This window comes from Macaca fascicularis, chromosome 9 (genome assembly GCF_037993035.2).
Source record: "Macaca fascicularis isolate 582-1 chromosome 9, T2T-MFA8v1.1".
In the NCBI taxonomy this organism is placed as follows: domain Eukaryota; kingdom Metazoa; phylum Chordata; class Mammalia; order Primates; family Cercopithecidae; genus Macaca; species Macaca fascicularis.
Window position 1 is genome coordinate 128,714,220 of NC_088383.1, and position 288,358 is coordinate 129,002,577.

The following is a 288,358-nucleotide window of genomic DNA, read 5'->3' on the forward strand; positions in this document are numbered from 1 at the left end:
CAGTGTCTGAAGACCACTGTTTGAGTAAAAAGCCTGCTCTGTCTTCAAGAAGTAGGACGACTGGGGAGAGAGGTTTCAGATGCTTGCTTGACTTGTGTCTCTGTCTCTATCTCCGTTCCTCATCTGGATCTCCTGACCTCGTAATCCGCTCGCCTTGGCCTCCCAAAGTGCTGGGATTACAGGAGTGAGCCACCGCGCCCAGCGTTTTTTTTTTTTTTTTTTTTTTTTTTTTTTTAGACGGAGTTTGGCTCTTTTTGCCCAGGCTGGAGTGCAGCGGCACGATCTAGGCTCACTGAAACCTCCATCTCCCGGGTTCAAGCGATTCTCCTGCCTCAGCCTCCCAAGTAGCTGGGATTACAGGCGTGCGCCACCACGCCCGGCTAATTTTGTGTTTTTAGTAGAGACAAGGTTTCTCCATCTTGGTCAGGCTAGTCTGGTGTACTCTTTTTTAAAAAAGAAGTAATTAAAGTTAAATGAGATCATAAGGATGGGGTCCTAAGCTAATGCAACTGGAGGAATGGACACCAGGAACGTACCCCACACAGAGAAAAGACTGTCTGCAAGCCAAGGAATGAGGCTTCAGGAGGAACCAAACCTGCTGAACTTTGATCTTGGACTTTCAGGTTCCAGAACTGTGAGAAAATAAATTCCTGTTGTGTAAACCCCCCAGTCTGTGATATTTTGTTATGGTCACCCTAGTAGATTAAAACAAGGTCCAATCTAGCTGTTTCTGTAAGATGGCAAGAGGTAGACAATCGTATCTATAATAATGATTAATTATAAATTAATTTATCCTATGTTGTGCCTCGTATTTTTTTCTTTTCTTTTCTTTTCTTTTCTTTTCTTTTCTTTCTTTTTTTTTTTAGACAGAGTCTCACTCTGTCACCCAGGTTGGAGTGCAGTAGTGTTATCTCAACGCAACTCACTGCAACCTCTATCTCTCAGGTTCAAGCGATCTCCTGCTTCAGCCTCCTGAGTAGCCGGGATTACAGGTGCTCACCACCATGACTGGCTAATTTTTGTATTTTTAGTAGAGATGGGGTTTCACCATGTTGGCCAGGCTGGTCTCGAACTCCTGGCCTCAAGTAATCCACCTGCCATGGCCTCCCAAAGTGCTGGGATTACAGGCGTGAGTCACTGTGCCCAGCCTCTCTTATTCTTTTTATTGTGTTATTGCAATGTCTAGCAAAAGTGCTGAATAATATCAGGAATAACAAACATCCTTGTGTTCCTTGACTTAAAGAGAATGCTCCTGGCATTTCATGGATAAATATGATGTTTCCTATTACTTTCTGATAGCCACCTTTCTTCAAATTAATCAGTCTTGACAAATCGTCTTGCACCTGCCTGGCTGCTTAGACACTTCTCCTGTTGTTTCCTCCACACAATGGCTATGCTTCAGACAAAATAAACTACTGACCCTTTTCTGGACTTGCCATGATCTTTTGTGGTTCCATGTCTTTGTATATCCTTCTCTTCAAGCCATGAACACCCTCCTCAACTTCCAAATACCTGGTAGCTTAAAGAGAACCAGATAAAAGTTTAGTTCCTCTTTAGACCCTGGATGTGGAGAAGATTTCTGCTTCTCTTCCTATTTGGAAGAACATTTTGAGGAAACACTTCCATCATCCTTCTCCTTTCCTTTAGTTGCTTCCTCCCAGGGGAGAGGTTGAAGGTCTGATTGGGCCAATCTCATTGGTGGGTAACTGGTCTTAAAGGCCAGGCCGCAGGTCCCACCCTTCTTACTTTGCCTGAGCTCAGATATAATGCTTCTGTGGGGTTAGCACCCCTTGGTAGGACCACCTCTGTGGCAGGGGAAGCGAGGATCTATCATTCTCTTTCTTCCACCTTCTCCACTATGACTGGATGGGTAGGTCCGGTGACTCCTGCACTGTGAGTCTTCCTCTGTTCAGTTCAGTGGAAAAGGAGGATTATGTCTCCATTAGGTCTAGGTTTAAGCCATGTTCAAATCCAGTTTTTACTAGAGCTTTGTGTCAAGGTTGGTTTTCTGTTTCCTGCTTGGCTAGAGATCCTTGGACATATATTCTATTGGTGTGACTCTTAGAGTGGGGGTAGTGGGAGTGACTCCCTAGACCCTTAATACCAACACTGAGTGTGTGCTCTCATCAAACGTTTGCTGGATACACGAATGAATTGATTGATGTACCCCAGCCTTCCCCACCTTTAACGATAACTATTGTTTACTGAGTGCCTTCTGTGAGCCAGGCATTATTATCTCATTACATCTTCCCAACAACCATATCAAATAAGAATTAACATTTCCATTTTATGAAAAAGGACATTTTATATTCCACTACCATATTAACTATCCTAAGGCAAATCTCTGCTTTAAAAAAGTAGCAGTTTGGCTGAGCGTACAATGGCTCATGACTATAATCCCAGCAATTTGGAAGGCTGAGGTGGGAGGATCAGAAGTTCAAGACCAGCCTGGGCAATGTAGTGAAACCCCATCTCTACAAACAATTTTTTAAATTAGCCAGACCCGCTACTCGGGAGGCTGAGGTGGGAGGACTGCTTGAGCCTAGGAGTTTGAGGCTGCAGTGGGCTATGATGTTGCCACTATACTCCAGCCTGGGCTTCAGAGTAAGACTCTGTCTCTAAAAAGTAGACTTTGTTTCCCGTCCTTCCTTGCATCTGGGCTTGGCTGTGGGAGGGAAGTGGAAGTGTGGGGTGCTACTCAAGCTGTGTCCTCAAAGGGAGGGAGTGAGCTCCTTCTTTCCCCTTCCCATCCCAACGCTTGATGGATATGAAGCCTGGAGATCCATCTTGGGTTATGAGGATGAGAGCCACCTTGTCGGGATAGTGGAAAGGAAGCTGGAAGTAGCCTGGGTCCCAGATGCCCTCCAAAACCATTATATCAGTGCTCTACAGTCACCATAACAAATGATCACAAGCTAGGTGGCTTGAAACAATATAAAGTTATTCTCTCATAGTCCTGAAGGTTGGAAGTCTGAAATCAAGGTGTCAGCAGGGCCATGCTCCCTCTGAAGGCTCCAGGGAAGAATCCTTCCTGCCTCTTCTGGCTTCTGGTGGTCCCAGGTGTTCCTTGCCTTGTGGCAGCATCACTGTAATCTCTGCTCCCATCTTCACATGGCCTTTTTGTGTGTGTTCCTCTACGTCCTCTCCTTTCCTTATAATGACATCAGTCGTTGGATTTAGGGTCCACCCTAAGTTCAGGATGAGTTCATCTCCAAATCCTTAACTAATTACATCTGTAGGGACCCTGTTCCCAAGTAAAGTTGCATTCTGAGATTCTGGGTGGATATGAATTTTTGGGAGATCCTATTCAACCCACGGCAACTACCATACGAGCTCTAAGCTGCCTACATATAGCTGTTCAAGAAAGGAAACAAGAACTGCTTTATCTGTTGATACCGTTATTATTTGGGGTCTCTGAACCCAGATCCCAACCAACAGAGTCATTTTAGAGGGAACGCCTGTGGAGCCTGCCAGTGACTGCTTTTGGGTGACTGCCCACGCCACTCACAGCCGGGACTGGAGGGCGGCAAGATCCTCCTCCAGTGACCATATTATGGCGCCACAAGCACACACTTAACCCAAGCTAAAGTAGTAATATTTTCTCTTGAGGGGATTGAGCTTTAGGGAATTAGCCTGAGAGACAGCCAATACCTGAATTTACTGGCCTCTTGAGTGGAGGAAAAATTAATTTATGGATTATGGGATAGTTGCCTTCTGTTTATCATGTGAAGAGAGAAGCAGAGAAAAAATCTGATCTCTACATGAGAAAAAAAAAAACATGTTCCAAGAGCGGAAGAGATGTGATTCTGACAGGGCATCTGAGTGGTTCTCATTCTTGGTTCTGGGGCTGACCCGAGGCTTGGCTGTATTTGTACTGACTGCTTAGCATGAGTCAGGGCCAAGTGCTTCACCTGCATTACCTGGTATTTGTTCCAAATAATATACCCTAGACCAGGCGTGGTGGCTTGTGCCTGTAATCCTGGCCCTTTGGGAGGCCAAGGTGGGCAGATCACTTGAGCTCAGGAGTTGAGACCAGCCTGGGCAACATGGTGAAACCCCATCTCTACAAAAAGTACAAAAATTAGCTGAGCATGGTGGCGTGTGCCTTTAGTCCCAGCTACTTGGGAAGCTGAGATGGGAGGATTGCTTGAGCCAGGAGGCCGAATTTGCAGTGAGCCACGATCGTGCCTCTGCACTCCAGCCTAGACGACAGAGCGAGACCCTGTCTCAAAACAAAACAAAACAACAACAACAACGGAAACCAATCTCTCCTAGCTTCTGCAATGTTTCAGTGGCTTAACTCAACGCGAGTTTATTTCTTGGCTCACATGAAGTCCGTAGGGGTCAGGCAGCCCCCTTCTAGCTTGTACCACTATCATCTGGAATAGTGGTCTATAAGGTTGCTGGAATAGAGAAAGAAAGAGATAGGGGAGATATAGTTCCTCTTCTTCTCTTTTTGAGATTGCCTGTTTATTTTATTCTATAATTATATAAAATATCTACACAATTTCAAAATCTAATCTACAAAGCAAGGTACATTCAAATAAGTCTAGCTTATATCCCTGTGTTTTCTACCCTGTTCCCTCTTTTCCACTAAAGTTAACAATTTAAAATGTAAATCTATTTTTCTTCATAATATATAAGTAATAATACACCTAGATTTATCTCCCTCCTTACTCAAAACTATACACATTTTCCCTACCTTGCTTTTTTCTTTTTTTTAAATTATGGGAAAATACCCATAACATGATGTTTACTGTGTTAATCTCTCTTTTTTTTTTTTTTTTTTTTTTTTTAAGACAGTGTCTCTCTCTGTCACCCAGGCTGAAGTGCAGTGGCGCGATCATGGCTCACTGCAACCTCCACCTCCCTGGCTCAAGCAATTCTCCTGCCTTAGCCTCCCGAGTAGCTGGGACTACAGGCATATGCCACAACACCCAGCTAATTTTTGTATTTTTGGTACCGATAGGATTTCACCATGTTGGCCAGGCTGGTCTTGAACTCCTGACCTCAGGTGATCCACCCGCCTGGGCCTCCCAAAGTGCTGGGATAATAGGCATGAGCTACTGCACCTGGCTGGATTCTTTCTTTCTAACTGGTAATATTCTTGTGCTGCTTTTCAAAATTAGAATTAGAATATTGGCATTAAAAGAACCCTGAATCCAGAGTTGAGTTGATCTTCTAATTTAACTTTCTCTAGACCACATATTTATGTCAGTCAACATTTATTAGACAAAGTGCACTGAGCACTTGGGATGTATCAAGAACTGTTGGGATTGTGGGGACACAACATTGCATAAAATTTGCTTCCACTCTAATTAGTTAAAACATCAGGTTGTAATTACTTGTTTGACCTATGACCCCAAGTGTTTTATTATTAGATTGTGCTACTGACTGAAATCTTATGAGTATACCATGAGCATATTTTTGAGTTGTACAATTTCACTTCCTCTTTCTTTCTCAAGAATTACCACTTTTACTATTGGTAATACTGTATCAAAATTTCCCCTTTTGGTCTTTTTATTTCTCTTTTTCATAAAATTAAATAAGGAAGCCGCATTTCACAGATTTCATGAAATCATCTGCCATCTACTCAGAAAAATGACACCTCAAACGTTTTAAGCACCAGAATAACTAAATCCATACTTGCAGTGAGCCGAGATCACACCACTGCACTCCAGCCTGGGCAACAGAGACCCTGTCTCAAAAATAAAAATAAATCCATACTTGATGGCCCGGAGCCTACGATTTGACATTAATATGCAGCACAAGAGATCAGCAGGTATGGCAGGGATATGAAGATATCTTATACGAATGTGGCATTAGATATAAAGAAGGAATTGGAGCTGTATTCAGGTAACCAGGACATTTGGGTTCCAGTGCCAGGTCCTCCCACAAATTAACTGGAATACTTTGGACAAATTCCCTAAACCTTAGCTCTTCATCTGTAAAATGGTGCTGCTAAACTAACTGAAAGTCCCTTTTCATATTAAATTTCTACACTTTTATGATTCTAGAGAGAACCATAAGAAAGAGAGAGTGAAATAGCTGGGATGATTAGGAAACTGAAGAAGAGGGAAAAAATGGGGGCAAAGGAAAATTCTAAGAACAAAGAAGACGATAAAAACAATTCAGAACAGCAGAAAGCGAGAGAGTAAAGTAAAATATGGTAAAAAAAAAAAAAAAAAAAAGGAGAAAATAAAACATTAAATATTTTCTTGGAATTGCAAAGATAAATCACATGAGACTTCATTTTTAAGTCCAAAGAGAAAGAAGAAATCTGGTTATTTGTATTTCTCTTGCATTAAGAGACAATCTTCAGGAGTTATTTTGATTTGTCTCTCTATGGTTTCGCAATTCTAAAGAAAAAAAAAAAAAGCCGGGCGCGGTGGCTCACGCCTGTAATCCCAGTACTTTGGGAGGCTGAGGCGGGCGAATCACGAGGTCAGGAGTTCAAGACCAGCCTGGTCAACATGGTGAAACTCCATCTCTACTAAAAATATAAAAAATTAGCCGGACGTGGTGGTGCATGCCTATAATCCCAGCTACTCAGGAGGCTGAGGCAGAAGAATCGCTTGAACCCGGGAGGCGGAGGTTGCAGTGAGCCAAGATTGAGCCACTGCAACTCCAACTCCAGCCTGGGCAACAGAGCTAGACTTCATCTCAAAAAAAAAAAAAAAAAAAAAAAAAGAGCTGATGTCTACCTCTTTGAGTTGTCAGATTGTTAAAACTAGCACATAGCAGTTATTGAGTGAATAAATGCTTTTGTAGGAGAAGGTGGAGAAAGAATATTGTGGGGTAAAAGGAGGTAGCTGGGGTCAGGAACGAATCATTGAATTTCATTGGGCTGCTTCCAGGCTTAGAAAGAATGCTTACATTTCATGATTTCATCCAACCTCCAAACAACGCCCATGACAGAAACAGATCAGGGGAATAATGCTTAGCTCTCAGCCACCTGACTTCCATGACAATGGGTCCCTGTTGTCGGGTGTTGTGTGAGTGGCTTATTCTGGTTCTGTTGGTAGGTCAAAAATTTGCTGAGGTGCAGAAGCAGCACTGCACAAACGGGAAACAGTGGCTCCTGAACAAACAGCTGCTTGGTACAAAAGAAAAGAAGGAAGCTTCTGTTCCTGGCCTTTCTCATCCCATCCTCTCTACTCTTTTCACCTGTCCTAGTTTTGTTGCTCTTGGGGTCAGAAGTGGGGTGCATCTGTCTGTAGTTTACCCTTTACCCTCTTAGGGTCCGTGAGACCTTGGCAAGTTCCTTTTGTGCTCCGCCCCTCATTTTCCACGTCCCTAAATGGGAACGGTCATGTGTATTAAACAGACTGATGGTGTCTACCACAGTCTTAAGCAGAATGGAAGCTCAAATATGTTGATTATTCTTACTATATGTTTTTCCATCTGTGAACATCCCTCTCCTTTTCTTCTAAAGAATACATGAACTGCACTTTGGGAGGCCGAGACGGGCGGATCACAAGGTCAGGAGATCAAGACCATCCTGGTTGACACGGTGAAACCCCGTCTCTACTAAAAAATACAAAAAACTAGCCGGGCGAGGTGGCAGGCGCCTGTAGTCCCAGCTACTCGGGAGGCTGAGCCAGGAGTATGGCGTCAACCCGGGAGGCGGAGCTTGCAGTGAGCTGAGATCTGGCCACTGCACTCCAGCCTGGGCGACAGAGCTAGACTCCGTCTCAAAAAAAAAAAAAAAAAAAAAAAAAGAATACATGAACTGTTTAGAACAAAACACTCCACTTCAGGACAAGTTTCCTCTGGAAAAAAAAATTAAAAAAACCCAAAAACGCTGTTACCAGCTTCAAGGATGGGGATGTGAAAATGCTGTAATGGAAAAACTGCATATAGAGAGAGAGTCTGTGAGATGGTAAGTTTCAAGTCATAGAATCATGAGTCTTAGAGGTAGGAAGAACATCTAGAGAGAGCTTTTGAGAAAGACATTCCGGGCTATTTCAACAGTAAAGATGATGCTATCTCCATTTTTGGGGGGAGAGTCATGGCCTTTGGTAGTTTTTTTGTTTTTTTTTTTTTTTGAGACGGAGTCTCGCTCTGTCGCCGGGGCTGGAGCGCAGTGGCCGGATCTCAGCTCACTGCAAGCTCCGCCTCCCGGGTTTACGCCATTCTCCTGCCTCAGCCTCCCGTGTAGCTGGGACTACAGGCGCCCGCCACCTCGCCCGGCTAGTTTTTTTTTTTTTTTTTTTTTTGTATTTTTTTAGTAGAGACGGGGTTTCACCGTGTTCGCCAGGATGGTCTCGATCTCCTGACCTCGTGATCCGCCCGTCTCGGCCTCCCAAAGTGCTGGGATTACAGGCTTGAGCCACCGCGCCCGGCCGGCCTTTGGTAGTTTTAAGTGTATTTACCACTAGGTAGTAATATATTGTTTTCAAACTGATTGTTGCTGATTGAATCATGTCCCCTTAAAGATTTGCTCTAGTCCTAATCCCTGGTACCTATGAATGTGATTTTACTTGGAAATAGATCCTTTGTAGATCTAAAAAAGTTAAGATGAGGTTTTACTGGAACACTAGTTCAATGACTGGTACCTTTATAAGAAGAGAAAAAATTGAACACTGATACAGACACAGACACACAGGGAGAGTGCCGTGTGGCAAATGAGACAGAAATTGGAGTGATATATGTACAAGCCAAGGAACACCAAGAATTGCAGGCAGCCTCCAGACGCTGGAAAAGGCAAGGAAGGATTCTCTCCTGGAGGCTTCAGAGGGAGCCTGGCCCAGCCAACACCTTGATTTTGGATTTCTAGCCTCCAGAATTGTGAGAAAATACATTTCTGTTGTTTACTGCAACCCACTTTATGGTCATTTGTTACAGCAGCCCTAGAAAACCAATACACTGATCAAATGACCACATCTCTTTGTCCTCTCTCTTATTTTATTTATTTATTAATTCACTTATGTTTTATACAGATGGGGTCTCACTATGTTGCCGAAGCTGGTCTCAAACTCCTGGGCTCAAGCAATCCTCCCACCTCAGCCTCCCAAAGTGCTGGAATTACAGGCATGAGCCACCGTGCCCAGCCCCTTCTCTTATTGTAATCAGTAGACTAATCCTGGTTCTCAATAGCCTTGAGATTTCTGATGGAAATTGTAATATCATTATTAACATATTTTGTTTTGTTTTGTTTTTTTGAGACAGAGTCTCGCACTGTTGCCCAGGTTGGTACGATCTTGGCTCACTGCAAGCTCCGCCTCTTGGGTTCACATCATTCTCCTGCCTCAGCCTCCTGAGTAGCTGGGACTATAGGCACCCGCCACAGCGCCCAGCTATTTTTTATATTTTTAGTAGAGACAGGGTTTCACCGTGTTAGCCAGGATGGTCTCAATCTCCTGACCTCGTAATCTTCCCGCCTCGGCTACCCAAAGTGCTGGGATTACAGGCGTGAGCCACTGTGCCCAGCCAATATATTCAATTTTTACATTAAAATAAAATATATTTGGATTGGGAAAACCTTCTGATGACTGAGTTGGTAAGCTCCTAGGAAAGACAGAAACTCACTTTCCAGGCCCCGTCCTGCGCAGCTACCAGATGCTGCAGGGAGAACTAGGCATCCCCCAACGATGTGACGCTTCAGTTTCACCATCTGTAAACGCTGCTGATATTTCCTTCCTGCTACTTCAGAATAAAAATACGTCTTTAAAGTATTTTGAGCTCTATGGAGCCTGCTACAGAAAATTAGAGGTAGCTTCATGATAATCTTCCTTCATCTCCTTTTTTTTTTTGAGTCTCACTCTGTCGCCCAGGAGGCTGCTTTATTTATTTATTTATTTTTCTTTTTTCACTGACCTTCCCTTCTTCTGAACTTGCTATTCACATCTTGTCCTCACGACATTTTCTCCTTGGTACCTAGCAATCATTTTTGTTCTGATGTCATTGGTGATTCCACACCTATGGAAAGGTGTTATTTTCCATTTTATCAGGAACTCAGGTATTTACTTCAATCTGTTCGTAGCAGAGAAGAATATTTCTGTTGACTGTATTCCCGCTCTTATTAGGTTGTAAAGATAAGTAAAATGGGATGCCTTGCTAGTGCTGTGAGCTGTTGTTGTTGTTTGTAATATGTGAAATTGATGTAAACCCTCCCGACTTCAAGTTTTTGAAACCTCCCACTACTGCAATGAGTCAGATAGAACCAGGAACTGACACTAAGCTGATGACCCGAAAAGGGATCCTTTGCTGAATTACACCATCATTAGTGAGAAACTCCCTGATCTCTTACTTTCTAACGCCAAGGAAGGTTCTATTTTGCCAGCTGAAAGAGAAACCCAGCCACAGGTGGTGGCGTATGCCTATAATTCCAGCACTTTGGGAGACTGAGGCAGAAGGATCACTTGAGGCCCGAGTTCAAGACCAGCCTAGGCAACGTAGTGAGACCCTGTCTTTACAAAAATAGATAGGGATATTTTTGTAGGCTTCCTTTCTGGCTCCATTATAACCTTCTTCTAGAGCATCTTTGTCCTCAAACCCTAAGGAAAATATGAATAGCTGTTTGGTTTTGTTTTTCAGTGCATACAACCTTCAGGCTCTTATTCTGTCTGTAAAATCTAGACATTTTTGTTGCTCATTGCTCACCTTCTTAATTTTTTTTTTTTTTTTTTTTGTGAGACAGAGTCTTGCTCTGTTGCCCAGGCTGGAGTGCAATGGCGCAATCTTGTCTCACTGCAACCTCTGCCTCCTGGGCTCAAGCGATTCTCCTGCCTCAGCCTCCCAAGCAGCTGGGATTACAGGTGCCTGCCACCCAACTAATTTTTGTATTTTTAGTAGAGATAGGGTTTCACCATGTTGGCCAGGCTGGTCTCGAAGTCCTGTGATCCGCCCACCTCAGCCTCCCAAAGTGCTGGGACTATAGGCGTAAGCCACCGCACCCAGCCACTTTCTTAATATTTTTAAGAGGAAGATACTTTCCCACATTGGGTGTTGATTATGATTGACGTTTTTGTGATTAAAAAAAAAAAACCTGTTTATTCTCAGTGTGCTTACTCAGTCAGAGAGTCTGAGTATTATTTTTAGCACACAGCAAACATGTTATTTTAGATTAGACTAATAATGAAACTAAGTCAGTTTCTTGACTTTTTTTCCCACTTTCTCAGTTAAAACATAGTTTCAAGATGTCTCTGAAAGGATCTTATTGATTGATTCACTGAGACTGGGTCTTGCTCTGTCGTCCTGGCTGGAGCTCAGTGGCACGATCATAGCTCACTGTAGCCTTGATTTCAAGTGACCCTCCAGCCTCAACTTCCCAAGTAGCTGGGACTACAGGCATTTGCCACTACACCTGGCTGATTTTTTTTTTAAATTTAGTAGCTACAAGGTCTCGCTTTGTTGCCTAGGCTGGTCTTGAACTCCTGAGTTCAAGTAATCCTCCCACCTTGGCTTCCCAAAGTGATGGGATTATAGGTGTGAGCCACTGTGTCTGGTCTGAATCATTTTTAATAGGTACTCCCATTTATCCAAGAACCTTAAGAGTATATCAGTCATGAAGAGGTTGTTGCAAGCATCTGGTTTCTATATGTCTATATTATTTCACCAAGAGTATATCAGTCATGAATAGGTTGTTGCAAGCATCTGGTTTCTATATGTCTATATTATTTCACCAAGAGTGTATCAGTCATGAATAGGTTGTTGCAAGCATCTGGTTTCTATATGTCTATATTATTTCATATATTTCATATTGTGCATTGGGAAGGGACTCCACATTTTGTAGGGCAATTTGGATACGCCCTAAGGTAGAGAATGATGGGGGGACGAGGGAAGCGCAGGTAAGCTGATGATAAGATCTTTGGCTGGTGTTACGGGCTGAACTGTGCCTTCATGAAATCTACATGTTGAAGTCCAAACCCCCAAGTACCTCAGACTGTAACTGGGTTTGAAGACAGGGCTCTTAAAGAGCTGATTAAGGTAAAATGAGGTCAATAGGTTGGGCCCTAATACAATATGACTGATGTCCTTGTATGAAGAGAAGATTAGGACACACACAACACATAAACCTGGAGACAACTATGTGAGGACACAGCAAGAAGAGGCCAATGGTAAGTGAAGGAGACAGACTGCAGAAGAAATCAACCCTGCCAACACCTTGATCTTGGACTTTGATATGGTTTGGCTGTGTCCCCACCGAAATCTCATCTTGAACTGTAGCTCCCAAAATCCCCATATGTTGTGGGAGGGCCCCAGTGGGAGGTAATTGAATCATGGAGGTGGTTACCTCCATGCTGTTCTTGTGAGAGCAAGTGAGTTCTCACGAGATCTAATAGTTTTTTTATAAGGGAATTTTCCCTGCTTTACTCTGTGTTTCTCCTTGCTGCTGCCATGTGAAGAAGGACATGTTTGCTTTCCCTTCCGCCATGATTATAACTTTCCTGAAACCTCCCAGCTCTGCAGAACTGTGAGTCAATTAAACTTCTTTCCTTTATAAATTATCCAGTCTCACGTATGTCCTTGTAGCAGCGTGAGAATGGACTAATACAGACTTCTAGCCTCCAAAAGTGTGAGGATGTAAATTTCTCTTGGCTAAGCCTGCCACTCTGTCACACTTTGTCAGTTAGACTGCAGCTTGAGCAGTCTAAGACAGCTGGGTCCTGGCCACATGATCTTCCCCATTCTGGAGCTCAGCTTGAAGGGTAGGGGAGGGGCAGGGAGGAGGATGAATGACAAAGCCATCGATTTGGCCATCTGCTTCATACAGCTTTGAGAGCTCTGAGCAAGTCATCAGATACAGGTTGGCTGCAGAGTTGGAGTCTTCTTGAGAGCAGGGAAGGGGAGAGGAAGTGTGAATAACAATAAAACATACTCAGGTAGTAGGGGCAGAGGGAGAGGCTGCAAATAGTCACTATTTAACAGTTTGGCTGCTGTCATACTTCATTCCCTCATGCTGATGTTTTACTTTTCCTTAAGAGTAAATAGATCTGTGCTCTTTAAAAATAGAAGGAAACAATATGATTAATTTAGACAGGCTTCTATTACTCTCTCTATGGCTTTTTCTTTCTGAGCGACTATATTAGTCCATTTTCATGCTGCTGATAAAGACATACCCGACACTGGGTAATTTATAAAGAAAAAGAGGTTTAATGGACTCACAGTTCCTCGTGGCTGGGGTGGGGCTCACAATCATGGTGAAAGGTGAAAGGCACGTTTTACATGGTGGCAGCAAGAGAGAATGAGAGCCAAGTGAAAGGGAAAACTGCTTATAAAACCATCAGATCTCGTGAAACTTATTCACTAGCATGAGAACAGTATGGGGGAGACCGCCCCCATGATTCAGCTATCTCCCACTGGGTTCCTCCCGCAACACACAGGAATGATGGGAGCTACAATTCAAGATGAGATTGGGGACACAGCCACACCATATCAGTGACATAGGAATTGGTATATTAAAGGGAGCAGTAGAAGCCATTCAAAAAAAGGTACAATCCCCCTTGGGCACGTTTACTGGGTTAGTGTTCTCCCCAAATTCCTGTCTACCAGCAACCTGTGAATGTGACCTTATTTGGAGATAGGGCTTTTGGCAGATGTAATTAGTCATTAAAATGAGGTCCTACTGGATTAGGGGGGTGGGTGGGCCCTACATCCAATTTGACTGGTGCCCTTATAAGAAGAAGAGAACTGGGTGGGTGCGGTAGCTCACACCTGTAATCTCAGCACTTTGGGAGGCCAAGGCTAGAGGATCACTCGAGCCCAGGAATTCAAGACTAGTCTGGGCAACATAGGGAGGCCCTACCTTTCCAAAAAAATAAATAAGCCAGGCATGATGGCGTATGCCTGTGGTCCTAGCTATTTGGGAGGCTGAGGTGGGAAGATTTCTTGAGCCCAGGAGGTTGAGGCTGTGGTAAGCTGTGATGACACCACTGCACTCCAGCCTGGGAAACAGAGTGAGACCCCATCTCTTAGAAAAAAAAAAAAGAAGAATGGAGCTGAGAGAGACACATGCAGACAGATAGGAGGAAAATGCCATGTGACAGTGGAGGCAGACATTGGAGTGATGCAGCCACATGCCAAGGAATGCCAAGGATTGCCAGAAGCCATGAGAAACTAGGAAGAGGCAAGGAAGGATCCTCCCCCACTGCCTTCAGAGAGCACATGGCCCTGCCAATGCCTTGATTTCAGACCTCTAGCCTCCAGAATTGTGAGATAATAGATTTCCATTGTTTTCAGCCACCCAGTTTGTGGCACCTGGTGATGGCAGCCCTAGAGAGCTGATACAGGGAGCAGTGCAGGGACAGGCACAGTGCTTGACAAGTGCTTGTGAATTTCATACAGTAGCTGCAGGTCCAAAGAAGAGATCTCAAACCTGTGTTAGGATTATACAAGTGGTACAGTGTCAGCTGGGTGCAGTGGCTCACACTTGTAATTCCAGCACTTTGGGAGGCTGAGGCAGGCGGATTGCCTGAGCTTATGAGTTCGAGACCAGCCTGGCCAGCATGGCAAAACCCCGTCTCTACTAAAAATACAAAAAAACAAAAAAAAAAAAAATTAGCAGGGTGTGGTGGCGTGTGCCTGTAATCCCAGCTACTTGGGAGGCTGAGGCAGGAGAATCACTTGACCCCGGGAGGTGGAGGTTGCAGTGAGTCAAGATCATACCAGTGCACTCCAGCCTGGGCAACAGAGTGAGACTCTGCCTCCAAAACAAAACAAAACAAAAAACAAAACAGAAAGAAAAACAAGTGGTGTGAATTATCTAGCATATACCCACAGAAATAGTTTCCTTCCCTTTCAAACATACTGCATGACAAATGGAAACTACTGACCGAAATCCCCTGAGATCTCTTGAGGGTATTCATCTGCACAAGTAACGCGTACAAAGGGCTTTAGAGCCAGAGAACTCATCACAAACTGGGAGGTGATTATTTTTCCTTCAGTGCAAAGAATCTTCTACATTCTGAAACATCAGGATAGCTGCTTAGGGGCATAAAGGCAGCTAGCTTTTGAGAAATTATTCCATTTATGAGAAAAAAAAATCATCATTTAGCAACAAGAACAGGAAGATAAGTATTGGAGTCATAATGCTTTCTTAAATTTTTCAGACATCAACTTGAAGTATGGAAGTATGACGCCCATGTTTAGTGTATGGTAGGCTTGTCTTTTCTGCCAAAAGGGATTGTATGAAGACTGGCAATTTAAATATTTGAAGCTGATTTTATTTGTTTGTTTGTTTTGAGGCAGGGTCTCCCTCTGTTGCCCAGGCTGGACTGCAGTGGCACTATCATAGGTGGCTATAGTCTTGAATTCCTGGGTTCAAGTAAGCGTCCCGCCTCAGCCTCCCAAAGCACTGGGATTATAGGCATGAGCCACTTCACCGGGTCTGAATCTGATTTTGAATGGAATAGCATTGTTCCCAGGTAGGGAGTTACATGAGAGGCTGGGTGGTGCAGTGGAAATCATGCTGGGTTAGAGATTCTGAGGTTGGTTTCTGTGAGGCCTGGTGTCAGAAATTTGTTGCCTGACTGTGGGCAAGTTGCTGCAACTTGCCAAGTCTTCATTAGGCTGGGTAGGTGACTGCTGGATTCTCTATCCTTCCCCCACTGAGTGGGAGGGGAGGGTATTAGCCCCTGTAATGAGTGTCCTCCCAAAAGATATGTCCAAGTCGTAATTCTCAGTACTTGTGAATGTGACCTTATTTGGAAGTAGAGTTTTTGAAGATGCAATTAATTTAAGGATCCTGGGATAAGATCACCCCGGATTAGGATGGGCCCTAAATCCAATGACCAGTGTCCTTTCAAGAGACAGAAAAGGGGAAGACACACAGAAACACGGGGAGGCCTGGCATGGTGGCACAAGCCTATAATCCCAACACTATGGGAGGCAGAGGCAGGAGGATCACTTGAGGCCAGTAGTTCAAGACCAGCCTGGGCAACATAGCAAGACCCTGTCCGTATGGAAAAAAAAAAGTATATGTTAGGCTGGGCATGATACCTAATGCCTGTAATCCCAGCACTTTGGGAGGCTGAGGTGGCTGGATTGCTTGAGCCCAGGAGTTTGAGACCAGCCTAGACCATATGGCAAGATCTGGTCTCTATAAAGTATACAAAAATTAGGCATGGTGGTACATCCCTGTAGTCCCAGCTACTCGGGAGGCTGAGGTGAGAGGATCACCTGAACCCAGAAGGTTGAGGTTGCAGTGAGCCATGATCATGCTATTGAACTCCAGCCAGGGCAACAAAGTGAGACCTTGTCTCAAAAAAAAAGAAAAAAAAAAGAAAAAAAAATCACACACACACACACACACACACACACACACACACACACACACACACAAATAAATAGAAACCCATGGAAGAAGGCCAAGTGAAGATTCATATGAGGGTGGAGTCAGAGATTGGAGTGATGCGCTCTAAGCCAAGGCACACCAAGGGTTGCGGGAGCCACCAGAAGGTAGGAGAGAGGCATGGAACGGATTCGCTCACAGAGTCTCCATGAGGAATTGACCCTGCCAACACCACGACTTTGGACTTGGCCTCCAGAACAGTGAGAGAATCAATTTCTGTTGTTTTAAGCCACCAAGTTTGTGGTCAATTGTATGGCAGCTCTAGGAAACTCATATAGACCTCTACAGGTTAGGAGGGGGCACTGGCCCAGCAGGCCCTCTGACATGCTTTGGCTGTGTCCTCATCCAAATCTCATCTTGAATTCCCACGTGTTGTGGAAGGGACCTGGTGGGAGGTAATTGAATCATGGGGGCAGGTCTTTCCTGTGCTGTTCTTGTGATAGTGAGTAAGTCTCACAAGATCTAATGGTTATTATAAGGGAGAGCTTCCCTGCACAAGCTCTTTCTTTGCCTGCTGCCATCCATGTAAGATGTGACTTTGCCCCTCCTTGCCTTCTACCATGATTGTGAGGCTTCCCCATCCATGTGAAACTGTAGGTCCATTAAACTTCTTTCTTTTATGAATTGCCCAGTCTCAGGTATGCCTTTATCAGCAGTGTGAAAACGGACTAACACACCCTCTCCACTAGGAACCCCCCAGGAATCATCACTGCATCTGATGATGAGACACCAGGGCTGCCCATCTTTGTCAGACCAAATGTATGGGATTCTGAAAGAGGTTGTATTTGTTTCCTGTGGCTGCCACAACAAATTAGGACAAACTTGGTGGCTTAAAACAACACACTTTTATGCTTTTAAAGTTCTGTAGCACAAAAGTCCAAAATCAGTCTCACTGGGCCAAAATCAAGGTGTTGGCAGTGCCTTTCTCCCTTCAGAGGCTCTAGGGGAGAATCAGTTTCTTGTCTCTTCCAGCATCCAGTGGGGGCTGGCATTTCTTGGCTTGCCCATCTTTTTTTTTTTTTTTTTTTTTTTTTTGAGACAGAGTCTCACTCTGTTGCCCAGGCTGAAGTGTAGTGGCACGATCTCAGTTCACTGCAACCTCCGCCTCCCGGGTTCAAGTGATTCTCCTGCCTCAGCCTCCTGAGTAGCTGGGACTACAGGTGCATGCCACCACACCCAGCTAATTTTTTGTATTTTTAGTTGAGATGGGGTTTCACCAGGTTGGCCAGACTGGTCTTGAACTCCTGACCTTGTGACACGCCCACCTTGGCCTCCCAAAGTGTTGGGATTACAGGCGTGAGCCAGTGCGCCCAGCCCAGTTTGCCCATCTTAAAGAACAGCACCTTCAAATATCTCTTGGCTTTGTCTTCCTACACTCACTTTCTCCCCTGTGTGTAAAATCTCCCTCTGCCTCCTTTTTTTTTTTTTTTTTTTAGACAGAGTCTTGCTCTTGTTGCCCAGTCTTGAGCGCAGTGGTGGGATCTCGGCTCACTGCTGCGATCTCGGCTCACTGCTGCAACCCCTGACTCCTGGGTTCAAGCAATTCTCCTACCTCAGCCTCCTGAGTAGCTGGGATTATAGGCACCCATCACCACACCTGGCTACATTTGTGTATTTTTAGTAGAGATGGGGTTTCACCATTTTGGCCATACACATATATATACACACATATATATACACATATATATATACACACACATACATATATACAATAGTAACAGAATTATATATATTAAGAGAATATTCTGGCCCAGGCACGGGTGGCTCAGGCCTGTAATCCCAACACTTTGGGAGGCCGAGGTGGGTGGATCACAAGGTCACGAGTTTGAGACCAGCCTGACCAATATGGTGAAACCCTATCTCTACTAAAAATACAAAAATTAGCCAGGCATGGTGGGGGACACCTGTAGTCTCAGCTACTCAGGAAGCTGAGGCATAAGAATCATTTGAACCCAGGAGGCAGAGGTTGTAGTGAGCTGAAATGGCACCGCTGCACTCCAGCCTGGGCGATAGAGCAAGACTCTGTCTCAAAAAACAAAAAACAAAACAAACAAACAAAAACAACAAAAAAAGAGAATATTTTGAATGGATACTGTGTATTTCCTCCAATTTTTTTTTTTTTTTTTTTTTGAGACAGAGTCTTGCTCTGTCGCCCAGGCTGGAGTATAGTGGTATAATCTCAGTTCACTACAACCTCCACCTCCAGGGTTCAAGTGATTCTCGTGTCTCAGCCTCCCAAGTAGCTGGGGTTATAGGCATGCACCATCACGCCTGGCTAATTTTTGTATTTTTAGTAGAGACGGGGTTTCACCATGTTGGCCAGGCTGGCCTCTGACTCCTGGCCTCAAGTGATCCGCCTACGTCAGCCTCCTAAAGTGCTGGGATTACAGGCATGAGCCACCGCGCCTGGTTTTCCCCTAATTTTGGATTGTCTCCTGCTCTCCTTTAATTCCCCTCCCAGTATGAAATGTCCTAACCCCTACCTTGGAAATTCCAACCCTTCTCACAGGCTGGAACCTGCCTTCTATCTCCCCAAGTATCCCATAATCCCTACCACTACAGCTCTGATGGCTCTGGAGTTGGGGGGCAGTGGGCTTGGATTCCTATGAATTGGTGGAGGACTGTGATTCCTTGCTGCTTCCAGGCAGTGCCTTAACCAGCAGTGGCTGTGGCCAGGTTGGTGCTGAATCCCCCAAGAACAAGCATGCCTTGCCACTGAGTATTACATTTTTTCCTGAAACCACCCAGTCTAGCATCACACGATGAAAACACTCTCTGCCTATTAATAGTACTTTTGAATCTACTCCTGGAAAATCTATACCCTGGTATTACTGAATCAAAGATGCTTCCTAGCTCTATTTTCAATATAAGGGCTCCACATGAACCGGGAATAGCTCTGTCTGAGTCATTGGGATGAATGGTGCCATCTTTAAACATAGTTTCCCATCTCTAAATTTATCTCTAAAACAAATGTGTGTATGTGTGTGTGTGTGCTCAACCAGCTCCATAATTGTTAGTGGATTAGAGAGCTGGAGGGAGCAGAAAGTGTATCTGAGCTCAGAAGAGGAGGAGTGGCTAAAAGGACACGACAGAATGATCACAGAGGGGAGACAAGCCAAGAGAAGACAACAGGCACAGATCCTCTTGGGATGTAGAAGCACAGAAGGTTCTTTGCTGCTAGCGATGGGGCAAGAACTGTGATGCCTGAAGCTTCTTCCAATAAGGAGGGTCCTCTTTAGAAAGGAGAATACAAAATAGTGAATACAGAATTAGGGCTTTGGATGAAATCAAGGAGTCTTGAAGATTAAGTTTCTTTTGCCTCAGGACAAATCCTCTGTCTCTGGCTGGGAATCAAGGCCAACATCCAACTTATAGTTACACAATTAATGTCCACTACTTCTATATTCTGGTGATGTGAATTGAGCTAAAAACGTAAATCACTTACATATATAAAATTAAAATGTGTTTAGCTTTACATATATATGTTACTATATATTAAAATATATATATTATATATATGTTAGGAATTTGTCAAATAATGAGTGTAGAAGGGAAAACTTTACACATAAAATAGATTTTTTTTTTGAGACAGGGTCTCGCTCAGTCAGCTAGGCTGGAGTGCAATGGCATGATCATGGCTCACTGCAACCTCTGCCTCCTGAGCTCAAGTGATCTTCCCACCTCAGCCTCTTGGGTAGCTGGGACTACAGGTGCGCACCACCACACCCAGCTAACTTTTTCATATTTTTTGTAGAGATGGGGTCTTGCCATGTTGCCCAGGCTTGTCTTCAGCTCCTGGACTCAAGCGATCCATCCTCGTCAGCCTCCCAAAGTGCTGGGATTACAGGCCTAAGCCACTGCGCCCAGCCATAAAATAGATTTTTAAAAAATATATGCAAAATAACGTTCTGATAACTCTTTAGAGTTTAAGATACCCTTTCAAAGAGTTGACTTCATTTAGTTCTGATGACAACCTTGTGAAGAAAATTTTATATCTTATCTCCATTTTGCCTAGGGGGAAACTGATCTAGGACAGCTGCGAGATTGGCCTTAGCACATCTGGCTGGTGAATAGTGACACTTGCCAGTGTTGACTGGGGGGTATATACAATTGGCAGGCTGTTCTGCTTCCCAGGGCCGGGGGTGGGTGGGGGAGAACAAGAGAGCAGAGGCCACTGCAGCTGCCCCTTGGCACTCATTTCTTCCCTTGGATTTCTCAGCTCCAGGCTCCACAGGCAGAAGAATCAGTAATTTGCTCCAAATAGGAGCAAATGCGGGTCGCAGTGGGGAGGCTCTGGGGAATCACTTCAGATCCAGTGCCTGTGCCTCTCCACAGGCAGGCAGCAGCCCTGCAAACTTGCTGTCCTCCTCTGAACCAGACTGTCTAGTTCCAATTAGGAAATCACAAGGGAAGAAAAGTCCAGAGACCAGTCGGCAGCCTTTGAATGTACGGACCCTGCATCAAATTGTTTATAGGACACATTTTGTTCCCATTCAAAATGAAAACACTTGTTACTGAATCCCAAAGGGGAAATATGTTTATGCTGAGGTGATGGGCTAGACTTGTTAATGTTTGAGCGTTTCTAACCTTTCCTCTTCCCCCTGCCCCAGCCGCAGCTAGAGAGTTTTCTGGCTTAGCTTTGTGCTTTTTTCTTCCCCCTGCGCACCCCCCCGCGCCCCCCATCACCCTCTAGAGAAGGCCAGGCCTTGCCAGGGGAAATAGCCCTAAGTGGTTTGGTCAGATTTCACAACAAAGAACCGAAAAAGGTGCTGGAGGGAGAAAACTTTCTTGAATTTTGAGAGGAGAGATATGGGAATATTTGTGCTAGATAAGGACAATGGTGAGAAGAAAAAAAAAAGATGTAAAAGAAATTATACAGGGCTTTAGAATATTTGAAAAATACACACAAAGGATTTGAGTTTTCTCAAATTGTTTTTAATTGTATAGAATGAATTTTTTTTTTTAACCTCAATGTTGCCTGGACTGAATCCCATGGATTGTAGCTTTATAAGCATCGTACCTACAAGTTAGAATCCCCACTCGATTAACTCAGAGAACAGCAATGAGAAAAGCCATGAGAAATGATGTGCCACTTGGGAGTAACTGAAATGTGAATATCTTGCAGGGTTTCAGAAGCAGCAACAGCACTCTAATCCTGAAATTAGAGTGAGGGCCAAATTTTCAAAATATATTTGCCACATTTTTGCAGCTGGTCTCTGGTTACCCATCATAGTAAAAATCACCATCTTGGAAACTTGTAAATCACATTTCATGCTTCGTTCGCTCCTCCCGCCACCCCCGCCTCTATACCCCCATGCCTTTGCTTCTGTAGTCAGAAGCTGTCCAAACACCCCCACCTGCAACACACATCCCCTCACTGTACTTCTCAGTCTCGTTGAAGGATTGCTGTAAAATTGAAGGGAAAGAACAGCACTATTAGGAAAACCAAAACCCCATGTTTCCTTGTCACTAAGTGCAACTCTTATGAAATGGTGAAACACTGTAGGATATTATTTTCTTTAACCAGGAGAAGTAACGATAGGTTCAAAATCCACTGGGCAGCTTTTAGGATGTACCAACTTTCTACCAGAGTAACATCCCCCTGTTGTGTTTCTGCGCAGTGCAGAGCATGATTTGAAAAATCTCTAACATGATTATCTAACAATGCATTTTTTTTAAAGACAGAGTTTCTCTCTTGTCACTTAGGCTGGAGTGCAATGGCATGATGTTGACTCACTGCGACCTCTGCCTCCTGGGTTCAAGCAATTCTCCTGCCTCAGCCTCCTGAATAGCTGGGTTACAGGTGCGCTCCACCACGCTCAGCCATTTTTTTTTTATTTTTAGTAGAGATGGGATTTCTCCACGTTGGCCAGGCTGGTCTCAAACTCCTGACCTCAGATGATCCACCCGCCTCGGTCTCCCAAAGTGCTGAGATTACAGGCGTGAGCCACTGTGCCCGGCCAGAGGCAAAAGACTTTAGATCCTTAGGTAATACATTGCCTAAAAATATGTTTCGATGTGTGGTAGAGGAATGATTTGTGTCTATATATACACACACATATATATACACGTATATATATGTATATATACACACACACATAATTAGTTTTTTAAGGTGTAAAACATTAAGAGCACATGGTTTTTTAAAAAATCAAGAGCATACAGCTGTATCAAGACATCTCATGTATCCCATAAATATACACATCTACTATATATCCACAAAAATTAAAAAAAAGTGCACAGGAATATAAAGTGAAAAGCATCTCCACCCTCCTTCCTACGTTCCTCATTTGCTTTCACAGCCCCTCCACTCACCACCCCCATTTCCATCCCTCAAAGGGAGCCAGATTTTGTGTTTTGTTTCAGAAATGTTCTGGACTTATAAAAATATAATCTCTCTTCCATTCCCTCATTTTAAAAACTCAAATGGGATACTAGAACATTCTGTTCTGCAATTTGGACTTTTTCTTTTCTTTCTTCCTTTTTTTTTTTTTTTTTTTTTGAGACAGGGTCTCACTCTGTCACCCAGGCTGGAGTGCAATGGTGCGATCTCAGCTCACTGCAACCTCTGCCTCCCAGGTTCAAGCGATTCTCCCTCCTTCAACCTCCTGATTAGCCGGGAGTACAGGTTCATGCCACCATGTCCAGCTAATTTTTGTATTTTTAGTAGAAACAGGGTTTCACCATGTTGGCCAGGCTGGTCTCAAATTCCTGGTCTCAAGTGATCCACCTGCCTCAGCCTCCCAAAGTGCTGGGATTACAGGCGTGAGCCACCATGCCTGGCCTAACTCGGACTTTTTCTATTCAACAGTGCATCTTGGACATTTTTTCCAAATTAGCTTATTTAGAGCAAACTAATTTTTTAAAGCTATCTTTTTTTTTTTAATTGAAGAGTAGATGCATAACAGAAAGGAAGTGAGAGACAGCTGGTTCTAGACGACTATGAAATTATCACTCAACAAGGCTAATTATCTTCTCTGCAAGGACAGAAGAGAAATATTAGATGCAGAAAAGACATGCTGTCTCTCGCACACGCACACACACACACACACAAATAATTATGGCTGGTTTAATCAATTTTTTTTTTTTTGAGATGGAGTTTTGCTCTTGTTACCCAGGCTGGAGTGCAATGGTGCCATCTCAGCTCACTGCAACCTCTGCCTCCTGGGTTCAAGTGATTTTCCTGACTCAGCCTCCAGAGTAGCTGGGATTACAGGCGCCCATCACCATGCCCTGGCTGGTCTCAAACTTCTGACCTCAGGTGATCCACCCACCTCAGCCTCCCAAAGTGCTGGGATTACAGGGATTACAGGTGTGAGCTACCACACCTGGCCTACATTTTCTTTTCTTTTTTTTTTCCTTTGAGACGGAGTTTTGCTTTTGTTGCCCAGGCTGGAGTACAATGGCGCGATCTTGGCTCACTGCAACCTCCGCCTCCTGGGTTCAAGTGATTCTCCTGTCTCAGCTTCCTGAGTAGCTGGGATTATAGGCGCCCGCCACTACACACGGCTAATTTTTGGTATTTTTAGTAGAGACGGGGTTTCACCGTGTTGGCCAGGCTGGTCTTGAACTCATGACCTCAGGTGATCTGCCTGCCTCAGCCTCCCAAAGTGCTGGGATTACAGGCATGAGCCACCATGCCCGGTTCCCCATTTTTTTTTTTTTTTTTTTGAGACTGGGTCTCACTCCTCGCTCTCCTACCCAGGCTAGAGTGCAGTGGCTCAATCATAGCTCACTGTAGCCTTGAACTCTTGAGCTCAAGTGATCCTCCCACCTCAGCCTCTTGAATAGGTTATTGACAATTTCATCAGGCCATACAATTAAAAAGCCAATAATTATTAACCCCCAAAGTATAGAAGTGAAAAAAAGGTGGTCTTCTACATTAAATAAAATGGCCTCTTTTAGGCCTACATGACAGTCTCCTCATGAGGGACTTTCGTTTTTCTTGGTCCATGGTGCTTCTCAACTGAACAACTATTTTATTTTATTTTATGTTAGAGACAGTCTCGCTATGTGACCCAGGCTGGAGTGCAGTGGCGCCACCTCGGCTCACTGCAACTTCCGCCTCCCAGGTTCAAGTGATTCTCCTGCCTCAGCCTTCCAAGTAGCTGGGATTACAGGCACCCACCACCTCGTCTGGCTAATTTTTGTATTTTTAGTAGAGACAGGGTTTCACCATGTTGGCCAGGCTGGTCTTGAACTCTGGCCTCAAGTGATCCGCCTGCCTTGGCCTCCCAAAGTGCTGGAATTAAGGTGTGAGCCACCTCACCCAGCCTGAATAACTTTATATATGTCAAAGTGCTCCAACAGTACAATTTCCAGCCATCCTTGATGAAGTTATGTGAGGAGGTAGCATAAGTTTGCTGGCTGATAAATCCATGAGAAATTGGCTGTTTGGCCAAATATAAAAAATTGACTTGTGTGTTAGTCTGTTTGGGCTCAAAAAAAAAAAAAAAAAAAAAAAAACCATAGACTGGGTGACTTATAAACAACAGATTTTTTTTTTTTTTTTTTTTTCTCCCAACAGTTCTGAAGGCTGGGAAGTTCAAGATCAAGGCACTGGTAGATTCAGTGTCTGGTGAGGGCCTGCTCTCTGGTTCTTAGACGCACATCTGTTTCCTCGAGATGCCCTCATGTGGTGGAAGGGGCAAGGGACCTTGCTGGGGTCTCTTATAAGTGCTCTAATGAGCTAATTACTTTCCAAAGGCCCTGTCTCCTAATACTATCACCTTGCAGGTTAGAATTTCAACATAGAAATTTTGGGAAAGCAGTCCATTGCATTCTGCCCTCATGGTTCTCCAGATAACAGAAACAATAGAATATATATACATATGTAGAAGAAAATTTATGATGAGCGATTGACGCATGAGATTATGGAGGTTGAGAAGTCCCAGTCTACCTTCTGCAAGCTGGAGAACCAGGAAAGCCTGTGGTATAGTTCCAGTCCAAACCTAAAGGCCTAAGAACCAGGGAGGTCAATCTGGGTCTGAGAGCCCCGAGCTATATCTGCTCCGATATCTGCAGGCAGAAGGAGATGAATGACCCGGTTCAACAGGGAACGCATTTGTTCTTCTTCCACCTTTTTGTTCTATTCTTGTCCTTAAGGATTAGATGACCATCATATCAGTGAGGGGAGTCTTCTTTACTCAGTCTACTAACTCAAATGCTAATCTCTTCCAGAAACACCCTCACACACACATACCCAAAAATAATGTTTCACCAGTTTTCTGGGCAGCTCTTAACCTAGTCATGTTGACACATAAAATTCACCATCACAGCTTGTGAGTGTTTGGGGTCCTTAACCCTAAAGTTAAGCCACCTGTCACACCTGCAATCCCGGCACTTTGGGAGGCTGAGGCGGGTGGATCATGAGGTCAGGAGTTCAAGACCAGCCTGGCTAACATGGCGAAACCCCGTTTCTACTAAAAAAACAAAAAATTACCTGGGCATGGTGGCTCATGCCTGTAATCCCAGCTACTCGGGAGGCTGAGGCAGGAGAATCACCTGAACCCGGGAGGTGGAGGTTGCAGTGAGCCGAGATCGCGCCATTACACTCCAGCTTGGGCAACAAGAGTGAAACTCCGTCTCAAAAAAAAAAAAAAAGTTAAGCCACCTAGACTGCTGACCTGCAACATGAGCATCCTCCTGGCAGGCAGGGGGAGGGGGGGAATATATTTATATAAATATAAATCTCTTCTTTTGGGAGATTTCTCATAGACAAGACTGAAGAAAGTTCTCATAGACAACAAACAAGACTATGAACAAGTAAACAGAAGACAGGAGATGACGTTAAAGTCAAACCTCACCAGAGGACACCAAAATCTAATCCAAAGATCTCAGAGACAAATAATAAAACTGACACTGAAGGGCTAAATCGGTCATCAGAGTTGGCTTATGTACCATCATTATTTGTGTAGGTTTAACCACGTGGATGCATTTCCTCACACTGATTTCAGCACTGGAAGGGAACACTTACTCATCATCTCTTTTCATAGATAAGGACACTGAGACCAAACGAGATTGAGTGAACTGACCAAGATCACACAGAACTGGCTAGAAACAAACTCCTTAGTGATTATACTTAAATTAGCATACATATGCCATACATGTAAAATAAGATATATAATATGTATGATGGTCATCCATGTTTAAAAAGGAGAGCAGGCCGGGCGCGGTGGCTCAGGCCTGTAATCCCAGCACTTTGGGAGGCCGAGACGGGCGGATCACAAGGTCAGGAGATCGAGACCATCCTGGCTAACACGGTGAAACCCCGTCTCTACTAAAAAATACAAAAAACTAGCCGGGCGAGGTGGCGGGCGCCTGTAGTCCCAGCTACTCGGGAGGCTGAGGCAGGAGAATGGAGTGAACCCGGGAGGCGGAGCTTGCAGTGAGCTGAGATCTGGCCACTGCACTCCAGCCCGGGCGACAGAGCGAGACTCTGTCTCAAAAAAAAAAAAAAAGGAGAGCAGCATCACGTGAACTTTCCACTAAAACCCGGGTGGCATCGGGGCAGGAGGACCTTGAATTAGGAAGCTAGAAGAGGGTGATGAGGCTGGCAAGTTAGCCACAGGCCGAGGATAGGCCAGCCAGGGAGTGGAGAGGCTGCAGGGGCCAAGGTTCAGGAAGTTCATAGCAGAAACAAGGCAAGACAACTGTGGCAGTAGATTGGGGATGTGACATCTACCAGGGACAGAAAACATGTGCTCTTTTCACTCATTTTGTTCAGCCAGGCTAGAGCTGTGCCTACCCCACAGCATGCCTTTGGAGCCTGAGGGAGACAGCAGTGTGCATTGGGGTCAGATAGATTACAGAAGCATCTCCCCTCCATGTTTTCCTCTCTCCTAAAGACTTTGCTTGTTAACTTTGGATTTACAGGTAACCAAGCCCATATGATGGCATTAGTTAATGACTGACTGCTGTTTTTTCTAAGCTGCTGTCAGGCAGATTTTACTAATTAATTTCATTTAAAATAGTGGTGTTCAAGCCTGACTGCATATTAAAGTCATCTGGGGAGCTTAGAAAAAACAAACAAACCGATGCCAGAGCCCCACCCCAATTAAATTCTGATTTAATTGGTCTAAGGTCCAAGCATTGATATGTTTGAAAAATTCCCCAGGTGATTCTAACAGGCAGCCAGGGTTGGAACCACTGATTTAAAACATCAGGAAAAGTTTCAACGAACTAATTAATTGTTTTAAAACAGAACAGCATTGTTTTCTTCACATCTGGCAATGTAATTCATAAAACAATAATGAAATAATTTGCAGGATACAACGTCTTCATAGGATTTTCTCATTCTCATTTTTGCTAAGTCAACATATGGCTGAATTCAACAATCAATCTGAAACCGATGGTTCCACTAAAGCTTCTTATAGCTTCATTACCTTCTTTCTCCAAATCATATCACGAAGATTTGATAGAGTAACCACCTCCCTGGACCTTTATGTTGAGGTGTCTGGACAGCACAGAGACATGGTACTTAGAAAAGATTCCAGGACGCTTTGTTATCATTGGACTTTCTGTGCTATGGAAATTCAACACTGTGGGCTGCAATAATTAGTCATGTGGAACTCCTTCCTGCTTTTGTACCCTCTCACTTTTTACTTGGGCAGAAGGTTAAAAGTATTGCCTTCTAAGAAGTCCCATTCGGGCACCCCTCTCTCTCGCAAGAGAGAGAGCTGTTCTCCCTTCTCTTTCTTTTGCCTGTAAACCTCTGCTCCTAAACTCAAAAAAAAAAAAAAAAAAGTATTGCCTTCTTTTTCTCATCTCCTACCTCTTGTCTTTTTCTCTCATTTCCGATTCAGGCATTAGAGAAGATAAGGAGTTAGGAGTAGAAAGACTCACTGATTTATAGAACTGGGAGTGTAAGAAAAGGTCGTTAGTTCAACTACCATCTGAGACCAAGAGACTTCCCCAGGATCACACAGCTAGACAGTCCTGCAACTGGCCCCGGAAGTGGGGGCCTCGTTCCCCAGACCCATTCTGTTCAGGATACCAACTGGTTTTTCAAGACAGACTGAGCTCAAGGATGTTTGGGGGAGACTCCTCCTTCCCCGAGAGGTTCTCCATTCATCATATCCTCGCCAAACGATATTCCTTCTGCTTGCTTCATTAACTGGCTCCATTTGTGAAGTCTTCTGCAACCCGCCCTGCTTAATTCGGGAAAAACAGCAGCATCTGTACATTCCTCCTTTCCTCCTCGCTCTTTAGCCCTGTGCTGCTAATGCTTGTGTTTTCTATTGTTACATGCTCTCCCTCGTTGATATGCATTTATTGAATGCCTCCTGTTGTCAAACTTCTAATAGGAAATACGAAAACAGAAGACGCCTTCGCTTGGCTGGGTATGAACCCCTGTAGCCAGGCCCCGGGGTCTTGCCTGGTTTCGGTAGGGGCAGGCAGCGCAGGCCCGCGGGGAACGTACCCCGCGCCGCCCCGGGAGAGCGGGTGTGGGGCTGGATTGCAGGACTGGGCCTGGTGAAGCGTGAGCGCCCGCCGGCACGGAGGGGAGGCCCCAGCGGTGGGCGCCTGTTCCCAAGGCCGCGCGGAGGGAGGGGGCCAGCCCAGCCCGACTCGGCCGAGCTCCCAGGAGGCCACCAGTGGCCACAGCAAGAAGGCGGGCGCGCCGGGGGAGGGGCCTGGGGGAAGAGCGGGAGGGGTGGGCGGAAGGAGGAGAGGGAGGAGGAAAGACCCGCGGGTACTAGCTGGGAGGAGACACCCGGGAGAAGGCGGAGGAAAGGGCAGGAAGCGGGAGGGAACTGAAAAGAGGAGGAGGCTGAGGGGCGGAGCCGGGGGCTCCGGGAGAGAAGCCAGCGGAGGGGGTGGAGCCGGTACCGGGGCGGAGCCGGGGAAGGGGAGGAGCCGGGGGAGAGGCCTCTACGGCCGCCACCGCTGCCGCCGGGGCGCGTTCTCCTCCTACCGGTCGGGTCCCCTGGGGCGTTCCCTCGGCTGCTGCTCCTCGGCGCGGTTCCTACCCGGCCGCTCCCCGAGGCGCGGGCTCTGGCGGCCGCGACCGACTAGGAAGCCCCGTGCGCCGCCCGCGGGCCGCCGCCTCCCTGGGCGCGCGGGGCTGGCATGGAGCTCTTCCAAGCCAAGGACCACTACATCCTGCAGCAGGGCGAGCGCGCGCTGTGGTGCAGCCGCCGCGACGGCGGCCTCCAGCTCCGACCCGGTGAGGCTGGCGGTGTGGGCGGGGGGCGCCCCGGGCCAGTGCGGGGAGAGGAGGGGGCGCGGCCGGACCCCTCAGCCGGGCGGGAGGAGCAGCCTGCGGGCCTGGCCAGGCGGGGCGGGGCGGGCTGCGAGCACGCGAGCTGTCATTATTCCCTGACTGGAGGGAGCCTGGCCTTTCTCCGAGGGCAGCGTCGAGCCCCTGCCCCAATGCGGAGCAGAGGGGGCTGGCGACCCTCGTCCCTCCCACCGCGTCGCGCGGCCGCCCTTGGGGCTTGGGGCCCAGGCCGAGGGGAGGGGGTCCCCCCGGCAGAAAGTTCCAGCAAGGTGCGCCTGGCCTTAAAGGCCTCTTCCTCCTTGGAGTGGTTCTTACATGGCCATCGCCAGAAGTTCTGGGTTCGAATTCGGATCTGGAGCGGTTGCGCTAGTTCCGTCGACGGCTCTTCTGGACACTTACTCCCTGTTGCCATCCCGTGTATTCTTGGTTCCTTATTATTAAAGGTGTGACTTCACTATGGTTACCTCATAGGCACTCGGTTTAAAGCCTTTGTCTTTGGCTTTAATACCGCAGCATAATTAAAATGTAATGTATAATTTTGAGATTTTTGTGTGACTTGATGTTGTGCGACACAGAATGTATTGTGAGTCCATGTTTGGTGTCATGTAAGCTGTTCGGAGAGGCTTAAGTCTACAATTAGCTTGCTTTAGGAAAATGTATGTGCAATCTGGTTTTAACGGAGCAGTCCCTGCCCTCAGAGCGCTGACAGTCCAGTTTCTTGTAAGATGGGGCTGCGTGGCACCTGCCCCTTTTGGCTTGCCAATCCTTCCCCCATATCACTCAGAGATTCTTTCACTCTCTGAGTGAGAGGATAGAGTTCTTTAAGGGAGGAGCCAGAGCTTTTCAGACTTACTTGTAATTCTTATGTGCAGTCTAGACAGAAGGATTACATGATATGAATTGAAAAGCATAAAAGGTTCAGATGAGCTTTTCAGATCACAGCGTGGTACCACTTATAGGATGGCTTTTAAGGACAGGCCCTTTAATATATTATTCCCAATCCCCACAACAACCTTACAGGACACGTGTGGGATCCTCTTTTTCAGGTGAGGAGAAAGGAGTGAGAGGTTATTAGTAACTCGTTCGGGGTCACAGCCTAGAGTCGAGACACTGACACAGGGCAGTTCTGTGACCTCCAGAACACATTTGGGCAGGCCCCACTGCTTTCTTAGGAAAGCCTACTAGTTGCTTTGCCAGAGCAGTGAAGGATAACTTTTTTTTTTCCCGGGCTCTGTCTGTATTTTCTTGCTATTATGTTTTATTTCCTCTTTTTCAGAATGGAGAATAAACTCCTTGGCCCAGATAAAGTTCGTGATGATCTTGGGATAGAATTGTTGAAGATGGGCTAATTTTGGCCAGTCTTCTGTCATTCTCTTCTCTGATGTGACCATTTGCCTGGCTTTCTCTCCTTCTCTCCTTTCACTCCCCCAAATTTGGGTAAGGCTTCAGTACAGCCTGAAGTAAAGCAGATTTCAAAATTCTTAGGTTGTCAAAAGAGTCAACTTCTTGGATTCTAAAAGCTTAGACTGTTAGAGCTGGATGGGACTTAAGATCGTCTCCAACTCATCTGACAACAAACTTTTCTACACCCTAGTTTCTTCAACTATAAAGGCTAACCTGCGCCTAGATTCTTTAATGAAGCCATGCAGTTTGGATTACTGTTTATCCAAAGTCCACGTCAGAAGGCAAATTTAAAACTTTTTTTGGGGAGTAAAGTAGCTATAGCCTTTGCACTTGAGATTATCATACTTTTTAGAATATCGCGGGTCACAGACCAAGGAGATCAAATGTCTAGAGGAAGGAAGAGGTCATATTTCAGAAGTGACAGCCAGTTTTGATCTTAAAGTGTTCAGGATAGCCAGGGAATAAAGAATCCCATGCACTTACTTGATTTTCTCATAGTTTATCCTGTCCGGGACTGAAGATCCTTTCTAACTAATGGCTATTTAAGAATGGCATTTTAATTGAATAAGTGCTTTTCAGATCTTTTTCTATATATGGAATCATTTAACATTCTCTTTATTTTATTGGACTTTTCCCCTCTGCTTTTTCCCCTCTGTTTTGCTGCTGTTTGTAGTGACAGCATTTAAAATCTTTCATTGTTTCCTACTGGTTGTTTAGCTGAATAGATTACTGACTAAGTCCTTTTCTTTTTTAAAAGGGCAGTATTGTAAGCTCGAAAAAGCTTGTGGGCATCGTGGTTTTTACATTTGTGGCTATTGAACAACCCGAAACAAGAGTTTTACTTTTTCTAAAGACATCAGAAGGATAAGTAATGATGATATTTAAGATTAAAATACTCATTTAGCCTGGAATGTTTGTTACTGTCATCCCCTTTTCCTACCTAGTTCATTCTATAAGACCCAGCTCAGATGCTACCCCTCATCCTTGGGGCAGAATTATTGGCCACCTTTATTATAGTGTTTCCAGGCATTTTCTACACTTAGTGCACACTTCAGTTCTAACCCTATGCATCATCGTATAATAAAAGTTTGCCTACTTCTTCCCCAGTGGGAAGTCCAGTGTGTTCCCCAAGGCAAGGGCTGTATTTACTCCTCATCTTGGTGTCTCTAGGCTTTAGAGTACTTAAGACACAGAAGGCGTTTTTGCTTGAGTTGAGCTGAATTAAAGTTAAGTCTAAGTTCTCTCTCAGTAATATCATTGCCTTAGAAATAAGATGTTGTATTATGTTTGTTGCTCTTTTTAGGCCTGTTTTTTGGGGGGACAGGGAAGGGGCGGGGCGGGGCGGGCAGGCGGTGGACAGAGTCTTGCTCTGTTTCCTAGGCTGAAGTGCGGTGGTGTGATCTCGGCTTACTGCAACCTCTGCCTCCCGGATTCAAGTGATTCTCCTGCCTCAGACTCCCGAGTAGCCGGGACTACAGGTGTGTGCCACCTCACCCAGCTAATTTTTGTATTTTTTGATAGAGTTGGGGTTTCACCATGTTGGCCAGGCTGGTCTCAAACCCCTGACCTCAGGTGATCGCCCACCTCGGCCTCCCAAAGTACTGGGATTACAGGCTTGACCCACTGCACCCGGCCTCTTTTTAGGGCTGTTTTGAATATATTTTAATTGGAGTGGAAAATCTCTATCCATTTAGATAAAGAAATATGAGGAAAGGTACACCTGCACTTGTATTGTATTTCTATCTGATGTAGCATTATCTCATTATCTTTTTTTTTTTTTTTTTCTTCTGAGACAGGGTCTTGCTCTGTCACCCAGGCTGGAGTGCAGTGGCGTGATCATGGCTTGCTGTAGCCCCTATCTCCTGGGGTCAAGCTATTCCTCCCACCTCAGCCCCCCAAGTAGCTGGGACTACAGGTGTGTGCTACCACACCTGTAATTTTTTTTTTTTTTTTGGTAGAGATGGAGTCTCACTGTATCACTCAGGCTGATCATGGCCTCCTGGGCTCAAGTGATCCTCCCACCTTGGCCTCCCAAAGTGCTGGAATTACGGGCATGAGCCACCACACTGGGCTTTTAAAATATCTTTTTGGTAATATTCCTTACTTTCCTCTTTAACATTATTTAAACTTTTTCAGTTTTTTTTTTCTCCCAGCTAAAAAACCGAGTATTGTTTTTTTTCTGGTGTTTCTAATTTTTTTAAGGGTAGTGAGTAATCTGTATTCATACATAGCACTGTTTTTTGATAGATGCTTTTGTCTATTGTAAGATAATGACTACCAGAGAAAAATATTTTGGTTCTTTCCTTTCCTTTCCTTTTCTTTTTTTTTTTTTTTTTTTGAGATGGAGTTTTGCTCTTGTTGCCCAAGCTGGAGTGCAATGGCGTGATCTCGGCTCACTGTAACCTCCGCCTCCCAGGTTCAAGCCATTATCCTGTCTCAGCCTCCTGAGTAGCTGGGACTGTAGGCACCTGTCACCACACCTGGCAAGTTTTTGTATTTTTGCTAGAGACAGGGTTTTGCCATGTTGGCCAGGCTGGTCTCGGACTCCTGACCTCAGGTGATCCACCTGCCCTGGCCTCCCAAGGTGCTGGGATTACAGGCGTGAGCCACCAGGCCCGCCCTGGTTATTTTATTTTCTACAGGGAAGATGATAAAGCACTGTGTAAACATTCAGTAATCTTTTGAGAGTAGAGTCTAATATCTCAGGATAAGAATTGTAATTTAAAGACTCAAAAAGAAATATAATACAATCCACTTTGAGGGAATGGTAATATGGTCTTATCTCTTTGGTCTTAAGATTGCTTCCCCAGTCCTTGTGGCTTTGTCTGATATGACAGTATTATATAATTTATAGCTGTGTGTAAATTATATAATAATTCACATTCTGTTCTGAGACTGAGTGACCAAGAAGAGATCTCAAAGCATCTGTCATACATATAACATTCATAAACTTAGAAACTATATATGGAAAGGTGATACTGTGATGAATCCCAGTGAACTTTTTCTTTTTGAGATGGAGTCTCGTTCTGTTGCCAGGCTAGAGTGCAGTGGCGTGATCTTGGCTCACTGCAACCTCTGCCTCCCGGGTTCAAGCAATTCTCCTGCCTCAGCCTCCCCAGTAGCTGGGACTACAGGCATGCGCCACCATGCCCGGCTAATTTTTTGTATTTTTGGTAGAGATGGAGTTTCACCATGTTGGCCAGGATGCTCTCGATCTCTTGACCTTGTGATCCGCCTGCCTCGGCCTCCCAAAGTGCTGGGATTACAGGCGTGAGCCACCGTGCCCAGCCTGAACATTTTTTTTTTGAGGAGTACTAGGTATTAGTTAGAATTCACAGAAACATTAAAAAATTTTCCTGTTCTTCTCAGAGTTAATTTTTGATAATGAAATTATTTTTACTATGTTATATGAGGTTAACTTTTTTGAATGAGAAATCATAATTATGGAATTGAAATCCACCTGGAATTTTTTTTTGAGGAATCATTTTTGTGAAATGATTCTGTTTATTTGGAGTTTTGTGGCATTTGGTATTTACTTTTTTAAAAAAGGAGTTTGAACTTAATCTTTTTAAAAAATTATGTTTGTGGCTAGGCATGGTGGCTCACGCCTGTAATCCCAGCACTTTGGAAGGCTGAGGTGGATGGATCACCTGAGGTCAGGAGTTCAAGACCAGCCTGGCCAACATGGTAAAACCCCGTTTCTACTGAAAATACAAAAATTAGCCGGGTGTGCTGGCGGGCCTATAATCCAACTACTCGGGAGGCTGAGACATGAGAATCGCTTGAACCTGGGAGGCAGAGGTTGCAGTGAGCTGAGATGGCGCCACTGTATTCTAACCTGGGCAGCAGAGTGAGACTGTTTCAGAAAAAAAATATTGTGTTTACTAAAAATTTGCAAATTACCATGACAAAATTTAATAGGGCACTTTAAATTACATATTAAATATGTTTACAAAATGTTTCTAATCATTTTTGTTGTTGAATAACCAGTTTTTTTCTTAGTGTATTTAGTCTTCAGTTTTTATAATGGGTTACTAGTTTTATATCTTGTACTACTTTTTACTCCATATTTTATATTGCTGACAGGCTAACAGTTGAATAGATCTGTATGTTTATTTTTATGCTTGTACATATTTATATGACTGTACATTTATTTCCCATTTGAAGGTAGAAAAGACTTATCTTTACCATGTTTTCACCCACCACTCATTTTTGGCTTAAATAAAAGAAGACAAGTGGTTTTGTGTGTGTGTGTGTGTGTGTGTGTGTGTGTGTGTGTGTGTAGACAGTCTTGCTCTGTCGCCCAGGCTGGAGTGTTGTGGCATGATCTTTGCCCACTGCAACCTCGGCCCCCAGGTTTCAAGCGATTCTCGTGCTGCAGCCTCCTGAGTATCTGGGACTACAGGTGCCTGCCACCACGCCCGGCTAATTTTTTGTGTTTTTAGTAGAGACAGGGTTTCACCACATTGCCCACGCTGGTCTCGAACTTCTGAGCTCAGGCATTCCGCCTGCCTCGGCCTCCCAAAGTGCTGGGATTGCAGGCGTGAGCCACCATGCCTGGCAGGAGGACAAGGTCTTTCTAAGGTAACTGACAATTTTTGGGATCAGGTTTTACAGATTGAGGGAGGTTTTTGTGTGTATTTTGTTGTCTACATCATTACCTGAGATTAAGAGCAGCTAATAATAACAGCTTTTATTTCTTGAGCGATTTTCTTTTCTTTCTTTCTTTTTTTTTTTTTTTTTTTTTTTTTTGAGACAGAGGTTTGCTCTGTTGCCCAGGCTGGAGTACAGTGGCATGATCTCGGCTCACTGCAATCTCTGCTTCCCGGGTTCAAGCAATTCCCTCTGCCTCAGCCTCCTGAGTAGCTGGGATTACTGGCGACTGCCACCATGCCTGGCTAATTTTTGTACTTTTAGTAGAGACGGGGTTTTGCCATATTGGCCAAGTTGGTCTTGAACTCCTGACCTCAGGTGATCTGCCCGCTTCGGCCTCCCAAAAGTGCTGGGATTACAGGTGTGAGCCACCGCGACTGGCCTGTAATCCCAGCTGCAACTGAGTACTTTTCTGAGCCAGACACTGTTCCGTGACGTTTACATGTGTTATTTCATTTCATCTCCACAGTAAACCTTGGGAGGAGGGTTTCATTATTATCCTCATTTTACAGATGAGGAAACTGAGGCACAGAGAAGTAATTTGACCAAGTTCACAGAGGGAGAGCCAGGCTCTAACCCAGTGTTTGACTGTAATACCAGGTTTTCCTCAGTATTGACAAAAACGTTTTATGAACCTTTCTACCTTCTTGACTAGAAAGTGATAGGATTTATATTTTCATGGGTAATAGCTGAAATGTATCTTTAGCTATCCTAATCATTATAGTGTAGCCTGTATAGAGAATTAAATAGCCTCTCAAATGTCAAAGCGAGCACATTGAGGAAGGCGCTATGTAGAAAGAAAAGGCTAATAATGTGATAACTGATTTGTTCATTGACCCTATGCCTGCACTGACTTTCTTGCAAAATTCATATAGTTACAGGGAATGTTGTTATGTAATGAATTGACTAGTAGTAGTTTTTCCAGCTACCGTCAGTTGATCTGGTTTCTCCTCTTAAGTGTTTGGAACATCTGCAGTTTGGGAAGGGAATAGATACAGGGTAGATCTTTGAGCAGAAACATTGATATGTTACTCATTGGGAACTATTTCCTCCAGGAATGAGCAACCTGAAGCCTTTCTCAGTGTAGCTTTTCACCAGTCATAGATCCAATTTCATAGACATCCTTTCAGAGCATGCACAGCAGAGGTGAAATGGAGGAGAAGCCTGTAGGGCAAAACTACCTTCAAAGAAGGGAGAGCCTTTGTAGAATCACTGGTTCCTAGACACTTGTGTTTTGGCCAGGCCCTGGCCAGCAGAGGCCAAGACTTGCCAAAGGCATGCTTTAGAGGAGAGGTAGTATCAAGTTTTGTTTTTTTTTTTTTTAGTAGATTGTGAAGGTGCCAGAAACTAAGGTGTACTGACAGCTTAGTCTTTGGGGAACCTGGCTGCATTGGTTCAGGTCCCTGCTTGTCCCACTTGCCTGGCCTAAACACCCCCCGGCATGGAGAAAGAGGACGAGACTCATCACCTGGCCCATAGCAGGTTTTCTGTGAAAGTTGTATTGAATGAATTGAAATAATTCTAGTCCCTGGTCTACCTTGTATAGTTTGAGCAGCAAAGGGGTTATAGGGAAGTTTAAAGGGAGAATATAAGAACAAAAGACTAAAACACACTGCCTCTCTTGACACCTAAAAAAGTCGTGCAGATTTCTCACTGTCATTTTATTCAGTGAAGTAGGAATTTCACTCTTAAGCCTGTGGAATTCATTAAATTTATTTTCTTTCTGAATAAAAATAAATGGGACCCATAGACTTCTTAATTTTTTCCAAACCAGCCCTTGGGCAGAGAAGGTTGTTGTTGCTAATTTTAGTGATGGAATTTTTATGATGGAATTTGTTCATGTATTTGCAGATAATACTGGACTACTTGAAAATCAAACTAGTTTGATCTTGGGAGGCCGAGACGGGCGGATCATGAGGTCAGGAGATCGAGACCATCCTGGCTAACACGGTGAAACCCCGTCTCTACTAAAAAAAATACAAAAAACTAGCCGGGCGAGGTGGTGCGCACCTGTATTCCCAGCTACTCGGGAGGCTGAGGCAGGAGAATGGCCTGAACCCGGGAAGTGGAGCTTGCAGTGAGCTGAGATCCGGCCACTGCACTCCAGCCTGGGTGACAGAGTGAGACTCTGTCTCAAAAAAAAAAAAAAAAAACTAGTTTGATCAAACTAGTTTGGAGTATATCCCAACACACTGCCATGTTTCTTGGGTGCATTATGAATGCATCACCCAAGGATTTATCTAACCTTTGTTTGAGGTGGTTGTTACTTTCAGGTTCTTGAGGTAATGAGTTTGGAAAGTTGTAATTTAAGCTGTACTTCCTTTTTCATTCCCAAACCGTGATTTTTTGTTTTTTTTTAAATAATAGAGATGGGGGGTCTCACTATGTTGGCCAGGTTAGTCTTGAACTCCTGGCCTCAAGCAGTCCTCCTGCTCAACCTCCCAAAGTTCTCGGATTACAGGCATGAGCCACTGCACCCAGTAGCAGAATCAATGTGCTGTTGATTCAATACATTCTCAGAATCATAGTCCAACCTTGTTTTGGCATGGTTTTATGGGGAATTAAATGCATTAGAACTTTACAAACTGTATTACTACCTACCTCTTTGTGTGTCTTTTTGTAAATGGTTCTATTCCTGTTCAAATATATTTTAAAACATAACCTTTAAAAATCTACCTTTGCAAACAGAGGTTTGAGAAGTAGCAGCAATGTCACAGAGCCTCTAGTCAATCTAAGTCCTTAGCTGATGTAAGTCATAGTCATTATATGTCAGCTGCCCATAATTGAGCTGAGGAGAACGTTTGAATCAGTATGTTTAACAACATAGGGAAATAATGATTGTTAAAGGTTATCAGTAGCTATTGATAACACATTAAGTGATAATGTATAAATAATATTTGTAAAGTGAGGATGAACACTGAACATTCAGCATTATAGTACCTTCGCAAGACTTACTGGTGGCATCTTAATTAAATCACATGTTTTTAGGATGACTCATTTTCTGGTTGTTGGAGACTCTTAAGGGATCTGCTTTCATTCACAAAATAGCATCCACACATGCTTGCTTTGGTAAGTCTGAAATACAGGTTGATTTTAGGTCAGTGTTCCCTGATTTTGTTTTTTCATTTAGGTTATTTTATTTTAATTTCAGGTTCCTTCAAGTTTACCCTTGCATTTTTTAAACTTGATAGTGGGATACTTTAAAATACTGAGGCAGTTTTCTTTATGAATCTCATTCTTTGAAACAGCTTTTCACTTTGAAGTTAACCCTGAATTTCAAATTTCACAATTTCTGCAATGTCAATATGGATGATTTGAAGCAGTTATCTAACTGAAATGTTAGGAAATTAAAAACATCCCATAATGCTCTCAATTTTAGTAATTTGCAGGTATAATATTGATGTTTCGCAGTATCATTATACATTGTTTTTATAACAGATATAAACATTCTCCTATTTCTAGCTTAAAGAATGTCCTCCCAGGGAGCAACTGTGTTGGGTGGACCTGGGAGTTTAGAAGAGTAACAGTCTCTTTTCTAGGCAGGGACTTCCAGAATTCATCTGTGTAGCTGTGTCATTTACTCCCATTTGCACCTTCCAAATACTTTTCTTGAAGAAGCAGCCCTTACCCCCCAACATCTAACTAATTTAGTATTATATTTATTTCTCCTAACAAATTACATCACCTAAAATTCTGTGGGCCGGGCGCAGTGGCTTATGCCTGTAATCCCAGCCACTTTGGGAGGCTGAGGTGGGCAGATCACCTGAGGTCAGTAGTTTGAGACCTGCCTGGCCAACATGGTGAAATCGTGTCTCTACTGAAAATGCAGAAATTAGCCAGACGTGGTGGCGAGCGCCTGTAATCCTGCTACTCGGGAGACTGAGGCAGGAGAATCGCTGGAACCCGGGAGGCGGAGGTTGCAGTGAGCCGAGATCGCACCATTGCACTCCAGCCTGGGCAACAAGAGCGAAACTCTCTCTCAAAAAAAAAAAAAAAAAAATTCTTTGAAGTTGTTTAATCCTTTTACAAACAGCTATTGAAGACCTGTCTGCTAGGCATATGCCAAAGTAAAAAGATACTTAAAACACCATCCCCATCCTGGCAGAGGATGTGGCCTGATGGAGGAGAGACACACATTCTATAGAGGCAGATACCCTGATGGAGCTGTAACATAGAGCCATTTGAGGTCAAGTAAAATGGCAAATCCTAGACCTGATCAGGTTTGAAGGTAGCTTTCTGTTGATGAGGACCTGTGGTGGTAGGATGACTGTACAAACAATCGTGGATGGGATAGAGTAAATAAATTTTGAAAACAAGTTTCAGGAAAAGATAGGAAATTTTTTTTTTTTTTTTTTTTTTTTTTGAGATGGAGTCTCGCTCTGTTGCCCAGGCTGGAGTGCAGTGGTGTGATCTCGGCTCACTGCAATCTCTGCCTCCCGGGTTCAAGCGATTCTCCTGCCTCAGCCTCCCAAGTACCTGGGATTACAGGCATGCACCACCGCGCCTGGCTAATTTTTGTATTTTTAGTAGAGATGGGGTTTCACCATGTTGGTCAGGCTGGTCTCGAACTCCTGACCTTGTGATCTGCCCGCCTCGGCCTCCCAGAGTGCTGGGATTACAGGCTTGAGCCACCGTGCCCGGCCAGGAAATTATTTAAACACCAACTGGGAGAAAGGTTACATCTATTTAATGATGGAATTGCTAATTTTACGCTTCTCTGTTAATAGCTCTAAAATGAGGAAAGGAAAATACTGATTCTTAGCTCATCTGTGCTTTGATTTAGCTCTCAAAATCCTGTTTTTGAAAGTGATATCAAAAGACAGTTTTGGGGACAGCAAAAGGTGAGGGGTATATCCCAACACATTGCTATATTTCTTGGGTGATGCATTATGAATACATCACCCAAGGATTTATCTAATCTTTGTTTGAGGTGGTTGTTACTGTCAGATTCTTAAGGTAATGAGTTTGGAAAGTTGTAATTTAAGCTGTACTTCCTTTTTCATTCCCAAACCATGATTTTTCGTTTTTTTAAAATAATAGAGACGGGGTCTCACTATGTTGGCCAGGTTAGTCTTGAACTCCTGGCTTCAAGCAGTCCTCCTGCTCAACCTCCCAAAGTTCTCGGATTACAGGCATGAGCCACTGCACCCAGCCCAAACCATGACTTTTAAATGTGTAGGTTTCCTATACTGGTATTAAGTGGTATACAGGTAAGTTGATCTCTTTCATAATTGTGTTCATTTCCATCAGGTCCTCCTAGGCTGAAATGACCTAATTACATCGTGTGACCTTTCATGAAAGTCCTTTTCTTTAGTTGTCCTCTGTTCTTTTTTGAGTTGCTTTGGGTCTTTTCTTGAGATGCGACAGTTAGGACTTTATGCTTCGTATAGAGAATCAACAATTTTGTGTTTGGATATTATGTAAGAACCAATTTCTAATTTCCTTCATGATGATCAAAACTTTGTGGCTGTCTTGCTGTGCTGTAATTAGATCCCTTTTTAAGTAAAAATGTCTAGAATTTTTTATTTTTTTTTTGAGACAGGGTCTTGCTCTGTCACCCAGGCTGGAATGTGGGATAGCTCACTGCAGCCTTGAACTTCTGGGCTCGGGTGAGCCTCCCGCCTCAGCCTCCTGAGTAACTAGGATTACAGGTGGGTGCCACCACACCTGGCAAAATTTTTTTTTTATTTTTTATTTTTTATAGAGACAGAGTCTCGCTATATTGTCCAGGCTGGTCTCAAACCCCTGGGCTCAAGTGATCCTCCTCTCTGGGCCGTCCAAAGTGCTGGGATTACAGATATGAGCTGATGTGCCTGGCCTGGAAATTAAGTTTCTTTTCTAGGTGGTATCTCTAATCTTTTAAATATTCTTGTGGTTACTTTTTGAAGTGTATTTCCTTCTGCTAGTTCAGACCAGCTTTTATGCCACCTCCCTATATTATGAGATCTTTATGCAGTTTATATTACTTTATTACATGAGAGTTTAAAGTTGTATGTGCTACAGGCGTCATCTTTCAGTCAGACTGATAAGACCAAGTTACTAATACAGGTCCTTCCCAGTGACCTATAATCATGTGCACTAGTGATTCTCAAGCTGGCTGTACATTAGAATCACCAGGGGGAGATTTAAAGAATACCTATTCCAGGGCCCTGCCCTAACCAATTGAGACCATCTCTGATGCTCAGGGATTAGTACTATAAAGCTCCTAGATGATGGTAATGAGCAGCCAGCACTGATAACCACTGAGTTAGATTTAAGACTGGGGAATCACCAGCTGCTAGACCTTCTAAATTGGATTAGCTCTTTAGCTTATGGAATGCTGGAGAATAATTACCGTTAGAGAGTTCAAGGAAATGTGTATCAAACTTTGCATTTATAAGATAGCACCTGAATCAAATTATTCCTTAACCTGTTTTCCTGGCCTAATTAAATTCTGAGAATTAAAGCATAGATGAGCTAACTATTGGAACTTTTAGTTTCTCATTCTAAAACCCTTTTCCTCATCTGTTTGATTTTGTGTTGGTGATTGTCTTTTTAGAGCAGTAATATCCTTTGTCTTTAGCAGGAAATGAAATATGGGTCTGATTATTTATACATACCCTGATACCTTTTTTTTTTTCTTTTAAGACACAGTGAAAGTGCCTATAAGCTTCAGCAGCTGTGCTTTAAAACCCAGGCTTGTTCTTGGGCTGAGGGAGTGCCTTCATTCTTCCATCTTGGAATGAGTGACTCATGCTCTGTGCAGGCACACAGTACTTAATCAGTTGTTTTCTGTGTACCAGGAAGAGGAGGGCATATGAAAATAGAAGCCATGTACTGCCAAATGGATCTGCAATAAGAGTGGAAATGTTGACCTGATGGGTCAAACAATTGAGCTTATTGCAAATACTTACGACTTCGGGTGTATGTTACATTATTATTTCACTAAAATTTGGCATTATTTCAAAAATGCTATACTCTTATAAGCAACCCTTCCTTATAGATAACGTTGATGATCTTAACTTTTACAATTTGTGAATTAAAATTTTTTTTTGAATTTGTATGCCACATTAGAGTATACCTTCTGAAGGAAAGATCAGAAAACAATACATTTGTTGGATTAGATCAGTTACATGGTTATTCTTTGCAGAAGGATAGTATGAGTCTGCTGGCCATTTTCTCTGCCATTCCAGTGCCTTCTGTCCCCAGAGTAGCCATTAATATGGTCAGTAGGATATCCACTACTAAGGGCAATTGCTGCTTATGCCTGGACTAATACTATCTACACATGTCCTCTGTACGGACAGACTCTTTAATGCCAACTTGTTTTATTTCTTTAGTGAAAAACCACAGATTTTAAACACATACACACATTTTGAAGTGTCAGCTGTATGCCAGGCGCTATACCAGGCAGCAAAGTCAGAGCAGCTCGACACGACACACATAGTCTCCCTTCTTGTGTCAATTACAGTACCTGCTTCAGGACTTCCTCTATCGTCTTGTGTCTCTTATCTCTATATTAGTATGAGAAGTTATGTGCACCTGCTAGAGTTTTCAAGATAATATAAAGATTTCAAGATAATTTAAATTGCCCAGGCCAGGCATGGTGGCTCATGCCTGTAATCCCAGCATTGTGGGAGGCTGATGGGGGAGGATCACTTGAGTCCAGGAGTTTGAGATCAGCCTGGGCAATATAGATAGACCTTATCCCTACTAAAAAAAAAAAAAAAAAGTTTAAAAAAAAAATGAGCTGAACATCATGGTGTGTGCCTGTATTCCCAGCTGCTTGGGAGGCTGAGGTGAGAGGATCGATTGAGTTCAGGAGTTGGAGGCTGCAGTTAGTTATGATCATGCTACTGCACTTCAGTCTGGGTAACAGAGTGAGACCTTGTCTCAAGGGAAAAAAAAACATTGCCCAGAAGTTTTAGGTGAGTCTTTCATTTTAAGAAACCATATTCTCATGATGTATTATATTTATTGAAAGATAAATGCGTTTATTATTAAAAGCACCTGAAATTAAAAATCCAAGCTCATTCCTGGTTTGTATAAAAGAAGAAAATAAATACATAAATAAAAGTGCCTGCATAGCAAAGACTGATATTTTGGGGCTAACTTCAAAAACAATAAAAACTTAGGATGGTATTCTTATTACAAGTCAATGAAAATAAGCAATTGGTAGGAAAAATTTAGTTTTACTCTTTGATGCTTTTTAAAAATTTTGTTCAATAACTATTGAATGAGTGCCTGTTATGCTGGACTGCAGGTATATAGTGGTAAACTGTAAATTGCCATAGAATTAAATAAACTGATAGAGGGGTTCAGACTTAATCGTTTATCTTTATTTCTTTCTTTTTTTTTTTTTTTTTTTTTGAGATAGGGTCTCACTTTGTCACCCAGGCTGGAGTGCAGTGGCGTGATCATGGGTCACTGTATCCCTGACCTCCTGGGCTCAGGTGATCCTCCCACTTTAGCCTCCTGGGTGGCTGGAACTACAGGTGCCTGGCTAATTTTTTGTAGAAATGGTGTTTCACCATGTTGCCCAGACTGGTCTTGAACTCCTGGGCTCAAGCAATCTGCGTGTCTCAGCCTCCCAAAGTGTTGGTTTACAGGTGTGAGTACCACACCCAGCCAATAGTCTGTCTTTTCATTGGTTAGTTGAAACTGTTTACATTTATTGTAACTATAAATGTATTAGAAGTTATTTCTACCTTTTATTTATGTTTTCCATTTATTATGCTTTCTTTATTTGTATTGCTCCTGCCATTTTCCCCCATTTTCTACTGGATGACTGAAATGTTGTCAGGTATCTTTCTGTTGCTCATTAAAAGTTACACTTTCTATTTATATTCTTCTGTAGTTTCCCCAGCCTTAGGACCTCATACTTATTCACATATGGAACTGGAGTTTACCAGTATCCATGTCTTTCCCAAGCATGTTTTTTACCTCCCTTGAGATTCTACCTTTTCTAGATTCTCCATCTCTCATGTGTCTGTAGGGGGTGTGGGGCGGGGGAGGAAGTTTGCAGTCATGCTTGATTTACCATTTGAACCAGAATTTGGTTGTTGGGACTGAATGCTGGATGCCCAGTTTTATGCTGTTTCAGAGCTGCAGGTCAGTGTTTCCCATTCTGAGAAAACAGAATTCTGGGGCATATCTAGGCATTAAGATATTTCCATGAAGCATTTATTACTCTGAGAAGGCATTCAGGAATTATGGGTCTACCATGAGGTTTAGTAATTGAAAAATGTATTGAAGTTGGGTTTTTTCTTTCATACTTTTTTCTTTTTTTTTTGAGGCGGAGTTTCGCTCTTTCGCCCAGGCTGGAATGCAGTGGCACCATCTTGGCTCATTGCAACCTCTGCCTTCCAGTTTGAAGTGATTCTCCTGCCTCAGCCTCCTGTGCCTGGAATTACAGGCGCCCACCACCACATCCAGCTAATTTTTGTGTTTTTAATAGAGACAGGGTTTCACCATGTTGGCCAGGCTGGTCTTCAAACTCCTGACCTCATCATCCACCTGCCTCGGCCTCCCAAAGTGCTGGGATTACAGGCGTGAGCCACTGTGCCTGGCCCCATACATTTTTATTTTAAGCCGTATGAAGACCCTAAAAAAAATTATGGAGAGGTTACCGAATGGTAGGAGCCTGGAGTTTTAAATACATACACGTTTCTCAACTTGAGGTGAAAGTTATTAACATTTATTATGTGACAGATGCTGGGCACTTTTCACATAATGCATGTAATCCTCATGAAAACCTGGGACTACAGGTGTCCGGCTAAGTTAGATGGAATTCTGTTTACAAAGGAGGAAACTGAAGGTGAGAGGGATTCAGAGACTGTAGTAGAGTGAGGATTCTTCACCCAGCACACCAAATGCAGACTGCATCTATAGCACATCCAAGTAGCTGAATTCTGTCCAGCTTTCCAGTTCTACAGTCAGCCCCAGTCCTAGCACATTCTTACCTGTAACCTGACTCTCTGGCTTCAGGCCCCTTCACGTTCATCCTCTACACATTTGTCCTGTGTTCTATCTCAAATCCAAATCTGCCCTGCTGGAGGAGGCGGCTCCTAATTTTACTACCTGTTGTCCGGCCGAGTGGGTTCCTGTTTAGTTCTTCAGCCTCATTCTTCCTGCTCCCTGTCTTATTCTGCATGGCCAGCAGTACCGAACTATTTAGAGTCTTCTTTGCCTTCAGTAGACATTTGAGTGTCTGTTATGTGTTAAGCAGCCTGCTAGAGGCCAACAACAGTTTTTATTTATTATTATTATTTTTTGAGACGGAGTCTCACTGTGTTGCCCAGGCTGGAGTGCATTAGTGAGATCTCAGCTCACTGCAACCTCTGCCTCTCAGGTTTAAGCGATTCTCCCACCTGGGCCTCCCAAGTAGCTGGGAGTACAGGTGCCCGCCACCACGGCCGGCTAATTTTTGTATTTTTAGTAGAGATGGGGTTTTACCGTGTTGACCAGACTGGTCTTGAACTCCTGACCTCAAGTGATCTGCCCTCCTCAGCCTCCCAAAGTGCTGGGATTATAGGCATGAGCCACCACGCCTGGCCTGACAACAGCTTTTTATTTTTTATTTTATTTATTTATTTTTTGAGACAGAGTTTCGCGCTATTGCCCAGGCTGGAGTGCAGTGGTGTGATCTCAGCTCACTGCAACCTCTGCCTCCTGGATTCAAGCAATTCTCTGCTTCAGTCTCCCGAGTAGCTGGGATTACAGGTGCTCACCACCACACCTGGTTAATTTTTTTTGTATTTTTAATAGAGACAGGGTTTCACTATCTTGGCCAGGCTGGTCTTGAACTCCTGACCTCATGATCCACCTGCCTCGGCCTCCCAAAGTGCTGGGATTACAGGCATGAGCCACTGCGCTTGGCCAGACAACAGCTTTTTCAATGATCCAGATGGCGAAGGTCTTGGCCCTGGGCAAGGATAGTAGCAGTGGGGGTCAAGAGAAGTGAAAGATTCATCAGTTGTTGGGGAGATACAACCAATAGGACTTGGTGAAAAAAAAAAAAGGCATTTTGGAGTACCTGGGATGATGGTCCTGTGCTGAAAGCCCCATACAAATATGAGAGGATTGCACCAGAGATAATTTGGTAGGGAAACTTACGGTATTAGAAAGAGCCCTGGTCTGACTGGGCGCGGTAGCTCACGCCTGTAATCCCAGTACTTTGAGAGGCCGAGGTGCGTGGGTCACCTGAGCCTGGGAGTTTGAGACCAGTCTGACCAATATGACCAAACCTCGTCTCTATTAAAAATACAAAATTAGCCAGGTGTGGTGGCGCATGCCTGTAATCCCAGCTACTTGGGAGGTTGAGGCAAGAGAATTGCTTGAACCTGGGAGGTGGAGGTTGTGGTGAGCCGAGATTGTGCCATTATACTCCAGCCTGGGCGACAAGAACAAAACTCCATCTGAAAAAAAAAAAAAAAAAAGAGCCCTAGTCTGAGAGTGGGAAAGTGTTTTGATGTTAACAAGCTGTGCAGTGTTGGGCAGTTACTTTACCTATGCCAGCCTTAATGTCTTTGTCTCAAATAGCCCGGATGAGATGACTTTACTTTTGCCACCATAAGTAGTAAATCCTTCCAACCTGACTCTATGATGACTTTATCTTTTGCCACTTTAAGTAGTAAATCCTTCCAGCATGATTCTGTGCAAATTATCTGATTTCAACTTGCCTCCACTTTCTACATCATATGTTTACCCGTCCATTTGGGAGCTTTCTGTGTACCATGCACTGGGAACAGAAACTTGAGGAGACAAGGTCTAAATGAGCTTCCTCTTCTTGATGAATTCCTGTTCAGTCAAGGAGGCAGGCAAGTCAGTAATGACATATGGACTAAACCAAAGTAAGGTGCCATGATGGAAATATGCGCAGGGTTTAGGGGATCCACATGAGAGAGTCTGGTCAGCTCTGCTGGGTGTGGGTGGAGTGGGGAATGTGTCCGGGAAGAGGACTGACCCTTGTTCTAAGTCTGGAATGAGGGGCAGGCAGAAGTGGGTGGGGAGTCGCATTCCGGGCCCAGGCTGCACATAGTTCAGGATGACTGAAGGCTAGGTTGCTGGGGGTGGGGGGCAGGAGAGGGATGGAGAGGACTAACCCATGCAGGGTCTCACAAGCCTTTCCAAGGAATTTGGACTTTATTCCCAAGGCTGTGGGAGTTGGACTGGTAGTTAGCAATATTCATATTTATCCCTTTTTAATGCCTAATGTGTTTCTTTCACAATATTAATGTTATACCAACTAGACTTTAGGGTAAAAGGTATTATTTGAAATAAAACCAGTTATTACATCCTGATAAGCAGAGCAGTTCACCAGGAAAATATAATAATCCTGAAAGATATAAAAATAAGGAAGAAAATAAAGCATGAGATTTTAAAAAGTAAGACCTCTCTCAAAAACTAACAGGTGAAGCAGTCAGAAAAATTAGCAGGTACGTAGAGGAGTTGGACAAAATTCACAAGGTTGTACCAGAAACCAAAGTTTCATTAAGTATTTCTCCTTACACTGTGGTTTTGTTTTCTCTTCTATTCTGTTTAGTGCTATTAATGCTGATCTCTTTATACGAAATTGATTTGATGACCCACTAATGGATTGACTCCCCCCCTTTTTCTTGACAACACTGAATTTAAAAATATACATACATTTCAAGCGCACATAGAACACTTGCAAATTGACTTTCCAAATTCCTTTCCCACACCTAGCCTCCAGTGCCCCATTACTCCTCCGTCCTTCCCCTTGCTAAAACAAAGACGACTTTGACTCCTGTTTTTACTGAGTCAAGGGCATAGGATATACTCGTCTGCTTCTCTTCTCCATTTCTATGTTTAGACTTTCATCTTTTCTTCCAGACTTAGAAGAAACAGATAGTATCTTCTTTCCTTTCCAAGGTTAACTTTTATACCTGTAGCTTTTTTTTTTGTCACCTGTCTTCTTTTCCTTATTCAACATCTTATCTCTTTCTTGTTTTTGCTTTTTTGTTTTTTTGAGATGGAGTCTCGCTCTGTCCCCCAGGCTAGAGTGCAGTGGCACCATCAGAGCTCCCTGCAGCCTCAAATTCCTGGGCTTGAGTGATCCTCCTGCCTCAGCCTCCTGAGTAGCTGGGACTACAGGTGGATGCCACCACACCTGGCTAATATTTTGTAGAGACAGGGGATCTTGCTGTGTTGCCCAAGCTGGTCTCAAACCCCTGACCTCAAGTAATCCTCCTGCCTCAGTCTCCTAAAATGCTGGGATTATAGGCTTGAGCCACTGAGCCTAGTCCCTCCTCTTGTTCTTAAATCCAGTTGTTTCTTCTTGATCATCTCATCATGAACTCAGTCTTATGGGTTTAACTGGTTTTCATTCTGGACTACTAATGACTATTGTTTTTAGTCATTAAACTACAACACAGACTTTTTTAATAGTTTTTTTCTAGTTTTTTTTTTTTTTAAGTTGAAATCTTATTTTCTTGACTGGATGATGCATTTACATGGTTCACAATGCCAAAGATGGAAAAGGGTATTGAATGAGGAGGTTCTCATCAGCCCTTCCTCTCAGCTGCTGTATGCTGTATCCTTTCTGCCATGCTCCCTCTTGCTCTTCTCACTCATATCCTCATCCATTCCCACTCAGGAGAGAATAGGTGTCTCAGTGTCATCTTTGATTTGCCCTCTCCCTGTCCTCCACATAGCTTCTTCTGAGGACTTTCATGTTTATCTCCTCCTGTGGATTCTTCACCCACTACCAGCTTACTCCCTAAGCTCTTTTCTTTTTCTTTCTTTTTTAATATTTTTTTTGTTATTTTTTCTTTTCTTTTCTTTTTTTTCTCGAGCTCTTTTCTCCATGACCTTTCATGTCATTTCAGGCCAAGACTTTTGCAGTAATCCAAGTGGGTTTCTTACTCCCAATCTCCACCTATTTTCAAATACTATTTCATGAAACTTTTGTTTCTGGTACCTGCATACATCTATGTGTTCACTAGGTCTTGATGTAAAAGTATCTCTTACGATGGACCTTCTAAATGATTGAAAACACAATTTAACTTTTGGGTAAGGTTTCCTTAGTTACATCAACTTTGTGTTGTAATTCCTGACTGTAATCTTGTTTTACCTACTTTGTTTATTATCTGCTTTCCATGGTCTCTAGGAAGCTCAGGCTCATTACTGTTTTTTTGTTTTTGTTTTTGTTTTTTGAGATGAAGTCTTGCTCTGTCAGTCAGGCTGGAATGCAGTGTCGTGATCTCGGCTCACTGCAACCTCCGCCTCCCAGGTTCAAGTGATTCTCCTGCCTCAGCCTCCTGAGTAACTGGGATTACAGGCATGTGCCACCATGCCCGGCTAATTTTTGTATTTTTAGTAGAGACGGGGTTTCACCATGTTGGTCAGGCTGGTCTCGGACTCCTGACCTGTGATCCACCCGCCTTGGCATCCCAAAGTGCTGGGATTACATGTGTGAGCCACTGTGCCTGGCCAGGCTCATTACTGTTTATTCAAGTTTTTCCACAGTTGGCCTTAGTTTACTTTTCCAGCATTATCAATTCATATTTCCAGTGTACCTACTGGTCTTCTGTTATCTACACTGTTTGCTTCATTATTTTTATATCATCTTAACGTGATACAGTGTCTGGTTCCTGGCAAGTACTTGATATGTGTTTTTCCAATGTTGGGGCACATACCAGAACAAATCTTGTACTTTTTTTTATCTGCTCTATTATTTTTTCTTGCTGCTGTCCTTGTGCCTGATGCTCCACTTCTTCTACATGGCTCTCCCTGACTGCTTTAACTCTGTTTTTTCCTTCCTCTTCTGTATTCCTAAAGCTTATTTGGTACCCAAGGGATAGAGTCCTACAACTGTGGTCTGTTCATCTGAGGTCAAGGTGGCAGAGTTCTGGGTAGCTGGAGCTCTTTCCTTAGCAGGGGCATCTGTGTTGGCAGATGTTGAGACATGGCCTGCCTGATACAGGATTCTGCCTCACTATTTGGAAAGAAATCAGGGTTATCTTTATTCCACTGGCATTAGGGTTAAATAGTTAACAACTAACAGAGATGAAATCAGTAAATACAGTAACTGATACTAAGGAACAACTTTGTAAGCCAAAAGATATAAAAATTAAAAACTGAAAATATTTGCAAACATGTCAAAGAGTTGAAGTCCTTAATATGAAAGGAACTTGTAAGTCAATGAAGGATATAAAGAAAAATTGTTAGGAGGCATGAACAAGAAAATCATAGAAGATGACATGACATATAAGCAGCCAAATTTTTTTTTTTTTTTTGAGACAGAGTCTTGCTCTGTTGCCCAGGCTGTAGTTGAGTGCAGTGATGTAATCTCAGCTCACAGCAACCTCCACTTCCCGGATTCAAGCGATTCTTGTGCCTCAGCCTCCCAAGTGGCTGGGATTACAGACGTGTGCCAACACACCCAGCTAATTTTTGTATTTTTAGTAGAGATGGGGTTTTTCCGTGTTGGCCAGACTGGTCTTGAACTCCTGACCTCAGGTGATCCTCCCACCTCGGCCTTCCACAGTGCTGGGATTACAGGCATGAGCCACCATGCCTGGCAATAGGTAGCCAATTTTATAATTAAGTGTTTAATCTTATCAGCAATAGAAAAGAAATAAACATCATGTTAGGCAATAGATGCCAGATGCCATCAAATGAGCAAAATTAGATAAATTCTAAACTTTTAACTCAAAATTATTATTATTATTTTTTGAGACAGAATCTTGCTGTGTCCCCTAGGCTGGAGTGCAGTGGTGTGATCTCAGTTCACTGCAGCTTCCACTCCTGGTTCAAGCAATTCTCATGCCTCAGCCTCCCAAGAAGCTGGGATTACAGGCACGCACCACCACCCCCAGCTTATTTTTTGTGCATTTTTAGTGGAGGTGGGTTTTTGCCATGTTGGCCAGGCTGAACTCCTGGCCTCAAGCAGTCCACCTGCCTTGGCCTCCCAAAATGTTGGGGTTACAGGCGTGAGCCACTGCGCCTGGCTTTGCTTTAAATAAAATTTTTTTTTTAATTTGAAAAAGAAATTCATGTGCTTCTGGCAGAAATCTAACTTGGTATGTAACCTTTGTAGCAAACAATTTGGTATTATTTGAGAAGTTTACATTTTTAAGGTTTTAACCTATTAATTTAATTTCCAGGAATCTATCCAAAAGCTATTAATTAGAGAGGCAAATATTTGCATAATATTCATCATTTATCACAGTGTTTTTTTATGATGGGGAAAAACTTCAAATCACTTAAATGTTTTCTTTGAGGAAGTACTTCCTTAAGTGGAATATTATGCCACCATGAAGTTGTAATCTTGAAGAATATTTTAAAGGAGAAAATACTCATGAAATGTTAGAAAAATTATGTTAGAAATGTTAGAAAAAATTATTTAAAGAACTATAATGTCATGGGATCCTTGGGGTGTTGCTTTTGCACCTGGACACTTATGTGGCCAGTGGTGCTTTTGCCTGAGTTTTCCTTGGGTCCACTGGGCTTTTTCCACCCTCTTGGCTTGGTAAGCTGCGCTCGGCTTGCACTACCAGCCCAGATCCCATGCCTGCCAATGGCAAGCCAGGTGCGGAGCGGCAAGTGGTGTGTGAGTGAGCGTGGGGTCCAGCCACTGTGCACAGCCAGGTGTGCCAGCCGTGGCAGGGCAGGCAGCTCCAGGCACCAGTACAGACACTGGCTTGGTGCAAGGCTGTGGCTGGACCAGGCGTACCACAAGCAGCTTCCACTGCAGGCACTGGGGAATGCAGTAATGCCTGGAAACTTGGAGATGCCAGGAACTGCAGAGCCCCAAAGAAGGTGTCACAGCCCTGGCTTGGAGAGCCCCTAGGTATGGTGTCCCTGAAGGGCTGCAGCCCTTCCCTCCTTCTTGTTGCCCGCAACCTGGTGAGCGGGGGCATGTTTTGGTCCTGTTTGCGTTACAACTTTTTCAGCCCCAACATTTAGGGGTCCTGTGTCCAGGAAGAGTGAGGTACACGAGGTACGTGGATGACTGGAGGGTGAGCAAGGCAGAGAGCAGCTTCATTGAGCCCCAGAAGAGCTCTCAGGAGACCTGAAGTGGGTAGCTCCTTTCTGCAGGCAGGTCATCCGATGAGGAGACCGGAAGTGGGCAGCTCCCTCCCACAGCTGGTGGTCGGGACATCTATGAGTCTGGCTGAGTCTGGGATTTTTATGGGCTCAGAATGGAGGAAATGTGTACTGATTAGTTCGTGGGAGGCCACGGATGGCCTGGAGAAAGCACCCTAAGTTCTTACTGCAGCCCACAGACTCCACCCGGAACCTGCAACTTGGACCCCAGGCTTCAGGTCATCCCTGGCTTGAAGATGGGGTTTTACATGTGACCTGCCCCTTTGGGGGCAGGAACCTGTGTCTGCCTCCCTCCACTGCCCAGGCTGTTTGGGCCGAGAGGTGCCTGCAGGCCCACTTGGAGCTGCCCTTACCCCTGCTGGCCTCCTTCCCATGCTCATCAGCACCCAAAGTCCAGCAGAGGCTGAGGCGGCAGGGGGCTGGTGTGTCAGCACTCTCTGAGCCTGTGCACATCCGACCCGGTCGTGACGGTGCCTGGGCTTGGCCACAATTCGCTCTGCACCAGAGCAGTTGCTGGGAGCAGGGAGTGGGAGCAGGCACTTCTGAGCCTGCGGGGGATGAGGGGTCTTCCCGGGTCCCTGAGAGTGCAGGAATGCCCAGGTCTGGAGCCTCTGCTGGCTGCAACTGTGCCAGGAGCATGGAGCTCCCACCCGGCCAACTTGGTAGGGGGCAGCACTCCCGCTTGTTCTCTGCCCTGCTGGCTCCTTGGAGGGTGCAGCCCTGGCTGCGCCTCCCCCGATGCAATCAGACAGGCTGTGGCTGCCATCAATAATGCTTATTTATAGTGCTGCAGTTTGTTATGTATGCAAACAAACGCCCTGAAATGTAGCTGAAGAAGTTATCTCTGGGTGGTGGGATAGGTGATGTTTTTTTTCTTTGATTTTATAGTACGTGTTATTTAAAAATCACTGTCTTACTGATTAGTTCCATGTATAATTTCTGAAGGAGACACTGTAACAGAATGGTTTAGAGCAGGGGCTAAAAGGCAGACCTGGTTTTTGGTAGCAGCCTTGATCCGATCCATGGTATGACCTGACCATGTTTTACTTTTCTCAGCATTTGTCTCCTCATCTGTAAAGTGGGACTTCTTAAACTTAACTCAGAGTTGTCAAGATTAGAAATGATAATGCATTATAACAGCCTTAAAAAATAAATTTCTTCTTTTGCTTTAATTCTTGCAATAAAAACAGTATTGCACTGTCGCCTGGGCTGTGGCGTGATCTTGGATCACTGCAACCTCTACCTCCTGGGTTCAAGCCATTCTCCTGCCTCAGCCTCCTGAGTAGCTGGGACTACAGGCGCATGCCACCATGCCTGGCTAATTTTTGTAGAGATGAGGTTTCACCATGTGGGCTGGCTGGTCTCGAACTCCTGACCTCAGGCTATCCACCCTCCTCAGCCTCCCAAAGTGCTGGGATTACAGGCGTGAGCCATTGCATCCAGCCAAAGACAAGTCAGCTTTTTTTGCCTTCCGTTGAATGTATCATAACAAAGACATTCAAGATACAATAGTCAAAACTCAAATGAATTTGTGGGGCTAAACTATTAAGTGTATAATTACTTTGTGAGTTACAGATTAAGTGTAAGTTTCACTAAAATAAACTGCAAATGATAATAATGAAAATGTAATTTTAATTTTCTGCCAAGACACATATCGTTTTCATTCTTGCTAATCTTCACCTGTTGAACTACCAGAAATGTTACATTTATTACCATGTATATAACCTTTTGCAGTCTGGGTCACACAAGAGAATCAACCCTGTCCTTAGGCATCTGTTGCTTGTAATGAATTTGCTTCTCTCTTGTGTGTCTAGAATGGAACCAGCTTGTGTCATCTAATTTCTCATATGGAAGAAGTGAGAAAACTGTCACCCAAATCACTGTTCTGTGGTTTAGATGAGGAACACTGATTGAGATGCCTGGCACATAGAAGGCACTCAAACGGAAACAGTTCCTATTGTATTCGTCCTGGAAGTCATATAAAAGAGCAGTTGCTTTCCGGATTTCTTTGTTTGGTATAAGCATCTTTGGGAAAAGGTATTTTCCAGAGTGTGATCCAGTAAGTGGACAGCTCTGTGGCAATTTCTTAGGCCCTGTCTTTGGATCCGGAACTGGCTCTGTGCTGTAGGACCACAAGCAGCTCCTCCATTTGCCTTCTTGTAGTGTAATGGCCCCGTTCCTCCACTGTAGGGCGCCAAGGTACTGCTTCCTATCTGGGAAGATTTTCTGATTGTTACTGCTCTCCCCTTAACTATCAGAAGCCTTACTGTATCTGAAGCCTTATTCAGGCCTCACATTTAATACTTTGTCACAAACTGCTTTATGGTAATGTATTCCATTTGGATATTCATACTACTTTTTTGGGACATTGATTTTTTTTAATATGCTGCTAAAGATATTGTTTTAATATATTTTCTGGTGAATGTTTTCTCATCACTGCTTCCTATTTCCTTTTAGCTACTGATCTACTTCTTGCCTGGAATCCCATTTGTTTGGGGTTGGTAGAAGGTGTTATTGGAAAAATTCAACTTCATTCAGGTATGTTTCTGTAAACTCTTTAAACTTGTCAGATTTATTGTAGCATTTTTTGGTGTTTTCCTCTTTGAGATACGTGAGATTCTCTTACAGCTTTGATTCCTTTGTCTTAATTTTGGGTCTGCTCAAAGTGGGTGTATTTCCATATAAGTTTAATGAAATAAAAAAGAAAACTTTAGAAAAAAGGTGACATAATATTACACTTCTTCCTGTTACAAAACTTACTGAACACCTGCTGTGTGTCAGGAATCATGCTTGTTGGTAGAACACAGTAATGAGCAAAGACCGCCCTGTTTCTACCCTCATGGAGCTTACAGTTTAGGAGGAAAGACAGGTATCAAAGAGTAGTCACGGAAATAAACATATGATTATTTGATAATTGTGGAAGGTGCTATGAAGGAAAGATACAGCAAATGCATCGATCTCAGAGGAGAGTAGTAGGAATAAAGCTGGAGAGGCAAGCAGGTGGCAGACCATGACTGATTGGCTTTATGTCAGCTGTCTGTTCCTGATGCAGTCAGCTCTGCCAGAGGAGTATGGGTCTCTTAGCACACAGTGTGGTCCTGTCAGAGATCCCTGTCCAAGACAGGCAGATTGATGGGAAGTCCAGGTCACTCACCAGGCCCTCACTTGGAATGACAGGCACCTGTGTCCTGAGCTTAAAGGGAATTTTGTTGGTGGGAAAGTATAACAGGTATTATATAGGCAGGTCCCAAAAAGCTAATGGAAAGGGGCCAAATGAAATTTTATTTTTTCTTTTTTGGTGCCTTGCCCTTCAGGGAGCTTTTTAAAATTAGAGATGGGTTCTTGCTATGTTGCCCAGACTGGTCTCAAACTCCTGGCCTCCAGTGATCCTCCTGCCATGGGCTCCCAACGTCCTGGGATTACAGGCACGAGCCACCATGCCTGGCCTAAATGAAATATTTTAAGTACTACGTTTAAATAAATATTTTTCCTTTGGTATCAATTTTGATGAGTTATGAATTATAGGAGGCTTTGCCATTATTTCTGTGTAATTGCGAGTATATATCTCTATAGTGTGTCCTTTTTATTTAAAAATAATATTAAGCATTTGGGAGCTAGATTGATTTTTGTGTATCAGAAATAAGCACATATATCTGGAACAAGCTAATTTTCCTTTGCTAGATTCTTTGGTTGTTTTTAAATATGAGCCGGGCACAGTGACTCACACCTATAATCCCAGAACTTTGGGAGGCCGAAGCAGGCGGGTCATCCGAGGTCGGGAGTTCGAGACCGACCTGACCAACATGGAGAAACCCTGTCTCTACTAAAAGTACCAAAATTATGTGGGTGTGGCGACGCATGCCTGTAATCCCAGCTACTCAGGAGGCTGAGGCTGGAGAATCGCTTGAACCTGGGAGATGGTGGTTGCAGTAAGCCGTGATTGCGCCATTGCACTCCAGCCTGGACAACAAGAGTGAAACTCCATCTCAAAAAAAAAATAAGTAAATAAAAGAAAGGAAATATGACCAATGTGTTTGGAGCCATCTCTGTGCCTTTTCCCAAATGTTTCCTATTTCCTTCCCCTTAAAGGAACCTGCTATTTTGAATTTTGTATTTACTTGGTTTTCATTTTTCCTTTTATTATATATGTATTCCCACAGATGTTGCTAAGGGTTGTATTTTGGGGATTTTATATAAGTGATATTAAGTTGTTTTTGTTCTTTCACTTATTTTTATTTATATTTTTGAGATTTATTCATGCATGAAACTGTAGTTCCTTATTTTCACTATTTATGAATATATCATGATTTGTTCTTTTTTCCTCTCACTGGGTAATTGAGTTGTTTCTTTTTTTGTTTTGCTATTAGAACTAATACTGCTATGAGCATTGTTGTATATTCTGTATTTGGTAGGTTTTTTTAAAAAAATTCTTTCAACACAGAGAAGAAAAGCATTTAGTCATTGTGTAACCATGTAACCAAGTATTTTAATAACACTCTCCTACCTGTCCACATTTACATGCATATATTTTTAATTCATTTACATGCTGACAGGATAATTTCACATCTGGGTGTTCTGAGCTAAAATTCGTTTTCTGTTATTTAAATGACACGTTTGAGTTATTTTTCCTCATTTTCAGTCACATCTTAGCACAGTGAATAAATCACTGCAATCAGTTAGGAGACCTGAAGACAAGCTGTATTTATTTAACTTTGAGATACAGGAGAAGCTGCCTAACATCTATTTCATGTATCTCTTGTTATGTAACAAGCCAGTCCCAGAAGTTAATGGCTTAAAACAACAACAGTCTATAATTTCTCATGATTCTATGGGTTGACAGAGCAGCTCTGCTCTTCTCTGTTGTGTTGGCTGGGGTCATTCACGTAGCAACATTCACCGGGAGTTTGCCTGGGTGGCCTTAGTTCTCCTTCACCTGGCCCCTCTCTCCATGTCTCTCGTCTCACAGAGCCTCTCCTTGAGTCCTCCTCTCTCTCCTGGGTAACCTTTCAGGGTAGTGACTGGGTGCTGAGAAGACAGCTACCAGTGCTCAAGGGCCTGTATGTCTTAAGTTGTTACACAAGGTAAAAGAAACTGCTCTCTTCATTTTCACAGGATATTGTGAGTCCCAAATGAGCTAACTATCGTACCTGCAAGTGCTTAGTAAATTGTAAATCACTATTTTATCAAGGCTCTTTGGTTGCAAATACAAACCTATCAGCTTATGCAAAAACACACACTTTTTTATGAAGAACCCAAGGGACCAAAAACAAGACAGAAACGGATGTTGTACAGGATCCAGGATTACTTTATTGGGGCAACTGGTCTCTGACAACTGCCTCTCCTCCTATGTCTCTTTTATTCTCTCTTTTTGACTTTCTCTGTTTGTATGATGTAGGACAAAATTTCTGCCTTCAAAATGACACCCCTAGCCTCAAACCAACTGACAACTGATAGTCCCTGTAATGACTGGAAACTGACCAGCAATCAAAAAAGATTGAGTAGTGAGTCCACATTAGACTTCTAGGTAAGAGGCTTATTTGCCCATCTTGAGCCATGGGACTCCTGGCCAGGGTCACGTAGGTCGGACGTGCTCCAGAGTCCCAGTCCTCTAGGTGGAAGTCAGAGCAGGAGGGTTTGGACTTGGCAGACAGCTCAGAAGCTGTCTCCTACAACTGATGTGCAAAGGTAAGTTAGTTGATGGCTGATGAGTTTGTGATACAGTCAAAGTATGGTCAATAGGAAGCGGTGAAGGTATGGCCATCTGTGGTCAGCCCCCTTTATATGTACTGCTCCTCCTTTCCGTTCTTTGGTCCCAGAATAGGTGGTTGATAGGCAGTGAGAATACCTGTGATGTAGGATATTTTGAAAGAGGGAGAGGTGGAGAGTAGAGTGAACTGGAGAAAGTATGAAAAAGGAAAAAAGGGCAGGGAAATTCTCTTAATTTTTCATTCTCCTAATCCTTGGACCTTTTTTTTTTCCTTCTTCTTGTCACATCACTTGAAAGGTTTGGCTCTTAAGAAAGCGAGTGGGGAGGCAGCACAGGGAACTCTTTGCTGGGCCCCTGCTGCTTTTCCCTCCCTCCCAGCCCTCTCCATGTCACTCCACCCCCAGCCCCTTGCCTGTGAGCAACCATCTTACTCTCCTTATCTGTCCTCAGGGATGCCTCCTCCTCTCCTCTCCCTGCCCCCCATTAAAGCTCTTGCCCTGGGTCAGATTGGCTAGAAGGGAGGTATGTGCCTGCTGTGTGTGAGAAAGAATCGAGAAAATTACTCGAGGGGCATTTTCCCTGGGAACATCTTATCTTTGGAGGATAGGGGTTGAGGGGAATAAAATGTCTGTACTGAAACTCTCTCCTGTTTCCCTCCTACTTATTCTCCACATATTAATGCACAAATTTTTCTTCTTGCCTAGGGAGATGGGAACATAAATTTATTTGAACAGATGTCATTGACAGTCTTAAAGTGGCGTGGGTGAGCCATGCCGCTGTTCCTGACTGTCACTGAACTCTGAGCTCTGTGGAATGAAGCAAGTGCTCGTGACTTAGGAACCGTATTAGTTTGCTGCCATAGCAAAGTGCCACCAGCTGGGTGACTTAAACAATGGAATCGTATTTTCTCACAATTCTGGAACACAAGTCTGAAATCAAGGTGTTGGCTGTGTTGGTTCCTCCCGAGGCCTCTGTCCTGATCTTGTACATGGCCACTGTCCCCTTGTGTCTTCATGTGGTCTTCCCTCTGTAACTGTGTGTCTGTCTAAATTTCCTCATCTTGTAATGACACCAGTCATTTTGGATTAAGGCCCACTCAAACTCATTTTAACCTAATTACCCCTTTGAAGACCCTGTCTCTAAATATAATCACATTCTGAGGTCCTAGGAGTTAGGACTTCAGCATATGAATTTTAAGGGGACACAGTTTAGCCCATAACAGGAACATAATATCCACCAAAATGCTTCATTACAAAAGCATGTCAAAAAGAATTCCTTCTGGTCTGGTGTTGCTGTTTCCTGCTGCTTGACCTTATTTCAGTGTGATAGGCCAGTCCTTGAATATCATTGACTAGGAACCCACTCCAGACGTGGACTAATTCTGCAAGATCACACAATTGCCTTGAGTCAGGTGACCTCATCTAAGCCTCAGTTACCGTCTATAAGACAAAGCTGATTATAGTTCCTTGATACAGTTATTGCTAAGATTTAATAAAACTCACATAAAGTGAGTTCTTGGTAATAATATGCATTCAGCCAGACGTGGTGGCTCATGTCACGTGTAATTTCAGCACTTTGGGAGGCTGAGGTAGGCAGATCACAAGGTCAGGAGATCGAGGCCAGCCTGACCAACATGGTGAAACCCCGTATCTGCTACAAATACAAAAATTAGCCGGGTGTGATGGCACACACTTGGAATCCCAGCTACTCGGGAGGCTGAGGCTGGAGAATCGCTTGAACCCAGGAGGCAGAGGTTGCAGTGAGCCGGGATTGCGCCACTACACTCCAGTCTGGGTGACAGAGCGGGACTCTGTCTCAAGAAGAACAAAACAAAAAGACAAAACAAACCATTCAATATATGCTGATTACTATTTTTTTTTCCTCTTAAAGATCCTTATGGGTATCAGATATTCTACTCAAGAACCACTTACATTGTGGCTATACAATTTTGAACAAATTTTAAACATGGACTATTTTTCTAATGTTAATTTTTGCTGAAACTGTAATAAGAACAAGTCACAGGCCGGATGTGGTGACTCAGCCTGTAATCCTGGCACTTTGGGAGCCCAAGGCAGGTGGATCGCTTGGGGTCAGGAGTTCGAGACCAGCCTGGCCAACATGGTGAAACCCTGTCTCAACCCCGCCTGTAATCCCAGTTACCTGGGAGGTTGAGGCAGGAGAATCGTTTGAACCCAGGAGATGGATGTTGCAGTGAGCCAAGATCGCACCACTGCACTCCAGCCTGGGCTAGAGAGCAAGACTCTCTCTTAAAAAAAAAAAAAACAGAAAAACAAGAAACAACAAACAAAACAGAACAAGTCACTAAAAGATTACACGTGAAAATGTATAAAAAGTAATGTTTTGGTAATAACAGATTAGTAGCATTAGTGAAAGTTATTTTGTAATCCACATGTTTCTTTTAAAAATTATGATGGAAGAATTTCAAACTATTTTTGTTTGTGTTATCCTTTGTTGACAATTGCCTGCCCTTTTAGTAAGCTCTGCCAAAAAAAAGGTTCTGTGTACCCTAATGCCTAGAAAATATCTATTTAGAACCATTAGCCTGTTTTTCGGTTGCAAGACCTCTTCCTCAGACATTTGCAGGCAGGTGGACTTCAGCCAGGGTGTAATGTAGTCTGTCTTCCGACAACTCAAACATGTCTGACTTTGGTTTGACCAGTTGAGATTTATTTATTTATTTTATTTATTTATTTTTGAGACGGAGTCTCACTCTGTCGCCCAGGCTGGAGTGCAGTGGCGCGATCTCGGCTTACTGCAACCTCAGCCCCCCGGGTTCAAGCGATTCTCCTGCCTCAGCCTCCTGAGTAGCTGGGATTATAGGCACGTGTCACCATGCCTGGCTTATTTTTGTATTTTTAGTGGAGAGGGCGTTTCCGCATGTTGGCCAGACTGGTCTTGAACTCCTGACCTCAGGTGATCGACTTGCCTCGGCTTTCCAAAGTGCTGGGATTACAGGCATGAGCCATTGCACCCGGCCGAGATTTTCTAATATGAGGAACAGAAAGTAGGAGGGATGTGTAATGTATCAAATAGGTGAAAGAAAAGTGTGGATCTGTGAAAAATCAACATTAAAAAAATTCATTGTAGTATCCAGGAGGAAATAAAAATGGTAGTCAAGGCCGGGCGCGCAGTGGCTCACACCTGTAATCCTAGCACTTTGGGGGGCCGAGGCAGGCAGGTCACTTGAGGTCAGGAATTTGAGACCAGCCTGACCACACAGTGAAACCCCATCTCTACTAAAAATACGAAAATTAGCCGGGCACGGTGCCATGTGCCTGTAATCCCAGCCACTCGGGAGGCTGAGGCATGAGAATTGCTTGAACCTGGGAGGTGGATGCTGCAGTGAGCTGAGATCTCGCCACTGCACTCCAGCCTGGGTGACAGAGTGAGACTCCATCTCAAAAAAAAAAAAAGGATGGTAGTCAATTTCATATGACAATTGTAATTACATATTAATTTTTTCTTTTTCTTTTTTGTCTGTCTTCTCATGGAAATAAGCTCCAAGAAGACAGGCCATGTCTGTTCTGCTTACCTGCTGTGTCTCTCTGTGCTGGCCCACTGCAGGGCAATTCAGAAATATTCAGCGAGTACTTATGGATTTAACAAGTATCTACGGAGTACCTACTGTGCCCCATGGCCTGTACGCAGTGCTGGGGCTGCAGGTCGAAGCTTCTAGAAACCTAGACTCAGAATCTGAGTGATAGATGTTAATTACCAGTCACACAGTTTTACCATTACAAACGTAATCATCTGAAGACAAGTGTGGGGTGCTGTGGTGTGTATGACAGAAGAGCCCAACTGGATGGAGCTGGGGCTTTTGGATGGAAAGCATCTCATATGGGTGGAGCTGGTGCTCCTGGTTGGAAGGCATCTCATATGCGTGGAGCTGGTGCTCCTGGTTGGAAGGCATCTCATATGGGTGGAGCTGGGGTTCCAAGATGGAAAGCATCTCATATGGACAGGGCCAGGGGTGGGAGGGGAGGCACTGAGAGGAGAGGTGGTTCTTGGCAGAGTATGCAGCTGTGCAAAAGGCCCACATGATTGATGTGTTTCTTCTCTTCATTTTCTATGTAATGTCTGGGTATAGTCATATCTTCACACAGATATCCAGGCAAAGACTGCTTTAGGCTGGAGATTTAAAATAGATCACAAAAGCTCTTCAAGTTAAAATGTATTTTCAAGATTAAGAAGAGGATAAGCTCAATTAGGGTAAGAAGTAAAGATAAAAAGCAAAAAGATTCATTAGTAAAGGAATATATCCCACGATATATTCAGGACTAGATGAAGAGAAAATTGTCAGGAGTCTTGATTAATGTGGCAATAGAGACTCTTTGTTTAGTAATTAACTGAATTACTACTGATAGTACTGAACAATCCTAGACAAAAATTCACTCAAGTAGATCTCATTCATTAAAATAGTACTCGCCATCTGCTGTTCTTTCACTTTTGAAGTGGTGACGATCTCTCAATCATTAAGATGGTAAAGTGTATTATGCATATTATTTTAATACTGATTTTAGTCTTCTGCTGTCTATGGAGACTTTGCTATGGCACTAGTGACATGGAATTTTTATATATTTTAGTGGTGAATGAATGGAGTGTCACTAGCATTGTTTTAGTGCATGCCTTAAACGCCGTTGGAAACCTCACTCCTTAAGGACGTTGGAGAGAAACAAGAGGGTCTGACAGCGTCCCTGCAGAGCTTTCATCCTCTGCTGGAGGCCTGGGTCGTGGCACACAGCTTTTAGTTATTGCTTCTGTTGAGATGTGAGTTTGCCTGTGTGCAGCTCTATGTGGGAGAAGCAGGTTGTTTTACTGTCTACTGACAACTCACATAATTAAAAACATGTAGGTGTTGTAATGCTGGTTACCTGACTCTATACATGTATTGAAATCATGGACTCGTTTCCTTACAATGGATGACATTTATAATATGTAAATTATATATAAATATATCTTGAGGTACAATTTATATCTTGTAACATAATATTTCTATCAAAATATAAGTGATCTAAAATATAAATCAAATGTAGTCTTTTTTGGCTGCATGCAGTGGCTTACGCCTGTAACCCCAGCACTGTGGGAGGCTGAGGCACGTGGATCACCTGAGGTTGGGAGTTTGAGACCAGCCTGACCAACATTACTAGCCTCCCTAGTAGCTCGTAATCCAAGCTACTTGGGAGGCTGAGACAGGAGAATCCCTTGAACCCGGGAGGCAGAGGTTGCAGTGAGCCGAGATCATGCCATTGCACTCCAGCCTGGGCGACAAGAGCGAAACTCCATCTCAAAAACAAAACAAAACCAAATACAGTCTTTTTTGTTTTGTTTTTGTTTTCGAGACAGAGTCTCACTCTGTTACCCAGGCTGGAGTGCATGATCCAGTGGCATGATCATGGTTCACTGCAGCCTTGACCTAACTGGGCTCCAATGATCCTCCCATCTGTCTCTCAAGTAGCTGGGAATGCAGGCACATGCCACTGTGCCCAGATAATTGTTGTATTTTTTAATAGCGACAGGGTTTTGCCATGTTGCTCAGGCTGGTCTTGAACTCCTGGGCTCAAGCAATCTGCCTGCCTTGGCCTTTCAAAGTGCTGGGATTACAGGCATGAGCACTGTGCCCAGCCTCAGATACAGTCATTTAATATTCATTTTCTCAGAAGGATCTCAGAGTTACTGACTTTCAGAGGTAAGATTTACTTTTTTTTTTTTTTTTGAAACAGAGTCTTGCTCTTGTAGCCCAGGCTGGAGTGCAGTGGCACAATCTTGGCTCACTGCAACCTCTGCCTCCTTGGTTCAAGCGATTCTCGTGCCTCACCCTAAGGTGGCTAATTTTTGTATTTTTAGTAGAAACAGGGTTTCATCATGTTGGCCAGGCTGGTCTCGAACTCCTTGCCTCAAGTGATCTGCCTGCTTCGGCCTCCCAAAGTCCTGGGATTACAGGCCTGAGGCACCACGCCTGGCCTAGAAGTAAGATTTTCATCGGCCGCCAGATTCCTGGTTAACCCTTAGAAGATTCTTTTTTTTTTTTTTTTTTTTTTTTGAGACGGAGTCTGGCTCTGTCACCCAGGCTGGAGTGCGGTGGCCGGATCTCAGCTCACTGCAAGCTCCGCCTCCCGGGTTCACGCCATTCTCCTGCCTCAGCCTCCCGAGTAGCTGGGACTACAGGCGCCCGCCACCTCGCCCGGCTAGTTTTTTGTATTTTTTAGTAGAGACGGGGTTTCACCGTGTTAGCCAGGATGGGTTTCACCGTGTTAGCCAGGATGGTCTCGATCTTCTGACCTCGTGATCCGCCCGTCTCGGCCTCCCAAAGTGCTGGGATTACAGGCGTGAGCCACCGCGCCCGGCCGAAGATTCTTTAACTGTAATTTAGCTGACCCATTCTCTTAACAGACTTGAGTCTTAGACGCAGGCAGCTAAGTGGTGTGAGAGGATTACATTCTCCGGTATCTTCTCATTCATCTTGTTTTTGCTTCTCTCCTGTTCCTTTTCCTTTCCTCTCAGGTACCTAGATGCTGAGTGCTTCATCCTTCTCTCTTTGCTCCTCTCAGCTTGTCCCTACATTTTGTGCTTCAGAATTTCCCACCTCCCTTGTTCCTAGTCTTGAGCCCGTCTCCTTGGTGTGGATGGTTCCACCTCCATGGTAGAAGTGATGCTTGAACAAGTCACATGAACGTGACCCACAGTTCTGAGCTCCCCAGAGCGTAGTTACACAAGTACGCTTCTTGTTCTTGAGCATATCTCTAAGTGGCATGGCAGACTTTTATATTTTCAGGCAGAGAGATACTTGAGAGGCAGGCCGGCGTGCCTCATGTGCTATTCCACTGTCATTCCTTTTTCTAGTTATAAACCCATTTGTTTTTTTGTTTTTTTGTTTTTTTGAGACGGAGTCTCGCTCTGTAGCCCAGGCTGGAGTGCAGTGGTGGGATCTCAGCTCACTGCAAGCTCCGCCTCCCGGGTTCACGCCATTCTCCTGCCTCACCCTCCCGAGTAGCTGGGACTACAGGCGCCCGCCACCACGCCCAGCTGATTTTTTGTATTTTTAGTAGAGACGGGGTTTCACTGTGTTAGCCAGGATGGTCTCAATATCCTGACCTCGTGATCCGCCTGCCTCGGCCTCCCAAAGTGCTGGGATTACAGGCGTGAGCCACCACGCCCGGCCCATTTGTTGTTATACTCGTTTTCCTCAGTGATTTCAATAGCAGCGTTGTTAAAGGTTTGGTTTTTAGCCTCAGAAAGAGGGAAGGAAAGCTGGGTACAGTGGCGTGTGCCTGTAGTCCCAGCTACTTGGGAGGCTGAGGGTAAGAGGACTGCTTGAGGCCAGGAGCTCGAGGCTGCTGTGTGCTATGATCATGCCTGCGAATAGCCATGCGCTCCAGCCTGGGCAACCTAGTGAGACCCCGTCTCTTAAAAAATAAAACTAAGAGGCTGGGCGCGGTGGCTCATGCCTGTAATCCCTTCTCTTTGGGAGGCTGAGGCAGGCAGATCACGAGGTCAGGAGATCGAGACCATCCTGGCTAACACGGTGAAACCCTGTCTCTACTAAAAATACAAAAAAAAAAAAAAAAAAAAAAATTAGCTGGGCGTGGTGGCTGGCACCTGTAGTCCCAGTTACTTGGGAGGCTGAGGCAGGAGAATGGCATGAACCCAGGAGGTGGAGCTTGCAGTGAGCCAAGATTACACCACTGCACTCCAGCCTGGGCAATAGAGCAAGACTCCGTCTCAAAAAAAATAAATAAATAAAAATAAGAAAAGGAGGATTATTAAGGTAAAAATGACAGCGTGGGCCACCTATACAGGTGCTTTCTGTATTTATTTCCTTCTTTGTATTACTTTTTGGACTTTTTATCTTACTGAACATTTAAAAGTAATTCCATTCAAATTATTGTCAAGGCTAATTGTGTTTAAGAAAGGAGATTCTCGACAAATATGTTGAGTTCTCGCTTACTTAGGCTTGGCCGGTAACAACAATTGACAGCAAAAAATGAAGGTTATTTAATTGACTTGGATAGCAGGTTTGTTACAACCTGTGGGCCTGATTCCCTTTTGTGTACGGACCAATCACCTCCAACCTTGAAGCATTTTTATGTCACTTTTCAAAGCATTAATTTATCTTTATGATGATTAACTCGCATCATGAGTAAAAATCCTGATTGTCTTTAGTATGCTGGAGTTTAATGGGTAGGAAAGTATTAAAGGTTTCAATAAACATACAGGAAAACATTTTAGTATTTTAGGGGGATAAGCTGTAGTTATCTGGAAAATACATTTTTATATAGAAGATCATTTTGCCTAACAGTACTTAATACGTTAGGCTTTTCTAGTTTTCTAAGACTTTTCTATTTCTTATAGATACAAGAGTTTATATTTTTTATAGAGTATAATAGATTATTTCAAGATTATTTCATTTTATGGAAGATTTATTTAGGGATTTAACTACAGTCTTAAGCTTTACAGGCTAAGCAGAATATACATCTAATTGCACCATTTGGTACTTTTGAAATAGAGCGTATTAAAAAAGTCTCTTGCTCTAGATGCTCTCCCTGTGAGTCATTGTCAGTTTTCTATAAACCTAGACTTAGGAAACTTTAGTAAGGAACAGAACAACCAGTCAGGAAACATGGAATAGCTGCTATGTTTAGAAGATGAACAAATTAATAGTTAGCTCTTTAGTCACTGAGAGCATTAGAAGCCTAATGTGATGTACTTTTAGCTATTAGGTACCTGACGTTGAACAAGCCAGCACTGGCGTGGTGGTGGCATTACTTGTTCCATTTACTTGATGTATGTTGTTCCCTGAAATATAACCAGGGATATATGGTGCTCTACTTCCACTAGGGGGGATGAAACATTTCTCTTAATGTAGTTTTTTTTTTTTTTTTAAAGACATGGCTTTAAATATAAAACAGAAAAACTCACTAAACGTACTGTGAATTCATATTTTTAGTTGAAATTTAAATTCATGCATAAGTGTGCATAAAACCTACTTTATAGACTCACGTTCTATTCACTTGAAAGTGCTAAATAGGCAGTTAATAACTTATGTAGCAGGTATCAATGAAGTAGGTTTTATGTACATTTAGGACTCAATTTACATTCCTACCAAAGATTTGTAAATAAAATTGGAGCATAATTGGAGCATAATATGCCTTGGGATAAACTACCAAGATATTTTCCTAATTATTTCTCTTAGCATGTTAATATTATAGTTCAGTTGTCTTGGTATGAGGGGGAGGGATTGGTTCCAGGACTACCCACATATACCAAAATCCATGCATGCTCAAGTCCCGAAGTTGGCTCCGTCGAACTTCCATATATGAAAAGTTGACTCTGTTTATGTGGGTTTCTCATTCCACGAATGCTGTCTTCAATCTGCATTTGATTGGAAAAAATCTCCATGTAGGTGGACCCTTGCAGTTCAAACTTGTGTTATTCAAGGGTCAACTGTGTGTAATACTTGTCTCTTTGTCTGTTCTGGCTGCTATAACAGAATGTCATGGACTAGGTGGCTTATAAACAACAGAAATGTATTTCTGATGGCTCTGGAGGCTGGGCAGCCTAAAATCAAAGCCCCAGCAGATTTGATGTCTGGTGAGGGGCTGCCTTTTATTCATGGATGGCCTCTTCTCACTGAGTCCTCACATGGCAGGAGGCGTGAGGGAGCTCTCCTGGGTCTCATTTATAAGGGTACTAATCCCATTTGTGATGGTGGAGCCCTAATAACCTCATCATCTACCAAAAGCCCCACCTCCAAATACCATAACATGGGGGATTAGGATTTCAACATAGTCACGGTCCTCCCTATCTGTAGGTTCCACATCTGCAGATCAAAAATATTCAGGAAAAAAAACCCAATAAAAATAATATAACAACTATTTAAACAGCATTTATATTGTATTAGGTATTATAAGTAATCTAGAGATGATTTAAAGTATACAGGAGGATGTGCGCAGATATATGGAAGTATTGATGGATAAGGGACTTGAACATTTGAGGATTTTGGTATCTATAGGGGGTTCTAGAACCAATCTCCTGCAGATACTGAGGGGTGACTGTAAGAATTTGGGGGGACATAAAGATTTAGCTTATAACATTCTGCCCTGTCCCCCCAAATGTATGCTCTTCTCATATACAAAATACATTCATTATAATCCCAACATTCCCAAACTCTTAACTCATTCCAGCATCAACTCTTAAAGTAAAAAATCCAAAGTCTCGTTTAAATATCATCTAACTCAGATGTGGGTGACGCTCAGGGTATGATTCATTCTGAGGCAAATTGCTCTTCAGCTGCAAACCTGTGAAACCAAACAAGTTATGTACTTAGAAAATACAATGGTAGGACATACTTGGGCTAGATATTTCCATTTTCAAAAGAGAAATAGGAAAGAAGAAAGGGGCAATGGAGCCCTTGTAAGTCCAAACTATACGGCAAACTCCTTGAGATCTTAAGGCTCGAGAATAATCTTCACTGAGTCCTTGTTCTGCACTCCAGGCCCACTGTGGTAGAGGTTCTACCTTCCAGACCTGCTGAGGTGGGGGGCCTGCCTCCACAGCTCTACCCAGGAAGGGTTGTGCCCCTAGGGCCCTGCTGGTTGTTCCTATCCCCATGTCGTCTGGCAGAGACCATCTTGCCTGTTGAATAAGGCAGTCCCCGCCTACCCCTTTTGAAACCAAGGAAGCAGCCCTGATGATCTCTTAATCACCTTTGGGCTTGTTCTGCCCTTGTCTTGAAGAATAGTGCACATTCTCTGCCAAAAAGCTCTGTGGTTCTGGCCTGTAAAACCCAGGAAGACCGACAGCCATCCTTCATTCCTTCCCAGTTCATTCCCTTTCATCTCACACTGGCTGTTCTCCTGCTGAAGTGGCTTATCAAGTCCATGGTTCACACCCATATTGCTCTCCTTATCAGAGGGACTTGGGCACACCTGTAGTGTTTTCCCCTGAGCAGGCCTTTTTTAAAACTTCTGTAGTCTGGGTAGAACTTTTCAAATCTTTAAGTTCTACTTCATTTTTGCTTAGCAATTCTGTCTTTAAGTCATAGCTCTCTTTTCGCATTTTACTATAATCAGGCAGGAGGAGGCAAACTGCACCTTTAACATTTTGCTTAGAAATTGCTTCAGATAAATATCCAATTGCACTCTTAAGTCCTCCCTTCCGCAAAATACTAGAACATGCACACACTTCAACCAAGTTCTTTGCCACTTTATAACAAGGATCATCTCCATATTGTCCAGTAACACATTCCTTATTTTAATCTGAGACTTCATCAGAATGCTCTTTACTGTTCATGTTTTCTACTGACATTCTGCTCAGGATTTCTTAGGAATTCTCTGAGAAGATTGAGGCATTTTCTACAGCTCATCTCTCTTCTTTCTGAGTCCTCACCAGCATCACCTTTAAAGGTTCATGCAGGGCAGTGTAGGCTTTTTCTAATAGTATGCACCTCCAAACTCTTCCAGCCTCTACCCATTACCCAGTTCCAAAGCTGCTTCCACATCTTTAGATGTTTATTATAGCAGCACCCCTGCTGTTTGGTACCAAAATCTTTATTAGGGCTTTCCAGAACCAATAGTGTATATATGCGCACATGCATGCACACACTCATGTGCGCACACACACACACAGAGTTGACCCTTGGACGACACAAGTTTAAACTCTGTGGGTTCATGTATAATGTATTTTCTTTTGCCTCTGCAATGCCTGAGACCTCAAGACCAACCCCTTCTCTTCCTTCCTCTTCCTCAGCCTACTCAACATGAAGATAAGGATGAAGATCTTTGTAATGATCCACTTCCACTTAATGAGTAGTAAATACATTTTCTCTTCTTTATGGTTTTCTTTCTTTCTTTCTTTCTTTTTTTTTGAGACCGAGTTTCGTTCTTGTTGCCCAGGCTGGAATGCAATAGGGCGACCTCAGCTCACTGCAACCTCCGCCTCCCAGGTTCAAGCAATGCTCCTACCTCAGCCTCCCAAGTAGCTGGGATTGCAGGCATGCACCACCATGCCTGGCTAATTTTTTGTAGAGATGGAGTTTCACCTTGTTGGCCAGGTTGGTCTTGAACTCCTGACCTCAGCTGATCCGCCTGTCTTGGCCTTGCAAAGTGTTGTGATTACAGGTGTGAACCACCAAACCTGGCCCCTTGTGGTTTTTTTAATAGCATTTTCTTTTCTCTAGCTTACTTTATTCATATGTTCATTTTTTTTTGAGACAGAGTTTCTCTCTTGTCGCCCAGGCTATAGTACAGTGGCACGATCTCAGCTCACTGCAACCTCTGCCTCCTGGGTTCAGGTGATTCTCCTGCCTCAGCCTCCCAAGTAGCTGGGATTACAGGTGCCTGCCACCATGGGCCCAGCTAATCTTTTGTATTTTTCATAGAGATGGGGTTTCACCATGTTGGCCAGGCTGGTCTCGAACCCCTGACCTCAGGTGATCCACTTGCCTGGGCTTCCCAAAGTGCTGGGATTACAAGTGTGAGCCACCGTGCCCATCCTAGCTTACTTTATTGTAAGAATACAGTATATAATATAGCATACAAAGTATGTGTTAATCAACTATTTATGTTAGGCTTCTGATCAGTAGTAGACTTTTCATAGTTAAGTTTTGGGGTGTCAAAAGCTGTATGTGGATTTTGTTTTTGTTTTTGAGACAGGATCTTGCTCTGTTGCCTAGGCTGAAGTGAAATGGAGCGATCTCAGCTCACTACGGCCTCGACTGCCTAGGTTCCAGCAATTCTCACGCTTCAGTCTCTCGAGTAGCTGGGACTACAGGTGCATGCCATGGTACCTGGCTAATTTTTGTATTTTTTTTGTAGAGATGGGGTTTTGCTATGTTGCCCAGTGTGGTTTCAAACTCCTGAGCTCAGGTGATCCACCTGTCTTGGCCTCCCAAAGTGCTGGGATTATGGGTGTGAGCCACCGCGCCTGGCCGAAAGTTGTATGTATGTGCATGGGGAGTCAGCATCCCTAACTCCTGCATTGTTCAGGGGTAAACTGTGTGTGTGTGTGTGTGTGTGTGTATAGAGAGATTTAACATCTATACAGAGATTATTATATACAGAGATTTGTTATTTAGGGATAATTATTATAAGGGATTGGCTCATGTGATTATGGAGGCTGCCATCTGCAATCTGGAGAACCAGGAAAGCTGGTGGTATAGTTCTAGTCCAAACCCAAATAACTGAGAACCACGGGAGTCAATGATGTAAGTCTCAGTTGGAATCCAAGGGCCTGACGACCAGGAGCACTGATGTCTGCAGGCAGGAGAAGATGATGTCCCAGCTCAGAGAGCAAGGTAGCCCATCCTCTGCCTTTTTGTTCTATTCTGGCACTAAGTGGATCAGATGATGCCCATCTGTATTGGTGAGGGCAGTCTTTATTCAGTTTACCAATTCAAACGCAAATCTCTTCTGGAAATACCCTCACACGCAAACCCAGAAATAATGTTTTACCAGCAATCTGGGCGTCCCTTCCCAGTCAAGTTGACCCACAAAATTAACCATCACAGGGTCATTTACAGATATTTCCTACACTTTAAAAATGAGATCAAGAAAACTAGTCAGAGGTTCTGTTTCTGACAGCAGTAGTGTTTGATGAGATAATGGCCAAGAATTTTCTAAAACCAACTATAAATACAAGCCACAGATTCAAGAAGTACTTTGAATCCAAGGGGAAAAACATAAAACCACACTCAGTTACTTCATAGTAAAACTGATGAAATGTAAAGACAAAGGAGGATATCCTAAAAGCAGCCAAAGAAAAAAATACACATTAAATTCAAAGGCATAAGCATTGATAGAAACAATGGAAGCCAGAAGATAATGGAATGATGTCGTCAAAGGGCCTGTCCAGAATTTTATACCTTCAGAAATTAAGAAAAATAAAGACATTTTGAGACAAACAAAAACTGGGAGAATTTGTCACCAGGAGTCTCTGCATTAAAAGAAATACTAGAGAGGACTGGGCGCAGTGGCTCATACCTGTAATCCCAGGAGTTTGGGAGGCCAAGGCGGGCGGATCACCTGAGGTCAGGAGTTCAAGACCAGCCTGGTCCAACATGGTAATACCCTGTCTGTACTGAAAATATGAAAATTAGCCAGGCATGGTGGTGGGCGCCTGCAATCCCAGCTACTCGGGAGACTGAGGCAGGAGAATCGCTTGGATCTGGGAAGCAGAGGTTGCAGTGAGCCAAGATTGTGCCACTGTACTCCAGCCTGGGCAACAGAGCGAGACTCTGTCCCACCCCCCACCCCCAAAAACAAAAATAGAGAGATGTTCAGGCAAAAGGAAAATGATTCCAGATGGGAGCATGGAGGGGTAGGAAGAAATGAAGATCAATGGAAAGGGGAAATAGTAAATTTAAGTGAATTTGTCATCATATATGGGGCTTAACTTTAAATGTAGAATTAAAATACACAACAATAATAGTAACAGTGGGGAGTTAAAAGGAGTTGGTATCTAAGTCCTTTCACTGTCCAGCAGCTGGAAAAAGTACGAATTTACATTAGGCTTTTGTAAATTAGGGTTCGTGTTATCCCCTACAGTGTAACCACTAACAGAATAATATTGTAAAAAGCTCATAAAGGGGAAAAGCAGAATCATAATGATTTAAAAACTTAATCTAAAAGAAGGCAAGAAAAGGTATGTATGGAACAAATGGGACAAATAGTAAGATGATAGTTTGATTCCTAAATATGACAGTCATTACATAACAAATGAGTAGACTTAATGCTTCTATTAAAAACCAAAGATATTTATACTAGAAAAACAATAAAATCCATCTACATGCTTGCTTTCAAGACAAATGCCTTGGATATATGAATACAGAAAGTAAAAGCATAGAAACTGCAAACATTAGCCTAACAAAAACTGGTGTCACTGTGCTAATATCAAAGTAGAATTTAAGGCAAGAAGTAGAGAGAGAGAATCATTTCAAAAATAACAAAATTTTCAAGTCACCCGAAGGGTAGAACAGTTTGAAATTTGTATGCACCTAAGCATAACCTTAAAACCAGCTCGCTCTCTCGCGCTCTCTCTCTCTCTCTCTCTCTCTCTCTCTCTCTCTCTATATATATATATATATAAAGCAGTGAGTAATTTGGCTTACGTTTTTTAGTTTAGACTGTCAATTTGAAATGACAGAGGAACGTGAGTATTCCTGTTGGCAATGGGACAGAGAAGAAAGGAAAGGTGATCAGACTTTTCCCCTTTTCAGATTATTTTTTTCCTTCTTTACCAACATGTCTCCATCCTCTGATGTATCCAGTGCGAATACAGACTCTTCTGTGACGCTTTGAGCATAATCTGCAGAAGCTCTTCAAGAAATCCTTGTATTTGAATATTATGCTACAAAAGACTTTGGAGTATATAGTATGCACCTCTGTCTTTGGGTTAGTATTTGTTGATGGGTCAATATAATTATAAATTCTTGTCAAGTGTGGTAGCACACACCTATAGTCCTAGCTACCAGAGGGCTAAGGTGGGAGGATCACTTGGGCCCAGGAGTTCTGGGCTGGGGTGAGCTATGCTGATTGGGTGTCTGCACTAAGTTTGGCATCAAACACGGCAGCCTCTTGGGAGAGGAGATGACCGGGTTGCCTAAGGAGGAGTGAACTGGCCCAGATCAGAAACGGAGCAGGTCAGAATTCCCATGCTGTGATCAGTAGTGGGGTCAAGCCTGTGAATAACCATTGCTCTCCAGCCTGGCCAATATAATGAGAATCCTGTCTCTTAAAAGGGAGAGAAAGAAAATAAAAAAATTATGAATTCTCCTGTGCTAGCTCCTCAAGTCATAATCGCACAACCATGTGAGTGTTCAGGCTGATGGGTGCTCTCTGACCATTTCCCAGCCTCTCTGTGACTGTTCCAGTGGACCTAGGAAAGGTAATCTTGGCCTCAGGAATGTAGTGTGCAGTGTTAGAGCATACTAAAGGAAGTAAACACCTGAGACTCATTAGTAAATGCACCTTCTCTTCCTTTTTGCCTTTGTTCCTCACATGAATGTTTATAGAGATAAATTGCAAAGTGTTTAAAAGAGCAGTGAAAATAGAGCCTACAAAATAAATTATGGTTGTATGCTGTGAACATAAGTCATTTTAAGTTCTCAAGTAAAATTAAAAGGACTAGTGCCAAAGTAACTGGTTACTTTCCATTTCTCCTGTTTTCCTTATGTGAGAGAACTAAGAAAGCAGGGTTTGGATTAGGTTTAAAGCATTTCCATGGAGTGGGGAATAGTGGTCAAAGAGAACTTCAGATTTATATGTAGTGTTTGAACTTTCAAAAAATGGGATATATTCATATATTCCCTATATAATGTTAATAAAAATAAAAATGCTGGACATGCATTGGTGGATTAAATGTATATCTTTTCTGTATGTCAGTAGGATGGTTAGCCATGTCTAGAAATATGTAGTTGCAGTACCCCTTAGAGGTAAGGTCATGAGTAGGGAGTCGGTTAATTTAAAAATTTTTATTTATATTTATTTACTTTTTGAGGCAGTGTCTCACTATGCTACCAGGCTCCAGTGATGCTCCTGCCCCAGCCTCCTGAGTAGCTGGGACTACAGGCACACACCACTGGATCTGGCAATGATGTTTAATTTTTTGTGTCAACTTCACTGGGAAGGGATGCCCAGAAAGCTGGTACAAAATGATTTCTGGTCATGTGTGTGAGGGTGTTTCCAGAAGAGACTTGGGTTTGAGTTGGTGGACTGAGTAAAGAAGACCCATCCTCACCAGTGGAGGTGAGCATCATCCCATCTGTTGAGGGCCGGAACAGAACCAAAAAGGAAGTATGGATTCACTGTGTTTGAGCCTGGGCATCCATCTTCTCCTGCTCTTGGACATCAGAGCTCCCGGATCTCAAGCTTTCGGACTCAGATTGGGACTTAAACTCTCAGCCTCCCAGTTCTCGGCCCTTCAGACTTGGACTGCGACTTTGACCGTTGACTCCTCTGGACTTGGACTGAATAACACCACAGGCTTTTCTGGTTCTCCAGCTTGCGGATGGCAGATTGTTGGGACTTTTCGGCTTCTATAGTCATGTGAGCAATTCCAATAATAAATCTCCTCTTATTTATATATCCTTTTGGTTCTGTTTCTCCAGAGAACCATAATGCAGGAGAAAAAATTTTTTTTGTAAAGTGGTATGAAAATCTTTATCCTACAATTGCTCATCTCCTTTTGAGTGAGTCACTTTCTAAGTCAAGCAATTGAATGTTTTCCAGGAGTATTGTTTTAGCTTGCCCTCCTGGTCATGCTTTTCAAGATAATCACTTCCTAATCAGTTTTTGTTATCTTGCTGGGGAAGTCAGGTTTCCTAGTCTCTTTTTTTCCTGGAAGAGGCAAGGTTACAATTTAGTAACCTTGTAACAAAATCGTAATATGTTTAAAAAGTTGGAAAAAAAATCTTTATGCTGTCAGGCCTTGCCAGATTCTATTTTTTTTTTTTTATTCCTTGTTATACTGTGTATATCCGAATCTCAAAATGGCACTTTAATTGAACCAAATTTCTTTTCCTGGTGGATGACAAATAAATACATAGCCTACTTTGGTGCTTTTAAAAAATTTATTGTAAAATGATGCCTGATGGATAATAGGATTACCAAACAGTAGTGATGCTGTACCTTTACATTTGTCTTCTTTTAATTCTAAGTATAAAAAGTAGAGATCATTTAACCCTCCGAAGTAGCTGGAATTACAGGTGTGAGCCACCACGCCTGGCGTTACCGTAATTCTGCCTGGGAAGACAAATAGTCTCAATTTCTTTTCTAAATTTTTACTAGATATTTTTACACATGTAGTGTTTCAAGTGAAATTTAAAATAGATTTAAATTTCCCATCTGGGCTCAGTGGCTCACACCTGTAATCCCAGCACTTTGGGAGGCCAAGGTGGGTGGATCACAAGGTCAAGAGATCGAGACCATCCTGGCTACATGATGAAGCCCCATCTCTACTAAAAATACAAAAATTAGCTGGGCGTGGTGGTGGGCGCCTGTAGTCCCAGCTGCTCGGAAGGCTGAGGCAGGAGAATTGCTTGAACTCGGGAGGCGGAAGTTGCAGTGAGCCGAGATCGCACCAGTGCACTCTAGCCTGGACGACAGAGTGAGACTCCGTCTCCAAAAACAAAATTCCCAGAAGTCCCATTAGAATTTTGATTGAAATTGCATTAAATTTCTATATTAATTTGAGAGATACCAACAAGCTTGAAATACTGAACCTGTGCATCTAGGCGCATGGTGCTTTCACGTATTTATTTTCTGTATGCTCTAAATGAAAGTTCTGTGGTGCTTTTCATATAGATATTAGACCTTTCTTTAGTTCGTTCGTTCGTTTTGCTTTTCTCTTTTCTTTTCTTTTCTTTTCTTTTCTTTTCTTTTCTTTTCTTTCGAGACTGGGTCTGGCTATTTTGTCCAGGCCGGTCTTGAACCCCTGGGCCCAAGCCATCCCTCTGCCTTGGCCTCCCAAAGTGCTGGGAGTACCACTTCCAACCTAGACATTTCTTAATTGGAATTAGTCCCAGAAACCTTATTGCTCCTGTTGCTAATGTTCTGACACCTTTTTTCTATTACATATGAAAGTGGCCTATATTAATGCTTTTGTGTATGTGTATATTTATATGTGGCCACATCAGTGGACTCCCATCTATTAATATATTATTCATTTCCCAAGGTCTGAAAAACTTTGCTAAATATATAATATTCCATTTCTTTACAATATGTATAGTTAGTTTTTAACCTTTTATATTACATCTAGAGTTCATGCTTTTTCCACGAGGCTGAGGTTTAGCAAATGAAAAATATACAGCACATAGTAAAGCTCGATGTTAGTTTTTTTCTCACTGTTTCAGTCTTACATATAGATCAAAAATAAAAAAAACTAAACGAAGTAAAATTTGTAAGGAAATAGATATCTACACGTTATAATCTAAGTTATCTACCTTAATTTCTCTCTTCTTTGGAAAATGGCATGATAAGTGGTTGGAATTTTTCTTCACTCACATTCTCTTTAGGTTTCCTTAGGGGGAAAAATCAGTCAAAGAAAAATTTTATATATTTGATTATGCTAGAATCTAAAATTTTTTTTGCCATTTATTTCTGGAAGAAACTGGATTGTCAAATATAATTTTCTTTCTTTCTTTCTTTCTTTCTTTCTTTCTTTCTTTCTTTCTTTCTTTCTTTTCTCTCTTTCTTTTCTCTCTTTCTTTCTCTCTTTCTCTCTCTCTCTCTCTGTCTCTATCTTTCTCTCTCTCTCTCTCTCTCTGTCTCTTTCTATCTTTCTCTCTCTCTCTCTCTCTCTCTGTCTCTTTCTATCTTTCTCTCTCTCTCTCTCTCTCTCTCGTCTCTCTTTCCTTTCCCTTTCTCTTTCCTTCTGTGTCTCTCATTCTTGTTGCCCAGGCTGGACTGCAGTGATGCGATTATGGCTTACTGCAGCCTTGACCTCCCTGGTTCAGGTGATCCTTCCACTCTCAGCCTCCTGAGTAGCTGGAACTACAGGGTTGCTCCATCATGCCTGGCTAATTTTTAATTTTTTTTTTGTAGAGACAGAGTTTCCCCATGTTGCCCAGGCTGGTCTCCTGGGCTGAAGCAATCTTCCTGCCTTGGCCTCCCAAAGTGCTGGGATTACAAGCGTGGGCCGCCGTGCCCAGCCTCAAATAGAATAGAACTCAGATTTTTAACCCAAAGCCCATGGGGTTTCCTTTTTACTTTCTAGATTTGGAATTCTTTAAAATTAAAAGACAGGTACAGAGTCATTGGGAAAAAAAAATTTGGACGTCATAGAAGACTGAGTCATGCATTGATAACTGCTAGGTCTAGGTGGTGGGTGGATTTGGTTTGATTATATTGCTCTCTCTACTTTTATGTATGAAGATGTCTAAAAGGGAAGTTTTAAAAAAATCCTATCGGCCAGTTGCAAGCCTGGGGCACATTATTTGAATGTTTTTTAGTTTTTCGACTATAGGTTGGAAATGGAATCTATTAGCAGGGTGTAGTGGTAATAAAAATAGACACCAGGCTGGGCACGGTGGCTCACGCCTATAATCCCAGCTCTTTGGGAGGCCGAGGCGGGCAGATCACAAGGTCAGGAGATCGAGACCATCCTGGCTAACATGGTGAAACCCCGTCTCTACTAAAAAATACAAACAATTAGCTGGGTGTGGTGGCGGGCGCCTGTAGTCCCAGCTACTCGGGGAGGCTGAGGCAGGAGAATGGCGTGAACCCTGGAGGCGGAGCTTGCAGTGAGCCGAGATCGCGCCACTGCACTCCACACTGGGAGAGAGAGTGACACTCCGTCTCAAAAAAAAAAAAAAAAGATAGACATAAATTGCCTTGTGATACTTATAGTAGATGTTCACTAAACATTTTAGGAATAACATCATGAATTACACAAATTGTTAATCCTCATAGCCATTCTCTGAAGTAGGCAGTTTTATCCCAGTTTTCATATGAGAAAACAGAATCGGAGCAGCTAAGGATTATGCTTTGAAGTGTACAAGAAGTAAATGATGGAGCTAAAACTTAGTCCAAGTTCTGACCTCAAAGTCTAGGACATTTGAAGCCTCCTTGAAAAAGGAAGGCTACTATTGAGAAGGCTTTGTTTCTGTTACATTATATTTTCTCAGATTTAATCTTCATCATAACTGCAAGGCATATTGAGTATCTGTAACCTTTTAAAAAGCACGTAGATTTTTCACATTTTTGTATATGAGTAGTTAATGCTAAAAAATGTATATTTTATTTTAAAATGTATTTGAATGTGTAAGTTGAGTTTAAGTATTGGCAATACAAGTGTTTTTGTGGGAAAAAAGATGCCTCTTGGTTTTCCAAGTGAGTTTGTATGTGAAATAAAACCTGTGTTTGAAAGTTAAAAATTTTATATTTTTGGCACTATACCACTGGATGGTTTATTGGAAAGATACTATATTTGATAATGTACATTGTGGTTTCGTTATTGAATTTATTAAAATCATAATTTGTAATGTTGATGTGAAATGAATCCAGAGCAAATCAGGGCAAGAAGATGTAAACTAGGAAGGGCCTTCGTGTGTGTGTGTGTGTGTGTGTGTGTGTGTGTGTGTGTGTGTGTGTGTGAGAGAGAGAGAGAGGTCTTTGAGTCATAAAGATTTATTATTTATTTATTTTTTTAGAGACATGGTCTTGCTCTGTCATTCAGGCTGGAGTACAGTGATGCCGTCACAGCTCACTGCAGCCTTGAACTCCTGGACTCAAATGATCCTCACCCCTCAGCCTCCTGAGTAGTTGAGACTGCAGGCATGTACCACCATGCCCAGATAACTTTTGTATCTTTTGCAGAGATGGGGTTTTGCTGTGTTACCCAGGCTGGTTTGAAACTTCTGAACTCAAGCGATCCACTCACCTCAGCTTCCCAGAATGCTGGGATTACAGGCATGAGCCACTGCACCTGGCCTTGGCTAATTTTTAAAAACAATTTTTATAGGGCTGGAGTCTTACTATGCTGGCCAGGCTGTTTTTGAACCCCTGGCTTTGAGTAATCCTCCCTCCTCAGCCTCCCAAAGTGCTGGGATTACAGGGATGACCCACCATGCCTGGCCCAACTGTAAATTGTTCACTATAGGATAGAAATGGCCGGGCGCAGTGGCTCACGCCTGTAATCCCGGCACTTTGGGAGGCCGAGTCAGGTGGATCACAGGGTCAGGCGTTTGAAACCAGCCTGGCCAGTAGGGTGAAACCCCGTCTCTACTAAAAAACAAAAAAAACTACAAAAAAACAAAAAAAAAACCTACAAAAATTAGCCAGGTGTGGTGGCGGGCGCCCGTAGTCCCAGCTACCCAAGAGGCTGAGGCGGGAGAATTGCTTAAACCCGGGAGGTGGAGGTTGCAGTGAGCCGAGATTGTACCACTGCACTCCAGCCTCGCAACAGCACGAGACTCCATCTCAGAAGAGAAAAATAAATAAGATAAAATAAGATAGAAATTATTCCTGTGAGGTTAAGAGACCTATTGTAAGGATTTCTTTTTATTCAACAAAATTTATTGACACTGAACAGTTTGTTGTCTGTTATGTGCTTTTTAGGAAGATTTACATGTTAGGTTTGTTGCCAAGCAGCTAACAGGTAATGTTTCACATAACCCCTACAAGATGCTTGGTAATGTGTATCCATGCCTGATTAATTTCCTAGCACATGGTGGGTCTTCAGTTAATGTTTAATGATAATAGGGAAATGGCCTATAAAAGCCTTAAAACTTTGAAGTAAATTTCCACCCTATTTTATAAGGAATTATGAAATGTTTCCAAACTTTTGCATTTATGAAATGCTTAAAGCATATCTCCAAAAGCACCATTTCTAAAATGAGAGTTGATCAATACTTGGGGAATAAATGGGGCAAATGAAGATATTATATATACTTTTTATTTTTATTTATTTAATTTAAAAAATTTGTTTTTGAGGCAGAGTCTCACTGTCTCGCCCAGGCTGGAGTTCAGTGGTGCCATCTCGGCTCACTGCAACCTCTGCCTCCCGAGTTCAAGCGATTCTCATGCCTTAGCCCTCCGAGTAGCTGGGATTACATATGTGCACCACCATGCCTGGCTAATTTTTGTATTTTTAGTAGAGACAGAGTTTTGAAATGTTGGCCAGGCTGGTTTTGAGCTCCTGGCCTCATGTGATCTGCCCAGGGCCTCCCAAAGTGCTAGGATTATAGGTGTGAACCACTGTGTCCAGCCTGTATATCCTTTATAAAAATTCTTTTATATGGGAAATATATGGTGTTATTTTTCTATAATAAATTCCTGAAACACAATTTCAATAATTTTTGGTTTGGGGTCTAATTGGGGAGTGTTTTTTTAATGGTGTAGTCTCATAAACTGAAAAATTGCTTTTGCACGCTGTCTTTCTTAGACTATTTTTCGTTTAATTAAAAGTCTTGTGAGAAGTAGAAATTTGGATTGGAAAGATTGGGTGTTTGCTTCTTTCTGTCTTGTATTTATTAAAGGTTTCTTTCGGTTGTTTTATCTTTTTCCCTCCATTCTCCTCAATATATTTAGTTCTCTGTTCAGTCCCAGTGTACACACAAAGTAGTTGGAGAATTACCAACCCATACTCTTCTGAAAAATAAATTTAGTAACCAAAGTACAATAGTGCATACGGTTTTTTTTGTCTTTATCTTTACCAAATAGTTTTCTGAAGTTACTTTGGTTAATTTTTTCTTCTCTATCTCCTACAATTTAGTTCTATTCTTATTTATTTATTTACTTTTTGAGACAGAGTCTCGCACTGTCACCCAGGCTGGAGTGCAGTGGCGCGATCTTGGCTCACTGCAAGCTCCACCTCCCGGGTTCACGCCATTCTTCTGCCTCAGCCTCCCGAGTAGCTGGGACTACAGGTGCCCGCCACCACGCCTGGCTAATTGTTTGTATTTTTTAGTAGAGACGGGGTTTCACCATGTTAGCCAGGATGGTCTCGATCTCCTAACCTCATGATCCGCCTGCCTCGGCCTCCCAAAGTGCTGGGATTACAGGCGTGAGCCACCGTGTCCGGCCTAGTCTTAAGTTTTAATAGAGCTGGGTTTGCAGTTTGAGGTTCTCCCACATTCTGGTTGATTTGAACTATTTATTTGAAGGGATATGTAAAACATTACCATTGTTCTAAGAGTCAGAATTCTACTCAGAGACCAGTCAGTCATTTGCCAGGGCATACTCGGAGAACTGTCACTTCCCCCTCATCTCTTTTATCCTATTCCCATCCCCTCTTCTTTCTACCCCGTTTCCACCTACTCTGTGGAGATAACTAATCTCACTGACTTCTCTCTCCTCTTGTTTTTGTACAAATGCGTGGATACATATAGTTATGCATCACTTAATGAGAAATGCATTGTTGGGCAATTTCATCTAAACATAGAAATGGTACGGTAAAAATACTGTATAAAAGATATGGTGTAAAAGATAAAAATGGTACACCTGTATTGGGTACTTAACTATGCATGGAACTTGCGGAACCAGAAGTTGCTCTGGGTGAGTCAGTGAGTGAATGTGAAGGCCTAGGACATTATTGTACACTACCGTAGACTTTATATACACCATACGTGTAGGCGACACTGACTTTATTTTAAAATTTCTTCTTTTTTTAAAATTTTTTTTGTTTTTTTTTTTTGTTTTATTTTTTATTTTTTATGAGATGGGATCTTTCTCTGTCACCCAAGCCGGAGTGCGGTGGCATGACCATGACTCACTGCTGCATCAACCTCCCAGGCTTAAGCGATCCTCCTACCTCAGCCTCCTGAGTAGCTGGGACTACAGGTGCGTGTCCCAACTCCTGGCTAATTTTTAAATTTTTTGTAGAAACGAGGTCTCCATATGTTATCCAGGCTGGTCTTGAAGTCCTGGGCTCAAGCAATCCTCCTACTTGGGCCTCTCAAAGTGCTGGAATTACAGACATGAGTGAGCCTCCATGCCCTGCCAAAATTTTTTTCTTTCTTCAATACTAAATTAACCTAAGCTTACTGTAACTTTTTTACTTTATAAACTCTTTAATGTTTTAAAACTTTTTGACTCTTCTGTAATAACAGGTTAAAACACAAACACATTGTACAACTGTGCAAAAACATTTTCTTTTTACCCTTATTTGTAAATAGGAGTACACCTAAAATAATGATAAAAAGTATAGTATAGCAAATACATAAACCAGTAACAGTCATTTATTATCATTATCAAGTCTTATGTACATATGTAATTGTATGTTGTATACTTTTCTATCACTAGCAGTGCAGTAGGTTTATACCAGAATCACACACATGCGTAATATGTCATGCTACATTACGATGTCACTAAGTGACAGGAATTTTTCAGCTCCATTATAATTTTAAGGGACCACTACTGCATATGTAGCCCATCATTGACTGAAACATCATTATGTGGTACGTGACTGTATAGATATGTATCACCTCATATTTTCTTTCTTACATGAAGGGTAGTACACTCTAGGTATTCTTTTATGCTTTGATTTGATAATATATTTTATTGCCTGGGCACGGTGGCTCACTCCTATAATCCCAGCACTCTGGGAGATCAAGGCTGGAAGATTGCTTGAGCCCAGCAGTTTGAGAACAGCCTGGGCAACATGGCAAAACCCCATCTCTAAAAAAAGTACAAAAATTAGCTGGGCATGGTGGTGCATGCTTGTGGTCCCAGCTACTTTAGAGGCTGAGGTGGGAGGATTGCTTGAGCCCAGGAGGCAGAGGCTGCCATGAGCTGAGATTGCACCACTGCACTCTAGCCTGGGTGACAGAGTGAGACCTAGTCTCAAAACAAAAACAAAAACATATATTTATTATGTTATTGTAACATAGCCTTATTATGTACAGTCGGCCCTGTGTATCCATTGAGTTCTCTATCTGTGGCTCTAACTAACCATGGATGGAAAATTTTTGGAAAAAAAAAAGGATGGTTGCATCTGTACTGGACATGTATAGACATTTTTTCTCGTCATTATTCCTTAAACAATACAGTTTAAAAACTGTTTACCATAGCATTTAGATTATATCAGGTATTGTAAGCAATCTAGAGACGATTTCAAGTATATGAGAGGATGTGCATTGGTTATATACAAATACTATGCCATTTTACATGATGGACTTGAGCATCTGTGGAATTTGGTATCCACGGGGGTCCTGGAGCCAGTCCCCCGCAGATACCGAGGGATGGCGGTATGTTAATAATATATTCAGTTTATCTACTTAATGCATCCAGGAATCCTTCCTTATTAATTTATAGAATACTTTTTTTTTTTTTTTTTTTTTTACAGCTGCATAGTACTCCATTGCATGGATGTGCCATAGTTTATTCAACCACTGTCCTGTATCTGGACATTAGGCTGTTTCCAGTGTTTTGTAATTATACAGTAGGCTTCAGTGTATATACTTTGTTGTTGAGGTGTACCCTCAGGGTAAATTCCCAAGGGTGGGATCACTGGACTGATTAAAGGTAAGTGCATTTGTTGTATTGTTAGGTACTGCTAAATTTCCTTCCAGAAAAGTTGTATTTGTCGTCGGTATTCTCACCTGCACAGCTGTTTTCAGTTTTCTCACAGCCTCGCCAGCACATGTGTTGTCATTCTGGTTAATTGTTCCCAATCTGATGGGTGAGCATGGTGTCACAACTGGTTTTAATTTACATTTCTCTAATTATGAGTGAGATTGAACATCTTTCCACATGTTTAAGGGTTATTTTATGTCTTTGTGATGTGTTTTACTTTAAAAGTTTATTTTGGATGCACATTTTTTTTTTGGTTATCATTGTTAGGTTATTCGCCTTCAACTTGTCAGAACAGTAGCGCTCTAAAAACGCCAGACTTTATCATGACTCTCCTCTTTCAGATCTTCCGTGGTGGCTTATTCTAATTCGGCAGAAAGCATTGGTGGGCAAACTCCCAGGAGACCATGAGGTCTGTAAAGTTACCAAAATTGCTGTGCTGTCACTTTCTGAAATGGAACCTCAGGATCTTGAGCTAGAGGTAAGGTGAAATAAAGGGAAATTATATGGAAACCTGATATAAATGTAATAGCAAATATGAGGATTTGGTTCAGTAGACCACAGACTTACATTTTTAGAGCTGGGTAATGTTTTTAAAATAATTTAATCCTATGATTTTCCAACTTCATTTTAGTAGTGGAACCCTTGTCTCAAAATCCATGAAACCTAGTATAGAAGACACATAAAAGCAGGGCCACTGTGGTTGAAGTAGTGTTGGGGGAATCCCTGGGGCTCTGTCCACTTGATCTCTCCTTGGAAGCCACCTTCCGTTTCCAGGGAGCCCTAGGGCCACAATACAGTTTGAAAACTTCTAGGGAAAAGGAGTGAGTTAAGAAAAGGAGACCTCTTATTATATCCTCTTTTATCTGCATTTCTTGAACATTTTCTAAGCATATATTACCCTATTACAGTTTAAAAAGAAAGTTTTTTAAAAGGAAGACAGTCACTCGTCTAATGTAATCTGTTTATTTTCCAGAGAAGAGCTCAAGTCCACAAGTAGAGTGATTTAAGGACGAAATATATGAGATTGCCTAGGGCCAGTGCTTTTTTACCACAAGGTGCTGCCTCCTAGTAGAAGTAACCCATGAAAGCATTTATGTCCTGTTTGCTCTCAGTGTGGGGATTTGACGCCTAGGAATTGTCCTCACTCCGACGTAGCCATAGCCTGTTTTGTTCACTGTTTGTTCATTGTGCCAGGCGGACCCAGTGTATTACATAGATAATAATATTTAGTCCTTAGGACCACCCTATGAAGTGGGCATTACTACAAATAAAGAAAGGAGGCTAGGTGGGTGGCTTCTTTCTTTGACAGGCTGAGGCTGGAGGATCGCTTGAGCTGAGGGGTTCGAGACCAGCCTGGGTAACATAGCCAGACCTTGTCTTGTGGGGAAAAAAAAATAATGAGTGAGTAGATTTCAGAAAATAAAATAAGAACAAAGGCGGCCTGGCAAGGGTTAAGTCACGCAGCTGGTACAGGTGGGGCCTGGATCTAGACTCAGGCTGCCTGGTCCTGTGTAACTCTGCTGAGCTGCCGCCCTGTTACCTGAACAGCAGGTAATGATAGCAAAGCACGCACTGCCCCACAAGTCAGCACGTGTTTTTCCATGTAGAGTTCTTGGGGAGGAAGTTTGGGGATAGGGTTAAATTGCCTTAAAAGTAAGTAAAAATGAAGCTATTTTTATGCTTTAAGTGTCACTGGAAGTTTGACAGTCGAATTTTAAGAAACATTAAAATGAATTTAAGCAGACTCTGATTATTATTTGTTATAGGAATCGAAAAAAGTTTGGAGTTCTTATTCTCCTTTTGTTGGTACTTTGGCTAGAACACTATTCACTATTGCTGATCGAGAGACAAAAAGCCTAGGCGGCAGTTAGGCCTATTAAAAGCAGATGTTTATAGTTTTTGTTTGCATTTTTTTTTTGGCAATGTCTTTTGGATGGTTTTGCTGACACACTGAAAGATCAGGATGGCTTGTTATCACAGACCTTTCCCTTGAAGGTGGGCACCCTTTGGCCTGGCATTCAGGTTTGAGCACTAAGCCTGGGGTCTCTGGCAGTTTGATTTAGAGCTGGGAGCCAGCCCGCCCAGCACTTTGTCCATCCGCCAGTCAGGATTTGCATATTTGGCACTCCCAGTTCTGGGGAAATTAAATGTCACACCTCATTCAGAAAAGGTTGAGGCCTTCAGGGAGGTTTTCTTATGTCGTTCATGGCCACCAATCTGTAACATTTTTGAGACTAGTAGCTGACTATTTAATAAATGGGGAAAAAACCAAGATGGCTTTAGGAACTAACATTTACATGATGTTTTTAAGCCCAAAAGTGTGAATATTATCAAAACTTTAAGAACTTCTTTATTCTTCTTACTTTCCCTTTTTTTTCTCTCGATAATCTAAGGGAAAGAGATTATATTCAAATAAAAAGGAAAGTGAGATTTCCTCCATAGACATAATTATTTTGACAGCTGTTGGGCTGTACAGTATAAACTACTGCACTTCTCAGGGGCCGCAAGATTGTGGTTCACATTAACAGCTGAATATACGTAATGACTCTGCTAATTAGGTGTAAAAGTAACAACAGAGAAAGTATTTCCAGATCCTATCTCAGTGAATAGTTTGGTACACCTTTCTCAAGAGATTATAATTTTAGCAATTTGTGCTTTCGCCATTTTTTCTTTCCTTGTAATCCTGTTTTATGGTAAAGGAGCTTTACAACAGTGAACAGCAGGAAGGGCAAATAACCACATGTTGAAAATCACGACTTTATTTTCTTTTAACATGTTAATTTAAATCTTGGTATCTTTATTTCAATTTCCATATAACTCAATTTAAAAGAGTTTTTAGAAGCTTAATCCTTTTTACATTGTGTTTTTTGATTATACAGTAAATTGTAAAAGAGAAGAAAAAAAATTCCCCCACTTGGAAATAATTGTTATTAATAGTCTACTGAGTTTTGGTGGGTGTTTCCATTTGTACGTAGGCTCTTTGGAGGACCAGTGTTACTTTCACATGTTTCAGAATAGTTTTTCTGTTTTGCATTTTTACATATTTTCTTCTAGTCTTCTTATTTTTTTAAGAACATAGGAAGACTTTGTTAAACAAAACTACATATTCCTTCTTAGTATGACTTTCTGATTTGGATGTCTGTGTATCAGTTTGAATAAGCTGCATTTATTCCAGCAGCATCTTTTAATGTGGTCACTGTTCCCAGATTTGCTAAAGCCTAAGTCTGTGTTCTGTAATTGGAGCAGAAGCAATCTTATTTCAGAGATGGGTATTAATAGAATTTCTAGTTTTCTGCCTCTGTTGTCTTTTTATCTCAAATATATGCCTTATTTGTTTGCCAATTAAAAAAAAATTCAAATACTATACAGTTCACCCATTTAAAGTATATAAGTCAATGGTTTTTAGTGTATTCAGAGTCGTGTGGTTATCACCACAATCAATTTTAGAACCTTTCATCATCCCCCGAAAAAACCCCGTCTTCGTTAGCAGCCACTCCTCATTTCCTTCCCAACTCCAGCTCCTCAGCACCATGCAACCACTAATCTCCTTTCTGTCTCTATAAATATTTGTCTATTCTGGACATCTCATATAAACAGAATAATATACCACGTGGCCTTTTGTGGTGGACTTCTTTCACCTAGCATAGCTTTTAAGTTTCGTGCCAGTTGTAGTGTGTAGCAGTACTTTATTTTTCTTTATTGCCAGATAATCCCTTGTATGGGTATGTCACATTTTATTTCTCTGTTCATCAGTTGATGGACATTTGAGTTGTTTCCACCTTTTAGCTATTATGAATAATGCTGTTATAAACCATTTTGCATACAAGTTCTTGGTGATATATTTGTTTTTATCTCTCTTGGGTGTGTACCTAGGAATGGAATTGCTGGGTCATATGGTAACTCTAACCTTTTGTGGAACTGCCAGACTGATTTTTTTTTTTTTTTTTTTTTTTTTTGAAACAGAGCCTCGCTCTGTCCCCCAGGCTGGAGTACAGTGACATGATCTCGGCTCACTGCAACCTCCGCCTCCCTTGGTTGAAATGATTCTCCTGCTTCAGCCTCTCAAGTAGCTGGGACTACAGTTATGTGCCACCACACCCGACTAATTTTTTGTATTTTTAGCAGAGATGGGGTTTCACTGTGTCAGCCTGGTTAGATGGTCTTGATCTCCTGACCTGGTGATCCACCCACCTTGGCTTCCCAAAGTGCTGGGATTATAGACGTGAGCCACTGTGCCTGATTTTCAAAACAGTGTGCTATTTTACAAAAACGATGTAAAGAGGCCAGGCACAGTGGCTTATGCCTATAATCCTAGCACTTTGGGAGGCCGAGGCAGGAGGATTGAGACCAGCCTGGGCAACATGGTGAGACTCTGCCTGTACAAAAACAGCCATGTGTGGTGGTACATCCCTGTAGTCCCAGCTACCCGAGAGATCACCTTAGCCCGGGACTTTGAGGCTGCAGTGAACTGTGATTGTGCCCCTGCACTCCAACCTGGGCAATGGAATGAGACACTGTCTCCAAAAAGAGAGAGAGAGAGAGAGGTAGGGGTCAAGTGCAGTGGCTCATGCCTGTAATCTCGGCACTTTGGGTGGCCGAGGTGGGAGGATTGCTTCAGGCCAGGAGTTTGAGACCAGCCTGGGCAACATAGCAAGACCCTGTCTCTATAAAAAATTTAAAAGTTAGCTGGGTGTTGGCCGGGTGTGGTGGCTCACGCCTGTAATCCCAGCACTTTGGGAGGCTGAGGCGGGCAGATCACCTGAGGTCAAGACCAGCCTGACCAACATGGAGAAACCCCGTCTCTATTAAAAATACAAAATTAACCGGGCATGGTGGCACATGCCTATAATCCCAGCTACTCGGGAGGCTGAGGCAGGAGAATCGTTTGAACCTGGGAGGCGGAGGTTGTGGTAAGCGGAGATCATGCCATTGCACTGCAGCTTGGGCAACAAGAGTGAAACTTCGTCTCAAAAAAAAAAAAAAAAAAAATTAGCTGGGTGTAGTGGTGTATATCTATAGTCACAGGTATTCAGGAGGCTGAGGCAGGAGGATTACTTGAGCTCTGGAGTTTGAGGCTGCAGTGAGCTGTGATTGCATCACAGCACTCCAGCCTGGTTGGTGGAGTGAGACCCTGTCTCTAAAAAAGAATATTTAAAAATCTGTATAAGGGTACGAATAATCTGTAATGATTTAAACAATGAGGACATAGATGTTTTTTCTTTATACCCTTTAAAGTTATGTAGGTTTTGTTCCATGTCTGCGTATCTTATTTGCGTATCTCATTGCCTTAATAGATAACCGCATCATTTTCCCTGTTTAGTTTCCATCAGACATCTGTTTAAAATTTTAGGTTCAGATGGATGTAGATACCAGCTTTTCACATAAAATTATTTATGTCCCTTTTCTTAAATGGCAGCAGCAACATCAACCCTTAATCTTGGTCATAAGATGTAAGTTGCAAGCACAATTTAAAAACTAGGGAAGTGCTGTGGAGCTTGTGGAGAAGTAGCTGGGAGTTGTAGCTGTGGTGTTTTCTTTTTGAAATCTCATGTTTCAGAGTTGTGATAAGGACCTAACCACGTGCCACACAAAACTGGCTGGGCCTCTGGAAAAGGGAAGGTGACCCTGTTGCCAGTGCTATGCATTGTAATCCCTGGGGCTCTGTGTAAACAAAATACCTTAGGACTGGGAAGGAATCCTAAGTAATTTTCTCTATCCCTGTTTTTTGTCAGGTCTGAATTTAACCGTTTCAGAAAGGTAGTGCTCTGTACTTTATTTTCTAAAGGTAACTGTGTAGAAGATTCTAACATACTCATTGGAAATGTTTACATTTATAGTAATCTCATTTATTTGTTTGAGACAGGGTCTCGCTCTGTCACACAGGCTGGAATGCAGTGGCACGATCCTCCTGCCTTCAGCCCTCCAAGTGGCTGGGACTACAGGCATGCGCCACCACCCCTGGCTAATTTTTTTTTTTTTTCTATTTTTTGAAGAGATAGGGTCTCACTGTATTCCCCATGCTGGTTTTGAATACCTGGGCTTAAGCGATCTGCCTGCCTTAACCTCCCAAAGTGCTGGGATTATAGGTGTGAGCCCCAGCACCTGGCCAGCAATTTAAAATTTTTATTTAGAAAAAAATCACTTTTAAGAGACAGAGAAAGCCTTCCAGTAAAGGTGTTTCCGTGAGTTTGAACTTTGTTATACAGATCCACAATCCTTATCTGAACTTCCTGGGGCCATATTTGTTTTAGAATTCAAGTTTTTTGGGGTTTTCAAATGGTTATTCCATGTATTTTCTACAGTCTAAAGTGGTTCTGAAGCATTACCCTACAATAAAACACGTTAATGTTTTTTAAAGAATTGTATGACTATTCATACTAAGGGAGGTAAGTGATGATTATCAGTATCTTCATATCAGTTCAGGGCATGCTTTGTCATTAAACGAGTTTTTAACTTAAAAAATACACTTTCAGGTTTTAGAGTTTTTTTGATTTTGGAATTGTACATAAGGAAGTTAAGGGATGATGGGCTTATATTAACTCTGTTTCAAGGCCAGGATGAGGATAGATAAAAGAAATAAAAATAGAAAAGACCAGATGTGGTGACTCATGCTTGTAATCCCAACGCTTTGGGAGGCTGAGGCGAGCAGATCACTTGAGGTCAGCAGTTCAAGAGCAGCCTGGCCAACATGGTGAAACCCTATCTCTATTAAAAATACAAAACTTAGCCAGGCATGGTGGCACATGCCTGTAGTTCCAGCTACTCCAGAGGCTGAAGTGGGAGAACCGCTTGGATCTGGGAGGCAGAGGTTGCAGCAAGCTGAGATTGTGCCATCGCACTCTAGCCTGGGCAACAGAGCGAGACTCTGTCTCAAAGAAGGAAAGAAGGGAGGAAGGAAAGGAAGAAGGAAGGAAGGAAGGAAAGGGAAGGGGAGGGGAGGAAGGAAGGAGGGAGGGAGGAAGGCAAGCAGGAAGGAAGGAAATGCCAAGCTTAGAGAATAAGCAATTTTTAAAGTAGATCAGACTGAAGCCATAGCGTTTCTGGGTCTGCATCTAGAAGCAGACAGTAGCAGGTGGGAATTTGGCCCCTACACAGTAAAGTGGACTAACAGGGCTTCATGGGAGATGGGAGCCTGGGGCCATGCTTAGCACTTGAGGCCTGGTGCTCAGGTGGAACTCCCTAGATCATGAGGGGAGCTGTTAGAGTGTCTGCACTGAGTTGGATAATCAATCCTGCATAGAGCATCTCCTGTGTGCCATGCCAGTAGCACTTCTATGAAGAAATACTGGTCTGGACAAAAGATAGGGATCTGAATCAACACTATAACAATGAGCATGCAGTGGTTGGGGTTGATAGGAGAGACTTAGAGAAGGAGAATGATGGAAGATGATTCCAAGGTTTCTTGCTTAAATGATCCCGTGGGTGGTGCCGTCATTACCTGAAATAGGACATACCAGAGAAGGAACAATATTTGGGGAGCAGATGTTGCTCAGTTCTAGAGATGCTGAGTTTGAGAGTCTAGTGTGTCTCAGTGTAGGGGAGACGTCACATGTATCAGTCTTGAGATTAGGGCGAAGGAGTGGAGTTAGCAAACGTAGTAGTAGTTAAAATGAGAAAAGAGGGTGACATTTTCTAGATGGAGCATGAAGACTGAGAAAAGAGTTAAGGGTAGAACACTGGGAATACCATCAGTTTTAGAGAAGAAAGATACACCCGCAAAGGAGACTGAGAAGAAACAGCCAGAGGTGGGGAAGGACCCGGGGAGATTGTTGTCATGGGGACCAGAGGAAGAGACAGCAGGGAGTGTTCATGAGCGCCACATTCCGAGAGACAGAGTTAGGAGGCCTAAGCAGTGTCATTGGAGCCTTTACTCCTTGACCTGCCCCAATCAGATTATAGTCGTTGCAGTTCCAGTGGCTGGGACACTGCACCCTGCTGGCTCTCAGAGTGGATTCCAGGTTTGAGGAATGGATTTAAAAGAAGATTCTCACATGTGTAAACATGTCCCAAGGTGCTAGGAAAGGGGCTATCAGAGGTTGGGACAAAGGAAGGGGGTGAATGATGAGCCCAGGTCCTAATCCCAGAAACTAACCTTGAAGAGAAAAATGGACTCCGTCTTCCTGAGTGAGGAAAACCTGGGTGCAGACTAGGTGTGCTGTTGCACATTTACTTGAAATAGCCAGACCTTTGATAGATTCCCAGGGGGAGGATTTTGCTGGCTTGAGTGCTCTTAAGAATGATTATGTTGGCCGGGCGTGGTGGCTCATGCCTATAATCCCAGCACTTTGGGAGGCTGAGGCGGGCAGATCACATGAGGTCGGGAGTTTGAGACCAGCCTGACCAACATGGAGAAACCTCGTCTCTACTAAAAATACAATATTAGCCGGGCGTGGTGGTGCATGCCTGTAATCCCAGCTACTCGGGAGGCTGAGGCAGGAGAATTGTTTAAACCCAGGAAGTGGAGGTTATGGTGAGCCGAAACCACACCATTGCACTCCAGCCTGGGCAACAAGAGCGAAATTCTGTCTCAAAAAAAAAAAAAAAAAGGATGACTGTGTCTGTGTATCCCGTTTTGAATACTAAAATTGTAACAATCTGTAGCTCGGTCTTGAGCAAGTAAGCATGTTTTCAGGTTTTTAAGCGTTATTCATAGGCCTAATCACTAACATTTTATCTAAAAATTGCTAGCCAACAGTGGCCTGGTGCCACAAGCAGAGCAGTAGCAGGAGACCAAAGGGGAGCATCTGTTTAAAACTGCTGCTCTGCTGCCCCAGTGATACTGTATCAGGGAGGGTGGGGTGTGTGCCACATGTTCATGGGAGAAGGGGAGTGATGGCTGTGAAAGCTCTGATGGCAGCCACTGCTAAGGCACTGGAGGTAGGAGTCAACAAGACAAAGGTCCTGCCTTGAAGGAGCTTACATTATAGAAGGTGGAGACAGATGATAAACATCAGCACAATAACTGTAGTATGTTGGAAAGTAATAAACGCTGATGGAAATGAAAGTTGAACACAGTAAGTGTGGTGGAGGGAGTGCCCAGGAGTGAAGATGGAGGTAAGATATCTGGCGAGGGGGTGTCCGGGAAGAGAGGACAGCTGTGTTGAGGAATAGCAAGGAAGCCAATGTGGGTGGAGTGGGGTGAGCAGGGGGCAGAGAGCACTAGGAGGTGAAGCTGGTGGAGGGGAGGGGAGGGGAGGGTCTGGTTTTGGACGTATTGAGTTTGAGATGTCTGGTAGACATCCCAGTGGAAATGTTGGGATATGTGAGGCTGGAGTTTTGGGAGAGAGCTGGGCTGGAAATAAACATTTGGGAAGTTGGGTTGGCATATGGACGGTATTGGAATCCATGAGTCTGGATGAAATCACTGAGGGAGTGAATGCAGACGAGAAGGGGATCAGGGACTGAAGCTTGGGGCACCTAGACATCAAGCAGGAGGCTGGAAAGGAACCAGTCAAAGCAGTAGAGGAGGAGTGACCAGTGGGAGCCAGGTGAAGCCGTGTATTGTAGGATGAGGGAGTGACTCAGATGCTACTGAGAGGTTAAGAACCAAGAGCATTTGATTTAGCAAGTTGAGGTCATTGATCATGCTGGAGACAGCAGCTTGGGAGAGCGGTAGGGGTGAAAATGGGGTGGAGGCGTGGGTTGGGGAGAGAATGGGAGGAGTGGAGCTGGAGGCAGTGAGGAGTGCAGAGTGAGTAAGAGGACAGCAGTGGTTGAGGAAGAGGAGTGGAGCGGGGGTGTGCAGAGCAGAGGGGCAGAGGAGGATGGGCCTCTGTGCTGACAGAAACCATCACAGAAAGAGGGGTGCTGTATCCATACACTTGGTTCTGTCTTCTCTCCTTCCCTGTCACCTGGAGTTCTTGCTAGTTTTATTTGAAGGGAAATAAAAGTGAGCTGTTCTGGCTGAAGGAATATAAAGCTTTTCTGCCTCATCTTTAGTTCTCTTGTCTTTAATGGCAGGGCAGGAGCAGCTTAAAGCTGTAATCATGGTGTGAAACCCATGTGGACAGTTTTTGATAGCCATAATTTTGAAAAGGCTTGAAATCATCTGGAGATGCCATTGCACATGAAAATTTGGTCCAGTTATTAGTTTCTACTTCCAAATGTAATAAAACAGGGACGCTCTCTCTCCCCCTTTTCTTAAATAATCAAAGTTTAAATTCGCTTTTCTTCTCATTTTATGTTAATAGCTATTTTGTAACACACTGATGATAATAAGCATTTAGTAAGTATTAGTTCTTATTAAGAGTCTCCTACTTAGTGTAGCAGTGAAACTAGTTTGTTGAAAAAATGGAATTGGTCTGCATATTGTTAACAGAATTTGTGTGTACATTTCAGAATATTTGCTTTGTTTGCTGAGCTACATGAAATTATATGTAAAACCCTCAACTTTAACCAGGTAGCCTTCTTTAGAACCTTCTGTGCCTACTGTTATCTTTACACAGCTGTATTCACACTCCCATGCCCTTCCTTACCCTTGTCAGTTGTGCGGCACTTCTCCTGCAGCCCCTAATTACTGCTTCTTCAAGTTTAACTAATCTCCGGACCCAAAGCGTATGTTATTAAGCTGATTTCATTAGTGCGTGTGAGCATAGGAGGAGAGGGAGTGGTTGAAACGGCCAGCTTTTAGGGCTCCCACTAGAGCAGGCTCTTAATCCATCTTCTCAACCAAAACACTCAATTAGCATTGGTATTTAGCACAGATACCTGTAAAATCATAACCCTGAAGCATAGCAAATGTGCATTTTGCAATTTTTAAATTCTTAGATACTAATTTCCAAAGCATTAATAACCTCAGCCAGAATATTTCATTCTTCAGTTACGTTAGAGGAGAACTGATTATGAGCCTAACCTGAATTTTCCACCTCTAATTCCTAAGTCTATCCTGCCCTGTATTCTTTGTGTTTTATCCTCTGCTGTAGCTTTCTCATCATGGGACTCACAGCTGTGTGTGCCATCAATTATCTACTTGATAATTTTTCTAAGTCTTGAGGTTTACAGTTAATCAGAATGCCTGAGCAGTAGCATTTAATTTTGCACTCGAACACTTAACAGATATTAATAATAACAAATCATCTTTCTCTTCCTATTTAGCTCTGTAAGAAGCATCATTTTGGTATTAACAAACCAGAGAAGATTATACCATCTCCTGATGACTCAAAATTTCTACTGAAGACCTTTACGCATATTAAATCCAATGTGTCTGCTCCTAATAAAAAGAAAGTAAGAGTTTAATTGATATGGGCTTTGAATTCATCTTTGATTAGTTTTAAATGGAGAGATAATTCTGTACTCAGAAAATTTATTTTCAAACCATTTGTTGTATTGAAGCACTGTCTCCTTACGTCCTTGGGATTATTTTCACTTCTCTCTTAGGAATTTATGTGTTATCCTCAGATTACTTTACATTTAATTTCTGTAGTAATAGTACATTAATTTCTTGTAGGTTAAGGAAAGTAAAGAGAAGGAGAAGTTGGAGAGGAGATTGCTTGAAGAGTTGCTGAAGATGTTCATGGACTCGGAATCCTTTTATTATAGCTTGACCTATGACCTGACCAATTCGGTGCAGAGGCAGAGCACTGGGGAGAGGGATGGTCGGCCCCTCTGGCAGAAGGTACCACTCACAGCTCATAGAGCAGGGTTTGCCCTTGGGAACAAGTGATGGCCTGTTTTGGCTTTTGTAGGAAAACTGAAATAATGTGTTTCTGAACTGTTGTTTCTGCACCTTTTCTAGGTTGATGACCGATTTTTTTGGAATAAATACATGATACAAGATCTTACTGAGATTGGTGTGAGTAGTTGTTTCTAAAATATCCTAACCCCACTGAAATTGGTGTATTTGTTTCTAAAACGTCTGGATATAATTGTTAAGCAAATTTTTTTTAATTAAGATACATTTTTAAAGATCACTATGTTTTCCCCTATGGAATGGGAATCATTTAGGTAGGAAAACCAAGGCATTATTTTAAGGCAGTTTACAATTCCACTGCCTCCCCACAGGCCTGTCTTTTTAGCAGATTCCCATAGGATAGTGGTAAGTTAAGGATGTGGAACTCATGTTCGTAGAGGTCCTGCAAAAGAGGTATTTTCTTTTTTCTTTTCTTTTTTTTTTGTTGAAACGGAGTCTCACTCTGTCGCCCAGACTGGAGTGCAGTGGCACGATCTCAGCTCACTGCAAGCTCCGCCTCCCAGGTTCACGCCGTTCTCCTGCCTCAGCCTCCCGAGTAGCTGGGACTACAGGCGCCCGCCACCACACCCGGCTAATTTTTTGTATTTTTAGTAGAGACCAGGTTTCACTGTATTAGCAAGGATGGTCTCGATCTCCTGACCTCGTGATCCGCCCACCTTGGCCTCCCAAAGAGCTGGGATTACAGATGTGAGCCACCACACCCAGCCAAAAGAGGTATTTTCTTTCTACCCATTGGAAAAGTTGAAGCCCAGTTTTCCTGTAATGGTACCAATTATTTTTACTTTCGCCGCACCTCTGTTTTCCCATCTGGGAATTGGAATAGACAAATCTCTAAGGCCATTGCTGTACTACCAGTATTTGATTGAGGGAAGATACAGAATATGATGAGATTATTGCATGGAGTTCCTCTGGTTTGATGATTACTTTCTTCCTTTTCTTGGTCATGTATGTTGGAAAATTGACTGTCTGAAGACAATTCATTCAATCAACAAATATTTATGGAAGGCCTGTTATGTGCCACTTGTCTTTTCAACACTAAACAAAGCAGGCAAATAGGTGAATAAAGTCATATATTATCTTTTAACCTTTCAGAAATTTCAGACCTTTTCCTTTTGGTTTATCCCCCTTACTGGTGGTTAGTATCAGTGATTTTCCCATACTCTATGGTGTCTTCGCTAGATATCCATCAATTGCCTCTATGGAGAATGAGGCCTGAGATTATTCTTACCTCTGTTTGCAATGCTGATCAAACTGTGACCACCAAAACCCAGTGGTAGAGGAGAAAAGCAGGGGCATCTATAATGAGCATTTGTCCTGTGTGCTGACAAGATCGAGCTCTAATTGTTTTTGCCGAGTTTTTGTCAGAATGCTTTTACATTACCATTTAAAACTGATGACTTGAAGTTGTCATATTCAAAGGTGACATTTGGCAGCATAAATTTCTCTATGCCTGTCAAGAGTTTTGCATTTATTGCTAGAACAGAAATATAAATGATGGGAATGGTGATAAGAATGCAGACAGATCCTTTACCTCACCATTTTCAATTTTTACCACTTTCCTAACATCGTATCTGCAGGCCCCATAAAACAAAACAAAACTGTGAGATAGGATCTGGAGTGTTTGGTGATGGAAGAAGAGGTGGATTTGAAGTGGATGCTGAGATTAAGCCTGGGTGCACTTAGGGAGATAAGAGAGAAAGTAGGACGAAGAACAACTTTCTGGAGCATTTTTATTCTTTACTGTCTCTGCAGACAATAAGTTGAGAAATCTGTCGTCTTAGTCTAACTGAAAGGGACAGAAGAAGAAATCTTTATTTTATTTATTTGTTTTTTTGACAGAGTCTCGCTCTGTCACCCAGGCTGTAGTGCAGTGGCATGATCTCAGCTCACTGCAACCTCCACCTCCCTCAACTTCCACCTCCCAGGTTCAAGCGATTTTCCTGCCTCAGCCTCCCAAGTAGCTGGGATTATAGCTTGCGCCACCATGCCTGGCTAATTTTTTGTATTTTTAGTAGAGATGGGGTTTCACCATGTTGCCCAGGCTGGTCTCAAACTCCTGACCTCAAGTGAATCACCCGCCTCAGCCTCCTAAAGTGCTGGGATTACAATGTTGATCCACTGCGACCGACCAGAAGAAGAAATCTTTAATCAATACTGTCCTAATTACGTTGGATGACATTTTAAAATAAGACATTTATGAAATGGGTTTTTTGTTTGTTTGTTTGTTGTTTCATTTGTGACTTAGATTTTAGCTTGAGGAAGTGAAATTTTTTTTTTCTAAGCCAGAGAATAAAGTAGACCTATGTGTTTCATAATAAAGGGATCAGAGTTGGTTGTATTTTATTAAAGCCTTAATACAATTGGGAGTTGAGAATCATAAACATTTGTTAAATACTTCCTATATGGCAGGCACTGTGCTGAACACTTTATGTGTATTATCCATTTAATCTTCACATTTTCATGAAGTAGTTGTTACTATTTCACAGAGAAGGACAGCGATGGTGAGGGTGACTCCCCTCAGTGAGTTAATAAATGGTGGGCTTGGATTTGTACCCAGGCAGCCTGGCTCTTAGGCTGCGCTCACCGTAAAGAAAAGGAACGACCTCCTCTGTCCCTTCCTTCCGTGGTGTTTTTCAATAAGCAGAAAATATGGTTGAATAATGGAAGGTTTCTGCTTCTAATAAACTGAGAAATATGTGCCGACTGCTGTTTGGGTTTAAGAAAGTAGCAGTGCTGTACAGAATAGAAACAATATGATGTTCATTTTGTTTTCAGACCCCAGATGTGAACTTTTGGATTATCCCCATGATCCAAGGTTTCGTACAGATTGAAGAACTTGTGGTTAATTATACCGAATCATCTGATGATGAGAAAAGCAGCCCGGAGACCCCCCCTCAGGAGTCCACCTGTGTAGATGATATTCACCCACGATTTCTAGTGGCTCTCATTTCACGCCGAAGTAGGCACAGAGCAGGTGAGTGGAGGGCTCTAATAGCATGCAAATCAAATCCAGGCGAGAATGGAAAAGCTGCAGATGTGTTGAAATGCTAATGACAATAATGGATTTGGAAACACAGTTGGCTTCAAAGTGCTTGGGGACTCTAAATACTGTGATATAACTGGAGACAAATTTTTGAAGAGGGGTGAATAAGAGTTAGCAAAATGAAAAGGAAAAGGAGGTACATATATAGAGAGAAGAGAGAAAGTCACTTGAGATGTGCTTCAGAATACTGGCACTCCACTGACAGCCTGTATCACCGTGATAAATCCTTCCTGTGTGCTAGCGCCTTTGGGAAAACCTTTCTTTCAGTTCAGAAGAACTGAGCTTCAACTTGTTAAAAACAATGATGCATACAGTTAAGATTTGGGGTAAGTTGATACTGTTCTTGGCAGTTGCACACTGAATCCCCAAGACTATCCTGGAAGGCATACATTTGATTAGGAAGCATAATCTAGTCAGACTAAATAAATTTTTTAAAATGTTGCTGTTTTCTGTTTTAATTTTCTTTCAGGAATGCGCTATAAACGAAGAGGAGTGGATAAAAATGGAAATGTTGCAAATTATGTGGAGACTGAGCAGTTAATTCATGTTCATAATCATACCCTGTCGTTTGTTCAAACACGAGGCTCTGTGCCTGTCTTTTGGAGCCAGGTTGGGTATCGATATAATCCAAGACCGCGGCTGGACAAAAGTAAGCAGGTCAATTATATTGTTTGCAAATGATGATTTCAGAGAGAATAGTTTTTAAGAAATTAGATACCTGTTGGGTTTGGATTTGCTTTGCCAGATACTTCATTCAAAACAATAACTTGTATTTGAAAAATGTAATAGAAAGTGGTGTAATAATCACAGGAATAAAAATAGTTGACTAAGTCACTTATTTAACAGTACAAAATTTCTCTAACAGTAGAGCAAAACAGCTTACTTCAGAGACTTTAAATTGCTCTTGCTTTGAAGAGTACTGTATGGAATGTTTAACTTTAGAAAGGTGCAAATCTAGCCAATATTTGTAGAAGCAGGAGATGGCTTAAGATGGAATCTACCAAAAATCAATAAGACGCCTTTACTCCAATATTTTTCTCTGAAAGTTTTTTTTTTTTAATTTTTTAAATTTAAATCTTGAGTATTTTGTTTCTTCCAGTGTCTTGTCTTTAGTATTGGAATAGCTAAGTCATTTAAATCTAATTATTGAATGAGGCTGATTTTTAAAAAATTGTTAAAGTATATTTCTCTCTCCTTAGTTGGTATTCATGAGAATTCAGTACAGTTTTGGTTTTTAAAATATTGTTTTAGAGGCGTTTTTATTCTCTTTTAAACTACGTGAAAGCGTTTCTGAGAAGTAGGCTGGATATATAAGTAATCTCATAATGTCATAGTTTGCACTTTCAGATATATTTTAGTGTAGTGTAATTGGAAAAAAATCAGATCTTTGACTTAGCATTTCATTTTTAAATGATGGTTTTAGACAATCTTAGTTCATTTGGGCTGTCAATAAATTATTTAAAAGTAAGAATAAAGATGGAGTAGACACTAATATGTCTTAAACATGGGAAGGAAAAAAAGATTTTGTATTACTTCTTTGTAGGTGAAAAGGAAACTGTTGCCTATTTCTGTGCCCATTTCGAAGAACAACTGAACATTTACAAAAAACAGGTGGGCTTTGATCTACAGTAGTAAAATGTTCCTTCATCTTTAGAAATAACTATCTTTTTCTTTAAATTTCATAAAAATAACATTGTACTATTCAAAATTAAAGCATTTGTCATGATGTTAAATACATTTAAGCTAACAGTTTTCTTAATATTCTTTAAGAATAATCATTGAGTCAGCTACCTTTTTTTTTTTTTAAGAGATTCTGTCTTACTATATTGCCCAGGCTGTACTCAAACTCCTGGGCTCAAGCAATCTTCTCTCCTCAGCCTTCCTAGTAGCTGGGACTACAGGCACGTGCCACTGTGCCCAGCTGAGTCCACTACTTTAGACTGTGTTTGGATAGCGTGAAGAGATTAGACTATCAATTAATTATAACAATCTAAGAAGCATCTAGACCAAGGAATGAAAGGCATGTCTCAGTACCACCTACAGTTCCACATCCTAGAGATAACTTGTTATGTATTTTTCAGTATCTTTTTTTCTCTGCTCACCTTCATATGCACTCCCATATAGGAATGCAAGTGTATAAACCAAAATCAACTGAAAACTGGTAGGTGAGATACAAGTTCAACGATTTTGATACAAGACGAATATATAATAGTAATGCTGTTATCCATTAGCAATGACCAGTGTGAATGAGTAATGCTGTGTAATGTGTAATGAACAGGTAAATGCATTTTTTTTCAGCAACAAAAATGAAATAGGAAGAAACAACCTAAAATAACATACAAAAAGATAGCATGTATATGGAGGAAAAAAAGAAAAAAAACTACTGAAGAACACAACAGAAAACCTGACTTAAGTGGAGAGAAAATACCATGTTCCTGGAAGGGAAGTCTCAATATTAAATAGATTTCAGTTCTCCTAAATTAATATATAAATTTTGGGCAATCACAAAGTCTTAGCAGGGAAATAGCAAACCCTCAGATTGAAAAAATTATGAGGTTTGATGATAAGAGTTAAAGGGGCGAGTATTTAGGTTTTGAAATAACTGTCACACATTGGTTGAAGGAGCATAAGTTGGTACAGCCATTTTGAAGGTATTATCAATTAAATTAAACATACTTACATTGCTTAACCCAGTAATTTTAATTTTTGATATCTATCTTATATACTCTATACAAAAATCAGTTGAGATGGATTATGAACCTAAATGTGAAAGGTTAAGCAATAAAGCTTTTAGAAGAAAAAATAGAACGTCTTTTTGACCTGGTATCTTAAATAGGACTTTAAAAAGCACTAACTATTGTCTTCCCATGTTTTCAATGTATTATTATGTATCACATATTTTATTAGTTATTTAATAAGAGGTAATGCCCATCTAGGAGATAGTTTTTATTTTTAAAAAAACACTCTAATGAAAAAATTGACAAATAGACTTTAAATTTGTTTTTATTAAAACTTTACTAAATTGTAAATATTAAAATACTATTGTAAATATTATTCAAATTGTATTAAAATTATATATGGCTTTAGAAAACACCATAGTGAAAAATAAATGATAAATTTGACTTTATTAAAATAAAAAACTTTTGTTAAGGCATAAGAGAGGCTGGGTGCGGTGGCTCTTGCCTGTTATCCCAGCACTTTGGGAGGCCGAGGTAGGTGGATCATGAGGTCAGGAGATCAAGTCATCCTGGCTAACACAGTGAAACCCTGTCTCTAACAAAAAATTAGCCAGGCGTGGTGGTGGGCGCCTGTAGTCCCAGCTACTCGGGAGGCTGAGGCAGGAGAATGGCTTGAACCCGGGAGGCAGAGCTTATAGTGAGCCGAGATCAAGACACTGCACTTCAGCCTGGGCGACAGAGTGAGGCTCCGTCTGAAGCTCAAAAAAAAAAAAAAAAAAAACACAAGAGAATGGAAAGGCAGTTCACAAAGTGGTAGAAGATATTTAAGATTTTTCAGTGTATGTATGACAAAGGTCTTACATGTAGAGTATATTTAAAAATGCTGGCCAGGTGCGGTGGCTCATGCCTGTAATCCCAGCACTTTGGGAGGCCGAGGTGGATGGATCATGAGGTCAGGAGTTTGAGACCACCCTGGCCAGCATAGTGAAACCCTATCTCTACTTAAAATAAAATAAAATACAATAAAATACAAAAAATTAACTGGACATGGTGGCTGGTGCCTGTAATCTCAGCTACTCGGGAGACTGAGGCAGGAGAATTGCTTGAACCTAGAAGGCAGAGGTTGCAGTGAGCCGAGATTGCGCCATCGCACTTCAGCTTGGGCGACAGAGTGAGACTCCGTCTCAAAAAAAAAAACAAACCTATACATTTATTCAAAAGGATGTACAACCCAAAAGAGAGCTGGACAAAAGAGGATATCCAGAAAGTCAACAGATGTATGCAAAAGGGCTCCGCTTCATTAACTGTCAGGAAAATGCAAATTAAAGCCACTACTCAACACAACAGAATGGCTAACATAAAGTCAGGAAGCCTAGGTAACATGGAGAAATCCTTTCTCTACCAAAAATACAAAAATTAGCTGGGCACAGTGGGATGCACCTGTAGTCTCAGCTACTCAGGAGGCTGAAGTGGGAGAATTACTTAAGCCCAGGAGGCAGAGGTTGCAGTGAGCCAAGGTCATACTACTGTGCTCCAGCCTGGGTGACAGAGCAAGACTCTTGTCTCCAAAAAAAAAGAAGGTGGAGGGAATACCAAATTTTGACAAGGGTGTGGAGCAACTAGAACTGTAATAGAAAAAATTGTTAAATCTGTCTGAGAGAAACATATTCAGTCAAGGAGGCATGAACACAGACACTCATTGCAGTGTAGAAACAACCTAATTGTTCAACAGGAGGACAGTGGGTGGGAAAATCAAGCATGGCACATCTAAAGTATTGAATATAAATGGTGGAAAAAAATGAGGTAAATCCACGTGTACTAACATGGGAAGATCTTAAAATCACCTTGTGGAGTAAGAAGAGAAAACTTTAACAGCATATGGTATGTTAGCCATTTAAAAAATCCCACAAAACAAAATTAGGTCATTTACATACAGGCGATTCTCTTCCATCTATTCTATCCACACACATATGACACGCATATTTGTACAGAAATGCATTTATGTGGGCTGAATGGGGACACACCCAACTGATAACAGAGGTTACCTCCAGGGAGGGCCATGGGATTGGGTTGTGGTCAGGAAGGATTTGACCTTATTTTACATTTGAATTTCTTTCAATGTGAATAAATTCATGAATTAGTAATATGTGTAATTATAAGTAGCTATAAAGAATAGAGGCTGTCTCTACAAAAAATTAAAAATTAGCCAGGCCTAGTGGCGCATGGCTGTAGTCCCAGCTACACAGAAAGCCAAAGTGGGAGGATCACTTGAGCCCAGGAGGTGAAGGCTGCAGTGAGCCATGATTGTGCCACTGCACTCCAGCCTGGGTGATGGAGTGAGGCTCTGTCTCCAAAATAAATAAGTAAATAAGTAAAATTTAAAAATAAAAATACAATAACGAATAAACCACATTTTAAATGTAACATGCAATTATAAAACAACACAATATTAAGGTGTGTAAGCAGAGGAAATAACCGTTTCCCCCACACATCCCTGCTCCCTGTTGACTTTCACATCAATTTTCTAGGTGTGTGTATTGAACAGACACTTCCTGATTTCTAACAGTACCCCAACAGTGTTCATTTTTCCACCTTTTCCTGAGTAATTGCTTTCCAGGGCGATGGGCCCACGGTGGGTCTGACTCAGTCATGGTGGTCCCATTGCTCTCACCAGTGATTGGTTCAGGCGTGCACCTGTAAGTCCCCTGGGAGGCTTCTGGGAACAGGTTTCCTGCTCTAATAAGAGATACAGGAACCAATAGTCCCCATGTGGTTGCTGTGTCTGGGTTTCATGTGGAACTGCTACAGCTCTCTCAAGACTGTGAAGGAACCAGCCTCAGGATCAGCCAGTATGCTGGCAGAATAAAAAAGATGGGAAGAATGGCAGAGTAAAGGGATGGAAAGAACCTGTGTCCTTAATGGTATTGGGAATCACTGTTAAGCCATGTTGGAACCGTCCTACTTCCAGACTTGTTCTGAGGTATGAGTCAGTTGACTCAAATTTGTCATACGCAGCAAAAAAACCACCTTGACACACGCATATACACAATTAAAAACTCGAGTCAAAACAAAACTATGCCATATATATGATTGTACCGCTGTTTTCATTTAAGATCTCATGGCTGCTGTTTAGCCATTTCTCTATTGGTGGACCTTTAGGATATACTAGTTATTTTGCTGTTAATATTATAAAAATTCTCCAGAAAATGTCTCTTTTTTAAAAAACTCCATGAACTAGGAACAGAAAGCATTTTATATATTTTGGGAACTTGTACGTTTTATAGAATGAATTTATGTTGAAATTGCTGGATCAGACAGTATGTATATTTAAACTTGATGCTCACCACTCTTTTGCTTCTGAAAAGAGCATACCAGTTTTTTGTTTAGTTTTGTTTTTTGTTTTAAAGCAGCAGTAGGAGCTAGTGCCCATTTCCTCACATATTGACCAGTGCAGTCTGTGTTTAGTATTCACATTTGCCTAGGTATAGGTGAAAATTCATTTTCTGTTTTAAATTGCACTTCTTTGAGTATTAAAGTTGTCATCTCTTCATTGAGTATAGGTTCAGAAATTGTAGTTTCATGTTTATTAGCTATTTGTATATTTTCTCATGTGGATTTCCTCTGTATCCTTTACCCATTTTTTTCCTTATTGTATTTAGGACTCTTTATGCATTATTGGTTTTTATGTTGCAGGTGTATTCTCCTAGGTAGCACTTTGCTTTCTTACCTTTGCTTATACTGTCATTTGGTACACAGGCTTAAAATTGTTTAATGTTATGCTTAGAAAGTCATGCCCCAACCTACGTTTATGGAAACATTATTCCAAGTTATCTTCTAGCTCTGTTATAACTAGAAATACTATTTAGATTATTAATGCATCTAGAATTTATTTGTGTATAATTAATGAGGTAGGGAGCTAATGTAAGTTTCTCCTTACCCCACACATAGACATCCCAGTAGCATTTACAGACTAGTCCATATTTGCCCCACAGTGGTATCGTGAGCATATCTTAGATTCTTCAGTGTTTACCTAGGTCTGCCTTTGGGCCACCACTCCTGTTCTGTTGAGTCACTTATCTATTTCTACATTAGTATGACAGTTTTAATTGCTACCGATTTAGAGTATGTTTTGCTCTCCAATGGGGCAAGTCCCTTTTTTATTATTAGTTTCCAAATTTTTTCCACGTATTTACTCTTCCAGATGAACTTTTGAGTTGTCAAGTTCATTAACAGATCCTGAGGAATTTTGACTAGGATGGTTCAGTGTATAGATTAATTGGTGGAGACTTGAAATCTTTACAGTATTGAACCTTGCTGCCTAGCAACATGGTATATGTTTCTGTTTGTTCAGGTTTTCTATCATATGCTTTATGTACTTCAGCAGCATTTTATCATGTTCAGTATTTAGGCTTTCTATATTTCTTTTTAAATCTAGATATCTAAAATATTTGCTATTACAAAGGACCTTGTTTTCTTTATTTCATTCTAATTGGTTATTGCAAATGTATAGAAAAGCTATTACTGTCATTGATGTCAATTCTCATAAACTTAAATGTAGGTAACAAATGAAATTTTATAGGAAAAAAATTGATATTTGAGTGAATTAATTTCTAAGCATGGCTATAAAGTATTTCTAACACATAATTCCAAATTGTTAAAAACCACATTATGATTCTAACATCTAATTAAACTTAATTTTTTCTGTTTCTTTGCTCTTATAGGTTATTATTAACTTGGTAGACCAGGCAGGAAGAGAGAAGATTATTGGCGATGCTTACCTGAAGCAAGTGTTGCTTTTCAATAACTCACACCTCACTTACGTTTCCTTTGACTTCCATGAGCACTGGTAAGATGGCTTTCTGAGAATAGTGTTGATCAGTTGCAGTGTTTTCCAAACTGCATTAAATAGCATATCTTAAGTTTTAAAAAAAATCTATGATTAAATTAAATATTTTTTCTTTCTTTTGGCATGGATTTTAGCCGAGGAATGAAGTTTGAGAATGTTCAGACCCTAACAGATGCCATTTATGACATTATTCTTGATATGAAGTGGTGTTGGTAGGTATTTTACAAGAATTCCTTTTTACAAACTCTGGGATCTGTGAAATCATAGTGCCACTGGGCATCAAACTGATAACAGTATGCAGAGACGGCATTTTTTTGTTGTTTGTTTTGCTTCCCAGTTCCTATTCTTTTCAAGAGAATGTTGTTGACCCTTAGGCAGGCGGTGTTAGCTTTGAACAGGGAGAAGGTGTGAAATGGTCAGGCCAAATGAAGTGAAACACTCTGACTGTTCTTTAAGGAGATGAATTTATTCCTTCTCATGCCCCATGGTCCACATTTTCTCTTTCTCCTCTTACTGTTCCTAACACAGGAAGGAAGGCTTAGAGGTACTTGGTCTCAGTTTTCAGGCATTTCAAAATTATCGGAGACGGAAAATGGTTCTGAATACAGGAAGTTTAAATTGGCTTAAAGTACAGAACAGAACATTCGATTAGATGTTAAGACTACACGGATGGCCAGAGAAATGAGATGAGCAAGCCATGCTGCATGACTCCTCACTGGGTGGTAAAATAACTTCATCTGTTTTGGAGAGTTTAGATTCATTTCTACTTTAAAGGAACAACAGTGTTTTAAAGTGCCTTCTGGTTTTTTACATGTAGGAAAACATAACTTGGGATGATGTCAGCTCTGCCTAGTAGTTGTAGGACTTGGGGCAAGTCACTTTGCACCCCAATTTTTTTTTCCCTTAAGATGAGGATGATATCTTCCTTGCGATGTTATTGTGTAAATTAACAATGATGTCTATAAATGACTCAATAATGCATAGCATATAAAGATGTACCAAGCAAATTATAGCCAATGCTGCTGTTTTATTGTTATACTTTAAAGACTTGTGTCTTTTGAAAACCCTATTATTTTATATTGTAAAATAATTCTGTATTATTTTTAAAAAGGGTTGATGAAGCTGGGGTAATATGTAAGCAGGAAGGGATTTTTCGTGTTAATTGTATGGACTGCCTGGATCGCACCAACGTGGTCCAAGCTGCCATCGCGAGAGTGGTCATGGAACAGCAGGTAATTTGGAGTCTGTTGGATTGCAAATACTTATTTTGAAATGCTTTTTTTCCATGAGTAAGTAAATAGCTAAATATTTTTCAAATGTCAAATATTCTATAGAATGCTTACAGCATACAAACACCCTTGTTGCATTAAAACCTGGAAAGCACAACCTGCACTGGAAATAAGTTAAATAATATTTGAGATTTTCTTAATCACTCGTTTCAAAAATGTGACGACCAACATTTTAAAGTCCGTTGGGTGGCACTGTGTTGTCATTTACCTTTTCTCTCTCACCTCCAAGCCCACCCTTCTGTGTTTGGGGCTGGGAGTCTTGATATTGCATTTCTTTTTCTTTTTTCTTTTTGAGATGGAGTTTTGCTCTGTTGCCCAGGCTATTGGGGAGGGAGCTGCTGACGGGAGGAACACAGGTGAAGGAACCTGTGTCTTTTTCCTCCTCCTGCGTCATGGGCTTCCTTGAGTGCCTCTTATTGGCAGATCCAGCAGGCCAAGCAGAAATGTGGTGTGTAGGCTGGGCGCAGTGGCCCATGCCTATAATCCGAGCACTTTGGGAGGCTGAGGCAGGTGGATCACCTGAGCTCAGGAGTTTGAGACTAGCCTGGCCAAAATGGCAAAACCCCCCGTCTACTAAAACCCCCTCCCTCCTAGCCGGGCATGGTGGCAGGCATCTGTAGTCCCAGCTACTCGGGAGGCTGAGGCATGAAAATCACTTGAATCCAGGAGGCGGAGGTTGTAGTGAGCTCAGATCGTGCCACTGCACTCCAGCTTGGGGAAGAGAGTAAGACTCTATCTTTAAAATAAAAATTAATAAAATAAAATACATAAAATAACCTTGTGACTGTACTTTGAGGACATGAATCTGTTTATCTTACGTAGTGTTTAAGCCAGGTTTGAGTTCAAGCCCTGACTCTGCCACATACAAGGTTTTGACTCCGTACAAAGAACTTAACCTCTCCAAACCTCAGTCTCATCATTTGTAAAATGTAGGTGATAACAGTAGTGATTACATAGTGTTGTTAGGACTAGTGAATGTGAAAAAACAGTGTAAAAAAACTCTTACAACCCTATCCTTGGCACAGAGTTAACACTTAGCAGGCACTTAACTATTCTGCCACTATTAGTATTGTTTCTGTGTGCTTTTTTGATATTCAGTTTCACTTCATAGGCAAATTTAAAACAAAGACAAAATATAATAGTATGATTCTGCACATTAAAAATTGTACCAAAACAGTATAAATATTTCATTATATGTATTCACCTTGTAGCAATGTATAAAGCCACCCTTCAAGCCCCGCTTCATTAACAACGAGTCCGAAAAGACCGTTTGTTGTATCTAAGGGTCCTGAATTGTATGTGAATATGTTTCCTTTTTCTGCAGTACACATTTTTTTGCTATGGTTTCCTGGCCCATATACAGTTAATCCACCAATGTGTTCATTTTAGCTGAAAAAATTAGGTGTGATGCCCCCGGAACAGCCATTACCTGTGAAATGTAATCGCATCTACCAGATAATGTGGGCCAATAATGGTGACTCCATTAGCAGACAGTATGCTGGGACGGCTGCTCTGAAGGTAAATACTTGCAGCAAGCATCTGTGGGTCATTATGTAGGACACAGGTTAGACTGTGGTTTAAAACCACAGAAAGGTATGTGGGCTCCAGGTTGGGGGTGTGTATAGTTGACTCTTTTCTGAAATGTTTGGCTAAGGCAGGGCCAGGTAATGTGACTCAAGCAGGCCACGCATTACATCAGAGGGAGAGGGGGCTGTGTGGACCTGAGGAGGAGTGTGTGCTCTCTCTGGAGGGGCCTGTGTTGCCAGACCCTCCAGTTTTTCAAGGGATTCTGGAAATCCAGAATTTTATATGAAATGGTTGGTTTTCAAAACTGACAGAACAGAGCATGTCTGCTGGCAGGTTTTGGCCACCAGTGTCATACTTCGTCTTTGAGTTTGAATCCCAACCCTGCCTCTTAACTAGCTGTGACCTTGGGCAAGTCACTTAACCACTCTGATTTGTCACACAGGAATTATACCAGACATATTTCAAAAGACTGCTATGGGATCATATGAGTCAGTGCGTGTAAGGGCTTAGAATATTCTCTGACACACGTAAATGCAGAAGAAATGTTTTAGTTATTGTTAAAAGTCTTTTGAAGATCCTATAGAGCTAGTCCTCACAGAATATTAAGTTAAATATAAAATACATTCTCTAGTAAATAAATTCCTCCATCTGAGGGCGTTGTCCTCTGTGGCAGTCGGAAGTGTTAGAATTTGTTTAAATTAGGTTTATGTTAATCATTCTTCAAGGTTCGAGTTCATCTCAAGGTACTTCTTATACAGATTGTACCATCAAGGACTTAACAGGCATCAGTCCTTTTTTTGCGTTGAGTGATAAATATCAAAAGCTTTTTATTAATTACAGAAGGTAAACTTTAGAAGTCTTGGTACAGGCCAGGTACAGTGGCTCACCCCTGTAATCCCAGCACTTTAGGAGGCCGAGGCAGGTGGATCACCTGAGGTCAGGAGTTCAAGACCAGCCTGGCCAACAAGGTGAAACCCCATCTCTACAAAAATATAAAAATTAGCTGGGCATGGTGGCGTGAGCCTGTAATGTCAGCAACTCAGATGGCTGAGGAGTGAGAATCACTTGAACCCGGGAGGCGGAGGTTGCAGTGAGCCGAGATTGCACCATTGCACTCCAGCCTGGGTGACAGAGCAAGACTCTGTCTCAAAAAAAAAAAAAAAAAAAAAGGCCTGGTATAAGTTAGTGCTTAAAGCGAAATACTTCTCTTTTTTTCCCCTTGATTTTAAACTTCTTCGAGATGAGTATTCATACCTTTTTTCTGTAATGGAGACTTGTTGCTCTACTAATATTCCCTGTGACTGGCCTAATTGGCAGCATGTTCTTCCTAAATTGTCAGTTTTAGGACTGAGATTTCTGAGATTGCCTTGGAGAGAAATGGAGGGGTTGGGATAGGGAAAAAGAAACTACACTTGCCTTGCCTTAAGTTTAAGTCACCACTTGTCTAGGGACTTGCTCTGACATCTTTGTTGTGAAAAGTGCAAGGGAAACAAAACAGTTTAAGTTGTCACTGGGTTCTGCAGGTGCTGGTGATGTGCAGCAAGGTATGGAAACCCCTGCTTTTCCTCCCTGTGCAGAGCTCCTCACCTACACGCCCAGGCTGAAAGCCCATTGTGATAAACTCTAGGGAGCTATCCACATTTTCCCACATCAGAAACTTGGTTTTTGAATATTGCACCAGCTTGAGATGTAAATAGTTTTTATTGTTTTGGTGTTTGTCATATAATTGGTTTTGACCTGTAAATTCTAGAAGTTCTACAAATTGCTAAGAATGGCTTTACCCTAAAGCACCATCTAACTGTGAAGACTTGATGCCACAAATAGCATGTGTAATTATTTGATGAGCTTAGATCAGGGTAGAATACTAGTAGATATTTTAATTTAACTATACTATTTGAAAATTATAAAAGTCAGACCTTGGAAATTACAAAAGCCTGTAGAATTCCATACTTGAACTGAAAGCTCACAATTTATTTTGGGGGCATTCTTGTGTTTAAATAAGGTGTCAAAATGAGTTTTTGTTTGACAGGGTGACTTTACAAGGACAGGAGAAAGGAAGTTAGCCGGAGTTATGAAAGATGGAGTGAACTCAGCAAACAGATATTACCTCAACCGATTTAAGGATGCTTATAGGCAAGCTGTTATAGGTAAGAAGCAGAAAAGCTTTTCTTTCCTCAAAATTTATGTCTTCTGTGACTAATACTTTACAGAAACCAGCTTCATTAACATAATTCATGTTTTGTAATATACTTGTGTTTCTGTATTGAGCATCTTACCCAATACATCAAATTCAAATTTTTACAAGATTAGAATTTGACAAATATTTTTGGCTGGAGCAACAAAAGAAACCATCTATTTTCCATGCATATTCGTCAGTTTGTTACCCAGGTAATACAAAGCAGGGTTTGAAGCTCCTGGAGTGTGGAATAAGGTACCCTAAAATCTCAACAATTTAAAACTTCTTATTCCGTTTGTTTTCTCATTACTCAAGACTGAGCAATGTAACCAGATTATTTTTCTTGTATGCTATTTGTTGTATGTTCTTGCTGTGGACAAATATACCAGCCTTTTCCATAAGCATGGTTTAACAGAATATTAGGGTACCAGATTTAGAGATTACCCTAACCAACTCATTTTTTTGGAAGAGGAAATGGAAGGATAGATTGCCCAGTAGAATTTATGCATTGACATTTTTTAAATTTAATTTTCATGAAGATGTTACTGTATAGGATTAAAGTAAATGCAGAGCGTTCTGGATTAGAACCAAATGTAATATAGCTGACCTGTGGTCCCTGAGGGTCTTTTTGAAATCTTATTTCTTCACCTGATTATTTAGTGCACACATCAGTCTAGTAGGGCCTAGACACAGGCCACTTAGGAATTTGAGAAGTGTGATGTAAAGAAGTTTGATTCATTTGCCAGACATGGAGGGTGCACGCTGTGACTACAGAATTGGATTTTAGCAGTTGATATTCAAGGAAAAAAGAAGGTATTTGCTTCCATTGGTTGACCTAGCTACTCAGTTATATCATTGAGGACCCCAGTTCTGTCTCCTCTCAGTTCAGCCATCCATAGCATCAGCTGCATCCAGATCCTGAAGCTGGCTGAGAGATCTTCAAGGTTGAGAGATAGAAGCCAGTAGCAATCTGTGCTTGTCTCTTTCCTGTGTAGGGCCAGTGGTTGGCAGATCTTTTTTCACCGAAGCCTCCTTGAGTGTCATTGTCCCATGAGACAGTGAGATAGGGAGGATAGGGAATGGGATTATAATGATTTATTAAGGCTGCGCTGCATGCCCTGCCAAGAGGAAGTTAGCTTGTCTGTTCAGATCTTTGCTCATTTTACAACTGGCTTATCTTTTTATTATTGATTTGTAGGGGTTCTTTATTCTAGATACAAGTCCCTTACCAGATAGATGAATTGTAAATATTTTCTCCTGTTCTAGGGGTCATCTTTTCACTTTTGTGATGGTGCCCTTTGAAACACAGTTTTTAATTTTTATGATGTCCAATTTGTCTGTTTTTTTCTTTTGTTGCTTATGATTTTAGTATCATATCTTAAAAATCATGCCTAATCCGTCATAAAGATTTATGCTCGTGTTTTCTTCCAAGAGCTTTACAGTTTTATGTCTTATACTCTTTTGTTTTTTAAAAAGATATTAGTAAACTAAAATGATGATAGATATTAACAATTCCACCCTAGATTTGATGCAAGGCATTCCAGTGACAGAAGATCTTTATTCCATATTTACCAAGGAGAAAGAACATGAAGCTTTGCATAAGGAAAATCAGAGAAGCCACCAGGAACTAATTAGCCAGCTCTTACAAAGTTACATGAAGTTACTACTGCCTGATGATGAGAAGTTCCATGGGGGCTGGGCCCTCATTGACTGTGACCCCAGGTAAGTTGGAGTGGTGTCCAGGTGACCAGCTTGCTTAACAGATGTTGGGAAGTTGTCATGATTAACACTGGCAATTGTCCCTAAAGCTGTGGGCATGGATGCATGGCGCTTGGCTGTTTCCTCTATGGGCTGGTAGTAAGGCAAGCTGACTGAGGCACTTGCCTTGGATGCAAAATTAAAGAGGCTCTAAAAACTTGGTAATGAAGAAAAATATTTTGGTGCAGTATTTGATTAAAAAAAATTTAAACTGCCGAACTACAGCCTGCAGCGGGCTGTGGGTTTCCCCCTCCCTGCCCTAGAATCTAGGTTTATTGTATTAATGCACATAAGTGAGTGCAACAAGAGGTGCAGTGAGGCTGGGTATTTTTATTGGTTATAAAGTGGTCCTGGCCTTGCATAAAATAAATAGGCCAACTAATATTCTTTTTTTTTTTTTTAAAATAACAAAAACCATCCAGTTTCAAGTGGTTCTTAAAAATATCAATGAATAGCGGGATCTAAATTTATCCACTAGATTGAATGCTTGCCTTTAGGCTGAAATCTAAAATGATAATCTTTAGTATTATAAATCAGAAACATTTTAGGAAATTGTAACCCAAGCTTTAAGAATAAAGCACTCTAGTTCGATTTTATCTCATACATTTTGCGTGTTTTTAGTAAGAGGGGCATAAAATGTGCTTGAAAATACAATTAAATGAAAGATAGTATTTATGTATTAAAAGGAATAAAAAACAACATTGACTTGTGGATTCATAGGGAAACATCCCATGACATTAAACCCATGGATTTTTTTCACTTTGATAGTAAATACTGTTATGTATGGATGTAATTTGTGGACTTTAAAAATAAGAGCTGAAGTTTTCCTCACACACAACCTAGCAGAAGGTTTTTGTGTTTGTTTAAGTCATTTGGTAAAGCTATTTTGATTCACCTCCTTCACTTGTTTTTTTTTTAGTGGCAGCAATCCAAGTTAATGTAGCACCAAAAAAAAAAAAAAAAGAGTACTTTTAATTCCCATTCAAAAATAACTGCTGGCAGCACACCTGCATTTTTCTTGAGTTTTAACTGCACTTAGATTTTTAAGAGGGTATCAATATCATCATGATTGTCAATATCATCTTTCTTCAATCAAGTATTTTTGTGTCTACTTTGGGATAATCAAAATTGGGGAAAACCAAAAGGTTTCTTTCTAGTGCTGGCTACCATTTTGTAGGGTACATTGCACTTGATGATTTGATTTCCAATTCTGTAATTTTTATGGAAAATTGGTGCCGTGGGGTGAAGAGTATTAAAAAATGTAAAGTGTATATAGCTTCTTTTTTTTTTTTTTTTTTTTTTGAGAAGGAGTCTCGCTCTGTCGCCCAGGCTGGAGTGCAGTGGCTCGATCTCGGCTCACTGCAAGCTCCGCCTCCCGGGTTCACGCCATTCTCCTGCCTCAGCCTCCCGAGTAGCTGGGACTACAGGCGCCCATAACCGCGCCCGGCTAATTTTTTGTATTTTTAGTAGAGACGGGGTTTCACCGTGGTCTCGATCTCCTGACCTTGTGATCCGCCCGCCTCGGCCTCCCAAAGTGCTGGGATTACAGGCGTGAGCCACCGCGCCCGGCCTTATAGCTTTGCTATTTAAAGTTTGCAACAAAGTTTGGGTAAGGATGCTTTAAGAGTCATTAGAAGCCTCTTGCAAAGATTCATAAAAACATACTTATTTCTGACAATTGTATTAATCAAAATAATGAATAATGGTATGGTGGCTTGCACCTATAACCCCAGCACTTTGGGAGGCCGAGGCAAGAGGATCATTTGAGTCCAGGAGTTTGAGAGCTCATCTCTACAAAAAAATGTTAAAATTAGCCTGGTGTTGTGGTGCATGCCTATAGTCCCAGCTACTCAGGAGGCTGAGGAGGGAGGAACTCTAGAGCTCAGGCGTTTGGGGCTGCAGTGAGCCATGACTGCAGCACTGAACTTCAGCCTGGGTGACAGAGTGAGAACCTGTCTCACAAAAAAAAAAAAAGTGTGGTGAAACAAGAATAGTCCTCTAGGATTAGGTCTTTAAATCACTGGCTGGGCACTGTAGCTTATACCTGTAATCCCAGTGCTTTGGGAGGCTGAGGTCGGAGGGTCACTTGAGGCCAGCAGTTCAAGACCAGCCTGGACAATATAGTGAGACCCTGTCTCTTAAAAAAAAAGTCACTGTTGGGTGATTAGAGTCTCAAATCTTTTAAGTTCTCAGCCACCAAATATCTGCCTCAGAAATACCATTGTGCTTCAGTTTTCTTTTATTCACTAACGTGATGAAATGCTTCTCTGTTTTTCCCCTGATTTTTGACTCCCACCTCTTTCCAGTGCCCAGTAAATGCATTTCCTATTTTTCTTTAATCCAGCACTATAGAATTTGGCTTTCCGGTAACAGAGAACAGTGAGTATCTTCTGTTCTTCTTTAATTAAAGTTCCTAGGGCCGAGTGCGGTGGCTCGTGCCTGTAATCCCAGCACTTTGGAAGGCTGAGGTGGGCAGATCATGAGGTCAGGAGCTCGAGACCAGGCCAGCATGGTGAAACCCTGTCTCTACTAAAAATAAAAAAATTAGCTGGGCATTGTGGCGCGTGCCTGTAGTCTCAGCTGCTTGGGAGGCTGAGGCAGGTGAATTGCTTGAACCCGGCAAGCAGAGGTTGTGGTGAGCCAAGATCACGCCATTGTACTCCAGCCTGGGCGACAGAGTGAGACTCTGTCTCAAAAAAAAAAAAAAAAAAAAAAAAAAAACCCGAAAAATAAATAAATAGAAAAAAATAAAGCTCCCAATGAAGAATAGCTTACCATCAGTCACACGTAACTTAGCATCAGTCATGTGTGTTAGTGAAGGCCAGTGCATTCTTCCTGTTGCTCACTGCTGCATTTGGGCTGTACAGCTGAGTTCTTCCCCGAAAAGCAGCTGCCCACTCTTCCTTCATGACAAGTGAGGCCGAAACACATGCATTCAGTGTGTTATCAGGTTTTCAGCACATAGGGCTCCCCCTAAAGATGACCCAAATAGTCTCACATGGCATGATGGACAATGAAACCTTTAAGTTACTTTGTTCAGTCCTTATCACTGCTTTGTCTGTAGATGCTAACCTGGTCCAGGGCTTACAGCTGCCCCACTGCGGGTCTCAGGCTGAGCTTTCTGCTGAGTTTGCCTTTTAGTTGTATTTTTGTTTCTTCTACTTTTTTTTTTGACAGAGTCTTGCTCTATCGCCCAGGTTAAAGTGCAGTGGCACAATCTCGGCTCACTGCAAATTCCGCCTCCTGGGTTAACGCCATTTTTCTGCCTCAGCCTCCCAAGTAGCAGGGACTATAGGCCCCCGCCACCACGCCCGGCTAATTTTTTGTATTTTTAGTAGAGATGGGGTTTCACCGTGTTAGCCAGGATGGTCTCGATCTCCTGACCTCGTGTTCTGCCTGCCTCGGCCTCCCAAAGTGCTGGGATTACAGGCGTGAGCCACCGCACCCAGCCCTCTACTTCTTTATTCTTTTATTTTAGGATAGCTTCCATTGGGGGCCTCTGAGTCTCCCAATTACTTTCCAATTTGTTGTCGGATTCCCTGACTCTCTTGCTCAGATGTTGCTACACAGTGTTTTCTCCTCTGATTCTTTCTTAGATGATCAGTTGCCAAGAATGATTGTGAGAGTATTCTTCACCTATGTTAAGTGCCAGAACCTCCACTGCCATCCTTCTCTTCTTCCTTGTGGTCATCGGTGTCCAAAATAGACTCGTCAGAGTCATTGGCCCAGTGATTCCCTTTGATCTTCATCCTTTGAGACACTGAAAGATTCTGAAGATTTTCCCATCAGTGCAGGAATTGTTAGCTGAGGTGCTGTCTTTCCTGATGTGTTGCTGGTTGTGAAAATGTTGTCTTCTCTAATGTGTAAACCAGTGTCTGATGCAGAGTGGTTCTGTCTGTTGGCTCTCAGTCCAGAGAAGCTGACTTGGGTTTAAGGCAGAGATGGGCAGGGGAGTTCCGTCACTAACCAGGACAGCAGGAGTGTCTGAGGGAATGATGTGTTGATTGTCAAGAGGAGGAGGTAGAACATGGGACACAAGGATCACAGACTTGTGGAATTTGTGTGTGGTCTGCTCTTTGGAGACAGGCATGGTTGCTAAATTTTGAGACTCTCCACTCTGTTCCGGAAAGATCTCCTCTAAAGCTCACCATGCCAGACTGGTTGCATCTCATAATGGTTGAGGTGTTGGCTGCTTGCTAGATTTTCCTTGCTGTTGGTGGTCCCCGTGGTTAATGTTTTGCTAGAAACTTGTTCCTTTGAAGGTTGGGCACAGGAAGAGGTGGACGTAGGAGCCAGCGAAGCCAATGTTTTGGAGCCAGTGGCTTCTCAGGTCGTTTTCCTTGGCTTGTGTAGCAGGATGAGGGCTGCCTACCAGGGGTCTTGGTATTTTTTTTAGTGGAAGGCACTTAATCTCCCTGTGGCTGGCTCCACTGTGAGCCCCTTTTGGAGAGCCAGGTGGTTTAGGGATTTAGGCTGGGGCTTAGGAGGAGCTGGAGGAGGTGGAGCAGGAGCTGGGTCTCAGAATGGTTTTCAAGCGGTCTCTTTTCTTCTAGAGGGTGCTTTTTCAGATAGAGAACTGTTACCTTCTTCCTACATTTTCCTCTCCTGTGGATTACTCTCGGGGGAGACAGCGGGTATCATGTGCTGTTTGAGTTTTCAAAGTAACTACTGCGTTTCTATCTTGATTAGAGAATTCTTTAGCAACTCCTCTTCGTACAGGCACGTCTTTGTCTTGTGGGTGTGATTCTTTGTAATACTGCTGATATTTCTTTGAATTTGCCATCGATATTTTTCTTCCACTTACTGCAAGGCTTAAAGATTTTCCTAATGGTGCTGTTTCCCTTTCTCTTGATGAGAGATTTGGAAACCTGCTCTTGGGACGAGTTTGCTATAGAACCTCTGTACAATCCATCAGCTCAGCTGGAGGTGTTGACCCAGAACAGAGGCTCCTGCTGGAGGACAAGAGGTGGCCCTGGAAGTGGCAGTGGGGGTGCAAGTCTCTGGAGAGCCAGCCAGTGGAAGGCTCAGCTGTCAGGCTTGGGAATTTGCTCTTACTGCCTGCCTGCCTCAACCATCCACTCATGAAATATGTGTGTGCGTGTGTGTGTTTAAACAGTTTTATTGAGACATATAATTCATATACCATATAATTCACATATTTAAAGCATGTAATTCAATGGTCTGTAGTATATTCAGAGTTGTGCAGCCATCACCATGGTCAATTTTAGGACATTTTCATCACCACAAAGAGAAGCCCCGTACCCTTTAGCTGTCACTTCCCTACGCTCCACACTCCCATCCCTAAGCAACCACTAATCTAATTCTGTCTCTGGATTTGCATATTCTAGACATTTCATTCAAGTGGAATAATATAATTATGTGACCTTTTGTGACTGGCTGCTTTCACTTAGCATAATGTTTTCCAGGTTAATCCATGTTGTGGCATGTGTCAGAGCTTCATTCCTTTTTGTAGCTGAATAGTATTTCATTATAGACCACATTTTGTTCTTTCTTCTGTTGATGGGCATTTGGGTTATTTCCACATTTTGACCATTGTAAATGGTGCTGCTATGAACATTTGTGTACAGGTTTTCGTTTGAACACCTGTCTCTATTAAATAGCTCTTTTGGGTGGAAATGGCCAGATTATCCAATAATCCTGTTTAACTTTTGAGAAACTGCCAAACTGTTTTCTACAGTGGCCATGCCATTTTACATTTCCACCAGCAGTGTATTTCAGTGCATTCCAGTTTGGAGGGTTCCAGTATCTCCAGTCTTTGCCAATACTTATTCACTTATTTTCCTTTTTTTCTAATTGTAGTCATCCTACTTAGTGTGAAGTGGTATCTCATTGTGGTTTTGATTTGCATTTCCCTAATGACAAACGATGTTAAGGATTTTTTTTTTTTGTACTGTTGGCTATTTCTGTGTCTTACTTGGAAAAACATGTATTCAAACCCTTTGCCCATTTTTTAATTGGGTTGTTGATTTGTAAATAATTTTTTTGGGAACAGAGCTGGGATTAGGGTCAGGTGAGTGAGGTACGATTATGCAACTACAGGGGTGTATTCTATCTCTACTTAAATGTTTGATGCTTTGTCCATCATATCATATTTTTGCATTTTGATTTTTAAAAATATTGCACTAATTGGTTGACAAAATTAATGACACCCTTTAAAATTTGTACCAGAGACCAGTACCTCCTCACTCACCTCACTGCAGCCCCAGCTGTGTTTAAATATCTGCTGGAAAAACAGGCAAGCAGTTTGGAAATGCGCGGTCCCAGCGGGGAAGTAGGCCTGGCTGCGGGGTCCCGGCCTAGGGCATTGGGCGCTGGATACAGAGAACTGGGAACCGGGAACTGTCCAGCACGCCCGTGCCTGTCCTGGCCCTTTTCCCTTGCAAGGCTGAGCGCAGCTCTGTTCAGGCCACCCTAGACGCACTCCGACCTAGAGTCAGAGTGCGCAGCTCTGTTCGGGCCACCCTGGACGCACCCTAGACCTCTCTGCCTTTCTTGTCCTTTCCCGCCCGTTATCGCAGGAAACCCCCGACTCTATCGACAGCGGGAAAGAGACTCTGAGACTGGAGAGGCAACTGCGGACCTGCAGGGCCCGCGTCACCTCTCTGCGAAGCCAAGTGGTGTTCCCAACTTGCTTCGACTCGCTTCCGTGCGCTCAGGCCGACTGTCCGGTCCAGCCGTGGCAGTGGAGTGGCCAGGCACACGGCAGCCACTATCCTTTAGGCATGCGATGGCCTAGGGGCCAGACGCTCGGCGCCGTACCCTGGCCCGGCCCGCCAGCCTCCCCCTCTAGCCGCAGGCACTGACCCTGACGAAGGCGAAGGCGCCAGCAAACTCTCGCGGGAGTGGCCCCCCTGGCGCCCCTCCCCCGCCGGGCCGGGGTCCGTGCCCTCCTTGGAAGGCGTAGGATGCGCAGGATGGAGTGCGCATGCGCACTGGTTGCCAGCCGAGGCCGGAAGTGAGCGCCCGGAAGCTAGATGTGTCGCCTGGGCGTGACTTGGCACTGCCGCGTCGCAGTTGCCGCATTCGCCGCATTCGCTGCAGGCGCGAGGTTGGGTGCAGGCGGCTGTTTGAGCCTCGAGGCATCGACGGACGGACAGACGGACGGACTGACTGACGATGCCGCGCTCTCACAGGCCTCCACCTACCGCGCAGCGGGCTGCCACGGCCGCAGCAGCCGAGCCCAAGTCTGAGGGCGTTGTGGCTATGACTTTCAAGATTTTTCTCCTTTTTGCAGGACTTATGGTTAAAGTTCCTGTGGGGTTATATTTTTCCTGCAAATTACTTCTTTTCCAAAGTCTGATGTTGATGTCCCCGGAAGATAGCGGCTTTTACGCGACCGTTGTCGCGGTGGTTGGGCTTCATGTGGTGCTGGCAATTTTCGTCTTCATAGTGTGGAAGGAGGGCTTGCCCCAGTGGCGGGAAAACAAAAACGAGTAGAGCAGCTTCTTCAGAGCTGCAAACCGGGGGGCGGGGGGGCTGGGGAAATACCTAAAGGGTTTTTCGTCTTGTTTCTTGTTCGTATTGAACGTGCTTTTTTTTTTTTTTTTTAAGGGGAAGGGTGGGCGGGGAGGGAATTAAATATTTACTGCAGCTAAGACTTCAGTAAAATTGGGGGTGGGGGGAGGGTTGACATTTTCCGACTGCCTGTTACGTGCCAAGTGCTTTTTGTTAAGGACATAATGTTTTTGACTGGGGATCATGTTTGGCTGATGTAAATATTAATGCCAAAAGAGGAAGTCAGGGTGAAAGTAACACTGTAATTAGTAGTAGAATTTATTTCGTATTAAAATGTGTCGTGACGTAATTTTTATGGCTTGGCTCAAGCAACAATTTTCAGAGTGCACGTAAGTATCAATGCATAAAACTTAAGTACGTTTTACAGTGTTATTTGGTATTATTCTCCATGAGGCTGCTTGGATCGTTGTCCTTTTCCCATTGATTAATTGGTTAATGCTCAGATTTTGGCTCCTAGAATCAATCTGTGTTTCCGGTCCTGGCATCTCATTATGTCATTTGTTGTATTTTTCGATACTGTACGTGCAAATTGAGGTGAATTTGTTGTTTTAGATTAAAACTGTCAGATTCAAGCTACAACAAGGTGTCTCTGATGTAAAAAACTGCAGTTTAAGATTAGGGTAAATCCTTCCCTGCAGTACCTGTTAAAACAGTGACCTCATTCTTACGCAGATTTAGTCCATGGTTTAAGTTTCACCTACAAACGCTTTTTTTCCACTATTATTTTCTGCTTGTATTTAGTAGCATTTTGATAAGGTCTAGGGAATAGGTATGAAATCCCAAGGGAGAAATGTCGTCTTTCTTACAGTGGAATTTGGAGACCAGTATAAGAATGCAGAAACATCTCTACCTTTTGCTGGAAAGGCTATTATTGTTAGATTAATATTAGACTAAAAGTTTCATTTTAATTCAGATTCTGCCTGTTAATTATTTATAGATTTTATACTTTAAGAATTTTCTTATTGGTAATTTTACAAGGATGTACATTTTATTGTAGTTTTGGTTTCATGGTTCATCAACACTACCTGGATTCTGATTCTTATTTTCATAATTGATTTTAGAGTGGGTATAAACATGGCAAAATAGACTTAGAATAAGGGTGTTTGTTTATTGAAAGCCAAATAAATTAATCTATAATGACAAACATGCAAAAGTAGCTTGGACTTGTTCCATTTTTGCACATAAGTACTGTATTCATGTAAAAGTCTTTCAAAAGATGTATTCCACATGAATGTAAAGATATCCTGAATGTACAGTGTGTTATTTTGAAGATTAGAGAATGTGAGATAATTAAGATTTCTCCCTTCTCACTCTCACGTTTTTCTTTTTTCTTCCCTTAACTATTTCTCTATCATCCTCCAATCCCACCACTCCCCCACCTCAAATTATCCCATTTCCTGAGGGACTCCTTCCTCCTTTGGCTGCCTTTCTCTACTCTCCATCCTTCACTTCCCAGATCTGCTTTTCCTTGTTTTTTAAAGACTGTCCAAATGGATAGATTGTATTACATCTAACTGCAGTAGAACTCATTCTCTTCTTTTTTTTCCCTCCCCCTGGCCAATTTTTTTGTCCTAAGTATCTCTGCTTTAGAAATATGCTTGGCAAAAACTGCAGATGAAAATGAAAATATTAAACTCCTGTGTCATATTTGTTTAGCCTCATTGATGCTACTCACAGAGATGTGGATGTGCTGTTACTGCTTTCTAACTCTGCCTACTACGTGGCCTAGTAAGTTGCTTATTGATTTAAAGCTTTTGATTTTGTGTTTTAAATTTGAGTAAATTTTCTTTTTAGAATTCATAACAAAAAAAATGAGAATATGGTTTTGTTATATATTTTATGAAACTTCATTGAACCCCTTTACCTTATTTAACTGTTACGTCATTCTAACTCCCTTTTATCTTTATTGGTTTGAAAGCATTATTTTATAGTTAAATTAATGTTTATGTTGTATTCTTTTGGCATTTGGTATTGTTTCCTATATATCTCCCAGATTTTGATGTATTCCATACATTTTTATCACTAATGACCACATATCATTGTTTGTATTACTATAGTAAAGTTTTTCCTCACTGTTAGGTATTAAATTACTTCCAATTTTTTGTTGCTACGAATGATGCAGTTGTCTTTATGCAGTAACGTGTCTGTGTGTGCGTGTCTGTGTGTGCGTGTGTGTGTGTGTGCATGCATTGCGCACTTCTTTGGTTACAAGCGTATGATGAATTACGACTTCTGTGGTTTGTTGTCAGATTGATCTCCAGAAAGACCCTGAATGAACAGTGCTAGTAGCGAAATACAAGCACTTGTTTCCCCACACCTTACCAGTATTTTTCTAATTTATATTTACTAAGTAAATATTCACTTTGGTTTTGGCTTTGTGTAAACTGTTATTTTTTAGTCATTTGCCCAGATGCCTGTTGGCATATATCATATGGATTTTTCATTCTTGATTTTGGATATCATATTTAACAGCTGTATTGTTCCCAAATACATAGTTTGTTTTTTTTTCTCTCTCTGCCTCCCTCTTTCCCCCCCTCCCTCCCTCCCTCCGTCTGTGTGTGTGTGTGCGTGCATGGGCGTGGGCGCATTTGCCTTGTAGGTTAGGTTTTAGGTTTGTTTTCATTTTATATGAGTTTTTATAAAACTTATTTTAACCTTGTAGTTGCTTTTTTTTTTTTTTTGAGATGGAGTTTCAATCTTTTTGCCCAGGCTGGAGTACAATGGCATGATCTCGGCTCACTGCAACCTCCACCTCCTGGGTTCAAGTGATTCTCCTGCCTCAACCTCCTGAGTAGCTGGGATTACAGGCATGCGCCACCATGCCCAGCTAATTTTGTGTTTTTAGGAAAGATGGGGGTTTCTCCATGTTGCTCAGGCTGGTCTCGAACTCCTGACCTCGTGATCCACCTGCCTCGGCCTCCCAAACTGCTGGGATTACAGGTGTGAGCCACTGTGCCTGGCCCTAGTTGCTTTTTTTAACTGTTAGATCTGTGAACTTATTTTCCCTTAGCTGTTGAACTATATATGTTATTCTTGTTTAATTTTTAAAATAGTTCTTATGTTTAACATTTTACCCCAGAATGTATGTGCTGTGGAAGATTTTGTTAACTGTATGTATGTAACAGTTTGCAGCTATTGTGCCTTCCCTAATGAGCCAAATATGCTTTTGATTTAAATCCTCTTTTAACTTCATTTCCCTTTATCTAGTTATGATGATGAAGTTGATAAAGTAAACCAGTATCAACGACTAAGTCTAGAAGACCTGGAAAAAATCGAAATAGGTAAGTTTTAACTTACTAATCAAGTCATAAAAAGCAAATGCTGTTGTTTCCAAGAGGGGGTCAAATTATTTAAGCAAGTACCTGGTTTAAGTTTCACCTACAAATGCTTTTTTTCACTATTATTTTCCATTTGTTGTTAGTAGCATTTCGATAAGGTCTAGGGAATAGGTATGAAATCCTAACGCAGAAATGTCGGCTCTTCTTACAGTGGAATTTGGAGACCAGTATAACATGTAAGAAACCAGAAAGGGATATTCCACGCTGTCTACTTCTTAGAACTTCCTTTCTATTTGTTATGGGTTAGTGATGGATATAGTCTTATCATAATAACCGTATTCCTTTTATTATTTACCTTGTGAAGATTACCCTAGGGATCAAGAAAGCTTAAATGATTGAGATTGAAAGAGTTTTTCTAGCTTTATTTATCAAAGCAAATGGTCACCAGAAGTTTGTATTTTGTGTGCTGTCATTTATATTACAAAGAAAAATGTGTTGGGTTTTTTGAAGATAATAGAAGAAAATGTTATGTGAAAGAGTTAACTTTATACATATTCGTTTGGGTTTTTAGGCCCTGAACCCACTCTTTTTGGTAAGCCAAAGTTCTCCTGCATGCGACTGCACTACAGATACAAAGAAGCAAGTGGCTATTTCCACACACTGCGAGCTGTAATGCGTAATCCTGAAGAGGATGGAAAAGGTAAAAAGAGGAAGAGATGAAAGTATTCAGTGAAAACTTTCTATTTATTCTTAAAAGCCCAAAAGGAATTGGGGATATTTCATATCACCAACTGAATGAGAGAGGGTCCTGGGAATAGCTTTGGAATATGAGACCTTGAAATAGCAGCTCTGTTTCCAGCAGCCCAGGGAGATGATCTGAATGTGTTATTTAGTTTGGGGCAAAGTTCTCTTTAGCAGGGATTCTCAGTGAGTTTGGCCCCATCAGTGATCATATGGGTGTCAAGGCTCTTCACATGTCATGTTCTTTTCATCTGTAGCAGGCAGGAGCCATGCCTGCCTTGTCCATGGCTGTTGCCACGGCATCTGTCACAGTGCTTGAACAAACATGAGTTAGAACAAACTTCTAATTCCTCGATTTCATTCTTTTGTTTTTGTTGTTTTCTCTTAAAATTTTAGAACATCATGAATTAGTGGGGAGAGTAGTGAACAGGTAGCAGTTTTCTATAAATTGAAGCCAATAAATTTGTATTTAATTATACAACCACAAATTTCATTCAGTGGTATATGAGTTAGAACTGCTATTTTTTTAAATATGTTCATGGAGAAATTGGCAAGCAGTTATATTTGGGTTGCAGATACCCTTCAGTGCATTGCAGAGATGCTGCAGATCACCAAGCAAGCCATGGGATCGGATGTACCCATAATTGAGAAGAAACTTGAGAGGTGAGCATACTGCTTCTCTCAAGAATAAAGGCATTCTTATCCAAAGTCTTATTTCTTTAAAATTCTTTGCAGGGGGAAAGGGGAGGAGATCACATTATGGTAAGGTGTTGGTATTGAGAGAGGTAAGGATCAAATTTCTGTGGATGAAAATACTTTTTAACATTCTTCATGTATACAATTTTCAGGTAAGTGTTAGACTTACAGAAGAGCTGCACAGGTAATTTAGAGGGTTTCCATGTATCCTTCCTTCGGTTTCCCTTCATGTTACCAATTTATAACCATAGATCATTCATCAAAACTTAAGAAAGTAACCTTGGCACGGTAAGATTAATCAAAGTACAGATTTCACTAGGTGTTCACTAGCACCCTTTTTCTGTTCCAGGATCCAGTTGGGATTCCACACCGCATTTAGTTGTCTCTATAATTTAATGTTACTTCCTCAATCTTGTCTTTTCTCTCATAATTTTGACACTTTTTAAGAGCACTGGTCAGCTGTTTTGTAGAACATCCCTTAAGCTAGGTTTGTCCAGTGTTTTTTCCTGATGAAGCTGAGGTTACGCATTGTCAGGAAGGACACCGCAGAAGCGATGTGCACTTCTCAGAGCCTCATGCTGTGGGGAGGGAGGGCATGATGGCCTATGTAGTATTGTTGAGAATAAGCTTGATTACTTGGCTGGGGTAGTGGCATCTGCCAGGATTCTGCACTGCAAACTTTGTGTCTTCCTCTTTATAATTGCTAAATATTTAGGGGAAAACACTCTGAGACTATGTAAATATTGTTTCTGTGTAAATTTAAGTCTATTCATTTTTCATAACCATCGTGGATCTTGTCTATGGTATTTATTCCTGTCATGATCTGTGGTGATTTTTCTAATTCTCATTCCTTCTACACTTGTTAATTGAAATTCTTCTGGAAAGCCACTGCACCCAGCCTCTTGTACATTTTTAACCTATACAGGTTAATAATCTTTCATTGCTAAAGATTGTATTTTATGCATTTTCCATATTACTGTAGAATTCGTAACTACCATTTAAATAGATGCCTACTGTGATCTGTTTGGAAATGTATTGTGTGGGTTCAGAATGTGGATTCTGTGACTCCTGGTTCTATCAATTACTCTTTAACCTTGGAAAACATACGCCTTTACTTCAGTTTTGTTATCTGTAAGATGAGAGAAAATCCATGTCAGTGCATTGCATGAACTGAATGATAACACACTTAGACCTGGCACACAGCTATTAAACCCAGTTGCCAAGAATTTTGGTTGCTAGCATTTTTTCCTTTTATAAAAAAGTCATGACAGATATCTTTGTCATGTATTACTTTCTCATGTTTAGGATAATTTCTTGAGAATAGCATCCCCAGGTTGTGAATCTGGATTAAAAGACGTGAATATATCACTTGTCCCTAACAGTGCCAAACTGATTGTCAGACTCCTTTAACCCTGCACCCACCTCCTTAAAGGTTATTGCTTATCCTCAGTTTCAGGAAAAACTCTGAAGACCCAGAGTTTCATCTTTTTTTTTTGGGACGGAGTCTTGCCCTCACCCAGGCTGGAGTGCAGTGGCACAATCTCGGCTCACTGCAAGCTCCGCCTCCCAGGTTCATCATGCCATTCTCCTGCCTCAGCCTCCCGAGTAGCTGGGACTACAGGCTAATTTTTTGTATTTTTAGTAGAGACAAGGTTTCACCGTGTTAGCCAGGATGGTCTCGATCTCCTGACCTCGTGATCCGCCCGCCTTGGTCTCCCAAAGTGCTGGGATTACAGGCGTGAGCCACTGCACCCGGCCCAGAGTCTCATTTTCTTGAGTGATATGGCATTTAAAATATGCTTAGGATATCCCTCTAGGTGTGTTTAAAAGTTTTGATAGAGTAACACTGTCTCCACAAGTACTTAGGTAGGTGGTATTTTGCCAAGAGAATCAGTCTGAGAGCAAGCCCCTGCAAGGATTTTGCCGTCCTTGACACAACTCATGTGGCCACAAGCGATACATTTTTAACTCGTAACTGATGAGAGGAAACATTGAAATTTTTTCTAAGTACTTTGTAGAGAAAATAGTATGTTTTAAACATTAGGCTTTTGAATTTGGAAAAAGAATGCCTATCAACAGATTATTTCACATTTAAAAAGTGTGGGCCGGGCGCGGTGGCTCAAGCCTGTAATCCCAGCACTTTGGGAGGCCAAGACGGGCGGATCACGAGGTCGGGAGATCGAGACCATCCTGGCTAACACGGTGAAACCCCGTCTCTACTAAAAAGTACAAAAAACTAGCCGGGCGAGGTGGCGGGCGCCTGTAGTCCCAGCTACTCGGGAGGCTGAGGCAGGAGAATGGCGTGAACCCGGGAGGCGGAGCTTGCAGTGAGCTGAGATCCGGCCACTGCACTCCAGCCTGGGCGACAGAGTGAGACTCCGTCTCAAAAAAAAAAAAAAAAAAAAAGTGTGGCTTTTCTTTCTAATGAGCATCTGTCAGGTTTTGTGGTCCACATTCTACTAGTGAAGAGAGCCATTTGGTCAGAAGAAAATTGCTCAGGCTTTTGCTGAAGAATTACTTTAACTCATAATTTTTCTGTAGTATGCTCATGATCAGTGACCTTGCATGACCCAACAGGACAAATGCACAGACTAAGACATTTGTGGCAAATAGCATCAACTTTTCTCTCTTATTTGTAGCTGTCATGAGGGATACCAAAGGAGAGAAGACACTAAGAGTAATTGTGTTAAATGTCCCAAATCTTTTTTTAAATAAATTCAGGTAACCCGCAGGACATATAAGAAAATGGAAGTCTTACCCCTCTCTCCCCGCACTACCTGAATGGAGCCACGCTGGGATGTGTCTAGATAACCTGAGTTCAGGTGCTGCAGATTCCCATTTATAATCAGATGGTGGCGGTGCTAGACCCGCACTGCCCACAGTAGCAGCCACTCACCACATGTGGTTGTGAAGCCTTTTAGAATGCAGCTAGGCTGAATTCAGGTGTGCTGTAATTACAGAACACTACACATTGCCTATATTAAATTAGTTCAAAAAGGAATATTAATCTTTTAATATTTTTATGTTGAAATATTTTGTATATATTGGGTTAAATATTAAAATTAATTTCATTGCTTTTTAATGTGGCTGCTAGAAAAATTGTAATTACATATGTATTTCACATATTTCTATTGGATAGCACTGTTTTAATGTCAACTCTGAGGGGTTATCTATCAATTAGCAATGCAGTGTTCTCAAGAAGTTGGGACCAATTTGAATAAGTAAGTGTTTTCACTTATATTAATAACTGGAACTGGTATATTGGATTCCATGGGGGATTAACTTATTTTCTCTTTTAATTTGCAGGAAGAGCAGTAAACCTCACGAAGACATCATTGGTATCAGATCTCAAAACCAAGGTTCTTTGGCCCAGGGAAAGAATTTTTTAATGAGCAAATTTTCATCTCTAAATCAAAAAGTGAAGCAGACCAAATCCAATGTAAATATTGGCAACCTCCGAAAGCTAGGAAACTTTACCAAACCTGAAATGAAAGTTAACTTTCTAAAACCAAACTTAAAAGTAAATCTTTGGAAATCAGACAGTAGTCTTGAAACTATGGAAAACACAGGAGTGATGGATAAAGTTCAGGCAGAGTCTGATGGGGACATGTCTTCAGATAATGACTCATACCACTCTGATGAATTCCTTACAAATTCTAAGTCTGATGAAGACAGGCAGCTAGCTAACTCATTAGAGAGTGTAGGGCCAGTAGATTACGTTCTTCCTAGTTGTGGTATTATTGCTTCAGCGCCTCGATTGGGTAGTCGGTCCCAGTCTCTTAGCAGCACAGATAGTAGCATTCATGCTCCTTCAGAGATAACTGTTGCTCATGGCAGTGGGCTTGGAAAAGGCCAGGAGTCTCCTTTGAAGAAAAGCCCTTCTGCTGGCAACATACACATATTGACTGGCTTTGCCAAGCCTATGGATATTTACTGCCACAGATTTGTGCAAGATGCACAAAACAAAGTGACCCACCTTTCAGAGCCCAGGTCTGTGTCTCAGCAGGCTAGTCAGGGAAGAAATCAAATGACCAGTGAAGTTTCAAACGAAGAAACCCAATCAGAATCAACAGAACAGACACCTTCTCGGCCATCTCAATTAGATGTCTCTCTCTCTGCAACAGGCCCACAGTTTTTGTCAGTTGAGCCAGCGCATTCAGTTGCATCTCAAAAAACCCCCAGCTCCGCTTCCAGCATGCTTGAACTTGAGACAGGGCTTCACGTAACTCCTTCTCCTTCAGAGAGCAGTAGCAGCAGAGCAGTCTCTCCCTTTGCCAAGATTCGAAGTTCCATGGTTCAGGTTGCTAGTATTACCCAAGCTGGATTAACCCATGGCATAAACTTTGCAGTGGCAAAAGTTCAGAAGAGTCCTGCAGAATCTGAAGTCATTAATCAAGTCCAGCAAAATGAACTTAAAAATATGTTTATACAATGCCAGACACGGATAATTCAGATTTAGCTTTTAGCCATAAGAATCCTTCCATGGCTTTTATTTAAAAATATGAAGTTTTTATCTCTTGGGGTATTTTAATTGTACTGTCTGAATCCAGGGATCACAAATTCTGTTCATTGGAAAGGGTTTTAAAAGGAGTCTGAACCTGAGTAGATTTCCAGATGTTAGAGCCAGGACTACAGAAGCGCATCATTCTAGAATGTGTAGACCTGAGTCGCTTATACACTACAGAGCACTTTGCTTATTTGAAAGTAATTCAGCAACAGGTCACTTTGGGATAAACTGAACCTTTTTTTGGAGTGGGGTGGGTAGACTACATTAAGTAGACACAAGGGCTGGACATGCAGATGCTTAGGGGATTAGCATTTTTCATAATTTGTTCTGTTTGTCAGTTCATTCCTGTGTGTTACCTCTACAAATTACACATTTAGTTTTTAGTGACTAACATGTTACCAAAGCATTTGAATATAAAGCTATTTTAGTTTTGATGGCTTAACTATTCCCTGAGGAGTTGAGGGTTATTGACACTAAAGAAATGATTCTCATTTGATCCTAATTTCCCCCATATTCTACTTGAACACATTAAAAATACTCTGCTGCCTACAGTGTAAACCTAGGAATATTAAGACTTGTCACACAGTAAACCTGATACATCAGAGGTGAATACCAGCACCTATTAAATTCCATTTTGCTGTTTTCAGGAATGTAAGAACACACACATATTGGCTACTGGAAATCCCAGAAGTCCGGTTTTCATTTATTCCAGGAGGGGCATCCTCGACATCTTATGTAGACGATCAACAACTTCAAAATTTAGTCTGGGCCAAGTGCAGTGGCTCACACCTATAATCCCAACACTGGGAGGCCAGGAGTTTGAGACCAGCCTGGGAAACATATGTCTCTACAAGAAAATACAAAAATTAGCTGGGCTTAGTGGTACATGCCTGTGTTTCTAGCTATGCAGGAAGATTGCTTGAGCCCATGAGGTTGAGGCTGCAGTGAGCTGTGATTGTGCCACTGATCTCCAGCCTGGGGGACAGAGCAAGACTGTCTCAAAAAAAATTTTAGTCTGAAGCACAACTGTGCTGAATCTGTCTGACTAACTCTTGACCACACAGAACCAGGGTTTGCCCCTGTAGTCCCCATGGTAAGAAAGTTGTACAGCATATTCCAACAAGTATTGGTTTGTCTGGTATCTTTAGAGCTTTACTCTGTTGATGTGATTGATTCTCGGCTGAACATTATGTCTGTTGTAACTCTGATAAGCATTCCACTTTTGTTATTTATTAGTGGTATCTTTTTTTTTTACGTGTTAAATCTTGTGATTGTTAAAATAAAGTATCACTGTAATTTAAAGTGACAAATGTGTATGAGAATTCCTTGCATAACAGATTAAAGAATTTGTAAACGGGGGAAATTTGCTATAACTGAACACTTGGTCTAGCTGTTGCCAGTATTTTACTCCTTTGAAGTATACTCATGATTTAAAAAGTAAAATGGATCAGAAACTATACTTTAAATCCAAACATTCAAAACTGAATGCTTGCTTCTACCAACTTTTCTTCCGGGTCCTGAAAATATTAAGGGTTCCCAACTTGGGGAAAATACAACCCAACATTAGGTGATAAAATACATGTTTAAACTCCACAGAAACAGTTTTGAAAGAGATTTTTGAAAAGTTATTTTAAGGCAAAGTTCCACGCAGGGTTACACAGGAGTCTACTCAGTTTCCTGGCCATACAGGGTTAATGCTGTGGCTTACATTAGAGCAACAAACTTGACTGTCCGTGTATATAGGTGAGGAACAAAGGATTTCTGCAGCCAAGCGCTGCACTGCATTCCGCTGCCTGGGTGGGCCTTGAGCAGGAAGGTCCCTCTTGCTGCACCACCTCCACTTCAGTTCACCTCTCTCATGTCTTCCCACCAGGAGGACATGGCCTTTTCCCACACAGATCACATGGGATGGTGAATCTTATCATTCATGAAAAACAGCCCAAGGTACTGGTAATTTGGGAAGTTTTATTTATTGGAAAGATTCTTTCAAGGGAACTTTTCTGCAAGACCAAGCAATGTATGTATTTTTCTTTGGTAAATTACAATTTACATTGGCACAAAAAACACATGGTGACTAATCTACTTTGCTGTAGGACAGTTAAAGAAAATGTATTTTATCCTCACAAATCCAGGTTAAGCCTTCATTTTATTTCTAAAAGTTTAAGGAAGGTCTAGTCTACCAGTTATAAAAATGAAAACCAGTTAATCTCTAATATAAACATTATTTACATTAGTTTATAAAAATAGATTTGCATTTAGGAAAAGTTGAACAACTAGTAATTTTTACTTCAGTTATTAGGTACAATGAATTCCTTGATTTTTCAAGGCTGACCCTGTTTCCTTGGTTAACAATGTCAATTTAGGCCTTATAGGAAAAAATGTAAGGGATCCTTTATCTGTCTCCAACTAGGTAAGCTACTTCATACCACTGCCAGCTTAAAAAGTCACGTCCTAACCTTGCTGAAGATTCTGGTTGCCATAACCATGCTACTATAGTCTGTTAGTTTGCTCTATTGAAACTAATTGGTCTGGAGAAAACCTACCTGCAGCTGTATGAGGCTGTTACCGAAGTAGCAGATGTTAGCTGATCTAACATACTTGGAACCAATGGATGAACCTACATAAAATGCCAAAAATCCAATAGAATCAAAGCAACTACAACATGACATTAAGCAAATAACTTTCTAAAGGGGGTATTGGTTTTTAAGCTTACTGTTTTGTTTTCATATGTGGACACAGCTTTGTAGCACAGCATTCCCTTATGCATGGTTCTCAAATGCACCGGGATAGGAGAAGATAAAGACAATGTAGTGTCTCGGTTTCTTTTGCCCCCAAAAGCTACATTCATTCCATTTAAAGGACTCTTATTCAGAGATTGTCCTTTTATGAAAAAAATGGTGATAATAGTGATTTATTCAAATTACTTGGCAAGGTAGATTGGCAACCTTATAGTCCCCGAGATTTTTGGAAGTGTTACTACTGGTCCACAAAATACAAAAGTCGGCCATGCACAAGTCTAGTTTTGCAGGCTGTTAACAAATGTTCAGTGAGAAAAAGTTTCTGTGGCCAAACATCTGGGAAATGACAGGACAGAATTTTACGTAGTCATGTGAATCAATGGCAAATCCGCCTCCGTTCCCCAAAGATGGACTACTGAATGCACCCCAACCCAACCCACTGTGAACTGGAAAACATAAGGAATCCGAAGCATGATACCTCTGACTTTGAAATTGCAACAACCTTCTTCATTTCAGCATTTCAACAGTCTGGCCTATGACTCAGCTGAAGCTAAGGAAAAGGTATAATCAGCAAATTATCAATATTAAACTTTTAATATCAAATACTTTTTTTTACATCATTACTAATTTATATAGTTATAAAACAAACTTCAAAAGCTCCATGAAATCAGTAAGGTAAAAGTCCTTACTGAATATCATATAAACATCAGATGTTATCAGGCTTGGTTTCAGGAAATGTCATTGGTTTGTGATAGAAATTACCTATAAAACAATGTGGTATAAATGAACATCTGAATTTTACAATCATGTGGCTACAATTTGCCCATTACTCTTCACAGGCATCAGATCTTTAAAGTTCATTTCCATTCACACATTTCTGCTGCTGGAGCCTCGTTCTTCTTAAAGACTCCAGCTGCTTTGCTCTCAGCCATCGTTCTCTTGACAGCGTTGTCTGACCAGCACTGAGAGACAGACACCTGGTTGCAAACACGGAAACAAATGTAAGTCTAGAGCTGGGAAAGTAAGTTTTAAATTTTTTTAAGACCTAGGAATACTTGGTGAAAACACAGACCATGTTAGGAGACAAGACCGTCTGGCAGTTACACACACGTCAATAGCCAAGTCAGGCTTCTACAAAGAAAGTGTTGAAGAGTCAGAATTGGAGGGTGGCTCGCTCTTTGAAGCTTAGAGAACAAGCAGCACGCCTGTTCCACTGAAGAGATCACCAGCCAAACTCGATTCCCCCTCAATGAGCCCTTTCATAACAGCGTTTTTGAAAGGAAACGTTCATTTCCGTTTTTAGAAGTCTGCCTCAGTTACTGCTGAATAACTCAGAAGACTTATATACACAAGCTTACTGAGAAAACGATGCACACGTGCCACTCACCGAGCCACCACGAGCAGCTGGTGAAGATCATCAGCAGTGATGCTCTGAGGGTCATTCTTCCGCATTTCCACAAAGTCATCTTCAACTGCCTTTATCAAGAGAGTAAATGTAAATGATGTGCATTTTTGTAAGGAAGAGAAAATGAACATGGTTCCTTGACTGATATAATAAGGTGGATGTCAGCCTCTTAGACAAAGGAGGCAATATAGGTGAAAGTACCAAAGCATATATATAAATAATGCTGCTGATGAAAATAATGAAACTCAGATTCATTTAAGGTCAAGCAAACATATAAATCAGCAACTGGCATAGGAACGCTTTTCAACAAAGGGGGAGTGATGTTAGTGAAAATGGCAGAGAAGGGACTGCAGAAAACTGTCTCTACTGTTAACACTGATCAAAATCAGCTTCTTAAAAACTAGAAATAAAACCACACTTGCAGCAATCCAGAGAGCATTTATGCCAGAAAACCAGGTGATTACTGGTAAGAATGTTGAGCCTTGTGGCATTTTAACATGTCCTACTCCTATATTCCAACCCCTTCCCCTCCAGGCGGTAATTAATAGCTTCTTCAAAAACCAACAGCCTGGCAGCCACCGGAGAGAGAACAGGGCTAGGGCTCCTTCAAAGTGCCATTCCTGGAGAACTGTCATCTGACCACCTGTCTGGTGGCTCCCTGGAAGGACCCATTTGCAAGGTTGTCTTTATTTAAAGTGACTGGAAGCCTGTCTACTATGAACCACCTCTTTCCCCAGGGCATTTATCAAAAACAATCAGAAGAAATTATCAATCACCTTAGCTACCTGAGACACTGGGTAACAGTTGTGGCAAACAACAGACTAACCCAAACCCTTAAACAGAAAAGCTAACTGGGAAATCAGATGTCCACAGAGGGCTCTGAAAACCTCACGTATATAACTCCTAGGAACTCGGAAGGCTGCAGACATGCTCAGAGACCTTAAACTCCCACTTCTGGATAACTTGGAGGCTCTGTATGAGCAGGAAATGAAGGCTAAGGCAGGCTTATAAATTGTATGGCTAAGTGTTGAAGGGTTGCCCCAACTTTTATTTTTATTTATGATTATTATTCACCCTTAGACTGAGAGACAAACTACTTCCTGGCATTTAAGGAAATTTCTTTCCAATCATTAACCACAAAACTAACAGAGCAGAGACTTCAGTGCCCACATGTGACAAAGATACAGACTTTATAGGATTAGTCAAAAAAGTTACTAAACAACCTACCAACAGTAACAAATAGCAATAACAATAAACCCTAGGGAGGTTTAATTTCCAGAGTCTAACTTCCCAAGCAGAGTTGTCATAATATATAATTTAAAATGTCTGGTTGTGGCTAGGTGTGGTGGCTCACGCCTGTAATCCCAACACACTGGGAGGCCAAGGTGGGAGGACTTTGAAGCCAGGAGTTGATCAGCCTGGGTAATAAAGCAATACCTCATCACTACAAAAAAAAGAAAACACAAAAACAAAAAACTTTAGTTGGGCATGGTGGCGCACACTTATGATCCCAGCTACTGAGGCAAGAGGATCACTTGAGCCCAGGAGTTTAAGGCTGCAGTGTAGCTGTGGTTGTGCTACTTACTATTCCAGCCTGGGTGACAGACTGAGACCCCATTGACCAAATAAAATGTCTGGTTTTCAACAAAAAGGTACAAAGAAACCAGAAGGTATGGCTCACACTTTGGGGATAAGGGAGTCAGTAGAAACTGTCCCAGAGGAAACTCAAACATCAGACAAAAAGACTCTAAGTTGGCTATTTTAAACATTCAAAGAACTAAAGGAAACCACATAAAAAGAACTTCAGGAAAATATGAGAATCACCAAATAGTATCAATAAAAAGAGAGAAATAATTTTTTAGAAGGAAATTAAAAATTCTGGAGTTGAAAAACATAGTAAAAATTCTCTAGAGGTACTCAGATTTGACTAGGCAGAAGAAAATCACTAAACTTGAAGATAAGTTCACTGAGATTAGTCTAAGAACAAAAAAAGAAGAATGAGGAAAAATGAACAGAGGCTTGAAGACCTGTGGGATACCATTAAATGCACCATCAGATACATAGTGGGGGTGTCAGAGGGAGAGGAGAGAGAAATGATGCAGAAAGAAACATGGCCAAAACCTTCCCAAATTTGTTGAAAACTTCCCCAAAATGTGAATTATTCTGCACCTCCAAGAAGCTCAACAAACTCCACGTAGGATAAACTCAGAGATCTACACACAGACACATCATAGTCAAAACTGTCAAAAGCCAGAGAATCTTGAAAGCAGTGACAGAAAAACGACTCAGTGTGTACAAAGGATCCTCATCAGAAACTAGCTGGCTTCTCAGTAGAAACAAGAGGCCAGAAAGTGGCGGGAGCACATACTCGAAATGATGAGACAGACTATAAACCAAGAATTCTACATCCAGCAAAACTAGCCTTAAGGAGAAATTAAGACATTCCCAGATAAACAAAAACTTAAAAGAGGGCTGGGCGTGGTCACTCACACCTCTAATCTCAGAATTTTGGGAGGCCAAGGACAGAGGATCACTTGAACCCAGGAGTCTGAGACTAGCCTGGGCAACACAAGGAGACCCCTATCTCCACATACACATCAAAGAATTAGCTGGGCACACTGGCACATGCCTGTAGTCCCAACTACTCAGGAGGCTGAAGTGGGAGGATCGCTTGAGCCTGGGGGGGTTGAGGCTGCAATGAGCCACGATCACAACACTGCACTCTAGCCTGGGTGACAGAGCGAGACCCTGTCTCAAAAAAAAAAAAAAAAAATTTTTGCACAAGTAGACCTGCCATGCAAGAAACACTAAAGGCAGTTCTTCGAGGTGAAATGAAAAGATACTAGGCAGTAACATGAACCCACATGAGGAAATAAAGGTTGCTGGTAAAAGTGACTGCATAGGCAAATAGAAAAAATAGTACAGAAGTCTTCTCTGTTTCTTTTTTCTCTAAAATTAGACAACTGCAAAAGCAGTAATTCTAAATGTGTTGATGTACATACAATGTATAGAGAGGTAACTGTATGACAGCAGCACAAGGGAGAGGAGAAGGACGGAATTATAAAGGGGCAAAGTCTTTGTATATTATAATTAAACTAGCATTAGCCACACAAATTTTTTTAAATTAAAAATAACTAAACAAACTGGCATTAATCCTTAATAGATGATTATACTAACATGTTAAGTTTATCCCCCTGGGGCAGCCACTAAGAAAGTAACTTCAAGGGATTAAAATGGGACACTGGAAAATATCTATTTCAAACAAAAAGACAATAATGGAGTAATAGAGTAATAAAAAAAGACATGACAGAAAACAAATAGCAAAATCACCTCATCAGTAATTATGGTAAATGTAAATTGGCTGCATACTGCAATTCAACACAGGGAAATCCTTTATTTTAACCTAGACATACCTTGGTTATTTCATCAGATATGCTATATTCCAAGAATCTCAAAAGGGTTAAATAAATGCGGAATTTGTTCAGCACGGAAGGCAGCACCGCTGAGAGAAGGCTGTTCATGTATTCTTCCATGTTTGGTGGAATTAGCTGGGGCTGTAAGTGAATCTGGCAGTCTGCCTGAAAAGAGAAGAAGTACACTGTATTTTCTGAGTTCCTAAATTAAATCTACATTTTTAAAGAAAGATGCATCATCCCTGTCAGCCCCTACAGGAATTAGAAAATACCATTTATTATTTAGGGGGAGGGAATAATTTTTTTTTTTGTATGTGTGCAAGACAGAGTTTTGCTCAGTCGCCCAGGCTGGAGTGCAGTGGTGTGATCACAGCTCACTGCAACCTGCCTCCCAGGCTCAAGCGATCCTCCCACCTCAGCCTCCTTAGTAGTGGCACCACAGGTGCATGCCACCACACCTGGCTAATTTTTGAATTTTTTGTAGAGACAAGTTTTGTCACATTGTCCAGGCTGGCCTCAAAGTTCTGGGCTCACACAATCCACCTGCCTTGGCCTCCCAAAGTGTTAGGATTACAGGTGTGAGCCACTGCACCCAGTGAGAATCTATTTTTAGTATTACTTTACATGCTTTATAACTACCTCAGAAATAATTATGAAAGTTAGCTTTTTCTTGGTTACTTCAATGGTATCAATAAGCACACAAAAATGTAGCCAACCTCTAAAAAGCAGCTAATTAAAAAGGCCTATCACACTTGCACACAGAGAACATATCCTTGAGCCATTTCATTCTTATCAAAGACTGTTTCTCATCAATCACAGGTGAATACTATTATACAGAGACTATAAACCATTTGACAACTGGGAGCATTTCCCATCCTCCTTAGAATTAAAAGCGCTCTTTACCAGCCGCTCTGAGGACATAACAGAGCATTTCACTGTAAAGCATGAAAATAACTACCAAGTAACCAAGGACATTTTCAAAGGAACTCTAAAATATTTTTCACATAAGATTAGCAGAAAACAATGGGTCAAAGGCAGCAAGAACAGAAGTCTGGAGGTTAAAATCAGGCAATCTTGCTATGCTTTGATGTGGGTGTTTCTGCTGCCAACAGCCTTGCTGGTCTCATGACTTGCTGATATCTGAGCTTGGCAGATGTAAGGTTTTCATCCATGGCAGTGCAAAATACTCAGTTCCCTTAATGATCAGCAGTCACAGTTTTTTTTTACAACAAATGTAACTTATTAATAAGCGGTACCAAGAAATAGCAAAAACGTAGGTATTTTTCCCATGTCAACCTCCCTCCATTTAAAAATGACTCATTGTACCGGGAGGAGTGACCTCCCCTCCGAAGTAATGAGAACGTTGATATTGCAGGGGAATTCCATCTGATGGTAGCTGAAGTCATAATCCACCTTCTGCCACGTTATGAGGTTGCTCAGGGCAGTTACATTATGAACACCTACGAAGGCAGGAAAACACTTTCAGTCATTTGACTTTAATCATCTCAACAAATCAGTTTTGCTGACACCAATGATAAGCCATGAAGTTTCTACCGCTTTTAATAAAGGGTATGAGGCGCTGTCCAATTTACTAAGCTAAACATCACTAAGTGTGTAGGCTTACAACACTCTTGGTCAAGGTAGAACTTTATGGGGCCAGGGGATCCCCCCACAAATCTAATACCTAGCATCTGGTATGCACCTAGACATAAAATAGTTCCCAAGCAAGCACAGTTATTTCTAAGTGGTGTATTTACAGGGCTAAAATAAGGAAACACTAAAACTACCTTCATACATAGATCAGCCTAGTGAATTTTACAGATTTTATATTCCCCTTTGCCTTAAACGTGCCCAGTCTACCTCATTTTTTCTTCTACCTTTACCTCTTGAGCTGATCACCAGCAGTATATTCTTAATTGTCTTCATTTGAGCACTAGTAAACAATCTGCTTCTTATGATTTTATAATATATTCTATAACTGAGGTTAGTGCAAACCATTTGATTATTTTTCAGATATTCTCTGAAAAACGTTTAAAAACTTTACAATGGGAGGTTAAAAAATAATTAGCCAGGCATGGTGGCGGGCGCCTGTAGTCCCAGCTACTCGGGAGGCTAAGGCAGAATGGCGTGAACCTGGGAGTTGGAGCTTGCAGTGAGCCGAGATTATGCCACTGAACTCCAGCCTGGGCAACAGGGCAAGAGTCTGTCTCCAAAAAAAAAAAAAATCTGTTAGATCAGCTTCTTCCCATTTCAGTTTTTTAAAAAGCTATTTGGGGCAGGTGCAGTGGCTCACACCTATAATCCCAGCACTGTGGGAGGCCAAGGCAGGAGGATCACTTGAGCCCAGGAATTCAAGATCAGCTGGGCAACATAGTGAGACCCTGTGTCTACCGTTCCTTACACTCACTGAATGAAAAATTTTAGGTTATATACAACTACACAAAGAACCCAACATTGTAGGCCCATACAGATGGCTCCAACCATCTGCTGACGCAATAAAACTTTTCACCGAAGAACCCTTATGACCCTCAACATCTAATACTACCCTTTATATTACTGCTCCTTTATATTAATACTACCCTTTATATTATTGCTCCATTATAAATAATATATAAAATATACAATTATATATTTTTATATTATTAATTACATATTATTTATATTTTATATATTATTGCTCCATGTTATATATTATTCATATTATAAATTATATATAAATTATAAATATAAAACCTATAAATATGTATTATTTTTATATATAATATATAAGATATATGATACATAATATAGTATCTGTTCTATTGTACTCCATTATATTAATACTACCCTTTATATTATTGCTCCATTATAAATAATATATAAAATATATAAGATATATATTAGATAGAAGATATGATACATTTTATATATATAGTATCTGTTCTACTGTACTACTTTCAGAATACTATGGCAAAACAGAGTTGGTATATACAATTTAATTAGTTTATAACATGCTTTAATCAAATTCATATGCCAAGCCTTTATCTTATGTTATTTGTTAAATGTGAATTTGTCTTTGTCCATAGATACTCTTCTAAAAGTTTATTCCTAGATCTGGCTTTAGTGGAAAGGAAGTCAGAAATGGAAGGGAAACATCTATGTACGTACCTGGGGTATCCAGCTGCCCCTGTTCCAGGAGAGTCTCATCGATTACAAGGGAAGTATTGCTGGGCAGCTGGAGGAGCCCACTGACCAAGCGATTGGCTGTGTAGTCTTTGTGGGGAATGAATTTCAAATGGTTCATGTTCTCTATAGTCATCTGTAGACGAAAAGACTGCAAAGAGAAATTTTTTAGTGAACAAGAATTTAAGTTTCCCTGTTTTAAGAAAATATGTACTTGGAATTAAGCACTGTGTTTCATATGGAAAAAGTGATCTTATAAATTTCTAAGGGAGCAGTGATATGGTTTCTCGAACTCTAGAAGCAAAAATAGTATCTAGATCTTACATTTGAATTTCATCCATTCTATGAGCTGCTTTATTTTCAAATGTCTTGTTCAATATTCTTGAAAATCAATTTTTTTTTGGCTAGGCATGGTGGCTCAAGCCTGTAATCCCAGCACTTTGGGAGGCTGAGATGGGCGGATCACGAGGTCAGGAGATGGAGACCATCCAGGCTAACACGGTGAAACCCCCCCGTCTTTACTAAAATACAAAAAAAATTAGCCGGGCAAGGTGGCGGGCACCTGTAGTCCCAGCTACTCGGGAGGTTGAGGCAGGAGAATGACGTAAACCAGGAGGCCTACAGTGAGCTGAGATCTGGCCTGCACTCCAGCCTGGGAAACAAAGTGAGACTCTGTCTCAAATAAATAAATAAATAAATAAATAAATAAATAAATAGAAAATAAATTTTTATTTAACCAATGAAACAAATGGTAGATAACTGACATACAAATATTAAATACCCCAAAGCCTAACCTCTTTCACCTAACACATGCTAGCTAGCAAAAAGAAAATGTTAATTTTATTTTTCAAGACAGGGAGAGAAAAGCTTAATTTTCCTCTATATTATTTGAGTTAAAATTATATTCATTCATCATAGACACTTCTGAACAAACTTTTCAGAGAAAAATCAAGGAGCAGAGCACACTGAGCTGTGGGGGCACCTGCTGCAGCTCTCGGGAGGTGCCTCCAGGACGCGTGCACCTTCTCGCTCAGTGTAACGAGAAAGCGACCCATCTACGCTCCTCCTCCAGCTCCTGAGCCACCATTCCCAACACCCTCTGTGCTCTGCCTTATATACACCAATCCATTCTTCCACCCCTCCAGCCTGCAACAATGTGGCAGGGATGGAGAAGAGGGTATGGTGGGGGAAGGCTGTCAAGGAAGAGGTAAGATATATTGCAAAAATTTAGAGGAGTTTTGTTACCTCAGTGATTCTAAGAAAACAGGGGGAGCTTAGGGGTGCTTAAATGACCTACCATATATTTATTTGTTTGTTGGTCTTCTACCTAAATTAAACTCTGTGAGGGCAAGGGATCTGACTGTTTCAATAATTCTCAAAATGTGGTCCCAAGAACTCCCAGGGAATTGCTTAAACCCTTTTATGGGGTCAATCAGGTTAAAATCATGCATGGATAAAAGATCCTTTCAATATATGAGACTAATGAATTTTACCATAGCAGACTATAGAAAGTTTACGAATAGGATTTCAGATTCCACACTTAACTATCTTTAAGAAAATGTCATGTGGACAGTTTTGGTCTAGTATCAAAGACCACCACCCAGTTATCTGCAAAGGCTATCGAAACCATCCTTCCTTTACCAACTACTTTTCCATCTGTGTGAGGTCAGCTTTCCTTCACATACTTCAGTCAAAACCTGAGATTACAGCCGGGCGCGGTGGCTCACGCCTGTAATCCCAGCACTTTGGGAGGCCGAGGTGGGCGGATCACAAGGTCAGGAGATCGAGACCACGGTGAAACCCCGTCTCTACTAAAAATACAAAAAATTAGCCGGGCGCGGTTGTGGGCGCCTGTAGTCCCAGCTACTCGGGAGGCTGAGGCAGGAGAATGGCGTGAACCCGGGAGGCGGAGCTTGCAGTGAGCCGAGATCGCGCCACTGCACTCCAGCCTGGGCGACAGAGCCAGACTCCGTCTCAAAAAAAAAAAAAAAAAAAAACCTGAGATTACAACAGACTGAAGGCCGAAGCAGATACAAGCATCCATTGTATCCTACTAATCCAGATTTGCAAGAATGTAAAACAATGTCACTTTCATCACTAATCATTTTTGGCTTGGGAAAAGTTGTTTTTATAAAAATATTTATATGTAATTTTTTATCTTTAATAGATGTATTTGCTTCATCATCTAGTTTGGTAAATTAATGATAAATATAATCATAACATGAAAAACAGCTCTTTGAGTACTAATACATTTTTCAGAGTATAAAGTGAGTCTAAGGAGACTAAGAACTGCTGGTGTATTCTGGTCCACTTCTGCTTCTTGAGGGCCTGGACAAATGCTAGCACTGAGACACTCAATACATTTGGTTCAATAAGGATCTAGTGCACCCTCTTCAATTTCCAAAGAAGTGATCAGTATTTTCAGTCACACAACTGATCAGAAGCAATTCCCGTTCCCAAGATCCTACCACCACACAAATACTGCATTCCAAATACCCTGGCAAATAAAGTGAGCTCAACTTTCCAAACAGGAATTAAAATTGAGGCAACGGAGATAAAGAACTTTATTACCTCAACTAAAAGAATTATGCTCCTATAATTTAGAGTTTATTTGGATTTAAGACTTTAGTGTACGAAAAGGATACCAAATTGGACAAATTGGTATCAACAGAGTATAATTTTAAGGGAGTTACTGCAATTGTGTTAATTGTTAGACTTACAGAAATTTGTGCTTAGGCAAAAAGAAAAAAAAAGTGAAACGTTTAGGGGAAAGTACATTTTAAATTACGTAACTTGGCAGGCTTTGTTTCCCCTTAAATAAGCTCTATTAAAAACTCTAAGTTAAATATTTGAGGTGAATGAAAGACAGTTAGATGGATTTGTTAAGTGTGCTTAGGTTTATAATACATATTTATATTCATCTTACTGCTGGAACAAGATGTTGAATAATTCGATACAAGTGTTCCGTGAAGGTACTATTCCGTGGGCAACCACTCAAATTAACTGTAAATTTTCCTAGTGGAAGGACATCTCTTCTTGTATATCTAGAAAAGAAAGAAATCAATCAATAAGATGCTGAAGTGATTTCCTGATTTCTATCGAAAAGCAAAGAGTAGAAAAATTAGCTTAATATTGTCATTAAAAATAAACCAGAATATTCTGACTAGTTATTTTATCAGAATAACAGCAATAAAAGTAATAGCCAATATTTGTATGTAAGTGCTGCTGGTCATGTGCCAAAGACTGTTCTGAGTGCGTAAATGCTTCCTCATTTAACCCCTAACCATTCAGAGGTAGGTACTGTTGTCTTTGCTTTATAGATGAGAAATCTGAGGCACAGAGATGATAATAAGCAACATACTCATCTAGCTGGAAGCTGCCAGAACTGGGATATGAATCCGGATAGTTTGGTTACAGAGTCCGTGCTCTCAACCATTATGTACTACTGCCAGAGACTGATCTGAGAAAAGATAAGATTTACAGCACAAAGATGTTTCCTTCCTGCAACTTTGTAATAGAGAAAAGCTAGGAAAACCTAACATTTAGGGAAATGGTTACAGTATGGTACAACTGCATAGTGAAATACTTTGCAGCCACTACAAAGTTCATGAAGCATTATGATGGGAAAATGTTTAATATATATCAACTGCTGAAAACAAGACACGGATCTGTGCTTAGAGTGTAACTAAGATCTATGCAGGGATGTATACGTATGTAAACAAAAACCAATGAACGTGTACCAAAAGGATAACAGAGGTTCTAAGTGGTGAAATTACAAATGATGTGCATTTTCCTTTTTATGTTCTTGTAACCTGTCAAAGGTCTACACTAATTTTAAAATCAGAAAACAAATACAGTGGAGTCAAGGGATGCGGTGCTAGTGTCAATGTCCACGTTAAATGTGCACGTGACGTCGTGCCTTGGGATGTATAAACAGAGTGTTCAGAATGCAAAAAGGATAAAACAGCTCATTTTACTCATCAACCAGTTCCTTTATCTCAGGGGTCCCCCACGCCCAGGCCGTGGACCAGGCGTTAGGAGCCGCGCCACAACGCAGGAGGTGAGGGGTGGGCGAACAGGCATTGCTGCCTAAGTTCCGTCTCCTGTCAGATCAGCAGCGGCATCAGACTCTCACAGGAGTGCGAACCCTACTGTGAACTGCACATTTGTGTGTTCCTTATGAGAATCTAACTAATGCCTGATGATCTGAGGTGGAACAGTTTCATCCTGAAACCATCCCCACTCTAGTCCATGGAAAAATGGTCTTCCGTGACATGGGTCCTTGGTGCCAAAAAGGTTGGGGACTACTGCTTTATCTGATTTTGGCTCTAAAATTTAAGGGGACATAATCAAAATGCTAAATGTGAGCTGTAAGAAAAGGAATTTGTCTGTGATTTGGTTTAACAGTTGTTACACTGAACAGATAAAAACCATCTGATGAAGCCCAATAAGGAAAACACACAAATTACACCAGCAATATTCCCGCTCTTCCACTTCTACACACACCAAACTCCCCTAATTCCCACCAGGATACAGCACTTACACTGTGGAGATGAGATGTAATATAAGGTATTCAGCAGCCAAACTATCCCCTAGAAGGGCATGAGTGAGGAACCCAAGAAGTTCTGCTCTGACTGGAGACAATTCGGACATGAAACTTGAAACAACTGAAGGAGAAAAGGAGACCTGAGTCAGGACACACACACCAATTCCTCTCAAGTGTTAGGTGAAAAATAACTGTGGGCAAAGTGCAACAATTCAGTAGACAGTAAGTAAAGCTGAACATATCAGTAAGTGACGCTAATCTTAAAAATAAGACAGTTTGCATCCTCCTTTTTTTTTTTTTCTTTTGAGACTGAGTTTTGTTCTTTTTTGCCCAGCCTGGAGTGCAATGGCGCCATCTCTGCTGACTGCAACCACTGCCTCTGGTTCAAGTGATTCTCCTGCCTCAGCCTTCTGAGTAGCTGGGATTATAGGCACATGCCACCACACCTGGCTAATTTTGTATTTTTAGTAGAGATGGGGTTTCACTATATTGGCCAGGCTGGTCTCGAACTCCTGACCTCAGGTGATCCACCCACCTCGGCCTCCCAAAGTGCTGAGATTGCAGGCGTGAGCCACTGCACCCAGCCTTGTATACTTCTTTTTTGTCCTCATTTCAATGAAGAGAATTAATGTAAGAGAAAAATGGGGCAATGAGAGAGAGATTACTGAAAACACTTATTGTGAGGAATGAAGACCTGACTCTCAATTCCCCTATGAGCATGTTACAGGCAGCTCTGGACACACACTGAGGCTAACAGTCGATAGTTCACTAGGCTGTAACACTTACACTTACAGGTTTTGCTCTCCTCTTTGTTAAGGCAGGCAGGCAATAACGGGTTGATGTGTTGCAACTTCTGGGCTAAGATCACATGAATTCTCGGCACTAATGAAGCAGGGGGACTGTGCACTCTCTGCTCCTCTGCTGTGTCTGTGCACTCCATCGGATCCAGCAGTGCAGAGGCATCCCTGTGGAGAGACGATCAAGTTTCAATTTAGAGAGACATCAATTGCACAGATGCAAAAATGATATGCACCTTAGAAAACAAAATTACAGTCCAAGCCAAGAATATTTCCACCTGTACATCTCCTTAAAGAACAGAAAGTGGCCTCTCATTCTAAAGTGTTAACATCACACAGACTTCAGGCTTGTTAAGACATATCATGAAATAATGCATTTATTCCATTTTTCAAGAACAGTATTTTTTTTTTTTTTTTTTGATGGAGTCTCACTGTGTTGCCCAGGCTGGAGCACAGTGGTGTGATCTCAGCTCATTGCAACCTCTGCCTCCTGGGTTCAAGCGACTCTCGTGCCTCAGCCTCCTGAGTAGCTGAGATTACAGGTGCGCGCCACCAAGCCTGGCTAATTTTTGTATTTTTAGTAGAGACAGGGTTTCGCTATGTTGGCCAGGCTGGTCTTGAACTCCTGACCTCAAGTGATCTGCCTGCCTTGGCCTCCCGAAGTGCTGGGATTACAGGCGTAAGTCACCGTGCCTGGCCAGGAACAATAATATTTTTTATTCAGCACTTCAATAAATGGAATGTAGGATGTCACTCATAAGGCTATTTCAAAACACAAGTACTCCTTGAACTATTGGCTGAGACATCGAATACTTGACAGCAGCTCTCAAAAACTGGGGTCTTTTTCTCAAAAGCCATCCGGTATCTATTAGTGTGTGGAGAATCCATTCATCTCCTATCTTGCTAATTGTATTTCCTCAATTTTATTCTTACATGATCCCTCGAATACTGAGTAGACAAGCAATTGAAAGTTATGAATTTTTCAGATTTGCTAAATAAATTTGCAGATACATTTGTGAGACGACTGAAACAAATGGCTAAAATGCTTTTAGATCTTGACTTTATAGATTCTATAGACACTGAAGTAATAAATTCATACTCCTGTATATTTTAATACAAGCATAATAACTTTTTCCATAGTACGTACCATGTGACAGACAATGTTCAATGCTTTACACGTACAAATTCACTAAAACCTCCCATCTACCCTGATTTACAACGAGCAAACCAAGCCCAAGGTCACACAGCTAGTAAGTGGCCAAGTCAGGACTCCAACCCAGGCTGTCTGCCTGTCTGTGCTCTTAACCTCTGTGATGGTTAATACTGAGTGTCAATCTGACTGGATTGAAGGATGCAAAGTATTGTTCCTGGGTGTGTCTCTGAGGGTGTTGCCAAAGGAGATTAACATTTGAGTCAGTGGGCTGGGAGAGGCAGACCCACCCTCAGTCTGGGTTGGCAGCATCTAATCAACTGCCAGCATAAAGGCAGGCATGGAAAGAGCAGACTGGTTGAGTCTTCCGGCCTCCATCTTTCTCTCATGCTGGATGCTTTCTGCCCTCAAACATCAGACTTGCAAGTTCTTCAGCTTTTGAACTCTTGGACCTACACCAGTGGTTCGCCAGGGCCTCTTAGGCCTTCAGCCATGGACTGAAGCCTGCACTATCGGCTTCCCTACTTTTGAGGTTTTGGGACTCAGACTGGCTTCCTTGCTCCTCAGCTTGCACACGGCCTATTGTGGGACTTTACTTTGTGATCGTGTGAGTCAATTCTCCTAATAAAATCCCCTTCATATATTCATCTATCCTAGCAGTTCTGACCCTTTAGAGAACACTGACTAATACAACCTCTAAACTAAACTGCAACAATAGTGAAGTAACTAAAGCAAGAAAGTCAACATAATCAGAAATTGCCAAGATGAACAATCTCATACACTATTGTTAAGGGATGGTTAAGCTTAAAGTTGTTTAAAATTTTTGTTTTGTACCTTAACTGTGGAAAATGTTAAGTTCATCTTACAGAGAAACTAAGATGTAAGATGATGAATGTCCAGTATTCAACAAGAGGACTCTGGTGTAGATGAGGGACATTAGCTCTTGCTTTTGGCAATCTCAAAGCAAAACAAAAAAGAATGAGGAAGATCTAGATTTCCAAGATATGCTGTTAATAAAAAAAATTAAAAAGTGTAAAAGAGTACATATACTATGCTACCTTTTATAGAAGAAAAAGGTAGAAATAAAATGTATACTTATCTACTTATTTTTGTGTAAAAAAAAATACAGGAAGGATAAACCAGAAACTATGGTTCCCTAAGGAGGCTGGGTGGAAACAGACAGCAGGAATGGGGATAGCTCAGAACCACACCTCTGAGAATCTTTTTGTGTAGTTTGAATTTGGCAACGATGTTAATGTTTCCTATATTAAAAAGAAAAAAACCAGTAAGGATGGAGGAAAAACTGAAGTGAAACATAATCAGACATAAATGAATCTAAGCAGAATAAATAATGAAATCACACTGAAGGGGAAGAAAAGTTACCTAAGTAACTGGAACATAGCTCTGACTACACAGCTGCGTTCTAAAATAAAAATGAACTGGAAACGTACTGAACACTAATTACTAGTTTGTTTTGTAGTGGTATGGCTTACCAACTCTGAAATTCCCTTCTGTATATGGCAGAAATGGGGAAACGACAGATTGTGAATAATGGGAATCAAATTTGTTAGAAAAGGAAGTCATAAACATAGAAAGGAGACCAACTAGAACATGTGACTCCTGCTGTGCTGAACTGGAATCAGAAATATGAACCCATGGTTTCTCATAGATGTTAGAAATACACAAAACATGCATGTGTGAGTATATATGTGTGCATTTAAATGTGTATGCATATATATGTATACATATGTTGCATATATCCTAGCTCTGTCTGCTTTAAGGGCCTAGATGCAAAGCTAACCCAGTACCAACGAGCACATCTAGGACTCAGATCTTCAAAGTATATGATGAAGCTGCAACAGCTTAATATGCCAGAAAATAAATGTTAAAAAATAATAAGATCATCTCAAAAAAAGGACCCAGCACCTGCTTAAAGTGGCTTCCACTAGCTACATCTGGGAAAACTTGGGTCTCAAAATAATATAATGATACTAACATTGAATAAAATCAGAATCTATTAGTCCACACTAAATATAAGTAAATAAATTACTTGAATAAACAAATGGAAGAGATATCTTTTATAGTAGAATGCCAATAAATAAATGTACTGAGTTAGAGAATTGCCAACGTTGTAATAACTGATTCAAGCAAGAATCATCAATTAATGCTGAAATAAATTGGTGAAAGTTTAATGAGAAACTGGATATTTACGTCCCAAAGTATCTTCCTCCAAGTTACTTGTCAATTACAAAGTGAGAAATGTAACTTTAGAGAAGAGACATCTGGAAGACACACCTTAACCAACTGATGAAAATTAACCTCACCAGTAACGGGACAGACTGACATCGCATGCCTCCTGCTTTAACATACTGAGGATACATCACTTCTGTAATATTCCTGCCAAAAATGCGCAACATTGAGTCTAACCATGAGGAAACAAGTAACTGGTAACTGGCTTACACTCTTCAAAAACGTCAAGGCTTTCTGCTCTCTACCACGTGAGAAGACAGCCACCTGCAAACCAGAAGTGGGCCCTCACTAGAAACCACATCTGCTGGGAACTTGATTTTGGACTTCCCAGTCTCCAGAACTACTGGAAGACATATATTTCTGTTGTTTAAGGGGAAAAAAAAAGTGGCAAGACCATGAAAGACAAAGGCTGAGGACTATTTCAGATTGAACTCTAGTTATTTAGGTTTATGTTTTATAGAGGTATGAGTTAACAATTCTGAAATTCCCTTCTCTATGTTGTACAAATGTGCAAATGACAGATTGTGAAAAATGGGAATCAAGTTTAAGAGTTACACTAACACAGAAAGGAGAACAAGTAGAACGACACCTGTGGTGCTGAACTGGAATCAGAAATACAGTATGAACTCAGTAGAAATAGAGAATAAGCGAGCTTTCGAACCCTGGACTGGGGGATGCGGAAGGGAGAAGTGTAAGAAAGAACATGATTAAGACAATTAGTAAAATTAAGTATAGACTGTGGATTAGTGTATTGTGTATTTGTGGCAAATTTCCTAGTTTTGATACCTGTACTCTGATTACATATAAGAAAGTCAGTGCTCTTAGGAAATGTTGACAAGCAGTTGGGGTAAAAGGGTTTGATTTCTGCAATATATTTTGAAGTGTTTCAGAAAAATGTGTGCATCCATAGAGAGCACAAATGAATGACAGAGCGCATGGGGTGCATGTGTTTACAACTGGTACATCCGGGAAGCGAGTTCTTCAAAACCATCCTGTAACTTTCCCAAAAACTTGAAATTACATAAAAATAAAGGAGACCAGAAAAAGAGCACACAGACTCACCTTTCATCGTTATTCAGTATACTCAGCACAGGATCCACAGACAGGATGCCATACAGCTCAAGAATGTCATTTACTTTGAAACAATCCCAATCTTCATAAACCTAACAAGAGACCACATGAAATCATACTGTTAGAACAGACACAAAGCTTAAGATACTAGTCCTGGAGTACTAACATCTTAGAATTTTAGATCAGGAAATGGACCTTAAAGCAAGTCCTTTATTTTATAAATTTTTATAAATTGAGACCAAGAGTCACTCTGCTAGTTAGCAAATAAGTGAAAAACCAAAACACAGGATGCCTAACTTCCAGACTAATATCTCTTTTCAATATACCACAGTACTACAAAAAAAAAAGTCTTTTTCTAAAATTAAAAAAGGGCTTTTCCCAAAGGCTGACAGTTAAAACTAGAAACGTGCACTATCTCAAAATCTATTAACCACATCAAGAAAAGGAAAAAACAAAAACAAGATGATTAACTTTGCATTTATTCATAAACTGCAACATTGGATTAACACAAAACTTGGAATGGCCAGAAGATTTTTCACAATTTAAAAAAAAAAACACATTCAAAATTGTCATGATGGACTTTAGTAATCGTCAAGGCCATTTATTTACTGAACAGACCCAGCAGAAGCATGGCAGGGAAAAAAGTAGTCATTTTGGTCCCTGTGCCATATGACTGAAGTATCATTTCAATTAAAACCACTGAGAATCTGAGTGTAGTGGTCACCCCTGGAATCCCAGCACTTTGGAAGGCTGAGGTGGGTGGATCACTTGAGGTCAGGAATTCGAGACCAGCCTAGCCAACATAGTGAAACCCCATCTCTAGGAAAAATACAAAAAACTAGCTGGGTGTGGTGGCACATGCCTGTAATCTCAGCTACTCAGGAGGCTGAGACACGAGAATCGCCTGAACCCAGGAGGTAGAAGTTGCAGTGAGCCGAGATCATGCCACTGCACACCAGCCTGGACAACAGAGTAAGACTGCCTCAATAAAACAAAACAAACCCCCCTGCCCCCAAAACAAGAAAACCCAAAATGCACAAAGGATGGAAATCCTTAACAATCATTTTAAAACCTTCTGTCACTTGCTCATTTATCAGCATCAAAACACTAGAATAAGTAAGATGGAAGAAAAAACTTTTTTTTTTTTTTTTTTTTTTTTGAGACGGAGTCTTGCTCTGTGCCCCAGGCTGGAGTGCAGTGGCGCGATCTCGGCTCACTGCAAGCTCCGCCCCCCCGGGTTCACGCCATTCTCCTGCCTCAGCCTCCCGAGTAGCTGGGACTACAGGCGCCTGCCACCTCGCCCGGCTAATTTTCTTGTATTTTTAGTAGAGACGGGGTTTCACCGTGTTAGCCAGGATGGTCTCGATCTTCTGACCTCGTGATCCGCCCGTCTCGGCCTCCCAAAGTGCTAGGATTACAGGCTTGAGCCACCGCGCCCGGCCGAAAAAACTATTAAAAGTTTTCTTCCTTCTGTTTTATTTTAAATACAAGTGAGAAATAGGTTTTGCTGAGAGAAGGAAGAAGACAAAAATGAAGATTATATGTTAGAAATGATACAGGAAGGGAACAGACATAATTTAAAAGTTGTTCTGCTTCTGCATTTGAGATGTTCTTTGATTCTTTTAACTTGTGAATATGTTAGCTTATATGCAAAAGGAACGTGCAGAGGTGTGATTAATAACCTTGAAATGGGGGGGGATTATCCTCGATTAACTGGGTGGGCCCCATGTAATCCACAGATTCTTAAAACCGGGGAACCTTTCCTGGTTGTGGTCAGGTGAGATGTCACCATGAAAAAAATGGTCAAATGCAATGTTGCTGGCTATGAATATGGAAGAAGGAGCCACAAGCCAAGGAAATTCTCCCTTAGGGGCTCCAAGAAAGGAATGTAGTCCAACTCCTACATACAAAGGAGTTTACCTCGGTGAGACCATGTTGGATTTCTGACCTAAAGCCTGTAAGATGATAAAATTTTGCTGCTTTAGGCTATTAAATTTGCAGTGATTTGCTATAGCTAGTCCAGCATAAGAAAACGAATGCAAATGCTCAGACACTAAGCTACTTTCTGAGACACATAACATATCAATGTCAGACCTAAGAAAGGTTTTATTACCTTCACAAGGCACGCAGGGCCCTTCTCTCCTGGCAATGGAAAATTCAAATCAAAAGGAGAAGAGAAGTTCAGAGAGTTCAGCTGTTGCCCAGTAGAAGCTTCAGTTTCCAAACGTTTTGGCTCTCCACACCATTGAAGACCACCAACGCTCCCTAAATTCAAAGGATAGCATTGCACTTAGTCATTTCTAAGCCCTCCTGGAGAAAAAGAATGTTCCATAAGTGCCTTTCAAGTTTGACATATGTGATGCTTCTGAGCTTGCAAAGTTCAAGTTGTTACAGTTTTTAAGGAAACAGCACATACTAACAAAGTCTTTTGTTTGATCTGTAAGAGAACAAAGATAAATATGAAGATCTAAAAATTTATTTTTTTCCCTTACTATAAAGGTATCAAAAAATTCCTCCCATCAAATCTCATGTATAACCAGTTTCAAAAGCTGATTTGCAATATGGTTACTTTGACATCTTTGATTTAAGGAATACATGGTCTACCGACAGCAAAACTCCTTGGTAGAACATACTTTTTCTATTAACTAAGCAGAATAAAACCATACCGCAATAAATTACCAAATACTTACTAATATCCAGTATGTATCAAGAATCAAACCAGTTGTTGGGGACATACAGGTCATTAAAAGAATAACCCCAACTCCTGAAGTAGTTACACCTTAGGGCTGATAACATGAGAATCAAATGATAGCCTGCCATACCATGGAATACCGCTCAGCAATAAAAGGGACAAACTACTGAAATATTCCCGATCCTAACTGTGGTGATGGCCACATGAATCTACCTATGTGATAAAACTACAAAGAACAGGCCGGGCGCGGTGGCTCACACCTCTAATCCCAGCACTTTGGGAGGCCGAGGTGGGTGGATCATGAGGTCAGGAGATCGAGACCATCCTGGCTAACACGGTGAAACCCCATCTCTACTAAAAATACAAAAAATTAGCTGGGTGTGGTGGTGGGCGCCTGAAGTCCCAGCTACTTGGGAGGCTGAGGCAGGAGAATGGCGTGAACCCAGGAGGCGGAGCTTGCAGCAAGCCGAGATCGCGCCACTGCACTCCAGCCTGGGCGACAGAGCGAGACTCCATCTCAAAAACAAAAACAAAAACAAAAACAAAAAAACCCCACAAAACTGCAAAGAACTAAATCTTCACAAGTAAGTACATGTAAAAATGTGATTGTATCGCCTGGGCGTGGTGGCTCACGCCTGTAATCCCAGCACTTCGGGAGGCCGAGGCGAGAAGATCACAAGGTCAAGAGATCAAGAACATCTTGGCCAACATGGTGAAACCCCATGTCTACTAAAAATACACACATTAGCCAGGCGTGGTGGCGGGCGCCTGTAGTCCCAGCTACTCTGGAGGCTGAGGCAGGAGAATCGCTTGAACCTGGGAGGCGGAGGTTGCAGTGACCCGAGATCGCGCCACTGCACTCCAGCCTGGGCGACGACAGAGCAAAACTCCGTCTCAAAAAAAAAAAAAAAAAAAAAAGAAAGAAAAGAAAAAAATTATTGTATCAATGTCCATTTCCTGGTTATGATATTCTACTATAATTATGTAAGGTGTTACCATTGGGGGAAGTAGAGGCTAAAAGGTATACAAGATCTTTCTGTATTATTTCTTTTTTTTTTTTTTTTCCAGAGTCTCACCCTGTCACCCAGGCTGGAGCATGGTGGCATGATCATGGCTCACTGCAACCTTCGCCTCCCGGGTTCAAGCAATTCTCCTGCCTCAGCCTCCTAAGTAGCTGGGATTACAGGCATGCACAACCATACCCAGCTAATTTCTGTATTTTTAGTACAGATGGGGTTTCACCATGCTAGCCAGACTAGAAATCCTGACCTCAAGGGATGTGTCTGCCTTGGACTCCCGAAGGGCTGGGATTATGGGTGTGAGCCACCGCGACCAGCCTCTCTGTATTATTTCTTACAACTGCATGTAAATCGATACTGTGTCAAAATAAAAAGTTTAAAAATATGTATAGTCTAAAAGATTGACTAAACACCAACAAATTTTACTTTATATAAACAAAGAACTCAAACGCATAAAAAGCCTGCATTAAGACATTCGAACAAGTATGGTAAGAAATAAAAAGTAGCATCAACTGCTTAAATAAGAGAATTAACATATTTCCTGGACTGGAATACATACTCGAATATATTACAATATATAAGTTACTATGATATTTATTTGAGATGGAGTCTCTGTCACTCAGGCTGGAGTGCATGATCTCAGCTCACTGAAATCTCCGCCCCTCTGGGTTCAAGTGATTCTACTGTCTTAGCCTCCCGAATAGCTGGGATTACAGGCACCCGCCACCATGCCTGGCTAATTTTTGTATTTTTAATAGAGATGGGGTTTTGCCATGTTATCCAGGCTAGATGATAGACCATTAATTTTAATATATTCTGGGGATCGGTGCAAAAAAAGAATACTATGACATTTATATGTATTTACAGTAAAACATTCTAATTTTAAACACATTAAAATAGATCTCAGCATTAAGAAAATTTGGAAATATCAATTTATAAAGTAGAGTGATATATGGGTAAATAAAATGCATTAGTAAATCCTTGTTTACCACTAGTTGTTAAATTTGCCTTGGCCGGGCATGGTGGCTCCCACCTGTAATCCCAGCACTTTGGGAGGCCGAGGCGGGCTGATCATCTGACATCAGGAGTTCGAGACCAGCCTGACCAACATGGAGAAACCCCTTCTCTACTAAAAATACAAAATTAGCTGGGCGTGGTGGCGCATGCCTGTAATTCCAGCTACTCAGGAGGCTGAGGCAGGAGAATCGCTTGAACCCAGGAGGCGGAGCTTGCAGTGAGCCGAGATTGTGCCATTGCAATCCAGCTGGGGCAACTAGAGTGAAACTCCGTCTCCAGAAAAAAAAAATAAAACTATTTGCCTTCTCTACACAATCTTGCAGATAGTAAATGACCAGACTGATTTGTTTTGCCTCCTTGTCCTTTAATCTTCCTTCCGATTAAAGGTGCCGAAGGGAAGTGAATAGCACATAAAAGGAAAAATAAAGACAAATTTAATATACCCGCCATAAAAAGAAATCCACTGCTTATAAAAGTTAAGACTGGTTGGGAGCGGTAGCTTACGCCTGTCATGCCAGTGGCTTTGGGAGGCTGATACAGAGGGATCACTTGAGCCCAGGAGTTTGAGACCAGCCTGGGTAACACAGTGAGATCCCACCTCTACATCTCTACAAAGTTTAAAAAGTTAGCTGCGTGTGGTGGCATGTGCCTATAGCCCTAGCTACTAGGCAGGTTGAAGTGACAGGGGATCACTTGAGCCCAGGAGGTCAAGGCTGCAAGTAAGCCACGATTATGCCACTGCACTCCAGCCTGGGTGATGGGAGTGAAATCCTGTCTCAAAACACAAACAAACAAAAAGAAAATGAGAAAGCATGTTTTCAGATAAAAATAACTCATTTTTACGGTAAAGTACCAGGCTTCTGTATTATTTAAGAATTAGGAAAAAAATAAATATGAAGATAGAAAAGACCTTTCCAGATAGGCACTTGTGACTCCAAAAACATACATTAGAGCAGCCACTTGTCACAAAGTGATGCCTAATTGCTCATTTGCGAAGCACAGTCTGATCAAATGGTACTGTAAAAACTCTCAACACTGTCCGTAACTCTGACAAATTGCCAGCTCCTAAATACAGAGCCATATTATGTAACAATTCACTCTGAAAACCAATCCACTTAAGAGAGCAAAGTCTAGAGAAAACCTGTTGGCACACACTACCTGCTTGTCTGGCACCTGCATGTTGGTCTTTCTGTTTATTGGGCTGTAGGTCCATATCGTCATCATCTTCATAACTCCTCTTGTGGCGACTGGGAGTGTAGGACGTTGAGGGACTGACTCGAGCTTGGTTTGCATTAACATAGGCGTTAAACGGAAAGTTAAGAAAAAGACTACCATAAACTAAGGATTATCTTAAATGTTTTGCTAATTATATGACTTATAAAAAATGACTAGCTTGGCAATTCAGTTAAAATGGAAATACATTTTTAAAAGGAGGCTAGACTTCTAGTTTTGGTCATGAGAGTAACAGACATCAACCTTATGCTGCTATCCTTGCTGTAAACAACAATGTAACTGGAAAAAATATGTGAAGCGACCGTTTTCAGTCACTGGACAACAGGGAGCATAACCTTATGATCCTTGAATGAGGAGAAACACAGCAGGTAAACTCCAAATTCTCCCAGCTCTCTCCTGGAGACATTCTCCAAACTGCAACAAAGAGCAGTAGAGGCCCTGTTCTTACTGGGTGGAGAAGACAGAGCACTAGTTCAGGGCTAGTGAAGCAACTGGAATTTGCAAAGAAGTACTAGAAAGGAAGTAGTTACAGATAAAAGACCCAGAAGGTTCCATTTGGATCTCTGACAAAACACTAAACTGTGGATATACAAGTCAAGATTCCCTGAGGTCTAGCAGAGAACAGCTGCTAGTTGGCAGAGAGTTAAATGGAGACTCTGGAAGTAGTATAATACTAGAATGGACCCTGCTAGTCATCCCAGGCATTTGCGTAAGACCCAGAAATAGTAGACCTCATGAATAAGGACGATCTACCGCACAAGGGCTGTTCTGCACCACTCCTAACAAATCCAGGTGGATGCAGTGGCTAACATCGGTAAACCCAGCACTTTGGGAGGTTCAGGTAGGATTGCTCAGTCCAGGAGGTTGACAGTAGCCTGGGCAACATAGTGAGAACTCATCTCTTTTTTTTTCTTTCCTTTTTCTTTGAGACAGAGTCTCCTTCTGTTGCCTAGGGTGGAGTACAGTGGTGCAATTTCAGCTCACTGCAACCTCAGTCTTCTGGGTTCAGGTGATCCTCCCGTCTCAAGCCACTGGAGTAGCTGGAACCACAGGTGCCCACCACCACGCCTGGCTAATTTTTGTATTTTTTGTAGAGACAGAGTTTTGCTGTTGGCCACGTTGGTCTCAAACTCCTGGCCTCAAGTGATCCTCCTGCCTCTGCCTCCCAGAGTGCTGGGATTATAGGAATGAGCCACTGTCCCTGGCCTATTTTTTTTTTAAATAAATAAAATATTAAGGCCGGGCGCGGTGGCTCAAGCCTGTAATCCCAGCACTTTGGGAGGCTGAGACGGGCGGATCATGAGGTCGGGAGATCGAGACCATCCTGGCTAACACGGTGAAACCCCGTCTCTACTAAAAAAATACAAAAAACTAGCCGGGCGAGGTGGCGGGCGCCTGTAGTCCCAGCTACTCGGGAGGCTGAGGCAGGAGAATGGCGGGAACCCGGGAGGCGGAGCTTGCAGTGAGCTGAGATCCGGCCACTGCACTCCAGCCTGGGAGACAGAGCGAGACTCCGTCTCAAAAAAATAAATAAATAAAAAATAAATAAATAAAATATTAAAATACAAAATAAAAATTCTATATCCAATAAAAATGTTCCTCAAAAATTAAGATGAGGCCAGGCGTGGTGGCTCACATCTGGAATCCTAGTGCTTTGGGACGTTGAGGCAGGTGGATCACTTGAGCTCAGGAGTTTGAGACCAGCCTGGGCAACAAAGGGAGAGACCCTGTATCAAAAAATAAATAAATAAAATAAACAAAAATGAAGGTGAAATAAGAGACATTTTCAATTGAACAGAAACTGACAGAATTCGTCACCAACAGATCTGTAGTTAAAAAAAAAAAAAAAATTGCTGGCCAGGCACAGTGGCTCATGCCTGTAATCTCAGCACTTTGGGAGGCTAAGGTGGGTGGATCACCTGATGTCAGGAGATTGAGACCATCCTGGCCAACACGGTGAAACCCCATCTCTACTAAAAACACAAAAAAACTGGCATGGTGGCACACACCTGCAACCCCAGCTACTTCAGAGGCTGAGGCAGGAGAATCACTTGAATCCAGGAAGCAGAGGTTGCAGTGAGCCGAGACTGCACCACTGCACTCCAGCCTGGCAACAGAGCAGGACTCTGTCTCAAAAAAAAAAAAAAAAAAATCATAATAATAATAATATCGCTAAGGGAAGTGATGCCAAATATAAAAGAAGAAGAATTCTTGCTTCTTAATTTATATAAAAGACAAATGACTGTTCGGAACAAAAATAGTATGTTGTGGGCTCTATAATCTAAGGATGAGTAAAATCTATGACAAAAATAGCACGAAGAATGAGAATACACAGACTGTTGCAAGGGCGAAGGATCAAAGAAGAAATCACAAGGGAAATTAGAAAATATTTTGAATTGAGTAACAGTAAAAACCTAACAAATGAAAACTCGTGGGATGCAACTAAAGCAGTGATTGGGGAGAAATTTATAGCTTTAGTTGCTAATAGTAGAAAACAAGAAAAATTCGAAATCAATAATCTGAGCATCCACCTTAAAAAGCTAGAAAAAGGGCCAGGTACGGTGGCTCACACCTATAATCCCAGCACTTTGGGAGGCTGAGGCAGGTGGACCACGAGGTCAGGAGTTCAAGACCAACCTGGCCAACATGGTGAAACCCCATCTCTACTAAAACTACAAAAAACTTAGCCAGGCGGGGTGGCAGGCGCCTGCAAATCCCAGCTACTTGGGAGGCTGAGGCAGAGAACTGCCTGAACCTGGGAGACGGAGGGTGCAGTGAGCCAAGATTGTGCCACTGCACTCCAGCCTGGGTGACAGAGCCAGCAAGACCCCATCTTAAAAAAAAAAAAAAAAAAAACCAAAAAAAAAGTAGAAAAAGACCAATTAAAACCAAACCAAAAAGAAGGAAATAAAGCAGAAATGGATGAAGCAGAAAACAGAAAATTGAAGTGAAAAACAGACTAACATTATTGGGAATGAAAGAGATCAATGCTAAATATCCCACAGACATTAAAAAGAAAATACTCTGACAAGCTTTATGTCAATAAATTCAACAACTGGGCTTAAATGACTTCAAAACAGTCCTTGAAAGATACAATTTATCACAACTGACTCAAAATATGTTAAAAAACAGAATTAGTCACTCCTGTAATCCCAGCACTTTGGGAGGCCAAGGCGGGCGGATCACGAGGTCAAGATATTGAGACCATCCTGGCCAACATGGTGAAACCCCGTCTCTACTAAAAACACAAAAACTGGCTGGCATGGTGGCGTGCTCCTGTAGTCCCAGCTACTTGGGAGGCTGAGGCAGGAGAATCACTTGAACCCAGGAGATGGAGGTTGCAGTGAGCTGAGATCATGCCACTGCACTCCAGACTGGCAGCAGAGCAAGACTCCATCTCAAAAACAAAACAAAAGAATAAACAAACAAACAAACAAACAAACTGAATCAGTAGTTTAAAATGTTCTCACAAAGAAAATGCCCAGCTTAAAACTGTAAACCACCTAAATGCTCAATTGGAGACTGTATAAACAAATAATACTTAGCAAAAAAAAAAAAAAAGAAAAGAACTACTGATATGCACAACATGGATGACTCTCAGATGCATGATGTTAAACAGAAGATGTCAGACACAAAGACTATATATTATATGAGTCCATTTAGATGTCATTCAAGAATAGGCAAAACCAAGTGATAGTCAAAGAATTCAGGATTGTGCTTGCAGGGGAGGAGGGAGTGACTAGAAAAAGGCAGAAAGGAATTTTTTAGGCACAAGTTCTTTACTTTGGGGTATAAATTATATGGGTGTATGCATTTATCCAAATCACTGTGCATTACCTTAAAATCTGTGCATTTCAGTGTAGGTGGGCCATGCCTTAAAAAACTACTATCGTAAATAAAAAGGTAATGTTTCTACAATCCCCTCTCAAAAGAGCCAACACGTTTTCCCTTAAGAAAGTTAGAATGAATTCTAATTTTATTTTATTTTATTTTTTTTTTGAGACGGAGTCTCACGCTGTTGCCCAGGCTGGAGTGCAGTGGCACGATCTCGGCTCACTGCAAGCTCCGCCTCCTGGGTTCACGCCATTCTCCTGCCTCAGCCTCCTGAGTAGCTAGGACTACAGGCGCCCGCCACCGCGCCCGGCTAATTTTTTGTATTTTTAGTAGAGACGGGGTTTACACTGTGGTCTCGATCTCCTGACCTTGTGATCCGCCCGCCTCGGCCTCCCAAAGTGCTGGGATTACAGGCTTGAGCCACCGCGCCCGGCCGAATTCTAATTTTAAACTATTTTTTTACTTTAAGTATTATATTTTTTCAGTACCTTTAAATGTGCCTCAGGTGGGGTGTGGTAGCTCACGTCTATAATCCCTGCACTTTGGGAGGCTGAGGTGAGAGGATCACTTGAGCCCAGGAGTTCAAGACCAGCCTGGGCAACAAAGTGAACCCTCTTTCTAAAAGAAATCAAAAAATTCGCCAGGGATGGTGGCACACGCTTGTGGTCCCAGCTACTTGGGAGGCTAAGGCAGGAGGATTGCTTGAACCCAGGAGGTTGAAGCAGCAGTGAGCCATGTTTGTGCCACTGCACTCCAGCCTGGGTGACAGTAAGTCCCTATCTCAAAAAAAAAAAAAAAAAATTACCTCAATCTTTTTAACAGTATTTCACTATAGAAATGTACTGTAATTTTAGCATTCCTCGGTGACAAATACTTAGCCTGTTTTATGGGTTTTCTCAATTAGAACAAATGAAACACATTTTATTGAAATAAAGCCAAGCTTTGCAAAGGATGAATAATTAAAGGTTAAGGTTTTAGAAACCATCAACACAATAAGAAAGTTCAGATAAAGGATATTTCTTTTACCCACGTAGATTCCCCAGGCACCGGAACACAATAGAAAGTCTGTCTTTCCAAAGTGGTATTTCGTGGAGAGTTTAAATCAAGTTCTTGTTGAGGCTGTGATATACATAAAAAAGTATTTTAAAAAATTTATTTAAAAACATCACAAAATTTATTTTAAAATTAGCAACCACATTTTCACATAGCACCACAACAAATATTTTACAGAGTTAACAAGTAACTAATTCCAAACTATCACTTTTTCAAAGAAAACTGATATAAAATCACTTCAAATACAGTCATCAAACACTTCCTCCCTCAAATCCAGAAAAATGGGACCTCTGTGGAGTGACTTATAATCTGGGTCTAGTTCTCTGCTTTGTGGATCTAGAACCTTACTTTTATGAGGTTATCTAGGCCTTTTTATATTCTTGGAGTCTAACTCTTGGCTTACCCAAACCTTAGGAAACTGATTTATCAAACCCCAATATCAGTCTGTTAATTCACAACAGTTGTTGCTAATTAAATATTCTAGTTCAGTAGGCAGATCTGGACAGAAAAACTGCCCTAATTTGGAAGGTTACTGCAAAGATTATATTAAACAAAAATGTAACTTCTGACAATTAGAGTAAAGAACTCATTTGAAAGACAGATTTATGTAATCTTACACATGATGAACTTCAGGTCTGTTTTTCTTTTAGAGTGTTTCCATAAAACAAATACTGTGCCCAGCTTAATGGATCAACTACATTAATGATTACGGTATTCCTCATTTAAGGAGCCCTAACACATTAGGCTAACATATTACATTACTGTATACTAGAAAAAGCTGAGTATTAATGTAACTCAGTAATCCCAGAATCTGGAAATGGGTCAATAAAATAAATGAGGCTGTGCATGTGTGACACTACCAAAGGCTAATAGAGAGTTGGTACATATGTTGCTCAAGAGTCATAAATAAAAGACTCATTCTAGGAAAAAGGTACTTTGGGCCTAGAGAGAAAAGCAAACAAAAAATCCTTGCTTGTATGTATTAGGCTCAAACTTGATGTCTCTTGGGTCCTTTCCACTTCTTAGAGTTTTCTAAGTATATATGAAAGAGAATATGCCTTTCCTAGGGAATAATATATGACTTTTGAATCTCATCTTGGAGCTACCTAGGAATGAGTATTTCATCAGATTTCTGTATTATAGGCTGATTCTGACAGTTTTCTATGAAAGAAACAGTGGAATTACCACTGGCTTTGTCTTTGAAGGAATTAAAAACGACTTAATTTTGCACCCTAGGGTACTTTGTTTTACATATATTATATACAGATATTGGAGAGAGGAATTAATTTTGGCATTAACAGTACTTCTCCTTCTAAAAGATCTCTGGAGGATTAAAAACAGTCACATCAAACTCCTAAATAAAGTCAAACAAGGAAAACATTTCACGTGATTTCTTGTAACTTATACTCAAGATAAATAAATCTAAGATTAGCTAAACAAACAAATTCTCTGTTTAGGAAAAAATTCTTACTAAAAATGTTTTATATATATTAAAGATACATACCCCACACTCTGCTACATCTCTATATTTTCCAAAATGAAGAACCTATGACCCAAAACATAGAAAAACAGAATTATATCAATATATCAGAACCAAAACTACCACAAACAGTACAAGGACAAAATTAATACCACAAATTCATGAAAACAGCAATACTTACATGTGCTTTTGTGTTTTGGTTAACCGTTTCATAAACTCCCATGTAAAACTCAGGGTCAAACATATCCTGAATCATGCAACGAAATTTCACAAAACTATTAGGTTTCAAATAATGAAGGGGAACTTCGTTCAGTGATGGTACCTTAAAGGAAAATAATCAAGTTAAGTCAACTAAATATCCTGTCTATACAACATTAAGCATATATACACAAACTTTATGTCCAGACTCAAAATTGTTAAACACACACACACACACACCCCCCATGCCTCGTCAGGGAGCCAAATGATCTCAATGGTCAACATAATTGCTGGAACCCAAGTTCTCTTCCATTTCTTCCAAGTTTTAGATAACATTTGACCATAATGTAAAAGAATGCTAAAAAATGCTTTTAATTCAGAACACTTTTCAATGATCAAAAAGGCATTTACTTTGTTGAGCTCTTCTCTTAAAACTAGCACATGCCAATTCTTTTAAAATAAAGGTAATAAAACAAAGGTAACTAACTGACTCTTGGAACTAAAGATGTGTCTCAGGAAGTAACACAGTCAGTTACTGCCACCTAGAGGCATAATGTATAAGTATTTATTTGCTTAAACTTAATTAGCAAAAGACCAAAATCTTTTAATACAAATGTACTTGAAGCAGAAGTACACATTAATTTACATATTTTTAAATTACATGGGGGTTACTTAGTTACTCTACTAAGAGAAACTTTGTAGTCTGTCCAACCTTCTCCCTCGAAAATAGCAATAAGCTTACCCACTTAGGAGCATTATTTTCCTTCAGCTTTTCCTTAAAATATTCAATTACTTTCTTCTCCCAGTCAGGATTAACTCCATTTTGTGCTGAAAGAGAAATATACTTTTCAAAGCTAATGTATATGCAATAAATAATAAGAGACTATGATCAGGTGAGTCACACAATAGTTTAGCCAGCAGAAAACAAACTAAAATTTGCTTCTACGATAGAATGAATTTTAGATAGGATGAATTTTACACTTCAGTGTGTCTGAAGTACTACACAAGACACATTCAAGAAGCTGTACTGAGCGGGGGGAGGGACAGTTACAAATCAGGAGGATGCTGACCTCCTGCAGGCTCTCTGGCACCCACAGTGTAGCTGGGGACACCTACAGAATGTGATGCAAGGCCACCTAGATTCAGCAGCATTTGAGCCACTGCTTGTAAAGCACTCTGTTCTTTTAATACATTTTATATAGTTTTTTGTTTATCTTTACAACTATCCTGAAATAAAGAGCTGAAATTTTTTTGTTTATAACTTCATTTGGGAATAATTCTAGATTCAAAAAAGTTGGAAAGAACACTTGTATCCTTGCCCCATTTGCTTATCATCTGCTCCATCTCTTATATTTTTCTGATTCATTTAAGATTAAGTTGCACTATCAGGTATTTTTGCCTCCAAATATTATCAGTGTGTCTCCTAAGGAACAGTACTAACCATAGTACTGTTATCAACCTCAAGAAATTCAAAATTGACACAATACTTTTTATCTGGTCTACCATCTATATTCCAATTTGTCATATGACCCAATACTATCCTCTACAGCACTTTTCCCCTTTCAGTACAGGACCCAGCTTAGGATCACTTTTATATTTAGCTATCAGATCTCTTTAATCTCCTTTAATATGGAATAGTTCTGCAAACTTTATATTTTATGATATTGCTATTTAAGAAGAATAAGGTCCTTTTAAAAAAATTGAATGCTTCTCAATCTGGATCTGTTGGTTCCCTTATGATCGCATTCCAATCAAGTATAACCAAACTGCTGTTTAAATGATGTTGTCAAACTGCTGTAGAAGTGATGTTTGTCCTTCCAGGTGTCTGAAAAGACATGATGCCCATCTTCCCTGCATTGGTGATGTTAATTTTGATCACCCAAAGTGACAGCCAGTTTCTCTACTGTGTAGTTACTATTTAGTCCTTAAAATTAACAAGCTATGTACAGGAGGCACTTATGGGAACTGGCCAAGACCAAAAAGTGAGCTATTGACGGAATACAGATTTATGTGAACTAAAACCACCAAACCACACAGCTGGCCACTCCTGCCACCATTTATAGTTATCACACAAGTGTTACAGAAGATTGGGAGTAAAAAATAAAAAGTCTACACTTGTTATGGAGCTGCATCTGTGGAAAAGGACCATAAAATCCTAACACCATGTTTGAGCAGGACTCACAAACACGTTTACTTAACTGGACAAGAGCCAGTTCTGTAAAAGAAGTAGGGACGGGACTCCGCAGGTGATTCTAATGTGCAGGCGTTAAATCCACTAACAAACTGGTCCTCAAAGTTGGTTCCCTGACCAGCATCATTAGCATCACCTGAGTACTTACTAGAAATGCAAATTATTCAGCCCCAACCCCAAACCACAGGATCAGAAACTCTTAGGGGTGGGGCCTACCAATTCATGTTTTAAAAAGCCCTCTAGGTGACTGACTATAATGCATACTGAAGTTTAAGAATCGCTGCTCTACTAGATACAGTGAATTGGGTAAAAGATAAGTGGGTATTTTCGCTTGTAGTCAAAATGGATGTTTAAACAAAAGACACAGCCATGACTGCCACACCAACTATTTTGCCTGCAATTGTGTAAAAATTGTGAGAATACCACGTAACAAATAGTAAAGCTACATCAAGCAGTGACTGGGGAGCAGCAAGTTATTTCTAAGTTACTGGAATGTATATAAATACAATTTTCTTTTTTCAGACAGGGTGTTGTGTTGCTCTGTCACCCAGGATGGAGTACAGGGGTGTGGTCCTGGCTCACTGCAACCTTAATTTCCTGGGCTCAAGTGATCCTCTGGCCTCAGTCTCCTAAGTAGCTGGGACCACAGGCACGTACCACCACGCCTGGCTAATTTTTAAGTCTTTTTGTAGAGACGGAGGTCTCCCTATCTTGTCCAGGTTGGTCTCAAACTTCTGGGCTCAAGTGATCAAGCCTCCTGCCTGTGCGCTTGAAATGAAAAAATTCTCTTGGCTGGGCGTGGTGGCTCACACCTGTAATTCCAGCACTTTGGAAGGCCAAGATGGGCAGATCACCTGAGGTCAGGAGTTTGAGACAAGTCTGGCCAACATGGCGAAACCCCTTTCCTACTAAAAATACAAAAATCAGCTGGGCGTGATGGTGTGCGCCTGTAATCCCAGCTACTCGGGAGGCTGAGGCAGGAGACTCGCTTGAACCCGGGAGGTGGAGGTTGCAGTGAGCCAAGACTGCCCCGCTGCACTCCAGCCTGGGCGACAAGAGTAAAACTTCGACCCCCACCCCTGCCCCCGCCACCGCGCAGAAAGAAAAAATTATCAAGACACTGGATTCCTCCAGACTCCATGTGTGTCCTTAGGATCCAACTATGTATCCTTACTATATTGCTGCAATTAATCTTAGGAGGCGTACAACTATACAATGAATCATATAAGTCCTTTTAGTAAATCTTCAAGCATACGGGTGGTTATGGGACTCCCTAACACATCTGTATATCAATACTTCATTTCTTTTTATTGTTATTATTCCTCTGAATAACAACCAATTTGTTTATGTATTTGCTTGCTGAAGGACATTTAGATTGTCTTCAGGTTTGACAACTATAAACAAAACTATATAACACGTGTCTACAGATTTTCATGTGAACATGAGCTTTCATTTCTCTAGAATGAATATCTAGATACGACACAGTTGAGTACGTGGTAAATGTATGATTAAGATTCTACCTGTCTTCCAGAGTGGCTGCACCGTTTTGCTAAGAGATCCAGCTGTTCGCATCCTTGCCAGTACCAGTATTATCACTATGTATTTTTAAATTTTAGCTGTTCTAATATGTAATACCATGGCTTAAATTTGCATTTCCCTAACGGCTAACAATGCTAAACTCTTCTCAGGGGGATATTTGCCATCCTTGTATCCTTTCTGGTGAAATATCTATCTAAATCTACTTAAATCTTTTGCCCCTTTTTAAATTGAGTTTTTAAATTACCACTGTGTTTTCTTTTATATTCTGGATTCAAGTTCTTTTTCTGATACTGGATTTTCAAATATATTATCCCAGTGTATCGCTTGTCTTTTCACGCTCCTAATTTTTTTTTTTTTTAACAGAGCAAAGGGTTTTAATTTTGATGAAGCCCAGTTTATCAAATTTCTGTTTTATACACTGTGCCTTTGGTGTCATGTCTTACGAACTCATTGCCAAACCCCAGGTCACAAAGATCTGTTTTCTTCTAAAAGTTTTATAATTTCAGGTTTTATACTTAGATCTATGATCCATTTTGACTTAATTTTATATGAAATACAAGGTATAGGTTGAGGTTTTTATTTTTGCATGTAAATGTTGAATTGTTCATGTCTTTGTAGAAAAGAATATCCTTTTTCCATTTGAATTAGCTTTTGTATCTTTATTAAAAAGCAGCGAGGGCCGGGTGCGTTGGCTCACGCTGTAATCCCAGCATTTTGGGAGGCCAAGGCAGGCGGATCACCTGAGGTCAGGAGTTCGAGACCAGCCTGGCCAACATGGCGAAACCCCGTCTCTACTAAAAATACAAAAATAAGCCGGGTGTGGTGGTACATGCCTGTAATCCCAGCTACTCGGGAGTCTGAGACAGGAGAATCGCTTGAATCCAGGAGGCGGAGGTTTCAGTGAGCTGAGATTGCACCACTGCACTCCAGCCTGGGAGACAGAGTGAGGATCAGACTCAAAAAAAAAAAAAAAAAAGAAAGAAAAAAAGCAATGGGGACAACAGGAACAAACCTTGAAAACATTATGCTAAGTGAGATAAGCCAGACATAAAAGGTGAAATATTGTATGATTCTACTTATATGAGTTAACTAGACTAGGTAGGTAAATTCAGTGAGAAAGTACAACAGAAGTTCTGGGGGGAGCCTAGAGAGAAATGGGGCCATGGGGACAGTTGGCTACCTACTTGGGCGAGTTTGGATAGCTTATGGTTGTGATCAGCAGAATAAGGCCACCCCCCACCACCCAACCAAGATATTCATGTCCTAATCTCCAAAGGTAGCAGATGGAATTAAGGTTAATAATCAGTTGAACTTAAAAAACCAAATTATCTGGGTGGGTTCAATGTAATCACAAGGGTCCTTAAATGTGGAAGGATGCCGCAAAAGAGGAAGTTAGAGTAAGATGTGAGAACAACTCGACTTGTTGTCTTTGAAAATGGAAGGGGGCCACAAGCCAAGAAATGTGGGCAGACTCTAGATGCAGGAAAAGACAAGGAACAGATTCTCTCCTAAAGCCTCCACAATGGAATGCAAGTCCTGTCAACAATTTGATTTTATCCCAGTAAGACCCATGTCAGACTTCTGTCTCCAGGACTGTAAATAAAAACCCTTTGTTTTAAAGTCACTACATTTGTAATTTGTTATAGGAGAAATAGAAAACTAATACAGTGGTTTTTGAGGAACTGGTCCATTTCATCGAAGCTGATGAATTTATATACGCAGAGCTATTTGTATTATCCTTTTCATGCCTGTACAGTCTACGGTGGTATCTCCTCTTTCTTTTCTAATATTGGTAATTTGTCTTCCTTTTTTTCTTTTCTAATATTGGTAATTTGTTTTCCTTTTTTTTTTCTTTTGCCAGTCTTGCTAGAGGTTTACAATTTTATTGATTTTTTTTTAAAGAGCTTTGAGTTTCACTGATTTTTTTTTCTTTTTTTTTCTCCTGTTTTCTATTTCTCAGATTTTTGTTCTCTATTATTTCTTCTGTTTAATTTGGGTTTATTTTGCTCTTCATTTCTAGTTTCACAGGTGGAAGCTTAAATTATTCACTTGAGACCTTCTCTTCTAATAAAGTCAGTTAATGCATCTAAGCACATCTTTGGCTGTATCCCACCAATTTTGATATGCTGAGTTTTCATTTTGGTTTAGTTCACAATGTTTAAAGCTTTTCTTTGAGAGTTTTTAATCCATGGATTGTTTAGAAGTGTTCTTTTTACACATAAAGTTTACTATTTGGTTTATGACCCAGAATATGGTTTATCTTGGTGAATGCTACATGCGCACTTGAAAAGCACTTGAAAAGAATGTGTATTCCGCTGTCATTAGGTAGACAAATGTCAATTAGATCTACTTGGCTGACAGTGTTGTGCAGTTTTGTGTTGTTCAGTATTCTTTTTGATTTTCTATCCACTATTCTGTCAAGCACTGAGAGAGGAGTAGTAAAATATCTAACTACAATTGCAGATTTGTCTATTTCTTCTTTTACTTCTGATGGTTTTTGCTTCATATATTTTGAAGCTCTGTTGCTTGGTGCATATATAGTTAGGTCTTCTTGGTGAACTGACTGTTTTAACATTATATAATGTGCCTCTTGTTCTCTTCTCACACAACCTTTCTTAAAAGCATTTTAGGCCGGGCATGGTGGCTCGTGCCTGTTATCCCAGCATTTAGGGAGGCCAAGGCAGGCAGATTACCTGAGGTCAGTAGTTTGAGACCAGTCTGGCCAACATGGTGAAACCTCATCTCTACTAAAAATACAAAAGTTAGCTGGGCTTGGTGGCGGGTACCTGTAATCCCAGTTACTTGGAAGGCTGAGGTAGGAGAATTGCTTGAACCCAGGAAGTAAAATGGTGCAACCACTGTGGAAAAGTTTAGCAATTCCTCAAAAAGTTAAATATAAAACTATCATATGACCTTGCACTTCCATCCCTAGGTATATCTGGGAAAGAACCAAAAACTTTATTCATACAAAAACTTGTACATGAATGTTTATAGCAGCACTACTTACAACAGCCAGGAAATAACCCAAGTGTCCATCAGCAAATACGTGGATAAACAAAATGCAGTATAGACACACAATGGCATGTTATTTTCGGTCAGAAAAAGGAAAGCAGACTGGGTATAGTGCCTCACATCTGTAATCCCTGCACTTCAGGAGCCGAGGCAGTGTGAGTGGAGCCTAGGCAACATAGTGAGACCCCAAATCTACAAAAAATGATTTAAAAATTAGCTGGGTGTGGTAATACATGCCTGTAGTCCCAGCTACTCGGGAAGCTGAGGCTGCATGATCACTTGAGACTGGAAGTTCAAGGCTGCCGTGAGCCATGATCTTGCCACACAGCATTCCAGCCTGGATGACAGAGCTAGGCTCTGTATCTTAAAAATAGATAGATAGACAGACAGATAGATAGATAGACAGACAGATAGATAAAATAAGGAATGCAGTACTGATTCATACCATGACATGGATGAACCATGAAAATATCATGGTAAATGAAAAGAAGCCAGAGCCCAAAGGCCACATGTTGTATAATCCCATCTACACGAAACGTCCAGAATAGGTAATTCCACGGCAAGAAGTATACTTGTTGCCAGAGGATGGAAGAGGGGAAGAAATGGGAGAGACTGCTAAAGGTATGGGGTTTCTTTTTGGAGTGATGAAAATGATAGTGGCGGCCAGGTGTGGTGACTCACGCCTGTAATCCCAACACTTTGCTAGGCCAAGGCGTGTGGATCACCTGAGATCAGGAGTTCAAGAGCAGCCTGACCAACATGGTAAAACTCCGTCTCTACTAAAAATACAAAAGTTAGCCGGAAATGGTGGTGCATGCCTGTAATCCCAGCTACTTGGGAGGCTGAGGCGAGAGAATTGCTTGAACCCGGTAGGCAGAGGTTGCAGTGAGCTAAGACTGCGCCACTGCACTCCAGCCTGGGCAATAGAGTGAGACCCCGTCTCAAAAAAAGAAAAAGAAAACAAAAAAGACAAAGAAAAAAATAGTGGTGATGATGGTTGCACAACATCATTATGAATGCAGTTAAAAAAATTAAATTGTGGCCGGGCGCGGTGGCTCAAGCCTGTAATCCCAGCACTTTGGGAGGCCGAGACGGGCGGATCACGAGGTCAGGAGATCGAGACCATCCTGGCTGACACGGTGAAACCCCGTCTCTACTAAAAAAAATACAAAAACTTAGCCGGGCGAGGTGGCGGGCGCCTGTAGTCCCAGCTACTCGGGAGGCTGAGGCAGGAGAATGGCGTAAACCTGGGAGGCGGAGCTTGCAGTGAGCTGAGATCCGGCCAGTGCACTCCAGCCTGGGCGACAGAGCGAGACTCCGTCTCAAAAAAAAAAAAAAAAAAAAAAAAAAAAAAAAAAAATTAAATTAAATTGTACATTTTACAATAGTAAACATTGTTATGTGAATTATATTTCAAAGAAAAAAAAGTTTTGGACCAGCCTGAGCAATACAGTGAAACGCCATCTCTACGAAAATACAAAAAGTTAGCAGGGTGTGGTGATGGGCGCCTGTAGTCCCAGCTACTCAGGAGGCTGAGGCAGTAGAACTGCTTGAACCTGGGAGACAGAGGTTGCAGTGAGCCGAGATCGCATCACTGCACTCTAGCCTGGGGGACAGAGCAAGACTCCATCTCAAAAAAAAAAAAAAAAAAAAAAGTGGTTACTTCAATGGAGGGAGCACATACTTTCACTCAGTTCATACCATCATGTTGAATTTTTAAAACCATGTGTAAGTTTTTATAACTTAAAAACTCCTACGTATGCCATTTGCCATGGCTGCCAGAGCTATTCTTCTTCTCTGAGAACGCCCCCACTGTTGAGGTGTGGATAATAGTCACGACTGTCCCACCTAACTCTGTGCCATGGCCACAGATGACTGATCCCTGAGTGAATGGATTCTTGACTCCATGTTGTGTCAATCAGATTTTCTATGCCTGAAAATAAAGATGCTAGCTAGCGTGGGTTGGAACTGAGAACAAGTAAATTTGGGAGACATGGAGTAGAGAAAGATAAAGTGTGCAGAGATGAATGTAGCCCAAGAGAGAAATACTGAGTTGCTTGGATTCCTGCTAGCTTTCCAGTTCCTGATTCCACTCAGTCTCTTCGAATACCCAACCACTCTCCCTGCTGTTGGGTTTTATAGCCTTAATATAAATTAACTTTTTTCAGTGGCCTACCAAGGACAGAGTGGTAGGAGAGGTCCAAGGTGGGTACAGACAATAAGAGAATGGATTGTGTGCTTAGATTCATGGTGATAATAAAAAGCAGACCAACTAACTTTTAGTTCATTTTATTATTGCTTTAAATTCTCTAAAACGCTAGTGATAAAATAGTCTGCTCTGTCCCCCTCCACCCAACACTGCTCTTTTTTGCCTGAGCTAGTCTAGTTCTGTTAGATACAACCAAAGAACCTTAAATATAATCAGAATAATGATCTTGGTCTAACCAATAATTGAAGGCAAAACAGCTAAAGAGGCTGAGCTAAAATGGCTCACACCTGTTATCACAGCACTTTGGGAGGCCAAGGGGGCAGGGGAGGGATGGATCACTTGAGGCCAGGAGTTGGAGACCAGCCTGGCCAACATGGCAAAAATCCTGTCTTCTACTAAAAATACAAAAATTAGCCGGGCATGGTGGTGCACACTTGTAATCCCAGCTACTCGAGAGGCTGAGGCATGAGAATGGCTTGAACTCAGGAGGCGGAGGTTGCAGTGAGCCAAGATCACACCACTACACTCCAGCCTGGGAAACAGAGCAAGACTCTGACTCCAAAAAAAAAAAAGAAAAGAAAAATTTTGAGATTCATGATCTCACTAGCCATTTCAATTAACAACATTTCTGATTAATCAGTCTTTCCACTGCTTTTGTTCAACAAGTGTCCACTGAGCACTCTCGTCGTACAAGGCATATTCTAGGAAATTAGAATACAGTGGTAAGTAATGCAGATACAGGCCCGAATTCGCAGGGTCAAAATCCAGCAAAGGAACTTCTGAAATAAGGAATTTCAACAATGCGCTTTACACACTATTTTTCAAAGACATGTATAATAGGATCCTGCAGTACCGTGGAGCAGGGGTACCCTACTTTGGTACCTAACTTAGGTTCCCAAAGGAAAAGTAAGACTTAGCCAGAGCCGGCCGGGCATGGTGGCTCAAGCCTGTAATCCCAGCACTTTGGGAGGCCGAGATGGGCGGATCACGAGGTCAGGAGATCGAGAATATCCTGGCTAATACGGTGAAACCCGGTCTCTACTAAAAAACACAAAAAAACTAGCCGGGCGAGGTGGTGGGCGCTTGTAGTCCCAGCTACTCAGGAGGCTGAGGCAGGAGAATGGCGTGAACCCGGGAGGCGGAGCTTGCAGTGAGCTGAGATCCGGCCACTGCACTCCAGCCTGGGCAACAGAGCAAGACTCCATCTCAAAATAAAAATTAAAAAAAAAAAAAAAAAAAGACTTAGCCAGAAAAGTGGACATGGGATCGGAGGGGGAATCAGGCACAAAAAATAGCAGATGCAAAAGGCCTAGACACAGGTTCAAAATCAAAGAACTGAAAGAAGGTTCAGTGCGGCTGGGATGGAGAGTATGAGGAGGGGGCACGCAGTGATAAAGACTGAGAGCAAGGCAAGGGTGGAGACAACAAGGGCCTCATAAACCACTTTAAAAGGCCTGGATCAGATAGTAAGGGTAACAAGAAGTCACTGAAGGACTTGGTTCCAGTGTGGAAGGTGGAAGAGAAGCAAGACTGGAGGCAAGAAACCAGTTAGAGGGCTGTTCCAGCATCCAGGAGAGAGACTACAATGGCCTTTTTTTTTTTTTTTTTTTTTTTTTTTTTTTTTTGAGACAGAGTCTCGCTCTGTCACCCAGGCTGGAGTGCAGTGGCCAGATCTCAGCTCACTGCAAGCTCTGCCTCCCCTGGTTCACACCATTCTCCTGCCTCAGCCTCCCAAGTAGCTGGGACTACAGGCGCCTGCCACCTCGCCCGGCTAGTTTTTTTTGTATTTTTTAGTAGAGACGGGTTTCACCGGGTTAGCCAGGATGGTCTTGATCTCCTGACCTCGTGATCCGCCCGTCTCGGCCTCCCAAAGTGCTGGGATTACAGGCTTGAGCCACCGCGCCCAGCCTATAATGGCCTTAATTATGACAGTAGCATTGGAGATGAGGGTCTGGGCCGGGCACGGTGGCTCACGCCTGTAATCCCAGCACTTTGGGAGGCTGAGGTGGGAGGATCACTAGGTCAGGAGTTCAAGAACAGCCTGCTCAACATCGTGTAACCATCTTTACTAAAAATACAAAAATTAGCTGGGCATGGGGGCATGCACCTGCAATCCCAGCTACTCGGGAGGCTGAAGCAGGAGAATCACTTGAACCCAGGAGGCAAAGGCTGCAGTGAGCCAAGATTGTAACACTGCACCCTAGCCTGGGCGACAGAGCGAGACTCAGTCTCAAAGAAAAAAAAAAAAAAAAAAAAAAAGAAGATTAGCTGGGCACGGTGGCAGGCGCTTGTAATCCCAGCTACTCCGGAGGCTGAGGCAGAATTGCTTGAACCTGGGAGGCGGAGGTTGCAGTGAGCCGAGATCACACTGTTGCACTCCAGCCTAGATGACAAGAACGAAACTCCATCACACACACACACACACACACACACACACACACACACACACACACACACACACACACACACACACACACACACACACACACACACACACACACACACCCCACCCCCCCCCACCCCCCCCCCAGATAAGACACAGTGACCAAATTCAGATCCTGAAAGAGAGTGATTAGCTGGTTATCCAAAATAACTAGCATCACGTGCTAAAAAGTGGTGTACTCTGGATGAGCACCGTACATAGAACTTCCTGATGTTAGGAATTTCTAGATCTGTGCTAATACAATACTCCCTATCCACATGTAGCTAATGAGCACTTAAAATGAGGTAACACCCAGGAGCTGAATTTTTAATTTTGTGTAATTATTAATTAATTTACGTTTAAACAGCCACACATGGCTACTGCCCTGGACAGTACACTCTAGATTACTGTGACATCTAACTTAAAACATATGACAGGGTTAGTAAGTTTATACAACACTATATGGCAAGGACAATAAGAAAGGGAAAAACTCAGGCTGCTGGGCACAGCGGCTCACGCCTGTAACCCTAGCACTTTGAGAAGTGCAGGCGGATCACGAGGTCAAGAGATCGAGACCATCCTGGCCAACACTGTGAAACCCTGTCTCTACTAAAAATACAAAAATGAGCCAGGCGTGGTGGCGCGTGCCTGTAGTCCCAGCTACTCGGGAGGCTGAGGCAGGAGAAACGCTTGAACCCGGGAGGTGGAGGGTGCAGTGAGCCGAGATCATACTACTGCACTCCAGCCTGGGAAACAGTGCGAGACTGTCTCAAAAAAAAAAGAAAAAAAAAAAAGAAAAAGAAATGCATATTTCAAAATAAAACACACAACCAAACTTAACTTTTCAGTTTAAAAAAACTGTCTAAATATATGCAGAGAATATAAACTACACAACCACGAACCAGTGGTTATCTTGAAGATGAAGGATCTTTAAAGATCTTTCCTTTTCTGCTATATGTTACTGAACTGTTTTTTTTCTTTTTGTACAATACATATGCATTACCTATTTGGGTGGAAAATAATTTCCTATCAAACCAAAAAGTGCCTGTACATTATCACACAAACATACTTATAATGCTGTTATGATAAAGATATGCAATATAATCACAGTGATAGCTTCTACAAACACATGATTTTTCTGTAAGACACAACATACATGGGAACAAGACATTCTGGGGAGAAGCATATCAACAAACTTCAAGTTCCCACAACAATCCATAGAATTTATAAAATACTCTAAAGCTATTATTTTATATCTAAGTTATATCCTTCCTGTACTATGATGAGATGTGTCCCTTAGGATCATACACTTAGGAGACAAAACTTGACACAAATACATTCAAATCTCTATCAAATATGAAATCATCTCATTTATCCAGCAAAATCAGAGTATAGGGTATTTCTCATAAACAAACTTTCTAATATTAGTAACTGAAATTTAACCCTTTAAGCACCGAACCTTTTTACTTCGGAAGGATTTTTCCTAAAAAGTATCTATGCATCTGCACCCTCTTAAACCAATGCTACAATTGAATCTTCACTTGACATCTTGGGGCCATTATGTTGAGCATCGATTATCAGTCCCAGGATTATTATGAAGATAAATTACTAGGATTTAGTGGAGAAATACATGCCCCTTCCTCAAAGCACCCTTGACTGCTATATAGTGAATTCGCCTTTTTTTGTTTGTTTTTTGAAGTATGAAGGTAGTTTTAAATTTCTTCATCAGGCTGTCAGTGTTCACTGGCTAAGTCCGGACGTCTATCCAGGCTTTCTTCTAACGTAATGCCTTTAGTTTCAGCCTAGGAAGCCAGATAACTAAACTAATTAAAATTATAGGTAAATTAATAAGGACTTCCTGAGCACAAGAGGCCCTCCTATAAGAAATACCATACAGGCCGGGCGCGGTGGCTCAAGCCTGTAATCCCAGCACTTTGGGAGGCCGAGACGGGCGGATCACGAGGTCAGGAGATCGAGACCATCCCGGCTGACACGGTGAAACCCCGTCTCTACTAAAAAATACAAAAAAAACTTAGCCGGGCGCGGTGGCGGGCGCCTGTAGTCCCAGCTACTCGGGAGGCTGAGGCAGGAGAATGGCGGGAACCCGGGAGGCGGAGCTTGCAGTGAACTGAGATCCGGCCACTGCTCTCCAGCCTGGGCGACATAGCGAGACTCCGTCTCAAAAAAAAAAAAAAAAAAAAAAGAAATACCATACATTGTTTGCCGTCGGTTTTGGCTGCTGAGGATGATTTAGCTTCCTATTGCCTTTTCTCCCTAGTACCCCAAGATGTTTTTTCAATAAGCTAAGGCCGCTCTACAACTCTAAGTTAACTCCAGACAAGTCAGGTGTTGCCATCTACAGTGATTTCTAGTTGGGTCTGACTCCACCACTCATTACGTGCAAAAAGACACTGGGGAATGGAACGGTTGTCAAAATGCCCAGTTACCGATAACAAACATAAATTTTTCTTTGTATACTCTTCGCAGTAAAGTAGCAACAGCAATCGCAACCAAAATTTATTAAGCTCGCCTGCAGCGTTCTCAGCCCCACGTACAAACTCAAGTAGCTCAGTATTTCTTGCTGGCTCTGGCACAGGAGCAGATCCAGACTAGATGGATTCTAAAGTCATCCCAACAGGAAAATTAAGCTATGAACATTAAATCTTATCTCTGAGAGAGAATGAGGGTAACATAGGAGTTAGAACCAACTTCTGTGCAAGTGAGCACTCCCCGACGCACCGGAAGTTTTGAAATATCCTGCGGGCTTCCCACAGGCAAAGTGGTTTCCCTCCCCGCGGCTCTGCGGGCCCTCCCCAGGGTTCGAGGACCTCCCCGAGTTTGTTGCGCCCGGGGCCCTGACCCTGCCACAGGCTGGGAGCGAGACCGTCAATCACAGCCCGCGCCCCACGACTTCACCTTGGCGGCTCGCGAGCTGCGACTCGGCAGGTGGGAGGTACCTGCGGCCCGACTCCTACCCCTACCTGCTGCGACCGGGGAAGAGGCTGTCCCAGCTGAGGCCGGTGCAGGCCCCAGGGCGCCGTCTCGGGCCGCGCGAACCCTCGAGGTGGTACCGCGTGGGGGCCGCGCGGCCGGGCCCGGCCCCGGGTCTCGGCAAACTCGGCTGCCCGCCCGGCCCGCCCCCCGGCGCCGCCACTCACCGAAGAAGCCCTGCACGATTCCCAGCGGGTGGCTGAGCCAATCCTCCCCACACGGCATCTCGCCAGGGGCCGGGCCCGGGGCCGGGGCCGGCGTGGACCGGGCGGAGGCGATCCGCGGGCAGAGCGCGGCCGGGCGGCCGGCGCCCAGCTCCTCTTCGGCGGCTCGGCCGCTCCTCGCTCGCGCCCTCCCACGCACAGCGAGCGGCGGGGCGCGGGCCTCCCGCGCCTCAGGAAGCGGTGGCTGCGGTGGGGCCGCCGAGGAGCTGCTGGCGACGGGCAGGCGGGCGCGTACGGGCCCCTAGCCTTCACTTCGCACAATGGCGGGAAACAGCCGCCGCCGACCGCGCTGCCTGCGACCTGGGTGGAGCTCGCGCGGGGAGGGGCGGCGGGAGCGCGCGGCGCGGCGCGGCTCTGCGGGGCGAGGAGGAGGGGCGGGCCGGGGCGGCGGCGGCGGCGCCGCCATCTTGGAGACGGGCAAAAGGAAGGGCACGCAGCGCCGCTGGAGGCTGCGCAGCGCGGGCCCGGCGTTGTGTTCCAAGGGCGGCGCGTTGTCGTTTGTCCCCATGTGCCGGCGTGTAGCGGGAGCTCCCATAGTGGGCTTGTAAGAGCGCAAAGCGAGTCTTTGCACAACCGCTGAAAAGCATAAGCTCAGAGACCTCAGAGTCATCTCTGGGCAAAATTAGTGGGCGAAATCGCCTTGGAAATCCGCCCGCCTACTCTTTGTGCTTTTTTCTTTTTTTGCTGATGGCAGCTCTTTTATCTGGGCCCCCCGCCCGAAACCCTGAGTGGTGACTCCCTCAGCTGCACAAGGTCTCCCTGAGGAAGGTGCACATTTAGAGAAGGGGAACCTCAGGGGACCCCGCGCTCCCTCTGCAGTCGCCTCAGACCCTGTGGCTCAGGGACGTTTCCTTACCGAGGGGCGGGGGCTCTAAACGCGCCGGGCCCGGCCTGCGCCTTGGCTGCGAGCACCGGGTCGGCCTCTATCTGGAAGCTGGCAGCCGCCGTCAGGGAGCGGGGCGAGGCGCCTGCACCGCGCGCCGCCGGGATACCCTGGAGAAGGAAGCTACGAAGACCGACTATAGCAGCTTTTTGGGAAAATACCCAAGTTCAAGAGTGAAACTGTGGGAGTCGCTCTGAACCTCTTCTAGTTCAGGAGGCTGTCCGATTAAAAAAAAGAAACTGTGTTTCCCCTGGACCTGGAATGTACCTGAGAAAACCCCAGGCCCATCAGATATATCTACTCAATGAAAAAAGAGCATGGTAACGGGAGGGGAATGACCTGAATGCAATCTACAATTGAGGAGCTGAAGGAAAGGAACGGAACCCGCGTCTCAAGTCCTCCTTGAGAAATCCTTGTACCTTTCTAGGTTCTCCGCTGGAGCCCTTATCACAAAGCACGGATTGGCAAGAGAAAAATTTAGTAACATGTACATCTTATATGGGCAAAACTCAAGGAAGAGTAACTGGAAGAGGTGGCTTAGAATGGGGGATTACGTAGCATTTACAATGAAGAACAACAACTTTGTGGAGAAATGACGAAAGCAGTTTGAGGTGTCCAAAAGCAGCAGAGTGGGAAGGTAGAAATATGAGAAACTAATGATAGTTACAGGTAGTGAGTGAAGTGTGTTACATAGGTTCTTCTAGTGCCATCTCTGGCTGATAAGGGTCTAAAGTTGTCTCTGGTGATTAACTTTTGTCCCTGGTAGAGAGAGATGAGGTGGGACACTTTTGAAAATGTCCTGCTTTTAGGCACTAGTGGAAGGGTAGGGAGCTTGTTTTGTACAGATGCTCCTCTGCTTATTCTCCTTATGATGGAGTTACATCCCAATAAACCCATTGTAAATTGAAAATGTCATTAGTTGAGGCCCAGCGCGGTGGCTCACGCCTGTAATCCCAACAGTTTGGGAGGCCAAGGCGGGCAGATCACGAGGCCAAGAAATGGGGACCATCCTGGCCAACATGGTGAAACCCCATCCCTACTAAAAATACAAAAATTAGCTGGGCGTGGTGGCACGCGCCTGTGGTCCCAGCCACTCTGGAGGCTGAGGCAGGAGAACCACTTCAACCCAGGAGGCGGAGGTTGCAGTGAGCCGAGATCACGCCACTACACTGCGGCCTGGCGACAGAGCGAGAATGCGTCTCAAAAGAAAAAAAAAAGAAAAAATAAAATATTATTAGTTGAAAATGTGTTTAATACACGGAACCTATCAAACATCAGTAGGCTACTGCAAACATGCTCAGAATATTTACATTAGCCTACAGTTGGGCAGAAGCATCTAACACGAAGCCCGTTTTATAATAAAATGTTGTATATCTCATGCAATTTATTGAATACTGTACTGAAAGTTAAAAACAGAATGGCTGTATGGGTAATTGAAGTATGGTTTCTACTGAATGCATGTTGTTTTCACACCATCATAAAGTCAAAAAATCTTGTCAAACCATCGTTGGGGACTGTCTGGATCTGCTTTTCAATTACCAAGATAATACTACTATAATTAAATTAATAATATTAAAATAATCCTTATGCCAAAGTGGCACATTTTGGAGTGACATTCTGGTTGACTTCAGGGCAAAAAACGAGTAGTTTGTATTTCTTAGTGTAAGGTAATTAATTGACACACTAAATTGTACATCTGGTTCTTGTGAGTTTGGGTAAGTCGAGAAAACTTGAGTTTCAAATCCAGGACATTACCACCATTCCATTCATTCATTTAGGGGACAGGGTTGCCAAGACCCTGGCATGAAATGGGGAAATCCCATATTTTTGCTTCATGGCCAGTAACAGGCAAATTAAATATATGCTATGGAAATGTCTGCTCTTAAATCATTGTAAATTCAAATTTACTTTATCTAAATTGCAGTTTGATACCAACTCAGCAGTGGCTAGTATAAGGGAGGAAAAATATCTTTTCCATCTGCCCTTCTAGATTCTATGGTGGACCCCTGTAAAAAAAAGATAGATTAGCAAGAGAAAAATACGCACTTTATTTCATGTACGTTTTACAAGAAATGGGAGCCTTCATAAGGAAATTAAGATCCAAAGAAGCAGTTAAAACCAAGTGTTTTTATGCTAGGTTTGATGAAGAGAGTCATGGAAGAATGTGAGCGAAGTCCAGCAAACTAGCGGAAATTTAGCAAGGCCTGTGTGTTAGATTCCTTTCTGTGTCCCTTCATCTTTAAGATAGGATGCTCCTGTCCTCCAGGAGGAGGGAGGGCAGCTCTCATGTCAGAGTCTTATAATCTGCTTCAGGGGAAGGCCAGGGAGCCTTTCCCGCACGTGCTGTTTCTCAAATTCCTTCAGCTTAAAATATTTAATATGCCAAGGTGCCATATTTTGGAGTAGCAAGTCATGAATCCCATCTCTGTGAATACTTCAACTTTTGGTTTCTTCTTTGGCAGCGTATTTAGTGATTTATTTATTTTTTTAAATTGCTCGTATTTTACTTAAGGAGACACTGTGATCCTTCTGAAATGTAATTATTTTATAATGCGAATAACCCTCCAATTTTTCTGTGGCAAGATGTTTTGCTACTAAGTAGTTATGGAGCTGGGGGAGGTGGTGTGCACTTGTAGTCTCAGATACTTGGGAGACTGAGGTGGGAGGATCACTTGAGCCCAGGAGTTCGAGGTTACAGTGAACTATGATCGCGCTACTGCACTCTCGCCTGGGAGACAGAGGAACACCCCATTTCTAAAAATAATAACAATGACAATAATAATGATAAGTAGTTATGAAAATGTAAAAGGCCAGGGGAGGGTTCATGAAGATCTGTTTCTATGGCAAGATTTCTTTTTTCCCACTATCAGTAACCACACTTCTGCCCCGACTCAAGCCTGTTTTTTTTTGTTTGTTTGTTTGTTTTGAGACGAAGTCTCGCTCTGTCGCCCAGACTGGAGTGCAGTGGCGCGATCTCGGCTCACTGCAAGCTCCATCTCCCGGGTTCACGCCATTCTCCTGCCTCAGCCTCCCCTGTAGCTGGGACCACAGGTGCCCGCCACCATGCCCGGCTAATTTTTTTTTGTATTTTTAGTAGAGACGGGGTTTCACCGTGTTAGCCAGGATGGTCTCGATCTCCTGACCTCGTGATCCGCCCGTCTCGGCCTCCCAAAGTGCTGGGATTACAGGCGTGAGCCACTGCGCCTGGCCCCGAGCCTGTATTTTTAAGGAGGGCATTAAGTAACTCTGTCTATAGAAAATTACTGAGAGAGTGGCTGGGCACGGTGGCTCACACCTGTAATCCCAGCACTTTAGGAGGTCGAGGCGGGTGGATCACGAGGTCAGGAGATAGAGACCATCCTGGCTAATACAGTGAAAACCCGTCTCCACTAAAAAAAAGTACAAAAATTAGCCGAGCGTGGTGGCACGTGCTGGTAGTCCCAGCTACTTGGGAGGCTGAGGCGGGAGAATTGCTGGAACCCCAGGGGTGGAGGCTGCAGTGAGCCGAGATTGCCCCACTGCACTCCAGCCTGGGCAACAGAGCGAGACTGGGTCTCAAAAACAAAAACAAACAAAAAATTACTGAGAGAGCACTGGAAATACTGGGGTGAAAAAAGAGATTCCATCTCTGCCCTCATGGAACATACAGCCTAGTAGAAGACTTATAGTAATTACTCACAATAGGTGCTAGGCAAGAATAGGTGAAGATTTATAAGAGGAATAAACAGAGGTGTACCTGTTCTAGTGAGTGAATGCTAAGGGTTGAATGTGTGCCCCAGAGTTTGTGTGTTAGAAACTTAATCCCCAATGCAACAGTGTTGAGAGGTAGGACCTTTATGGGGCAGGGCCCTTATGAAGGGATTAATGTCACTATTGCAGGAGTGGGTTGGTTATAAAAGTGAGTTTGGCTCTTTCTTCCGATGTGTGTGCAGGCACGCACACACGCACACATACACACACACACGCGCGCATGCTCTTGCTTATGCTCTCTTTCACCTTCTCTCACCCTCTTTCCCTTTGCCTTATGATGATGCAGCAAGAAAGCCCTTGTCAGATGCCAGCACCTTGATATTGAACTTGCCAGCCTCCAGAACTGTAAGAAATACATTTATTTATTTATTTATTTATTATATCCTTTTTTGAGAGGGAGTTTTGCTCTTGTTGCCCAGGCTGGAGTGCAATGGCGCGATCTCGGCTCACCGCAACCTCTGCCTCCCAGGTTCAAGCGATTCTCCTGCCTCAGCCTCCAGAGTAGCTGGGATTACAGGCATGTGCCACCACGGCTGGCTAATTTTGTGTTTTCAGTAGAGATGGGGTTTCTCCATGTTGGTCAGGCTGGTCTCAAACTCCTGACCCCAGGTGGTCCGCCTGCCTCAGCCTCCCAAAATGCTGGGATTGCAGGTGTGAGCCACCGTGCCCAGCCAATCAATTTTCTTTATAAATTACCCAGTTTGTGGCAATGTTATGGCAGCACGAAATGTTCTAAAACAAGGGAATGGGGAAGAGTTGTGGGTAGGAGAAAAGGATGCTTCAGGGCTTCTCTGAAAATGTGACATTTACACTAGAATTTGAAAGATAAATAACAGTAAGGTGAAAATTGTCCGGGAAAGACTTTGTAAGCTTTAAGACTACAAAAACAAAAACCTGCACAGGAAAACTGAAATAGTTACAATTTAGTATATGACTTGCCATTAAAAGTGTTTACATAGTCACAATAAAGTTACAATTTAAACATTTATCTAACCAACTTTATAATTAACTATTTTGGGAGGCTGGGGGGAGGTGAAGGACTCACATATGTGATGATGACCAAGAAGATAAAACAGAGCAAAATCCTAATCTTTCATTTGAAAACTCAACAGATAATGCAATGGAGGAAAAAAGGAAAAATCACAAGTGGCAATGGAATCATGTTAATTTAGGAATACAGCAATACTGAAAGAACCAGCTGAAAGAGGTGAAAGTAGTTGCCTCCAGGTTGGGGTAAATGGGGTAAACATTTGCTAGTTTTCTGTGTACTTATCGAAAATGCAATACCAACTAGATTTCCACTAGGTTATAAGATCCCTGAAACAATGATTTTGGTATTTGTATGCTGTTTTGTTTCCCAGCACCTAGAATAGTGCCTCACGTATAATAGATGCTCAATAAATAGTTGCTGAATGAATAATGCCCACTTTCTATAAACTGCCTAAATATCATCTCTAGATATTTAGACACATCAGATATTTAGATACACTACTTCATTTTCTTGGACATCTTTTCCAGAGTCTTTTGACCTATTCCAGCCTGGACTTGCTGCCTTTTACTTCTGGTCCAAAATTGTCTTCCTAGGATCTTCTACCACCATTACCTTAAAGATTATCTTTTTTTCCTCTTTCTTCTTTTTATTGAGACCTCAAAAAAAAAAAAATCTGTTCTCCTCCTCTTCTATAGTTATAGATAGGTTGCCCAGTGAAGAACTGCATTTCTCAGCTATAGACATGTAGCTGAGGTTGGTTTCCCAGCAAGGGACCACATTTCCCAGACTTCTTTGCAGCCAGATAAGGCTGTGTGATTAAGTTCTTACCAATGAACTCATGAGTGAGTGAGATGTTTGGAACTTCCACTTCTATTTCTTTTTTTTATAGAGACAGTATCTTCTCATGTTGCCCAGACTAGTCTCGAACTCCTGGGCTCAAGCAATTCTCCTGCCATGGCCTCCCAAAGTGCTGGGATTACAGATATGAGCCACTGTGCCCAGCCGAACTTCCATTTTTTATGGAAAAGAAAAATTGGCCCTGCATGACCTGCTTAAAGACGCCTTGGATTTTTATGTGAACATTGCAGTCTGAGGTCTCTTTATACAGCTGCCAGCATTTGCTCTGATTAGTTCAGAAATTCGTATCAGAAGTGGGGTGCTATCGTAACAAATAGAAAATAATGTGGCTCTAATTTCGTGGTCACATAGTGGGTGGTGATACATGAAAGCAGAATGCTCCAGAAAAATAAGGGGATGATTTGATTCAGACTGTTGCAAGCGGGAGAGCATCCATTCATGAACATCGCTAACAGGAGGGTTAATATTTGGGGCTTTATAAAAACAAAGGAATCATTGAGGAAGGGTGGAGGCAGGTCTTATGTTGGAATATGCAAGAGCAAAGTGGTCCTTTGCAATTAACCCTTTCTCAGAACACAAAAAGGTAGGGGGGATTCCTGAACTGTTTCTGTTTTTTGGGGGTAGGAAAAATTGGGAAGATGGCATTGACCAAGTTACAACGTTTCTGGTCCAATTGCTGCAGAGGTTGTGGGTCAGAGTTTTATTGTTAACTATAGTCTGACTGCTGGGCACAGTGGCTCATGCCTGTAATCCCAGCACTTTGGGAGTCCAAGGTGGGTGAATTGCTTGAGCCTAGGAGTTCGAGACCAGCTTGGGCAAAGTGGTGAAACTCCGTCGTCTGTAACAATAATACAATAATTAGTTGGTGTGTGCCTGTAGTTACAGCTACTTGGGGGTGAGGTGGGAGGATCACTTGAGCCCAGGAGGTTGAGGCTGCAGTGAGCCGTAATTGTGCCACTGCACTTCAGCTTGGGTGACAGAATGAGACTCTGTCTAAAAAAATAAAAATTAAATATAATCTGACCATTGTCTGTTTGTATATGAACTTCTCTTAGAAATATTGTGTGAGCCATGTATGTAATTTAAAAGTTGTCAGCAGTCATATTTTAAAAAGTAAAAATAAATAGGTAAATTAATGTTTTTTTTATTTTTTGAGACGGAGTCTTGCTCGGTCACCCAGGCTGGAGTGCAGTGGTGTGATCTCAGCTCATTGCAACCTCTGCCTCCTGGGTTTAAGTGATTCTCCTGCCTCAGCCTCCTGAGTAGCTGGGATTATAGGCACGTGCTACCACACCTGGCTAATTTTTGTATTTTTAGAAGAGTCGGGGTGATCCACCCATCTTGACCTCCCAAAGTGTTTGGATTACAGGCCCAGCCATAAATTAATTTTAGTAGTATATTTAACCCAGCATGTCAAAAATAATACAATTTGAAAAAAGAATCAATACAAATATTATTAATAAGATATTTTACTTTGTTTCCTGTAGTGTTTGAAATTCTGTACGTATTTTATACTTATAGCACTTCTCAGTTCAGATAGTCATATGTCTAGTGCTCACCAGACATGGGTGGCTAGAGGCCACCACATCGGACAGCACAAGAGATATTGGGACTTTACAGGGCTGGAAATGGCAACCAATTCAATATTCAAATCATAGGAGGTAAAATTTTTTGCTGAAAACTGTTCTCAAGGGTCCTTTGAGACTTCTTGGGTAATCAGAAGAATCCAGCCTTACGGCAAAGTTCAAATCAAGGATGGTCCTCTCCTACGGGAGCCTATTTCAAATCACTTCAAGGTAACCCTCAATTAGGCTGAAAAATAAGCTTGAATCAGACAAGGAAGTAAAGAATTTGGAACTGACTGGAAATAAAATACCAGGAGCAGGGCCTGAAAATGCCAGCAACTGTCCAGCCTAGGCAACATAGGGAGATCCCATCTCTACAAAAATTAAAATGAAATAAATGAGCCAGGTATGGTGGCACAGGCCTGTGGTCCAGCTACTCAGGAGGCTGAGGTGAAAGGATCGCTTGGGTCTGGGAGGTTGAGGCTGCAGTGAGCCGTGATCATGCCACTGTACTGCAGCCTGGGTGACAGAGCAAGATCCTGTCTCAGAAAACAAACAACAACAACAACAAAAAAACAACCTAGGAACTTGTACAGGCCTCAAAAGCAAGTCTTAGGCCTCAAACTTTTACCAGCAAGAAATGGGCTGCCAAAGCTGTACAGCCCACCAGAGGGACAGACAAGCTTCCCGATGTGCCCCCCCCCTTTTTTTTTGAGATGGAGTCTTGCTCTGTTGCCCAGGCTGGAGTGCAGTGGCGTGATCTCAGCTCACTACAACTTCCACCTCCCAGGTTCAAGTGATTCTCCTGCCTCAGCCACGAGTAGCTGGGACTACAGGCATGTGCCACCACACCTGGCTAATTTTTGTATTTTTAGTAAAGATGGGGTTTCACCATGTTGACCAGGCTTGTCTTGAACTCCTGACCTCAAATGATCTGCTCACCTTGGCTTCCCAAAGTGTTGGATTATAGGTGTTAGCCACCATGCCTGGCCCTGATGCCACTTAAAAAAATTTTTTTTGAGATAGGGTCTCACTCTGTCATCCATGCTGGAGTGCAGTGGTGCAATCACAGCTCACAGCAGCTTCAACCTCCCAGGCCCAACTGATTATCCTGCTTCAGTCTCCAAAGTAGCTGGGACCACAGGCATGTACCACCATGCCTGGTCATTTCATTTCACTTCATTTCATTTCATTTCATTTCATTGTAGAGACGGGGTCTTGCCATGTTGCCCAGGCTGGTCGTGAACTCCTGGGCTCAAGTGATCCTCCTGCCTCAACCTCCCAAAGTATTGGGATTACAGGCATGAACCACTGCATCTGACGCCCTAATGTCACATTAGATATGGCCAAGGAAGATCATGGATCAGGAGATATCTCCCTGTGTTAGTTCGCTTTTTGTGTCGCTATAAATACATGAGGTTGGGTCATTTATGAAGAAAAGAGGTTTAATTGTCTCACAGTTCTGCAGGCTGTACAGGAAACATGGTGCTGGCATCTGCTTCTGTTGAGGGCCTCAGGAAGCTCACAATCATGGAAGAAGGCGAAGGGAGGCAGGTGCATCACATGGCAAAAGTGAGAGCAAGAGAGAGAGGGGGGCAGGTACCATAATCTTTTAAATGACCGGATCTTGCCTGAACTTAGAATGAAAACTCATTATTGTTGTGAGGACGGCACCAAGACATCCATGAGGGATCTGCCCCCATGACCCAAATACCTCCCACCAGGCCCCACCTCCAACATTGGGAATCATATTTCAACATGAGATTTGGAGGGGACAAACATTTAAACCATAGTACTTCCTGAGGGCAAAGCTAGTGCCTCAGACGACTGTAGACTGAGGAGTTATTTCCAGCGGGCCAGGGAGTTATTAACATACCGGAGGCAGCCGGACTAACCATGAAAATTTTCCACTCTGAGAGCAGGGCGCATTTCCAATTCATGCCTATCAGGATTCAATCATTTCTGTGAAAGTGATTGCTGTGTTTTCCATTCCTCCTTTTTTCCAGTGGGGGCTTGATGGAAGTTACGTTGTTCTTGCTCCACTATTGGCTATTGGGCATCTTACCGTCATGGTTCACTAGACTATAAAGAGCCACATTTGGACGCAATCAAAAGGGTTGAGCTATGCTTAAAGATCCTGGAATTTTAAGTTGGATGTAGGTGGTTGCCTCCCTTGGGAAAGGACATAGACATATGTTCTATGTCTGGGAAGGATGGGAATTTGCTAGCCAGAGGGGCAGACTGTGGTAGCAATTGTCATTTGCCTACCAAATCTTCTTCCTCCACAGTTATATGTAGTTAGAATGTAGTTTCCCAGGTGGGGACTGTATTCACCAGCTCTTCGTGCACCTATACATTCCTTTTTGTGGAAGTTCTCATCAATGGAATGTGAACAGAAGGGATGCAACTTCTGCCCCACTTGTTAAGATGAAATATTTGTCCCTCAACTGCTTTGACCTTTCCTGCTAACTTGGATGGCAACAACTAGAGCACCCTTGGCAGCCCTATGTTGAAGACAGAAAGCTGGGTACCAACATGTACTCTTATAAAAGTGAGGACTGAGCTTCTATCTTGTTTGAGCCATTGCATTTTTGGGTCCTTTTGTTAAAGTAGCTTACTGTCCCCTACTATACCTTAGAGCAGTTACTTTAGAAAGCTTGAAATTATAAACCCTTCCTCTGCTACTTGGACATGTAAATCTTTGACACAACAATCAGCACTCTGTAGAAACACACCAATCAGCACCCTGTGTCTAGCTAAAGGAATGTAAATGCACCAATTAGTACTCTGTGGCCAGCTAAAGGATTGTAAATGCACCAATCAGCACTCTGTAAAATGGACCAATCAACAGGACATGGGCGGGGACAAATAAGGGAATAAAAGCTGGCCACCCCCAGCCAGCAGCGGCAACCTGCTCAGGTCCCCTTCCACACTGTGGAAGCTTTGTTCTTTTGCTCTACACAATAAATCTTGCTGCTACTCACTCTTTGGGTCCGTGCCACCTTTAAGAGCTGTAACACTTACCACAAAGGTCTGTGGCTTCATTCTTGAAGTCAGCGAGACCAAGAACCCACCGGAAGGAACCAACTCCGGACACATCTCGGTGACCACAAAGGGACTATTACCAAGCGGTGAGTACCATCGGACCCCTTTCGCTTGCTATACTGTCCTATTTTTCCTTAGAATTCGGGGGCTAAATACTGGGCACCTGTTGGCCAGTTAAAACCAACTAGCGTGGCTGCTGGACTAAAGACATAGGTGTCAGGCTTTCTGGGAAAGGGCTCTCTAACAACCCCCAACTCTTTGGAGTTGGGACCACTGGTTTGCCTGGAACCAGCTTCCACTTTTCCTGTACTTCTGGGCTGAGCTGAGGGTCAACAGAGAGGAAGGCCTTTCAGCTCTGGGGTCCTGACAAAAAGTTGGTTGACCCTGTAGCCATGAGCGGAACTCCCAAAGTCCCATCGCCCAAGCGAGACTCGCCCATCTATCCTATCTATCCTGATTCTTGCCTCCTGGGTCCTAACGCCTGTCAGACAAACTTCCTCTCACCTCTCTTATCTGAGGCTAGTCCTGCTTCTAAAAACCACTCCCTGTCTCTGGTGCTTTTCTAGTTTCTCCTGTAAGAATGATTTCTAGTATAAACTCCAGGACTCTGTTCCCTTCTTTAGGCACCCGGGCTCACCAATCAGAAAGACATAATTTTTGCCCAAAGTGCCGTTGAGTGGGGAGACCAACTATCCTTTTAGGATCCCTCCTCAGACAAGCAGGCCTAACAAAGCCTATTCCTGAAGCTAGGATATGGGGAGCCTCAGAAATGATATCCTTCCTATTCACATGATGATAAGTGAGGACAAAAGACACTCTTCCAACCCTGGGAAAATCCTTTCCCTCCCTCAGGGTATGGCCTTCCACTTCATTTTTGGGGTATAACATCTTTATAGGGCAGGGGTAAGGTCCCAGTACTAACAAGAGAACACTTAGGAGTCTAACAGGTTTTCCAGAATGTGTCAGTAAGGGCCACTAAATCCGATCTTCCTTGGTCCTCTTTGTGGTCTAAGAGGAAAATTGGGGTTTCTGCTGCTGCGTCGGTGAGCACAACTATTCTCATCAGCAGGGTCCAGGGACTGTTGCGGGCTCTTGGGAAAGAGGTTTCTGCTGCTGCGTCGGTGAGCATGACTATTCTGATCAGCGGGATCCAGGGACCATTGCGGGTTCTTGGGAGAGGGGTTTCTGCTGCATCAGTGAGCACAACTATTTTGATCAGCAGGCTCCAGAGACCGTTGCAGGTTCTTGGGCAAGAGGGTTTCTGCTGCTGCGTTGGTGAGCGCAACTATTCCGATCAGCAGGGTCCAGAGACCATTGCGGGTTCTCGGGCAAGGGGAGAAAACAAACAAACCAAAACTCTGGGCGTTTTTTTCTTTCAGATGGAAAACACTCAGGCATCAACAGGCTCATCCTTGAAATGCATCCTAAGCCATTGGGAGCAATTTGACCCGCAAGCCCCGAAAAAGAAGTGGCTCATTTTTTTTCTGCACTATGGCCTGGCCCCAATATTCTCTCTCTGATGGGGAAAAATGGCCGCCTGAGGGAAGTATAAATTACAATACTATCCTGCAGGTTGATCTTTTCTTTAAGAGGCAAGGCAAATGGAGTGAAATACCTTATGTCTAAGCTTTCTTTTCATTGAAGGAGAATCCACAACTATGCAAAACTTGCAATTTACATGCTGCAAGAGGACCTCTCAGCTTACCCCTATATCCTAGCCTCCCTATAGCTCCCCTTCCTAGTAATGATAAGCCTCCTCTAATCTCCCCTGCCAGAAGGAAATAAGCAAAGAAATCTCTAAAGGACCACAAAACCCCCTGGGCTATCAGTTATGTCCTCTTCAAGCTGTTGGGGGAGGGAAGTTTGGCCCAACCAGGGTACATGTCCCTTTCTCCCTCTCTGATTTAAAGCAAATCAAGACAGACCTGGGAAACTTTTCAGATAATCCTGATAGGTATATAGATGTCCTACAGGGTCTAGGGCAAACCTTCAATCTCACTTGGAGAGATATCATGCTATTGTTAGATCAAACCCTGGCCTTTAATGAAAAGAATGCGGCTTTAGCTGCAGCCTGAGAGTCTGGAGATACCCGGAAAGGTACAAATTCCCTACCGTTCAGCAAGCCATCCCCAGTGTGGATCTCCACTGGGACCTCAACTCAGATCATGGGGACTGGAGTCGCAAACATCTGTTGACCTGTGTTCTGGAAGGATTAAGGAGAATTAGGAAAAAGCCCACGAATTATTCAATGATGTCCACCAAACTCAGGGAAAGGAAGAAAATTCTTCTGCCTTCCTCGAGCGGCTATGGGAGGCCTTAAGAAAACATACTCCCCTGTCACCCAACACACTCGAGGGTCAATTGATCCTAAAAAATAAATTTATTACCCAATCAGCTACAGATATCAGCAGAAAGCTCCAAAAGTGAGCCCTGTTCCCTCAACAAAATCTGGAGGCATTATTAAACTTGGCAACCTCAGTGTTCTATAATAGGGACCAAGAGGAACAGGCCAAAAAGGAAAAGCGGTATCAGAGGAATACGCAGCCTTAGTCATGGCCCTCAGACAAACAAACCTTGGTGGTTCAGAAAGGACAGAAAATGGAGCAGACCAATCACCTCGTAGGGCTTGTTACCAGTGTGGTTTGCAAGGACACCTTAAAAAAGATTGTCCAACAAGAAACAAGCTGCCCCCTCACCCATGTCCACTATGTCGAGGCAATCACTGGAAGGTGACTGCCCCAGAAGACAAAGGTTCTCTGGGCCAGAAACCCCCAACCAGATGATCCAACAACAGGCCTGAGGGTACCCAGGGCAAGCGCCAGTTCATGTCATCACCCTCACTGAGCCCCGGGTATGTTTAACCATTGAGGGCCAGGAAATTGACTTCCTCCTGGACACTGGTGTGGCTTTCTCAGTGTTAATCTCCTGTCCTGGAAGGCTGTGCTCAAGGTCCATTACCATCCAAGGAATCCTGGGACAGCCTGTAACCAGGTATTTCTCCCACCTCCTCAGTTATAATTGGGAGACTTTGCTCTTTTCACATGCCTTTCTTGTTATACCTGAAATTCCCATACCCTTATTAGGAAGGGACATATCAGCCAAAGCTGGAGCTACTATCTACAGGAATATGGGGAACAAGTTACCCATTTGTTGTCCCCTGCTTGAGGAGGGAATCAACCCTGAAATCTGGGCATTGGAAGGACAATTTGGAAGGGCAAAAAATGCCTGCCCAGTCCCCAAATCAGGCTAAAAGACCTCACCACTTTTCCTTATCAAAGGCAATATCCCGGCCGGGCGCGGTGGCTCAAGCCTGTAATCCCAGCACTTTGGGAGGCCGAGACGGGCGGATCACGAGGTCAGGAGATCGAGACCATCCTGGCTAATATGGTGAAACCCCGTCTCTACTAAAAATACAAAAAACTAGCCGGGCGAGGTGGTGGGCGCCTGTAGTCCCAGCTACTCGGGAGGCTGAGGCAGGAGAATGGCGTAAACCCGGGAGGCGGAGCTTGCAGTGAGCTGAGATCCGGCCACTGCACTCCAAAGCGAGACTCCGTCTCAAAAAAAAAAAAAAAAAAAAAAAAAAGGCAATATCCCTTAAGGCCTGAAGCTCATAAAGGATTACAGGATGGCCGGGCGCGGTGGCTCAAGCCTGTAATCCCAGCACTTTGGGAGGCCGAGGCGGGCGGATCACAAGGTCAGGAGATCGAGACCACAGTGAAACCCCGTCTCTACTAAAAATACAAAAAATTAGCCGGGCGCGGTGGCGGGCGCCTGTAGTCCTAGCTACTCAGGAGGCTGAGGCAGGAGAATGGCGTGAACCCAGGAGGCGGAGCTTGCAGTGAGCCGAGATCGCGCCACTGCACTCCAGCCTGGGCAACAACGTGAGACTCCGTCTCAAAAAAAAAAAAAAAAAAAAAAAAAAAAAAAAAAAAGGATTACAGGATATTGTTAGACATTTAACAGCTCAAGAATTAGCAATAAAATGCAACAGTCCCTGCAACACCCCAATTCTAGGAGTACAAAAACTGAATGGTCAGTGGAGACTAGTGCAAGATCTTAGACTCATCAATGAGGCAGTAATTCCTCTATATCCAGTTGTACCCAACCCCTATACCCTGCTCTCTCAAATACCACGGGAAGCAGAATGGTTCACTGTTCTGGACCTCAAGGATGCCTTCTTCTGTATTCCCCTGCACTCTGACTGCCAGTTTCTCTTTGCCTTTGAGGATCCTACAGACCACACGTCCCAATTTATGTGGACAGTCTTGTCCCAGGGGTTTAGGGATAGCCCTCATCTGTTTGGTCAGGAACTGGCCCAAGATCTAGGCCACTTCTCAAGTCCAGGCACTCTAGTCTTTCAGTATGTGGATGATTTACTTTTGGTTACCAGTTTGGAAGCCTCATACCAGCAGGCCACTCTAGATCTCTTGAACTTTCCAGCTAATCAAGGGTACAAGGCATCTAAATCGAAGGCCCAGCTCTGCCTATAACAAGTCAAATATCTAGACCTAATTTTAGCCAGAGGAACCAGGGCCCTCAGCAAGGAATGAATACAGCCTATACTGGCTTATTCTTGCCCTAAGACATTAAAACAGTTACAGGGGTTCCTTGGAATCACCGGTTTTTGCCGACTATGGATTCCTGGATACAGCGAGATGACCAGACCCCTCTATACTCTATTCAAGGAGACCCAGCGGCAAATACTCATCTAGTAGAATGGGAACCAGAGGCAGAAACAACCTTCAAAACCTTAAAGCAGGCCCTAGTACAAGCTCTAGCCTTAAGCCTTCCCACAGGACAAAACTTCTCTTTATACATTACAGAGAAAGCAGGAATATCTCTTGGAGTCCTTACTCACACTAGTGGGACAACCCCACAACCAGTGGCATACCTAAGTAAGGAAACTGATACAGTTGCAAAAGCCTGGCCTAACTGTTTACAGGTAGTTGCAGTGGTGGCCATCTTACTGTCAGAGGCTATCAAAATAATACAAGAAAAGGATCTCACGGTCTGGACTACTCATGATGTAAATGGCATACTAGGTGCCAAAGGAAGTTTATGGCTATCAGACAACCACCTGCTCAGATACCAGGTGCTACTCCTTGAGGGACTGGTGCTTCAAATATGCACATGTGTGGCCCTCAATCCTGTCACTTTTCTCCCAGAGGATGGAGAACCAATCAAGCATGACTGCCAACAAATTATAGTCCAGACTTACGCCGCCCGAGAGGATCTCTTAGAAGTCCCCTTAGCTAATCCTGACCTTAACCTATACACTGATGGAAGTTCATCTGTGGAGAATGGGATATGAAAGGCAGGTTATGCCATAGTTAGTGATGTAACAGTATTTGAAAGTAAGCCTCTTCCCCCAGGGACTAGCACCCAGTTAGCAGAACTAGTGGCACTTACCTGAGCCTTAGAAAGGGAAAAAGAATAAGTGTGTATACAGATAGCAAGTATGCTTACCTAATCCTACATGCCCATGCTGCAATATGGAAAGAAAGGGAGTTCCTAACCTCTGGAGGAACCCCCATTAAATACCACAAGGAAATCATGGAGTTGTTGCATGCAGTGCAAAAACCCAAGGAGGTGGCAGCCTTACACTGCCAAAGACATCAAAAAGGGGAAGGAGAAGGGAGAACAGCAGCATAAGCAGCTGGCAGAAGCAGGGAAAGACCAGCAGAGAGCAGGAAAGAAAGAGAGAGAGAGGGAGAGAGAGAGAGAGAGAAAATCAAGGAGAGAAGGAAAGATGGAGAAAGACAGAAAGTCAAAAAGATAGGAAGAGACAGAGACAAAGAAGGAGTCAAAGAGAGAAAGAGATAGAAAGTCAAAGAGAAAGAGAGAAACATAGTAAAGAAAAAACAGTATACCCTATTCCTTTAAAAGTCAGAGGAAATTTAAAACCTATAATTGATAATTGAAGGTCTTTTCTGTGACTCTATAACACTCCCACACCACCTGGTTGTCAGTGTAAACAAAGGCATAGCCTGAAAGCAGTGAGGCCACTGACAACCCATAGCCTTCCTATCCAAAATCCTTAACCTAGCAGGTTTCCTAACAGGGACCTAATATTAATTACCATACAAAGGTCCGACCAGAGCTAGGGGGAACTCCCTTCAGGATAGGACTGATAGATGGTTCCTCCCCAGTGATTAAGGAAGAAAGACATAATGAGTATTCAGTAAATGATAAGGAAACTCTTGAATAAGCAGAGTTAGGAAAATTGCCTAATAATTGGTCTGTTGAAATGTGCTTGAGCTGTCTGCACTCAGCCAAACCTTAAAGTACTCACAGAATCAGGAAGGAGCCATCTATACCAATTCTAAGTTAATATGGACTGAAGGGGTCTTATTAATGCAAAGAACAATTGAAATCCCAAACCTACAAGGTTTTCAACAAAAGTAAAGTTTGCTAAAAGTTAACAGTGTAACATGTATTATCCTACTACCACACACTCTCAAAGGATTTCTCAGACAGTTTGCAAGAAATAACAAAATCTATCCTTATTCTACAATCCCTAATAGACTCTTTGGCAGCAGTGACTCTCCAAAACTGCCAAGGCCTAGACCTCCTCACTGATGACAAAGGAGGACTTTGCACCTTCTTAGGGGAACAGTGTTGTTTTTACACTAACCAGTCAGGTATAGTATGAGATGCTACTTGGCGTTTACAGAAAAAGGCTTCTGAAATCAGACAATGCCTTTCAAATGCTTATATCAACCTCTGGAGTTGAGCGATATGGCTTCTCCCCTTTCTAGTTCCCATGACAGCCATCTTGCAATTACTCTCCTTCGGGCCCTGTATTTTTAACCTCCTTGTCAAAGTTGTTTCCTCTAAGATCAAGGCCATCAAGCTACAGATGGTCTTACAAATGGAACCCCAAATGAGCTCAACTAACAACTTCTACTGAGGACCCCTGGACCAACCCGCTGGCCCTTTGACTGGCCTAAAGAGTTCCCCTCTGGAGGACACTGCAACTGTAGGGCTCCTTCTTCACCCCTATCTAGCAGGAAGTAGCTATACCGGTCATCGCCCAATTCCCAACAGCAGTTGGGGTGTCCTGTTTAGAGGCGGGATTGAGAGGTGAAGCCAGCTGGACTTCCTGGGTTGAGTGGGGACTTGAAGAACTTGTCTGTCTAGCTAGAGAACTGTAAACGCACCAATCAGCGCTCTGTGTCTAGCTAGAGGATTGTAAATGCACCAATCAGCACTCTGTAAAAATGTGCCAATCAGTGCTCTGTGTCTAGCTAGAGGACTGTAAATGCACCAATCAGCACTCTGCAAAAATGCACCAATCAGTGCTCTGTGTCTAGCTAGAGGATTGTAAATGCATCAATCAGCACTCTGTAAAAATGCACCAATCAGCACTCTGTGCCTAGCTAAAGGACTGTAAATGCACCAATCAGCACTCTGTAAAATGGACCAATCAGCAGGATGTAGGGGGGGGACACAAATAAGGGAATAAAAGCTGGCCACCCCCCCAGCGAGCAGAGGCAACCTGGGTCCCCTTCCATGCTGTGGAAGCTTTGTTCTTTCACTCTTCACAATAAATCTTGCTGCTGCTCATTCTTTGGGTCTATGCCCCCTCTAAGAGCTGTAACACTCACTGCGAAGGTCCGAGGCTTCATTCTTGAAGTTAGCGAGACCAAGAACCCACTGGAAGGAACCAATTCCAGACACATGACCACCAAGAACTGTCTTCTCAAGGACCTGGGGGTTTGTCTCTTCAACTGCAAACATTCAAGGAGGTGCTTCTCATTCTCATTCCCAGTCCCTATGGCTACCTTGCTCTCTTACACCACTGCTTGTCATGAAAACAGAATAATTATGTGTCTCCTCTGGATAAGCATGGATTAACACACCCAGGTGGCCTAGTCGCAGGACCAACCACCTCTTCACACTCCTCAGTGCCTTTCCCTTAGCACACCACAGCCTCTAAAAAGTCTCCAATCTTTTGTTTCAGCAAAGTTGTGTTCAGTTCATGCTGGACCCACTTCCCTACTGCAATAGTTTTCATTAAATAAAATCTAATTTACAGCTTTAATGAGTGTCCCACTTAAAAATTTTTTTTTGACAGTAAGCACATGAAATCATTATTGAATTAATAAATTTAGGTTCTACATAGGTGTAAACAGCTGGGGAGAGTTTCATTATTTTGAGTGTTCTTTTGGGATCTCCTCTCCCAACCTCCAAGAAGCTGAAAGATTGCTTAAGTTATATTTTCTTTCAAAATCTCTAACTATGAAAGATGACAATTATGTCCAAGTTATCCACAGTACCTTCTGGATTGAACTAGTCATACTGTGGATATAGAAAGCTATCTAAAATGTCAGAGCTCTAATTTCAATGTCCTGGTTTCTTTTCTTTCTTTTTTTAACGAGACAGGGTCTCGCCTTGTTGCCTGGGCTGGAGCACAGTGAGTGGCAAGATCAGGGTTAATTTAGCCTCAAGCAATCTTCCCACATCAGCCTCCTGAGTAGCTGAGACTATAGGTGCCATGCCACCACGCCCGGCTAATTTTTGCATTTTTATTAGAGACTGGGTTTCGCCATGTTGGCCAGGCCGGTCTCAACCTCCTGGGCTCAAGCTGTCCTCCCGCTCTGCCTCACAAAGTGCTGGGATTGCAGGCCTGCGCCACGGCGTCCGGTTTGATTTCTCTTTTAAATATGTGTTTTTGGCCGGGCGCAGTGGCTCATGCCTGTAATCCCAGCACTTTGTGAGGCTGAGGCGGGCGGATCACAAGGTCAGGAGATTGAGACCATCCTGGCCAACACGGTGAAACCCCATCTTTACTAAAAATACAAAAAATTAGCCAGGCGTGGTGGCAGGCGCCTGTAGTCCCAGCTACCCGGGAGGATGAGGCAGGAGAATCACTTGAACCTGGGAGGCAGAGGTTGCAGTGACCCGAGATTGCGCCACTGCACTCCAGCCTGGGTGACAGAGCGAGCCTCCTCTCAAAACAAAAAACAAAACAAAACAACCAAAAAAAAAAAAAAAACAAAAAACAAACGAAAAACACAAAACAACAACAAAAATAAATCAAAGATTTTTTTTCTCCCTATGTATTAAACACTTAAAAACATTTTACCATTTCTATTTCTGGGTCAATGCCAAAGTTCAGTTCAGTCCAGAAAGACAAGTGGTTTTGGAAAGGGTGTTTGGTTCCGCCTTGCATGCGAATTCCCACACAACCCTCTTCCTCCTTTCCTCCTTCGGGCAGCGTCCAGCAGGATTCCGCTGTTCCTCCAAAATCTTTGTCAGGAGAGTCATCCTGACAGTACTTTTAGGAAGCCCATAGATATCAGCCACAACCTGTGACTTTCAGGGTCAATTGCGTGTCAATTCGCACGTCCATCCAGAACCTGCGGGGACCACGCCCCCACGCTCCCTCCCGGCCTTTGCCTCAGCCCCTCTCCGCCTCCAAGGGTGTCACGTGCCAGACTCGGGCGGGAAGACATTGCCGCCATGTTGATTTCTGGCGGCGCTGGCTGGGGGAAGGGAGAGGGTGGCTGACTAACTAGCTACCCGTAGTTCCGGCTCCTGTGCGCAAGTGCGGAAGTGCGCTGGCCGGGAGAGTGATCGGTTTCCGGTCAGTGGTGAGGTACTGAGTACCCGGAGACGTGTATCGGAAGGTGGGCCGCAGCCATGGCGGAGAGAAAACCTAACGGTGGCAGCGGCGGCGTCTCCACCTCCTCGTCGGGCACTAACTTACTTTTCTCCTCCTCGGCCACGGAGTTCAGCTTCAATGTGCCCTTCATTCCAGTCACCCAGGCCTCAGCTTCCCCGGCCTCCTTGCTCTTGCCCGGAGGTAATAAGGGGAGGGCGGTCCCGTGTGTGGTGGGAGGCGGGCGGGGGACGTGCTGTGACAAGGGTCAGACGGAAAATATTCCTTTTGCCTCCAGCTACCCTCTCGATAGCTTGCCAGGATCATTAGTGACCAGGTTTGAGTGGGTCGGGGGCTTTGGGATCTTGGAGGCGGCAGGTGATGCGACTTGCTCTTCATTGCAGAAACCCACTGTTCCGAGTTGTCCAGAGTGCTGGACATTCATTCGTACACTGGCATTCCACAAATCTTTGCTGAACACCCATTGTTGTTACGCCAGGTGCTGGCAGGGAATGCAAGTAAACAGTGGCCCTCTCCTAGGGTACAGTAGTCTATCTCCCACTAGGAGACTCCTAGGATACGGTAAGATACCTCCTAGGATGGACTGTGCCCCTCTCCTGGGATACGGTACACTGTCTCCTACTAGGAGATTGTTGTGATACAGTAGGATATCTTCTAGATTACAGTAAGATATCTTGTAAGATGGACTGTGCCCCTCTTCTAGGAGAAACATGTAATATTTGTGAAGTAGACATATAAAATGCATTCCTCATCTTTTTTTTTTTTTTTGAGTCGGAGTCTTGCTTTGTCGCCCAGGGTGGAATCCAGTGGCGCGATCTCGGCTCACTGCAACCTCCACATTTCGAGTTCAAGTGATTCTCCTGCCTCAGCCTCCCGAGTAGCTGGGACTACAGGCGTGCATGCCCTGCTAATTTTTGTATTTATAGTAGAGACGGGGTTTCACCATGTTGGCCAGGATGGTCTCAATCTCCGGACCTCAAGTGATCCGCCTGCCTCGGCCTCCCAAAGTGCTGGGATTACAGGTGTGAGCGCCTGGCCAATTTTCGTCTTTCAAGACAATCCATCACTTCTTCCAAGAAACTTTTTCTTGTTCTCTTAGGCCCCCACTCCTATGTGCACTCCTAGCTCTTTTTTTCATATTTGTATTATTGTCCAGGGAGATTGCTTTTTGATGATGATGTAGCATAGCCCAGAGCATGGTGTTCAGGAGCACAGACTGTATTCCAGTCCTTGCCCTGCCAGTAGCTTGCTGTGTAACTGTAGGCATTTTAGTTTACTTCTCTGTGCTTCAGTTTCTATATATGTATAGCCTCACATAATTATAATTAGAAATGCTTTAATTTTTGAAAAGCACCAAGTATACTGCCTGCCAGACAGTGTGATTTAATGTTTGTGAAATAAACACACCTGCTTCTCCATTTGGACTGCGGTCTTCTTCAGCAGCTATGACCTAATTGCCTTTTTATTTCCAGGATGTTGTTTAGGGCCTAGTAAGTAGATCCTCTTCGAATACTGAGTTTGCAGTGAGTAATTTATTCTTGTTTGAAGGACTAAAGACAGTTTCATGGAGAAGCGAGGACAGGCACGCTGGGAACAGCTGTACATAAAGGTTCCCCTGCCCATGTGTTAATGTTTCTTCTTGATGCTGGTCACTACCTGACATGTACACATACTTGTTTATTCCACTCCACTAGGATGTAAGACCATGAAAGCAAAAACTTAGTTTTATTCACGATTATATTCCCACTGCGTAGAATGATGTGTGGTATGTAGTAGACCAGTTATTCAGTGGATGTTTGTTGAATGAGTGAAAGGATGGGAGTCAAAATGATGTCTCAATTTGACCTGTGGTTGAAAGGTTAGGCGTTGCTGTCTTTGGTGAAGAACCAGCATTTTGGAGCAGAATGCTGTGAGAGGATGCAGGAATAAATAAGGCTTTACCTGGGGTTTTCTAATCATCCTCTGCACCATTCAAGTTGTTTGGTTATGTCCATCTTCCTTGCTGTGTAGTATTTGGTTTGTGTGTCACTGTGAATTCATGCTAAACATTTTCATTGTGAAGTCTAGTATAGCTATACCTGTCTTTAATGCTCTTGTTTCTTGGAGACAGTCTGTGTGTGTGTGTGAACATTAATAGTTTTTAGAACTAAAATTCATCTCTAAAAATCTCAGAAACCCATTCAGAGAATTTCCAGAGAAAAAGAAGAAACAGTCTCCTTGGAAGCAATAGTTAATCATATAAGTGAAAGAGACACAGGAAGCAATTTCATATATTCAACAGACATGGAAGGCCTGGCACAGTGGCTCACGCCTGTAATCCCAGCACTTTGGGAGGCTGAGGTGGGTGGATCACCTGAGGTCAGGAGTTCAAGACCAGCCTGGTCAACATGGCAAAACCCCATCTCAACTAAAAATACAAAAATTAATTGGATGTGGTGGTGGGCGCCTATAATCCCAGCTACTCGGGAGGCTGAGGCATGAGAATCGCTTGAGGTGGATGTTGCAGTGAGCTGAGGTCATGCCGCTGCACTCCACCCTGAGCGACAGAGTAAGACTCCATCTCAAAAACAAAACAAAAACAAAAACCAGACATGGATTGAGCAGTTTCTATTTGCCAGGCACTGTTCCAGAAGCTGGGAGACACAGAAGAGCAGACAGCCCTGCCCTCAGTGACTGCACAGTATATATGTATACACACACTCACCTGTGTAAGCAACTGTGATACTGGTTTAGAACAGTTAGAAAGAGGGATTGATAGATGGCTGTGAATGCTGTGGGTCTCAGGCTGGCTGAGCTGGGGAATGGATGTCCCTTAGGCCTTCAGGTCCTCTTAGGGGAGGTGATGCTTGAGCTGAGTGTTGAAGGATACATAGAAGTGAGGGAATCTGGAGAGACAGGAATATGGGAAGTCTGAAGGTGTGAGAAAATCTGCAGGTTTGGCAGGAGTTAGTGGTTGGTGGAATGGGACAGGGATGGAGCTCATCCCTCTCTCCTGTCTCTTCACCTTTATCTCCTCTCCCGTGTATCCTCTGCCCCCAGTAGATCACTTTGACTAGAGTGTGGACAATGGAGTGGCCTCGGTGGTCTATGGGTCACATATACCATACTCAGGAGGAGTTTGTAGTTCATCTTGTTGGGTTTTGGGAGCCTTTGAAGGATTTTCAACAAGGCAGTGAAATTAGACGTGTGTTTCAGAAAGACTGGAGTTTTCTCTAGTTGCACTGGAATAAGGTTGACTGTAGCAAGAGGATTCGGCTGGGAGGCATAGTGAGAGGCTGGCAGTGGCGATGGCAGTCTAGCCCGAGTCAGCCACATTGGGTGTGAGGAGCAGGGAGCAGATGTGTGAGATGTGTAGACTACACACTTGTAGAGACTCACGGAAGACCAGAGCGTCAGCTCTGTCTGTCAGCACAGAGGCCCATTTTTGTTTAGTTTTAGACCCAAGACTGAGCTCTGTACCTGGCACATAATGCATCCTGAGTAAATATTTCTTGAATAAATATTTGAATGATTAAATGAAGGGTATGAGAGAGAGGGAGGAGTCTGAGAGACTTGAGGTTTCTGGTTTGAATGTCTGAATGGATGTTGGCAAACATCGGTGGATATAGTGAAATACAGAAAAGGGAGCACGGAGGTGGGTAGTTAAGATAATAAACTCTGTTTGGGGCTTACTAAGCATGAGGTATATGTGGCTGAATCTGCCAAAAACATTGAGGAAGTAGTTGGAAAACAAGTTCTGGAACACATGACAACGGTCTGGGTTTGCGATAGAGTTGGGAGTGTCACCAATATACAAGTGCCTATTAAAGTTGTGGCTTTAGATGACATGTGTCCAAATGAAATGAGAAAGTGCCCCTGAGGTGAGGGCAGCAGTATGTGGAGAGCATTTCATTTGTAGTTGATGCTGATCGGAAAAAAGTTTCTTGGATCAGGTTGACCTCAAGTTTTTTTAAAGGATGAAAGATACCACTGAGGTTTTCTTTTTTTTTTTCTTGCTTGCTTTTAATTGTTGGGAATGAATTAAGAAATACAGGTAAGTCCAAGTGAGGGTCACTGACCTGAAAAGAGGGGTGGGAGCTGGAAATATATCAGAGAAGTAGAATGATACAGACTGACACAGGGCCTCGTGCAGCAAGGGATATTTTATTTTTAGTTACAAAGAAAATATCAAGAGGAGTATTTTGAATAGTGGAGTATTTTAGTTAAACTGATGTGTGTGAATTATGAGAGCTCAAGAAGCTCAAGCCGTAGTCTCAGCAGAGGTCAAGAAGCTTAGAGCCCAGAGCTTGGAAGAAGGCTGCCTTTTGGCAGGTCTCCAAGGGCAGGGACCAGAGTGTGCCTGTGTGCTGTGAGTGAGTCCAGCCCTCTGATGGATTCCATGCCTCCAGCAAGGAGGTAAGAGGGAATGAGGCAGGGGCAGGGAAGATTAGAAGGAAGAAGATGAAAGCTACAAGCTAGTGAAAATAAAAGTTTAGTAAGGAATAATAGGTGGACTTTTGAGGTGATGTACAGGGAAAATGCTTTTATTTTACAACTTGGAAGTAGAACAGAAGCTAAATTGGAATTGTCAATACCCACAGTGAACATCAGGTTGGACAAAGGGATGGGAGATCTTCTCTTGGTTAGAAAGTGACCTTTTCAGCAATTTGGTGTTCTAGAATGATAAATGTGTGGTAGTACATGATTTTAGGGAATGGCAATTAATGGTTGACCTACTTTGCCTTGGGAATACAAATACCGCGTGTTCATTTGTACAATAAGTGCTTTGTAGGTAAGATTCCTGACACACCCCTTCTTGTTAACAGAGTTATCTTTAGTCTCTCGTTATCACTATAGAAATAAAATTATGCGTATTTGGGTAGTAGAGTAATAATTGCATTATTTCTTACCAAGAAAAACATAAAAAATAATATGTAAGGCCGGGCATAGGGGCTCATGCCTGTAATTCCAGCACTTTGGGAGACCAAGGCAGGCAGATCACTTGAGGTCAGGAGTTCGAGACCAGCCTGGTCAACATGGTGAAACTTCATCTCTACTAAAAAAAAAAAAATACAAAAATTAGCTGGACATGGTGGTGGGCACCTGTAATCCCAGCTACTTGGGAGGCTGAAGCACGAGAATTGCTTGAACCTGGGAGGCAGAGGTTGCAGTGAGCTGAGATCGCGCCACTGCACTCCAGCCTGGGCAACAGAGTGAGACCCTGTCTCAGAAAAAAAAAAAAAAAAAGTAAAAATAGTAAGTATAGATTTTGTTTCTATTTTTAAGAACTTCTATATACAAATATGTATTTACAAAATAAATAACAAATAACTATTTGTATTTATTTTAAAAGTATGGAAGGGTATGTAGCAAAATGTTAACTGTTTTTTTTTTTTTTTTTTTTGAAACGGAGTCTCGCGCTGTGTCACCCAGGCTGGAGTGCAGTGGCGCGATCTCAGCTCACTGCAAGCTCCGCCTCCCAGGTTCACGCCATTCTCCTGCCTCAGCCTCCGAGTAGCTGGGACTACAGGCGCCCGCAACCACGCCTGGCTAGTTTTTTGTATTTTTAGTAGAGACGGGGTTTCACCATGTTAGCCAGGATGGTCTTGATCTCCTGACCTCGTGATCCACCCGCCTCGGCCTCCCAAAGTGCTGGGATTACAGGCTTGAGCCACCGCGCCCGGCCAATGTTAACTGTTAACAGTGCGATGGTCTCTGGGAGGTGGGCTTATGAGTGAATTATAATTGTTTCCTCTTATGTTTTCTTATTCATGTTTTCTAGTTTTTCATTTCTAAAGAGCAAGTTTTCAAAGAAAAAAAGAAAACTGTTTTTTTTTCTGTAATGCAGAAATAGCAAGTTTGAAGAACAAATAAGGAAGTATAATTGCTAGCCCTTCCTTATAGAATCGTATCTGCGGAATGATAGAGTACCCTTTAAACCACATGCTCTCTTGTTCCATTTCAGAGGATTCCACAGATGTTGGTGAGGAGGACAGCTTCCTTGGTCAAACTTCTCTTCACACATCTGCCCCACAGACAGTTAGTTACTTCTCTCAGGTATCAAGCAGCAGTGATCCTTTTGGGAATATTGGACAGTCACCATTAACAACTGCAGCAACCTCAGGTGGACAATCAGGATTCCCCAAGCCCCCGACTGCTCTCCCTTTTACAACTGGATCCCAAGATGTCTCGAATGCGTTTTCACCATCCATTTCGAAGGCTCAACCTGGTGCTCCACCTTCCTCACTGATGGGAATAAATTCTTACCTGCCTTCTCAGCCAAGTAGTCTCCCTCCTTCACATTTTGGGAACCCACCCCAAGGAATTCCCCAGCCAGGATACAATCCATATCGCCATACCCCTGGCAGCAGCAGGGCTAATCCTTACATTGCACCGCCCCAGCTGCAGCAGTGTCAAACACCAGGCCCTCCTGCTCATCCTCCACCGTCTGGACCCCCTGTTCAGATGTACCAGATGCCTCCAGGATCTTTGCCGCCGGTATGGAGACATGATTTTGTGTCCTACTTATTAACTCTGTTTCTTCTTTCTCACCTGAACCTATGTTTTAAAAAACATTTCACATCTTATAATCAATACAATGACAAATTAGTTTCAGAGGGTATTCTTTGTAAGCTACATGAAGTAAACATTATCTTAAAGATAGCTTATTGGATGGCTTGTATTTTAGTGTGTATTACTTGTTTATTGAAGTAGTAATTGATTTTAGTGAGTTAGCTACATGTCAGTATTTCCAGATTTTAGAGTAAGGTAGAAATAATAAGTGTTGTCTAGAGACATAGGAGATGAAGCAGTTATTGTCTTAACAGACCACTAGTTTCTCATCTTTCAGTTACACTAGTCAATCAAAACAGTCAATTACAGGGACTAAAATTGATTACTTCAGTAATTTCTTTTTATTTATGGAGTTTGGATCTAGATCAGTCAAACCCTGTCTAGGGGGAGTTGGTGGAATAACGTATGCATTGGGTACATTTTATGAAATTCCCTTATGCATTTTTCCCAACTAGTTCATTTGATTTCCAAAGAAAAATCAGTGGAATTAAACAAAAAGAGAAATGATTAAAAAGAATTAAGAACCCATTTCGGTGTGGTGGAGATAGCAGTATTGTGATCAGAATGTAACTAATTTCTCTGTTAGAGAATGGACTCTGTTTTATCATTTCATTTAAATCATACCAATACACAAATTTTTGACAATGTTGGATTTCGGCATTCTGAAAAGTAACCAAATTCATAGTGTGTGGTATATAGTTAGTATTTTTGTTAACTATAACGAACTAATTGTAGTTTGTTGCTTCAATTTTTAAAAAGGTTTTTAGATAATAATTTAAAAAGTGATAATTTCAAACTTAAAGAAAAGTTGCAAAAATAAAAATAGTACAAAGAGTACTCTGATATCCTTCACCTAGGTTTACTTATCATTAACATTTTATCCCATTTGTTTTTTAATTTGTGCCTGTGCACACACTGGTATATATGAGCTTTCTCCCTTTCCCCCATGCCTTTTTCCTGCCCCTTCCTCCTACTTCTCCTCCTGCCCCTCCCTATTCCCTTCCTTCCTCCCATTGTTTTTTTCTCTTTCTGTATATATGCAGTTTTGGGGGAAGCATTTGAAGGTCAGTAAAATACATTATGATTTTTTACTCCTAAATTCCTGGTGTACATTTGCTAAGCATAAGGACATTCTTCTGTATAACCACAGCGCAGCTATGGATCTCAGGAAATTGAGTGTTGACATAATACTTCAAAATGATTTTTTAGAAATTATATATATGTATGTATATATACGTGTGTGTGTGCATATATATATATATATATTTTTTTTTTTTTTTTTTTTTTTGAGGCCAGGTCTTGCTCTGTCACTCAGGCTAGAGTGCAGTGGCATGATAATGGCTCACTGTAGCCTCGAGTTCTCAGGTTCAAGTGATCCCCCTACTTCAGCCTCACCAGTAGCTGGGACCACAGGCACGTGCTGCCATACTTGGCTAATGTTTTGTAGAAATGAGGTCTCACTATGTTGCCCAGGCTGGTCACAAACTCCTGGGCTCAAGCAGTCCTCCTGCCTTGACCTCCCAAAGTTATGAGATTATGGGCTAAATTATATATGTTTTTGAGACTGGGTCTCACTCTGTTGTCCAGGCTGGAATACAGTGGCGCAATCACAGCTCGCCTGCAGTCTCAAACTCTTGGGCCTCAAGTCATCTTCCTACCTCAGCCTACCAAAGTGCTGGGATTGCAGGTGTGAGCCACCACTCCTGACCCAAAATGGTGTCTAATTCAAACATTTAAAAATAAGTATAGTCTGATTTTAAAATCATTTTTGTAGAAAATTTGAAAAATGCAGAATATTGAATTTAATAAAAAATGTCTGTAGATAACCACTGTTTTCATTTTGTTATATGTCTTTTTTTTGGCAAACATCATAGAGTACCTATGGTTTCTATAATTATTTTTTTGTGAACATACTTTAAATGTTACTAAGATTTTTTCTAAAACATTAATTTTTCTTTTTCTTCCTTGTTTTTTTTTAAAGAGATGAGGGGTCTTGCTCGGTCACCCAGGCTGGAGTGCAGTGGTGTGATTACATTCCACTGCAACCTTGAACTACACTTCAGCCTCCGGAGTAGCTGGGACTACAAGTGTGCCCCACCGTGTCCGGGTGATCTTTAGATTTTTTTGTAGAAACAGGATATTGCTGTGTTGCTCATGTTGGTCTTGAACTCCTGGCCTCAAGTGATCCTCCTTCCCTGGCCTCCCAAAGTTCTGGGATTATAGGCGTGAACCATCGTGTCTATCCTCTAAAACTTTTGTTTTTGTTTATTTACTTATTTATTTTTTTTAGCTATCTCCTGCAGAAAGGATATAAGACATTTTTAATGGCTCTGGATGATCTAGCATTTGAGTGAAATATTATTTTATCAGGCTTCTGTTAGGCATTTTGATTATTTCCAGTGATTTCCTATTTTATTTTATTTTTTTGCAAACATTCCAAATTTATTAACTACGATTTTATAATCAATATTATTGAGGTATAATTTACATACAGTAAAAGACATCAGTTTACAGTGTACAATTCGATTTATTTAAAGTGTACAATTAGCTGAGTTTTGACAGTTGTACACACTGATTTCCTATTTTAAATAACCTTTTGGTGTACAACCTTGTGGGTAAATTTTTTTTTTTTTTTTTTTTTTTTTTTTTTTGAGACGGAGTCTCGCTCTGTCGCCCAGGCTGGAGTGCAGTGGCCGGATCTCAGCTCACTGCAAGCTCCGCCTCCCGGGTTCACTCCATTCTCCTGCCTCAGCCTCCTGAGTAGCTGGGACTATAGGTGCCCGCCACCTCGCCTGGCTACTTTTTTGTATTTTTTAGTAGAGACGGGGTTTCACCGTGTTAGCCAGGATGGTCTCGATCTCCTGACCTCATGATTCGCCCGTCTCGGCCTCCCAAAGTGCTGGGATTACAGGCTTGAGCCACCGCGCCCGGCCGTGGGTAAATTTTTATTTTTATTTTTTATTTATTTTATGAGACAGAGTCTCGCTTTGTTACTCAGGCTGTAGTGCAGTGGTGCAGTCTCAGCTCACTGCAGCCTTTGCCTCCTGGGTTCAAGCGATTCTCCTGCCTCAGCCTCCCAAATAGCTGGGATTACAGGCCCATGCCACCACATCCAGCAAATTTTTGTATTTTTAGTGGAGACAGGGTTTTACCATGTTGGCCCGTCTTGTCTCAGACTCCTGACCTCAGGTAATCCACCCACCTCAGCCTCCCAAAGTGGCAGGATTACAGGCGTGAGCCACCGCGCCTGGGCTATTGGTTATAATTCTATCTTTCGGATAAATTCTTAGAAATTGAATGAGTAGGTCAAGGAATAGGCATATTTTAAAGGTTAAATAGGCCGGGCGTGGTGGCTCACGCCTGTAATCCCAACGCTTTGAGAGGCCAACGCAGGCGGGTCTTCTGAGGTCGGGAGTTCACAACCAGCCTGACCAATCTGGAGAAACCCTGTCTCTACTGAAAATACAAAATTAGCTGGGTGTGGTGGTGCATGCCTGTAATCCCAGCTATTCGGGAGGCTGAGGCAGGAGAATTGCTTGAACCCGGGAGACGGAGGTTGCGCATTGCACCATTGCACTCCAGCCTGGGCAACAAGAGCGAAACTCCGCCTCACACACACAGGGAAGGTTAAATAAATCATGGAAGAAGTATTGCTAGATTGATTTCTATAAAGGTGTTAGTTTACTTTGTTCTGTGAGAAGGTCTAGTTCACCTTGTAATTGATTTTTTTCAAAATTTTTAATTTTTAATTTTTGTGGGTACATAGTAGGTGTATATGTTTATGGGTTACATGAGGTATTTTCATACAGACATGCAATGTGTAATCATCACATCAGGATAAATGGGGTATAGATATCCCTCCCCTCAAGCATTTTTCCTTGATTTGGGGTTTTGTTAGGTTTTAAAATTCTTAAAATTGCTTTGGGGTCTAGTTATTACACTAAATAATTGTCCAGATATACATGTAGGATAATTACTACTAACATCAGTTTGGGTATGAAGCATATTCAGAATTCTTTTGGACAAGCATGACAGTCTTAACTTTGCCATCCCCTCCAGGTTCCTCCTTCAGTGCAGTCTCCAGCACAGCAGCAGGTACCTGCCAGACCTGGGGCTCCCTCAGTTCAAGTGCCGCCTCCTTTTCTACTTCAAAACCAATATGAGCCTGTTCAGCCCCACTGGTTTTACTGCAAGGAGGTAGAATACAAACAACTGTGGATGCCTTTTAGTGTGTTTGATTCTCTGAATCTTGAAGAAATCTATAATTCAGGTAAACATTGGTCATGCATCATTCATATCTGATTTTAGGAAGAGAAGGAATGAGTATTTATCCATGATGTATTTTCTGTGAATGTCAAATTCTTTGATCCTTATAGACCCCAGACTCTGTACCTTAAGATGACAATATTAATATAAGTCCTGAGTTACTGGGGTAAGGTATTTGAAGAAGTGTTTTAGTAATTTACTTTGTAGTTTAAAGGTATTTTGAATCAGAGAACTTGAGCAGTTCATATAATCCAGGTTTCAATTTTTCTGTTTCCCTTATTCATTTGTAGTTATGGGGGCATTTATAAAGGGCTTTCTGTGGAACTCTCGATCCTGGAGATGCTCTGTGAAAAAAGTGTTCCCTGGTCAGATAAGGTTTGGAAATGGTGCTCGCTGTATCTAGGTCTTGAGAGAGATGGTGTGCAGGAGTGCGTTAAAGCTTTGAGAAATCCTGCAGTGTAGAAACGTGTTTCTTTGTTTATCCTGGTATTATTTGATCGTGGACTTAAAAGTCACCTATTAATGGCCTTTAGAAACGTATTCCATGGAACATTGTTGTACGTAGATAGTATTGTTCTGATTTAAAAAAAAATCCATCAGTTCTTTGAATTATGTTTTTAAAGTTTGCCTTGACTGTTTCTTTTCTACTTAAGAAGAGTCATAATTTTGAGCAGCACAGATTAATCTTAAATTTCTATTTTTAAACAAAAATGAGCTTAGTTTTTTGTCTTTAAAGACTGAGTAGTCACCGTATTCATTATTTGTTATTTTATTTTTATTTTCTTGAGACAGAGTCTCACTCTGCTGCCCAGGCTGGAGTGCAGTGGTGCAATCTGGACTCACTGCAACCTCTGCCTCCTGAGTTCAAACAATTCTCCTGCCTCAGCCTCCGAAGTAGCTGGGATTACAAGCATGTGCCACCACACCTGGCTAATTTTTGTATTTTTAGTAGACGGGGGTTTCATCATTGGCCAGGCTGGTCTCAAACTCCTGACCTCAAGTGATCCACCGGCCTCGGCCTCCCAGAGTGCTGGGATTACAGGCATGAGCCACTGCACCCAACTGATTATTGATTATTTTAAAATATGCCTTGCAGCAGTCAGGAAAAGTGTTAATTTTGTTCTCTAGTTCAGCCAGATCCGGAGAGCGTGGTTCTTGGCACGGATGGAGGGCGCTACGATGTTTACCTCTATGACCGAATAAGGAAGGCTGCCTACTGGGAAGAGGAGCCAGCTGAAGTGAGACGCTGTACTTGGTTTTACAAGGGGGACACAGATAGTCGATTTATTCCCTATACTGAGGAGTTCAGTGAAAAACTAGAGGTATGGGAGCTTTATTTCTTTATGAGTTTATTTAAAAAATGTAGGTTCTATATACATTGGTGAGTAACATTGACAGTGGAGCTGACTTTATTTACAAGACAGCTTGTCTTGATGCTGTTCACGGAGAAGATTACTTTTTAAGTGGTGTCATCACTCATGAGGTGCTAATTGTGGCATCTGTGTCTAAAGATAGAATATGGTTTACAGAGGTACATCACAGATCTAATAAGGTGCTTGTGTCAAGCCTTCAATAGAACCTAGGCTGCTGGGATTTGTTGTTGATAGAAAATGCCAAGCATATGGACATTTTCAAATTAATATTCAGTAAAAGGCTTGAAATTAACTTCTGATTTGTGAAAATAAATAAATAGAATTGGAAGAAGTATCATGAGCCTTATTAGCCATCTTAAATCTATAATTTCTTTGTATAATTGTGTTAAATGCTTGTGTTAATTCTACTTAAGAGTTGAATGTTAGATATTTGAAATACGTTCAGTGAATTCAGCTGCATAGATGGGAAATGAGATACAGAATGTTTTAGTTAACTTCTGGCTGGGTGTGGTAGCTCGTGTCTATAATCCCAGCACTATGGGAGGCCGAGGTGGGCAGATTTCTTGAGGCCAGGAGTTTCGAGAACAGCCTGGCCAACATGGTGAAACCATGTCTCTACTAAAAATACAAAAACTAGCCAGGCATGGGGACACACGTCAGTAGTCCCAGCTACTCGGGAGGCTGAGGAGGAAGGATCACCTGAGCCAGGGAAGTTGAGGCTGCAGTAAGCTGAGATCATGCCACTGCATTCCAGCCTGGATAATGGGAGTGAAACCCTCCCTCAGAAAAAAAAGAAAGCATATGTTTATATATGTGCATATATGTGTGTGTGTTTATATATGCATGTATATATGTATATATAAAGAAAAAAGTGTAAAGGAATGCTGATATCTCTAGCTTAATTTTAGACATAAATAAAGATGTATTGTAATTTTTGGTACCTTTGGTAGGCCCCTACGAAGCTATCATGTCCCCAGATTAAATGTTTAGTTTTACTATTTTGAAGCTGAAGTATATATTTTCAAGTCCAATCTGTGTCTGAAAGTCTACACTTTATCTTAACTGTATTTGATTTTATATGGGTGACATAGACTTTGAGGCAGGATAGATATCCACATACCGACCATTGCAGCAACAGATGGCTACCTAGGGAGACCTTAGCTTTTGTTCGGCTTCTTCCAGGAAACTCAAACCAGATCAGGGAAGAGACACAGAAGGTTAGGAAGTGAGAAAGCCAGTAATAGAAAGGGAACAAGATACATATTGCTCAGCATCCCGTTGGTGATCCTGTCCTGTCAGAGCACTAAGACAAAACAACGGAAGGGTTGGAGACAGAGAACACCTTTAATTTGATGAAGACATGATTGTCTACGTGGAAAATCAGAAGAACCTCTAGAAATATTATTAGCACCAATACAAGAGTTTTCTGCAAGTCTGTGTATATAAAATTAACATACGTAAATTAGTAGCATTCCTGTGCCATCGAAATAACCAACTAAAAATCGAAAAAGAAGATACTATGTATTTATAACAGAGAGACTATATATTTATAAAACTACAGGCAATGTAGGAAAAAAGTCCAAGCAAAGTACCCGTGAACCTTATGGAGATAAACTACAAAACAGAATTGAAGAATGTAAAAGGCGACCTCAACAAATGGAACTAGGTTGGGCATGGTGGCTCCTGCCTGTAATCCCAGCACTCTGGGAGGCCAAGCTGGGTGGGTTGCTTCAGCTCAGGAGTTCCAGACTAGCCTGCACAACACCGCAAAACTCCGTCTCTACAAAAAATACACACACAAAAATTAGCCAGGCGTGGTGGCCCATGCCTGTGGTCTTAGCTGCTCAGGAGGCAGAGGCAGGAGGATTGCTTGAGCCTGAGATCTTGAGGCTGCAGTGAACTGTGATGGTGCCACATCACTTTAGCCTGGGCAACAGAACAAGACCTTGTCTCAGAAAAAAAAAAAAAAAAGAAACGGAGCTAAACATTATGTTCAAGTAGGCACTATCATAAAAGATATCAATTCTTCCCAAATTATCTGATAAATTTTAGGCAATCCCAATCAAAATTCACATCAGGGTTTTTTTTTTTTTTTTGGTAAAATTTGCAAGCTGCTTCTAAATTTTTCGTGGAAGATCGAAATGTCAAGGATAACCAAGACCATTTCGACAATGGAATGTGGAATCTTTACCAGATAATACTTACTATAAAGCTGTGAATTGAAAGGGAATATGAAGAAGTGAAAATTATTTATTTTTTAAACAAGGTCTCATTCTGTCCCCCAGGGTGGAGTGCAGTGGCACGATTTCAGCTCACTGCAACCCCCACCTCCTGGATTCAAGTGGTTCTCCTGCCTCCGCCTTCCGAGTTGCTGGGGTTACAGGTGTCGCCACCATGCCCAGCTAATTTTTGTGTTTTTAGTAGAGGCAGGGTTTCACCACATTGGCCAGGATGGTCTTGAACTCGTGACCTCAGGTGATCCACCTGCATTGGCCTCCCAAAGTGCTGGGATTACAGGTGTGAGCCACCTGGCCTGAAAATAATTTTTTTTTTTTTTTTTTTTTTTTGAGACGGAGTCTCACGCTGCTGCCCAGGCTGGAGTGCAGTGGCGCGATCTCGGCTCACTGCAAGCTCCGCCTCCCGGGTTCCCGCCATTCTCCTGCCTCAGCCTCCTGAGTAGCTGGGACTACAGGCGCCCGCCACCGCGCCCGGCTAATTTTTTGTATTTTTAGTAGAGATGGGGTTTCACTGTGGTCTCGATCTCCTGACCTTGTGATCCGCCCGCCTCGGCCTCCCAAAGTGCTGGGATTACAGGCTTGAGCCACCGCGCCCGGCCCTGAAAATAATTTTTAAGATGGTGAAAGTTTTCTTTCTTTAATCATTGTTGTTTGTGTCCTTGCTTTTAGAAATTATAAATTATATTTAAAGTTTTTTTTTTTTTCCAATCGAAGAGAAGGGTCAGAAGTACAGAAGGCTAGGCTGGGCATGGTGACTCACTCCTGTAATCCCAGCACTTTGGAGGCTGAGGCGGGCTGATCGCTTGAGGTCAGGATTTCGAGAGCAGCCTGGCCAACATAGTGAAACCGTGTCTCTACTAAAAATACAAAATTAGCCGGGTATGGTTATGCCTGCCTGTAATCCCAGCTACTCAGGAGGCTGAGGCAGGAGTATCGCTTGAACCCGGGAGGCAGAGGTTGCGGTGAGCTGAGATCGTGCCATTGCACTCCAACCTGGGTGACAGAGTGAGACTCCACCTCAAAAAAAAACCACAAAAGTACAGAAGACTGATGAAGAGGAATTGTTACTGAATGATTGTCCAAGACACAAAAGGAAATACTTCTATTTTCACATGATTGTCAAATACTCACTGTCACTAGTTTTAAAAAAAGACTTTGTAACAATTTTTACTTGTCAATTAAAAAAACAAATGAACAAAAAAAAAGGACTTGTGGATATGCCAGAGGCCCCGCCTTACTTTGTGTTGAATCTCTCCTCAATAGGTCCTCAGACTTGTGCTTTATAGAAACTAGAATAGTATGATCGGCCCTCAGCATCCACAGGTTCCACATCTGTGGATTCAACCAAATACTCTGAAAATATTTAGAAAACAACAACAATAAAAACAACACAGGCTAGGCACGGTGGCTCACGCCTGTAATCCCAGCACTTTGGGAGGCTGAGGCGGGCGGATCATCTGAAGTCAGGAGTTTGAGACCAGCGTGGCCAACATGATGAAACCTTGTCTCTACTAAAAATACAAAAATTAGCCAGATGTGCTAGTGCATTGCCTGTAGTGCCAGTTACTCGGTAGGCTGAGGCAGGAGAATCGCCTGAACCCGGGAGGCAGAGGTTGCAGTGAGCAGAGATTGCACCACTGTACTCCAGCCTGGGCAACAGAGCAAGACTCTGTCTCAAGAAAATAAAAAATAAAAATTACAGTGTAACTATTGATATCCCATCTACATTTTATTAGGTATTATAAGTAATCTAGAGAGGATTTAAAATATAAGGGAGGATGTATGTAGGTTTTATGCAAAAACAATGCTATTTTATATAAAGGACTTGAACACCGGGGATTTTGGTATCTTTGAGGGGTCTTGGATCCAGTTTTCCAAGTCACTCTGTTTGTGGTACTTTGTTTTTTTTTTTTTGTTTGTTTGTTTTGTTTTGAGACGGAGTCTCGCTCTGTCACCCAGTCTGGAGTGCAGTGGCCGGATCTCAGCTCACTGCAAGCTCCGCCTCCCGGGTTTACGCCATTCTCCTGCCTCAGCCTCCCGAGTAGCTGGGACTACAGGCGCCTGCCACCTCGCCCGGCTAAGTTTTTGTATTTTTAGTAGAGACGGGGTTTCACTGTGTTAGCCAGGATGGTCTCGATCTCCTGACCTCGTGATCCGCCCGTCTCGGCCTCCCAAAGTGCTGGGATTACAGGCTTGAGCCACCGCGCCCGGCTGTGGTACTTTGTTAATGCAGCCCTAGGAAATGAACAGATTGCCTAAAACTTGGTTTTCTTCATTATATAATGGGGATCCTATTATTTAGGAGTGATTGAGAGTAATTACTTGAACTATATGTATAAGGTGATAAAAAATAATGTTAACCAGTCAGGAGATGAGAACTGCTGTTACTGTTATTTTTATCATGATTATAGTTATCGTTTTCCTCCATACTTTCAATGTGGTATAAATTTGTCATATTGGAATATATGTTGTTTCCCCCATTATAGGCTGAATATAAAAAAGCTGTAACCACTAATCAGTGGCACCGAAGATTAGAGTTTCCAAGTGGAGAGACAATTGTTATGCACAATCCAAAGGTAATGATGCTGTTTAAAATATTAAGATACTAAGTTCATTTTAATATTTTTCTGTACATGTTTGATAAATTGTTCATTTTTAGTAACTTCTACAGTGGGAATGTTTTTATAACAAATGCATTGCTTTTAAAATAGTTTCTTATATAAACAAATATGTTTCTATGATTCACATTGATCATAGAAACAAAAACACAAATTTTTCATAGGGCAAGGTTCATGCCTGTGAGAGGCTGAGACAGGTGGAATGCTTGAGCCAGGGCGACAGCAGAACCCTGACTCTATAAAAAATAGAAAAATTAGCTGGGCAGGGCTGGGCGCGGTGGCTGAAGCCTGTAATCCCAGCACTTTGGGAGGCCGAGACAGGCGGATCACGAGGTCAGGAGATCGAGACCATCCTGGCTAACACGGTGAAACCCCGTCTCTACTAAAAAAAAACCGAAAAACTAGCCAGGTGAGGTGGCGAGTGCCTATAGTCCCAGCTACTCGGGAGGCTGAGGCAGGAGAATGGCGTAAACCCGGGAAGCGGAGCTTGCAGCGAGCTGAGATCCAGCCACTACACTCCAGCCTGGGCGACAGAGCGAGACTCCGTCTCAAAAAAAAAAGAAAAAAAAAAAGAAAAATTAGCTGGGCATAGTGTCACGTGCCTGTAGTCCCAGCTACTCGAGAAGCTGAGGTGGGAGGATTACTCGAACCTGGGAGATTGAGGCTGCAGTGAGTCATGGTTGTGCCCCACTGCCCTCCAGCCTGGGTGACAGAGCAAGACCTCATCTCAAAATAAAAAGTAAATTTTTCTCAGGCTGGGTATGGTGGCTCACACCTGTAATCCCAGCATTTTGGGAAGCCAAAGTAGGAAGATTGCTTGAGGCTAGGAGTTTGAGACCAGCCTGGGCAACAAAGAGACTCTCTCTCTACAAAAATTAGCTGAGTATAGTGGTGTGCACCTGTCTAGCTACTCGGGAGGCTGAAATGGGAGGATCACTTGAGCCCAAGAGTTTGAGATTGTAGTGAGCTGTGATCACGCTCACTCCAGCCTGGGTGACAGAGCAAGACTCTGTCTAAATAAATAAATAAAGTAAGTATTTCTTACGAAGTTTCTGTTTATGGCAACATGATAACTGGAGTGTAGTATGCACTGTAGAAGTTGCTTGATAATTTTTATCACTTGATCAGAAGTTGGCAAGCTTTTTCTATAAAGGGCCAGAGACAAAATATTCAAGGCTTTGCAAGTTACCTGTTCCCTGTTGCAGCCACCAGCTCTGCCACTGTGGTGTGAAAGCAGCCAGAGACAATGTATAAACCAATGGGTATGATATTTTCAATGAATCTTTATTCATAAAAACAGATGGTGGGGCACATTTTTCCTGTGGGCTGTAGTATGCCTGTCTGCCCTTGATGTGGTTTGCTCTAACCTTTCAAGTAAAAATGTGTCCTTTTTCTTTTTCTTTTTATTGTCTTTATGAATTTATCTTGTTTTTAAAAAAATATTGATTGCTGGTGTTCTGATTCTTTCATTTGCCAACCTTAATTTCTCTGAGCTCCAAGTTCCTCACCTGCAATAATGATCTCCCAGGGTCATATTTTAGATGAAGTGAGGTAATTTATGCAAAAGCATCTGGCATGGGGTTTAGCACACAGTAGTTTCTGAGAACATAGGCTTTTTATTTATTCATTTTTTTAATAGAAAAGTATATAAAAAAACTTACAATCCAACTACTTCTGTAGTCCTTATTGATACTGAAATAAAAATAAAAACATTCATTTGCCAACAAAATGTGAACAGTTTAAAAGGACATTAAATGAAAAATAAAAGCCTCCTATCTCTGCCTTCCTCATTTCTCCTCTATATAGTAACCATCTTAATCTTTTTGTTTTTTTTAAGAGACAAGTTCTCACTCTCTTACCCAGGCTGCAGTGCAGTGACCAATCACAACTTGCTGCATCCTCGAACTCTGAGCTCAAGGGATCCTCCTGCCTCAGCTTCCCAAGTAGCAAGGGCTACAGGTGTGCACCACCTTGCTTGGCCAGTTTTTAAGATTTTTTTGCAGAGATGGGGTCTTGCTATCTTGCCCAGGCTGGTCTGGAACTCTTGGGCTCAAGCCTTCCTCCTGCCTCCGCCTCCCAAAGTGCTGAGATTACAGGTGTGAGCCAACGCGCCTGACTAACCTTTTTTTTTTTTTTAGACAAATATTTTGCATACTACATCAAGTATATATTCTTTTTTTTTTTTTTTAAATAAAATTTTCTATGTAGTATAGGGCTGAATTTAATACAGTTGGTTTAACAGAATGTATTTCCTAAAAAGTGGTAGGGTTTTGTCATTATGTTTTTGTCGTTGAAATTGAAATTTTATTTTAATTGGAAATCTTAGTATTTAAAGGATTTTGCTTTACATGTTTTTATAAGACAAAGACTCCTCAATTGCAGGTTACTTGTCCTTGATTTCTTTTTTTGTTTTTATTTTATTATTATTATTTTTTGTAGAGACAGGGTCTCTAACTTTGTTGCCCAGGCTGCTCTGGAACTCCTGAGCTCAAGCGGTCCTCCTACCTTGGCCTCTCAAAGTGTTGGGATTACGGGCATGAGCCACTGCACCAGGTCTGTCCTTGATTTCTTTTGTGTAAACCTGGAGTTTTATTTAGCTTTTCTTTTTGTTTATTTTTGGTTTTTTTTTCGAGATAGGATTTTGCTCTGTTGCTCAGGCCAGAGTGCAGTAGTACAAACACAGCTCATTGCAGCTTTGACCTCCTGGGCTCAAGTGATCCCTCTGCCTTGGCCTCCTGAGAAGCTGGGACCATAGGCATGCACCACCATGCCTGGCTAATTTTTAAATTTTTTGTGGAAACGGGGTCTCACCATATTGCTCAGGCTTGTCTTGAGCTCCTGGGCTCAAGTTATCCTCCCACCTCAGCCTCTCAAAGTGCTGGGATTACAGGTATGAGCCACCATACCTGGCCTGTGTTATAAGTTTTTAAATCAAGGTGTAATATTTCTAATTTAATTGTATAATTTTCAACATAAGCATTGGAAAGATATCGATTTGCTTAATTTTGGTGGTTAGTGAACACTAGCAAGACTCCTTTAAAGTTTGTTTTGGGGGAACAGTACTCATAATTTATAAGTCTCCATACTCTGAGGTGTAGCTTATTATGTATTAAACTACTTAGCCTATAGTGGAAAAGAATTTGTTAATCAGCTTTGTCATAATTCTGTTGCATCTTGAAGGTTATTGTTCAGTTCCAGCCGTCCTCAGTGCCAGATGAATGGGGGACCACGCAAGATGGACAGACAAGGCCCAGGGTTGTAAAGCGTGGAATTGACGATAACCTTGATGAAATTCCTGACGGTGTGTATAGTTTGTTTAGAACTGAGGTCTGTTTTAGTCCTCTCCATTTTAGCATCATTCTTTAGAATGATGAAGAAAGAAACACAGTTATTAGAATTCCCTGCCACAGCGGCCATAGCATGCAGAAATCAGCCAGTTTGGCGCATATCTTTTTTTTTTTGAGACAGGGTCTCATTCTGTCGCTCAGGCTGGAGTGCTGTGTTGTGAATGAACACGGCTCACTGCAGCTTCAACCTCCTGGGCTCAAGTGATCCTCCCACTTCAGCCTCCTGAGTAGCTGGGATGAAAGGCATGTACCACCACTCCCAGCTAATATTTCTATTTTTTGTAGAGATGAAGTTTTGCCAGGTTGCCCAGGCTTTTCTCAAACTCCTGAGCTCAAGCTCTTTGCCTGCCTCGGCCTCCCAAAGTGCTGAAATTATAGGCGTAAGCCACTGTGCCTGGCCATATCTTTCTTTTTGATTTTATTACTTTTGTATCTTTATTTTTTAATGGATACATAACAATTATACATATTAATGGGGGTATATACCTGATATTTTGATAAATGTATACAACGTGTAATGATGAAATTGAAGTAAGTATAGTATGTCCATCACTTCAAACATTCATCATTTCTTTGTGTTGGGAACATTTCAGATCTATTCCCCTAGGTATTTTTCTTTTTCTTTTTCTTTTCTTTTTTTTTCTTTTCTTTTCTTTTTTTTTTTTTCAGACAGGGTCTCACTCTGTTGCCCAGGCTGGAGTACAGTGGCGTGATCTCGGCTCACTACAACCTCCACCTCCCAGGTTCATGTGATTCTCCTGCCTCAGCCTCCTGAGTAGCTGGGATTATAGGCGTGTACCACCACGCCCAGCTAATTTTTGTATTTTTAGAAGAGATGTGGTTTCACCATGTTGGCCAGGCTGGTCTCAAGTCATCCACCTACCTCAGCTTCCCGAAGTGCTGGGATTATAGGTGTGAGCCACTGCACCCTGCCTCTCCTAGGTATTTTGAAAGACACAATAAATTATTTTTAACTGTTGTCACCCTACTGTGCCATCTAACAGAAGTTATTCCTTCAACATACCTGTATGGTTGTACCCATTAATTGACCTCTTTTTATCTTTACTTCCCCTCGACCCTTCCCAGGCTCTGGTAGCCATCATTCTGCCCTTACCTCTGTGAGATAAACTTCTGTAGCTCCTACATATGAGTGAGAACATACAGATATATCTTTATCTTTAAATTTGAAATTCTGTTAAAATACATAAACCACATAGCATAGATTCTAAAATATGTTTTGTTGTGGAGAAGCACTTTGCTGGTTGGAACTAAGGTTTGGCAACGCTTTTAAGCTTGTGTTTTTACACCTCACTGGTTTGCGTTACTCTGGTGCGGGGATTGCAGGCTTTTTCTGTAAAGGGTCAGATAGCAGATAGGCTTTGCAGGCCATATGGTCTCTGTTACAGCTACTCAGCTTTGCATTGTTGTGTGAAATCAGCTGAAGACTGTATGTAAACAAATGGGCATATCCATGTTCCAGAAAACGTCTTTTTTTTTTTTTTTAAACGGAGTCTCACTCTGTTTCCTAGGCTAGAGTGCAGTGGCGTGATCTGGGCTCACTGCAACTTCCACCCACTGGGTTCAAGTGATTCTTGTGTCTCAGCCTCCCGAGTAGCTGGGATTACAGGCACCCACCACCACGCCTGGCTAATTTTTGTATTTTTAGTAGAGACAGGGTTTTGCCATGTTGGCCAGGCTGGTTTTGAACTCCTGACCTCAAGTGATCCACATGCCTCTGCCTCCCAAAGTGCTGGAATTACAGGCGTGAGCCACCACACCCAGCCCATAAAACTTTATTTATTTTATTTTTATGTTTTTCCTTGAATGGTTTCACTTTTGTCAAAAACTTTATTTATAAAAACAGGTGGCTGGGCCTGGTGACTCATGCCTGTAATCCCAGCACTTTGGGAGGCCGAGGCAAGTGGATCACCTGAGCTCAGGAGTTCGAGACCAGCCTGGCCAACATGGTGAAACCCTGTCTCTACTAAAAAAATACATATATAAAAATTAGTCGGGCATGGTGGCAGGTGCCTGTAATCCCAGCTACTCGGGAGGCTGAGGCAGGAGAATCGCTTGAACCTGGGAGACGGAGGTTGCAGGGAACCGAGATCGTGCCATTGCACTCTAGCCCAGGCAAGAAGAGTGAAACTCTGTCTCAAAAACAAAACAAAATAAACCAAACAGGTAGTGGGTAGAATTTGGCCTGTGGGCCATTGTTTGGCATTGCCTGCTTTAGTGTATATGCTTTGGTTTCTTCTATACTATTATTTAAGAATGGATTTTATTTTTACAATTACATACACTTTATGTTTATTGAAGTGTATGTAAAATGTATGTTTGTTATAAATCAATACTCACTATGAAATCTGAGTAATCTCCATGTGGGGCTTAGTGTCCTGGGCAGTTGTGAAGCCTCTGTAGATACAAACGTGCTGTTCATCATGTGCTAATAGCATCTGGGAAGAGAGAGAGCCTGCTGCCTTCACCTCTTGTTCTAGTTCGCTTTTATTTGCTGAGAGGGACAAACTGTTCCTCTAATTTGATAGGGGTAATGAGGCTTATTCTCTTTGAAGGGTCATGAATTTCTTTGGCAAGTTTGTGATGACAAAAGAGATATCTAGAATATTGCCATTGGGAAAATCCAAACAAATTGCCATCTTTTATGTATGTTTAAAAATTTTTTTAATAGGGGAGATGCCTCAAGTTGACCATTTGGTGTTCGTGGTGCATGGCATTGGACCTGTGTGTGACTTACGCTTTAGGAGCATTATTGAGTGTGGTAAGTGTTGGGCATATTGTATTTCATGGGATGATCTGAGAACTAATGGAAGGGCTTTGGAGTATTTGTTTTTAGGATAGTTCCCAGCTGTGTACTACTTGCTGAGGGAGCTGTAAGAGGAGATTTAAATGGTCAGTGGGAAATACTAAGTTGTACTTGATTTGCTCTTGTGACACATGTGACTCATAAAATCCCAGACTCTGAGGAATTAGAAGGGATCTTGCTGACAGCCTTTGCCTGAGCACCTGCAGCAGCAAGGAGCACCTCTGCATTGAAGGGATTTATAGTCAGTGAGTTGGGAGAAGTTGTTTAATGGAAACCTGAATCTGCCTGGTTGACTTAAATTTTTTAAGTTTTATTTTTATGTCTATATAATAATAGTTGGTATTTATTGAGTATTTGGTATATGCCAAGTATCTTAGATGTCTTGTCATTTGACCCTCACAAATAAACCTTTGGGGTATAGGCGCTGTCACTGTTATCGCCGCTACTGTGACTCATGAGGAACTGAGGCCCAGGGCAGTGGGGGTTGGGGGTGAAGAGGTAGGTAGGGGTGGGGGTGAGTGAAACTCTCCCTTCTCACAGTCAGTAGGGCCTGGAACCTGGAGCTGGCAGTGTGATTCCAGAGCCTTTCCCCAAGGTGCCGTGCTGCCTCCTCCCAGCAGTGGTGGTTGAACTGATTCATCCCAAGCATCTATTCCTCTGCAATAATGGAAAGTTGAAAAGAACTTCCCAAAAGTTACTTATTCCTTTCTTTTTTAAAAATTTTACTAATTCTCTTATCCTCATTTTTTTCTTAAAAAAAATGTATCTTTATAAAAGTTATTAAAAATACTGGCATGTTTGAGGTAACTGCTGACTAGCTATCAAGCTAGGAGAATTTAATTTATTTTCTCTGTGTTTTTTTTTTTTTTTTTCTTTTTCTTGAAGTGGATGATTTTAGGGTGGTTTCTCTCAAATTGCTGCAGACACATTTCAAGAAATCTTTAGATGACGGGAAAATAAGCAGAGTGGAGTTCCTTCCAGTTCATTGGCATAGTTCTTTGGGTGGGGACGCCACAGGTGTTGACAGGTTTGTGGATTTTGATAACTTGTTTTTCAAATTAGTCAAATTTAAATTTAAAATTTAAACCATAATATGAAATAGTTTATTGTAACTTCAATCAATATGTTTTTTAAAATTGTATACTTCTGACATGTGATTAAATATTGGCTGTAAAGTTTGCACACTACTTTTCTCTCTGTGTGCATTCCTCTTGTAAATATTTAAGAGAATCTAAGAAATTTTAGCTGGTTTTAAAATACAATTTTAATCTGTAGCGGTTTAGACAGGGGGCTGTCCTTTATGTAGTAAGATGCCTAATGGCCTTTCCACTCAACCAAAAATGTCTCCAGAAATTGCCAGATGTCCCCTGGAGGGTAAAAATCACCCCTGACTGAGAACCACAGATTCAGAATATTGTTTCTCATTGGAGATGCTCTTGTCGGGACAATTCTTTGCCGTCACAGTGCAGACCACTTAACTTCCTTAGTGTAAAGACCACTCAGTACTAGCAGTGCTCACCAGGCACTGTGGCAATTAAAAATACTCTGCTCAATTTTGAATGCTCCCAACTGAGAATCGTAAATACAGGTAATAGTTATGCTGGCACCTGTCTAGATTTTAGTGAACGCCGTAATGTTTCAGGGTACATAGTTTAATAAAACTATTTCTACAACAGCATTTTATCTATGTTAGGCCCTATTGTAAGGGTGTTTTCTTTGTGTGTATCCCTAAATTTCATTTTGGTCATTCTCAAATTTGGAAAGATTTTTCGTTCCATGTAGCCCTGTTTTTTCTGTTTGATATTCTCTTTAGTCCTTTTGACCCACAAGTTTTGTCAGGTGTCCAGATTTGCAGTTAACTGGAAGAAAAATGGAAGAGTAATCTTCCCTCTTTAAAAATAAAATAGAAATCTTTGCATATGACTTACATAGCAACTGACTCTTCAGAGAATCCCACGATTCATAGTATAGTTATAGGCACAAATAGCTTAAAAAAAAAAAAAAAGAAATTATTTTTGAGACAACATCTCACTGTCACCCAGGCTCTGGAGCACACTGGCATGATCATGGCTCACTGTGGCCTTGGCCTCCTGGGCTCAAGTGGTCCTCCCACCTCAGTCTCCCAAGTAGCTGGGACTACAGGCGCAAGCCGCCTTGCCTGGCTAATTTTTAAATTTTTTGTAGAGATGGGGTCTCACTGTGTTGCTCAAGCTGGTCTTGATCTCTTGAGCTCAAGCGTTCCTTCTGCCCTAGCCTCTCAAAGTCTCTACCACATATGGCAGCACACATTTTTTTGGCTTTATTTTTATATTTTTAATTTTTTTTCGAGGTGGAGTCTCGCTCTGTCGCCCAGGCTGGAGTGTGGTGGCACAATCTCGGCTCACTGCAACCTCCACCTCCTGGGTTCAAGCAATACTCATTCTTTAGCCTCCCAAACAGCTGGGTCTACAGGTGCGTGCTACGACGTGTGGCTAACTTTTGATTACAAAAGAATTTTTTTTTGAGATGGAATCTTGCTCTGTTGCCCAGACTGGAGTGCAGTGGTACAGTCTCGGCTCACTGCAACCTCTGTCTTTCAGGTTCAAGCAATTCTCCTGCCTCACCCTCCTGAGTAGCTGGGATTACAGATGTACACCACCACAGTTGGCTAATTTGTGTATTTTTAGTAAAGATGGGGTTTCGCCATGTTGGCTTGGTTGGTTTTGAACTCCTGACCTCAAGTGATCGACCTACCTCGGCCTCCCAAAGTGCTGGGATTGCAGATGTGAGCCACCGCATCTGGCCTATCTTGATTTATTTATAATGACTGTCTACAGAAACAACTCATATTTAGTCTGTGGGGTTTTCTTAGTGTATTTTCAGGAGTCAAAAATCTAAACTTTAAAAAATCTGTAAATTTAAGGTAGATGCTGACTGAATGTGCTGTATTCTTCTTTTTAAACAGGAATATTAAGAAAATCACTTTGCCAAGTATTGGTCGATTTCGTCACTTTACCAATGAAACTTTGCTAGATATTTTATTTTATAACAGCCCCACCTACTGTCAGACTATCGTGGAAAAAGTAGGAATGGAGATAAACCGTCTGCATGCACTGTTTATGAGTCGGAACCCAGACTTCAAAGGAGGTGTTTCTGTTGCTGGTCACAGTTTAGGTAAAACTGTCAAATATCCACATTTTAAATACAATTTTTGTTGAGTTATAACTGCTTTCAGTATAGGTGATATTGTTAGTGCAAAATTAAGAATTATATATTTTAAGTTTCAGAAAGGGTAGAAATGAATGCTTTGAGTTTAGATTCTGCCTTTTCTATATTCATCTCTAGTATTACCGAGGGAATGCTACGTATTTTAATTTATGCTGCTGTTTGATAAAATAAAATTACTAATTATCAGGTCTTGAGTAATATGTAACTTCTGTATGACTTTTGACTATAGACATTGAAAAAAGAATTTATTTAGTGTTATAAAAGCACCTACTACATTATAAGGCAAAATGTTTCTTTTTCTTAGGTTCTTTAATATTGTTTGACATCCTGTCTAATCAAAAAGATTTGAATTTATCAAAGTGTCCTGGACCTCTTGCTGTTGCTAATGGAGTTGTGAAGCAGCTACATTTTCAGGAAAAGCAGGTATGTCTGTACATGGCCAATTAACATTTTGATTTAGAGTCTATGGAGCTGAACAGTTTTCGAAAGTCTGAACTGTTTCCTGAAACGTTTGTTTGTTTGTTTGTTTGTTTTAATGAAGGCTTGCTTGGTTGCTTGGGCTAGTCTTGAGTTCCCTCCTGGCCTCAAGTGATCCTCCTGCCTTGGCCTCCCAAAGTGCTGGGATCAATAACTCTTCAGAGAATCCCCAAATTCAGAGTACAGTTATAGGCCCAAATAAAATAGCTACCGTGTCCAGCCCTGAAACTGGTTTTACATATTAAAGTACACCGAGGTTTAGAAATGGAATGGAATCATGGAGCTCATTATTTGAGTTTCTCACTCTTCTTCTTTATGGATTATAAATTTAAATATGAAAGTTTATGATTTTTAAAAATGTAAATTATAGGAAATGGAGACATGAGTGATTTATTAAATTTATATACTTTTCAGAATATTCAATTTTTTTTTTTTTTTTGAGGCAGAGTTTCGCTCTTGTCACTCAGGCTAGAGTGCAATGGTATCTCGGCTCACTGCAACCTCTGCCTCTTGGGTTCAAGTGATTCTCCTGCCTCAGCCTCCCAAGTAGCTGGGATTACAGGTGCCTGCCACCACGCCTGGCTAATTTTTGTGTTTTTGGTAGAGACGGGGTTTCACCATGTTGGCCAGGCTGGTCTTCAACTCCTGACCTCAGGTGATGTGCCTGTCTCAGCCTCCCAGAGTGCTGGGATTACAGGCCTGAGCCACTGGGCCTGGCCAGAACATTCAAACTTTGAATGGCAAAGTACTGTACCTAAAATTATGATTTGTCTATAGAGCAAAATTGTTTCAGATTTTTCGTAGATAAGGAGTTGTTATATGGGAGTTTTTCTGAGCTTGTAATATTTTTTACTTTTTTTTAAAGTTGCCTGAAGAGCCAAAGCTGACTATGGATGAGTCATGTGACCTTGATGTTGAAAATGAAGAAGTCCTAACTTTGCAAGAAACTCTGGAAGCACTTAGCCTCTCTGAATACTTCAGCACTTTTGAAAAGGAAAAGATTGATATGGAATCTCTGGTACTGATCATAGTTTGCTTCACTTTGTTTGAAATTGTTTTTCTTGTGTATAGATTGAAAATTAAGAATAAACACTTTTATATCAAAATACATTCCAGAGTAGACAAAGACTGAAATGGTTTAAAAAATTGAAAAACACAGAAGAATATTTTTTATAATCTGAAAGGCTTTTCTAAGTATGATGCAAAATCCAGAAGCCATCAAAGAAAACAATTGTGTAACAGTAGACACCATAAACAACATCTAAAGGCCAGTGATACATTTGCAACACACATTATAGACAGAGGGCTTACTTCATTAATATTCAAAGCTTCTACAAATCAGTTACAGAAAGACCATCATATCAGTGTGTTACGTAAATAGGCAAAGAATATAAATGTGATTTGCAGAAAAGGAAATATCAGATAGTTTCTTCGCACGTGGAAACTCATAAGAGAAATGGAAATTGAAAGTACAATGGGATTTTTTTTAACTTACCAGTTTGAAAAAATAGGAAGTTTGATAATATGCTGTGTGGCCAGGATGAAGGGAAGTAGGCATCGTGATATATTGTTCGTCAGACTGTAAATTGGTACAGACTCTGTGGAGGGCAGTTTGGCAATATCTTTAAGAATATAAAAATTATCCTTTGCTTCATTAATTTCATTGCCAGGAATATTTCCTACAGAGAAATATTCACACAAGAATATCTACAAGGATACTCACAGCAGTATTTGCAATATAAAAGAGCATTAGAAACACCATTGGTGTTGAGGAGTAGGGTGCTAGTGAAATCATTTATGGTGCATCCACATAATGGAGTACCCTACAGCTGTTGAACGAATGAAGCAGTGTCAGAGATACCTGTCTCTAAGATACATTTACATGAAGAGAGCAAAGGTCAGTACTGTGTGCATAGTAGACCACACACACAGAGAAAAACATGTAGGGGTGCTATGCATACATAAGACATCTCTTCAAAGAGCGAATTTCCACAGTTGCTGCTGAAAGGAGAATTGTATGGTTGGGACAGCAGTGGAAGGAAGATATTTCATCGTATGCTTGACTATATATAGCTTTGGAATTTTGTATAACATACATGTATTTTCTGTTAATAGAATGATTTAGGTGTGGAGGCCTAAGATTTTATAGCCTAAAGCAATGCATGATTTAAATACGAAATAATTAACTTTTAAAAAGTTGAGTGGCTCTTAGATTGCTTTAGATGATGTGGTTTCTTTATGATTTTCATATTCTCATTTCAGTTCTTCTATCACTAGATTGATTAATGTGCTTGTCTGTTTCTTTTTAAAGCTTATGTGTACAGTTGATGACCTGAAGGAAATGGGGATACCCCTTGGACCCAGAAAGAAGATAGCTAACTTTGTAGAACATAAAGCAGCCAAACTGGTAAAGTTCACCTCTGACTCAAGAAAAACTAAAACTCGTGGTGTGACCAGCTTGTTTATGTTGTAGAAAATGTTGATACTGCTATGGTTAGGTAAGCTAGTTTGCTCCCTACATAGGGCACAGTAAGGGAGCTGATGGAAACCCAGACGTAGGAGTCAGTCAGAGTTGAGCTTAAGTCCACATTAGGCTAAGTGACCATCCTGGTTTTCCTGGGACTAAGTTCCTAGGATGAAGGGCTTTCAGTTTTAAAATGGATATTTAAGGTTTTCCTGGTGCAAAAACTGGTTAAGTTCTGACAAATAAATTCTCAGCTCAACCATTCATTAACTACATATTAATGAGCAATTTTTATTTGGTTTTATTTGTTTGTTTATTTTGAGATGGGATCTTGCTGTGTTTCCCACTGCTGGTCTCAAACTCCTGGGCTCAAGCTATCCTCCCGCCTCAGCCTTCTGAGCATGAGTGATTTTCTTAATTTTTCTGATCCTTTGTTTTCTTCATTTCTAAAATGGAGGTAATAATACCTTCCTCATAGGGTTGGAGTAAGGATGAAATAATGCCTGCAAAGCTTAGCACCAAGTAATAGCTTACTTTCTTTCTTCCCAGTCCTTATCATCTAAAGAGATGAGGCAAAACATACACACTAAAGTCTCATTACACACTAAATAGCAAAAATTTTTAACAATACAAAACAAGGCAACAACTAAAAAGCATTTAAAACTAGAACAACTGGAAAATTATACTTGTTTTATTAAGTTTAATTTATTGATCAAATTAATTTTACAGAGGTTTTCTAATTAGAAAAATTAGATGACAGGGTGGCTGTCTTATTTTTATTGTTACTAACACGCTCTTTGATGATCCTTCCATCTTTTGAATTTCTATAGTTCTATTATTTTACTACCTATTTGGAACTTAACCTACGTCATTTCTTTATATGGAAAATGACTATAAAGTCATAGGACTGATTTTTTTTTTTTTTTTTAGTGGTTAGCTTAAGGAATTAAGTCTTTCAGCATTTTATTGAATAGCTACCTCTTTTTTTTTTTTTTTTTTTTTGAGACGGAGTCTGGCTCTGTCACCCAGGCTGGAGTGCAGTGGCGCGATCTCGGCTCACTGCAAGCTCCGCCTCCCTGGTTTACGCCATTCTCCTGCCTCAGCCTCCCGAGTAGCTGGGACTACAGGCGCCCGCCACCTCGCCTGGCTAGTTTTTTGTATTTTTTAGTAGAGACGGGGTTTCACCGTGTTAGCCAGGATGGTCTCGATCTCCTGACCTCGTGATCCGCCCGTCTCGGCCTCCCAAAGTGCTGGGATTACAGGCTTGAGCCACCGCGCCCGGCCAGAATAGCTACCTCTTTTGAGTCAGGCACCGTGTTCAATTCTTGGGAGCCAGAGATTAACCAAGAGTGTGCTGTCTAGTTAGGGGGAGCGTGTTGAGCTCAAATGACAACATACCAGCCCCATAATAGTGTGCTGTGTGTGCTGTCCTGAGGCAGATGAGAGGTGGCAGTTCTGGCTTGTTGAAACAATCATGGGGTTGGTGAGAGAAGACTTCCCCAAGGTGATGGTGCTTGAGCTTGAAGGAGGGGTAAGATTAGGGGAGACGGCCTTCTGGAAGCTGGCATGTTGTTTTCCTGTAGCATCAGGGAAACTGGAAACTGGGAAGGGCAGAGGGTTCCAAAGGTCCAAATGGCAGGTGTGAGGGCTTGGATTTTGTCTTGTAAAGGAGTGGTTCTCAAACATGTTCTTATGGCCATGAAAGTCATGGTGTTTTTAAACAAACATTACAAAATACTGACCTGCTTATTCTATCACAAGTTATGATTTAGCACCAAATCATCTGTGTAGTCTAAATTTTAATTTTAACTTTCGGGTTGTGGAGAGTTTGCTTGGTCACAGTGCACAGATGAAGTTGGAAAGGTGTGAAGTGGAGGTGGCTGCAATCTTACATAGTAGTAATTGTAATTGTACCGTGACTGAAAGAGAGGTGGTAGGGTATAAGATAGGAGGTGGAGAGGAAGGGAGCAACTCAAAAGACGTTTTAGACGTAGACAAGCAGTATTTGATTAAGTGCTGAGAAAGGTTATTAGTTTTGGCCTTTAAGAGGTATCTTTCGTGTCATTTTTCTTGTATGTTGAATTGTTCTGTAATTCCAGTTTACAAAGAGCTTTTCATCTCATGTGAGCCTCACAGCAACCCTGTGAGTGTGAGTAGATCCCCAGGCGTCTGTCTCTGATGAGCACAGTAGTCAAACTGAGACTAGGACTCAAGCGTGTCAGTGTTGTTCCTGTATACAGGCTGCATGCTCCATACATAAAAATGCTTGTCTCTGTGTATACATGTTTATATATCAGTGAAGCAAAAGCCTGTAAAAAAAAAAAAACAAACAAAAATAAGAAACGAGCTTTGTGTTCAGGCCCTATACCATGTTCTTAATTTATTCTGTAATGAAAGGGAAAAAAGTAGAAAAGGATTCTATAGTTCTTGAAGAATTTGTAGGAGACTGGTTTATGGACTGCAGTTGCTTAGATATATAAATTATGGCATTTATAAGAATGTTTTGAAATGAGCAAAAATCTATAGAGTGATATTATTTTTTAAATTAAAAGGTAATTGCCTTTGGATGAACCATGAAACTTTCTCAGCTGAGTTGCCATTGATTGCTCTACATTTCTTACAGATAACAAGGTGCCACTAGATCAGTACAAAAGTAATATGGTGTGTCCTGTTGATTTACTGTAACTGAAATAATGGGACCAAAATTAGCGATTATTTTATAGTAAGGAGATCAAATATTTGTGATATTTGTGACTATGCACTTTTTTTTTCTTTTTAAAGCATCTTAGTAATTTTCATTTGAAAAGGAATTGTTTCTAGTTTTGGGAATATTGATAGTCAAGTATGTATATGTTGGTTCAGTGGTTTTTTTTTTTTTTTTTTTTTTGAGAGGGAGTCTCGCTTTGTCTCCCAGGCTGGAGTGCAGTGGCGTGATCTCGGCTCACTGCAACCTCTGCCTCCCAGGTTCAAGTGATTCTCCTGATTCAGCCTCCCAACTAGCTGGGATTATAGGCACCTGCCACCACGCCCAGCTAATTTTTGTATTTTTAGTAGAGGTGGAGTTTCACCATGTTGGTCAGGCTGGTCTCAAACTCCTGACCTCAGGTGATCCACCCGCCTTGGCCTCCCAAACTGCTGGGATTACAAGAATGAGCCACCATGCCCAGCCTATGTTGGTTCACTTTTAAACACTGTTGGTTCACAGTTTAAAAATTATTGCAAAATTTTGAACAAAACAACTCTTGGCAACAGGACAGTTTCTGATCTCCTCAGACAGCTCTCAGCAATTTAGAATGTTTTATGAATTTAACGGGAGGCATTCCTGAGTGAGAAAGCACTCAGAAGTGAGGAACCCTGAAAATGTTCCTTATTTCGGATTTTAGGCTTAATTTTGTATTGCCTCCAAAGGGCAGAGATAACCCAGCCTTCTAAAACACTGATGGAGGAAACAGTTACAAGCTGGCTAAGAGTTTTCTTTTTTATAGATTGCCTTTTCAATTAACCAGTTAGACTTACTTTCCTATTTCCTGGTGTTTGGAATTCAATAGTAGATAAGATCATTTTGGCTAGCTGTGTTGTTTAGGCACTGTTAATAGCTGTTTAAACAGAGACTAACAGTCATTCACAGCCTAACTTGTGTTACTGGGAAGTAAACAACTCCCCCTCCCACCCAACTATTTAAATTTCTCCTGTGTTACTGTTGCTGCTGTATTCAGGGCAAATTACAAACCAGTGTGAATGACTTTTCACTCATTATAAAGACAACACCGTTTTTTGTTTTGTTTTGTTTTTGTTTTTGTTTTTGTCCTGCTCTGTCACTCAGGCTGGAATGCAGTGGTGGATCTTGGCTCACTGCAACCTCCGCCTCCCAGTTTCAAGCAAGTCTCTTGCCTCAGTCTCCCGAGTAGCTGGGATTACAGGTGCATGTCACCATGCCTGGGTAACTTTTTTGTATTTTTAGTAGAGATGGGGTTTTGCCATGTTGGTCAGGCTGGTCTCAAATTCCTGACCTCAAATGATCCACCTGCCTCAGCCTCCCAAAGTGCTGGGATTACAGGCGTGAGGCACTGCGCCCAGCTGAGATAACACCTTATGTAGATGCTCCAAAGTTTTGTTTATTTATGGAAATGCATAGATCTTTTAAAAAATTATTTATTATTTTTTGAGACAGGGTCTCATACTGTCACTCATGCTGGAGTGCAGTGGCGCACACATGGCTCACTGCAACCTCCACCTTCTGGGTTCAAGCAATCCTCCCACCTCATCCTCCTGAGTAGCTGGGACTTCAGGCATGCACCACGTGCCCGGCTAATTTTTCTGTTATTTTTTAGAGATGGCATCTTGCCATGTTGCTCAGGTTGATCTTGAACCCCTGAGCTCAAGTGATCCACCCACCTCAGCCTCCCAAAGTGCTGGGATTACAGGCATGAGCCACTGTGCTGAAATGCATAGATCGTAAGTGTGCAGTAGGGTAAGTTTTCACGATTGTATGCACTTGCATCGTCACTGCCTAAAACAAGAAATTGAACATTTCTGTGTTCATTTCTATGTTTTGTGTTCATTTCTATTTCATGAGAGAGCTCAGGTAGCTCCCTCATGCTTCTTTCTAGTTAACTCCTCCCACCGCAAAACCGCTCTTCTGATTTCCTTCAATACGGAATAGTTTACCTATTTAAAAAATTCATGTAAGTAGAATGAACAGTATTATTCTTTTATACTTGGTTTCTTTTACTCAAAGTAATATTTTTGAGATTTGTCTAATGAGAGCCAATACTTAGTTGTAACTGTTTTGCTATATTTTCTTTGCTTCTTAATTATTTTTCTTAAGAATTTTCAGCTATAGACATCATGACATTTGTTCCCTAAATATTTAGTATGCATTTCTAAAAAGGACATGTAAAAATTTTTTTTAATTAAACATTTTTTTTTGAGACAGGTCTCTCTCTGTTGCCCAGGGTGGAGTGTGGTGGCACGATCACAGGTCACTGCAGCCTTGACCTTCTAGGCTGAAGTGATCCTCCCACCCTAGCCTCCTGAGTAGCTGGGACCACCGGTGTGCATTACCAGACCTGGCTAATTTTTAATTTTTTCTAGAGATGGAGGTCTCACTCTGTTGCTCAGGTTGGTCTTGAACTCCTGGCCTCAAACTATCCTTCCGCCTTGGTCTCCCAAAATGCTGAGATTACAGGGGTGAGCCACTGTGCCTGGCCTGTACATTTTTTTTTTTTTAATCAACTGAAGCAAAAGCTGCAGGGAATAAAAAGAACATTTTTTAAAGTAATCACAAGGTTGTTACTATTCCTGAGAAGTTGCTAATCGTTCCTTAATACTGAGATAGCATGTTTTGTAATGATAGCTGAGAGCTGAACCTTTCCTCATGATTATGTTATTAAATTTTGGTATTTTACAGAAAAAAGCAGCGTCAGAAAAGAAGGCGGTGGCGGCCACTTCTACAAAAGGACAAGAGCAAAGTACCCAGAAGACTAAAGACATGGCTTCCCTCCCCTCAGAATCTAATGAGCCAAAGAGGAAACTTCCAGTTGGTGCTTGCGTGTCTTCGGTGTGTGTGAATTATGAATCTTTTGAAGTTGGTGCCGGACAGGTAAGTTTACGTATTGACTAGGGCTACATAGTTCATGTTGAAATCATATATCTTTATCATGTGGCTTGGCTTTAAGTTCTTTAAATATTTATTTAACATTTATTTGGGATGTGGAGAAAATTGATTTTCTCTTAGTGAAAATTTTTTTCTTCTTCAACAGTGCTCAAAATAAGGGATTAAATGCATACAGAACGTGTTGTCTAACTTTTGAAATTGTCTCTATTTCAGTTTTCCCACCACTCGTACTTTTATAGCATCAGTCTGTTATAGCCACTAACAACAGAAGTGGCCATAGTTAAAAAATTATGTTCAGAATATACTTCAGTTTCTATGAGAGCAACTTGGCTGTATTGACTCAACTTATGTTTCCTAGTACTCATAATTCTTCCCTTGGGGAAAAAGTCTTATAAAAATTGACCAATGCTGCATTTAGTAATATGCTTTAACATACTTATATCACAGTGGCTTTTAGAGTTATTAAAAGCCTTTTAGACAGTGTTACTGTCAGGATATTTATAGTTGAGTATGTAAAGATGCATTTCTGTAAGTGAGTTCATGAAGGTACAAAATGAAATTGGATGTTTGATTTGTATTAACAGTGAAGTTTTAGAGGAATATATTCTTATGTAAGTAAATATTCCTTTACAACTTCATTTTCTTTTCTTTTTTTCCTTTTTAGAGACAGTCTTGCTCTGTTGCGCAGGCTGGAGTGCAGTGATGTGATCATAGCCCATTGTAACCTCAAAGCAAGGTTCTGGGGTTTGGGTTTAAGGGACACCTCCTACCTCAGCCTCCCAGGTAGCTGGGACTGTAGCCATGCACCACCACACCTGGCTAATTTTTTCATTTTTTGTAGAGACAGTCTTACTGTGTGACTCAGGTTAGCCTTGAACTGGCCTCAAGCAATCTTCCTGCCTTGGCTTCCCAGAGTGCCAGGATTATAGGCATGAACTACTGCATCGGGCCTGCAACTGCATTTTTAATGACTGCTGTAATCAGTAATGACTAATTTCACTGTTTGGAGAGATAATGACTTATTCTTATTTCCTTATTATTGAAGGTATTAGTTTCTTAAGGTGCCATAACAAAGTTCCACAACCTGGGTGGCCTTAAACATTAGAAATTTGTTGCCATACAGTTCTGCAGAGCAGAATAGATAGGGCGGTGGCAGGACCATTTTCTCTCTGAAACTTGGAGGGGAATCCTTTCGTGTTTCTTCCGAGCTGCTGGGGATTTGCTGGCCATCTTTGGCAGTTCTAGGTTTATAGATGCATCCCTCCAGGCTTCGTTTTTATGTTGTATTCTCCTTATCTCTTAATAGCATCTTCCCTCTGTGAGTGTCTGGCTGGGTGGCCAAATTTCCCCTTTTTATGTATCAGTCAGATTAGGGCCACCACAGTGATCTCATTTTAACTTGATTACCTTTTTAAATACCCTATTTCCAAATAAAGTCACATTATGAGGTATTGGGGGTTAGGACTTCAACATAAATGTTTTGTGGGGACACAATTCAACCCATCATATTTAACATGTAGGCAATTTCTACTTTTTACTCTTTTAAGTTGTCTAGTAATGAACATTTTAAAGCCAGTTTTCTGTGCACATTCTTTATTTCTTCTTCCAGTTAAGTTGGTAGACATAGGATAGCTGGGCCAGATGATGGATACAGTCCCTTCCCTGGGGGAGACATCAATCTGTATTCTCACTGGCAGTTTAGAAGGTTGCCTGTTGCCTCTGTCCATTGCCAGTACTGGTATTATCATTTTCCTTTAAAAATATGTAGTAGTTTCACTTTGACATCTTGATTCTAAAGAATTAATTTTTTGTGTGTATTTTCATGCAATTTTTTTTCTTTCTTGTTAGTACTTCTTACTTTCTTTTTAGTATTTCATTTACGTTTCTGATAACCCCATAGGGAAAATGGTATCACACTGTATTTCTTTGAGCACTAGTGAGGTTATTTTCTCATGTTTTTTAGACATTTTTCTTTTGTGAAGTGTTGAATTTACCTGTTTTTCTATTTGTTTTCTTTTTTCCTTTACTGACATTTATAAAATATTTACATATTAAGGTTATTAGCTCCTTGTCATGTATGTTATACATATTTCTTCCAGTTTGTGATTGTTCTTTAACTTTCTTTTTCTTTTTGTTTGCTGGAACAAAACTGTCGAATTTGCAAATATAAGGGCAAGCCTAGGAATGTGAAGTCTAGACTTTGTTAGAAGGGGCAGCTTAGTGTAGTAGAAAGACAATTGGATTTGGAATTAGAAGTCCCACATTTAAGTCCGCACTCTACCACTCACTGGCTCTGTGTTCTTGGGTGAGTCATGTCACATATTTGAGCTTCGCCATAGGCATAATGGTTCTTGCCTTGCCTCCCTCTTTCTGTGTACCTCTGTTGAACACTTGGATTATGCCATTCATTGTGCTTCACTCTCAAGATACTAAAGTAAAAAGACACATTTCCTGCTACTGAGAACCAAATGAAAGAGCTTTGCAAATTGTACAGTGCTATTCAGATGACTGTGTTTTCTCTTGGAGAGGCTACATGTAAGCTACTCAAAATGTGCTCTTTCAGGACAAATCATTTTCTGATGGAAAGAAACTTAACTGGAGAGGATGATAGTTATAATAATAACAGAAGTAACGCTCATTGAGTGCTTAAGCTGTGCCAAGCTCTGTGCTAACCACTTTATGTGGATTAGGTTATTTATTTTTCAATCACATGTGAGCTTGGCATGGTTATAATCCCCATTTTATAAATCAGGAAACTGAAGTGGAGCAGAGAGAGGTTAAGAAACTTGCCCAAGGTCACACAGTGAATGAAACCATGATTCAGACCCAGGCAGTTTGAGTTTAGAAGTCTAAACTTTTAACCATATTTATAACCATAATAAATATAGTAATTCTTATAGACTATTATGCTGTGCTAGACAATAAGTAAAAGTATAGCCAGAGGATATAATAGTCTATAAAGATTTTAAAGATAAATTTTTTAGTACTTTTTTTTTTTTTTGAGATGGAGCCTTGCTCAGTCACCTAGGCTGGAGTGCAGTGGCGTGATCTTGGCTCACTGCAACCTCCGCCTCCCAGGTTCAAGCGATTCTCCTGCCTTAGCCTCCTGAGTAGCTGGGACTACAGGTGCATGCCACCACACCTGACTAATTGTTCTATATTTTTAGTAGAGACAGGGTTTCACTGTGTTAGCCAGTATGGTTTCCATCTCCTGATCTCGTGATCTGCCCACCTCGGCATCCCAAAGTGCTGGGATTATAGGCATGAGCCACTATGCCCGGCCTGAAAATTCAAAAGAATTTTCTACTATGTGACATTGGAACAATCATCTTTTATTGTTATTTGATTCTTTCCAGGTGTCTGTTGCTTACAACTCACTAGATTTTGAACCAGAGATATTCTTTGCCTTGGGGTCTCCAATTGCTATGTTTCTCACTATTCGAGGAGTTGATAGGATAGATGAGAATTACAGCCTTCCTACCTGTAAAGGGTTCTTCAATATTTATCATCCGGTGAGTAATTGAATTTACTTTCTTTTTTAAAATCTTTTTTTCTTTTTTTAACATTTTTTACTTTTTTATAGAGATGGGGTCTTACTATGTTGACCACGCTGGTCTCAAACTCCTGGCCTCAAGTGATCCGTCCATCTCAGCCTCCCAAATTGCTAGGATTATAGGCATGAACCACTGTGCCTGGCCTTTTACTTTCTTTTTTGAAGAAGAAGATGAAGAAGCTGTCCTCTTTATCCTAATAAATTCTCATATTCTTATTTCTTGGGAATTAATACCTATCTTGATTTTATAAGATTCAGCTCTGTGTTCTAAGAGGTATAGTCTGACACTTTCCAATAAACTTATTTATCAAAAACCTTTGTTCAGGGAAATAATTCTTTTGCTTTGCTTGCAAAGTAATCTTACACACAAACTAGAAAATCTTTTCATAAGTGTCAGTATTTGAATAAGGTGTGGAGAAAAATTAAAATCTCTGGTTTGCCATGTATCCGTTTTCTTACCCAGTGAAGGCATATAATTCAAAACAGCTTTCATAAATTTCTTTTATTTATTCATAAATTCTTCTATTTATAGCTTGATCCAGTGGCATATAGATTAGAACCTATGATTGTTCCAGATTTGGACCTAAAAGCTGTTCTCATTCCACATCACAAAGGCAGAAAAAGACTTCATTTAGGTAAAAAGCAAATACTATAAAAACTTTTTTTCCTGTCATTTGTAATCTGTAATGAATTATGAAAATTTTGACACTAAATCGTCTCTGAGAGAATTAATATTATTTAAGTGCCTACTATGTTCAGAACTTTTAAACTAAGAATTTAGAAGAGCTTTAACAAAGTTACAAATGAATTCTTTCTCTTTGATGGCATTCTAATTGTCGAGGTAATTAGGAGTAGGGAGAAGTTGGTAATAAGGCGATAAGATGCATAATTAGATTTTGATAGAGTTTGGTTATAAGTTTTGGAATTAGGAAGAAGAACAGTTTTTAAAGTAATGACCAGACCTTCAAGAAAGAAACTTGATGTTGTCTAAGTGAGCTGTTATTTTCTTGCTAACTAGACACACTTTTCTGGTAGAAAAAATTCATTAAACATAATGGATTGGTGATTCCAAGTAAAATTAGGTTTCTCTCCTTCGTGTTAATGGTGTATATTAACCCTACATTTAAAAGTTTGGGTGGAAGGGATGGGAGGGGTAGAAGAGAAGGAAAAGTGATCGTGCACTCTTATGTGAAAGTGTGTTTTTTTTTTTGTTTTGCTAACATGCTTTTTAAAAATATTGAACTCTTTTTTAGTTAAAATAAGACATGTGTTTGATAACTTAGAGACCTTGAATTCACACATGATTATTAGACAACAGTAGAAAAAGTGAAGGAGCAGGGGTTTCTTCATTTCTAATTTGGAGTTTAAGTTGTGGTTTTATCAGAATGTTTAATTCTCCACTTGAACCTGGGAGGTGAAGGTAGCAGTGAGCTGAGATCGTGCTACTGCACTCCAGTCTCCATGAGACTCCGTCTCAAAAAAAAAAAAAGAATCTTAAATTCCCAAAACCACTTCCTGTTTACGGATTAGAAAAACAGTGATTTTAAAATCTCGTAGGCCTCTTTTTATTTTTATTTGTTATTTAAAATAGAGACAGGGTCTCACTATGTTGCCCAGGCTGGTCTTGAACTTCAGACCTCAAATGATTCTTCCATCTTGGCTTCCCAAAGTTTTGGGATTACTAGTGTGAGCTACTGTGTCTGACCCTGGTGTTTAAACTTACAGTAAAAAAAAAAAAAAGGGGGGGGGAAGCATAACAATGTGCTTACTTTTTTTTTGAGTTGGAGTCTTGCTCTGTTGCCCAGGATGGACTGCAGTGACGCGATCTCGGCTCACTGCAAGCTCCGCCCCCCGGATTCCCGCCATTCTCCTGCCTCAGCCTCTCAAGTAGCTGGGACTACAGGCGCCCGCCACTATGCCCTAATTTTTTGTATTTTTAGTAGAGACGGGGTTTCACTGTGTTAACCAGGATGGTGTCGATCTCCTGACCTCGTGATCCGCCCGCCGCGGCCTCCCAAAGTGCTGGGATTATAGGCGTGAGGCACCACGCCTGGCCGAATGTGCTTGTATTTTTATGGTATTTGAACTTCTTTTATTTGGAAAGAGGAAATTTATAGATTTTGGCTGGATCAAGTTTAGTCATTAAAAACAAAAAAAACCAAAAAACAGAATAAGACTCTCCATGACATTTTAACATCTTGGTTCTTGGCTGAGGCACTCCATATGTTTGACATTTAAAAGAGGAAGAAGCAGTCTTATCCTGTCTGAGAAGAGTGTTAACTTGTAATTTTTGTGAGGCAGAAGTTTACCCAGTGACTGATTAACTTGTTGTGTCATCTTAATCTCTTTAGAATTGAAAGAAAGTCTCTCTCGTATGGGATCTGATTTGAAGCAGGGTTTTATTAGCTCACTCAAAAGTGCTTGGCAGACGTTAAATGAGTTTGCCCGTGCTCATACCTCTTCAACCCAGTTGCAAGAAGAATTGGAGAAGGTGGCCAATCAGATCAAAGAAGAAGAAGAAAAGCAAGTAGTTGAAGGTAAATTTGACATTTGAGGCATTTTCTAATACAAATGTTTTATATGAACATAATACTTAAAAGTTATATGATGATGCGTTTCCTTTCTAGACTTTTTGGTTAAATTATAGAAGCTCTTTAAAGGAAAATCTGTTAAGATAAACTGTACTGTCAATTGCGTTACTTCAAAACCCATGCCATCTTTTTTTAGTGGGTTTTTATCTGATAGTTACTGAACTTTTCCCTCTGCAATTTAAAAATTATATTGAGATTCCTAAGGCCAGAGTGGAATATCTGAGTTGAGAACTCAGTTTGTTTTAGTGTTTGCATTTTAAAGACTCACTCTGAGAAGTTTTTTTCCTGATACTGTTGTTTAACTATGTTACAGACTTGACATACAATGTGAAAGTCATTGTGCCATGATGTTTTTTGACTTTTTCAGATTCTAATCCTATTTCCTTTCTTTCTGCAATGCTTTCTCACCCCTTAATCTTCACAACTTCTCTCAGCTTGTTGGCTCTTTCTCCTCTCTCTCGGGTAACCGGCCCCTCTTCCCCTGACTCTTTGGAGAACCGGGAGTGAGCCTGGTAGCTCCTCAGGTTGCTACCTGCGTCAAGCAGTATTCTCATTGAGCCCAGAAAGTCAGCTAAAGTCAAAGGATGATGATTAAGTGATTGACTTTGATATTGAAATGGTTTAAATTCTAGCAGAAAAGGTTGTTGAAAGTCCAGATTTTTCCAAGGATGAGGACTACTTAGGAAAGGTTGGAATGCTAAATGGAGGCCGCCGAATTGACTATGTTCTCCAGGAAAAACCAATAGAGAGTTTTAATGAATATCTTTTCGCTCTTCAGAGTCACTTATGCTATTGGTAAGTGTTCTTAAATTTGGTAACATTTGAGTGGGCTTTTGGTGCTACCACGTGCAGCAATTTTAGTTTTAGTGAGATTCTTTTACTGATACTATGTGCTATGAATATTCATTTGAACTCCTATATATTCAGAATCGTTATTTTTCCTCTTTAGTTACCCACAAGATGGCAGTATGTCATCTGCTTTTGACCAAAGACCCTTGGTTCTTGCACAGTTTTTGTGGGAATGCCTTTCACAGTGGGAGTGGTAGGGACTTTGAAATCGGTCATTCTTTCCTGTATCCCTGTCACCAAGGAGAATTGCAGCACAACTGTTTAGGAGCTAATCAGTATCCATCTGGTTTTTAAGGACAGCTCTGAGATTACACTGCTTTATTACACTGAGATTACATTGCTATCATTTGCCCTTCTTAGATAGAGTTGAATAGAATAGAACCTGCATTTTCCACCATTGTGCGTAGAAGTTAATTTCTACTAATTGTCTCTTAAGTAAATATGCTTTTCCTTTTCATAGGGAATCTGAAGATACTGCTCTGTTATTACTTAAAGAAATTTATCGAACAATGAACATTAGTCCAGAACAGCCCCAGCATTGATCAAACTTCAGTTTTACTGTGTGAGTTTATTCCTTATTGAATGTATAAATTCTGAATGTTTGCATTCTCAAATCTGTTGTGTGGAGTTGATGTTGACTGATTTTGCTTTTTTCTGTTTCCTCTGAGTTTTTGTTGTCGTTTTTAAAAATTTACAATAGAGACATTAAGGAAGATAATTGGTTTGTAATTTACACTTCTGATTTATTACAGTCTTCTTTCTAAATTTACATAGAATTTGAGTTCATTTATTTTTAGTTTCTTTTTAAAATAGATTCCGAAGAATATCAGTTAGGAATTCCTTTGGCTGCAGGTTCACAGAACCCAGTTTACAATACATTAAACAAATAGAGGTTTCTTTTTATTCTGTAACAAGAAGGGTTCCTCTGTTGAATGACTTCACCAGACACCCAGAGTGCTCACATCTTCCCACCTGAATGTTGGCTCTTGCTGCCTCCTAGTTACAAGATGCCCCCGTAGTTGCAGAGACCATGCCTATATTCACAACATGAATAAGAGGGAAGAGGGAAGAGGGTAGTACTCCTCACATCTGTCGCTCTCTTAATTAGGGAAGCAGAAGCTTGTCCAAAAATTTACTCATACCTATTGACTAGGCCTGTGTCTGATGTCCAGTATCTCCAGTCCGTATGAAAGATTGTAGAAGTGATATTTTGAGCGTTCCCAATCTTTATAGAGGGAAAGAATAGAGAAGGAGGTTAAGTCTGTGATGGGTCGGCCGACCTGCAACTCAGCCACACTCTGTATTCCTAACTGTCCTCCTGAGATACCAGATACCTGTTTTTCCTTACTAGATTATGCATCACTTTTAAAAATAACTAATGTGTTTTTTACAAAGTTAGAAATTTTAAAGCCTTTGAAAGAACCAGATACAAAATGCTGAGCTCTAAGTTACTGAAATCAAAGGAAGTTCCTGCCATTTTTGGTTTTCTAATTGTAAGTGGTAGATGAACATTCCTTCAGCCTCATCTTCTGCCTCCTCGTTTTAGAGAGGTAATTACTTTTAGTAGGGTTTCCTTAGAGAAATTTTTTTGGCTCCATTTCCAAAATTAAACTTGTAACAAAGTAAAAGAGAACTAAAGTGTAGGCCAGGCATGGTGTCTCACACCTCTAATCCCAGCACTTTGGGAGGCCAAGGCCCGCAGATCACCTGAGGTCAGGAGTTTGAGACCAGTCTGGCCAACATAGTGAAACTCCGTCTCTACTAAAAATACAAAAATTAGCCGGGTGTGGTGGCGGGTGCCTGTAGTTGGGAAATGCAAGGCCAGAAGTGAAAGATTGCTCTCCCATAACTCACCCCCAACCTCCCTGCCCGAGACAACCAGTGTTCCAAGTTTTGTGTATCCTTCCAGATATCTGTTAACATATCACACACACTTTTAAGTTTTTCTTCTTTAAAAGACAAAAGAGACTGGGCGCGGTGGCTCACGCCTGTGATCCCAGCACTTTGGGAGGCTGAGGCAGGTGGATTACTTGAGGTTAGGAGTTCAAGACTAGCCTGGCTAACATGGTGAAACCCTGTCTCTACTAAAAATACAAAAATTAGCCGGGCGTGGTAGTGGGCGCCTGTAATCCCAGCAACTCAGGAGGCTGAGGCAGGAGAATCGCTTGAACCCAGGAGGTGGAGGTTGCAGTGAGCTGAGATTGCGCCACGGTACTCTGGCTGGATGACAGAGTCCATCTCAAAAAAAAGACAAATGATAGCAAAATTGACACACCATTATTACCTTTGTATCTTTGAGATTGTCCCATATCTATCCATCCATCCATTCATCCATCTGTCTGCCCATCCATCCATTCATCCATCTGTCCAGTATCTGTTGAGCACCTTACTTAAGTGCCAGGTGCTATTTTAGGTATTGGGCTTCACAGCAGTGGACCAAAGCCTCTGCCCTCAAGGACTTTTTTTCCTCTAATGGAAGGCAGACAGCACGTGGACAATTGAAATGTACCACATGGTAAAGATTGAGCAGCTGGACAAGGAGGAGAGGAATTCATTTGGGATGGGAGCAAGTTGTTATTGTATATAAGATGGCAAGGGACCCCCTTCACGGGCAAAGTGTCATTTGAGCAAGTGAGCCAGATGGATATCTGGAGGAAGAAGACCATTTCAGGTGGAGAGAAAAATCTGGATCAGACTATGAGAGTGACCTTGTTCTTTTTATGTATTCTATTGACTATTGCACCATATTTGCTTAACCAGTCCCTACTCATGGGCATTTCAGTTATTCTAATCTTTTATTAGTGGGAACAGTACTACAGTGATACATGATATTTTAATAGTTGCATTTCATTCCATTTTATAGTTCTTGTATTAAAATATTTAATTTTACCCCATTGTTGGGTGTTAGGTGATTTTCCAAATTTTCTCCATTATAAATAACTCTGATATGTAGTTTTACATACTTTTTGCCCATCTCTGTTTGCTTTGGATACATTCTTAGACGTAGTGTTCTTATTTCTGAGAATATTGCATATTTTTAAGAGATTTTTGGCCGGGTGTGGTGGCTCATGCCTGTAATCCCAGCTTGAGAGGCCGAGGCAGGCGGATCACTTGAGGTCAGGAGTTTGAGACCAGCCTGGCTGACATAGTGAAACCCCATCTCTACTAAAAATACAAAAAAATTAGCCAGGTGTGATCTCACCTACTTGGGAGGCTGAGGCAAGAGGATCACTTAAAACCCAGGAGGTGGAGGTTGCAGTGAGCTGAGATTGCGCCACTGCACTCCAGCCTGGGCAATAGTGCAAGATTCTGCCTCAAAAAAAAGAAAAGCTTTTTGATCCCTACATTTTGCTAAATTGCATTCCAGAAAAGTTGCTCAGTTTTCATATTTACCATCGGTATGTAAAGGCCAGTATTCTTGCACTCTTGGAAGCAGTGGGTATTACTGATTTTTTTTTTAATATATATTTTTTGAGATGAAGTCTCACTGTCGCTCAGGCTGGAGTGCAATGGCGCATCTCAGCTGACTGCAAGCTCCGCCTCCTGGGTTCGTGCCATTCTTCTGCCTCAGCCTCCTGAGTAGCTGGGACTACAAATGTCTGCCACCACGCCCAGCTAATTTTTTGTATTTTTTTAGTAGGGACAGGGTGTCACCATGTTAACCAGGATGGTCTTGATCTCCTGACCTCGTGATCAGCCCACCTTGGCCTCCCAAAGTGCTGGGATTACAGGCGTGAGCGCCCGGCCGGTATTACTGATTTAAAAATTTTTTTTGCCAATTTGGTAGCCAGAAATTGTTATAATACCATTTTTACTTACTTTTCTATTACTAGTGAAGTTGAGCTCTTTGGGTGTATCTTAACTGGCTGATTATGTTTCTTTTGTCAGTTGCCTGTTCTTGACCTTTATACATTTTCTTGGAGGTATGGGGTAGGGTCCTTTTCTTTCTTACGGATTTATAAATATCATATTTAAGGATATCAGCCTTTGTCATTGCAAATATTTTTTCCCAGTGTGAAATTAGCCTTTTAGTTTTCCTTATACTTTGGATTTTTTTTGGCGGAAGTTGAGGGGAGCATGTTTTAAAAACACGTAGCCCTACGCTGGGCACGATGGCTCATGCCTGTAATCCCTGCATTTTGGCAGGCCGAGGTGGATGGATCACCAGAGGTCAGGAGGTTGAGACCAGCCTGGCCAATATGGAGAACCCCAGCCTCTATTAAAAATACAAAAATTAGATGAGAGTGGTGGTGGGCACCTGTAATCCCAGCTACTTGGGACGCTGAGGCAGGATAATTGCTTGAACCCAGGAGGCAAAAGTTGCAGTGACCCAAGATTGTGCCACTGCACTCCCACCTAGATGACAGAGCGAGACTCGTCTCAAAACAACAACAACAACAGCAGCAGCAACAACACCACCATAGCCCAGTCTTTTATGATTAATTAGTTTTTAGATTTTTACATTTATTTTCTTTTAGTTCTTTTTTTTTCTTTCCCATTTGGCTTTGTAATTTAGAAGAGTAACGTGTAGAAAACAATTTAACTTTTTTCTTACATAATCATTTCTGTCTGTGCCATATATTGAATAATGTACCCTTTTGTCATTGGTTTGATGTTTTTATCATATGCCAAATATTTTGCTGTTGTTTGACATTTTAATTAATATTTGTTTCCTAGGCTTTCTCATCTCTTCTAGCGATTTATTTGTCTATGGTACTTCATTGATTTCAAGTCATATATTTTCCACATTTTAACATCTTTAAATTTGTAATGCATCTTAAAATCAGCTGCTGGGGCTGGTGCAGTGTCTCATACTGTGGGAGGATTACTTGAGCCCAGGAGTTTGAGACCAGCCTGGGCAACATAGTGAAACCTCATCTCTTTAAAAAAAAAAAAAAAAAAAGAGAGAGAAAGATAATTTAAGTCAGCTGTTGTCTTAACGGAAGCTGAGTTCTTTATGAGAAGCCATACATTTTCTTCTGCTGGTTACTGGGGGAAGGGCTTTACCAACCTGCCTCTGCTTAAGCTAATTTCTCTGCTTGAGATTTTTTAGGACTATGCTGATAGTGTGAATTCAGCACCCAAAATTTGCAGGGATTATCAGTTCAGATATCGGAGTTTTTATTCCCATTTTCCATTGTCAAGGAAGAGTAGTGCAGGCCTCTTTGCCATCCCTTATGCATATAGTTGCTTGTTTTTATCCCGCACTGAGACTATAGATGTTTGGTACCCCCACTTTTTGTGAGGGCTTTTCCTTTGAGACTTCCTTTCTGGGCATCTTTTTATGGTACATAACAGTGAAGTGTCACAATCGATGGTGTCTTAGATTTGGTGAAATATGGTGTTTTAATAATTGTAATTTTATGCATAATATCTGGCAGTAGAAGTTCTCAGTATACCATAGTCTTCGCAGTTATCCCAAATAAGTTGGAAATAATTGAAGCTCCCCTGACGCTCTCTACCCCAACAAAACAAAGCAAAACAAACAAAACCAAAAGAATAGTAATTCTAGGATTTTGCCATCACCTTTTATGAAAAACTCAGCAAGAACCTTCTATTTCACATATGATTCGTTCACTGTAATTGTTTTATTTATTTTTTCCTATACTTGGCTGTAAAATTTAGTCAAGAATTTAAGTTTCTAATACTGTACTAATATCGTAAGATAATCCATTTAAAATGTTAACAGTCTTTCTATACATGGTTCCTTCAAGCTTAGAGCAGTTTTGCTGAATGGTGGTTTTATGTTTATGTCCTTTTAAAGATTGTTCTTTGAAAAGCCTCATAGCCGGGCGCAGTGGCTCACGCCTGTAATCCCAGCACTCTGGGAGGCTGAGGCAGGTGGATCACCTGAGGTCGGGAGTTCGAGACCAGCCTGACCAACATGGAGAAACCCCGTCTCTACTAAAAATACAAAATTAGCTGGGCCTGGTGGCACATACCTATAATCCCAGCTACTAGGGAGGCTGAGGCAGGAGAATTGCTTGAACCTGGGAGGCGGAGGTTGCGGTGAGCCGAGATCGTGCCATTGCACTCCAGCCTGGGCAACAAGAGCGAAACTCCGCCTCAAAAAAAAAAAAGCCTCAAATTGGCCAGGCGTGGTGGCTTATACCTGTAATCTTAGCACTTTGGAGACTGAGGCAGGCAGATTGCTTGAGTTCAGGAGTTTGAGACCAGCTGAGCAACATAGTAACACCTCATCTCTACAAAAAGTAAAAAAAAAAAAAAAAAAAAAAAAAATCACTGGGGGCATGATGGTATGCACCTGTAGTCCCAGCAACTTGGGAGGCTGAGATGAGAGGATTGCTGGAGTTCGGGAGATTGAGGCTGCAGTGAGCTGTGATCACGCCACTGCACTTCAGCCTGGATTGTAGAGTGAGACCCTGTCTCAAAAATAAATAATTAAATAAAAATTTAAAAGCCTCAAGTTAACATGGCAGATAACTAATTTTATTTTTCATTAATATTTTATTTTAGCCGGGCGCCGTGGCTCACGCCTGTAATCCCAGCACTTTTGGAAGCCGAGGCCGGCGGATCACGAGGTCAGGAGTTTGAGACCAGCCTGGCCAACATGGTGAAACCTTGTCTCTATTAAAAATACAAAAATTAGCCAGGCATGGTAGCATGCACCTGTAGTCCCAGCTACTCGGGAGGCTGAGGCAGGAGAATATTTTGAACCTGGGAGGCAGAGGGTGCAGTGATCCAAGATTGCGCCATTGCACTTCAGCCTGGGCGACAGGGCGAGACTCTGTCTCAAAGAAGAAAAATAAAATAAAATACCTTATTTTAATTTTTCGAGAAGGGGTCTCACTCTGTCACCCATCTTGGAGTGCAGTGGTGTGATCTTGGCTCACTGCAACCTCTGCCTCCTGGGCTCAAGTGATCCTCCTAACTCAGCATCTCGAGACGCTGGGACCACAGGTGTGTGCCACAACGCCCGGCTAATTTTTTTATTTTTTGGTAGAGACGGGGTTTCCCCAAGTTGCCCAGGCTGGTCTCAAACTTCTGAGCTGAGATGATCCCCTTGCCTTGGGAGATGATCCACTCGCCTTGGCCTGCCGCAGTGCTGGTATTACAGGAATGAGCCACAATACCTGGCCATAACTAACTTTAAATTGTGTCTTTTACTCTCTGTACTGGCTTTGCTATGAAGATTATCATGCTGGTTAATCTTACTGAGTGTTTCCTGGGCACTCTTGTCCCTTTGGAAGGCCTGTCTGAGGACTTGCTCGCAGGCTGTGCTCTTTGGAGGCGGTTTGCAGTGTTTGTCAGTAAAGTTGAGCACTGGTGGATTGTCCATTCTTTTTTTTTTTTTTTTTGAGATGCAGTCTTGGTCTGTCCCCAAGGCTGGAGTGCAGTAGCGCGATCTTGGCTCACTGCAAGCTCCGCCTCCTGGGTTCACGCCATTCTCCTGCCTCAGCCTCCTGAGTAACTGGGACTACAGGCGCCCACCACCATGCCCGGGTAATTTTTTGTATTTTCAGTAGAGATGGGGTTTCATCGTGTTAGCCAGGATGGTCTCAATCTCCTGACCTCGTGATCTGCCTGCCTCGGCCTCCCAAAGTGGTGGGATTACAGGCCTGAACCACTGCACCTGGTCAGTTGTCCATTCTTTTGCTTAAGAAAAGACAACGATGCATTATATTTGACTGTAAATTTGTAAAGTTCACTTATGTTTTTGTTTTTGTTTTTTTTCCCCTTTTTAAGACTTTCTTGTCTGCACAGAAAATCCCGGTACAACTTCCAATGCTGAGAAAATCCTCAGAGGACGTTCCCACTTTGCTCCTGTGATGGATGACAGAAGAGCGATTCATCAACAATTGCTCAGCCACAATCCTCGGACATAGGGATTTAAAAGACAGTACACAGAACTAAGACAGTGAAAAAAATCAGTACCACATTTGGACAGTATCGGTGAGAAAACGTAATTATAAAAATGATGCCATGACAAATTCCACAGATCAGTTTAGTTGTATAGTTGTTAAAGTTATATGTGATATCAATGAAGAAATATTTGTAGCATGTAAACGGTTATTTCTGTTTCTTAAGAAGTATTGTTAGTGGGCTATTAAACTTGAATTTTTCTTTTTATTAATGCAGTATGTTTTTTTTTATTCAAGTATGAACTTGTTGAGAAACTATAGTAATATGATTTTTAAGAGATTTATGTTCTACTTTAAATGTGAATTGTACTTCTGAGCTGCCTTAATGCAAGATCATTTATATTTGTTAAGAGGAAATAATCAAGATCACTCATATCCCAACTGAATCTGAGGTTTTATAAATCTCTCAAACTATTGCTGAGAGCCTGATTGTGGAAGGAAGTGAGATGCACCTTATTTTCCAGAAGTCCTGTGAAGCGCTCTCCTAGCATGTCCATTTCCAGGAGGAGAAGTGAGCAGATGAGAGGTTTTCCATTTTGTCATCCAAGGTAGCTGTGCAATTGCCTTGTTGCTGAAGTTCCAATAATGTGAAAACCAAAGTAGAGGGTTTTTTTTCTTCTTCTTTTTGCTTTGTATTAATTTCACTTATACCAAAGTGTTTGAAAGTATGAAATGTATTGCTTCTGGGCTATATAAGGCTACTTCATGACAGGACTGCATTTGTTTTACTATAAATTCAAATTATCTAAATATTTTCCTAATACTACATGGGAATGCTGATTTTCTTTTGTTACGTAGTGGAAATATTTTGCATTGTTTACATAGTTCTCATGGAACATGGAAATTTTTGAAAGTGATATATGATACACATTTTTTGTGTATATATTCTAATTAGTGTGAATAAAGCAGTAACATTAATGCATTTTTTTAAGCAGCAAACTTCTGTATTTCTCTTGTCTTCCTTAAAAGTATCCCCATGAACTCAGTGTTTATTCCCTTTGTATTGTGAGTATCTGCTTATATTGTCAATACATAGTGTTAGCATTGGCTCCTAATGGTAGAATTAGAATAGCAAAATTTTAAGAACTGTAATTGACTCCGGACAACATAGATTTCAGCCACCTCATTCTACAGCTGAGGCCAGGACACTAAATGCCTTTCCCAGACTGGGTAGTGGCAGATCTGGGATAGAATATGGTTTTCTTGATTCCCTTTCAGCCTTCATTTCTCTCTCTCAGGACTACTACTTTTTAATTAATTTTCACCTAACTTCCCAATACTGATGAAATAAAGAAACGAGAGGATTATTTATATATATTTCAATAAAATCCAGTTTGATTTTTCAATTTACATCTGGTTTTGTTTGTGTCATTCAGCCTGTCTTCTGAGTAATGGGCAGAGAAGGACCAGGGTTCGTAGAAGAAGCATATGGCAACTAAGTGGCAGCAGTCTTGCCCTTTCCTTTTCATACTTGAGGAAACAGAAAATAGAATTTTTGAGTGATTCTGCCTGTGAATATATACATACATACATACAGATATGCGTATGTATGTATGTATTACTATTCAGTCTCTTAAAAAACAAAAAAACAGTAGGTCCCCTGAGGGCAGAGTCAATGAACATATTGTTTACTGTTGTAACCACCTTGCAGGATTTCAGTCTATAGGTGAGAGTCCAGCTGCTAAGTGAAGCTTGACCTCTGCCTCTTCCTCAGGAGCAGCTCATCCCCTGACAACCTCCCCTCCCAGCCCCTAATCTGGTTTAATGCCCTTCTTTTCCGGAGATAAAGAAAGTCATGTCTCTAGTTATTCCAGAAATGTTTCACGTGTAGAGTTTGGCACAAAAATTTAAAGGCACCAGCATCTGAAATCAAAGGTGAAAGAGTCGTCACAGTACTGATGAAGACACCGAGGCCTCGTCTGCTGTGTTAACATGCTGTATGACAAGAGGAACCTGCTTTCCAAGTCTGCTGGACATGTGTGCTTCTTGAATCCAACCAGACAAACATGTTTTCTCAAAACCACAGTATAAGACAAGGAAACTGCACAGATTCGAGTGATTTTTGAGGTAAGTATGTTATTGGAAAGGTGTGACCTATATAGAACCTTGAACATGAAAAGGAGGAGATGCTGCTATCTTGGCAGGGATGATCATGTATTTGAAATAGTAACTCACAGCATTTGGCCTCATGATAAGAGTACTGAAGATTATCCCAGAAAACCTAGGATGATACTGGTATTTATAGTACCATTGTTTCAAGTTTTTATGACTTGAGGCATCTAACTATCTTAATGCTGTACTTTAGTGTTTACCAAGCAGCTTTCTGGCGGAAACTTGAACTGCAGACACTGAGTGTTTTGGTTTTCCTCTAAGTTATAGTTCTCATTGTAACTTAATAAGTTGGCATTCCGGCTTAGTTTGAGTCGGTTTCCCAGGGCTGGGTCCTCAGAGGAGAGTGGTTAGAATTCAGTTCGTCTTTGAGCTGGGGTGCTGACATTGTGTTCCTGCTGTTGACTGTCTCCCTGCAGTGCACAGGACGGACTGTCAGCTAACCTGTCTTCATGATATTTCTGTAATACTTCTCGGGGGTTATCAGTCTTATCCTGGTATTTCATCTCCTAATTGAGCTTACCAAAACTTAATCGCATACTAAAGAGCTCTGGTGTCCACCTACTTTTATTTGTGTCCAAGCTCTATTTAGCAATGAATCCTTCGGCAAGATCTTTCCCTCAACCTCTCAGCAAAGTGTTTTTGTCTTGTTTTTGCTCAGTTTCCTTTGTCATTAAATTCCTCAACCTCATAGAAGAGTTGTGAGGATTAAACAAAAATATGAATAAAATACCTATCGTGGTGCTCAGCACACAGTGGGCACTCAGAATGTTAACTGATTATTACTATTGTTGTTCTTTTACCATGAGCACTTGAGTCCGGGGATGACCCAGGCCTTCATTCCAGGCCACCACCACTTCAGTCCTCCCTGGGTCGAGCTTTGGCCAGGTTTGTTTTTTTTTTTGTTTTTTTTTTTTTGAGACAGAGTCTCGCTGTGTCTCCCAGGCTGGAGTGCAGTGGCGTGATCTCGGCTCACTGCAAGCTCCGCCTCCCAGGTTCACGCCATTCTCCCGCCTCAGCCTCCCGAGTAGCTGGGACTACAGGCGCCCGCCACCACGCCCGGCTAGTTTTTTTTTTTGTATTTTTAGTAGAGACGGGGTTTCACCATGTTAGCCAGGATAGTCTCAATCTCCTGACCTCGTGATCCACCCGCCTCGGCCTCCCAAAGTGCTGGGAATACAGGCTTGAGCCACCGCGCCCGGCCAAGGCCAGGTTTCTTGTGGTTGAGCCCTGCCAGGGAGAGCACCTTAGAGTCTGCTCACAGAGGCCTCTCAGATATCTGCAGAGGTGTCAAGTGCGTAAGTCTGCAGGAGGCACAGTCATTGGAAAGGGGTGAGGAGCTGTGGAACAGGTGGGCTAGGTGGCATGTGGGGAGGTAATGCTTACTTCCATGCAAGTCAGTGGGGCTCTTATATAACACTTTTGGATAACTTGTTTGCGCTCTGATTCTCTACTTTAAACTCATTTTGGGATAAGGATCAAGAAAACACTTCTTTTTTTCTTCCTAAATTCTGCCCTCTTTTCTCCCTGATACCGTTTCCAGCGGTAAAACAGCAACTCTTGGCCTGGTGCGGTGGCTCACGCCTATAATCCCAGCACTTTGGGAGGCCGAGGCAAGCAGATCACGAAATCAGGAGATCGAGACCATCCTGGCTAACATGGTGAAACCCTGTCTCTACTAAAAATACAAAAAATTAGCTGGGCATGGTGGCACATGTCTGTAGCCGCAGTGACAGGAGGCTGAGGCAGGAGAATTGCTTGAACCCGGGAGGTGGAGGTTGCAGTGAGCTGAGATCTCGCCACTGTACTGCATGCAGCCTGAGTGACAGAGCAAGACTCCGTCTCAAAATAAGTAAATAAAAAATAAAACAGCAAGTCTTGCAGATTTCCCAAATGTATTGGTCCCATAGAACAATGAAAATAATGTCATGTTGTTAACACCAGTGGGAGTTTGGGAAATAATTCCGGCTCGTTGTTTAATACTTCTTTCAGCTTCAGATCAAGTGAAATGAGTTTCATATATGAAATTGTATGATGACACATAAAACAGGCCAGTTATTGAGGACACATCCATGAGATAGTGGGCAATGCTACATATTTATTAGTGGTTGTGCTCCCGTTCAGGTTCACAGACTGGTGGGATTGGTGTAGTTGGGATAACCCACCATGTTTTTCTTTCATTTCTTGTATTAAAGAGTGGCTTTTAAAAGACCTCACTATGGAATTTTCACAAATACTCAAAAGTATGGAGAATGGTACAATGAATCCCCATGTGCCCTTTTCCCAGCTTCAGTGATGGTGTCAGTGATACGATTTGGCTCTGTGTCCCCACTCAAATCTCATCTTGAATTGTTATCCCCATGTGTCAGGGGAGGGACCTGGTGGGAGGTGATTGGATCATGGGAGCTGTTTCCCCATGCTGTTCTCGTGATAGGGAGTTCTCAGAAGGTCTGATGGTTTTAAAAGTGGCAGTTTTCCCTGCTCTCCTGCCACCTTGTGAAGAAGGTGCCTGCTTCCCCTTTGCCTTTCATCATAATTTTAAGTTTCCTGAGGTTTGTCATGGTTGTAAGTTTCCTGAGGTCTCCCCAACCATGCAGAACTGTGAGTCAGTTGAACCTCTTTTGTTTATAAATTGCCCAGTCTCAGGTAGTACCTTGATAGCAGTGTGAAAACAGACGAATACAGTCAGGGACCTAAAAGACAGGTAAAGAGGCCGGGCGCGGTCGCTCAAGCCTGTAATCCCAGCACTTTGGGAGGCTGAGACGGGCGGATCACGAGGTCAGGAGATTGAGACCATCCTGGCTAACCCGGTGAAACCCCGTCTCTACTAAAAAATACAAAAAACTAGCCGGGCGAGGTGGCGGGCACCTGTAGTCCCAGCTACTCGGGAGGCTGAGGCAGGAGAATGGCGTGAACCCGGGGAGGCGGAGCTTGCAGTGAGCTGAGATCCGGCCACTACACTCCAGCCTGGGCGACAGAGCGAGACTCCGTCTCAAAAAAAAAAAAAAAAAGACAGATAAACAGATGTGGCCAGGTGAAGACGGAAAAAGGACAGTGCACCTGTGGAAAGACACGAGGTGGGAAAGAGCATCACAACTTGGGCAACTGAAGAAATTAAGTTGTTAAGCACAAAATGCAGAGAGAGCTATATGAATGCGTTGAGTGTGATTTTCATTAAGCAGTTTTTAAAGAAAGCATTTCTAATGGTGCTTTTATTTTTGCAGCCACTTAATAACATTCACTCTTGTTGAAAGAAGCACAGTTTGGAATATTGGAAAGTGCTTGCTACCAGCTGAGATGCATTATTTTCCTATGCCGCTCAACACCTGTGCCCAGCTGTTTCTTTGAGGCCAATTTGCTCCTCTTTTGAGGGTATATTTACTAGTCAGGAGTTGTAAAACTATTTTGAAGAGCGCTTCTGACCCCTCCAGCAACTTCAAGTGAAGGAAGCTGTTGTAGTTCCCTGGCTGTTTCCTCCTGGAAGAGAGCTGGGGAGGGAACTCATGCGTTTTGGGTGCTGACTGTGTCTTAGGCGCTGCACAAGCTCTAGCTCTTGTGTGTAATCTTTACAGAGGCGATTGAGGGCGTTGTCATCGTTGTTTTACAGAGGAGAGAAGCAAGGCTCATAGAAGCTCGTCATCTTGCCGAAACCCACACAGTTAATGGCAGGGCAGAATAAAGCAAGCGTGCTTGTGCCTCAAACATAAAAATAAAGGGAGACCTCTACTATAGAGAGATGTATTTTCAAATACTTGCAAATTGCCTGCCTCTTGTTGCAAACACAGTCAAAGCCCATTTTAATTTTTTTTTTTTTAAATGTGGGAGTAAAGGCCTTATGTTAATGAAGATTCCCAAATTGTTCTAAACAGGATAAAGGCCAGGCATGGTGGCTCATGCCTGTAATCCCAACCCTTTGGGAGGCTGAGGTGGGAGGATCACTTGAGACCAGGAGTTCGAGACCAACATGGGCAACATAGCAAGACCTTGTCTCTACAAAAAATAAAAAACCAAATTCGCTGGATGTGGTGGCACATGCCTAGTCCTAGCTAAGGAGGTCGAGGCTGCAGTAAGCTGTGATCGCGCCACTGAACTCCAGCTGTTTAATTAACAACAGGATCCAGATGTTTGTATAACCACCCTTTGAACTGAAAAGGGAAGAATACATGCAAGATGATCTATTTGTCTTCAAAAAAGAGTGTGGAAAGTGTTGACCTAGGCTGTGTGTCTACCGAGTTTCTTAGTGGTCACTGCCGGCCTTGTTTTCCTTGGGTTGGTCCCCCTCCATCCTCCATTCTCTGGTTTTCCTTTAGCCGGGGCTGATGCCCATGTAAGATCCACGACTGCAGTCCGTCCGGAAACCTCTGCCCTTCTGGCTTATCCTTAAAAGTCTTCCCGGCTCCCCTGAACCGTAGGAGGGGAGGAGCTGATTTCCTGTGTTCAGAATTCCCTGGTCTTCCCTGCCTTCCTCCAGCCTTTCTCCCAGCCAGACTTGCCTTTGCTCCCTCTGCGTGAACTAAGCTAGGTTATTCATTCCACTCTTTTGTCTCAAAGGACATTAAAGGGGAGGCAAGCCCAGAGTTCCCAGAACAAGCTTATTAGAGTGCTTCCTCTCCCTTTCTTGGCATCTGCAGCCCACTTCTGCCATGCTGTCCTCAACCTTGCAGCCCCTTCCCCCGACAAAATGGGAACGGTGGAATTGCAGAGGGCACTGCAGCACAGCTGGGCCACGTGAACATCCGTAAGCTGAGGAAAGGGTGTGAATGACGGCTTTGCCCTCTGCTCCCCGGTTCCCATGGCATGCCCTGGTACCCGAGAGAGGAGATTCCAGCAAGCAGCCAGTGACACAAGGAGGTGCCCTTGTTCAAAACGTGCAGACATCTTGTGAGGTGGTTTTGCTAGGGTGGGAAGTACACATTTGCTCAAGGGCTTTGGATTTAGTGCTCTTTTTTAATCGAAATAAAAAACGATTGGAAAGCTTTTCCCTGTGGAAAAATTTAAACCTTCCCCTCAAATCATTATCTTGTGTCAGAACACTTACTTTAGTGTCTTTAATACCCATGATCGTTTTTACTAGATAGATTTTTCTGGATAGCATCCAGAAATTCTTAGTTTGAAGCGTCCCTTTCCTTTCATTATCATTAGAACTTTGGCAGTGCCTTGAAGTCTACTTCTAGCTTGTTTTCTTCCATGTGAGTCTGTGAGAGAGAGAGACAGAGATTTTATTTCATTCATTCAGCGTTGGGGTGGCCCCTCTCTTCAGAGCCTCAGATTTGGAATAGACAGTTGTAGCGGAGGGTTGAGATTTTTTCTGGTTTTTTTTTTTTTTTTTTTTTTGAGTGGGGTAGAGTCTCACTCTGTCACTGGAGTGCAGTGTTGCAATCTTGTCTCACTGCAGCCTCCGCCTCCTGGACTCAAGTGATTCTCGTGCCTCAGCCTCATGAGTACCTGGGACTACAGGCTCGTGCCACCACACCCAGCTACTTTTTTGCATGTTTAGTAGAGATGGGGTTTCACCATGTTGGCCAGGTTGGTCTTGAACTCCCGGCCTCAGGTGATCCACCTGCCTTGGCCTCCCAACGTGCTGGGATTAGAGGTGTGAGCCACTGCGTCCAGCCAAGATTTTTTCTTGATGCCGTGTCTCATTTAACGCAGATACCTTTCAACTAACTTGTGTAAAAATTCGTTTTCTGATACCACTTTTCATTTTTGAACACATTTTAGAATCCAGCCAAATACTTCTACATTTTTGGCCCTTTTCCCAATCAGTTTTGTCAGCATCCGAATCTAGTTTGACTGTGACCTTGGATGACTCTGTATGGACTATCTCCCTCTGCCATCACTTTTTATTGCCCGGGTCCTATGAAGTTTTACCCTCTATATAATCAGGATAATTTTGTTAATGACAATAATAGTCTGTTAACCTCAACTGTTGTCAAATATAATGAGTTTTGAATTGATTTTGAGACTCAATAAGAAAAAAATTAAGTCTTCTCCAGAAGAAACATGTTAAAATTAAGGTTTCAGAATCCCTGGGCATCTCTGTAGTCGCACCTGTGCTGCTTATGTGTAAAGAATTAAATTGAGTCTGGTGACTGGGTTTTAGAGCCATATCTGTCACTGCTTTCTTTGGTGCCGAGAGAAGAAATCAACATTCTACTCCGTGGCGTATCTGAGAGTTCTGGAAAGCATTCTCGAATTGTAGGAGGGATCATGGGGAGTCAACTGGAACTGAATTCCCACTTGCCAAGATCCAAAAAGAAATGAACATTTGAAAAGTTTTTATTTTATAGATGTTTACATTTGCATAGTATGAATCCCAACCAGCTTGAAAGTGGTCACTTTTTATGTTGACAGTTAAGTCTCCCATATTTTTAGCTGTGGAAGAAACTGCTCTACAGATTTTCTTATGGTGAACTTTTAGCAACTGAAAAACATGAAAAGGACATAAACAGACAATTCACTAGGAAAAAAAAACCCAGTTGAAGAAGATGTTCATCCTCATTACTTATCTCAAACATATAAATTAAAATTTAAAAAGAAATGTCTTCTTTTTAACTGCTCATATTGTTAGATAAAAAGAGATGAACCCACAAGCTCATACATTGCTCGTGGGAATATCAATGGGTGCTTCTTTTCTAGAAAATGACTTGGTATAATATATATCAAGAGCCTTAAAATGATCTGTATCTTTTAGTCCAATAATTTAACTTTCAGAAATAGAGTCTTTTAAAAAAAAATGGACAGGGCCAGGCACGGTAGCTCACACCTGTAATCTCAGCACTTTGGGAGGCCAAGGCGGGCGGATCACTTGAGGTCAGGAGTTTGAGACCAGCTTGACCAACATGGTGAAACCCCGTCTCTACTGAAAATACAAAAATTAGCTGGGCGTGGTGGCGCGTGCCTGTAATCCTAGCTACTTGGGGGGCTGAGGCAAGAGAATTGCTTGAACCCGGAAGATGGATGTTGCAGTGAGCTGAGATCGCACCACTGTGCTCCAGCCTGGGTGACAGAGTGAGACTCTATCTCAAAAAAAAAAAAAAAAAAAAAAAATTTATATATGCTGGATTATTCTGGATTATTCATCATGGGAAGTTTATAGAGTGGAAACCTGGAAACGTGTTCAGAGTGGCTAAACAAAATAAGATGGTCAGTTTGGGAAGAAACTGGAGGACAGGAGGGAGGATGCCTTGAAATGTCACAAATTTCTAGTTTTGGTCACAGGTGTCTTATCAGACAATAAAAACCCATGGACATGTCCGTGCAAATCTGTTTATTTCTGTAACTAGGAAAACAACTCAAATGAATGCTGTGATTGGCAGCTTGGCAGCACCATCTGTGTAAAGTCGGCACTGCAGACAGAGGCGAATGCTGCCTGAAATAACAGGGTGGTCACTTGTATGTAAACATCTCCATTCTGGGAGACCAGTGGATATGCAGACATGTATAGCTTGAACTGTGGCTGGAGTGCAGACTCAGGAATCCACCAACCAGTCCCAGGCAAACTGAGAAGGGAGGAGGTGTGATCACGGTGGTAGATAATGACAAAGCCAGAACTACAGTCCCAGTCTCCTGAGTCCACGTCCATTCATGTCCACCTCAAGTCCAAAACTGATTAAGAGCTTCATACATCATGTTGATGTTTGTGGCACAGGAATGGGACAGGCACATTTTACAGGTAAGGAAACAGATTTTAAAAGCTGAGTGACTTGTTCAAGATCACAAAATGATTAAGTGGTAGAATTGTGGTCAGAGTAGAGAAAGCAAAAATTTTAAAATGAGATGAAGATCCAAAGTTTTACTTACTTTGTTTTTCTCTCAAAATGAATTTTTTTCTCAAAATAAAATTATTTTGTTAATGTTCTCTCAAAGTTTGAAAAAAATTTCTGAGTGTGTTGATCAAGATTCTAGTGGATTTGGAAGGGAGAGGAATATGTGATTATCTAAAAAAATGATCTCGGCTGGGCACAGTGGCTTATGCTTATAATCCCAGCACTTTGGGAGGCTGAGGTGGGAGGATTGTGTGAGCCCAAAAGTTTGAGGCTAGCAATACAGGGAAGCAGTATAGGGAGACCTCATCTCTAAAGATGTTTTTTTGTTTGTTTTCTTTTCTTTTTTTTTTTTTTTAGACAGAGTCTTGCCTGTCGTCCAGGCTGGAGAGCTGTGGTGCAATCTTGGCTCACTGCAAGCTCCACCTCTCGGTTTCACAGCATTCTCCTGCCTCAGCCTCCCGAGTAACTGGGAATACAGGCGCCTACCACCATGCCCGGCTAATTTTTTGTATTTTTAGTAGAGATGGGGTTTCACCGTGTTAGCCAGGATGGTCTCAATCTCCTGACCTTGTGATCTGCCCTCTTTGGCCTAGGATTACAGGTGTGAGCCACCGCACCCGGCCACAAAATTTTTTTTTAATTAGCTGGGCATGGTGATGTGTGTCTGTGGTCCCAGCTACTCAGGAGGCTGAGGTGGGAGGATTGCTTGAGCTTAGGAGGTCAAGGCTATAGTGAGCCATGATTGCACCACCACACTCCCACCTGGGTGACAGAGCAAGACCCTCTCTTAAAAAAAAAAAAAAAAGACCTTGTTCTTCCTTTGTGGATATATCTCTCACAACATTCCAACCTTGCCTTTTTCTGTTTTTTCTGCCTTATCACTGTTGATAATGTGTCACTGAGGGTCTGGGACAGCTGTTTTTTCACTGCAGTGGGCCTGGGACAGTTGTTTTTTCACTGCCGTGGGTTTTTGAGTGTGTGTGTGTATGTTAGATGGGATCTGGTTCTGTTGCCCAGGCTGGAGTGCAGTGGTGTGATCTTGGCTCACTGCAACCTCTGCCTCCTGGGGTCAAGTGATTCTTGTGCTTCAGCCTCCCAAGTAGCAGGGACTACAGGTGTGCACCACCACACCCGGCTAATTTTTATACTTTTAGTAGAGGTGGTGTTTCACCATGTTGCCCAGGCTGGTCTGGAGCTCCTGACCTCAAGTGACCCACCCACGTAGGCCTCCCAAAGTGCTGGGATTACAGTTGTGAGCCACCATGTCCGGCCACACTGCAGTGCTTTTTATAAACATCTTGTTTTTTTCTCTCTGTTGGCTGGTGCTCCCTACCTGTCCAGCAGTCCTGACTTGGTGTTCTGTGCAGGTCCCACATTCACATTGAGGTACTATGTACCTGGTAAGGGTGGCTGTATTATCTGATGTAAAATACAGAGCCTTTAACGTTAGAAGCTTGAGTCATAGATCTACAAGAACTTTAAAAGCATTTTTAGGCTGGGTGCTGCAGCTCGTGCCTGTAATCCTGGCACTTAGGAGGTTAAGGTAGGTGGATCGCTTGAGTTCAGAAGTTTGAGACCAACCTGGACAACATAGTGAGACCCCGTCTCTATCAAAAAACAAAAAAATAGCTGGGCATGGTAGTACATGCCTGGATCCTAGCTACTTGGGAGCTTAGGTGGGAGGATTGCTTGAGCCTGGGAGGTCAGGGCTGCAGTAAGCTATGATCACAGAGCACTGCAGCCTGGCAAGACCCTGTCTCAAAAAAAAAAAAAATTTTAATGGTTACTAATTATTTCTTTTCTTGGATCATGCTTCTACTCTGCAGATGGCTTTCATGGACTTTACTTCATTTGACCTTCATGCTTATTGAGGGAAGAAGGCAGGACAGGGATGATGATTGCCATCATTTTCTGTTCTTTTTTTTTTTTTTTTGAGACGGAGTCTCGCTGTGTCTCCCAGGCTGGAGTGCAGTGGCGTGATCTCGGCTCACTGCAAACTCCGCCTCCCGGGTTCACGCCATTCTCCCGCCTTAGCCTCCCAGTAGCTGAGACTACAGGCGCCCGCAACCACGCCCGGCTAGTTTTTTGTATTTTTAGTAGAGACGGGGTTTCACCATGTTAGCCAGGATAGTCTCGATCTCCTGACCTCGTGATCCACCCGCCTCGGCCTCCCAAAGTGCTGGGATTACAGGCTTGAGCCACCGCACCCGGCCTCATTTTTTAAATTGACAAAAATTGTATGTGTGTTCTACAACATGATGTTTTGAAATATGTATACATTTTGGGATGACCAAATCAAGCTAATTAACATACGCATCACCTCATGTACTTAGATGACCTTCATCTGCATAGAAGAGGAGGGCCTCTGGCACTCATAGGATGGAGGAGACCAAAGCTGTATTTAGGGTACAACAAGGAGGCAGAGCTCTGGTATGTACCTTGGGTCTATTTCTTCAGAAGGGAATGAGCCAGAAGTAGAGAAGCCCTCACAAAGACAAGCCCACGGTTAAATCAGCTTAATCATTGGTTTTATTAGGGTGATCTACCCCTCTTTCAACTGAGTTCCAGAGGCAAAACAGATGCTTTTGGGAGGAAGATAATGTCACCCAGAGATTCAAATTACTTCTATAGTTTGCCATACACAATGTCTAATCTACATGACTGAAAACCAAAAGAAAAAAAAACACAGTAAAAACAGATCTACAGTAGATCCAGACATTGGAGGTATTAGACACAGACATTAAGGTAACTGATTAATATCAAGACATTAGATCCCAGTTTAGTGACTTCTAGTAAGGAACTAGAGATAAAAAGGAACTGGATGGAAATTCTAGAACTGAGAAATAGAACAACGGAGCTTTGAGGGTTCAATAGTGGGCTTCACAACAGATAAGACAGTTGAAGAGACGAATAGTGAATTGGAAGGTAAGTCAGAAAGAAATGGACTGGAGCAGAGAGAAGAAAAGGATGGAAAACTCAGGAAAGAAGAGGAGAGACACACAGGAGATGGTGAAAGATTTAACGTGTGTAATTGGAGTCCTTGAAGGCAGGGAGGACAGAGATTAGGGCAGGGGCAGTATTTGAAGAGATCGTTAACAAGGATCTTCCACAACTGGCTTATGGTTTCAGGAAGTACTATTTACCCTAAGCTGGGCAGGAAAAATACAAAGAAAACCCCACCCTGAGGCGCATTATGGTAAAGTGCTGGGTGGCTTTAAATCACTTCTTAAGTCCTTACTTGACAAAAATGTCTTGTATTGAACAGGCTTTCACATAATAGGCACCATTTCTGTGAATTTCCACAGTGGCTTTTTTTTTTTTTTTTTTTTTTTGAGAGGGAGTCTGGCTCTGTCGCCCAGGCTGGAGTGCAGTGGCCGGATCTCAGCTCACTGCAAGCTCCGCCTCCCGGGTTTACGCCATTCTCCTGCCTCAGCCTCCCGAGTAGCTGGGACTACAGGCGCCCGCCACCTCGCCCGGCTAGTTTTTTTTGTATTTTTTAGTAGAGATGGGGTTTCACCGTGTTAGCCAGGATGGTCTTGATCTCCTGACCTCGTGATCCGCCCGTCTCGGCCTCCCAAAGTGCTGGGATTACAGGCTTGAGCCACCGCGCCCGGCCCACAGTGGCTTTTATAGCTTTGCCTTTAGAATTCTTTCCAGTCACATCTCTTTTTTGGAGAACATTTCCCAAGGACTTGGCCCCTAGTAGCCTTGGCCCTAGCCTTGGCCCCTAGTAAGGTTGCTGTGCACGCACAACTGGTGTCCTCCGTGCACCTTTGTTTGTGATCCTAGGGGAGAAAACAGTGCTACTGCCTCATCTGCCCCAGCAGTGCTCTCACTCTGCATATCACTGAGGTCGGATGGGATGTAGGGCAGTGGCTAAAAGCACAGGCTGGAAACAGAACACCTATGTCTGATCAAGCTCTTGTTTCAACACTTACTCATTGTGTAATCTTGGACTAGCTACCTCGTCCTAGCTTTAGTGTACTAAGTGTACAAGAAGATTTATAACATTCCTTATTTTTTAGGGCTATTGTGAGATTTAAATGAGCCCATGGGTGTATGTATTTGACATATAGAAAACAATTAATAGATGGGCTTATTTTTAAATCTCCTTGATCCATTTTTTGAACCATATATTTCTCCCTTAATAATAGCTGAGGCCTTTTATGCCTGGTTTGGTCCAGTGGGAACTGAACATGAAAGGAGAGGAGATGGTGTACATTTTATATCAGAGCAGAGAGCTTCAAAATTAATCTCTTTACGTATGTACAAGAGTTGGTGAACTTCACTCTTTAAAGGAAGAAGTGAACATGAAGTTTGAAAAGTTTCCAGAGATGGCCGGGCGCGGTGGCTCAAGCCTGTAATCCCAGCACTTTGGGAGGCCGAGACAGGCGGATCACGAGTTCAGGAGATCGAGACCATCCTGGCTAACACGGTGAAACCCCGTCTCTACTAAAATACAAAAAAAATTAGCCGGGCGAGGTGGCGGGCGCCTGTACTCCCAGCTACTCGGGAGGCTGAGGCAGGAGAATGGCGTGAACCCGGGAGGCGGGGCTTGCAGTGAGCTGAGATCCGGCCATTGCACTCCAGCCTGGGCAACAGAGCTAGACTCCGTCTCAAAAAAAAAAAAAAAAAAAAGATTTCCAGAGTTAGAGAAGGCAGACCCTGATAAAACACTTGGATAGGTTAAAGGATTTTCTCCTTATAGTAAAAGTTAACTTTTCTGACCCAATTTAAATTTGATTTCCTGTTTCTGCCTTTAAAAAAAATTGATGCATAGAATGTACCATCTTCTGTATCAGAAAATTCTTTCATAACAATTTCCATTAATGGAATCATTTCTTCCTCGCTTCCTTCCTCCCTTCCCTCCCTCCCTTCCTCCCTCCTTCCTTCCTTCCTTTCTTCCTTCCTTCCCCTTTCTTTCTCCCCCCTCCCTCTCTCCCTCCCTTTCTTCCTTTCTCCTTTCCTTTCCTTTCCTTTCCTTTCTTTCCTTCCTTCCTTCCTTCTTCCTTTCCTTCCTTTCCTTCCTTCTTTCTCTTTCTTTCTTTCTTTCTTTGCTTTCTCACGCTGTTGCCCAGGGTAGAGTGCAGTGGTGCAGTGATAACTCACTATAACATCAACCTCCTGTGCTCAGGCAATCTTCCTACCTCAGTCACCTGAGTAGCTGGGACAATAGGAGCATGACGCCATGCCTGGCTGATAAAAACAAATTTTTTTTTTTATACAGATGGGGTCTTGCTATGTTGCCAGGTTGGTCTTTGAACTCCTGAGCTCAAGTGATCCACCCGCCTCAACCTCTCAAAGTGCTGGGATTACAGGCGTGAGCCACAGTGCCCATTGAATCTTTTATTTCTGATTCAACTCTGGACATTAGCCTGACTACTTTTACTTCTTGGTTAATACATTTTTTTCATGTATTCACGTAAATTATTTATTCTACACACTAGATATTTGACTTCTCCTTAAGTAAATACATGTGTATACAATTTAAATTGTAATTATAACTACATCACAGAAAATTGGAAAATAAATTTCACCTAATATCAAAGACTAAACTCAACTACCATTGGCATCAACCTGTCTGATGTTTTGTTTCTCCTTGGGCCAGCACTGAGGAGCATTGAGAAGGAAATAAAAGAAGCAGCTGCATCTGCCTTTCATAAAGCACATGCTGTATGTCAGGCACTAGATGAAGCTGTTGCCATGCGTGGTTTCATCCAGTTGTCAAATCCACCCGGAGAAGGCTTTAGTTTGGGCCTAGGGTATCATTCTCTTTTTTTTTCACTAGGCAGAAATAGGATCTTAATGTGAGTGTAAATTTGGACACTGAAATTGGTGGCAATCTTTGCTTACAAGGTAGATGACACAGAACACAATGATTGTGAGAGAACTCATAGACTCACTCCTCTTTCCCACACTGACATGGAAAGCTCTGCTGTTGCTGTTTGAGGAGTGTCTAGGGTTTTGTGATGCACGTTTGGATTCATGCATTAATTCACTCATCCATTCTAAAGATTCATGGTTAAGCCTACCACGAGCCAGGCTCTGTTCCTGGCACTTGGATATGGCAGTGAACAAAACAGAGATCCCTGTCATGAGCTTAAGTTCCAGTGGGAAGGGAGGCAGCAGATAAGCAACGTGCAGGATAAATGGTATGTGGAGATGTATGGTAGGCTGGAATGTGACAGATGCTATGGAAAAAATAAAGTGGGATTGGGCGCTGTGGTTTGTGCCTGTAATCCCAGCACTTTGGGAGGCCAAGGTGGGCAGGTCGCTTGAGTCCGGTAATTTGAGACCAACCTGGGCAACATAATGAGACCCTATCTCTACAAAAAATACACAAATTAGCTAGGTGTTGGGGTGCATGTCTGTAGTCCTAGCTACTTGGGAGGCTGAGGTGGGAGGATTGCCTGAGCCTAGGAGCTCCAGGCTGCTGTGATTGCACCACTGAACTCCAGCCTGGGTCACAGACTGAGATCCTAGCGCAAAAAAAAAAAAAAAAGAAAGGTGGGCCAAGGGAGATAATTTGGGAGTGTTACCTGTCTTGGCTTCATGCACAGGTAACAGTTGAGCAGAGACAGAGGGAAGTGAGGGCATGAGCCACACAAAGGGGTGAGGCCAGAGTGCAGTGGGTAGAGAGAATCCAAAGTGGGAACCCAGGCTTGAAGGCGGGAGCATGCCTAGCAAGGCGAGGAGGCTGGGGAGGCTGTAGGAAAAAAGCCAAGAAGAGAGAAGTCAGGGCGGGCTGGTCAGGCTCTTGGAGCCATTAGTAGGGCCTTGACTTTTACCCTTAGAGAAATGAGGAGTCCCTGGAGAACCTGGGCAGAGGTGTGATGTGATGGGACTTGTATTTCCATAGCATCCTTCTGGCTGCTTGGGGGGAGAGGACAGCAGGGGTGTCACTGGTTGGATTTCTCCAGAAACAGACTCTGAGAGAGGAAAACATGCGGGAAGTTTATTGGGGTACACACTTGGGATCAGCATCTGCCGGGGAGTGAAGGAGGCAGGATTGGGCAGAGGCCTAAGTGTGGCAGTTGCAGCAGAGGCCCAATGGGATGGCTTTTCAGAGATGTCCCGAATGGAGGCGAGGGACCTGGACTTGATACCCCTGCCTCGACCAGTGTTAGCATGTGGGCTGCTCCCAGAAAGGGGATGTGAGCTCAGCCAGGCAACTCTTCTCCTAAACCCAGCCCCTTCCCTAAGAGGGAAATTCCTGAAGGGACTCTATTGAGTGCCATTGGCAGGTGACGCTTCTGGAAGCTGGGGAAATGAATACCTCTGTTTGAAGAGTTGAGCAGGATGGCACGTCCCAGCCTCAACTAAAAGGCAAGGGTGGGAGTGACGAGGCTACAGAGGAGGCTCTTACAGAAGCCCAGGTGAGAGATGATGTGACCTGGACCTCCATGGTAGAAGGGAAAGGGTGAAGCGTGGCTGGATTCTGGACCTAGTTTGAAGGTAGAGGCTGGAGGGTTTTCTGATCAACTGGGTTTGGGATGGGAGAGAGGAGTCAAGGACCACCCCATAGTTGAGCAGAGAAAGACCAGACTGGAGACAGAGGGAAGAAGGAAAGCTGTCATTAGAAGAGGCCAAGTCAATATAGATCATAGGGGAAAGGGCCTCTAAGGGCTGGCAGTAGAGGAAGAGCCTTAGGAGGAGGGGTCTTCTGAGGGGCTTTGGAGAAATTGGGGTGGTGTGAAATGGGGATTTGAGAAATATCACTGGAGGTTATGGATTAGATCCCTTTTAATATTTTTGGAGGGGCTTAAGTTAAAAAAAATTAAAAGGGCCAGGTGCAGTGGCCCATGCTTGTAATCCCAGCACTTTGGGAGGCCAAGGAGGGAGGATTGCTTGAGCCGGGAGTTCAAGACCAGTCTTGGCAACATGGCAAGACTCTGTCTCTACAAAAAAACTTGAAAAATTAGCCAGACGTGGTGGCACGCACCTGTAGTCCCAGCTACTTGGGAGGCTGAGATAGATGGTGGGGATGGCTTGAGCCGTGGAGGTCCAAGCTGCAGTGAGCCATGATGGCACCACTGCACTCCAGTACGGGTGACAGAGTGAGACCCTGTCTCTAAACTAATAAATAAAAAGAAATTTATTTAAAAAGAATGTTGTCTGTTTGGCCTGTGTTCTTCCACCCCATGTGACTAGCCTAAGTATGGCACTTGTCCCTTTACCAGGGATGGCCCAGGGATGGCCACATACTCAGTCTTGGCCGGTGCTGTTGGGGACACAGCTGGCTAGGGGGGGTGGGGTGCTTCTGGGAAGGCTGCCTGCCTCCTAGGAAGGTCCATGTAGAATGTTTTCTGAGCCCGATCACAGTCCTCGCTACAGTCATGATTGCTGCTCCTCCCAGTCCCGAGTGCTATTCATGCTTCATCTCTGTCACTTCTCATAACAGTGCAGGAGCAGGCATTGTCTTCTTATTCTACATGACAAAACTGGGAGTAAGGGAAGTCAGGAGACTTGATTACCATCACACATCTAGTAAGAAAAATTACACATGAAGCCATTAGGACTGGCACCGAAGAGGCGCTGAATAAATGGCATTGATGATTGTAATACAGGGACTTCCTCAGTTCCAGGGAGGAAGGGAAGGTCATTTGTGCAGATTTATGTGCTTCTGAATTCACTATTGAATTTTATAGCTTTTCTGTTTCCCCCTTCACCATGTATTGGCATTTGTAAATATGGTCACATGTTTACCTGAGCTACAGTGTAACAGAAAGAACTTCAAGGTCTATAGACCTGGCTTTGAATCCAGGCTGCATCGCCTACTAGCTGTGTGACGCTGGGAAAGTTACTTACCACCTCTGAGCATGTGTCCTCATTTATGAAATGTGGATAATAATAACCTCTGAAGAAAGACAGTTTGAGGATAATAAAGTGCTTTTTAGCTCATTGTCTGGAACACAGTGCTCAAGAATGCTAGGTATTATTACCCAAGTTATTGTGTAGACGGCTCATTTGGAGAGATCACATGAAAGGGCCAAATAAAGCAAGGTATGCAAGAGTGCTTTACAAATGCTTGTTATTATATTGTTAGAGAAACTCCACTGCACGGAGGAATTTGCTATATGGAAAATGGGCTGGGCGCAGTAGCTCACGCCTGTAATCCCAGCACTTTGGGAGGCCAAGATGGGCAGATCACCTGAGGTCAGGAGATGGAGAATAGCCTAGCCACATGGTGAAACCCTGTCTATACTAAAAATAAAAAAATAAAAAAATTAGCCAGGTGTGGTGGCACATGCCTGTAGTCCCAGTTGTTTGGGAGACTGAGGCAGGAGAATCGCTTGAACCCGGCAGGTGGAGGTTGCAGTGAGCCGGGATCACGCCACTGCACTCCAGCCTGGGTGACACAGCGAGACTCCGTCTCAAAAAAAAAAAAGAAAAGAAAAGAAAACGAATTGATACAAGAGATGTGCATGCCTAGTGGGCTAGAAATCTTGGTGTGGGGAATAGCACAGCCATGAAGGAAGGAGGGAGGGAGAGAATGAGTGAGAGAGAGAGCACGAGAGTGACAGTTGACCGGGAGTTCCGGGCCATACATGCATTGCCATAGGGACTTGTAAAGTGCCCAGGATTTGGAAGGATACTAGGGGTAAAGTGAGAGGGAATCTCCCAAGGGAATGTGACTCTTCCGATGCAAGAGATTTTTTTTCTGAAGCACCCTCAGGAAACTGCCTGGAGCCCTCAAAAATGTGGAGGCCTGAAGCGCTGCCCCTGGTCTGAGCTCCTGGAGTGTGGTCTGTCGCTGGGGAAGTCCAGAGCTCCAAGGCTCAGTGCCCAGGGAAAGCAGAAGTCACGGGCGGGGTGCAGGTGGACAGTGTCGCTGAAGGATCCTAGGCAGGGGGAAAACTGAATCCAAGCCAAAGGGCCAGTACCTGGGGGCTCGACCCAGAAGAAGGTGCAGGGGAAATCAGGCGGGAAGTTGAGCCAAGAGCAGCAGCTCTGCATTGAGCTGTGGTCCACAGGGCGCCATTCACTTGCGTAAAGCACAATCCCATCACCCTTGCCCCAGGTACACACGGTTACCCTGGCTCGAAAAGCTCCCAAATCAGGGAGTCTTCTAGAGGGATTCTATTCACATGAGACTGAACACGGCATGCGGTTGGGTCACTGAGCCCCCATGGGAATGTGAATTTTGTGTTTTCATTTTGATGATAATCCTTAGAAAACAAACACACACACGGCCGGGTGTGGTGGCTCACACCTGTAATCCCAGCACTTTGGTGAGGCCGAGGCGGGCGGATCACAAGGTCAGGAGATTGAGACCATCCTGGCTAACACGGTGAAACCCCGTCTCTACTAAAAATACAAAAAAATAAGCCAGGCATGGTGTTGCACGCCTGTAGTCCCAGCTACTCAGCTACTCAGGAGGCTGAGGCAGGAGAATCGCTTGAACCTGGGAGGCAGAGGTTGCAGTGAGCCGAGATCGCACCACTGCACTCCAGCCTGGGCAATAGAGCGAGACTGAGTCCCAAAACAAACAAAGCAAAACAAAAACAAATGCAAAAGCAAATAGAAAATGCCCACAATGTCTCTTTACTGAAGGAGACATCCAACCAAGTCTTTTCCTTCTGGCTTTGTAATCCAAAAATGTCCTTCTAATGTGTGTGTCCTCTCAGGATGACACGTGGCACCAGCCAGCAGTCGTCTTGGGTGGATTCTAGGATGGCAGAACATAAAGGAATGGCCTTTGTTTGTTTATTTATTCATTTAGAGACAGAGTCCTGCTCTGTTGCCAGGCTGGAGTGCAGTGGTGAGATCTCAGCTCACTGCAACCTCTGCCTCCCAGGTTCAAGTGATTCTCACGCCTCAGCCTCCAGAGTAGCTGGGACCACAGCCATGCGCCGCTGTGCCTGGCTAATTTTTTGTATTTTTAGTAGAGACGGGGTTTCGCCATATTGGCCAGGCTGTTCTCAAACTCCTGATTTCAAGTGATTTGCCTGCCTCAACCTCCCAAAGTGACGGGATTACAGGCGTGAACCACCACACCTGGCCAGGATTAGCCTTTGAATTTAGACCAATTCACTTTCAGATATTGACTCTGGACAATTTTCTTAACCTCATTTTTATATTAAGATTTTGTTGTTACAAAAATAATTGTAAAAATTCAAACTATACAGAGATACACCAGGTAAAAGGTGAATTTCTTCCCTCTCTCCTCCTAATCCCTCTCCTATTTACATTTCTCTGCTAGGTTTTTCCAGCCCTTTTCCCAATGTTTTGTGGCTTTAGTTGTTGTTTGAGTGGGACTTTTATTTATTTCATTTATTTTATTTTTATTTTTATTTTTAGACGGAGTCTCACTGTATTGCCCAGGCTGGAGTGCAGTGGCCGGATCTCGGCTCACTGCAAGCTCTGCCTCCCGGGTTCACGCCGTTCCCCTGCCTCAACCTCCCGAGTAGCTGGGACTACAGGCACCCGCCACCTCGCCCGGCTAGTTTTTTTGTATTTTTAGTAGAGACCGGGTTTCACTATGTTAGCCAGGATGGTCTCGATCTCCTGACCTCGTGATCCGCCTGTCTCGGCCTCCCAAAGTGCTGGGATTACAGGCTTGAGCCACCGCGCCCGGCCAGAGTGGGACTTTTTTTTTTTTTTTTTGGTTTTTTTTTTTTTTGAGATGGAGTCTGGCTCTGTCGCCCAGGCTGGAGTGCAGTGGCTGGATCTCAGCTCACTGCAAGCTCCGCCTCCCGGGTTCACGCCATTCTCCTGCCTCAGCCTCCCCAGCAGCTGGGACTACAGGCGCCCGCCACCGCGCCTGGCTAGTTTTTTGTATTTTTTAGTAGAGACGGGGTTTCACCGTGTTAGCCAGGATGGTATCGATCTCCTGACCTTGTGATCCGCCTGTCTCGGCCTCCCAAAGTGCTGGGATTACAGGCTTGAGCCACCGCGCCCGGCCCAGAGTGGGACTTTTAAAAAACAATTTCAAGTTTGTTATTGTTCGTACCTAGGAAAGTACTGGTGACTTCCCATTGGTAGCATGTCCATCTGCCCCACTCCTTTCTCTCATTAGTGCTAATAGTTTTCAGCTGTTTTTCTTGGCATTGTTGAGCATTAGTTTTCTCACTGTAAAATGCAGATAATGTTGACCTTGCAGAGCTTTAATAAGGATTCAACGAGATAAAGTAAGGAGCTTAGCTTAGTGCCTGGCTCAGTAGGGGCCTGATTAATACGAACTTGTACTTTCACTAATATCATCCTCATGATGAGATCTTTTCTGTACAACTCTCTTCTCTGATTGTGGAGAAATGGATTAGGGAGAAAAATGATTCAATCAGAGAAGGCTCTGCATATGGCTGCTTATACAGAAAGACTGATGTTAACCAAGGGACTGCCAATGTTTATTTTTTTACTCTGTTAAAAAAATTAAAATTGTGGTAAATACACATCTTAACCATTTTTAGGTGTAGGCAGTTCAGTGGGATTAAGTACATGCTAATAGTTGTGTAATCATCACCACCATCCCTCTCCAGAATTGTTTTCATCTTGCAAAACTGAAATTCTGGCCGGGTGCAGTGGCTCATGCCTGTAATCCCAACACTTTGGGAGGCCGAAGTGGATGGATCACGAGGTCAGGAGTTCAAGACCACCCTGGCCAAGATGGTGAAATCCCATCTCTACTAAAAATACAAAAATTAGCCTGATGTGGTGGTTGGCGCCTGTAATCCCAGCTACTCAGGAGGCTGAGGCAGAGAATTGCTTGAACCCCGGAGGCGGAGGTTGCAGTGAGCTGAGATCGTGCCACTGCACTACAGCCTGGTCAAAAGAGCGCAACTCCGTCTCAAAACAAAACAAAAAACCCTGAAATTCAGTACCCATTAGGCAGTAACTCCCCCTTTCCCCTTCCCCCAGTCCCTGGAAACCACCATTCCATCTTCTTTTGCCATCAATTTGACTACTGTAGGTACCTCCTATAAGTGGAATTATATAGCATTTGTCCTTTTGTGACTGGCTTATTTCACTTAGCATCATCTCAAGATAGGCTCATGTTGTAGCATGTGTCAGGATTTCCCTTCTTTTTAAGGATAAATAATATTCCATTGTATTATACACCACATTTTATTTATCCGTCTATTGGCCAATGGACATTTGAGTGGCCTTCGCTCCTTGGCCACTGTGAATCATACTATTACGAAATGGGTGTACAGGTCCCGCGTGGTGGCTCATGCCTGTAATCCCAGCACGCTGGGAGGCCAAGGAGGGAGGATCACTTGAGCCCAGGAGTTTGAGACCAGCCTGGGCAACAAAGTGAGACCCCATCTCTCAAAAAAAAAATACAGAAAAATTAGCCAGGTGTGGTGGCACAACCTATAGTCCCAGATACTTGGGAGGCTGAGCTGTGAGGATTGCTTGAGGCCCAGGAGGTTAAAGCTGCAGTAAGCTGAGATCAAGCTGCTGTAGTCTAGCCTGGGCAACAAAGGGAGACGCTGTCGAAAGAAAGAAAGAAAAAAGAGAGAGAGAGAGAGAGAGGGAGGGAGGGAGGGAGGAAGGAAGGAAGGAAAAGATGGAAAAGAAAGAAATGGTTGTACAAATATCTTGCAGAGTTTTCTGCTTTCAATTCTTTTGGGTATTAATGCCAGTGGGTTTTTGAGAGCTATAGATCACTGTGAAAAAACTCTCTGTGTACATTTCATGGTGTCAGAAGCTCTGGAGTGGCCTGACCAGCGCACCCTGTGCTGCTTAGTCTGCTGTGACAGGAGGGAGGTGTCTGAATCTGATGATCACCGTGTGTTGAGCTTGCAAAATCCCCGTCAGCCTGCTATCTGAGCGCTCAAGGCTGCAGAAGGCCCTGAATGAGTGTGAGATTTGTAGTTGTTATTGTTAACTTTCAAGACTTCCACAAATGTACATTTTTCTATTTTACTGTATAGTTCCAATGGCTAAAATGATCCTGAACAATGTGCAGACTGCAAATAAAGCATCAGCATTGGGCTTCCAGGAAAATAAAAATGCAGCAGGAAGAAACAGCAGCAGGGAAAAAAAAATTACTGGGAAACACAGTGAAATGCCTCCGCTATCTTTTACATTTCCCCCGTTGTTTAAACTCTCTACGTTATTCAACACAGCATTGTTTGTAATGGCAGAAGATTGTAAATAACCTCAATGTCTATCAGTGGGAGATGATTGGATAAATTATAGTCCTCCACACCAGGGGATACTGTATAGCTGTAAGGAAGAATGCTCAATCTCTTTGTTGAGAAAGGTCTACCAGACATTTGAAGTGAAATAACAAAGGCAAAATACTGAGTAGACTGTACAGTGTGCTGTCCTTTGTGGAAAAGGGAGCAAATAAGAATGTGTGTGTGTGTATGCATATAGAATACATTTTTATCCTTACTTGTATATGTTTGATGAAACTCTGGAAAGATGCATAAGAAACCAGTATTAGCAGTTTTATATGCAGATAGGAGGGAGATTTTTACATTATCACTTTTGTTTATTTTTTATTTCTGAGCCATGTGAATATATTACCTATGGGAAATAAAGAGCTTGTGTTTTCCCACCAGCCTGACCACAGGAGAGGCTCAAAATTGAAATTAGCTTGTATAGGCAATAAATAATTTTACTGTTTCTTGCAAGAAAAACAAATCTCTGTTACAGGCTATTCAGAATTTATCTTCTAGTCAAGGAAGCCAACTTCTTCCCATCTCAACGCTGTAGATGCTCAAGAAGCGACAGGGAGGGTGATGCACTCGAAGCCTCACTTGGCAGCTGATCCTAAGTGCTTTGGAGAAAGGAGAGCGTTGGGTCCAGGACAGGGGGTCTGGAGTTGGGCAGGGGAGGAAATCAAGGCCAGAATGGACTGAACTGGGTTTTACTCGGGGCTTTGCCTGTCTCTGACACTGCCCTGGGTGAACTAGGTGGGAGCTGGGAGGCCCTCCGTAGTGCAGTTGGAAACCTTGGCTTGTATGGCTGGACCCAGAAGTTGGCTTGCTCAAAATCTTACAATCTACAGCAACTCTTAAGTAACCAGGCAAGTGAACACACTGGTTGATCGAGTACCCACTTCTACTAGACCAGAACCTCTACCACCGTTCACTCCAGAGGGCCCCCAGGCAAGATTTGCTTGAGCCTGGAAAGCCTATGTAGAGGTTCTCTGCCTTCTCACCTCCAGCTCACCTGGAGAGGCATAGACCCTAGGCTCTTTCCTCTCTACCAAGGAGCCATCCCTACCCGAGGGATAGGTCATCTTTAGGGAATAATGGAGAACTCCGAAGAACAGAAGGCATCTGAGGAGCAGAAGCCCTGTGAAAGAAAGGTACCCGTCAAAACTCTGAGACTCTGATGGGCTAAATGAGGGGATCCTGGGGCCCAGCAACGTGTGATCTACCAAGTCACTCTTACAAGAAAAGGATATACGTAAACGGAAAATAAGTGTGCAAAAAGAGATGCAGCAGGCAGATGTGAACACGAAAAAGCTCAGGGAGTAATCTTACTATCAGACAAAACAAATTTACAGCAAACGAAACACAGCAGCAGCAAAACAACCTGAGCAAAGATGAAGCAAGGTGCCGCATGCTGATAAAAGGAATGATGGACCAAGAAGATATAACAATTACAGATGCCTGCCCCTAATATTATACCCCTGAAATATATCAAGTAATCTGTGGTAGAATTAACATGAGAGGCTGGGAATGATGGCTCACATCCATAATCCCAGCATTCTGGGAGGCTGAGGCAGGAGGATCACCCGAGCCCAGGAGTTTGAGACCAGCTTGAGCAACATAGCGAGACCCCATATCTACTAAAAAATAAATAAATAAAACAATGACAACAGAAATAATTAAGAGGATAGATAAATCAAGAATTATAGTTGGAGATTTTGACACATACTCAAAAGCTGATAAATTAAGCAGAAAAAATGACCAGGGATATGGAAGTGTTTAATAATGTGATCACTTATCTCAAATTAGCAGAGAGAAGTTTAACTTTACATTTCAGAAAAAAAATATTATTTTGAGCAAACACAGAACCGGCACAATATTTGTGTACCGTATCTGTGTCACAAAGGAATTCTCAGTGAATAAGAAAGAAATGACTTCATCTGAACTATATCCTGTGGTGGAAATATAATTAAATTACAAATCAGTATTGGAAGATATGGTAGCAAGAATAATGGCCCTGCAAAGATGTCCACGCTTAAATTCCCAGAACCCATGACTATATTACTTTACATGGCAAAAGTGATTTTGCAGATGTGATTAAGGTTAAGGGTCTTGAGATGGTGAGAGTAGCCTGGTTTATCCAGGTGGGCTCAGTTGAATTCCATCAGTCCTTAAAAAAGGGGATAACCATTCCCAGCTGTAACCAGAGGGAGACACGGTTATGGAAGAATGGTCAGAGAGGTGGAATGTGAACAAGTCATGACCTGCTGTTGCTGGCTTTGATGATGGAGGGAGGGGCCCATGAGCCAAGGGCTGTGGGTGGCCTCTGAAAACTGGGAGTGGTCCTCAGCTGTAACAAAACAGCCAATAAGGAAACGGGGATCTCAGGCCAAGCGCAGCAAGGAACAGCCTGAATGAGCAAGGAAACAAATTCTCTCTCAGAGTCTCCAGAAAGCAACATACAGCCCTGCCCATGCCGTGACTTCAGCCCGGTAAGACCTGTGTCCAGAACTGTAAGATAATAAATTTGAGTTGTTTCAAAGCCACTAAGTTTGTGGTAGTTTGTTACAGCAGCAAGAGAGAATACAGAAGACTAATGACAAATCCTATATGACTAAAAATTTAAAAATGTATCACTGAAAATTAATTCCTGGGTTAAAGAAGATACAGGGGTATATTAATCATCTATTGCTATGTAACACAACTAATTATCCCAAGACTTAGTGGCATAAAATAAAACATCTTATAGCTTCAGTGGATCAGGAATTCAGGTGTGGTTTAGTTGTGTGCTCTGGCTCAGGGTCAAGGTGGCAGCTGAGGCTGCAGTAATTTTTTTTTTTTTCTTTGAAACAGGGTCTGGCTTTGTCACCCAGGCTGGAGTGCAGTGGTGAGATCTCAGCTCACTGCAACCTTCTTCTCCTGGGCTCAAGCCATCCTCCTACCTCAGCTTCCCAAGTAGCTGGGACTATAGGTGCATGCCATCATGCCCGGCTAATTTCTGTGTTTTTTTGTTTTTTGTTTTTTTTTGTAGAGATGGGGAAGGGCGGGAGGAGTCTTGCCATGTTGCCCAGGCTGGTCTCGAACTTCTGAGCTCAAGTGATCCACCTGCCTCAGCCTCCCAAAGTGCTGGGATTACAGGCGTGAGCCACTGCACCCAGCCTGCAGTCATCTTAAGACTCATCTGGAGAAGGACCTTTTTCCAAGCCCATTCACGTGGTTGTTGGCAGGATTTAGAACCTTGCTGCCTGTTGGACTGAGGGCCTCAGCTCCTTACTGGCTGTGGGCCAGAGGTTGCCCACAGTTCCTTGCTCTGTGGATGTCCCAGCATGGCCCCTTGCTCCATCAGAGTGAGTAAGAGAGCGTGTGCTGGCAAGTGGAGTTTCATAGTCTTTTATAACCTAATCTGGGAACTGACATCTCATCACCTTTGTCATATTCTAGAAGCAAGTCTCTAGGACCAGCCCTCTCTCCAGGAGAGGTGTTACACAAGGGCAGGAATACTAGGAGGCAAGGATCATTGGAGCCAAGTCAGGAGCTGCCCTACCACAAGGAGAAATTACAAAATTCTTAGGATTGGATGATAATCAAAGTGGGACATGGTGATATTTATGTGATGCAACTAAAACTGTACCAAGAGGGGAATTTATGGTGGTAAATAAAACTAGAAACAGGGAAGATGGAAAAGAAATGAGCTCAGCTTTCAATTCAAGAAACCAGGATAGAGTAAATTTGAAAGAAGAAAAGAAGTAATGGTAAAAGCAGAAATCAATGAAATAGTAAAGTAAAACAAATAGTGAAGAGATGATTTTTCAAGATCTAAAGCTGGGTTTTGGCTAGTGAGTTGTAAGTAGGAGCTGTGTGTGCAATTTCTGAGGTGTTTCCTTTGTGGGTCCTGCGTGGATGTGATGCCAGGAGCAACATGGGAGCATGAGGATGAGGATGCACCTCAAGGCTGCTGTCGAACTTTCATACCAGGCCTGGACTCCCTACATCTTAACTTTTACATGAGAGAGAAATGAATTTCTGTCTTCTTAAGCTACTGTTATTTGGGGGCTCTGTTATATATAGCTGAACCTAAGTCAGAACTAACATGAAATCGAAGAGACAAAATTGTTATTATTTTTAGATAGAAGGAGACTTTTCAAAGTAAACCCAAGGGAGTAACTAAACCATTAGAACTAAAAAGAGAATTAAAAGTTCAGCAGGTTTGGAGGTACAAAATAAATTTTAATAATAGTATCTTCTACTCTAGAAATAACTCATCATAAAATGTAAAGAAAATAAGGTACAAATTAAAATAGCAAAAATCCCCAGACTCCATAGGCCTATACATTTTCTGGGAGTTAACATAATAAAAGAGTCTGAAGACTTTTATAAAGAAAAATTAGAAACTCTATTAAAGAATATAAAATAAAATGTAAATAAACAAAGAGCTATGGACGGATGACAACATTATAACTGGTTGATTCTCACATAATTAGTCTATAAATTCAGTGTCATTCCAATTAAAAGTCTGAGCGTTTTAGAGGACTTAATAAATGGATTTTGCAAATTAGATGGAGGAATCAAACTTCATGAATAAGACATTTTTGGGAAAAGGGGCCAAAGAAATGAGACTTACACTGTCAGATACTGACATTTATTATAAATACAGGCATATGTTATAAAAACAGGCCCAATGGAAAGAAAAGCATCTAGAAATAGACCTCTATATTTGGGAATGTGGTACTTTATAGAGAAGGGAAAGGGAGAATATTTGGTAAATAATCTTAGGAAAATGGGCTCCATTATCTGGAGCAAAATAAAGTTGTATCCTCATCTCATACCATACCCAGAAGTAAACTCCTGGTGGATTACAAACCTAAATTTAGGCCCAGCAGTGGTTCACACCTGTAATTCCAGCACTTTAGGAGGTCAAGGCAGGTGGACCACTTGAGGTCAGGAGTTCGAGACCAGCCTGGGAAACGTGGTGAAATCTCGTCTCTACCAAAAAATACAAAAATTAGCCAAGTGTGTTGGCATGCACCTGTAGTCCCAGCTACTTGGGAGGCGGAGGTGGGAGAATTGCTTCAACCTGGAGCCGGAGATTGCAGTGAGCCAAGATTGAGCCACTGTACTCCAGCTTGGGTGACAGACTGAGACCCTGTCTTACACACACACACACACACACACACACACACACACAGAGACCTGAATTTAAAGATAAAAGTGCAATGTTAATAGAAAAAAGTGTAGATTATTCTTTGTGATCTTGGGCAGGGGAGATATTTTTAAACAGGATCCTCAAAGTATATATAATAAAGGAAAAATATATTTGAATATATTGAAAATACTTTTTGGAGGGGTGATATTGAAAGGTGAGCACCATCACCAATGTAAATGAATAGGTGATGGCTGGTAAAATATATTTGCAACATCTATGACTGAGAAAAAATTAGTTTCCAGAATGTAGAGAAAAATACCTAAAAGTCAGCATGGGAAAAAACAAGAAACACATTTAAAAGAAAAAGGGAAAAGGGGAATTATAGGAATAATAGGAAAGTTATAGGACGGGAAGCCTAAATGAATTAGTATACGAGAAGATGCTCAACCTCAATAAGAAAAACACATATTTAAGTACCAATGAGAACCTACATCCACTAAGTGGCAAAAGAAAGTTTATGATGATGTCACTCCCCTGAGTAAAACCCTTAGAGGTTCCCTAATCAGAAAATGAAACACACATACCTCATATGGCCCAGATGATGGACTCCATACCTACCTCTCCACCTGCCTTCACTTCCTCACATTGGATTTGCATTTTAGTATAACTAATGACCATGGACATTGGAGAGAGAAGATACTAGAAGCAAATGACTAGTTAGAAGTCTGTTGAAATAGAATGGAAAAGGATGCCTAAATTAGGGTACAGAGGGGGAGTCAGAGTGAAGAAATGTTGAGAAAGAAGGATAACAGACCTGTCGTTCAGAGACAGAGAGTGGTTGAGAATGGTTTCCAAGTTTTGGCTTGGGGAACTTGTTGAATGGTGGTGTCATGCATTGAGATTGAAAGGAGAACACACAATCTAAGAGGTGTTTTAAATAGGTTGAGTTTGAGATATCGTTAGGACATTTAGAAGGAGATATACGTTGCAGGTGTTACAGGACCACCAGATTCATATGCCAGCTGTGCAGTAACTGACCAATGAACGGAGACAGAAGAGTTTGTAGCAGAGAAAGAGTTTAATGATTGCAGGGAGGCCAAGTGAGGAGATGAGAGGGACCCTCAAATCCATCTCTCCAAGAAGTTCTGGGCTGGGGTTTTAAGGAGATCATGGAGGGCAAGGGGTTAGGAAATTGGAGTCATTGATTGGGCAGGATAAGGGGGATGAAATCATCAAGATGTGGAAACTGCATTCTTTGGTGAGTTGACTCCTTTTGGGGTCCATCAGACCAGCTGGCATCAGTAGTTTCATCAGTATGCAGGACCTGAAAGAATATCTGAAATGGAAAACAACATTTCACAATGTTCAAGTTCAAGTTGTTATGTATAGAGCAGTTAAAAGGAACTATATTCTAGGGTCTATGTGATTCTGGGGCAATGGGTGGCCAACAACTGTGAAGAAGTGGTCAGGAGCAAGCTGACCTCATGATTAATGTTGAATGTGCTGCAAGCTTGGTTTATTTTCATTTCTCCCCCTCCCTTCTTCCCTGATTAATTTTATAAAGTGTATAGGGATGATTTCACAGGTGGCTATGTGCCTTGGAACTTAGGACAGGTATCTGACCAGAGGTTTGATTTGGGTGTTGTCAATCTATAGTGGGTAGTTCATACCGTTGGACACAGTGGAGCTATTGCCTGAATTGGAAAACACAATAGCTTTTCTTTGTTTATAAAGAAGATGCTTTCTGACCACTGTTGTGATTACTATTTTTTTTTGGCAGGAATAGGGCAATTCCCCCCACCTCCAATTCAACCACCTCCTCATTTTTTTTTTTTTTTTTGGTCACACAATAATACTCACCTCTTATTTTAGAGTCTGACTTCTTATGATTGAAAGATTATCGGTTGCAGTTAGTGGTGGAGATTATGACAGTAGAAGTGATTAAAGTAAACTAGTATATACCTGGAGATTCCAATTCATGACCCTGGCCTCTGTGGTACTGTGCTTTAATCAGCCATCTGGTTATTAGAAGATGACATTTTAAATGAATTGTAGGTTAAACTAATAAGTGCTGTTACTGTGACTTCCAGGCTATTGATGTTCAAGGATTTATATATTCTAGGGTTACTTTCTAATAGTACTAAGGAATATTCAAATTCAAGTTGCAGAGGTTTCAGAAAAGTGACATGAGCTAATTGGAGGTCCTTGATATATAAACTTGTGAAAAATTGGAGCCTCAGGTACAATTCATTCATCAGGCCCTTTTCCCTGGTAAGTCTTTCAGTGTGGACTAGGAGCACAATTAACAACATGAGATTTGAAGGTAGATTTAAGACCTAACTCTTCCACTTAAAAATGTGTGTCCTTGGCCGGGCGCGGTGGCTCAAGCCTGTAATCCCAGCACTTTGGGAGGCCGAGACGGGCGGATCACGAGGTCAGGAGATCGAGACCATCCTGGCTAACATGGTGAAACCCCGTCTCTACTAAAAAATACAAAAAAAAACTAGCCGGGCGAGGTGGCGGGCGCCTGTAGTCCCAGCTACTCGGGAGGCTGAGGCAGGAGAATGGCGTAAACCCGGGAGGCGGAGCTTGCAGTGAGCTGAGATCCGGCCACTGCACTCCAGCCTGGGAGACAGAGCGAAACTCCGCCTCAAAAAAAAAAAAAAAAAAAAAAAAATGTGTGTCCTCTTAAGCTGCTCTTGTGGTTCAGAGATGGCTGAGGCAGTTCAAGATGCCTAGAAACAGAAAAAGGGAAGACTCTCTTCCCGAGTCTGTTTGAGTTTCCAAAGGCTGGGTGTGGTGGCTCATGCCTGTAATGCCAGCACTTTGGGAGGCTGAGGTGAGTGGATCACTTGAGCTCAGGAGTTCAAGACCAGCCTGGGCAACATGTCAAAACTCTGTCTTTACAAAAATTACAAGAATTAGCAGGGCATGGTGATACACGCCTGTAGTCCCAGCTACTCAGGATGCTGAGGTAGGAGGATCACTTGAGCCTGTGAAGTGGAGGTTGCAGTGAGCAGAGATTGTACCACTGCACTCCAGCCTAGGTAACAGAGTGAGACCCTGTCTCTTAAAAAAAAAAAAAAAAAAGAAATAAAAAAAAGAAATAAAGAAATATTTCCAAAAGACCAAAGCAAACTTCTCTTCATGTCTCATTAGTTAGAACTGCACTGCATGCCCAATCCTAAACCAGTCACTACAAAAAGAGCGGAATTACTGCTTGGCTCAATCATGTCTCCTGTGTTTCAAAATCTCATAATTTTATGAGTAGATGTGGATCTATTTTTATTCACTGCCAGTTGGCCACCTCAATGTACAGAGTTATTCTTTAAATTCTGAAAAATGTTCTTGAAATATAAGTGAATTTGCTTCTCTTTTATTTTTTTGTAATCTCCTTCTGGCACTTCTATTATCTGAGTGTTGGAACCCCTGGACTGGTCTACTATTCTTCTTATTTTTCTAATGTTTTTCATCCCTTTGTCTTTTTGTATTTTAAGTTTGTCATTTTGGCTTCTAAAAATTTGGTTTCTAGGAGCCCTGTTTTCTCCTTCTCTCTCTCTCTTTTTGTTTGTTTGTTTGTTTGTTTTTGACGGGACCTCACTCTGTCACCCAACTAGAGTGCAGTGGAGCAATCATGGTTCACTGCAGCCTTGACCTCCAGGGCTCAAGCAATCCTCCCACTTCAGCCTCCTGAGTAGCTTGAACCACAGGCGTGTACCACTATGCCTGGCTATTTTTTTTTTTTTTTTTTTTTCATAGAGACAAGGTCTCATTATATCGCCTAGGCTGGTTTCTAGCTCCTGGGTTCAAGTGATCCTTTGACCTCGGCCTCCCAAAGTGCTAGGACTGCAGGCATGAGCCACCAGGCCTGGCCTATATTTTCTCTCTTAATGTTTGTATTTTATTGCATCCTATTCTTGTTTCATTGGGATAATATATTCTCTTATTGCTCTGAAAAAAATGGAATCTAGCTTTGAAGACTTTTTCCTCTTTGTGGTGTCTGTTTCTTTCCAATTGCTTTCTGTTATTTTTATTCTCTTTTTGTTAAGGTTTTCCTCAAACACCTGGCAATTATTTTTAAGATTGAGACATTAAAAACCCCTATGTGTGGGACTGGGCTTGTTGAATTTAAACCATACCATAGCGTGGGCTGTTTCACCGGGGGAATTTCTCCTCCTCTCCAGATGATGCAGGACTTTTCTGTTGCTTAGCTTGGCCAGATCTAGGTTCTTGTGTCACGCTCAGAAAAAAATTATGCACACGGAGATCGAAGAGTGAGCGGAGTAGAATTTATTAAGTGAAAGGAAAGTTCTCAGCAAAGAGCAGGGTCCTGAAAGCAGGTTCCCGATTGCCCCTTCACAGCTGAATTCAAGGGCTTTTATATATCCAAGCTGATGGGCTGGGTTCCCTATTTGTACAAGGCAGAAGTTTTTGGGGGCTCCACCCACCATCCCCTCAGTGCGCATGCGTGTCCATAGTCCCCTCAGTGCGCATGCGTGCCCGTAGTAGTCCGTAGTCCCCTGCAGGCACGCCTCGGCAAGCACCCCTGTGAAGTTCCTTTATCTGCACAAAACATCTGTTGTAAACCCTTGTGGGGTAGGTCGCAGGTTCTCCGAGGGACACTTCTCTTACTGTCTGCCTAAAGCAAGCTGGCTAACTCCTTTCACTATTTCAGTACCTTTCAGTCTTTTCACTGGGATTGGTCAGAGAAGAATTTTTTTTTTTTTTTTTTTTTTTTTTTTTTTTTTTTGAGACGGAGTCTCGCTCTGTCGCCCAGGCTGGAGTGCAGTGGCGCGATCTCGGCTCACTGCAAGCTCCGCCTCCTGGGTTTACGCCATTCTCCTGCCTCAGCCTCCTGAGTAGCTGGGACTACAGGCGCCCGCTAATTTTTTGTATTTTTAGTAGAGACGTGGTTTCACCGTGGTCTCGATCTCCTGACCTTGTGATTCGCCCGCCTCGGCCTCCCAAAGTGCTGGGATTACAGGCGTGAGCCACCGCGCCCGGCCCAGAGAAGAATTTTTAAATCTCCTTGGAATGTAAAAGACTGAGTTTCCCCTGGTTCAGAGTCAGGGAGTGGGGCTGGGTATTTAAACATCAATGTGTGAAATCTTACCTAATCTAACATTTCAAGTAGCGTACCCTGCCCCTCAACTACAGTTGCTGCGTTGGTCTGTTTTCCTCACTGCAGTGACTAAACCTCCTATTTTCTGCCAGGATCGGAGAGAGGCATCTGCTGGGAGGCATCTGGTTGGGAAAAGCCTACTTCTTCGTAAATACCTTTTCTTTTTAGAATGGCTTTAGACTTGAGTGTTCCCATGTACCCCAGAGTGCTCCCATATACTCCAAAGTGTTTCTTCTATCACTAGCATACATTGATAAGACACATTTGTTATAATTAATGAACAAATGCATATACATTATTATTAGCTAAAGTCTATAGTTTATTTTTATATTCTTAGTTTTTTCCTAATGTCCTTTCTCCATTCCAGGATCCCATCTGGGATACTGCGTTACATTTAGCTGTCATGTGTCTACAGGATCCTTTCGGCTATGATAGTCTCTAAGACTTTCCTTGTTTTCTATGACCTTGAGTGTTTTGAGGAATACTGGGATGGTATTTTGTAGGATGTCCTGCTATTATACCGGAATTTATCTGATCTTTTTTCCACAATAAGAACGAGGTTATGGGTTATTGGGAGGAAGACCCCAGAGATGAAATACACCTCCCAACTATTTTTTAATATGAGACAGACTCTCACTCTGTTGCCGAGGCTGGAGTGCGGTGGCACAATGGCTCACTGCAGCCTTGAGCTCCTGGGATCAAATCAAGCAATTTTCTCACCTAAGCCTCCCGAGTAGCAAGGACTACAGGTGTGCCACAACACCTGGCTAATTTTTAAAACTTTTTGTAGAGATAGGGTCTTGCTATGTGTCCCAGGCTATTCTTGAACTCCTGGCTTCAAGTGATCCTCCAACCTCAGCCTCCCAAAGTACTGGAATTACATGTGTAAGCCACTGTGCCAGGCCTAAAATGCCATTTTCATCATATCATGATTGATGATGTTGACTTATGACTGTCCATGTTGGCCTTGATCTCCCAGCTGAAATGGTGTTTGTCAGGTTTCTCCACTGTAAAGTTACTCTTTTGTTTCCTCCTTTCATACTAGGTCCTTTGGAAGGAAGTCACTAGGTCCAGCCTATACCTAAGAAGTACGGACTTATGCTAAAACTACGTTTTTGTTTTTTGTTTTTTTTCCCTCATTAGGTCATTGTTTTAATGGGCCTCAAAATTCTGTGACAGATTTTTTGGTCAAGTTTCCATTAAAAAGTACTGATTTTAAAAACTAATAACTTAAACCTGCTACATGTGAAAAAAAAAAAAGCAGTGGTCCACAAAACATTCTCCTTTCTTTCTGAGGGATTTATGGTGCATTGTTATCATTAACCATTATTTTACTATTAAACTTAAATGGCCAATTGAAACAAACAGTTCTGAGACTGTTCTTCCACCACAGATTAGGATTGGGGTGGCAGGTATTAGGGATGATATTCATTTGGCCCTCTGAGCTTTCTGGGCAGACTTGGTGACCTTGACAGCTCCAGCAGACTTCTTGTTCATTGCTTTGATGACACCCATGACAACTGTCTGTCTCACATCACAAACAGCAAAATAACCCGGAGGAGGATAATCTCAGATGCTCTCAACACACATGGGCTCATCAGGAACCATGTCAACAATGGCAGCATCACCAGACTTCAAGCATTTAGGGCCATCTTCCGGCTTCTTACCAGAACAACAATCAGTCTTTTCCTTCAGCTCAGCAAACATGCATGCAACGTGAGCTGTGTGACAATCCAGTACAGGGGCATAGCCTGCACCAATTTGGCCTGGGTGGCTCAGGATAATCACCTGAGCAGTGAAACTGGCTGCATCCACTGGTGGATCATTTTTGCAGTCACCAGCAACGTTGCCACAACAAATATCTTTGACAGACACATTCTTGACATTGAGGCCCGCCTTGTCCCCAGGAAGAGCTTCACTCAGAGCTTCATGCTACACTTTAACAGACTTGACTTCAGTTGCAATGTTGATTGGAGGAAAAATATATGGAATGCTTCATAAATTTGCATGTCATCCTTGTGTAGGGGCCATGCTAATCTCTGTATTGTTCCCATTTTAGTATATGTGCTGCCGAAGCCAGTGTAAAACTACTTCTTAAATAGACTCCCATCCAGTCCTAGAATTGTCAGCTTACTCCTTCACTCCATTCCCAGCAGTACCCAGTGCTGCTGATTGGCGTGACGTGCTGAGATTCTGAGGTGCAGGTTGTGTGGCCTCCTGGCTTCCCCACTGTTGGCTCACAATTAGGCTTCCTTGTATCTTCTGACTATGATTCAGTTTCCTGATTTCCCGGTTCTGGATTTTTGTTGCTGCTGTCTTCTCTGATTTCCTTGTCTTTGTGACTTTATGCTAGTTTTTGTACCTTTTTGTGTGTGTGTGTGTGTCTGTGTGTGTGTGTGTGATTTTGGTGGGGGTACTGGAGGGAGCAGAGGTGTGGCAGTTTTAAAAACAAATTATTTGGCCAGGTGGCTCATGCCCATAATCCCAGCACTTTGGGCGGCTGAGACCGGCAGATCACCTGAGGTCAGGAGTTTGAGACCAGCCTGGCCAACATGGCAAAACTCTGTCTCTACTAAAAATACAAAAAAATTAGGCATGCGCCTGTAATTCCAGCTACTCTGGAGGTTGAGGCATGAGAAGTGCTTGAACTCAGGAGGCAGAGGTTGCAGTGAGCCAAGATTGCGCCACTGCACCCCAGCCTGGGTGACAGAGCTAGACTCCTGAAAAAAACAAAACCAAACCCCAAAAAACAAAACCAAAACAATAACACAGAACCCCAAATTCTTTGATTTTGCTTGCTTAAAGAGGCAGAGCTTAATTTCTCTTTCCTTGTGTGTAAGGCTGTACATAGTGTCTTGCCTCTAATGAGTGGAGTATGGCAGAAATGATGGTTTGTCACTTCTGAGATTAGGTCATAACAGGACTGTGGCTTCCGTCTTGCACGTGTGTTCTTGCTCTGTCAGATCACTTACTTTGGAGAAAGCCAGCAGCCATCAGGCTGCTGTATGTGGGAAGGTCACAGGGTAAAGAACTGAAGTCTCCAGCTGATGACCAGCAAGAAACTGAGGCTGCCAACAACCACATGAGTGAGCTTTGTGTTGGATTCTCCAGTCCCAGCTGAGCCTTGAAGATGCTTTAAGCTGGCCGGGCACGGTGGCTCAAGCCTGTAATCCCAGCACTTTGGGAGGCCGAGACGGGCGGATCACGAGGTCAGGAGATCGAGACCATCCTGGCTAACACAGTGAAACCCCGTCTCTACTAAAAAATACAAAAAACTAGCCGGGCGAGGTAGCGGGCGCCTGTAGTCCCAGCTACTCAGGAGGCTGAGGCAGGAGAATGGCGTAAACCCGGGAGGCGGAGCTTGCAGTGAACTGAGATCCGGCCACTGCACTCCAGCCTGGGCGACAGAGTAAGACTCCGTCTCAAAAAAAAAAAAAAAAAAAAAAAAGGAAGATGCTTTAAGCTGAGGCATTCCCAGATTTATGATAAGTTTGGGGTTAATTTATTACAAAGCCATAGATAACTAACCTAAGAGATAAATCACAAATGGAGACTTTTATAAGTGTTACTATGGCCTATGGTTATTTACCATTATGAATTTTGGAGAACTCAAATAAAGATGTGAGCTTTAAAAAATATATATATATATTTCTAGGCCAGGTGCGGTGGCTCATGCCTGTAATCCCAGCACTTTGGGAGGCCGAGGCAGGTGGATCACCTGAGGTCAGGAGTTCGAGACCAGTCTGGCCAACAAGGTGAAACCTCGTCTCTACTAAAAATACAGAAAAATAGCCGGGCGTGGTGGTAGGCAACTGTGATCTCAGCTACTTGGGAGGCTGAGGCAGGAGAATTGCTTGAACTCGGGAGGCAGCTGAGATTGCATCACTGCACTCCAGCCTGGGGCAACAAGAGTGAAACTCCATCTCAAAAAAAAATTCAAAAAAAATATCTTATTTTGAAATAATTTTAGATTTACAGAAAGGTTGCAAAGATAGTAGAGAGGATTTCCATATGCCCCTTACCCAATTTACACCATTGTTAACATCTTGCATTACCATGTCACATTTGTCAAAACAGAGAAACTGACTTTGGTTAGTTTCAGTAACCAAACTATATAGTTCATTAATCCAACTCCAGATTTTATTTGGTTTTACCAGTTTTTCTATTCATATCTTCTTCCTGTTCCAATCCAGGGCGGTGCATTATATTTAGTTTTCACATCTCCCCAGTTTCCTGGTCTGTGACCGTTTCTTAGTCTTGACTTGTTTTTCATGACCTTGACAGAAATCTGAACCCCACTGAAAGTAGTTTTATTTGGTAGATTGTGTTTCTTTGACTGTGACCGTGCTAGGAAATTGAACCACAGAGACGCAGGCTTTATACGAGTTGTAACACTTTTCCAATTTGACAATTAGTTTTACATTCATTTGCGCTATTGTTTGGTTGTCTGCCTTTCCCACTACCTTGGAAGATCCGTGAAAGTAGGGGCCATGTTTGTTTTGGAAACAGAATGATGTCTAGCACTTAGTACTTGCACCATAAATATATGTTAATGAATAAATGGATAGTTAATGATCTATGAGTATTTTTAATAAACCGGTGAGTTGCAGTGTTCCTCAGTGGACTTAGAATTTTGCCTTCATTATAGTAAGTTTTAAGCAAATAGTAACTATATGCCAGACCAACTGCCAAGTACTTTCTCTGCAATAGCTAAATAAATGTGTATTGAATTCCGTTACGTAAAATGAGGATTGCAAAATTCTTTCTGAGGGACAATGCTTCATTTCCCCTAGATGGGGAAGTCTTACTGCCTAGGAATTATTCCTTTTTATTAAGGAATTTACTGCTACCTAGGAATTACTCCTTTTTATTAAGCCCAATGCATTTGGAGGAAAGAAAGCTGTTGGACTGGGCATAGCAGCTGTTCTCTGGGAAATAGCAGTGTGTAAATATAGCAGATCTGTGTGCCAAGGAGGGAAACGAGAAATTAAATCAGGGTTCTTAGGAGCAATGAATGTAGAGAAAAACATCACAAGTTAACAGCATGGGGGAAGCAAATATAAATTCCCAAGACCTACCTCTGCCTCTTTGAAACCTAAAGCCTAAGTTCTGAAAACCTTACTCTAATTAAATACAACTTCACTTGAATTCAGTGCAAAACTTTCACCATCTCTCAACATTTGAATTTAAAAATTTTATGCTTTAGTATTACTATTCATATTACTATTGGCACTTTAGTTAAAATACTAAGTGCAAAACATTTGTTGGACTTTTTTTTTATGGTGGGAAGAGGTGGAGAGGGTGATGGCACCATCTGGGAAGATGGTGGAGATGAATCTTAATGGAATTTGGGAAATGAGAAAAGCTGAGTTGGTGATGTCTATGTCTGACAACAGTGATGCATTCCAGTGGCAGCTCAACCAACATTATTATTAAAGGCTTTATGTGGTGGTTTATGTATTATTTAGAAATCATAATAAATTGGAATTGGACTTTTGGCACCTCTCCCAGGTGAAATCCCCTGAGTGTTTATCTTATACAAGACACAGAAGGAATTCAATTTTGGACCCATGTATTTGTCTAAATGCAACAAGTGACAATTTGTGTGTTTTTTTGTGTGTAGGGAAAAATAAAAATATATTTCAGAATAAAGTACACAAAAAGTCATCAAAGTAAAAATTCAGGACTGAGACTCTGGAATATATTTTGCTGGTGGCAGCATAGCCTGATAAATCAGGGCTGTTTGTTTACTTTCTTTAT

At 42.2% G+C, this 288,358-nt stretch overlaps 3 protein-coding genes, 1 non-coding gene and 1 pseudogene across 18 annotated transcripts; 2 read left to right on the top strand and 3 right to left on the bottom strand.

Annotated features, from left to right (window-relative positions):
• The first annotated feature begins 28,383 nt into the window (after window positions 1–28,383).
• Window positions 28,384–131,433, top strand: INPP5F (inositol polyphosphate-5-phosphatase F). Of its 7 annotated transcripts, none has more exons than XM_065521488.1 (21): window positions 29,159–29,462; window positions 32,301–32,398; window positions 55,083–55,163; window positions 84,701–84,837; window positions 95,454–95,582; window positions 95,806–95,973; window positions 96,094–96,150; window positions 98,824–99,022; window positions 99,561–99,740; window positions 100,635–100,702; window positions 106,491–106,615; window positions 106,750–106,827; window positions 107,727–107,847; window positions 109,294–109,422; window positions 111,461–111,578; window positions 113,131–113,329; window positions 122,558–122,629; window positions 124,109–124,182; window positions 124,751–124,879; window positions 125,496–125,583; window positions 128,923–131,433. In XM_065521488.1, the coding sequence occupies exons 4-21, from the start codon at window positions 84,811–84,813 to the stop codon at window positions 130,073–130,075; spliced, it is 3,114 nt and encodes a 1,037-aa protein (XP_065377560.1). In that variant the 5' UTR covers window positions 29,159–29,462; window positions 32,301–32,398; window positions 55,083–55,163; window positions 84,701–84,810; the 3' UTR covers window positions 130,076–131,433. The 7 variants fall into 7 exon arrangements, with proteins under 7 accessions (XP_045217567.2, XP_065377560.1, XP_073858998.1 ...); XM_074002897.1 differs by lacking the exon at window positions 32,301–32,398 and adding an exon at window positions 73,616–73,739; XM_045361632.2 differs by lacking the exons at window positions 29,159–29,462; window positions 32,301–32,398 and adding an exon at window positions 28,384–28,635.
• Window positions 131,434–132,068: 635 nt separating this feature from the next.
• On the bottom strand, window positions 132,069–178,071 carry MCMBP (minichromosome maintenance complex binding protein). 2 transcript variants are annotated; one of them, XM_005566583.3, is made up of 16 exons: window positions 177,713–178,071; window positions 163,924–164,009; window positions 163,165–163,305; window positions 163,008–163,049; window positions 161,468–161,569; window positions 156,542–156,686; window positions 152,769–152,920; window positions 150,647–150,747; window positions 146,180–146,352; window positions 145,385–145,508; window positions 143,768–143,885; window positions 140,827–140,992; window positions 139,006–139,139; window positions 137,680–137,844; window positions 134,249–134,337; window positions 132,069–133,838 (listed from the first exon to the last, which is right to left on the bottom strand). In XM_005566583.3, exons 1-16 carry the CDS (start codon window positions 177,768–177,770, stop codon window positions 133,712–133,714), a joined length of 1,923 nt encoding a protein of 640 aa, XP_005566640.1. In that variant the 5' UTR covers window positions 177,771–178,071; the 3' UTR covers window positions 132,069–133,711. The 2 variants fall into 2 exon arrangements, with proteins under 2 accessions (XP_005566640.1, XP_005566639.1); XM_005566582.3 differs by having other exon boundaries at window positions 146,174–146,352.
• Window positions 178,072–198,426: 20,355 nt separating this feature from the next.
• SEC23IP (SEC23 interacting protein) lies at window positions 198,427–249,694 on the top strand. Of its 8 annotated transcripts, none has more exons than XM_005566584.4 (19): window positions 198,427–198,669; window positions 204,431–204,963; window positions 209,098–209,308; window positions 210,433–210,626; window positions 215,401–215,490; window positions 218,713–218,833; window positions 221,569–221,658; window positions 222,589–222,730; window positions 224,648–224,856; window positions 225,215–225,333; window positions 226,253–226,405; window positions 227,699–227,794; window positions 233,262–233,453; window positions 236,825–236,980; window positions 237,554–237,656; window positions 239,373–239,558; window positions 240,245–240,407; window positions 240,922–241,023; window positions 248,169–249,694. In XM_005566584.4, the coding sequence occupies exons 1-18, from the start codon at window positions 198,507–198,509 to the stop codon at window positions 241,001–241,003; spliced, it is 3,003 nt and encodes a 1,000-aa protein (XP_005566641.3). In that variant the 5' UTR covers window positions 198,427–198,506; the 3' UTR covers window positions 241,004–241,023; window positions 248,169–249,694. The 8 variants fall into 8 exon arrangements, 6 of the variants coding, with proteins under 6 accessions (XP_005566641.3, XP_065377561.1, XP_015312259.3 ...); XM_065521489.1 differs by having other exon boundaries at window positions 248,187–249,694; XM_015456773.3 differs by having other exon boundaries at window positions 240,248–240,407.
• Window positions 249,695–282,196: 32,502 nt separating this feature from the next.
• The window catches only part of LOC135965067 (elongation factor 1-alpha 1 pseudogene), a 6,736-nt pseudogene continuing 574 nt past the window's right edge, over window positions 282,197–288,358 (bottom strand).
• On the bottom strand, window positions 284,578–284,686 carry LOC123567051 (U6 spliceosomal RNA). Its single transcript, XR_006689746.2, has one exon. It is a non-coding gene; the product is annotated as a U6 spliceosomal RNA (small nuclear RNA).

Coding starts and splice junctions, on each gene's coding strand:
- INPP5F (XM_005566579.4), top strand. CDS start 29,366: ATGGAGCTCTTCCAAGCCAAGGACCACTACATCCTGCAGCAGGGCGAG. Junction 55,164..84,700: donor AAAAATTCAACTTCATTCAG/GTATGTTTCTGT, acceptor CTCCTCTTTCAG/ATCTTCCGTGGTGGCTTATT. Junction 106,616..106,749: donor TTTGACTTCCATGAGCACTG/GTAAGATGGCTT, acceptor CATGGATTTTAG/CCGAGGAATGAAGTTTGAGA.
- SEC23IP (XM_005566584.4), top strand. CDS start 198,507: ATGGCGGAGAGAAAACCTAACGGTGGCAGCGGCGGCGTCTCCACCTCC. Junction 210,627..215,400: donor AGTTCAGTGAAAAACTAGAG/GTATGGGAGCTT, acceptor CCCCCATTATAG/GCTGAATATAAAAAAGCTGT. Junction 226,406..227,698: donor AGATTGATATGGAATCTCTG/GTACTGATCATA, acceptor TTCTTTTTAAAG/CTTATGTGTACAGTTGATGA.
- MCMBP (XM_005566582.3), bottom strand. CDS start 177,770: ATGCCGTGTGGGGAGGATTGGCTCAGCCACCCGCTGGGAATCGTGCAG. Junction 146,353..150,646: donor ATACTGAATAACGATGAAAG/GTGAGTCTGTGT, acceptor GTCTCTCCACAG/GGATGCCTCTGCACTGCTGG. Junction 140,993..143,767: donor TTCAACATCTTGTTCCAGCA/GTAAGATGAATA, acceptor TTCTCTTTGCAG/TCTTTTCGTCTACAGATGAC.